Genomic DNA, 288,358 nt, shown 5'->3' with positions numbered 1-288,358 from the left:
AAAAAATCCAGATCCAAAACACGAAAACAAAACACGGAGGTGAGGTTTTGGCAAAACCAATCCAGATCCAAAATCAGGGGGGATCCAGATCCAAAACCAAAACCAAAGCACGAGGGTTGGCGCACATCTCTATTTAATATCAAAGAACAAAACAGAGATAGAAATACAGTCTATTGGTGTAGCAATACTCAACTAATATGTGGTCAATTAGGTCCTTCATATCTTCATTCATGGGAAGTCTCAATTATTATTATTATTATTATCCTTTATTTATATGGCGCCACAAGTGTTTAGCAGCGCCTTACATAGTACATAGAGCTAATAGGTGAACAAGAAACGAGTAACTTACAGTACATTACAGTGCAGGACAAGGACACAACTTATATACATTGCTGAAATAGTGATTAAAGCACTCACAATAAGCTGCCGGGAGTTGGCAGTCACGTGTTAGGTGCCCTATGGGGAGTAGAGAGTAGAAGAAAATGTAAAGAGAAGCACATGAGGGAAGAGGTCCCTGCTCGTGATAGCTTACATTCTAAAGGGGAGGGGCAGACAGACAGGCGTGACACAGAAGGGGAAGATAGGGAGGAAAGAGCATGAGGTGGGTTAGGATGAGTGCTGGAAGGCCTTGATGAAGTAGTGGGTCTTGAGAGCCCGTTTGAAGATTTGTAGAGAGGTGGAGAGTCTAATGGGGAGAGGGAGAGCATTCCAAAGGTAGGGAGCAGCACGGGCAAAATCTCGGATGCGGGAGTGGGAGGAAGTAATCAGTTGGCAAGAGAGGCGGCATGCATTAGTTGAGCGAAGTGGGTGGGCGGGAGTGTGAAGGGAGAGAAGGTCAGAAATGTATGCGGGAGAGGATTTGGTGAGGGCTTTGTAGGCGAATGTAAGAACCTTAAATTGGCATCTGAAGGGGAAGGGGAGCCAGTGTAGGGCTTGAAGGAGAGGGGAAGCAGATGTAGAACGTCTGGAGAGGAAGATGAGCCGAGCAGCAGCATTAAGAACAGATTGTAGTGGAGAGAGGTGAGAGACTGGGAGGCCAGCTAGGAGAAGGTTACAGTAGTCCAATCTGGATATGACCAGTGAGTGGATGAGGGTTTTAGTGGCATACTGGGTGAGGAAGGGTCTAATCCTGGAGATATTTTTTATGTGAAAACGGCAGGACTGCGAGAGGTGCTGAATGTGCGGTTTAAAGGAGAGGGAGGAGTCTAGGATAACTCCAAGACAGCGCACTTTGGGGCTAGAGGAGATAGTTGTGCCATCAATAGATAATGAAATTGTGGCAAGTGATTTAGTGGAAGAGGGTGGGAAAATGATCAGCTCAGTCTTAGACATGTTAAGTTTAAGAAAGCACTGGGACATCCACGAAGAGACAGCAGAGAGACAGTTGGAGATACGGGTAAGGAGCTCAGGGGTGAGCTCAGGGGTGGAAAGGTAAATTTGAGTATCATCTGCATACAGATGATATTGGATGTCAAAGGAGTTAATGAGTTCACCTAAAGAGGATGTATATAGGGAGAAAAGGAGAGGTCCAAGAACAGAACCTTGGGGAACTCCTACTGTTAGTGGAAGTGGAGGGGAAGAGGAGTCATGAGAGGACACAGCGAAGGAACGATCAGAGAGGTAGGAGGAAAGCCAGGAGAGGGCAGTGTCACGTAGACCGAGAGAGTAAAGGATTTGCAGGAGGAGAGGGTGGTCGACAGTGTCAAATGCAGCACAGTGGTCAAGGAGAATGAGCAGAGAGTAGTGGCCCTTGGATTTGGCAGCAAGGAGGTCGTTGCTGACTTTCGTGAGGGCAGTTTCAGTAGAGTGGAGAGATCGGAAGCCAGATTGAAATGAGTCAAGGAGGGAGTGGGAGGAAAGAAAGGTGGTAAGGCGGTTGTAGACAATACGCTCAAGGAGTTTGGAAGCAAAAGGGAGAAGAGAGATGGGTCGATAGTTGGAAAGTATGTTAGGATCAAGGGTAGGTTTTTTAAGAATGGGGGAGACAAGAGCATGTTTGAATGCAGAAGGGACAGTGCCAGATGATAGGGAGAGATTAAGGAGGTGAGCCAGATGGGAACAGGCAGAAGGAGACAGGTGGGAGAGGAGACGGGAAGGGATAGGGTCAAGAGGGGAGGTGGAAGGAGGGGAAGACCGGATGAGGGCCATGACTTCCTCTCCAAAAGCAGGGGAGAAGGATGTCAGAGTTGGTGAGACAGAAGGGGAGGGGTGGTAAGGGCAAGGAGGGGGAGGAGTGCTGAGGGTCTGATGGGATATGATGTCCTCACGTGTGGAGTCAATTTTAGATGTAAAGTAGGTGGCAAAGTCGAGGGCAGAGAGCGAGGAGGGAAGGCAAGGAGGGGAAGGGCAGAGTAGGGAGTTGAAAGTGGCAAAGAACCCTGCTAGTTACCTGAGTTGGATTGCCGGGTCACTCGACCCGGCGATCCAACCCTCTGCCCTTTTACACCAGGGAGCTGCCCGGGTTAACCCTTCAAAAACCCGGCTTTTAGCTCCGGTGTAAAAGGGGTATTAGAGGGGTATTCAATATGGGAGCGAAAAGTCTGTGCTGGACTTTTCGCTCCACATCCGAGATTTTCCAGGGATAAAGTATCGGGCTCGCGCCCGCTTTATCCCCGTATTCAATATAAAAACTACGAAAACGGGAACCTGCGAAGTGGGATCTGCGAAAAAATACGAAATTTTCCTGGAATAAATTGTAGGACCCCCCTAAAACTGTAAAAACATGGGGGATCACTATGGGTACCCCCGTTTTAGCCTGCAAATGAAAGTCGGGGATTTAAATAGCGGCTGCAGGTGTTTTTTTCCCGACATTGAAGAAGTGATGCAGAAGAGCACTTAGGTTATTTTTTTCATTTTTTTTAGTGGTCCCATCAAATTTGGGGTACATGAAAATGGGTACTAGCATATTTTTAAGTCCCTAAAGTCTTTATTTAAAAATTCTGCAAATATGCACCTGCCGCTAATAACCTATTCTAGAAAACACCTGCCGCATATTTGCAGAATAGCCCTGAACCTATTTCTATATTTTTAAACACTTTTTTCCCATTTTTTTTTTTCACCCCAAATTTAAAATTATTTTTTTGGGGTGTCCCTATTTTTTTTTAAAACTTTTTTTTACACCGTTTATTTTAAAATGACATTCCCAGGGATGCAGGCTATTTTTTTTAAGCCTGCACCCCTAAACCCCAATTCTGCACTTTTTTTCGCCACCTATTCAGTGGTGAAAAGTTATCCCCGTTTTTTTTCAAAGACTTTTCGAACCAAAACCAGCGAAAATGACGTCATCTATGCGAAATTATCGCAAAAAATGACTTTTCGCTCCATATTGAATACCCCTGTTAGCTGGTTACTAGAGACATTTGAAAGCTGTGAATTCATCCTTTGTAAGTATTGCTAAGTACTGACTGACATGGTACCCTTTTTTCTTTTTTTTTTTACAACTGTTAAAATAAAATTAAGTAGTAATTATGCATTAAAATGTATAAAAATACAGTGTTTATGGTTGAAGATTGTGTTAATTTCACATAGAAATTCAGTGAAATGAAATATGCACAATGCTTTAAAAGATGATCTTGGTGCATGATTACCATGGTTTCTACCTGGACAATTCAATCTTATTATAAGCCAACGGAGACCATCCCCACAAAACCCATTTAAAAAAATGCAACAATGAAACAGCAGCAAATGCTTTTATTATTGCAAAAGAATACACCGCGCAAACAGACCTGTATTATAGACACTTAATTAAGGGCAGCAGTTCTATCATCAACTATAAGGATGAAGTATACAGAAGCATTTACTGAAGAATCACTAAAGTATTTTCAAGGATGCATACAAGATCTTGTATTACAATCTTGACTCAAGGATCAACACTTGAAAGTCTGGCCTAAAGGATAGACATGAAGATCCTGCTCTCCTCATCCCTCCAAGACCAGCGCAATGGTGGAACTACTGCTGCTGCATAGGAACGAGTGGTTATGGAGCCTTGAGGTAAGTAACCTGACAATACTGATCCATCGGCTGCTGAACCCCCAGCTCTGCTCTTCTGAACATACATGGTGACCGGTACATAGTATAATTCCTCTTAGTTCCAGAATAGCGCTTTACCAGCATGCTAAGAAAACTAGACCGTTGGAGTGTTATGCCACTGCAACACCAAAACAGAGAGGATAGTGGGCTAATGGCTATTGCAAGGACCATAGCACTCCCGAGAGAAAGAAAAAACAATATGCTGCAGTGACTTAATTTACTCCAACAACATATTTATAGAACTTAGGGGCCCATTTATCAAAGTTAATTTGAGGTAAACAGGTGTTTTCGGGGTTTAACTCAAATACTAAGTATCCCCCGGATGTATGAAGGAGGGACCGCAGCAGGTATCTCCGATACCTGCTGCGATCCCTCCATTGCCGCCGGCAGCCGCCTCCCCCATAGGTTTCTATGGGGGATGCGATGTTGCCAAATGTATCAATATCTGGAATGCAAAGCATTCCCGATATTGGCCCCAGCAGCTAACGCCATCTGAAGATAGCGTTAGCTACTGTAGTCTATGGGGACTTACCGCATTTCAGCCGGCGGAGGGATCTCCCAGATCCCTCCGCCGGCAATGGGCGCCGCTCATGTGCAGTCCGCGGGACTGTGCACGCGCAGCAGTCCCGCATGCACCCCGGCCACATCGCAGGGACGGGCTCCTTTCGGAGCCCGTCTCCCTGCATGTGCCGGTACATACATTCAGCCGGTATGATCGCATTTTGCAATGTGATCATGGGTGGTACTGGATGCCCTGATCGCATTGCAAAATGCGATCATTAATAAATGGGCCCCTAAAGCACAGTGATCAAGTATGAAAAGGTGATGCAATAAAATGAATGACTTGGTAGGACAATGGGTGAGGTTAGGGCAACTATCTTGCTGGGTAAGCAGTGGTAAGTTGCAGAGAGGGGAGACAAGTTGGCACTCTATGAGCATGTACACAAGGAATTAGCATACAGTATTTTGCTGAACGGGCAGACAAACACCACAAGTGGTATAGATAGTCCCAAGGAGAAAACAAGAGGAAGAGCATTCCCCAGCGAGAGTTAACATACAAAGGGCAGATAAGTTGGAGGGTAAATAGGAAAGGACAGGTTAAGGATGGAATGGTAAGAGGAGGTAGGATTGCTGATAGGCTTTAATAAAAAGGTGTGTTTTTATTAAACGTTTGAAGCTGGTGAGATTGATAGAAAGTCGGACTTGGCAAGGTAGTGGGTTAAGTGGAGGTAACCAAGGTGGAGGTAAGATTATCAGTGAAAAAGCAGAGAGGGTGTACACAGAGACGAGGTTGGAGTTGTAGGGGAGTGATTAAGGGCTTTATATGCAATGTCACTACAAATGGTTTCTGAGTTTCATGAGTAAAGGTCACAACATGTTGTAGATATATCCAGGTACAGATTAAGAAAAATTTTTTCCCAAATAGAACTAGGTTTGTCACCTAAGAAAAGGACAAATGTAGCCTATACTAGAAGAATGGTAAGTCCTATAGTCAATGTGTGTTGAGAGCCTTTATTTTCTGTAAAGCAATTGTGTTATATGTTAATTAGTTATTCTGTTGGGGTTCTTTTTAGAGAAGAAGGCGGGTATTACATTGGCAGACATGGTGTATTCTCTTCCATCCTGATTGCTGTCATGTCACCTACCTTATGTTGTGTGAAAAATGCTGTCTGCTGGTCACAGATTCAAGAAGAAAATGTAAAATAATAAATAAATTTAAATAAAACATACAAACAATTTAGCTAGAGTATGTTACATATATATATATATATATATATATATACACATACAGTGCATCCGGAAAGTATTCACAGCGCGTCACTTTTTCCACATTTTGTTATGTTACAGTCTTATTTCAAAATGGAATAAGTTAATTTTTGTCCTCAAAATTCTACACACAATAACCCAAAATGACAACGTGTAAAAAGTTTTTTGAGATTTTTGCAAATTTAATTTAAAAAAACCCACTAAAGCTGCATACACACAACGATTTTGTAAATGAACGATTTTAGTAAACCTTTTTCGTAAATTTTTTCAATGGAAAAATGAACGAAAATAGTTTACTAAAATCGTTCATTTACTAAATGTAATGAACGATTTTTTTTTTAACTACAAACGATTTTTGCATATTCCCTTACTGAAAATCGTTGAGTTGGTCAGTCTGACTGAACTACAAACTACAAACGTGAACGCGCATGAACGATAATCGTTCATTGTTTTAACTCAGAAAGTGAACGATTTTTTCAACGATTGAACGATAAACGATATCGTTATCAATAATCGTTCAAAAAATCGTTGTGTGTGTATGTACCTTTAGAAATCACATGTACATTAGTATTCACAGCCTTTGCCATGAAGCTCAAAATTTAGCTCAGGTGCATCCTGTTTCCCCTGATCATCCTTGATATGTTCCTACAGCTTAACTGGAGTCCACCTGTGGTAAATTCAGTTGATTGGACATGATTTTGAAAGGCATACACCTGCCTATATAAGGTCCCACACTTGACAGTGCATGTCAGAGCACAAACCAAGCATGTAGTCCAAGGAATTGTCTGTAAACATCTGAGACAGGATTGTCTCGAGGCACAAATCTGGGGAAGGGTACAGAAAAATATCTGCTGCTTGAAGGTCTCAGTGAGCACAGTGGCCTCCATCATCCATAAATTGAAGAAGTTCGGAACCATCAGGACTCTTCCTAGAGTTGGCTGGCTGTCTAAACTGAGCGATCGGGGGAGAATGGCCCTAATCAGGGAGGTGACCAAGAACCCAATGGTCACTCTGTCAGAGCTACAGCATTCCTCTGTGGAGAGACGAGAACCTTCCAGAAGAACAACCATCTCTGCAGCAATCCACCAATCAGGCCTATATGGTAGAGTGGCCCGATGGAAGCCACTCCTTAGTAAAAAGCACATGGCAGCCTGCCTGGAGTTTGCCAAAATGCACCTGAAAGACTCTCAGACCATAAGAGACAAAGATTGCACTTTTTGGGGTGAATGCCAGGCGTTCTGTTTGGAGGAAACCAGGCACCGCTCATCACTAGGCCAATACCATCCCTACAGTGAAGCATGGTGGTGGCAGCATCATGCTGTGGGGATGTTTTTCAGCGGCAGGAACTGGGAGACTAGTCAGTATAGAGGAAAAGATGAATACAGCAATGTACAGAGACATCCTGGATGAAAACTTGCTCCAGAGAACTCTTGACCTCAGACTGGGGCGACTGTTAATCTTTCAGCAGGACAATGACCCTAAGCACACAGGCAAGATATCAAAGGAGTGGCTTCAGGACAACTCTGTGAATGTCCTTGAGTGGCCCAGTCAGAGCCCAGACTTGAATACGATTGAACATCTCTGGAGAGATCTGAAAATGGCTGTGCACCGATGCATCCCATCCAACCTGATGGAGCTTGAGAGGTGCTGCAAAGAGGAATGGGCGAAACTGCCCAGAGATAGGTGTGCCAAGCTTGTGGCATCATAGTCAAAAAGACTTGAGGCTGTAATTGCTGCCCAAAGTGCATCAACAAAGTATTGAGCAAAGGTTGTGAATAATTATGTACATGTGATTTCTTATGTTTTTATTACATTTGCACAAATATCAAAAAAATTTTTTACATGTTGTCATTATGGGGTATTGTGTGTAGAATTTTGAGGAGAAAAATTAATTTATTCAATTTTGGAATAAGGCTGTAACATAACGTGGAAAAAGTGACGCGCTGTGAATACTTTACGGATGCACTGTATATATGTATGTGTGGAAACTAATGTGGTATATGGAAACTAATGTGTTTGATCTGCAGCCTGAATGATTGGTGTTTAATGCCAATATATATACAGATGTATGGCATCTCACATGTACATATCATTAATGTAAACACACCCAGACTTGTTTTTATTATGTACAACATTGAGAGCTATTATTTGATAAATACGACTGCACTTTGTTTCAACCTGTTGTGTTATCTTGCTCCCCAGTACAGAGACCCTCCGTGCATGAACAACAAACCAGGTGGGGAGTAGTGAGTTTGTGCCAAAGACTCTGTATCCATGACAACCACACGACTCTAAATTGGGCTGCTAAATGCGCTCCCTGGAGTGAGGAGAGAGCAATAAGGTAACCTTAATGAAAAGAGCCAGCTCTCCTACTATAGTGGTTAGGCTACACAGGAAACTTGCATCTTAATTTATGGCAAAAATGATGGATCAGGTTAATGTTGCTGAAGCAGTACTGGACATAATAATAATCCATCATATAAAACATTTTTTATGCAGTGCACTGTAATGGCATGGTAAGTAAAATTATTGAGTGCATTTACTTTTAATGATATGAAATCCTGGTATATGGATGCATTGCTTAAAAATTAATGAAATATACACATAAAACCACCTCAAATACAGAGAAGTAGAGACTCTTGCACATCCAAGCGAGAGATAAAATTGGAGATAAATAGCACCAACCAATCAACTCCTAACTGTCACTTTACAGGCTGTGTTTGAAAAATGACAGTTGGGAGCTGATTGGTTGGCGCTATTTATCTCCAATTTTATCTCTCTCCAAGCTTTATTAACTCTCCCCAATAGTCCAGTGTGATTTGTAGGTCTTCCAGATCTATCTATCTATCTATCTAGTTGAGACTCATTCTGCTTGGTATCAGCAGCCCCCCATCTGTCGTCTTTAGGTGATTTTAATCAGCACAGATTTTTGCATCGCTGAATACATATTACAATGAGACCTATTATGAGAAGACCTTTATAAAGTGATATAACATGTATTAGGGATGTTGGGAACCCATCTGATAGGCTACATCTTAACGTGGTAGATGGGCATTAATTTTTGCCTAAATGTGCTATACTCAATGTTAACTGTGGAGTTTATAATTATTTTGACTATCAGGATTCTTAGTGCTTACAGTGTGCATCTGCACTTTATTTTTCCTGCATGATGCAAGTCTCAGCACCTCTTATTGGGAGAGATGTACTAAGCCTTGGAAAGTGATAAAGTGAAGAGCGATAACGTACCAACCAATCAGTTCATAACTGCCATTTTTCAAACATAGTCTGTAAGATGGCAGTTAGGAGCGGCTTGGTTGGTACTTTATCTCTCTCCACTTTACCACTCTCCAAGGGGTCTATTCATCAACACTTAATTTATACAAAAGCTCGTGAAAATTAACACTTTCACATACTTTTGTATAAAATAAGTGTCAGGGCAATTCATCAAGTTCCGAAAAAGCGTTTTTTTTCAGAATTTAATGGTGTTACTGAATGCCTGTGACGGCGTTCTGTACCTGATAATCTTCGCAGGCTACCATTTACACAGCAGTTTGTAAAGATTTTCACAGCCTCCACTGCAGCCAGAAGAGGAATCTTCTCAAACCCTCCCTGCTGTGCTTAACTCTGGGAGCTGAGAGCTCCAGGGCACCGCAGCGCTGTGACCAAATCTCACCTGCTCGCGTCCTCCTCCTCCCGTCCAGGCTCCATGACGCCACTCCGGGAAGTGAGAGGAGACAGGTGAAGACAGGTGAGTGGAAGCGGGGGAGAGAAGGGGGGGCGAGGGCAGAGTGGACACAGGGGAAAGCGTATGACACAGCAGCTGGTGGGGGTGAGAACAGAACGGACACTGGGAAAAGCTTATGGGACACAGCAGCAGGGGGAGAAACGAAATAGAGGACACGGGGGTGGTTACACACAGCAGTGGGGTTAGTGGACCACAGATATTGGTGGCTGCGGCAGGGGGGCAGAGACATAGGCGGCGGCTGGGAATCCATAGGTACATGGCAGGTGTAGGTCGGAAAAGTATAACTTTTCCGAAAAGCTGACTCTGCAAAAAGAACAGCTTTTTGGAAGTGATACTTTAGGCAGCTAGGCATGATGAATGAATGCCTCTCAACAGTTTTTTAAACTCGTAGCAGTGAAGCCGCTTCTGGGAGACAGACGATTTTCGGATTAGCTGTCTCCGCGCCGGAGAGCAATGATGAATTGCTCCAGCGCTCGCGTCGAATAAGTATGTTAATTATCGGGGACTGTTAGACTGGATAGTTTTACCACTTCATGTCCAGAAAATTTTTTACTGTTTGTTAATTATATCAACCTTTCATTTTCAAGTCTACCCAAATTATATTTATATTCTTTTCTGGGGCAGATATAACTTTCTCTCAGGAACAAATACATTTTTTTATTATAAGTTTTAGATCAAATACAGGCAAATATAGGAAAATATACAGTTTCATATTGCTCCCATAATTACTTTATTGCAACCAAAGTAATGTCATTGCCTGTCTCTTTCCCCTGGTACAGTGATATCAAATATTATGTTAGATTTATTCAAGGTCTGATGTAGATATAAGGGGTGGGGTATACTATGTAGACATTCACAATATCTGTGACTTGGTGCGTATGGCCAATACTGATACCTGAAGGGAAATGAACAGAGGGCCTGATTCAGAGCCGCTCGCACGATGTGTATGCAAATTGCGTAGGCACAGCAATGCATTCTCACACCCAGTATTTCTTAGCGAGCGATCACATAGTGTATGCATACACCCACCAGCCTGCCCCACTTGTGCTTGTCATGTCCAGGAAGTGTATGCAACCATCTGTACATCGGATGCTATCGCAGCGCTTGAGGTTGACCATACCCTGCTTCAAGCACTGTGAGCACTTCAGTGTAAACACAAGCTAGGTGATGTGTACTATGATGCTGTGTTATAATTATGCACACCTCTAAAACACAGTTGAGATGCTCAGGCACGCCTGCGTTTGCACCTCCACTCCCCGTTTTTAATGGCTATCACGTTACCACCTACAAATGGCTTCCGCTGTCACCCACTCTGCTGGGCTGTCTATGCGCTGCAAGTGAATGCATTGTGAACTTTCGCTAAGGTAAGCACATTCGCACTGCGATGCATAAGCATGCGCACAATGCATACGATCGGCAGCAGCGAGAGGGTCTGAATCAGGCCCAGCGCACACATGTGAATGCAGGCAAAGATTGTGGAGCTCAGGCAGCTGTGCGAGTACTAAAACATTACCAAGGACACACAAAGCAAGCAGGCGGAATATCCAGGGTAAAACAGTAAGCAGAACAGAATAACATAGAACCCATTCGCAGGACACAGGGCCCTATTTATCAATATTATTTTTACTAAAAAAAAATAGAAAAACTGTGTTTTTACAATCTTTTCAAATTATTGTAGTATCACAAATGTATTAAAGGGCAATTAGAGTAGTATTCGTGATGCCCTTTAATTTGCATATTTTTAGTATGCAGATCGCATTTCCCATACTTGTAATGAGAAATGTGATCTGCCTGAGTTTTACTAAAAATATATTGTTAAAAAATCCCGGGGGAAGCCCTGTGATAATAACGCCACCTGGAAATGGCGTTATCCAGGGTTTCCCATGGTTCTCTGACCCCTGCTCTGCTCTGACAGGGAGAGCAGAGCTAGGAGCCGGGCCCCAGTGATCATATGTGTGATCTAAATAGACCACAAGTTGATCACTGCAAAAAAAAAAGGTAAAAAAAACAAAAACACTTACCTGCTGCCAGGGACCAGTGATCTGTGCTCCGGTGATGTATTCTGGGACTCCGGTCAGCTGGTCTCTCGGCTCCTGCACTGTGACCCTGGTCAGCTGCTGCATAGAGCAGCTGACCAGGGTCACAGTGCAGGAACCGAGAGACCAGCTGACCACAGCCAAAATGGACATCACCAGAGCACGAATCACCGATGTAAGTGAGTGGCAAAAAAAATACAGTGAGAAGACTGCGGAGAGGATTCATAGGGACAGGGCTTTATCGCAAGCTCTGTCCCTGCAAATGATTTTTAAAATATCACACTACCACTGCATTTTAAATGTGGATTGTAGTAAATAGGGGCCATAGTGTGCAGCCAGCAACATTACTGACCAAAACAGAAACATTCAATGAACTGCACCACCCTGTCCCAGAGACCCAGATGAAGCTAGCCAGACTGATTTGACTCGTTATAACTAACCCACCAGAAAAGCGTTGGGGTTCCAGGTCAAGAGGCCATGATTGGATCACAGTCTTTTAGCATCAAGGTGTTCAGTAGTGTGTGTGCCTGAAATGTCTCTCTATCCTGAGTTCTCCCTTCCGGATTATGGTCCAGGTCTTGCATCAGAGCTGTACCAGGGATATAGCTTCATAAGTTCTTCCCTGGTTACATAAGACTCTGATTCCTCACTTGATTCCCAGGTCCAGATTGTAAGTACTATACTGGTTTGAGTTCAGGTTCTTCTTGTCACTGGAGTAGTTCTCTGGCCTGATCGGTCTTTGGACCATTAGGTGAAAGGCTGCCCGGGGGCTCGGGTTCTTGTTCCAATTCTAGTATCCTTGTATTGCTCCAGTCCGTGAATCCTAGTGTCTCTAGTCTGCCAGTACCTGTATTACCTATAAGTCGTGGTATCTTGAAGCCTCCCCGTTACCTGCATTCCTCAGTTAAATACCCAGGGCGCCCGTGCCAGATCTACAGAATACCAGAACTGTGACAAGTAGCTGCTTTGCACAGCTGTTCAACTGAGGCACCATGTTTACAGCCCAAGAAGCCCCAACAGCACGAGTCAAGTGGGCCCGAATTGAGGCCGCAACCGTCACATTTGAAGACATATATGCCTGCTGAATGGCAGTAGTGACCCATCTAGTGATGGATCCTTTCGAGGCTTGCCAGTCTCTTTTTGGTGTATCAACCAACACCAGCAAAGAATCCGTATGCCTCAAAGATACAGTGCGCTCCAAGTAATTGCGTAACGCACGTACCACATCGAACAGTGCTAAGGAAGAAGCATCACTAGTCACTGAATCCTGGTGAAAATCCGATACCACTTTCAGAAGAAAGGAAGGTTTAATGCGTAACACTACCCTATCCTCATGAAAAATGAGAAGCGGAGATTTACATGAAAGAGCCACTAACTCAAATAGCCTTGTGGCCGAGGCAATGGCCACAAGGAAAACAACCTTCAAAGTGAGATATCGCAATTCTACAGATTCCAAAGGCTCAAACGGTGCCTTTTGAAGTGCTTCCAAAACTAAATTCAAGTCCCAAGGAGGAGCTGGTGGGACATAAGGAGGCTGTATGTGAAGAACCCCCTGCAAGAAGGTCTGGACTTCAGGAATGGTGGCCATTTTCCTCTGAAAAAGGATCAATAGGGCCAAATTTGTCCCTTAAGAGAGGACAATCTGAGACCCTTAACCAAACCCTCTTGCAGAAAAGACAAGAGACGAGACACTCAGGTTTCAGGTTTGAACTTGTGTCGTTCACACCAAGAAATATATATCTTCCATATACGATGATAAATCTGGAAAGTGACTGGTTTGCGAGCCTGTATCATGGTTTTCACAACACATTCTGAAAACCCTTAGGACCTCAAGATATTGGATTCAAGATCTATGCCATCAAAGTCAAGCGAGGCAAATCAAGGTGACGACATGGACCCTGATGTAACAGATCTGGACGCAAGGGCAGACGATACGGAATATCTTTCAGCATGTTTTGAAGAACTGTGTACCAATAATGGAACAGCCAGTCTGAAGCCACCACAATGACTGGCCGTACCACTGATCGAATCCGCTGAATTACCTTTGGTAACATTACCAAAGGAAGACAGTTGTATCCCAGTTTAAACACCGAAGGTGCTGTCATGGAATCCACCAGAGATGCCTGAGGATCTCGGGACCGAGATCCGTACCCTGGAAGTTTCCTGTTGAGACGGGAAGCCATTAGAGCTATGTCTGGAGACCCCCATCTGGAAACTATTTCCGCAAACACTTCCTGGTGTCATTCCCATGCCCCTGGATGCACACTGTGGCGACTTAAGAAGTCCGCCTCCCAGTTGTCCAACCCTGGAATGTAAATTGCCAAAATAGCTGGTATACAAAATAGTGGTTGCTCATATCTGTCATGACCAGAGCGTCCTTACCTGCTGGCTCACGGTCTCTGCCTGTGCAAGCGCTGTGGCATGGTCCTACCGGTGGGGGTTCTGGTTCCTGGAGGTTGGCGCGAGGTGCGCAAGGAGCTCCCGGGGGAACAGGACATGCTGGTACAGGTAAGACTGGCAGCTTCTCCATGCTGCAGACTGCTGGGCACCGCCATCTTGGTTTTGGCATGTGACCTGAATGAGCCAATCAGGTTGGAGCTCTGCATGTGACTCTTAGTAGCCTATCTTGCACCTTCCCATGGTACTTAAGGGTGTTCAGCATACCCTCTAGTTGCCAGTGCAACATGTTCTCAGCCTTGCTGTGTGAGAGTTCTCTGTGCTCCCTAGCTTTGGTATATTGCAGTCTCAGTAGTGTCTGGTTTGCTCCCTGTCAGCATTCCAGGCAGTTCCCAGGATTCCTGCACCAGCTATACCCCACGTCTCACCCTCCACTTGTAACTGACCAGCAGCACGCACTCAGAACCCACTGCAGTTTACAGACCTCTGATCCTCAGCATACCCAGGGTCGGATTAAGGTCTGTGGGGGTCCCTGGGCAACAAATTTGTGGGGGCCCCTACATACCACCATCCCCTGTAGTAATGCCCCTTATGCAGTGCCCCCAGTAGTGCCCCTTATATAGTGCCCCCAGACACAGTAGTGGTCCCCCACCTATGCAGTGCCCCTTATATAATGCCCCAGTAGTGGTCCCCCTATACAGTGCATCCATTAGTGCCCCTTATATAGTGCCCCCAGACCCAGTAGTATCCCCCCACCTATGCAGTGCCCCTTATATAATGCCCCAGTAGTGGTCCCCCTATAAAGTGCCCCCATTAGTGCACCTTATAGTGCCCCCAGACCCAGTAGTGTCCCTCCCCTATGCAGTGGCCCTTATATAATGCCCCAGTAGTGGTCCCCCTATACAGTGCCCCCAGTAATGCCCCCAGACCGGCGGCTGTGTGTTTGTCACTGTGTAGTGTGGACCGCGCTCACTGCATGGTCTACACACTAGCGGCGGGGACACTAGCGGCGGGTGAAGCCACCGGCTGCACCGCTGCTAGCGGGGGCCCCTCTGTGTGTGGGGGCCTAGGAACGACCGCCCCTGTCGCCCCCCCCCCTTAATCCGGCCCTGAGCATACCTCTATTGGAATTTCTTCTCTGTCAGTTCATTACCAAGCACCTGTTTCTCTGCCTCACATTAATTGGATTCATTCATTACCAGACACCTGATTCTCTGCTTCACATCTATTGGATTGGTTTTATTATCAGACACTTGTTTTGCAGTTCCACAGCAATTGAACTTTTACTTCTCTGACAGACATTTATCCTCAGTTCACCCATGGACTTTTGTTACAGTATTTATATATTTGTTTAATTCCATGAATCTAAATACTCCCATTAAACTAGCTGCCTTTCAGTTCAACAAGACCATTCCTGCTTCAACTCCTGATTCCATCCCAGGTCCAATAACCCCCCAGGTCCTGACAGTTTGCACTGGCCCAGTGGATATGGCCACTGGACTGGAGTCCAGAACAGATTTGTTACAAGGTATCGCCAATCGGCTTGAAGGCCTGGAGGCTATGCAACAGCAAATGGAACAAATTCTCCAGGAGATGGCTCACCCGCAAGACACCTTGCAGACCTCTCTGGTCACAGCTGGTACCCCAGCAGTTGCCACCCAGTCCACACCGATGGTCCCTACTCCCTGTGCTCCACCCAGTCTGCACCTACCTACGCCCAGTAAGTTTGATGGCAACCCCAAGGTGTATCGGGGGTTTCTCAACCAGTGTGATGTGCACTTTACCCTTCAACCTCTAACTTCCCTACTCCGAAAACCAAAGTGGCCTATATTGTGTCCCTGGTATCTGGAGCGGCATTGGACTGGATTTCCCCACTCTGGGATAGATCAGATCCTCTACTGGATGATTACTCTCACTTTTTGGCAGCATTTAGGAGGATTTTTGATGACCTGGAAGGTTGACTACAGCATCATCTGAAATTATGTGCCTCAGACAAGGGATTCGTCCAGTCAGTCAGTATGTTATCCAATTTCAGACCTTAGCTTCAGAGTTAAAATGGAACGAGGAAGCCCTAACATCGGCTTTCTGGAATGGCCTCTCTGATCATTTGAAGGATGATCTAGTCACCCAGGACCTCCCTACTAACCTGAATGACCTAATTTCTCTGTGCAGCAAGGTGGACCTCCGCTTCCGGGAACGGCAGGCTGAGAAGAATAGGCCTGATCGCCTCTGGTGATCCTAACCGGTTCTGGGGATACTTGGTTGGGAGTAGTTCTTCCGTCCCCAGGAAATATTGAGTCTGTTCTACCCATAGCCCTAGACTTGAAGCAAGGCCCTGTGTTTGTGTCTTCCCTCCTGAATTCTGGTGCTGCAGAGAACTTTATTACTCTCAAACTTACAAATCTCAGGTGCACAACTCCAAATTATTAATAATATATAAATGCAATAAAATTTTGCAATCAAAAGAGGTTTTTAGCATAATCATGGCCAGGGTTATGGGCCTACCCACCATATCCAGGTAACCTCTTTAGGGTAGGTCCCTAACATACTAGGGTTCAAATCCAGAGCACAGAACCCCCCAAAACTGGCCCAGCCAAGCTGCCCCAGGGCACCACCATAGTCAGAAAAGTGCAGTGTAAAGAGATAGTTAAGAGCAGCTGCAGCTGGATATAAAGAATGAAAATTAAAAAAAGTGAAGTACATATATATTAAACACACAGTGAAGGGTTAAAATGTGTTATAAAGGAAAATGTGTTATAATGCGGTGCCCTGAAACAGATCAACCAATGCAATCCAGGGGGACCCACACCCCAAAAATGAACCAAAGTTGCACTACAGCATATAACTTCATTGCATTTATATATATTTTTTTTAAATCTTTTTATTAAACAGCAAAGGCAGTTATACAATGTACAATGCAAAAACTGATATAATAAAGTTATCAAATGTACAACTGGTCTGTTTCTTTAAAACACAGTATACAAAATTACTGTTATTCATTTTCTAATTTTTTGAATCTAGAACAAGTATAAATTGGATAGAAATCAATTCAGAGTACAGAAAAGAGTACCCGATTTAAATTTAACATGCAAAATAGACAAAATTTGCATATACTGCAGCAAAATTAGTATAATACATCATAAAAAGAAAAGAAAAGAAAAAAGGGGGAAAATAAAAGTCTAATATAATATATAAGCAAAGTCAATCAAGCTATACAGCCTATATAATTCGTAGAAACAATAATTGGTATTTTAATATATTGAGGGAGTGAAATTGAAGGTAAAGAGAAATGAAGTCAGGGGGGGAAATACGTTGACAGAAGACATTTCATGAGGAGAAGCGCATGTATAATGGTGACAGAGGCTATTTTAGTTAATGTGTCTTAGCATAAACCATTCTGTATGTTCCTCCTCGAGGTCGTACCTACCCCCTATCGTTACCTGAAACCAAAGCCTTGTCACAGTATATCCAGGAGAATCTGAATAAGGGATTCATCTGCCCCATCCACGTCTCCTGCCGGTGCCGGATATTTCTTTGTGTCCAAGAAGGATGGGGGTCTCTGATCTTGTATTGATTATAGAGGGTTGAATGATATCACTATAAAGAATCAATACCCGCTACCACTCATCACAGAATTGTTCGACCGAGTCAAGAGTGCCTCTATCTTCTCAAAGCTTGATTTACGTGGGGCCTACAATCTCATCAGGATCCGATCCGGTGACAAATGGAAAACTGCCTTTAATACCTGAGATGGGCATTTTGAATACCTGTTGATGCCATTCGGACTCTGTAACGCCCCTGCAGTTTTCCAAAACTTTGTGACTGAGATATTCAGAGATCTGCTTTACGTTTCTGTGGTGGTATATTTGGACGATATTTTAACTTTCTCATCCACTCTCCAAGAACATCAAGCCCACCTCAAAGAAGTCCTGTCATGGCTAAGGGAGAAACATCTATACTGCAAGCTTGAAAAATGTATGTTCAAAGTCCCTTCATTCTTGAGGTATATCATCTTGGGCTCCGGATTGGAGATGGATCCAAAAAAGGTTCAAGCAATCCTGGATTGGTCTCGCCCCACTTCCTTAAAGGCAGTCCAAAGACTTCTCGGCTTTGCTAATTATTATAGACTATTCATTAAGGGGTTCTCTTCTCTAGTGGCTCCTATCACAGCCTTGACCCGTAAAGGAGCCAGTCCCTCCAAGTGGCCTCCCGAGGCAGAAACAGCCTTCCAACTGTTAAAACAGGCGTTCATCTCAGCTCCGGTGCTAAGGCAGCCAGACACCAACAGGCCTTTTCTTCTGGAGGTGGATGCCTCTTCGGAGGCAATGGGAGCTGTCCTGTCACAGAGATTTGAAGACAACAGGATCCACCCATGTGGCTTCTTTTCTAAAAAGTTTTCCACAGCGGAAAAGAATTATGCCATTGGGGAACAGGAATTTCTGGCAGTCAACTTAGCCCTAGAAGAGTGGCGCTATCTCCTCAAAGGTGCCAAGTATCCTTTCACAGTATATACAGACCATAGAAACCTGCTGTTTCTAAAGAATACACAATGTATCAATCCTAGGTTGGCTCGCTGGACCATATTCTTTGCCCGCTTCAGCTTCACACTGACTTTTCGTTCAGGATCCCTCAATCAAAAGGCAGATGCCCTTCGCTCCTGACAACAATATGGAAGTCCTCCGAGAAACACCAGTCCTCGACTCCAGAGTCTTTACCAGTATTCAAGTGCAACCTCCCCCTGACAAAAACCTTGTGGCTCCGGAATTACGGAAACAACTTCTGTCCTGGGCTCATGCATCCCGTTTCTCAGGCCATACAGGTAACCGCAAAACGTTGGAATTTCTGCAGTGCTCTTATTGGTGGCCCACTATGAAAACAGAGGTGGCGGAGTTCATTGCTTCTTGCACCCAATGTGCCCAACACAAGACCCCCTAGACAAGCTCCTGCTGGAGACCTGATGCCTCTTCCCATTCCAACCAATCCATGGACACATCTGTCCATGGATTTCTTGACAGACTTGCCAGGTTCCAATGGATATACCACCATCTGGGTGGTAGTCAACCGTTTTTCCAAGATGGTCCATTATATTCCACTTAAAAAGCTACCTTCCGCTACTGAGTTGGCTCATCTATTTGTACTTCACATATTCCGCCTGCATGGACTCTCCACTGAGATAGTGTTGGATCGTGGGGTTTAATTTGTGGCAAAGTTTTGTAGAGCGCTCTGTTCCATCTTGCAAGTCAAATTAAATTTCTCCACAGCCTACCATCCTCAAAGCAATGGATCTACAGAAAGGGTGAATCAAGACCTAGAGACTTTTCTGAGAATTTACATGTCATCCTACCAGGATAATTGGTCAGAGTCTCTTCCATAAGCTGAGTTTCAACAAAATTCCTCATATCACTCATCCTCTGGTCAGGCACCATTTTATATTGTCTTTGGTCTCCATCCGAGGGTTCCTGAATTTAAAGACCTGCCAGTCTATGATGTTCCAGCTGTTGACTCTACCCTGCAAAGGTTCACACAGATATAGTCACAAGTTCATGCTACCCTCCTCAAGACCTCTCTGCTATACAAAAGGGGTGCAGATAAAAAGCGCAGAACTGTTCCCTGAATGCAAGTAGGGGATCAGGTCTGGCTGTCTACTCGCAACCTACGACTCAGAGTTCCATCTATGAAATTCGCACCTCGATTTATCGGCCCGTTCTCCATCATCGAGGTCATCAACCCAGTGGCTTACAAACTGCAGCTTCCTTCCTACCTCAGGATCCCTAATTCCTTCCATATTTCCCTATTGAAACCCCTTATTCTTAACAAATTTCCCAAAGTCCTGCTGTCACCTCCTAAAGTTCTTACCAAGAAGGGGGTGGAGTTTGAGGTGAAACAAATCTTGTATGCGATATGGACTGACAATATTTGCTGGACTGGAAGGGTTACAGCCCTGAAGAGCGATGTAGGAGTAAAGCGGAGAATGTCCATGCTCCTAGTATCATCCGCAAGTTCCATACCTCCAACCCAGAGAAGCCTGGGAAGTGTCCAGAAGCCACCCGTAGAGGGGGTGCTGTCACAACCAGAGCGTGCTTACCTGCTGGCTCGTGGTCACTGGCGCGGTCCTACCGGTGGGGGTGCTGGTTCCTGGAGGTTGGCTTGAGGTGCGCGAGGAGGTCCCGGGGGAACAGGCCATGCTGGTACAGGCAAGACTGGCAGCTTCTCCATGCTGCAGACTGCTGGGTGCCGCCATCTTGGTTTTGGGCATGTGACCTGAATGGGCCAATCAGGTTGGAGTTCTGCATATGACTCTCAGCAGTCTATCTTGCACCTTCCCATGGTACTTAAGGGTGTTCAGCACACTGTCTAGTTGCCAGTGCAACATGTTCTCAGCCGTACTGTGTGAGAGTTCACTGTGCTCCTTAGCCTCGTATATATTGCAGTCTCAGCAGTGTCTCATTTGCTCCCCGTCAGCATTCCAGACAGTTTCCAGGATTCCTGCACCAGCTATACCCCACGTCTCACCCTCCACTTGTTACTGACCAGCAGCACGCACTCAGAACTCACTGCAGTTTACAGACTTCTGATCCTCAGCCTACATCTATTGGAATTTCTTCTCTGTCAGTTCATTGCCAAGCACCTGTTTCTCTCTGCCTCACATCAATTGGATAAATTCATTACCAGACACCTGCTTCTCATCTATTGGATTTGTCTTATTATCAGACACTTGTTTTGCAGTTCCACAGCTATTGAACTTTTATTTCTCTGCCAGACATTCATCCTCAGTTCACCCATGGACTATTGTTACAATACTTATATATTTGTTTAATTCCATGAATCTAAATACTCCCATTAAACCAGCTGCCTTTCAGTTACTGCTTCGACTCCTGATTCCATCCCGGGTCCAAAAAGCCCCCAGGTCCTGACAATATCAACTTAATGGTATTTCACAGGTGCTTGTAAGGGGAGGGGTTTACTCTGAACTACAAGAAAAAAAAAGGTTTCCCCCCAGCACCTCAAAAAAATATCAGAAAAACTTGAATACTACATGATAATAGAAATTCAGAGGAATCTGTTGCATACATGCAAATATATGGTTAAGCGCCGGGCCAGCGTAAAGGCTCCTCAATACCGGCATCCATAATGCTACATGATAATAGCACCCACTCTGGGTCATATAATTGCATTACCTCTGAATTTCTATTATCATTAGTATCCAAGTTCTTCTGCTGGTTTTTTGCAGTGTTCTGGGGGGAAACCTTTTTTTCTTTGTAGTAATAGCTAGAAGCTATTTTTCTGCCCAAAGAAGGATGTAAGAAACCTCCCTCATTGCTCGCCAGCTGCGTGTGCCACCCTGCTTGTTTATATAAGCAACTGTTGTGGCATTGTCTGATTGGATTTGCACTAGTAGGCTCCTTAGATGGAATTGAGTCTGAACCAATGCATACCAAATTGTCCCTTAATTCCAATATATTGATGGAAAGAGAAGCTTCCTGGATAGCTCAAAGAACCTGTTCGTGCCTGTGTAGAACCACCACTCCCCAGCCTGTTAGGCTGGCATATATGGCGACAATGGTCCAATTTATTACGGACAATTGGCAACCCCTGTTCAGATTAGCATCCTGTAGCCACCATAGAAGTGACTGACGGGTCTGCAGAGATAATCTGAACATCTGGCTTCATCCATCAATGAAGCAATTGGTTTTGCAGTGGTCAGGCATGAAATCTGGCAAAAGGAACGGCTTCGAATGAAGCCACCATTTTACCCAGTAGCTGCATAGCCCTGAGGACTGATGTATGAGGCATTTGTAAAATGGTCCTTATTTTGGATTGAAGCTCCTGAATCTTTGCCTGCGGAAGAAACACTCAGTGACACTAGGTGTTGAAGAGAAGACCCAAAAATACCATCCTCTGAGATGGAATTAAATTTGATTTGGGTAAATTGATGATCCAGCCGAATCTCTGGAGCATGCCTAAGGTAATATGAAGACGTTGTTGCAATAGGGCTATCGAGGGTGCCCTTAGCAACGAATTGTCCAGATAAGCAAACACATTGACCCCACCCCCCCACTCCTGGGTAGGGGGATCACTTGTGCCATAACCTTTGTAAAGACTCTGGGAGCAGTGGACAAACTGAATGGCAGAGCCTGGAACTGAAAATGCCGGTACCCCTCTTCAAACTGCAGAAGATGTTGATGACCCCTCCATATAGGAATATGGAGGTAGGCATCCTTGATATCTATAAGAGGCCAGAAATTCCTTTTCCTACATGTAACAAATTACTGACCTTATTGACTCCATCTTGAATTTTTCCAAGTGGAGGTAAGCATTTAACCCTCTGAGTAGAACCCCAGGCCTTGCTGTTGTACCAGAATAATTACTCCAGAATCAGAAAGCACAGAATGTCTGTACGAGAGCTACCTTTCTGCAACCATCCACAGGGAGAGAGAAGTGGAAAATAATCTTTTTGGAACAAGACCTAAAATGTAACCCTCTGCTAACTAGTTGATTTATCCAAAAATCCGGGTTGGATTGAATCCAAGTTTCCAGGAATAGGAGTAAGCGGCCTCCCACTAGAGGATGGGTCCCAGTCCCATGACAGTCATGTGGATTGACCTGCTGACATAGCAGCAGGGTGATGGGTACTGGGCACAGGACGTTCCCTGAAGGCACCTGTACGGGGACCCTTAGGAACACCCAGGAAGGCCTGAAAGTTTCCCCTGCCTTGAGTTCATAAGGAATGAAGCTTAGGGGATTTTGGTGTTGTTATGGGAAGGTAAGTATTTTGTTTTCTCCCGTGACCTGAGAAATAATTTTAGTTAATTCTGGACCAAACAGAAAACCTCCTTCAAAAGGCAATGCCTCTAAAGCATGCTTGGACTCTATGGGGCATATTCAATTAAGTATGAATTATCGTTTTCGGCGAAAAAGTTTCGGCGGTGACGTAACTTCCCCCGGCGAAAACTTATCCGGTATTCAATTCCAAAGACTTTTCGCTGGTGTGGAAACTCAATGCATTGGAATAGGCAAAAAAGATTTGCCTATGAAAGCTGTCGAAAAAGAGTGAGGAATTGGGGTTTTGGGGTGCAAAAACCACCCTGCACCCTTGGGACAGCCCCCCCAAAGGTAAACTGTTTAAAAAAAAAAAGTAAAAAGAAAACTTAACACCCCAAAAAAAGTACTTTCATTTTGGGGGTGAAAAAAAAACCAAAGTTTGGGACAAACTTAAAAACTAGCTAATTAGACTCCTGGGGGGGGTCCCCAAGTATGCCCCCAGGTGTTTTTAAGATTGCAGGTGTTTGCGGCAGGTGGATATTTTAGTTTTTTAAAACTTCACAATAGCAACTTGCTATTGCAATATGCTAGCACCCATTTTCATGTACCCCAAATTTGCTGGAACTAGTTATTTTGATGAAAAAATATTGCTTAATGCCATTCTTCACCACTTATGCAAAGACGCTAATAGCAAGCTTTTGGAAAAAAAACAACAAACAGAATAGCTTTATTAGGGGTACTAGAACACCCCTATAGTGATCCCCTATGTTAGTGCAGCTTTTCGAGGGGTACAGACTGTTTTCCCCATTTTTGACAGGACTTTTCGCTGGTTCCGAATTTGCCGAGTGCCGTTTTTGCCGCTTTCAAATTAAATACGGGGATAAGCGGTGATGCGTGCGATACTTTTTCACATGGAAACCAGCGATGATGGCAAAAAGTCCGGCATACGAAAAGTCCAGGACTTTTCGCGACTATTTGAATATGGGCCTATGGCTGCCTTCCATGTTCTAAGCCATAGAAAACGTCTGGCGGAAATGGCCAAAGCAGAAATATGAGACTGTGCATGAATAGTATCTATTAAAGCATCATCTATATAGGTCAGAATTAGCTTCAGACAAATCCCTTAATTGAAACCTAGCAATCATCTGGTTCATCCATGAATTGATAGCATTTATCACCCAGGCGCTGACCAGAACCGGGTACAGCGAGACTCCTGACAAAGTGAACATAAATTTAAGTATAGCCTCATGCTTTCTATCCATAGGATCTTTAGGAGAATATTGTTATTCCCACTGTGTTGTGAGAATAACAGTATTCCTGACCAACCTAGCAATAGGAGAATATACCATGGGTGGAATTTCCCAAAGCTTGGTATCCTCTTCCATAAAAGGATAAAAGATACTTACATTTTTTCAGAATATAAAAATTGGAATCAGGTTTTAATCAGGCTTCTCCTTTTTTAAAAACAAAAACATTTTATTAGTGTCTCAAAAAAGTACAGATATAGAAAGTACATAGTATAGCAAAGACACAATTTTCTGTTTTTTTTGTTAACAGCAGAATATATATACTGAAATTATATAAAATAACCATATATTGAAAATATACAGTAAATAAAGTAAACTAAAACAGACCGTCAGGTAAGGGGGGAGGAGTGTAGAGGGTTCGATGAGTCACAATTTAACAAAATCATATCTAGAAGGAACGCCATCATTTTCTGTTACTATTCATTATAGTTGTCTACAGAGATACCAAGTAGTCAACTCAAACACTTTACAAATTTTTTGTATTAAATCAGTTGAGATAACAGGAAAGTACAGCTCCCATTTATTATAAAAATGCTTGACTCCATTTTCGATGTCAAATAGAGCATTTTTTCTGTCTATATACATATGATCCAATAATGCTGACTGTATTTCCCTTACAAATGGGACAGATTTTGTGATCCATTTGTTGAGAATAACTTGCTTTGATAGAGTGACTATCAAAGTTAATAATAGAATCAAATTTGATATATCACCATGCGTAGACCATAGTGCAAAATTCGCAAATAGAGAGGCAGGTAGTGAAAATTGTAAGTTTAATTGAAAGGTGTGGTTGATAAAATATAAAACTTTATACCAGAATTTTTTGATTTTTGGACAGTATAGAAAGACATGCGCAAAGGATGCTTGCTCCCCAGAGCATTTGGGACAACGCCCATCCTCCTCTGGGATCATATATTTCCTACAATTTGGAGCTATATAAGCTCTATGAAGGGTTTTGTAGTGAATTTCCTGTAATTTAGCTGAAGTCAAAGATTTTAAAGTTTTACTGGTGTTAGAAATTATTGTTGAGAAATCAGGAATGTTTTCCATTTCTCTTTCCCACCTATTTTGAATCCTAGACCATAGTTTATGAGGATCATTAGAGAGAAGATCAGTGTATAAATACTTAATACGATATGTTATTGTATTAACCTGTCGGAGAAGAGAGTCTATATAGTTTGGGATTATTGTTTTAGTTTGAAATCCAGGAGATAGGGAAGTTTTTGAATTTATATAGTTTCTTACCTGGGGGTACATGAAAAAATATGTGTTTGGTAATGAATATGTTGTACGCAATTGTTGAAATGTCAGAATCACACCACCTGGATCAAACACATCACAAATAGCTGTAATTCCTTTCAATTCCAAAGTATGGAATCATGCGTTTTGGATAGAGGGCAAGAAAGCAGGATTGCCCCAAATAGGGGTATATCTAGATTTAGTGAAATCAAGTGAAAGTTTTTTGTTTATAGATTTCCACGCATGGTAAGTATCTTTAAATAGAATATGATTATATAAATGAGATGGGATAGTGGAGCTGGAGAAAAGGGATGGAATATGATCTCCTCTAAGTTTTTATTAGTATAAATGCTACGTGATAAGAACCAATCCACAATATAGCGGAAGAGGGTTGCCTGCGAGAAGGCTTGGATATCTGGAAGTGCTAAGCCACCATTATTCTTTGGTTGGATTAATCTAATTCTAGGAATTTTTGTTTTTTAGCCTTGCCATATAAATTTTATAAAGGCAGTAGTGCAAATCTTAATGTCTTTTTGGGTTAATGTTATTGGTAGTACTAGCAACCAGGCTTCTTTTAATATTTCCTCAAAATGAGAAAATTCTGGGAAAACAGTTACATGTTTCTTCTTACGTTTAAAGAAAGACACTGACCTAATTACTGGAATAGCTGTTTCCTTTAGATGCAAAGTCTTCCTGACCACATCTATCATCACAGAAACTCCTGAATCAGAATGGGAGTCACCCTCCCAGTTAGAGGTGTCTCCCCAGTCATAATCCAATTCCCCTTCTTCCTGGGAAGAGGTAGCTGAAGCCTCTTCTCCAGGAAGGAATGGCTTGAACGTCTCTTAGCAGCTGTGGCCCTTGCTGGCGTTACCATTTTATTTAGGGACGTTGCCATCTGAGCGAGACATCGTCACATATCCTGGGCGTATCTGGGCTCTACCAAGGAATCAGATAAAGTAGGAACTTGAGCACAGGGTAAGATATCATTTGCCTGACAGTGACGTAATTCACCTATGCCTCAGCCATAGACCTGGCCCAATTAGGCATCACCGACTGTTCAGCCGAACATCCCGGTAATGAATTCGCCTGTGAACAACCAGCACAGAGTTACCTTGAGTCCGTACCCTTTGGCATTTTCTAATTACATTTTGTACAAATTCAAGATAATTTAAAAACCTGCACAATCAGTGGATAGCAGCCCATGTAAACAAATAAAGAGTTTTCACAAAACCCCTCCCAAGACAAGAAAAAATGTATATAGAATGAACCACAATGGCGCGTTCCACTTTAAATGTCCAACAAAAAGTTCTTACATATTCAGTATATCCCATTAACTTATCAAAAAAAGTATTTTCTAGCTTTTCCTTAAAATTTCTGTACGCTTTTCTGTTCACTTTTGAGGTACTTTGTTTTTTCTTTTTCCTCAAACAGAAAAATGACAACACATAGGGCCTCATTCAGACCCGCTCGCAAGCGGGTCGACGTTGAGGCCCTGCGCACACGCAGCAGCCGCACTGCTCGTGCCCCGGAGCGAGAGAGAAATTCTCTCACTCTGTGGCTCACTACAAAAGGAGCGGCTGTCGATGGTGATAGACAGCCGTTTTGAAGGCGGAGGTGTTCCCGAAGGAACGCCTGCCGTTTGGGGGAGGCCCCACTGACATCACTCATGATGTCAGTGGTGAGCTTCCGGCTCTATTAGAGCCGAAAGCTCACTGGGGCTTGCGGCAGACGAGACCCTACCACAAGGGTCTCGTCGCAAGCCCAAATGGTCGCGATAGTCTTGACCATCGCGACCATCAACCTGGCCACTCGTTAAAGCTGTGGGTGGTCACCCACACCTTAGCGAGCGGCCAGGAGGCCAGCGCTTTACAGAGAAGCAGCCGCCCTCATTCAGAGTTATCCAGGTAACCTCTTTAGGGTAGGTCCCTAACATACTAGGGTTCAAATCCAGAGCACAGAACCCCCCAAAACTGGCCCAGCCAAGCTGCCCCAGGGCACCACCATAGTCAGAAAAGTGCAGTGTAAAGAGATAGTTAAGAGCAGCTGCAGCTGGATATAAAGAATGAAAATTAAAAAAAGTGAAGTACATATATATTAAACACACAGTGAAGGGTTAAAATGTGTTATAAAGGAAAATGTGTTATAATGCGGTGCCCTGAAACAGATCAACCAATGCAATCCAGGGGGACCCACACCCCAAAAATGAACCAAAGTTGCACTACAGCATATAACTTCATTGCATTTATATATATTTTTTTTAAATCTTTTTATTAAACAGCAAAGGCAGTTATACAATGTACAATGCAAAAACTGATATAATAAAGTTATCAAATGTACAACTGGTCTGTTTCTTTAAAACACAGTATACAAAATTACTGTTATTCATTTTCTAATTTTTTGAATCTAGAACAAGTATAAATTGGATAGAAATCAATTCAGAGTACAGAAAAGAGTACCCGATTTAAATTTAACATGCAAAATAGACAAAATTTGCATATACTGCAGCAAAATTAGTATAATACATCATAAAAAGAAAAGAAAAGAAAAAAGGGGGAAAATAAAAGTCTAATATAATATATAAGCAAAGTCAATCAAGCTATACAGCCTATATAATTCGTAGAAACAATAATTGGTATTTTAATATATTGAGGGAGTGAAATTGAAGGTAAAGAGAAATGAAGTCAGGGGGGGAAATACGTTGACAGAAGACATTTCATGAGGAGAAGCGCATGTATAATGGTGACAGAGGCTATTTTAGTTAATGTGTCTTAGCATAAACCATTCTGTATGTTCCTCCTCGAGGTCGTACCTACCCCCTATCGTTACCTGAAACCAAAGCCTTGTCACAGTATATCCAGGAGAATCTGAATAAGGGATTCATCTGCCCCATCCACGTCTCCTGCCGGTGCCGGATATTTCTTTGTGTCCAAGAAGGATGGGGGTCTCTGATCTTGTATTGATTATAGAGGGTTGAATGATATCACTATAAAGAATCAATACCCGCTACCACTCATCACAGAATTGTTCGACCGAGTCAAGAGTGCCTCTATCTTCTCAAAGCTTGATTTACGTGGGGCCTACAATCTCATCAGGATCCGATCCGGTGACAAATGGAAAACTGCCTTTAATACCTGAGATGGGCATTTTGAATACCTGTTGATGCCATTCGGACTCTGTAACGCCCCTGCAGTTTTCCAAAACTTTGTGACTGAGATATTCAGAGATCTGCTTTACGTTTCTGTGGTGGTATATTTGGACGATATTTTAACTTTCTCATCCACTCTCCAAGAACATCAAGCCCACCTCAAAGAAGTCCTGTCATGGCTAAGGGAGAAACATCTATACTGCAAGCTTGAAAAATGTATGTTCAAAGTCCCTTCATTCTTGAGGTATATCATCTTGGGCTCCGGATTGGAGATGGATCCAAAAAAGGTTCAAGCAATCCTGGATTGGTCTCGCCCCACTTCCTTAAAGGCAGTCCAAAGACTTCTCGGCTTTGCTAATTATTATAGACTATTCATTAAGGGGTTCTCTTCTCTAGTGGCTCCTATCACAGCCTTGACCCGTAAAGGAGCCAGTCCCTCCAAGTGGCCTCCCGAGGCAGAAACAGCCTTCCAACTGTTAAAACAGGCGTTCATCTCAGCTCCGGTGCTAAGGCAGCCAGACACCAACAGGCCTTTTCTTCTGGAGGTGGATGCCTCTTCGGAGGCAATGGGAGCTGTCCTGTCACAGAGATTTGAAGACAACAGGATCCACCCATGTGGCTTCTTTTCTAAAAAGTTTTCCACAGCGGAAAAGAATTATGCCATTGGGGAACAGGAATTTCTGGCAGTCAACTTAGCCCTAGAAGAGTGGCGCTATCTCCTCAAAGGTGCCAAGTATCCTTTCACAGTATATACAGACCATAGAAACCTGCTGTTTCTAAAGAATACACAATGTATCAATCCTAGGTTGGCTCGCTGGACCATATTCTTTGCCCGCTTCAGCTTCACACTGACTTTTCGTTCAGGATCCCTCAATCAAAAGGCAGATGCCCTTCGCTCCTGACAACAATATGGAAGTCCTCCGAGAAACACCAGTCCTCGACTCCAGAGTCTTTACCAGTATTCAAGTGCAACCTCCCCCTGACAAAAACCTTGTGGCTCCGGAATTACGGAAACAACTTCTGTCCTGGGCTCATGCATCCCGCTTCTCAGGCCATACAGGTAACCGCAAAACGTTGGAATTTCTGCAGTGCTCTTATTGGTGGCCCACTATGAAAACAGAGGTGGCGGAGTTCATTGCTTCTTGCACCCAATGTGCCCAACACAAGACCCCCTAGACAAGCTCCTGCTGGAGACCTGATGCCTCTTCCCATTCCAACCAATCCATGGACACATCTGTCCATGGATTTCTTGACAGACTTGCCAGGTTCCAATGGATATACCACCATCTGGGTGGTAGTCAACCGTTTTTCCAAGATGGTCCATTATATTCCACTTAAAAAGCTACCTTCCGCTACTGAGTTGGCTCATCTATTTGTACTTCACATATTCCGCCTGCATGGACTCTCCACTGAGATAGTGTTGGATCGTGGGGTTTAATTTGTGGCAAAGTTTTGTAGAGCGCTCTGTTCCATCTTGCAAGTCAAATTAAATTTCTCCACAGCCTACCATCCTCAAAGCAATGGATCTACAGAAAGGGTGAATCAAGACCTAGAGACTTTTCTGAGAATTTACATGTCATCCTACCAGGATAATTGGTCAGAGTCTCTTCCATAAGCTGAGTTTCAACAAAATTCCTCATATCACTCATCCTCTGGTCAGGCACCATTTTATATTGTCTTTGGTCTCCATCCGAGGGTTCCTGAATTTAAAGACCTGCCAGTCTATGATGTTCCAGCTGTTGACTCTACCCTGCAAAGGTTCACACAGATATAGTCACAAGTTCATGCTACCCTCCTCAAGACCTCTCTGCTATACAAAAGGGGTGCAGATAAAAAGCGCAGAACTGTTCCCTGAATGCAAGTAGGGGATCAGGTCTGGCTGTCTACTCGCAACCTACGACTCAGAGTTCCATCTATGAAATTCGCACCTCGATTTATCGGCCCGTTCTCCATCATCGAGGTCATCAACCCAGTGGCTTACAAACTGCAGCTTCCTTCCTACCTCAGGATCCCTAATTCCTTCCATATTTCCCTATTGAAACCCCTTATTCTTAACAAATTTCCCAAAGTCCTGCTGTCACCTCCTAAAGTTCTTACCAAGAAGGGGGTGGAGTTTGAGGTGAAACAAATCTTGTATGCGATATGGACTGACAATATTTGCTGGACTGGAAGGGTTACAGCCCTGAAGAGCGATGTAGGAGTAAAGCGGAGAATGTCCATGCTCCTAGTATCATCCGCAAGTTCCATACCTCCAACCCAGAGAAGCCTGGGAAGTGTCCAGAAGCCACCCGTAGAGGGGGTGCTGTCACAACCAGAGCGTGCTTACCTGCTGGCTCGTGGTCACTGGCGCGGTCCTACCGGTGGGGGTGCTGGTTCCTGGAGGTTGGCTTGAGGTGCGCGAGGAGGTCCCGGGGGAACAGGCCATGCTGGTACAGGCAAGACTGGCAGCTTCTCCATGCTGCAGACTGCTGGGTGCCGCCATCTTGGTTTTGGGCATGTGACCTGAATGGGCCAATCAGGTTGGAGTTCTGCATATGACTCTCAGCAGTCTATCTTGCACCTTCCCATGGTACTTAAGGGTGTTCAGCACACTGTCTAGTTGCCAGTGCAACATGTTCTCAGCCGTACTGTGTGAGAGTTCACTGTGCTCCTTAGCCTCGTATATATTGCAGTCTCAGCAGTGTCTCATTTGCTCCCCGTCAGCATTCCAGACAGTTTCCAGGATTCCTGCACCAGCTATACCCCACGTCTCACCCTCCACTTGTTACTGACCAGCAGCACGCACTCAGAACTCACTGCAGTTTACAGACTTCTGATCCTCAGCCTACATCTATTGGAATTTCTTCTCTGTCAGTTCATTGCCAAGCACCTGTTTCTCTCTGCCTCACATCAATTGGATAAATTCATTACCAGACACCTGCTTCTCATCTATTGGATTTGTCTTATTATCAGACACTTGTTTTGCAGTTCCACAGCTATTGAACTTTTATTTCTCTGCCAGACATTCATCCTCAGTTCACCCATGGACTATTGTTACAATACTTATATATTTGTTTAATTCCATGAATCTAAATACTCCCATTAAACCAGCTGCCTTTCAGTTACTGCTTCGACTCCTGATTCCATCCCGGGTCCAAAAAGCCCCCAGGTCCTGACAATATCAACTTAATGGTATTTCACAGGTGCTTGTAAGGGGAGGGGTTTACTCTGAACTACAAGAAAAAAAAAGGTTTCCCCCCAGCACCTCAAAAAAATATCAGAAAAACTTGAATACTACATGATAATAGAAATTCAGAGGAATCTGTTGCATACATGCAAATATATGGTTAAGCGCCGGGCCAGCGTAAAGGCTCCTCAATACCGGCATCCATAATGCTACATGATAATAGCACCCACTCTGGGTCATATAATTGCATTACCTCTGAATTTCTATTATCATTAGTATCCAAGTTCTTCTGCTGGTTTTTTGCAGTGTTCTGGGGGGAAACCTTTTTTTCTTTGTAGTAATAGCTAGAAGCTATTTTTCTGCCCAAAGAAGGATGTAAGAAACCTCCCTCATTGCTCGCCAGCTGCGTGTGCCACCCTGCTTGTTTATATAAGCAACTGTTGTGGCATTGTCTGATTGGATTTGCACTAGTAGGCTCCTTAGATGGAATTGAGTCTGAACCAATGCATACCAAATTGTCCCTTAATTCCAATATATTGATGGAAAGAGAAGCTTCCTGGATAGCTCAAAGAACCTGTTCGTGCCTGTGTAGAACCACCACTCCCCAGCCTGTTAGGCTGGCATATATGGCGACAATGGTCCAATTTATTACGGACAATTGGCAACCCCTGTTCAGATTAGCATCCTGTAGCCACCATAGAAGTGACTGACGGGTCTGCAGAGATAATCTGAACATCTGGCTTCATCCATCAATGAAGCAATTGGTTTTGCAGTGGTCAGGCATGAAATCTGGCAAAAGGAACGGCTTCGAATGAAGCCACCATTTTACCCAGTAGCTGCATAGCCCTGAGGACTGATGTATGAGGCATTTGTAAAATGGTCCTTATTTTGGATTGAAGCTCCTGAATCTTTGCCTGCGGAAGAAACACTCAGTGACACTAGGTGTTGAAGAGAAGACCCAAAAATACCATCCTCTGAGATGGAATTAAATTTGATTTGGGTAAATTGATGATCCAGCCGAATCTCTGGAGCATGCCTAAGGTAATATGAAGACGTTGTTGCAATAGGGCTATCGAGGGTGCCCTTAGCAACGAATTGTCCAGATAAGCAAACACATTGACCCCACCCCCCCACTCCTGGGTAGGGGGATCACTTGTGCCATAACCTTTGTAAAGACTCTGGGAGCAGTGGACAAACTGAATGGCAGAGCCTGGAACTGAAAATGCCGGTACCCCTCTTCAAACTGCAGAAGATGTTGATGACCCCTCCATATAGGAATATGGAGGTAGGCATCCTTGATATCTATAAGAGGCCAGAAATTCCTTTTCCTACATGTAACAAATTACTGACCTTATTGACTCCATCTTGAATTTTTCCAAGTGGAGGTAAGCATTTAACCCTCTGAGTAGAACCCCAGGCCTTGCTGTTGTACCAGAATAATTACTCCAGAATCAGAAAGCACAGAATGTCTGTACGAGAGCTACCTTTCTGCAACCATCCACAGGGAGAGAGAAGTGGAAAATAATCTTTTTGGAACAAGACCTAAAATGTAACCCTCTGCTAACTAGTTGATTTATCCAAAAATCCGGGTTGGATTGAATCCAAGTTTCCAGGAATAGGAGTAAGCGGCCTCCCACTAGAGGATGGGTCCCAGTCCCATGACAGTCATGTGGATTGACCTGCTGACATAGCAGCAGGGTGATGGGTACTGGGCACAGGACGTTCCCTGAAGGCACCTGTACGGGGACCCTTAGGAACACCCAGGAAGGCCTGAAAGTTTCCCCTGCCTTGAGTTCATAAGGAATGAAGCTTAGGGGATTTTGGTGTTGTTATGGGAAGGTAAGTATTTTGTTTTCTCCCGTGACCTGAGAAATAATTTTAGTTAATTCTGGACCAAACAGAAAACCTCCTTCAAAAGGCAATGCCTCTAAAGCATGCTTGGACTCTATGGGGCATATTCAATTAAGTATGAATTATCGTTTTCGGCGAAAAAGTTTCGGCGGTGACGTAACTTCCCCCGGCGAAAACTTATCCGGTATTCAATTCCAAAGACTTTTCGCTGGTGTGGAAACTCAATGCATTGGAATAGGCAAAAAAGATTTGCCTATGAAAGCTGTCGAAAAAGAGTGAGGAATTGGGGTTTTGGGGTGCAAAAACCACCCTGCACCCTTGGGACAGCCCCCCCAAAGGTAAACTGTTTAAAAAAAAAAAGTAAAAAGAAAACTTAACACCCCAAAAAAAGTACTTTCATTTTGGGGGTGAAAAAAAAACCAAAGTTTGGGACAAACTTAAAAACTAGCTAATTAGACTCCTGGGGGGGGTCCCCAAGTATGCCCCCAGGTGTTTTTAAGATTGCAGGTGTTTGCGGCAGGTGGATATTTTAGTTTTTTAAAACTTCACAATAGCAACTTGCTATTGCAATATGCTAGCACCCATTTTCATGTACCCCAAATTTGCTGGAACTAGTTATTTTGATGAAAAAATATTGCTTAATGCCATTCTTCACCACTTATGCAAAGACGCTAATAGCAAGCTTTTGGAAAAAAAACAACAAACAGAATAGCTTTATTAGGGGTACTAGAACACCCCTATAGTGATCCCCTATGTTAGTGCAGCTTTTCGAGGGGTACAGACTGTTTTCCCCATTTTTGACAGGACTTTTCGCTGGTTCCGAATTTGCCGAGTGCCGTTTTTGCCGCTTTCGAATTAAATACGGGGATAAGCGGTGATGCGTGCGATACTTTTTCACATGGAAACCAGCGATGATGGCAAAAAGTCCGGCATACGAAAAGTCCAGGACTTTTCGCGACTATTTGAATATGGGCCTATGGCTGCCTTCCATGTTCTAAGCCATAGAAAACGTCTGGCGGAAATGGCCAAAGCAGAAATATGAGACTGTGCATGAATAGTATCTATTAAAGCATCATCTATATAGGTCAGAATTAGCTTCAGACAAATCCCTTAATTGAAACCTAGCAATCATCTGGTTCATCCATGAATTGATAGCATTTATCACCCAGGCGCTGACCAGAACCGGGTACAGCGAGACTCCTGACAAAGTGAACATAAATTTAAGTATAGCCTCATGCTTTCTATCCATAGGATCTTTAGGAGAATATTGTTATTCCCACTGTGTTGTGAGAATAACAGTATTCCTGACCAACCTAGCAATAGGAGAATATACCATGGGTGGAATTTCCCAAAGCTTGGTATCCTCTTCCATAAAAGGATAAAAGATACTTAAATTTTTTCAGAATATAAAAATTGGAATCAGGTTTTAATCAGGCTTCTCCTTTTTTAAAAACAAAAACATTTTATTAGTGTCTCAAAAAAGTACAGATATAGAAAGTACATAGTATAGCAAAGACACAATTTTCTGTTTTTTTTGTTAACAGCAGAATATATATACTGAAATTATATAAAATAACCATATATTGAAAATATACAGTAAATAAAGTAAACTAAAACAGACCGTCAGGTAAGGGGGGAGGAGTGTAGAGGGTTCGATGAGTCACAATTTAACAAAATCATATCTAGAAGGAACGCCATCATTTTCTGTTACTATTCATTATAGTTGTCTACAGAGATACCAAGTAGTCAACTCAAACACTTTACAAATTTTTTGTATTAAATCAGTTGAGATAACAGGAAAGTACAGCTCCCATTTATTATAAAAATGCTTGACTCCATTTTCGATGTCAAATAGAGCATTTTTTCTGTCTATATACATATGATCCAATAATGCTGACTGTATTTCCCTTACAAATGGGACAGATTTTGTGATCCATTTGTTGAGAATAACTTGCTTTGATAGAGTGACTATCAAAGTTAATAATAGAATCAAATTTGATATATCACCATGCGTAGACCATAGTGCAAAATTCGCAAATAGAGAGGCAGGTAGTGAAAATTGTAAGTTTAATTGAAAGGTGTGGTTGATAAAATATAAAACTTTATACCAGAATTTTTTGATTTTTGGACAGTATAGAAAGACATGCGCAAAGGATGCTTGCTCCCCAGAGCATTTGGGACAACGCCCATCCTCCTCTGGGATCATATATTTCCTACAATTTGGAGCTATATAAGCTCTATGAAGGGTTTTGTAGTGAATTTCCTGTAATTTAGCTGAAGTCAAAGATTTTAAAGTTTTACTGGTGTTAGAAATTATTGTTGAGAAATCAGGAATGTTTTCCATTTCTCTTTCCCACCTATTTTGAATCCTAGACCATAGTTTATGAGGATCATTAGAGAGAAGATCAGTGTATAAATACTTAATACGATATGTTATTGTATTAACCTGTCGGAGAAGAGAGTCTATATAGTTTGGGATTATTGTTTTAGTTTGAAATCCAGGAGATAGGGAAGTTTTTGAATTTATATAGTTTCTTACCTGGGGGTACATGAAAAAATATGTGTTTGGTAATGAATATGTTGTACGCAATTGTTGAAATGTCAGAATCACACCACCTGGATCAAACACATCACAAATAGCTGTAATTCCTTTCAATTCCAAAGTATGGAATCATGCGTTTTGGATAGAGGGCAAGAAAGCAGGATTGCCCCAAATAGGGGTATATCTAGATTTAGTGAAATCAAGTGAAAGTTTTTTGTTTATAGATTTCCACGCATGGTAAGTATCTTTAAATAGAATATGATTATATAAATGAGATGGGATAGTGGAGCTGGAGAAAAGGGATGGAATATGATCTCCTCTAAGTTTTTATTAGTATAAATGCTACGTGATAAGAACCAATCCACAATATAGCGGAAGAGGGTTGCCTGCGAGAAGGCTTGGATATCTGGAAGTGCTAAGCCACCATTATTCTTTGGTTGGATTAATCTAATTCTAGGAATTTTTGTTTTTTAGCCTTGCCATATAAATTTTATAAAGGCAGTAGTGCAAATCTTAATGTCTTTTTGGGTTAATGTTATTGGTAGTACTAGCAACCAGGCTTCTTTTAATATTTCCTCAAAATGAGAAAATTCTGGGAAAACAGTTACATGTTTCTTCTTACGTTTAAAGAAAGACACTGACCTAATTACTGGAATAGCTGTTTCCTTTAGATGCAAAGTCTTCCTGACCACATCTATCATCACAGAAACTCCTGAATCAGAATGGGAGTCACCCTCCCAGTTAGAGGTGTCTCCCCAGTCATAATCCAATTCCCCTTCTTCCTGGGAAGAGGTAGCTGAAGCCTCTTCTCCAGGAAGGAATGGCTTGAACGTCTCTTAGCAGCTGTGGCCCTTGCTGGCGTTACCATTTTATTTAGGGACGTTGCCATCTGAGCGAGACATCGTCACATATCCTGGGCGTATCTGGGCTCTACCAAGGAATCAGATAAAGTAGGAACTTGAGCACAGGGTAAGATATCATTTGCCTGACAGTGACGTAATTCACCTATGCCTCAGCCATAGACCTGGCCCAATTAGGCATCACCGACTGTTCAGCCGAACATCCCGGTAATGAATTCGCCTGTGAACAACCAGCACAGAGTTACCTTGAGTCCGTACCCTTTGGCATTTTCTAATTACATTTTGTACAAATTCAAGATAATTTAAAAACCTGCACAATCAGTGGATAGCAGCCCATGTAAACAAATAAAGAGTTTTCACAAAACCCCTCCCAAGACAAGAAAAAATGTATATAGAATGAACCACAATGGCGCGTTCCACTTTAAATGTCCAACAAAAAGTTCTTACATATTCAGTATATCCCATTAACTTATCAAAAAAAGTATTTTCTAGCTTTTCCTTAAAATTTCTGTACGCTTTTCTGTTCACTTTTGAGGTACTTTGTTTTTTCTTTTTCCTCAAACAGAAAAATGACAACACATAGGGCCTCATTCAGACCCGCTCGCAAGCGGGTCGACGTTGAGGCCCTGCGCACACGCAGCAGCCGCACTGCTCGTGCCCCGGAGCGAGAGAGAAATTCTCTCACTCTGTGGCTTACTACAAAAGGAGCGGCTGTCGATGGTGATAGACAGCCGTTTTGAAGGCGGAGGTGTTCCCGAAGGAACGCCTGCCGTTTGGGGGAGGCCCCACTGACATCACTCATGATGTCAGTGGTGAGCTTCCGGCTCTATTAGAGCCGAAAGCTCACTGGGGCTTGCGGCAGACGAGACCCTACCACAAGGGTCTCGTCGCAAGCCCAAATGGTCGCGATAGTCTTGACCATCGCGACCATCAACCTGGCCACTCGTTAAACCTGTGGGTGGTCACCCACACCTTAGCGAGCGGCCAGGAGGCCAGCGCTTTACAGAGAAGCAGCCGCCCTCATTCAGAGCGAGCGCTCGCATTTTGCGAGCGGCTCTGAATGAGGTCCATAGTGCAATATTGTCACAAAAATAAATAGATGTGTGGTAAACCAATATATGCCACTCACATGTGGACGACAAAATGCAAGCACATCACAACCAAAGGAGGATATTGAATTTTCACTTCCCAGGATCACTTCTTTTCATGGGTAGGAATATCCACTCCTGTTTCTTATTCACTTAGCCCTTAGAGTCATATACGGATGAACTGTTTTTTTCTCCCTCATATACAAAGAGACCAAAAAATACGTAGTGCAATATAAAAAAGGTAAGTCCAGGTAAGTGGTTGTGATGGAATGCAAAAGGATTTCCGGGAGAGTTACTTCCAGGCAGGTGACCAGAGCTGTTTGGCAGGAAATCAAGTCCTGCAATTGGGAGGAATAGGACTAATTATGGAGGGTGTATATATAATATATATATACTAATATATATAATTATAATTATAATAATATATAATATATAATTAATTAATAATATAATTATTAATAATATATAATTAAATTATAGCAAAAGTGAAGAGGCTAAATAAGACTCTAAGGGCCCTATGTACTACAATCCGCATTTAGAATGTAGATTGTAGAGTGATATTTCAGACTGAATTTGCATTGCAAATTCGGGCAATATCACAGGGATTTATTAAAAATCCCTTGCAGGGATAGAGTTTCCGATAAAGCTCTGTCCCTGCACGTCCCCTCCACAGCCTTATCACTGTATTTTTCGGGAAAAAAAATAGTGACAAGGTGCTGCGCATGCGCTGACCGGCCGCCGCTAAACCCCACCCAATCGCGACCCCCCCCTTTAATTTCACTTACCTCCAGTGATCGCTGCTCAGGTTATGTCCTCCCTCCGGGGCCCCGGACAGCTGGTCTCCCATCCTGCACCTGGTCCGCTTTTCTATGCAGCAGCTGACCAGGGTCACAGTGCAGGAGCCAGGAGAGCAGCTGACCAGAGCCCTGGAGGACATCACTGGGGGAGCACCAATTACTGGCCCTGGACTCAGGTAAGTTTGGGGGTTTTTTTACAATTTTTTTTTTTTGCAGTGATCAGCTTGTTGTCTGTTTAGACCACACAGCTGATCACTGGAGCCCGGCTCCCGGCTCTGGTCTATTTATAATCCTGATGATTCCTGGAGACATGGTTCTGGTTCCCCTTTACTATTTGTTAAAATAGCTGCTATCTGTACCTTCATAGTTGACAACGCTAGACCTTTCACAAAGCAGTCATGCCGAAACTGCAAAACTTGAAATGTTTCGGGCTTCATAACATCAAACTTAGAATCTATCAAGGAAATAAAGAAGATACTTTTTTTTTTCTTGCTTGCATAAGAAGCTGAATCGCTTGGTCAGATGACCCTTTCTGTTTCAATACTTCATGTTCAATCTCCACACCATCAAATTAAAACTGAATGAAGAATCTCCGTTTGACCAGGTAATATCCATGGATCCTTGACTGTGTTGAGAACCATGACCTTCTTGGCCAGTAAAGAAGAATTGCTATTAATTCCAATGCTCCTCTCTGGTCTTCTTTATTGTGCAAGCATTCATAGAAAATGGTGGAAAAACATACCCCAGCTTGAAGTTCCATGGTAGCGAGAATGCTTCTACACCGCTTGTTTGTGGTGGATGGTATTGCAAAAAAAAAGCTAGGTACTTTCGTGTTCTGATCTGTAGCCATCAAGAATATTTCTGGACAGCCAAACCTTTTGACTATGGTTTGAAACACCTGTGCATCTAGTTCCCATTCTTCCAGAAGGACCTGGCTTCTGCTGAGAAAATCTGCTATCATATTTTCTTTCCCTGGCACATGTAGAGCCGATAAGGATTTCAGATGTCTTTCTGTCCACTCTATAATATCTGCTACTTCTCTCATTAACAACTGACCAGTGGCATAACTAGGGTATTTGGAGCCCAGGGCAAGATGAAAAATGGAACCCCTCCCCTATGTGCGCGTGCCAAAAAAAGGGGGAGTGGCCATTGAAAAATGGGGATATGTCAACATGACACCACTACCATTCCATTTGCACCTTGCCCCCAGTAGTAGTGCCTCTTATAAAGTGCCCTGTTTAGTGCCCATTATGCAATGTCCCCAGTAGTGCCCTATACAGTACCCATTATGCAGTGACTTCTGTAGAGCCCAATATATAGTGCCCCCAGTAGTGCCCAATATATAGTGCCCCTAGTAGTGCCCCTTATGAAGTGCCCAATATATGGTGCCCCTTATACAATGCCTGTTATGCAGTGCTCCCTGAAGTGCCCCTTATGCAGTGCCTGTTATGCAGTGCTCCCTGTAGTGCCCAATATACAGTGCCCAATATATAGTGCCCCCCAGTAGTGCTCAATATTTATTGCCCCCTATGCAATGTCTCTTATATAGTGCCCAATATTAAGTGCCCCCAGTAGTGCCCCCTATGCAGTGCCAACAGTAGTGCTGCCTTTTACACATAAAAAACACAGACACAAACACACAACACAATTTAATTACCAGAATCCCCACTCCTGCGCCTGCCACTGTCTGCTGCTCCCTTCCCACTTGGTACTATGGGAGAGACGTCATGACCTTCACCCAGTGCGGGAGCCGGACGGCGGAGCTCATGAGTGAGTTCTAGCCCTGAGTGCAGCAGCCAATGACAGTCTGTCTGACTCTCAATGGCTGCTAAAACAAACACACCACCGCAAGGTAGTAAGAGTGTACTACCCGGTGGCTGTGTGTTTGTTACTGTGTAGTGCGGACTGCACTCACTGCAGTCCGCAGTACACACCAACCACTGACCTCGATGCCTTCCGGCGCCGCGACGCCATTCTGACGGCTCCCAGGCCACGCACCCCGCTTGACCCCCTTAGTTACGCCACTGCATCCAACTCTTCCTTCCAACTGATTCTGAAAGCAATTTATTACCTTCCAAACTGCTCTAATCTCTCATTGATTTGAAGAGACCAACTTCAAAAGTCTCCATATGAAATTTTCTTTCCCTAACATCTTAGTTCAGTTCTCAGAAGTCTAGAATTGTCCTGAACCCTCCTATAGACATTTTTTTTTATTACCAGGAATGGGTGGAAATAAAAATCTTCCTCTTTTCTACACAGCCTTTGAGTTGATCATTTTTTTTATTTTTGTTTTCAAAAGCTCTGATCTAAAGTAGGGGTGTGCACCGGACACTTTTCGTGTTTTGTGTTTTGGTTTTGGATCTGGATCTTTCTTCGTGTTTTGGATCTGGATTGGTTTTGCCAAAACCACCCTTCCGTGTTTTGGGTTCTGGGTTTTGTGTTTTGGATCTGGATTTTTTCTTAAAAAATAAAAAAAAACGCTAAAATCACATAAATGGGCCTTTTTTTGTTCCTACGCTATTAATAACCCCAATAACATTAATTTCCATTCATTTCCACTCTATTCTGAACACCTCACACCTCACAATATTGTTTTTAGGCCAAAAGGTTGTACCGAGGAAGCTGGATGACTATGCTAAGCGACACAAGGGGGCGGCACAAACACGTGGCCCATCTAGGAGTGGCACTGCAGTGGCAGACAGGAAGCCAATCAGCGTTATGGTGCCCAATTGCATGTAGCACGAACCCGGGAGATCCGTGCTACATGCATCTGTGTGATTGGCACAGAGCAATGACAGGTCCGTGAGACCCGTCTGTGCTGCTGTGGTAAAAAAAAAAAAAAAAAAACCTGTGTAAAAAAAGAAAAAAATGGCGTGCACCCCCCCAAAAAAGAGCAACCAGCCCCGGGCATTAGTAACCCAGTGCTGGGTGTGCTTAAATACAGGGGACAAACGACGTAGGGGTCCCCTGTACTTAAGCACAACCAGCACCGGGCTAGTCAGAACCAGCGCTGGTTGCCAAAATACGGGGGACAAACGACGTAGGGGTCCCCTGTATTCTGCGCAACCAGCTCTGGGCTCTGATCCGGTCCTGGTTCTGGAAATATAGGGGACAAAAAATGAGTAGGGTTCCCCTGTATGTTCCAGAACCAGCACTGGACTTTTTCTAGCGGGGGGCTGATGCCACAGCCAGGGGAGCCCTTTCACCGGGCCCCCCAGCCGCAGCATCAACCCTGACCGCTAGTCAGCCCAGGCCGGGGATCCCTGGAGAGCTGGGGACCCCCCCAATAAAGGGGTCACCCTCTCCAGGGCACCCCAGGCCCAGGCTGATAGCCCGGGGCTATCCCCGCCACCCCTGGTGGTGGTGGGTGGCGGGTTGATTGTGTGGTGTGGTGTAAATAAAGAATATCAAACATTGTCTTTACAAGTAGAACTGCAAGTCCCAGCTAGCCTGCCCCGCATGCTGGTACTTGGAGAACCACAAGTACCAGCATGCAGGGCATTAAGGGCCCACTAGTACCTGTAGTTCACCTGTAAAAAAAATGTTTAAAAAAACACAGGACACACACACCGTGACAGTATAAGTTTATTAAACATACATACACACACACACATGTACACATACTCACCTATGTAACCTGTAGCATCGGTCCACTTGTCCGGTAAAGTATCCCTAGGGGACCTGTGAAAAAAAACATACTCACCATCTCCTATGCGAGGTTCTGTCCTCTTCGTTCCAAAGTAGGCATCCCCGGACTTGGCAAAAAAAAAAACGAAAACGCGATCCACGAACTTAGTACCGTTCTATAGAACGGTACTTCCCGAATGAGAGCTTAGCGGCGGGGTATCACCATGGAAACCCCGCTGCTAAGCGTTCATTGGCTGAGAGAGGTCATCTCCCATCTCTCAGCCAATGAACGGCTCCCTCCATTGTAGTCAATGGTGGGAACCGCAGGGTAAACTTTAATAACCTTGCGGCTCCCAGCATTGACTACAATGGAGGGAGCCGTTCATTGGCTGAGAGAGACGGGAGATGGCCTCTCTCAGCCAATGAACGCTTAGCAGCGGGGTTTCCATGGTGATACCCCGCCGCTAAGCTCTCATTCGGGAAGTACCGTTCTATAGAACGGTACTAAGTTCGTGGATCGCGTTTTTTTTTTTTTTTTTTTGCCAAGTCCGGGGATGCCTACTTTGGAACGAAGAGGACAGAACCTCGCATAGGAGATGGTGAGTATGTTTTTTTTCACAGGTCCCCTATGGATACTTTACCGGACAAGTGGACCGATGCTTCAGGTTACATAGGTGAGTATGTGTACATGTGTGTGTGTGTGTGTGTGTGTGTGTATGTATGTTTAATAAACTTATACTGTCACGGTGTGTGTGTCCTGTGTTTTTTTTAAACATTTTTTTACAGGTGAACTACAGGTACTAGTGGGCCCTTAATGCCCTGCATGCTGGTACTTGTGGTTCTCCAAGTACCAGCATGCGGGGCAGGCTTGCTGGGACTTGCAGTTCTACTTGTAAAGACAATGTTTGATATTCTTTATTTACACCACACCACACAATCAACCCGCCACCCACCGCCACCAGGGGTGGCGGGGATAGCCCCGGGCTATCAGCATGGGCCTGGGGAGCCCTGGAGAGGGTGACCCCTTTATTGGGGGGGTCCCCAGCTCTCCAGGGATCCCCGGCCTGGGCTGACTAGCGGTCAGGGCTGATGCTGCGGCTGGGGGGCCCGGTGAAAGGGCTCCCCTGGCTGTGGCATCAGCCCCCCGCTAGAAAAAGTCCAGTGCTGGTTCTGGAACATACAGGGGAACCCTACTCATTTTTTTCCCCTGTATTTCCAGAACCAGGACCGGATCAGAGCCCAGAGCTGGTTGCGCAGAATACAGGGGACCCCTACGTCGTTTGTCCCCCGTATTTTGGCAACCAGCTCTGGTTCTGACTAGCCCAGTGCCGGTTGTGTTTAAGTACAGGGGACCCCTATGTCGTTTGTCCCCTGTATTTAAGCACACCCAGCACTGGGTCACTAATGCCCGGGGCTGGTTGCTCTTTTTTGGGGGGGGGGCACGCCATTTTTTTCTCTTTTTACACAGGTTTTTTTTTTTTTTTTTACCACAGCAGCACAGACGGGTCTCACGGACCCGTTAGTGCTCTGTGTCAATGACACAGATGCAAGTAGCACGGATCTCCTGGTCCGTGCGTGCATCTGTGTCATTGAAATACACAGCAGCACAGACGGGTCTCACTGACCCATCTGTGCTCTGTGTCACTGTCAATCACACAGATGCATGTAGCACGGATCTCACGAGTCCGTGCTACATGCAAATGAGCACCATAATGCTGATTGGCTGAGAGCCGTGACAGACGGCTCTGTCAGCCAATCAGCACTTTGCCCATTAAAGGCAAAGGCATTTTTTTTAAAATGGCCGCTCGAGGCAAAACCTCGAGATCCGACAGCAGATCTCGAGGTTTTGCCTCGGGAGAGGGATCCGGGGCAGACAGGGAGATCCGAGCTTGGGCTCGGATCGCCCCGGATCCCCGAAGTTCGGGTGGGTTCGGTTCTCAGGGAACCGAACCCGCTCATCCCTAATCTAAAGTACTACAATTGGAAGTTCCAAATTCCACAAACTGAATTATTCTTGGGACCTTTGAAAATTCTATCTGAAATCCTTGTGATACTACATCCAGTACCCAACTGTCTTGAACAAAATATTCCCAACAACTGCAAATGCAAAAAGTCTGCCCCCACTGGCATAGCTGTGGGGAATCCGCAGTAGTCATTGCTTCTGATTACCTCTTTTATAGGATTGACGCAAGGACTGCCTTGTTATCCCTGTAGAGTATCTTTCACTGTATTGTCATCCTGGTCTATAACTTCTAGCATCTTTAAATTGATGATTGGATGATGATACCGGATACCGATTTTGTCTATCTTTAGTCTTGCAGATTTGCCTCCCGTCATTTTCTGTATTATTGCAACCACTTATTACCAAATAACAACCTTCATGGTAAAGTCACCAATGTATTTTTTTAATGCGCATCAACTGCCATAATGCTCTTATTACCATAACGCCTGCAGTGGTGGATTTTCCTGAAACGTCCAATACATCAAGAGAGGCCTCACACAGATACGCTATAGCTTTTTGCATTATTACCAGACTCCTTAGTAAATATAATTTTCTCTCCCAAATATGTATGCAAAATAGAATCCCTAGTTGTCAAAAAGGCACCATGCAGACTGGTGATGGTTCCATAATGGCATGGGGTGTGTTCACGTGGCATGGGTTGGGCCCACTGGTCTACCAGAAAACGTCATTGACCAGTAAACACTACGTTGCATTGCTTGATGAGCATTTGCAGGCCTTCATGTACCCCCACAACTATGGAATATTCCAGCAGGATAATGTACTGTGTCATCAGTCCTGAGTTGTCCAGAATTGGTCCGAGAAGCATTCTGGAGAGTTCCGCCGATGGTGTGGCCACCATGTTCACCTGACATGAACCCAACTGAGCATTCATGGGACGCGGTGGAGATGTCCATTCGCACCCAAGATCCTGCCCCTAAAATTATCAGGGAGCTGTGTGGTAGCTATCCAGACGGGGTCAACATTTCTCCAGAGGTCTTCTGTCCACTTGTGGAATCGATGCCATGTCGAGTTGCTGCACTTCACCGCGCTAGAAGGGGTCCTTCATGATACTATGCATTTATCCCATGACTTTTGGCACTTCAGGAGTTCTATAGGGATATAAGACCTCATTCAGACCCCCTCGCAAGCGGGTCGATTTGGAGGCCCTGCGCATGCGCAGCGGCCGCAATGCGCGTGCGCTAGCTCCGGAGCGATTGACAAATTCACTCGCTCCGGGGCTCACTACAAAAGGGGCGGCTGTCGATGTTGATCGACAGCTCACCCCGTTTTGTAGGCAGGGAGGGGGGTGGCCAGACAAAAAGGTGTTCCTGAAGGAATGCCTGCCGTTTGTAGACGGCCCTATTGACATGCAGTAATGTCAGTAGGTAGCTTCCTGTTCTGTTACAGTAGGAAGCTACCTGGGGCTTGTGGACACCGTTCCCCGGAAGAGGGACGAATCACCTGGCCAGCGTCACTGACCGATGACATCACTCCCAATAGTGACTCATCTCAATATGCCCATCACCAAGACAACACGGACACTACTCTGTAAACGGCAATTAGATATATTACATAATGCAGTAACAACCAGTAAGTAAACATAATACGCATGTCAGAGCGTATATGTTTAATTACTGGTTGTTACTGCTTCCGGGAACGGCATCCACAGGTGGTGATGAGGTTTTCTATATAAGGTATGTGTATTGTATTTGTTGTTAATCCTGATGAAAGTGCCACATTAAACTAGGTCACTGAAATATCGATATACACCACTATGTAGTCATCGTGTGTTCATTTAAACCCAGGGGTGCTGCACCACCTAAGGACTTATATGATGCTATATGTGCAGGCACCCGATAATGTATGAATAATATATGGAGAGCCGGACAGTCTCTATTTGTGTAATATATATTTATTTTTTTAATTGTGTAGCAAACATTAGGTGTCTCTGTTATGTCTCACATTACCGTTTCCTTTTGAAATATAGTTGTACGAGCCTATATAAACTTATATGTAACACTTATTAGATATCTTTGCTTACTACAAGCCAGAGACCCATACTGCATGAAATAAACTGCTTTGCTGATCATCTGATGGGTGCTTACAGTGCTTCATTACTACAACACAACATAGTCCAATACTCAGTACTACACCTACTTCGCTATTTACTCAGGTACATGTCATGCTCTGTACTTTACCAGCTTTTGTCATTTATTTTATATGTGTAAAGAGCTAAAACTATAGTTGGTCACTAGAGTTATGATATTTGGTTCATATAGAGGTGTGTCTAACAGCACCACCACCACCTTCCCACACCATTTGGACAGTCCGAACTTTATGGAAGACATTGCTTCTTCTATAACTAACTCTATGGGGTAAATGTAATAGCCAGTGAATTGCAGGCATTGGTGAGTTCCTGATGCTTTGAAATAGCAATTATTATAAGGTTAAATCAGGTTGGTTTTGCCTTTTTAATGCTTGATACGTTAAAGCATCTGGCAGACTTACCTGGAACTTGCGAATGCCTGCAGTCCACAGAATATTACATTTACGCCTATATCTGTGGCTTCCTGCTTGGCTTTATTCCCCATCTCACATCATGGCACTGCCTTACTAACGTGTAGTCCTGCCCTCACCAACATAATTAAAACATTGGAGAGGTGCCTCCAATGATATCAGAATATTCTTCTTATAAATGTCACTTTTAGAAACCAGTAAAAGCAATACATTGAGGAGCTCATTCAGACCTGATCGCAAGATGCGGCCGCTCGCAGGCAAAAAGGGGCCAGATATTTAAATGAAGCGCTCGCACTGCGTCGCGTAAGGACGCCCTCTATGTCTTAGCGAGCTACGGCAATGAGGGCTCGCAAGTGTATAAAGACGTCCCCTTTCCACTCGCAACAGAAGTCATCTCCGGGAATTGTAGGATTAATCGGTAACATTGAGAGCCATCGGAGCAGCTCGCAGCCCTTGAGGTTACCTTTCACAGCCGCAAGCACTGCGATCAGTGCGGGCTGAAATACATGCAGGTGACGTGTACAATGACGCTACTTTGCTAATTATGCAAACCCTTTAAACGGCGTTTTGGCGGCCTGACACGCCTGCGTCCGCAACACCACTCCCCCATTTACAAGCACCTTCCCCTGTTACCACCCACAAACGGCACTATCTGTCACTCAAAGTAGCAACCTGATAATGGCTTATGAGCAACCAAAATCAGATCGCAAAAACTGGCATACGCAGACGTGCGAAAATCGCTCAGAGCGAGCGCAACTTAGCGACCGGGTCTGAATCAGGTCCTGAGTCCCAAGTGAGAAGTGGAGAGAAGACAATCATACAACACCCATGTTATGCGCCAGTCTCTATCAGCCACAGTAATCCTCATTCAGCAGCACATAACAGTCAATCTAAATTTCTGGCAACAGATCCATGATCCAGCATATGGGAAACGTGTGACAGGATCTCAACATTTCAATTGTTCTACTGAAATAGAACAAATGAACATGGAGGCTAAAATATACAGGAACTGGCACCCCTACAATACAAACATCAAGTCCAGGTATTACTTTTTATTGAGTTAGCGTCTCAGGTATGTACAGTAGTATGGCATATATGTATAACAATTATATACAGGATTAAATAGGAGCTTTTCAGGCAGATGTGTCAAAGAGCCTCTCGATCATTTCCCCAACGTGTTCCACTGAGTATTTAATGTATTTATCTGGGTTTTTAGTGAAGTTTACACCAGTGCCATACCTATATAAAGAAAATAAAAGCAAACAGAGGGCATGAGGAGATGTAGTGAAATTGAGAACATACACACACATGAGGGTGGAAAGCCCAACACATAGGAAAATGCAGTGGAACATCATAATTTTGAGCGTCAATAAACTAGAAACTGAACTAACGGTTATTTGGAATATAAAAGCATCATGAGATATGAGATGAGGGAACAATGGGATGTAAAGAGAACAATAATACTGGTGGCACAACACATGGTATAACTGACTTGTGTAAGAATGCTCCATATGACTCCTGCACAATACGCTTCTGGGCCTGGCGTATCCGCTCACGCTGCTTTTTGTCTGGAATAGCCCACGACTTTTGGATTTTGCAGATCTCTTCCAGACCTTCATTAAACCCCTAGGTTCAAAGAAAAATTAGAAACAACGAATGCTTCAATGCTCCATCAACACTGCTGGCTATACTTCATCATCCAAACAGGATTCCGTATTACGCTGACACTTTTATTTGAATTTTCCCCCAAATGATCTAGTATTGTTATATGATATTTACTCACAAAAAAATGTTTAATTAACATAGCACACAGGGGCCTGACCAAGAGATGGACTCAGAAGCATTTTTTGCCTCAGTCACGTCTGCGTCGTTATGCTAATGATGCCTCCGCTTTTTAAACAACTGAGACGCCCACTTGCAGCCCTTGAGTTAGTAAAATTCAGTCACTGTGTGTATTTAGACGCACCATCAGCACACCATCAAAACTTTCACCGGCCCTATGGCAGGTGCAGTTTCTCCGTTTTAGTATGTCCTACTGTGTAAGTGGCTGTGCGTCTTTGAATGTAGTTTCTTTCAGCGACAGCCTGCATCTGCTTAGCCACCCTAGTTACCTCCGAGGGACATCCGCTATAATTCTCAGACCGTGCGTCCAATTCTGTGCTGCGTCCCTGTGAGTGGACAATCAGGGGCTATGCACGGTGCAACTCCGGTACATGTACAGACAACTGCGCGTGGCATTGGCACCACATTCACCTCTGAATTAGGCCTAGAATCTCTTTAACTTACCTTAAAGCGTTCTTTAATCATCTGCCGCTCCTTGTCCTTCAGCTGTAATAAAAGAGTACAAATTAAAGTAAATGTACAAATTCATATTTAAATGTAATATGTATGTCCTGGGATCATTGGACAATCACCTTTGTTCCCTGGAATGCTGGCATGTTCCTATCATTGACATATTCAGTCACTTTAAGCCAGCTGGAAGTAAAACGCACACAATTAGTAATGGACAAAACAAAAGCAGTACAAAAGGTAATATATGGGAACCCTTGTGTAACCAGTAATGGGACTGAATGGGTTTTCTGTATTCCTAATAGGGATGTGCAGGCTTGGATAGGTTCAAGTTTGCATGCAGAGTTCGGATTTTCCCTCCAAAAATCGGGTCTCAGAAAGAGGCAAAATGTCATCTTTCATGAACTTTTGTCCATGTAAGATGATGTTTGTCCATGAAAGATGATGTTTTGCCTCTTTCGGAGACCCGATTTTTGGAAGGAAAAATCTGAACTCGGCATGCAAACTCAAACCTATCCGAGCCTGCACATCCCTAATTCCTAACAATAAGCCATGATTCAGAAATCACCCAGTAACAGCTCAGTCTGGAGATGAATACATGTAGGTATAACAGATACGTAAAGTAAGAAAACAAGAATACATAGTGTGGAGCAAGAAAAGTTGGGCCACGTCCTTTTGCCATTCGCAGTAATACACAAACTCCATCTTCAGGTCACACTTGCATTCCACTACACCAATTGGTTGCCTGCGCAGTGGCTAAGACTGGCTTCCGGAGTACCATGCTTTATACAGCCTGGTGGTTGCTAATCACAGCTCCTGAACTAAACTGTACAGGGTTGAGATCTATCCATAGCCTTGAATTGCTAATTATGGGTTTCCCAAACATACTATAACAAAATGAAAAATCCTCTGGCGTCCACTTTGCTGACAGAAGTAACATGAATACACTTATATGGTGATTAATGTGCTGGACCTTTGCTGATATGTCTTGATCTGCTTTTCGATGTGGTCACGATACACACTGTCAGGGTTCTTCTGGGTCACAGAGACCACCTGCATCAGTTCTGACCTGTGAACAACCAAACACATACAGTCAGAAACACTATATAACACCCCTTATCACTGTCACAAAGATGGTTCCCTCTCTCCTCACAGCCTATTTTCTTATTTACTTAGCTTAATGCAACAAAACCATCAAATATGCATATTATCTGTCATTTATCTGCCAATATCTCTTTATGGCATTGCCTCTTTCAGACTGTGCTTTGCATCCCACTAATTACTTCATAACACCTTCAATTAAATGAAAACAGTTTTAAAAAGCTTGTGACAAATATGTCATGAAGCAAAGTAGCAGAGCGGGAAGTCTGACCCAGGTTGCTCAGATGTTTAGTAGCCATCACTGTTGGAAAACCCATCTCTGCTAGAAAGAGGCCCTGAACTCGCCATGCAACAGCTCTGGTGGGCAACAAACAACGCTACAATTTTACACTATGATATTTTGTCCCCCACAGTAATTCTCCAACCAGCTTCCTTCTTACTTCTCCAGTGACTTGAGGATATAGTTATAGTTGTTGTGCAGAAATATGGCTCCCAAAGCCAGGTCCTCATACATCTTAGATTTGGACAGAAGTTTCAGCTGTAAGTATCCAAGAACTTTGCCTGCATGAGAAGAGTGACAGGTACAACACAAGTACAGTATTTGGTGTAGACAAGGAGGCAGAGATACACAGACATAGGTGCAGATTCAATTAGCCGCGAAAAGCCACGTTTTGGCGAAAAGCGTTTGCAAATGCGAACTTTTCGCACAAAACTGCGTATCATACATTCATATTGGCGAAAACTACATAGACAAGAACCGGCGAACTGTTTTCACCATTTCAGAGCAGGTAAAAAAAAAAAGAATGTGCAAAAATCACAATTTTTTGCTTAAAATGTGGGGACTTGGCTGAACTCCTTGGACACTCTCCCTAATGACTCATTTGGCAAAAATAATTTTTTAATTAGCTTAATTTGGGCAATAATGAAATGACAATTTTGGGGTGAAAAAAATAAAAGTAGTGGAAAATGCATTTAAAGTACTGCGTCAGGTACTTTGGGGGGCTGTATGGATGGGACAGGAGTTTTTAGGATTGCAGGTGTATTTTTTAAAACGCACTTTATAGGCACAAAATTATACTAGCACCCATTTTAATGTACCCCCAATTTAACTACAGCAATTATTTTCTCCAAAAAATATTGCTTTTAATAATTTTTGAACACTTGTACAAATATGCATAGAACAGCCATTTTACAAAATTTAAGAACACAAAATACTTTTATTAGGGCTATTAATACACTTGATTTTCTATGTCAGTTAGGCTTTTTATGGGTTACAGACTGATTTCCCCACAATGTGCTGTACTTTTTGCTGGTTTCACCAAGTGCAGTTTTCGCACGTATGCGTTTTCACGTATTTTGTAATAGTATAGGGCGAAAAATGGGAGCACGCATTGCCAAAAGAGGTGAAAATATCGCACCAAAACAGTAGTGCGAAAACTTCTCCGGCGTTAAGTTTTCATTTTATCGTGGTTAATGGAATCTGCCCCATAGCGTATAAGCAACTACAAAATGTAGAATTGGCAGCAGCTAGTTTACATACTAGATGTGTGTAGTTAAGACTGCCCTGCTACCTATATTAGCAGCAAGAGACAGTAATTATCTGAAACACTGATGGGCATTAGATTCACAGTATGGACATGCTGCAAATGTTAATGACATAAAACACAACACTAGTAACAACGGGTGAAGACAGCGGTTAAGAGCAAAGGTATCATAACTGATGCTTCCTGTTTTCATGCTCCTAAATGAAATTATGAGCAATCCTAGCATGTTAATTATTTAAAACACAGCATTGGAAAAGGTGGTAATTTAACAATGCAAGGCAAAAGCAAAGAAGAGAAAAGATGAATAGGTTATAAAACAATAGGATAAAACAAGAAAATGCATACACAAAACATACAGAGACCACAGAAACAGATTCACTCCATGTCCTGTAATCGTCTATACACATCTAATAGGGGTTCCCATACTCACATATATAAGTACTGAGAAGGCGCCTGCTGAATTCGGAAATGTTGCTACTGGCTGTGGAGCTGGTCTCTACAACACATGCAATTGTGATAACATCACAAAATCTACATTCACAATTTATCACGTACTGTATATCATAACATACTAGTAGTACACGCCAATACAGGTAGTGAACCAGTAAACCTGAAATACAAATATTTAGTGCTACTAAGCAAATATTAACTATATATATATTTTTATTTATATATACTAATGTGTACCATGGGTGAGTATTATAAAATATATTTTTTAAATGGACCTGTCAATGACTTAAAGATCCCTTTAGCCAGACTAAAAACTGTATTTATATACAAAGCATGACTCCTGTCATGTAACATCACATCCTATCAGAGCATTGATATGCCTGAATTACAGTCAGCAAGACCAGGTGGTAGGAAATATAGATTGTAAGCTCCATTAGGACAGGGACTGATAAATGACTACATATTATCCGTAAAGCACTGTGGAATATTTGTGTGCCATATAAATAAAGGACAAACGTACATATTTGAGGCATAATGTTTGCTGGACAATGAGGTCCTGTATAACCTATTCCTCCCTATCTCTCCATCCTCAGTTACCTGTGCTAATGACTGCCATCTCACCTCCTCCCTGATCACCATTTCCCACTCTCACAATCAGGATTTCTCCCGTGCTACTCCTAACCTTCAACGCCTAACCACGCTCCATTAGACTTTCATTCAGAATCTCAGCCTTCAAATGTGTCCTTAATACAGTGTTTGTTTCTTTCTACCATCTCTCCTCCTAACTGCTGTCACTGTCCTCTTCTCCATACTGTGTCCAACCATATTCTCAACAGATTGTAAACGGGTATGGAAAATACGTATTTACAGGAAATTGCTAAGTAATTTGTATTAGACTGTTCTTATGTAACTTCTTGTTAGTTGAATTCCTCTTGTTTGGCGCTACAGAACCTTTGTGGCGCTTTATAATTAAGAGATGGAAATAGTAATTTCTAAATATCCATTTGTCAATCTAATGATTCTAAGATAATGCCACCTATTAGGCAGCTAGTAATACCTGATCGTGAGTAAAATGTGGGAAAATATGCAACACCATCACTGCAGAATCAATTTTCACACACTTTATATACAAAACATTTTTGATTTGTAGAATTCACTGTAACTACTGTAATTAGGGCATTTAGAAAATGCAGAAGAACAGGGAATGGTTTGTGGAAATAGAAGGTTGTGCTTCCCTATGCTGTGATTAGTGGTTCAGAGAGGGCCTGGTTTGGTGTAGTGCTGAATGATAGGCTGGTCCCAATCATTGTTACACAGTCTGTTCAGCTGTTAAGCACTTACCAGGCAGAAAAGTGACAAATAAATGTAGTTTTCCTTTTTAAAGTTTGTGGTTGGATAAACAACTTAGCTGTCAGATCTGGGAAAGTAACAGACAGCATAGCCTGGGAAAGCCTACAGAACTCTTGACGTGTGAGTAAAGATTGCTTTATTTTGCTATGTTTTGTTGAGACTCTTAACATTCATTTAAAGAGCAATGGCTGATTCAGTCAGGTAATTATGTTAGCTTATCAGGTTATTTTGTAAAACACATCTGCTGGCCTGAGACTCAGATTAACGCTGATGTATGCCTGGCTACCACAGACAGCACTCATTGAAATATGTCCATGTGGATTTAGATGATTACAGTGGAAAAAGGAAAGACTTGGAAGGGAACCTACAGTGTTAAACATCCAACCTTCTGTCACAGCACAACAACCAAATAAAGAATTCTAGATGAAAATAAAATCCTGGCATAAGGTATGTTTCAGGTTCTGTGTAATGTGATCACTGTCAGATTGTCTCTTGTGTATTACAATTATACAGAACACAGGCTCAGTGGGAGAGATAATTAGTAGAACAGCTTTCCTATATTATCTAAACACGTCAACACCACTTTATTTAGATTTGCTAATGACTATGCCAACTATAGCCTTGTATTTTATAATCATGTATTTTATTAGAAGCTAGTCTTCAAATTCTTGGTGGATTTGAAGACTCACCTGGAGTGTTGACTCACAGCATTCAGCATAATGGAGCAATAACTGTTAGGAAGTAAGCAAATGAGGGAGGCTGGGAATACACAATGTGCTTCACCGTCACTCCTGGCCCAGATAGATTTTCTAATAACATAAATCTATAAACTGAAGTCTTGAGTCTCATATGATGCACTGCAGTACTATTGCGTCCATACTATAAACTGTGTAGGGGGATAAAGACAGCAACGCATAAAACATTGCAGATGTTGTGCGATATATTATACATGAATGGAGAAATTTTCTATAACTTTGCAGAGTTTAATCCACTTTAATACTATTCTATAAAAAAAGGCTATGTAGGAGATGTTAGTCGATAGACACAAAATGATCAATACAGGAGTTGAAAACAAGTCTGCATGCACAGAACTAAGGGTATGATTCAGCGTTGTACGTTATTCGCATCACCACTGCGTCTTTCTTTCCGCCATCTAACGCCCACGCGGTGATATCTTGTTTCCCTGATTACACCATGATATTGCCTTGGTGACCACTACCATAATCAGATATACTGACAAGTCAATGTCTTGATTAGGTGCTCATCTCCTGAGACGTATAGTGTGCTGTGATCATTCTGATGACCTGATTGACTACATGTTGTTATAGCATTTATATCCTCTCCAACTACAAAACCAAAGATAATGATAGTCAAACACAGCTCAAAAAGGGTTTTCAATGCTTGTGAAACGATGATGCGGTGATTTCACTGCCTATAGTGCATAAATGGTGACTTTGTGAGCTAGAAGACACAGGAGCACAGAACACCTGTGTAATACTAGCCTAACACTGCAATGTTCCCAGGAATGTATGTAGATGCAGATAATGGAATCTGGAAGTCATGCAGCGAGTACTCAGACATATGGGTGTTGAAAACTATGACGGAAGGAACCCCTAGAAGTGTTACGCTGCTTACCTCTGGGATCGATAGGAATATTGTAAGTGTCCCCAAGAACTATTGGCAAGGGAGGGAAGGTAGAGAGGAAACAGAAGCAGAAGGGATAGGAGGGGGCAGAAGAACAAGAGGACAGAACAGTATCAGTTTAGTGCAATAAAAGGAGAAGAAGATCAAAATTACAAAGCAAAAATTTCTGGTGTAGCTTTACTTAGAGTACAGGTGAGTGGCAGAAAGCAACAGAGATGACATGGAAGAGGGAAACACAGAGAAAAGATTGGACGAAAAGGTGAAATTGTCATAGGAGCTACTAAGGAAACAGAGGGAATGGAAAGAACCAAAAACAACATGTTACAGGTAATCAGAGTGACAATAAGAATATCTCAGAGAATGTAAGGAACCCAATGGAAGAAGGAGCATTTAGTAATGAAAACAAGCAGATACAGGGAAAGAGATGGAACAGACATGAGACACAGGCAGACAGAGCAAGGAGTAGAACCAATGAGACAGAAGGTGCAGAGATAGTAATGACGTGGTGGGTATTAGTAATAGGGGAGACTGAATATGGACACGTCACCTGCACACAGTGTAGGCAGATATTTTGTGGTTTTAAACAATATTTGTGTGGGAACAGCCTACTAATTAAGTAAGAGTTGATGCAGATAAACAAAGTATAAGATGGGGGTAGATGTGGTTAATGGCATAAGTGAGGCAGCAGTAATTTAGCAGTAAGATATAGGTTGGAGGAATGAATGCTGGATGGGAAAAGGTTTTGTACCAAACAGGTTTTCCATGATGTGAAAGTGCTTGTGGAGATGCTCCGGGATCATGGATAGGAGACAAAGGAAGAACCATTTACCTTGTGAGGCCAGCATGGCTCCCGCAGTCTCCTGGAATTCCAGCAGCTGTTGCAGGAACAGGATTGCCTGGGCAGAGAGCAGAGGGTTAAATCACCCAAGACAGCCAAAGTTACAAAAAAATGTCAATGGCCGCACACTGTAAAACACATGCAAACAGACACAGAAAAGTTATAGAGGACACACACACCTATATTAGTAGCTGACTAGCAGAACACCAATATACTGGAATAAAACAAAAGGGTAACTATATCTACACACACAAATTCCACTAACATCCCAACTGGCAACTGATACTTACATTGCTGGTCAATTCATGTACTGTACCATCCTTGGACATGCTGTTCTCCTTATCAGGGTCATTCTATGGGACATGGAACGAGATTTAAACTACTCATTCTCTATATCAGCATTACTGCTAATAACACAAATGTTATGTTTGATTCGGATGGGTTATTTAGTGATTAACTGCTGAGCATATCCTGACACCCCAGAGATACAGGGTGTGATTCAGTGGTGCACTCTACTGCAATCGTGACTGCGTCATTTGCCACAGCGTGACTGCATTTTTATGCTAATGCCATGGCCGATGGACTAGCTGCGGAGATAATCTACCACTGTGCCTATTAAGATGCACCATCAGAGAGTTCACCAGCCCTATGGAGGGGAACAATCCCCATCTGAACATGGCCGACGGTGACAGAGCAACTGCAGCAAAAGACGCAGTCATTTGCCGTGACGCGCCCACATCTGGCTAACCACTCCCTGTTAGCACCCAGAAATGCCCACTGAAATTGCTTCTCTCCCAAATTCTTTCTGCGTCTTTCAGAGATAACCATCGGGACACATGCGCAGTGCGACTCGGATACATGCGCAAATTGAAAACATCTGTCGCATGCGTGCGTCAGTGAAACTGCGTCCATCTCTGAATCAGACTCACAGTCACATAGACCATGTCACACAGGTGGAATTACAACCTAAAATTACCTTAATACTATCTGCAAAATCCTCTAAGGCTTTGGCTCCTGTGGTCTCTATAGAGGTTATGAGGTTTGGCAGCTTGTTCTTGGTGCTCGCAGCAGTGCCCTGAAAAGGCAGAGGAAAGAAATATATAAACACCTAATAATATGTATCAGAAAATAGAACCTGTCTAACAAATGGGTGTTATTGGGCCTGATTCAGAGAAAGATGCAATGCCGATGTTTACGCAGTTGAGTGATTATCAGTGATCTGCGCATGCGCCAAGTTTCATTACCGATGGTCAGGAGGTAATGGGGGACTAGCGACTAAAAGGCAGGCATGTCACAACCGTTTTGGGGGTTTGTTGCAGACTGCGATCCCATATACAGTTGAAAATGTTCCGGTGGCAATTCTGAGTAACCACCATAGAGTTACTCAGAATTTAGATAATCGACTGATCTGCGACCGATGCTGGATCTTTGTACACGATAGCCGCCTGTGGGCATCTCAATACAAATCCCGCTGGCTGTGACATTTGCACATATTCGTACAGCCGCTATGTAGAAATTTGAAGCAGCTGTGGCATTAGCGTATATCTCTGAATCAGGCCCATTTTCTGGTATAGTGCTCACTCTCTATATCACCAGGACAAAACTAACATTAATAAGAGGGCCACATTCTCACATTCAATGTATTCACATGGATTTCATTTACATGCTCAGATTTCCTCCAAAAAGTTCAAAGATAGACTAGAAGTTTAATGGATTGCTAACTAATTTGGCCCCACTGTATGACTATGGTAAGTACATTAAATCAAAAGGTCGACTATGGTATGGACTTATGCAGCCAAATAATATTTTCTGATTGCACAGTATAGTGTAATAGGTTTGTGCTTATAAATAAAAGAGAATACTGCTAAGTGATAATAAGGGTGGTAGTATAGAAGAAAAAAATCACGACTGAGGTGTCATTGTCATGATGAAATATAGAAACTAACTGTATAGTGCTCAATCTAATTAGCCGTGATTCTCCTTGCGGCGAGAGAAAGTGCGGCTATACTCCACACTCACGGTATCGCTGGACTTGCAGATTTTTTTCACAGCCCCATCGGGCTGTGTACAAATATGTGCGAGTCCGGGGTGAGACTGGCCCGCAAGGGGGGCCAATTGCGGTGCCGTTGCAACAGCAACTCGCCCCCTTCGCGGCTAGTTTGATTGAGCCCATGGTCTGTACTCTTGCCTTAACATAGATTCTTTCAGACTGTTGCAAAACCTAACAAGCGCTGGAAGAATGGTTTGTAATTTTTTTTAAATATAAAAAAAAAAAGTAATTTTATGCACTTGGATTTGCAAAGCTTCCATTATTCATCACGCAATCATCTGACAGGCACCACATTGAAAGGGATTTGCTTCCAAAGTGTCTCTTATGGGTTGCCCATAGTTAATACCATAAATACTACCAGGTTACTTCAACAATGAGTGAATAAGTGCCACGTTTTCTCTTGTACTAACCTGAAGAACTTTGTCAAACTCTGGTTTGGTAAGTTTGAGGTGACGTAATATGGGGAAGATACTGAGAACAGAGGTGAAATCATGCCGTGAGTTGGCCTTCTTGGCAGCCAAGACAATGTTCTCTCCTTCTAGAATAAGGTTATCCAAGGTCTCCTGATGGAATATATAAGTGGAAGAAGTTCTTATGGGTATGATGTATAAAGCATGTCCTACAAAAAACAGCAGTGTATCTGGACAATGATGACAGACCTGAATTAGAGAATCAAAGGTCTTCTTCTGATGGTGTTCAGGAATGATGTCCGTAAGTAGTCGGTACTCGCTCTGTGCGAGGCGCACAAAGGCACTTATACAGTATATGTAGGTGTCAGTCTCAAGATCCAGCACATCCTCTTTCCCTGTAATGGTTAATAGGAAGAAGTTATTGTCACAAAAAGTGTGCATACGTCATCGGATCAGTCAAGCTTTGCAAAAGAACTCTAAAGATCTATGCCAACCCACTAAATTAATTTTATTTCTGTCAGTGAAAGGAAACCCCAGAATCCAAGGGAATCTACTCACCTAAAGTTGTCCCGTGTTTTTCTCCCACGGCATCTCCGTGGTATCTGCTATGTAAATCTTGTTCATGACCTGATCAGTGTGGAGGGGGAGGCAGGGGAGACTGTTATCCAGTATGTCACACTGAGGCCTGGGCCGCACAGAGTGGCTATCCGGTGTCCGAAAGGGGAGAGGATTTGTAGCATGGAGTATGATCAATTGATGATTACATCCCAAACTAAGGCCATCATCTTGTATATTCCAATTATTTTTATAACCCTCAATTCGTTTACTAAGTAAGTAGAAAAGTAATGTCTTCCCTGCTGCACAGAGTAGTACGGATTCTATTTTTTCCAGAAGGATGTGGCCTGCATTTAGAAAGCCCCACCACAAGATTACATGCATGCACAGTCCTGGTTTTACATCTTCCATCAGGGCCACTCCGAACAGTACACAGACTTCAGATTCAAACCAAGTCTTGTCCTTAATACCCAATCAGCCACAAAAGGGAAGCACAATTACCTTCAAGAACTCCGAGGCTGGACCCTCCCTTTTTCCCATCAAGCCCGTGTTGTGAGTACTGTTTGAGAAGATTCTGAGCCTTTCGGATAGTGCCTGTCACCAAGAGGAAAGTGGGAAAAAGAAAAGAGCGACAAGGAAGGGAAACATTTTGAGCCAAAAGATATCCAAACACCAAAATATAAGATGAAAGACCACCAAGCAGTAGCTTAGAAAAGCATGACATCCCACGTGTTAAAAAAGTCATTTCTTAAAGGGGTTTAAAGAAACATGTTACTGCCGCTATACCCTATTGCATGCTGGTAAGCCACCAACAAGTGATTTTGAATACACACTTGAAAATAAAACTATACATCCAAGCCAAAATATAAAAATCCCTGCAAAACGGATTCTGGAAAAAGGGAATTATATTTTGTTTATATAAAGTATTCAGGGTAAATCAACCCCAAAAACAACAAAAATAAATAAAAAATACTACTACATTGCGGACTAAATCAATAGATTTTCAGTAATAATAATTTGCTAAACCTATTTTCCACCAATCACAAATATTAAGAACCAAATCCCACATTCCTAGCCTTCAGCTTGAGCTGCGTAGGCTGACCGGAGACGACACTATACACGTAGCTTGCTTCGTAGTACACAATTGGCAGACCATATACCATCAGTAAACTATGGCTATTGTGATCCAGCATGAAAAACATTCCACACTATATTTAAACAGGAAGGGCTTTTAAGCCTTGACCCAGCATCTAAACTGAATGCTCCTGCAACACCAGAATGAAAGCCAGTTTCCAGAACAAAACAATGAGGAGATGTGGTTAAAATAAACGGTGAAGGACAGCTTGGTCGTGATTAGTGGATTGTGAACATTTCTACATTGGCTAGCTCGTTCTTCACCAAGTAAGAGTATAGAGCCCACACTGTGACTCTCTGACTATCAGACTACACACCAAATACCTAATCTTAACGCAGCCTAATCTGTAGTTATTCTCTATTTTGAGATGCACAATTCTGCAGGTAAAGTCTCATTATAATAGGCATAACCTGATCCTTCTATGTAAGATGTATCCGCACCAGATAAAAGTAAAGAACCTCTTCCTATATTTAAATTGTCAATGTTAACTCATGAGTAACATATAAATGTGATAGACAGTTCACAAAGGATGGTGTACCCCCGAATATGACAAAGTCATATAAACATACAGAGTATTCCAATGGAGGCACTCACAGGGTCATATCATTCAAATAAATCTTTATAGGTATATATTAAAAAAACATACCCCAGCCTTTATCGCTCTTAAAAAGACAAGCTTGCCATGTGGCAGTCATGGAGAAAATAACTTATTACCTCCACGATAGCGGTCATACACCTCATTAGGTCTGGACCCCACGGCTGTCCGCAGAGAGCAGTGGTCTGCCTTCCACTGCCCCCTGATTTCCCTCCTTGGCTCACGCATGGTGGCCAAAGTCTGCACCTATATATATCACTTTGGCTTGCCCATGCTACATCCTCCAAACACTATTGACTTAACTGAATACCATCTTTCTCATCATTAGTTCTCTACCCTTATCACCTCCCCCACACACCTTCCTCCACCCACTAACAGCATATCCATCTCTTATGCCTTGGTCATGTATATTATTGCCCTGGGCTTGTTAGTAGCTCAGAAAGGTCTTTAAATGTATGCCCACGCTGTACTTGACTTTGTATCTATTGTACATTTTTATACTGTTCAGTTGCACTAAAGTCATGACTATCCAAAATAAAAGAGAGATGGTCAATCTACTTCAGAAAGGCGAAATATAAAAAGAAAAACGAGAGCTTAAAGTATCGTAAGGGTTCATTACTATACATTACCCTTCTCTGTATACCAATAAAGATTTATGTTAATGATATAACCCTGTGAGTGCATCCATCAAAAAAAAAAAAAACTTTCCTGTCTCTCTATTTTTTATTTCACTTCTGGAAGGACCAAACCAAACACTCAGTAGATTCCAATATTTTGGCTTGATATGGTATGTAAAATAAATGCAGATATTTCCATATACTTCTTAGCCAACTTGGCATAAGGAAATTCAATTGGATTTTAAACTGCAGTTTAGATTCAGCAATTCGTATTTACTAAGAACATAGAGCTGAGGCATACAAGACTTTCATAGGAGACTTGCGGCAGATTAAAGCATGCATGGCACAGAGAATGCACCCAGAGTGATAGAGATTGGCAGCAGAGGCCCAGGCCAACCGTCTGTTAGGGGAGGCAGGGAAGAAAGGGAGAACTCTTATTTCCCCAATCACTAGCCGGACACGCGGAGAGGCCTTAACTCTGGGGAGGCTGCAGGCTGACAAAACAATGGTTAACAGGGTACACAAATACATATTTAATAGCATGGCAAGAAACACAAGTGAATGAAATGTAAGAGTATAAAAACACATTTTGCTGTTAGGGAATATTATGACACATTGTGATGCCCTGAGACAGACTAGTGCAATTACATCATCTTCGCCATCCAGTTAGTCCTCGACATTATCACTTAGGATACTTAGCTAATCAGGGACTAGCAGAGCAGAACAGTACTGCTACAGGGTTATTGCCCACAGCTGGCCATCCATGGTATGCTGGTTAAATGACAGATATGGGAGAAGAACAATGTTCAGGTTATTAAAACAAGGAAGCTGGCTTAAAGCAGAGAGACTGACCACGAAGTACACACGTGTGATGCATGTGTTCTTGTTAGTGCTGGCACTGCACACTGTAGAGAATTAATATTTTAAAACTGGATTTTGTTTTTATTACCTGGCATGAAGACTGCTTGTCATCAGGACATACAAGAGAGGAAACAGCTGTGTCAATATCTCCCAGACAGGAACAAAAAGGATAATTTCTCATCTATAACAGAGTCCTGTCTGAAGCTTAGAAATGTTTAGGGAAGCGGAACTGTGTGGATTTATAGATCTGCTTAAAGAACGCTGCTCAATCTACTTTATTCTGTCATATAATAAACATAAGTGAGTGTTACAATGATGTGTGAGATAACATCTCTCTTCTGTATCTTCTCACATGAACTAGTACATTCCGATACAATCATACAACTACGGCTACATGTCTGCAACATGTACAACTGAAATCAATATATAAAAGACCATATAGTAATATAGTTAACCACTTTTTTCGGTTTTTAATGGCCGTAGGGTTGCGAGTGGGCAGATAGACGAACACTGTAGAATATGAATAGAAGAGATTGGTTGATTATAATAACCTAATTACACATTTTACAGCAACATGTCAGATCGTATATAGATTATTATAAGTGTACTCATACTGTATAGCACAATGCAGTCGAATGCTTCTACCTTGTATTACTAGGAGGTATTATTTGAGTAATGGGCTGCCAAATACCCAAATGACAGGCACCGTGCAGAACTGGTTGTTAGGGATATGCTCATTAAATTAGATCGGTCTGTAGAATGACATAAAGGACTTTTAAAATTTTATAATTTCTAATTACATTACATCTACTACATTTTAAAATTCTACTTTTTATATGCTAATGCCTGGAAAAAAAAACTAAAGGTGGACAAGCAGCCTCCTAATAGCGCACTTTTCAACACTTAGATTAAAAAATAGATCTTCTGCTATAACGGTTTTAGGTAAAAATTACATTGGACTGTATTTGCTTTCTGAAGTGAAGGATGGGCAATACAATGAGATAATAGTAGTAATAGAGCTGGGCTAAAGGTGGTACACACTGCAAAGATATATCTGCAGATCGAGTGATCTGCAGTTATATCTGTAGATGATGGTCGTTAATATACACTGAACGATTATCATCTTCCAGGTAGCCGCGGGTGCCGCGGCCCTATCCCCGCTGCTGCATGTGTACGGGCGATCGGCTGATCTCCCGTACACACTTGCCGTAGGACAGATATATCTGCAGATATATTTTTCCACCGGCTGTGCAGCACAGCCAATGCGATATGTCTGTGAACGCCGATGTTCATAGACATATCGCTGGCACACACTGGCCGACAGGCACCAGATATATGGGCCGATCAATTGATCGGCCAATATATCTGTCAGTGTGTACCCAGCTTAAGGACAGGAGATGGATCATAGATCTCAACTAGGGATGTGCAGGCTCGGTTCTACTCGGTTCCGTTCGGTTCTTTTTACCGGATCTTATTGGGTTTCAGCTGTCACGAGTTTTGGATAGCCAATAAGATTCGGTAAAAAGAACCGAACGGAACCGAGTAGAACCGAGCCTGCACATCCCTAATCTCAACAAGCAGAGCTGTGATAGAGAGATAATAGGTTGTATAATGGGCAGTTAGTTTGTGTCTCTGCAACATTCTATAGATCTTGTCTGTAAATATGATGGTTATTTACGCTCACAAAGGATTCAATAGATCTGGGCTGACCTGGTCTCTTGGCTGGCTTCTTGGTTGGAGTATCCTTCCTTTTATTTTGGACAGCAGGTGAATAAGGGACCACACTGGATGAGCTGCTCTTTCGAAAATGCTCCTTCAGTCCTTTAATAGAGCGGTCCAGCTGACTGGAGCGAATCTGGTAGTACACATTCATGAAGTCTAGAAGAAGAGTTTAAGCCGTCATGATGGTAGGATGCAAATGAGAAGAGAAATGGGAAAGAAACAGATTTTAAACTTAAGCAACAAAAGTAGAGCAGTGAAAGATGAATGCAGGGATACAACCAATACAGTAGAAGAAAAAATAAATATCAGATCATGGTCTGTGGTCTGAACATATGAAAGAGCCATTTGTCACCATTTGTTAAATCCTAGATGCTACAGTGCATTCATTTACTGGTGCCGGGCCCTGGTGAGGATATACAGCTGCCCCCAACACACTCATTTATTTATTTAATATATTTACTTCTCTCTCTCTCTCAACCCACTTCCCCATGTCCCAACCTCCATGTGCATCTCTGCCTGCCTCCCTTGTGTGCCTCTGCCTGCTGCCCCAACCCCTATGTGTGTCTTTGCCATCATGAGTGCCTCTGCCCACCCACCATGTGTGCTTCTGCCTTACACCTTCTGTCCCTCTGCCCACCCTTCCAATATATTCCTCTGCCCACCCAGCCTTTGTGTGCATCTGCCCGCTTCCCTCTATCTGTCTGCCTCTGATTGTTTAAGTTATACTGGGCCCCACATATTCTGATGTAAGCCGTGCTGCATACTTGTAGCCTGGCAGCACTGGACTTTTCCAGGTGACTCAGATGCAGCCCGATCCTGGCATGACCTAGAAACGGTGATGCAGTGACATGACATCAAGTAGCTGCATGCCACCTCCCGCTACAGTGATGCAGTGACACAGCAGGGCGTCTTCAGTGCAATGAATTTGAATCAATATGTGTTTCATTTATTTTTCCTTTGGGGGCATATTAGCCATATCCACTATTGCACTTTATTATACACCTAGAGGGTTAATATATTCTATTATACATAGAAAACATGCCAGTCGCTTGAACTAGTTACATTTATTTGATGTATGTATACATATTTTGCTATCTTATCTTTGCCTTAGAATGTTCTTACCTTGGTTCCTGCCATACTCCACCAACCACTGTGAGATGCATATTATATCCTGCAAGATTCCCTCTGGGAGATGGTCCAGCATTCCTTCCTCCTGTCCCTCTATCTCTTCGTCTGTACCAATCTGGTCCAATATGAGAATAGGAGGAACTGGCTTACTGTGTCTCTGCAGTAGATTGCGGAACTCCGAATCCAATGACTCTTTTCCCCTTTCGAATAGTGATTTCTGCAAAAATTGGTGAGCAAACCATTACAGAGCACCATGCCTCCATTATAATACTGCAAGACAAGGTTCATTCCATACAACCTGTACACCTTCATTCATATCTAGCCATAAACAATTGTGCTTATAGATAGAATGACTGCACTCATTATCTTGCACTCTCATAGAAAAGCCTGCATAACATCCAGAGCTCACATTATCAAAACTCTGCAGATTGCAGGTTTATGAAATTATTACTTGCAGCAGGCAGAAGGAAAGTAGCCTTTCCCTCAAGTTAATTAACTAGGGATCTAGTAGATTTGTGGCACAAATTGTAAGGAGACAAAGGTACAAAACTTGATTGCGTACTGATAGCAGCAGCTGTAGTATAAATGGGGATGTAACTTGTATTATAAATGAGATACACCTCACACTGCACACATTTGCAGAGGACTTCTGTCTATTCCCAACTCCCACCAATGCATCATCACCAACCTGTCAAACGGATTTGAAATGAGAAGCTTGACTAGCTGTTTGACCCTGCCAGTTACTTAGAGCAGACTGGCCATATTGTGGGTGCTGGGCATAGTCAGAGAACTATATATGCCCTGAGGACAATGGGATGAATTCTGAGTTGGAAGCAAAGCAAGAACTTTGTGCCTTGGCAAAACCATGTTGCACTGCAGATGAGGCCAAAAAAAAAAGTGCAGAGAAATTTAGATTTGGGAGTGGCGTGTCCAAACTCAGCTCTAAATTGAAGTGTACAAATTGCAATTTAAAAATGTATGCCGGCCAAAAGAACACACCACCGCCGGAGGATTGACTGCAGTCAAGTGACGTGCTATACACAAAAGTCCTGGACAACTACAGAAGCCCGGAACTGCGCACCTCGTAGCAGAACAGGAGACGGGAGAAAAAGCAGAGCGTCAGGAGAAGAAGCAGGTGAGTCTCTGTAGCGGAGGGGGTGCCCGGCGACAGGTCCAAAAAACCTGAGCCAAATTCATCCAGGCCCCAGGGGATGATTACATAGGCGCACCACTGGTCTGCCGGTCTTCTCATGAGGGGGGCAGTCCAGAGCCCCTGCATTCACTCCACAAGCCCAGCTCCCATCTCTCATCCTTACCTGCAGGCACCCCCAGGCAACTAAGACCAGCCTGTGCACGAACATCTCAAGAACAATTCTAGGATACATCCATTTACCAAGGAGACGCCGCTGTTTGCCTAAAACTTAGATTGACATTCTAACTATACCATTCTTCAGAGATCTGGTGACTGACTATTCCAGCCATTTCAATATTATTGGGCACACAGGAATTCTTATTCTTTATATGTCACAAACGATATCACCTGTTGTTTTATGTTTAAAGTGTATTTATGCAACATTGCATAAATTGTACCACACTTCAACAAAGTTTGCTTACAACACAGGGATGCAGCAGAGTATACAGTGAGGTGCATAAATATTGGGACATTGTCAGAATTTTCATATTTTGGCCTCTATTCACCACCACAATGGCTTTGAAATGAAACAAACAAGATGTGCTTTAACTGCAGACTTACAGATTTAATTTGAGGGTAATTACATCCAAATGAGGTGAACGGTGTAGGAATTACAACGGTTTCTATATGTGCCTCCCACTTTTCAAGGGGCCAAAAGTAATGGGACTATCAACTCAAAAGCTATTTCATGGACAGGTGTGGGCTATTCCCTCGTTATTTCATTATCAATTAAGCAAGTAAAAGGTCTGGAGTTGATTCTAGGTGTAACATTTGCATTTGGAATCAGTTGCTGTCGACTCTCAATATGAGATCCAAAGAGCTGTCACTATCAGTGAAGCAAGCCATCATTAGGCTGAAAAATCAAAACAAACCCATCAGAGAGATAGCAAAAACATTAGGTGTGGCCAAATCAACTGTTTGGAACATTCTTAAAAAGAAAGAACGCACCGGACAGCTCAGCAACACCAAAAGACCCGGAAGAACCACGGAAAACAACTGTGGTGGATGACAGAAGAATTATTTCCCTGGTGAAGAAAAACCCCTTCACAACAGTTGGCCAAATCAAGAACACTCTCCAGGAGGTAGGTGTATATGTGTCAAAGTCAACAATCAAGAGAAGACTTCACAAGAGTGAATATAGAGGGTTCACCGCAAGATGTAAACCATTGGTGAGCCACAAAAACAGGAAGACCAGATTAGAGTTTGCCAAACAACATCTAAAAAAGCCATTACAGTTATGGAACAACATCCTATGGACAGATGAGACAAAGGTCAATTTGTACCAGAGTGATGGGAAGGGAAGAGTATGGAGAAGGAAAGGAACTGCTCATGATCCAAAACATACCACCTCATCAGTGAAGCATGGTGGTGGTAGTGTCATGGCGTGGGCATGTATGGCTGCCAATGGAACTGGTTCCCTTGAATTTATTGATGATATGACCGCTGACAAAAGCAGCAGAATGAATTCTGAAGTTTCAGGCGATATTATATGCTCATATTCAGTCAAATGCTTCAAAACTCATTGGACGGTGCTTCACAGTGCAGATGGACAATGACCCGAAACATACTGCAAAAGCAACCAAAGAGTTTTTAAGGCTAAAAAGTGGAATGTTATGCAATGGCCAAGTCAATCCCCTGACCTGAATCCGATTGAGCATGCATTTCACTTGATGAAGACAAAACTGAAGGGAAAATTTCCCAAGAACAAGCAGGAACTGAAGACATTTACAGTAGAGGCCTGGCAGAGCATCACCAGGGATGAAACATCTGGTGAGGTCTATGCGTTCCAGACTTCAGGCTGTAATTGACCTGCAAAAGAATTTGCAACAAAGTATTAAAAAGTGAAAGTTAGATTTAGGATTGTTTAGTTTGTCCCATTACTTTTGGCCCCTTAAAAAGTGGGAGGCACATATAGAAACCGTTGTAATTCCTACACCGTTCACCTGATTTGGATGTAGTTACCCTCAAATTAAAACAAAGTCTGCAGTTAAAGCATATCTTGTTTGTTTCATTTCAAAGCCATTGTGGTGGTGAATAGAGGCCAAAATATGAAAATTCTGACAATGTCCCAAAATTTATGCACCTGACTGTATGTGCTACTCTATTATATTTTAAAGGGAGACCACCTTTATTTACTAGCAGCACACCCCCCGCATACTGTATTGATCGTCAGTGCGCAGTTGAAATTAACCTATAACCTAAAACAAAAGCTGTCCTACATTTGGGGGCTACATGCAAAAGCAGACAGTATTAACCCTGCATCAAAAAATATAAATAAATGTTAGGCTGGATACACATCAGAACGATGTGTATCCCAGCTAACTCGATGGCCAAAGGAAGGATATATTCACCTGCATGCCATTATCAGCGACGTTATCCCATCTGACGTGCATCAAGTGATTGCACAATTGATGGTACACACTGAGCGATATGGACGATATATAGTTCCGATACACGTCAGGACCATATATTGTTCAATATATCGCCTGATGTGTACCCGACCTTACTTGCCTCAGAGTGTTTGCAGCAAATTATAAGTGCTAGATACAATCTGCTAGAGCAGGGATGGGGAACCTCAGGCCCGGGGGCCGTACAAGGCCCCCGGAACCATTTGGTCTGGCCCTTGGAGCTTTTTCCTTCTAGCCTCATCTGGCTAGCAGGGTGCCTAGAATGGCACCCTGCAGCCAGAATCTATGCAGTAATGCCACCTGGAGCACTCTTAGGACGCTTCAGATGGTCACACTGCTGCCCTTACAGCTCCCCCGAGTATCCTCAGGATGATCTGAGCATTGCTGTATTCACTTGTGATTGTGGCCTAGCCTCCGTGTGACTTTACACGGAGGGGGCGTGGCCTGCACCAGGCCCGCGAATAATGTTATATATATCAAAATGGCCCTCGGCAGAAAAGAGGTTACCCACCCCTGTGCTAGAGTATGCAACTCATGCATGATTAACATAGCATATTTGCAAAAGACAACCTTAGAGACAGAAAAATTGAACTCCAATAAAAAGTTTCTTATTAAATCAAGGGCTAGACTTTACAACGTACCACTCTATTTAGTTCAGGACTGTCTGGATTGTTATCTTGAAAATACTCTACTGCTTTCTGTATCTTGGCAATACAGCTCAGGTATTCCTCCAGTCGTCCCGAGGGCCTGGTAGAAACAAACATGAAATATGTAAGCGGATAAAAATAAAGTTCATAAAACCTGTAAAGACATTTGAAAATTCACAAAATAAATCAGATATTTAGTGCTCTCCAGAGCTAACATTGCCTAGAGTAGTCTCATAAAATATTAATTATTATTATTAAAACAAGACTTTAGTATGTTAGAGATCACAATGGCTAATTTATACATGCCCGTGAAACGGAGGTTAAACAGTCCTGACATGCCTGCGTTTGCCTAGCCACCACGTTACCTCCCCCAAACGCCACCTGTCACTTATTCTGTGAGCGTAATTGCAATCCAATCGCTGCACCTGCGCAGTGCGGCATTCACGCATGGGTAATGGCAAACAATTACCCAATCTGTGTAAATATCGGTATTGCGTTTATCTCTGAATAAGGCTCTTAGGCCACTAATGGATAGACTCATGGAGGCTGGAATGCGCAGACAGCCGTATGGATTCTGAGCGCTGACTGTGAATACTGTGTCCAGAGGTTTGACCACTTGTTAGATATATGGTATGCCTTGAATGGCTAAAGAACTGCATAGGGCACTGATGCCCGCTAGTGTCTCGGTGGTCTGTATGGTATGAATAGATCCAGAGTATCGTGGAGGATGGCAGGAGCTATATAGCCGTGACATAAATCTGGTAACAATCTAACGCCTTTCATTGCCGCTAGAGAACATTGCATGTTACAGCATTCTTTCTGGTTGTCTTCAGTGTTGTGTGATTTATACACGATCTCCTAACATTTGGGAGTTTGCAGACTCCCATACACAGCTGCGTTGCTTCATCATACTCAGAGCCTTTAGGAATTTTTCCTACTAGTCATTCCCATAACAACATACCTAAACATTGTAAATGCGAGTAGACTTTAATGGGATACATAAAGCTCCAATCTTGTTACATAGTATAAATGGCAAGCGACTCACGAGGTGGAAACAGCAGCAAATTTTGGCCAACATATCTAAACTGGGATAAACGAATGAAGTGATTACAGCAGGACGTATTCTAATGAATCTCTACGAACTATTAATAAATGCAAAGCATAGGTTCCTATTTATGTGGTGTCTACAGTCACAGTAACAAACTGCTTGTCAGTGAACACAGATATATTTTGTTTCCAAAAAGGTATATCCATCTCGTAGAAGGAGAAATATTACTGAGCACTCGGCTACTAGTATTAATCTATAATATTACTTGGCCTTCACAAACGTATACAGTAATATTAGAACACAGAAATACATCCTCGCAGTGTCTTTACATACTACTTTTTCTTGTGTTATCCTGACATTACCCTCTAGTGGGCAAAGATTGATATTAGCAACTGCATTAAATAGACTGAAAACAAGCTCATTGTGGTGGCCATTTATTTCATTTATGAGAAATCACTCCTTATGCATCAAATCTAGACATTCTAATTTCCACCTTCCCAGGACATTATTCTGCAGTTAAACATACAGCTTGCTGTCACTCAAATGCCTGGGGGCATGACCAGGCACGCCATCGGCGTCCTGCTTCATTCAGGACGCCCAACGTCATCATGGGTGTTTCCTAGCTTCCGCGTCTCCCTCCGGAGATTCACAGAGCTTGCCTGATGAACAGCGGCTCATAGTGATGACGTCATAGATGGCACGCCTGCACGTGCAGCGGTGCCGTGTTCCAACAAGCTCAAAAAGCCGGCAGCATGCTCTGCCTCTTTAACATCCTAAAGCTGCTGCCACGTGAGTAGTAACATGCCCGGCCGCACTGCTAAAGCGGCATGCAAGGAAGCAGTAAATACAGCAAACAAGGTCTTTTACATGAAACCTGTATCAAGCTTCCTTTTTGCAGTGGCCCTCTCAGATGTGTGTCTGGTATGGAGAGAGTCCCAGGGACTATGTAGTTTGGTGACTCTCCCAGAGGCCATCTTTAGACTGGGATACAGGGTTCACACAAACCTTTATTTCTATCTCTGCTAATGCTTGTCGCCTATTGCCAGGAACTAAGCAATTAAAGAACTAGGAAATTAAACCTAACCAAACTAGTGCCTTACTCCAAGGCACTAAAAACAAGACTGAGGTTCTAGTGGAAGGGGAGGGGTTATATAGGAGGTGAGAGACAGTCTTAATTAGCTAGTGCCCAACTCCACAGCTCACTATACATAAACCAGAAGTAATGGATAAAAAAGAAAAAAACAATCAGCTAGAAACAAGAAGGTAGCAGCAGATGGCGTTCTGTAGAGCACTAAATACAAATTCCAAATATATTGCCCCCTCCCCCGCCGGCTTCTGATCGATCATGGATCGACACTTGTACTTATTGGGATGGCCACTGCTTTGATCTTGTATCCACTAGACCTATGCTCGGTTTCTGATTTCCTCATCACTTCTCTAAAAGGTGGCTACACACTGGAAAGATCATCAGCAGATGATGGTTGTTCACACACTGAACAACCATCACTGCCTCTGGCCCCTCCCCGGCGGCCTCTGTAGGAAGTGTACGGGCGGTCGACTGACCACCATACACACAGCACGATTTGCAGATATATTGGCCATCAGCTGTGCTGTACAGTCGACTCGATATGTCTGCGAACAACGTTGTTCACAGACATATTGTCTGTACAAACTGGCCGATACACCCACGATATATATCGGCTGTTCAACTGAATAGCCTATATGTCAGCCAGTGTGTACCCAGCATAATGTTATCTCTCAGATAACCACCTGTAAGCTCTCCTCAATTAATTTAACCTCTGTTATTAAATTCTGTCAAGTATCCTCAAATCAGATATATTAAATCTATTAATTTTCAGCATTTCTTTATACAAGTCACCTGGTATTGCTGTACCACATCTTAACCAAACTTTAAAAATGAACACACCACCTCAACTTCCATGTCAGCCATGGCTCTCTAAAGTAATATGACATATTCAAAAACTCTCCTGTAAAGTAGAATGCACAGTATGCGGGTATCTAATGGTCCCATCAAAACACTGCCATATAAACATATTTCTCTCATCTCTGCTCAAGCTTCTAACCCTAAGTGCATATATTATACATTTAAATCTCTTTACACCCCTCACACACAGACTACCATCTTTGCCCAAGATCTTGGTCCTACTTCAAAGACAAGACTGATATCATCCAACATGCCGTGGTAACCTCTCCCTCTGCCAGCAGCCTGCTCAATTCCTTTCCTGAACACTCTGGCACAAATAAAGCTGAAGTATCTACGTTCTTCTTATCTTCCTGCTTCTATCTCACCTACTGATCCGCCACCATCACAAATCGATGATGCCCCGTCTTATATGCTCAGGCTTAACTAAAATCTCTCTCTCTACTGGTATCTGTCCATCATTATTCTGAAAAAAAAAACTAAATTCTGATGAAAATTCTCTCTCAAATGACCATCCCATCTCGCTCACTCCAGCTGCTTGAGGGACTGGCCTACACCTGTCTCAGACAATGTCTTGGACCCACCTTAGTCCGACTTTTGTTATCAACACTACACAGAGATTAAAGCTGGGTACATCCTTAACAATATTTTGAACAGTTTTACCAGATTCCGACGAATCGAACTGACAAATCGTTCAAATCGTCAAGTATGTACCTACTATGTTGGCCATTGCGCACTCCCGCGGGGTCGTCAGCCACAGCGTCAGGTCAGCCCTTTAAAAGTGCCCAGAGACATAGCGATGTGCTCACGATCAGCCGATGTGTACGATTTGCGCTATAGATCACATTCATAAACCATAATAAACAAACAATGATGTGAGTGTGAATATATCACTATGCTTGGGTTAATTTAAGAGAGAGCTTCACAAATCTCAAGTTTATAAGACATGAATACTACTAATAAATAGATAAATGTAAGGCTTGACTGACGGTATAAATATATAATTTAATATGCATGTTTAATCATGTCAATAAGAACACAATAGTGCACAAATAATTCAATAAAACAGTATCATACGATTAGAAGATAAATTAATGAAGAATAAAAATCAAATAGATAAAAGTCACAACGGTAGGGATGGGAAAACTCAGTCCATGGGCCAGTATTAAATAGTCAATGATACTCCTCAAAGGATGGAATCCTGAAAATGTCCAGCTATATTTGTAAATAATTACCAACTTGAAGGAGGCAAAGGTCCTGACGAGTAGGTGAAGTACCCACAGATGGTGAGGAACCTGAGGCACCGTAGTTGGAGAAATGGAAGAAGCCGGTCCGGAATCCACAAGCCACGAAGAGGTTTCCAATAGTTGAATGCAAGCCACATGCGATGGGGAGCTAGACGCGTTTCCCTGCGGTAAACCCGCAGCTTCCTCAATAGCTATTGCTATAGAGGAAGCTGCGGGTTTACCGCAGGGAAATGACTTTTATTCTTCATTAATTTATCTTCTAATCGTATGATACTGTTTTGTTGAATAATTTGTGCACTATTGTGTTCTTATTGGCATGATTAAACATTTATTTAATATTTATACCGTCAGCCAAGCCTTACATTTATCTATTTATGTCTTATAAACTTGAGATTTGTGAAGCTATCTCTTAAATTAACCCAAGCATAGTGATATATTCACACTCACATCATTGTTTATTATGGTTTATGAATGTGATCTATAGCGCAGGTTCTTTCATTATTTGTGGTTTTCTATTAGCTAGGAGAGTGACATCCTCCTTGAACCAGCAGCTGTCAGACAGCGCCATCTGATATATTTTTTTCTTATTGGCGATGTGTACGACTTGCCTTGGAACTCTCCCCGGCAGCTCTGCATACAATCTGCAAACGATTTGGTGTCCAATCTTCATAGATCTCTCCTGCATCCAGCAGGGACGCGCATCGCATCGTGAGTGGGGACTCACGATTTACTTAGGATTTGGCCATATTTTGCACGATCTGTCGTTCCAATGTGTCGGAATCGGCCAGATCGGGTAAAATATCGCGATTATAGTTTTGAAAACCAACCCCCCGGCCCGCCTACAAAACGGGGCGAGCTGTCCATCAACATCGACAGCTGCCCCTTTTGTAGAGAGCTCCGAAGCGAGAGAGTTTCTCTCTCGCTCTGGGGCTTGCGCACTAGCAGTGCGGCCGCTGCGCGTGTGCAGGGCTAACCATCGACCCGGTTGCGACCGGGTCTGAATGAGAACCACTGTCTTATCCTGTTCTCATAAATGTATCTAGAAGCTTATCAATTTTCTGAGCCACCCAAATAACCGCCATAAATAGTTCTGCCCAATTACATCCCCTCTATACAGTTCAAACTAAATTTACATATGTTCTCTATCTAGACTCATATGACATACCCAGCCCAGGCCAACATTCCTGTGTGGCTGACTCATACAGCCCACAAAGAACCTCTGCAATCTGGTTGGATCAACTTGCAATATGTAGCACTTATCCTCTTGTAACAAATGCCTATTTCCCTATAGAATGTAAACTGGCTAACAGGACCCTAATGCTGGGCATACACTATTCAATTATCTGTCAGATATCTGTATAGGAGCAAATGACAATTGACCATTTGCTCACAAACACTGGAAAACAGACAAAAATGGTCGTTCAGACAAATTGGTTAAAACACCTGAATTTAACCAATTTGAACAATTGTTTTTGTCCGTTTTCCAGTGCTCAAGACCATATGATTGACTGTCATTTGCTCCCATACATTACCAGGTTTTCATTCCAGCGAGCCAGATTGGACAGATATCTGATAGATAATTGTATAGTGTATGCCCAGCATTAGACTTCTTTGCCTGTCTGTTATTACTCTGTCTCGTCTTATTATTGTTTTGTTTCCAATTGTAAAGTGCAATGGAATATGCTGGCGCTATTTAAATAATTGTTGATAATAATATTTTCTCAAAAGTCAAATTCCCTAAATAACTAGGTACTATTTGTGTGGGTACTGTACAAATAAATTACAGATATTGATGTTGGTGACCAGAGTAAAAACTGCCTAAATAGACTTAGGGCCTGATTCTGCAAGGATCGTAATTGCAAAGCTGCACTCAGGCTATAGATATATGATGTATGCACTCAGGCTATAGATATATGATGTATGCACTCAGGCTATAGATATATGATGTATGCACTCAGGCTATAGATATATGATGTATGCACTCAGGCTATAAGATATATGATGTATGCACTCAGGCAGCTTTACAATTGTGATCCTTGCAGATATGGTAATGCAGCAGGAAGCATCATGTCTCCTGTGCATTACTTATCCGAGCTGCGTTGTCCAACGCATCATCGGATAATCTGCGTACCATCGGCCGGTTGTGGTGACCCATGGGGTCCCGCATCTGGCCGACGCAGTTTATAGGAAGAGACAAGGAAATCTCCGTCAGCCGACGGAGATCCCGGCTTCTTCCCTCCCTGCAACAGCGGTGACATGCCTCCATTTCGGGAAACGGAAGGCATCGCCGCCCCCCAAACGGCAGCAGACTGTCAATCACTGACAGTCTGCTGCCAGTTTACATGAGGTCTCGCAGACCCGTTCTGTACATGCGCAGAATGGGTCTGGCGCCTGCGCAGATTCATGAACATCGAGAATCTGCGTTCAGTAGTGCACTAGCGAGCACTGCTGAATTAGGCCCTCAGTACGGTGGTGAGAAAAACCTCAGTAGCAGCGATAAAGAACAGGTGCTCATACAATTGCAGGAATTATCTGTTTAAAGCTTAGCTCAGATATCCATCTCTCTGCTGTATGGGAAGCTTATAAAACATTAATAAAAAGGGGAATTATTAAATAACCCACACACTGTAAATAAGAAATACTTAGGGGGAAATGTTATAGCCTGCGATTTGCAGGCATCTGCAAGTTTAAGGAGAGTCTACCCAATGTTCTAAAGTGGCAATAATTTAAACAGCAATACCAGGTAGGTTTTGTCTTTTAAATGATTGCCACTTTAAAACATCAGGCAGACTCGACGGAAACTCGCCGATGCCTGCAAGCATTTCCAGCGAATCTCAAAGTTGAAACAGTTTCCCATTTCTTTGTACTGAATAATTTCCACACATGTGAAAAGTGTATTCAGTGCCTTGTAAACTGTTATTTATACTATTACCTGTGTTTGGTTTTAGTATAGTACAGGTTACAGTACGGTCCTCCATAATAATTAATGAATTTTGACGCAGTTCCAGAGAGTAGACAAAGAGGAGGGGACTAAATATTGTCATCTTGTTCAAAATCATCTCACATTCAACCGTGATCCCAGAAAACAATGTTGTTTTAACAGTGTATATCGCCATATAACAACGGTATACAGGACTTTGTCTCCCTCCTTACCCTTCTCTGATGACTTTCTCAGTCTCTGTAGCTACGTGATAGTAACTAATGACATGGTCTAGACAGGAAAGAGTACGCTCCACATTTTCCTGCAGGCGCTGCAGTGTCTCTGTCTGCTTATGGACTGGGATAATGGAATTTTCCAACTTCATAAGGCGACTCTCAAAGGAAGAGAGAATGGACACCTGAAGGGGAAGAGAAAAGAGGCTGCAATGTTGTCTGATTATTTCCCAAAAAGCAATCTCCCTTTCCTTGTTTTACAGGATAAATCCACTTTTCTTAGTAATCTCAATATCGGGGAGCCATCCCTGGATACTCTACCATGCAGAGTTAAAACTCAAAGCACACTGGGTGCTGCACTGCTGGACTGTCTCAGCTCAGTAGGAAGCATAACCTTTATAACCTCCATGTTAGGGGCCGACGCTCATTCCCAAAATTCAGCAGCATCTCACTTCCACTCCACAAAATGAAGCATTGTGTGGGGGATGTCATTCTTCAGCAGACACTAATCTGCAGCTCCTCACCATGTAGAAGAAATGCTAGGAACACCCACAAGGTCCAGAGTTGGAAATCACATCAGAAACTAGCCAGTAAAAACAGCCACTTGGAAATGAGCAAAAATAATATAAATGAACATGTGCAAAATAACGAATATACTTGTAAATGCTTGCTCATACATTTCGTGCTTGCTGCGATATAGTGATTGTGGCTAGATCAAGCTTTTAAACTCACCATATTGTTGGTTAGCTGATCACTTTTATCAAGAGACTCTTTGATGAATGTCAACATTTCCTCCTCCTGTGGAAAAAAAAAGGTAATTGGTATAATCCATCTATTCCGTATACTTAAAAAAGTGCTTAATGGCAACAGTTTATCAATAAACCACAATTACTCATTACTATGTAACCAAGACAAAACTAAATGTTTTATTACACAAGCAAAGGAGGCAGCAGAATACAAAACCATGAATGATAATCCCCAATTTTTATATAATCTTCTATACAGAAGACTGATACATAATAAACTTGTTAATTTGCTTTTGTTTACAGCAATGTTGTTGTTACTTACAAGTAAAAAAAGAAAACACAGCCCTGGTATAAATAAATGAGATTTTACTGTGAGCAAGAATTTTATATTGAATGGCAAAATGAAATAAATAATATAAATTCACGTATCCTGCAGACGCCTTGAGGCCAATGAGGAGTTGAATACTGTAATTTTGTCCACAGAAGTAAATGCGTATATTTGCCTCTATACAGAATCATACACAGCTCTACAGCCGGACCACCACTAGCCATGCTCTTGTTCTGATATTTGCAATAGCCCTATCCTTGGTGCCGATGCTCGGGATCCCGGCAGTCTGAATTCAGACGCTGGCATCCTGATAGGGTTAGGATACGGACACCTGTCGGTAGGTATACAAACCCTTCCACTACGCCTCCCTACCCTGAACCTAACCTCCCCCCAAGTACCTAACCCTCCCTGTCCCCCTCTACTTACCTTCGGGATGCCATTCGCTGTATTCTAAGTGCCAACATCCCATGTTCCGGGATTGTGACTACATCCCCTGGGAGCAAAAGGTGTACCTGAATACAAGCATATTTATGCTTACACACAACTTGGCATAGTCTGCTATTCCATCAAACATTTCCTATATAAGAACGCCCCGTTACAACCTAGTTACGCCCCTTCAGTCACAAGTGGAGATGCAAATAAATTGCGTACCCCTCTACCACACTCGTAGGTGGGTACAAGATACACTGCATCAGCCCCATTCCTTTCACAACACATACTAGGCTATCACTAATGCTGGGCATATACTATACAATTATCTAGCCAATCTTCCCAATATCGGCAGATCTGCCAGAAGATCGCACAGTGTATGTGGGCGACCAATAAGAAAATATTGATTGGTTGGGCATTCATGTCTGTTCGATCCAATATTTTCAAAGTGAAAGTTGGCCGCATTGGGCAGTGTATGCCAACCTGCAGCTGACAGACAGGCATTCCTTCACAGGGAAGCAACAGGGAAAACACTATTGGTAAGAACCAGGTGCAGGTTGAATAATAACCGCTGCACTAGACTATCCTCTGGGTTGCTAGTTCCTCACTGTACTACTTGACAAGATTAAAAGTTCTAACATAACACCAGATTTTGTATGATGATAATATTATCAGATTTGCATTACACTAATAAATTAGATTACCTTAGAATGATCATACATACTCCATTAAAGTAAACTACAATAACTGATACCTTGTAGACTAGCATCAATAATTATGCCAACACCAGGGATAGTGCAAACCACTTCTATTCATTCCCCCTCACGACCACACTGTGAATGATTTTGGAATAATGTATGACATTAACAACACGACTACCATTAGAGAATACTATATATATATTCCCACTTCTATAGAAAAAAATTTACCTGCTTGAGTTTCTGCTCTATTTCCCTCTTCCTGGAAGAGCTGTCCTCGTTAGGAATCATACTGCTTATTAAATCACCGAAATAAATATGAAAAGACGAATGAATACAGAACCGTATCCTCCACCCTTCCTGGCGGATACAAGCATCAGATGTCAATATGCCACACTTCCGCCCAAAGGCCAGCTCGCATTTCCGTCAACAAGTCATTCGCCATCTTTAGGGAGGCACGGAAATGACTGCACTGAACCCTCCATGTTGAAGGTGGCGAACTGTAGGTACAGAGTAAACAGGTGCATGTTTTTCCACGAGTTTTTACTTATGAAGGCAAAACGTATCTTGCTGCTTTCTACTTGCCCACACTGAGCGAGGCAGCACAGCTATACCAGACTGCATCTTGGAAAGTAGTGGATGATTATAACAAATGTAAATTGCCTTCCTGCGATAGGTTATGTTGTTTCTACCTAATGATGTCTGTAAGGTTATCAGATCAGCACTTAATTACGGACATTTCGTATGAGCTCACATGCATGCGGCAGGTATACATAAATACTGTGCTTTTCTGAAGGTATCGCCTTATTTGCTGTTGCAGCTGAGCTGAAATAATGATTAGGTATTAAAGTAAAAAACTCAGTTAATATATTGAGCGCTGGAAACTGGAGTCACAGGAGCTAGCACCCCAATATTTATGTTGCCACTAACCATGTCTATGCATTTCTTGTTCATATTGACATCACACCTAACCAGGGCCGACACAGCATTTTTAGGTTGGGGAGGGGGGCAAGATAACGTTTCATTTTGGCACCCCTAAATCGCTGAATGTTACCCCCTCAGGGCATCTGGAGTAACCCGCCACAATACCTTGTCCCCTTTAGTAAGTTCAAATTTTTTGCCATGTTGTGTGGGTAGATGTGCCTGGCCATCTGTCAACTGTGCCTTTATATTTTTTGTTGAAAATTGATATGAATACATATGTAGAGTGTGCATATGCTCTCTTTGTCCCATATTTATGTATTGAATACTGGTAGTTTTCTATCTCGCTATCTGTCTCTCTCCAGATCTATCTACGTTCATATCTGCATAAATTGACAACCTGTGCTCTAATAGAGTGGTGACCAAAGTCCATTATATAACCTTTTTTAACCCGTTATCGCATATCACCAGGCCCTAAGGCATGAATCATTAGCCTTCTATTTTAACAAATCACACAGGTATTTAGTGGAATGAAATCTCCACAATGCCTTCACGTTTTCCAATCACAGAACAGGGTGTTCCCTCTAGGTTACATTGTAGCAGCTTTTATCATTTTTTATTTGGATACTTGGTTCTCTTAACTACATAACATACTGTACACTGCGCCTGATTCAGACCCACTTGCGAGCACGTCGATGGTGTGCTCTGCGCACGTGCAGCGGCCGCACTGCGCGTGCGCAAGCCCTGGAGCGAGAGAGAAATTCTCTCGCTCCGTGGCTCACTATAAAAGGGGTGGCTGTCGATGTTGATCGACAACTCGTTAGTTGGTGGCTTCACAAACAGAGGCGTTCCCATGCGAACGCCTGCCGTTTGTGGGCGGCCCCACTGACATCACCAGTGATGTCAATGGGAGACCTTCCGGTTCTATTAGAGCCAGAAGCTCTTTGGGGCTTGCGGCCATGAGACCCTACCACAAGGGTCTCGTCGCAAGCCCCGATGGTCGCGATCGTCTTAACCATCGCGACCATCATCCTGGCCGCTCGCAATAGCTGTGGGTGGTCACTCACAGCTATGCGAGCGCTGACAGGAGGCTGCACAAAAAAAAAATGCCCTGATTCAGAGCAAGTGCTCTTTCAGAGCGTCCGTCTCTGAATCAGGCCCACTGCCCTATATAAACATATGGTGGCCATACTCCTGCACGATTTCGGGCCGATTGCCCGATTTTCGATGAGTCATAAGATGGATCTTGTGAAAATCGTGTATTATTTTAGTAAGATCAGATCCGATGCGCACTCCCGCAGCTCCTATAATCGGATCTAATGATCAGATGTGCAGCCCATATGTTCCATCGTATCGTGTGCAGATCGTGCCGTTTATTTTGTTCATGCGATCCATCGTGCAGCAATTCAAGTCATTTCAATGACTGTTTCCCTTATGAACCCGTGTGACACAGGATCGATCATACGACAGATCCTATGCTAAGAAAAACAACAAACATGCTGCCAGGACTGCCAGGGAGCTCCGGGGAATCGAAGGGAAATCGTATGATGAATCTGATCTTATGCTGGCCGTGTAGGTGTATGGCCAGCATTAGGGGAAAACATCTGACCAGGACATTGCATTGTATTATAGCTTGGGGACTACTTGCCTTGAAAAGCTGTGTGCATGTAATATTTCTTTACAGTTAAAAATCTTAGGCTGGGTATACACAAAGATTTTCTGTCCAAACATCCAACTAGTTGATTGGTTGGAATGAAAATCTAGTAACGTATGGGAGTAACTGATGATCAGCAATTTGCTCCTAAATGCCAGAAAACGGATGAAAATGGTCGTTCAGACAAGTTTGGTAAATGTTTGATCTAAACAATTTGTTCAAACAACAGTTTTTGCCCATTTTCCGGCATTTGGGAGCAAATTGCTGATTGTCATTTGCTTTCATACCTTACCAGATTTTCATTCCAACCAATCAACTAGTTGGATGGTTAGACAGAAAATCTTTACGTGTGTACCCAGCCTTAGTAAGGATTGTGTTAAGGTTCAGATGGAGGCACGCTCTTGTTGGGGGTTACTGTTGCCCAGGCACCCTGTTCCGTCCTGGGACTGATTGGATGGTCCCTCCCCAGCCAAATTACGGCATTGGGCCTGATTCAGAGGTGGACGCAGTAGAGCGATTTTTTGGCAGCTGTGTAATCCTCGCACCGCGCATGCGTTCAGATCGTGTCTGTGCAGAGTCATAGTTCTAATTTCAGGCATACCCAGAGATAAGTGTATTAAAAATGTAATGGGTGCTCCTGGGCAGTGACAGGTAGGTGTCTTAACGCACATACACAGAAAGAAGGTCCATCTTATGGGCATGTTAGAGAAGTCAGTGGTTGCGTACACAGACGCTTGACTAATCATATAGGAGGCCATACAAGGACAGAGAAACTGAACCTGCTATAGGTTTGGTGGAAGTTTCAATGGTGCGACCCATGATGGCGTCCAGAGCCGTAACTAGACTTTTTGGTGCCCTGTGCCAGAGAGAGTATTGGCGCCTCCCCCCCATTTTTTAATGGGGTCATAAGAGGGTACACCTATTAAAGGGCCATGGCTTCATGGGGAAGAGCTAGGGGAGGCCAGGAGATGCTGGGGATAAAAGAAGAGGAAGCTGCAAGTGAGAATGATAATAAAAAGGAAAATTGACAGGCCCAAACAGCGCCCCCGGCCCTGTGTTGCCCTGTACAGGTTGCACCACCCTAGTTATGGCCTTGATGGCGTCTAAGGACGCACCAATCGGTGTTACTGTGTGTACAGATGCTGACAGAGGTGCCTCAGTCTTTGCACATTCGGATGCATGGATGTACACTAAGAAAGAACTTTGTAACGGCATATGCAGATGGACGACCGTCAGACGCAGCTGCGCCCACCTCTGAATCAGTGCACACCTCCTGATATGCGCACCATCCTAATTGTGCAGTAAGCAAAACAGAAGAGTCTGGTCTGTTTATTACATTCAAACAATTCATATTTAATATCAGGGCTGTTTGGTTGGAAATAACTATCTATTAAATGTGAACTAATAATGTAAGGGGTATGTACAGGGTAATTAGGATCTACTTTTTATTCTCAATTCTGTTAATTTACTGTTGTGGCTGGTTAGGGGAAAATAGGTCTATTTATTAACTGTGAATGCTATTAATTTAATGTATCCTTTTTTCCAAACAGAAAAATATAGTGTTTTGAAAATAGAGGTCAGGATGGTGCTCAAAGCCAGGTACATTTTTACACTGGGTTATGACCTCTGATAGTTCTGTTATAGAAGCCAATGTGACATAAACGTTTCTATAGGCCTGGCTTTTTATAGTTCCAAAATGAACTAAGCAATTATATTATTCTGTCCCCATTAATTATGTTAATACAAATGAATCAAGAGTCTTATTCCTTGGAAGACCATCATTCTTACAATATTCAGTCAACTATATGGCATAAACCCAACATATAAATAGGAACAAAAATTGCTCTCATTCGCCCAATTACATATGCTAGGAAACCTTCTTTCAAGGGAAACTCTGCCACCTTTGAGGTTTGCGAATTGGGACTGTGAGCCTGGTTCAACAGCGATTGTAACTGCGATTTCCCACCGAATGCAGCGTTGAAAATATGCTAATGCTTTCCAAAGCTCAGCCGGCATTAAGACGCTCTTTACTGCTTTCTCTTCTGCGTAAACACCGGTCCCATCGACGCACATCCCACAGGTACACATTTACACCAAGTCTAGCAAGCCGCAGAAACTGCGTGTCTCCTAGAACGCGGGGGGCTCTCAAGCTGCGCATGCAATCACAGTGGCTAATTTTTTTTTTTTTACGCATTACTTATTTATTAAAGACCAAAACATAATACAAATGTCAAATCTGTCACAAATAGAATTCCAACCATTAAAATAGAAAACAATTGACATATCATTTTGATAAAAATAATACAAAATAAGGTCACATTTTATAACAAATCTAAATAAATCAGAAAAATAAATTACCATAAGTACTAAAGGCAGTGTAGTAGAAAGAGAGACAGAAAGAAAAAATAAAGGAAAAGGAAGAAAAAGGAAGCCTCATTATAAAAATTGTGATGGAGCTCTCTACGTAGCATACAGCTATACACACCACATTGTCTGCTTCCTTCCTAGTCAGCATCCTATGTGGCAAAGTTGTCAACTTATCCTCAACTTATGCTTTCAAACCATGTAACTGCTTGTATGTATTTATTATGAAGTCATATGAAAAAATGTAAATTCCTTCTTGATATAATGTAGTCACTGCACATGGTTATGCACTTAGTATTACTGGCCACTAGGTGCTGCTGTGGGACCTCATATTGTGTTCTTGTGACTGAAATTTCTGTTCCAGGACAGGACAATGTGCCATTGTTCTAATGACTTCAATTGAGGGTTTGGTGGTATAAAAATGAAGCATGAGACTTGTGTTCTAACCAATGCTTACAGCATAACAATAGGCACTATCTACCCCTAATGTAAATGATCACTGACCATGTAAAAGGATGAAGCTGCAGGCCAAATGCTTTTGTGCATGTACCTCCAAAATGTCCAGATTTAGGTGTTACTGTCCTAAGTATCGTGACTATTTCCGCACCTAATTCACTGTCATACCAAATAATTCTGCCGCCACACACAGCACAGATATGGTTGGGGGCTGAGAAAGCAGGCAGAACACATTGCACGGCCTCTTAGATTGGGGCTGATTCTGCAAGTGGCAATGCGAACAAATCTCGCTGATTTTTTGTGCTTGTGCCAAATCAGACTTAGGAACACAGACAGACTTTTGTGTTGCACACAGATTGTGCCATCACTGGATGCAGCACACTATCCATGAAATGGGTGTTTCTGGCCAGTGACCTTGCAATCGCATGGATCTGTTCTGTCTAGTGGGAGTCTCATGGGCGTGTAGGCCGACTTGTGCTGTATCACAGGGTTCGGATGGATTTGGGATTTCTGTGTCGGGCAGATCTTTGCACCCAGGATGGGCTGGGTGCAAGTCCAGTTTCTAATGATGAAGGCTGCAGAAGTAAAACCAGTGAGCAGGACAGGCTTCCACATGCAGTCCCATGGACTTATACACGGACGGATTCCTGGATTAGCATGATTTACAGATGTGTCATTATACATCTTTGCTGCAGATGCGCTAAAAAGCCCTTCTTCTTGGCATGCCAGGTCCCGTGAGACTCTAGAATTGGGCGTCTTTTTTTGGCGAACATGTGTCTAAGTCGCAATGCGATGTGACTAGGATGCACCAGCAGCCTTTACTGATTAATTTTAATATGCTAAACACTAAAGCTGGGTACACACTAGACGATATCTTGAGCGATTTGGCTGATTCCGACGCATCAGAGTGACAAATCGTTTATATCGTCCAGTGTGTACGTATGATGCCGATGCGCTCTCCCGCCGGTCGTCCGTCGCATCCTCAGATCTTTTGTACATGCAGAGATGAGGATGTCGCTAGCGATGCTATGCTGGTGAATGCAGCTTGGCCTCTGCTACCCTCGCTCCATCGCTGCCGGCTTGCCGATGCCGGCACCCCCGCCGGGTCCGTTGCGCACGGTAGATCGGATGGGTACAGTCTGAAGTGTACCCAGCTTATGTCTCTTATATGAAGAGCTACGATGTAGTGGCCGCAGCTTTTTTCATTCCAAGTTCCGTTGTGCTTCATATATAGACAGATATACAAGTGTCGCATATCACATTAATCAGCACAGTCTGATAGTGCGTCCCTAGTCGCATTGTATTGCGACTTAGATGCATTTTCAGCAGGAAAAGATGCCCAACGCTAGCAGAGTAGCACGTGAACTGGCGGCTCACTCTCATGCCAGGTAAGTCACGCTGCGTGGCGTATTGAGGCTAGATGTATGAGAACACGTCTGTAGAAAGCAGGCTGCTTTCACCGTCAAGCAGCTACAAATGCGTCCGACTCAGAATCCCCGTTGTTTTCAAACTACAATGGAAGTGTACGGACAGCATCTCGCCCTCCAGGCATGTCAGCAATGTAGTGATTGACACGTTTATTAGATGTAATGAATGTTACACACGTCTTAAGAAACACAAGTGTATGTACATTATTGTCTTTCTGTTCAACTGTAGCTCTGAATCAAATTACAATTACAATTTCCCATTCCTGCCTGATCATTTATCTCTTAAATATCAATACTTTATGAATGGCCCCTGTGATGTATACATTAACTCACTACAGTTTATACTGGGAGACAAAGTGTCATTGTGTAATAAAATGAATTGCTCACTAGCTGACAATGAAGAAGACAAGGACTCCCATGAGTTTTGTGGGGGGGAGGTATTTTCACCCTTTAGACAATTTTTCTACTGCTTGTGGTGGCATTTGTTGGTGTTAATACTACCTGTACAGTGCAATAATATGATATTAAATTGGAATATATATTTAGCTGTGATAACATACTAACATTATAGCCTAGTACACACTTTTGTGTCATCCAGGTCTTACTTCATGCTGTAACACATGGGAAGGCAGGTCCAGCACTTTTTTTGGCCTCATAAGGCCTGATTTAGACTTGGGAGTAAATCCATCTTGAAGGTACTATTCTGCAGCTTGGTAATACCATGTTGCTCTGCAGGGGAGGCACATATAAAATACAGGGAGGTCCATAAGTGTGGAAACGCCCTTATAAAAATGAAATGAGTAAGGAAACATTAGTCCAGTGTCTACACATATGATATGGGAGTGGGGGAAAACTTTTTAGGGTATGTCACAAGTATGGTGGCCATCTTGGATGCAGCTCTAATTTATTAATTTGGATGGTAGTCATGTGACATCAAACTGATGCAGAATTAAAGCAATGGTGTTCTTAGTTTTAATGTATCTAGTTAAAACTCGAGAATTAATAAAGTCTATAGGATATGTGTAAGCTCTTGCGAGCAGGGCCCTCTGCCCTCTTGTGCTTCTCCTTACTTTATTTTCATCTACTTTTTACTCACCACTAGGACACCTAATAATTGGTGCTTATGCTCTGTTGCTTAATTGGGTGTTATGACCACCAATGTATCAATGTATATTATCCATGTCCTTGTCCTTCATTGTATTGTATTTTACTGTAAGTCACTTTTTTTGGTTATGTACCTTGTAAGGCGCTGAGGAACACTTGTGGCGCCATAGAAATAAATAATAATAATATGTTCGAAGTGCTGTCCACCTTGTTGCAGTGGTAAAGCTATTCTCTTTTCCCATTCCTGATGAACCTTGACCAACATGTCTGGCTGAATCTGAGCATAAGCATCAATAATTCGTTGTTGCAGATGATAACGATCTTGTATCTTAACAGCATAAACCCGTTCCTTTAGGTAACCTCACACTTATGGACAACCCTGTATGTGACATATGTAGACTAGGTGGCCTGACGGGAGACTTGCCTGCTTTTCTGGGCGGCCGGGAGCACCACCTGTTTTTTTGGAGCCTCCCGGACGTTCCAGGAGTGTAGGCAAGTATGGTCAATGCTGCTATAATGTGTAAGGCCACTGCTGCTATAATGTGTGAGGCCACTGCTGCTATAATGTGTAAGAAAACTGCAGGTATAATGTGTAAGGAAACTGCTGCTATAATGTGTAAGGCCCCTGCTGCTATAATGTGTAAGGAAACTGCTGCTATAATGTGTAAGAAAACTGCAGGTATAATGTGTGGGCCGCACACTGCTGGTATAATGTGTAATGCCATTGCTGGAATAATGTGTGGGCCGCACAATGCTGGTATAATGTGTAAGGCCACTGCTGGTATAATGTGTAAGGCCACTGCTGGTATAATGTGTAAGGCCACTGCTGCTATAATGTGTAAGGCCACTGCTGCTATAATGTGTGAGGCCATTGCTTCTATAATGTGTAAGAAAACTGCAGGTATAATGTGTGGGCCGCACACTGCTGGTATAATGTGTAATGCCATTGCTGGAATAATGTGTGGGCCGCACAATGCTGGTATAATGTGTAAGGCCACTGCTGGTATAATGTGTAAGGCCACTGCTGCTATAATGTGTGGGCCGCACACTGCTGGTATAATGTGTAAGGCCACTGCTGGAATAATGTGTAAGGCTACTGCTGGTATAATGTGTAAGGCTACTGCTGGTATAATGTGTAAGGCCACTGCTGATATAATGTGTAAGGCTACTGCTGGTGTAATGTGTAAGGCCACTGCTGGTATAATGTGTAATGCCATTGCTGGTATAATGTGTGGGCCGCACACTGCTGCTATAATGTGTAAGGCCACTGCTGGAATAATGTGTGGGCCGCACACTGCTGGTATAATATGTAAGGCCACTGCTGGAATAATGTGTGGGCCGCACACTGCTGGTATACTGTGTAAGGCCACTGCTGGTATAATGTGTAAGGCCACTGCTGCTATAATGTGTAAGGCTACTGCTGGTATAATGTGTAAGGCCACTGCTGGTATAATGTGTAATGCCATTGCTGGTATAATGTGTGGGCCGCACACTGCTGCTATAATGTGTAAGGCCACTGCTGCTATAATGTGTAAGGCCACTGCTGGTATAATGTGTGAGGCCACTGCTGGAATAATGTGTGGGCCGCACACTGCTGGTATAATGTGTAAGGCCACTGCTGGTATAATGTGTAAGGCCACTGCTGGTATAATGTGTAAGGCTATTGCTGGTATAATGTGTAAGGCTATTGCTGGTATAATGTGTAAGGCTATTGCTGCTATAATGTGTAAGGCCACTGCTGCTATAATGTGTAAGGCCACTGCTAGAATAATGTGTAAGGCCACTGCTGGTATAATGTGTGGGCCGCACACTGCTGCTATAATGTGTAAGGCCACTGCTGGTATAATGTGTAAGGCCATTGCTGGTATAATGTGTGGGCCGCACACTGCTGCTATAATGTGTAAGGCCACTGCTGGTATAATGTGTAAGGCCACTGCTGGAATAATGTGTAATGCCATTGCTGGTATAATGTGTAATGCCATTGCTGGTATAATGTGTAATGCCATTGCTGGTATAATGTGTAAGGCCACTGCTGGTATAATGTGTGGGCCTCACTGCTGGTAAAATGTGTAAGGGCATTGCTGGTATAGGTTGGGTACGGGATGCCGGAGCTCGGCATCGTAAGCCTATCCTTCCCACCCTTAGTGCCTAACCCTCCCCCTAGTGCAGCAGTGGCCAACCTGTGGCTCTTGAGCCACATGCTGCTCTTCCGTTGTTCTGATGCGGCTCTCCTGCCAGCTCCCCTGACTGACTGTCTCCTCTGATAGGCGCGCAGCTGTTCAGAGGAGGCTCGTCCCTTGTTGCAGCAGTCTGCTCTGCTCCGGAGGCATGTTTGGGCGATGTGGTGATATCACGCTGCAAACAGGAGGCGGAGCTCAACTTGAGACTGAACCTGCAGCCACGAGGAGGACGCATTCGCAGACGCCGAAGCCTTCCTACGTGACACACAGTTGCGACAGGGTAAAAGCTTTGGCGGGTTTTATTTGCTTTTTCATTTTATTTGTCACATGTGGGGGGGGGGCTGGAGTGGCCCATGGAATGGGAGGGAATGCGGGGAAAGGTGATTGGACTAGCGCAAGGAGAGGGGGGTGGCTGGAGTGGCACATGAGGGTCTGCTGTTGTGACACACGAGTCTGCTGGAGTGACACATGGAGGGGCTGCTGTTGTGACACTTGTGGGGCTGAAGTTACACATGGAGGGCTGGAATTACACCAGGAGGGATTGTATAGTATTGTATTATGTGAATCTGGTTTTTTTTTTTTTTTGTTCAATGTATTTTTTGTGATTGTGTTTTTCTACAGTGTGTTTTATGTGTACAGTATGTGGCTTTTTCAGTGTATTATTTGTGTATGTGGCTTTTTCAGTATATTTTATGTGTATCTGTTTTTTTAAATGTTTTTTTTATATTTTTCTGACTTTTTCTTTCCCTTTTAATAGCTACCTCCATGGTGATTGTGTGCATGCATTTTTGCATGCTCTTAAAAACATCATACCAGGGGGTGTGACCTAGCAGGCCACGTCCCTTTTTGCACGTGTGGCTTTGGCGTGCGCATGATCTCGGATCTTTAAAATACCTACAGATATTTTTGGGCTCTTTGCCTCTAACTGGTTGGAACCCCTGCCCTAGTGCCTAACCCCTAACTCTGCTACTTACCTTAAGAATGCCGGCGCCAGGATTCCGGCGCGGCATTCTGAATGCCGGAATCCTCGCAGTCAGTGTTATGACTGCATCCCACTACTCCACTACTATAATGTGTAAGGCCACAGCTGCTATAATGTGTGATGCCATTGCTGGTATAATGTGTGAGGCCATGGCTGTTATAATGTGTGGGCCTCACTACTGGTATAATGTGTAATGTCATTGCTGGTATGGGTTGGGTACGGGATACCGGCCCTCAGGATCCCGGTGGTCAGAATCACAACGCTGGCACCCCGACAGGGTTAGGATATCGATAGCTGTTGGTCGGTATCCTAACCCTCCCCCTCTCCCTACCCGTAACCCTTCCTCCGCAAAGCCTAAACCTAACCTACCCCCCTTGTGCCTAAACTTAACATCCCCCTCCCTGCACCCTAAACCTAACCCTCCCTCTTAGTGCCTGTCCCTAACCCTAATCTGTGTCTGCCCAAATAAAGCGATATTATTCTTGCTGTACTAGCAATTCTAAATGTATTTCTTATTAAGAGGATTAGATCAGTGTTAGAGTAAGCTTTTACAGCATTGAAGGCTCTTCTATGCATTCAGAGATAGAATTATCATTTCCAACTCTAGGAAAACAGCCTGCAGAGTTCCTGAGCTGTTTGTATTACTCATCAGCCATACATAGAGTGCGAGTGTCCATCTTACTCTAGGTGTCAGTTGCTGCATCTTTGGTTACTTTTAGATTAACAATTCACTGTGACATGAAACTCCAATCAGCAATCCATTATCTGTGTATACGGAAGCTTGATTTAGCGTGAAGACATGTCACTTTGTGATATTAGGCTGGAAGCTACTCGCACCTAATAGATGAACAGGTAATCACTTCCATTGTTAGAGTACTGTGAACACATTTGCACTCAATACTCTTCATCATTCCCACTGTTTCTGCACAAAGGGAGAGTATTCAAACCCACATTGGAAGCTAGTAGCTAGGTTTATTTAGTAACTTGTAATAAAACCATAATTTGAAAAGATTTTAATTACAAATGTTGTATTTCAACACCTTTTACCTTCCTAAGTAGTACGGAACCTCCTATTCTAGATTATTCCCTTGCACACAATACAAGGGGTCTTGTGTCCTCTACTTCCTTTCTGAGCAAATTCAAGTGAAATTAAACTGGGAACATGAGATGGGGATTACTCTCAGCAATTGGTGACAATTCACCAAAACCTACCAAAATCCTTGCTGTGGATTTCCATTAAAGAATATAAATGTTACCATAGATGGTACCTAGACACTTCCAGGACCCATGACCAGTATCTTCTGACACACAGTGATCCTGCAATAAGCTGTCAAGACTCTGGACCAAAATTAATGATCTTCTCTAGAACTTGCTGGACATTAATATTCCTGTCTCACCAGAATTATTTTTTCTACCTCTCCCAATCCCAGGTGCGCATAACTATGCCAATAAACTTCTCAGATACTTTTGCAGTGCCGTTAACATGCAAATAGCCATGACATGTGGACCACCTGACCCCTTTACTTTATCAGTTATAATTAATAGAGTTTAATAAAGATTTAAGATAGAGCATATGTCGTGCAACTCCTCAAAGTCATTGAAAGTCAACCGCATCAGGCATTGTATGCCGCCGACCGACAGATATTTCCCTGTTCCTTCACAGGGAGAAACAGGTACATGTGTCCAACCCTGGGGAGCAGAGCAGATATCTGGGCCAATACACTGCGAGATATCTTACAATGGGGGCGATTCAGTTGTGTGGGCAGCGCTAATGGGTGCCCAGTGTTGCAATTCAATTGTTCTGGGTGCCCATTAATTATCGCGGTCTTCACAACCTATTAGACTGGATTTAGCCATGCAAAATGGCTAAACCCATCTAAAGTCCTGGTTAGGGCACCCTAACCACAGGTTTATCGCACATTTTTCCTTGCACCCTCCTGAGGGTGCGAGCAGAAATGCTGGCAGCTATCGTGCCCGAACAGAGCAACAATTGAATTGCTCCGTCGAGCGCCCACAAAAAAATAGCCGCTGTGTAAACAATTTAAATACCCCCAAATGTATGGACGGGATATCAGGCTGTCAGATAAAATACCTATCGGTCTGACAGTCATTTTATCTGAACATGTATGCCCAGCATAATTTGCTCTTTCTTTAACCTGGGTACATAGGATGATGGATCAGCCGCCCGGCCGATCCGCCATCTTATCTGACAATTGGTAAGTGCATACACACTTGCCAATCGTTGGCCTGATGTGTCGTTAGTGACGTCACAACTGTGCGGGCATTTACATGTGCCCACCCAGTTGTGATGTCAGTCACCAGTGACCTCTACAGCAAGTGTACGGGCGGTCGGCTAACCGTCCGCACAGACAGCACAATGTGCTGAAATATCATCGTCCGCAGACATGCCACTTGTTTAAAACCCAATGACGCGCCCGCGATATATCGCCATTTGTGTACCCAGCATTACGCTATTCCCAAATCTGAGTCAGGCCCTATGTCTGTCTTTTCTTTTGTCCTGCTGTGTATACATTCCCTTGGATGAGGATGACAGGAGTTATGTGAACATTGGTATTTATATGTAGTGCTGTACATAACACATCTTTTACATTATTAGATATGTAGATTTGCCCACTCATACACGGCGAGGTTGACCACTGATTGCTGCATGTGTGGAATTTTTTTTACCAATACACAAGCATTGGATATATTGAGCTACCTAAGGTGCATAGTTACACAGAGTGGCAGCCACTGCACTTGTATGCTAACAATGATAGTAATGATAGGAGAGAAATGAATAGTTATTATTTTCTAAATACATTTTCAGTTTGTTTGTTTTTGGTCTTGAATGAACATGTCAGATGATCTTTCACCTGTCAATCTGCAGACGTGAGAAGTGGAAGACCTAAGACCAAATGCAAAAGAGCACACTGACTTTACTGTAGAGTCTTGGTATTGTTGCTTGAATGGAAATCCTGAGGGACAGCAGGAAAGGGCGCACATTTATATGGGTTAATGGTAATGATGTTTTTTGTTTGTCGAGAGCATTTTCAGCCAATAAAAGATTTTTTTTTCCTGATTCAGTCAGAAATCACAGTACTTATGTAATGTTTTTTATGTAAATAGCCATAAACCTAGTGCCGTTATTTTTGTATTTATGTTTATTTGCTAATGAGAAGACTGTATGGAATGGCTGTGACATCATTGCAGCAGGTTACCTGTCCGGTAATTCATAAATAAAGCGGAGCTGTAATACAGGAAAAGTGAGAATTAGGGGAAAGACGGGGTTAGTGGGTGATAATAAGCTGCTCCAGTCTGTTATCTGTCACTCACTGGTGCTAGTAATTATAGACTCTAACAATGCAGCATCAGGTCAGTAGGAAATGCTTTTGTGTGGAGGAATGTGAGGGACATGGAGAATGTGGCACATGCAGATCTGGATGCGAGTGTTTTGTGAGGGACATGAAGCTGACAGGGAATGCTGGGCTTTATATCTGCAGTAAGAAAATTCTCCTCATGTAATAAGTGCTGGCGATGAATAAGAGCCATTTGTCCAGATAGTCTTTTCATAATTTGCTGAGTCTGATGTCCTGGACATTGTTCTGTCATAGGTGTCTGTTTATCATGCATATCACATTCATACAAAGAGCAGGAGTGTTTTAAACAATGTTTTATTGAAGTACAGTACATAAGTAAGTGAAATGTTGGATGAATAATCAGTCTATGCAATTAGAAGACGGCAATCATTATAGATATGGTGACATAACAGTGAGGTGAGCACCTCCAGAAGATAACACATATTAGGTATCGTGAAAACTAATAATAGGGGATCATTATCCTGTAAATGGCGTTCATACCATGTGGTGTGTTTGACTGTGTTATGTGTTGGGGTCCAGATGGAGGCGGGTAAAATAGTAATGTCAGATTCCCAGACCACAAATATGAATCCTGCCCTCTTTATGCCAGGTAATGTGAAATACATGGAACAGTTTGTGCTTGAAAAGCTGTAAAACAGGCAGGGTAGGTTGTATCCAACTAATAGTTTTTCCCCCCGCTGTGCTAATCGCTAGTAAGAGCTTTCTGCAGCCCCTTGTTATTCTATACCCTTGGAAGAATGACCCCAGGATAGCCCAGTCATGCGTAAATGGTACATGGTTAACCAAGTTTGTTTCATAGCGTTTCACCAGCAACTATAGACTACGAGCAAGCGTGTACAGTCCCAAAGGCAATGGAAAAGATCTGCCTCTAGTGTATGACATACGGGGCACATAGATGTTGATGTTGATACCATTGCTTATCTGCGGATAAATAGGTATGAAGATAAACATAATGCAGAAGACCCAGCTAAAACCCTGCTCTTCTCCGATTTGCCAGCAGTCTATGACTGCCAACGAAATGACACAGTAATATGTGCATGCGCGGCATAGTTTGACCTGGTGGAGATGAAGAAAAGCTGAATTCCATTGTTGCTTATATGTAATTCTATCTGAAGATGCCATTACCTAGTGGTGAAAGGCTTAATCAGCGGCGTCACTGGGTGTGGTGACACCCGGTACGGCACTCTTCAGCGCGTGCGCACAAAAGGGGTTGTGACCTTGTGACAACAAGGCCACGTCCCCTGATGTGCACTTTGAGGGCATGACTGTGTGTCATGCCCCTGTCCTCGTCATCCTAGGGGGCCTGCCCAGTGCTCCTGGAGCTGCTGGGAAGCCCCCAGCCTCCGCCAGCACAGTGTGGCTAACACGTCATCAATCACCTTTTCAGCACTGTTTGGTGACAACATCCAAGGGGGTGACACCAAAATATCAGAGCAGCCTTTCTATTTTGGTGTCATTCCCTCTAATAGGGTCATCCAGTGTGGCCTGCACCCCCCTAGTGACACCACTGAGTGACACAGTCCAAGGGGGTGACACTAAAATAGCAGAACTGCTCCGATATTTTAGTGTCATCCCCTTGGATGGTGTCACCAAGCAGCTCTGCAGTGGTGATGGATGATGGGCACATCATCCACTGTGCTTGGAGAGGTTGGGGGCTGCCCAGCAGTTCCTGGAGAGTTTATAGATGCCTCCACGCATGGGGACGCCACTGGCTTAATTTAGTGGTTTGCCGCTTCATAAATTGAGATGCTTAATAATCCACCAAAGCAGGCTACTGAAACCATGGTAAAACGTAAAAATAGACTGACTACTGAGGAAATCAGTGATTTATATGCAGTTTCCCTCTTGATAAATAGAGAAGAGTTGTGATAACCCCTTAAGCTGAGTACACACTTAAAAGATATATCTGCAGATTGAGTGATCTGCAGATGATGGTTGTTCATACACACTGAACAACCATCATCTGTCATCTGGTCGCGGGTTCCACTGGCCGAGGGTTGCGCACCCTTCTTCGCGGGCTGATTGCCCGTACACACGGCACGATGGATAGATATATCTGCCATCGCGGCTGTGTAGCACAGCCGACGCGATATGTCTGTGAATGACGTCGTTCACAGACATATCGCTGATACACACTGGCCGACGGGAACACGATATATTGGCCGATCAATTGATCAGCCAATATATCTGCCAGTGTGTACACAGCTTGACTAATGCTGGGTACACACTGACAGATACATTGGCCGATTGATCGCCAATATATCTGCTGCACGTTGGCCAGTGTTTACCCACGATATGTCGGTGAACGTTGTCGTTCATCGACATATCGCATTGGCTGTGCTGCACAGCCGATAGACAGATATGTCTGCAGATATATCTGTCCATCGGCAAGTGTTTGCGGGCGGTCGGCAGCCTGCCCGTACACACATAGCAGCAACGAGGAGGGGGACGGGACCCGCCCACTGGCCGCCGGGACCCGAGGGCACAAGCAGATGATGGCCGATCAGTGTGTATGAATGACCATCATCTGCAGATCACTGGATCTGCATATATATCTGTCTGGCGTGTACCCACCTTAAGAACAGAATAGAACCCGCCACCAAACCGCCGGGGTTTAGAATAGAAACCGCCATCAATCCGCCGCTTAGTAAATTTTGCCCTATGACACTTCAGAATAATGGCCTGCGCACCTCTCTGCATGTTTTGTAGTAAGATGGGTGCAAAAAAAAGACATTTAAGTGTTTGTTTTATTCCATGTTACTTAAAACAAAGTACATTTTAAAGTAGCTATAAAGCATAGAAAAATATGACCTAGTTTTACGTATGTATGTGCATAGGATCACACCCTTATTGCTCCCCAGTTTAGTTTTAATGTTTGTGGTGAGCTCAATACAATCCTATGTTTTCTGTATGAGTGTATGTCACACACATTATCACTATAATTGATTGTGCAAACAAGCTGTTAGCACGTTTTCCTTTCACCTGTTGGAAGGAGATAGCGAGGCACAAGCTTCACATCTTGTTTGGACACTGTGGGGAGTGTTTACAAGCGATTTACCTGTTTAGCAATGCAGATCTGCCCTCTGTTAGCAGATAATACCTGGATTACGTGAGTTTCATTTCATTAGATGTTGCTAATCACTTCACTGACAACTGGTCACACTTTAGCATTAACCCTTTTCTTTTTCAAGAAATTGGCATACAATGCAACGGATTAACTTACTTTACCACACTAGGGCCTGATTCTGATTCGGACGCATCAGCGGTTGTTTCTCCGTACAGCCGTGGCAGCCTACTTCCATACGCCAGTGCGAGAATCCGCCCGTTTATGCCTAATGTCCATACGTCCATCCCTCCCTCTGATTTTACAGCCGCAGCAATCCTCATTAGCATGGAGAACCAATGTGTAAAGAAAGCAGTGCTAATAATGGCAATAAAAATTATCAGCTTGGTTTTGTAAATGTATTTTTATTAAAAATACATACTCAAAAATACAATTAAAAATGTTAAACCTTACACCTCCATTATTGATATCAGAAGTTACTATGTTCAAAAAAAGATAAATAAATGAAGCATCAAATAAAGCATCCTATAGAGCAGTGGTTCCCAAACTTTATTAAACCACGGTGCCCTAGAGTATCAGTATTGTTTTCATGGCACCCCTAAGTCAGAAGTTTGTTATTGAGAAATTCAGAAATGTAGTAAAGTGGAGTAAATTGTGCTTACCTGTCATCCTTAGGCTCAGTTATGTGATGGTGGACAGGTTTGCGCTTCTGTTTCTCCAAATATTAGACATATTTACATTACATTGACCATAAATAATTTGATTTGGTACTGGACCACCAACTTGAGGCACCCCTGCAAGTGTCCCAAGTCACACCAGGGTGCCACGACGCACAGTTTGGGAACCACTGCTATAGAGTCAAGTAACCTGTTGAAAAGTGCAAAGCCACCAAGTAAGTGAATAGCTTAATAGCAGGTCAAAATTATAATCTGAATGTATTAAAGCCACATATGGCTGCAGTCACTGGGAGAGAACCAGAGTACCTGTTTGTCCGTTTGTGTGTACACAGCTTCTAAAGTATACCATAAATGTGCCGCTTTGATTTATAGCTGAAAACAAGATGCAATTAGGATGGTAGGGTGTTCCAAAGGGGGTCCCAGCTGAATAACTGGATATAGAGCACCCAAAGTAGAAGGGAGTCACAGGAGGAATGTATATAGATTTGTCAATCTGGGTGAGATGAATAGTATGCAGCAGAGTGAGATCGGCCGCCGCGCTTACCTGACAGCCGCTGCACATATGATGAATTGTCAGCACAGTGCTGTTAAACTCCGGCAGCTGCTAACAGGCAATTGCATCTGTGTGTAACCTCTCCGGCAGTAGATGAATCGTATTAAGGGACCTCCTGGGCCAACCACTGTTCTACCACACTACCACTGATAGAAAGTGGTGTGGTATAACTACCAGCTGAGGCAGGTATTAGAATGGAGACTAGCACCCACCCCGTGCTGTGTGCAAAAGATCCAACAGAAACAGACTTCCCATCTGCAAGTGCAGAAGTTGGCTTACACGTCCATAACACTCCCTTGGCTGTACCACGAGTTGGTTCTGTTCCGTGTATTTGCTCGTCATTGCTCAGTTACTGCCCAGAAACTCCCATTTCGCTAAGAGCTCCATCAATGGATGGATCAATATGTTCGGACTTGCAAACTCCATATATGTGTGTGTGCCTGGTCAGGTGCACGCGCAGTTGCTGATATCTTTCACTGCATTTGCAGTATGCAGATATCCGCGAGACCCGTCCACATTTCCACTCGCTTAACCCCTAACCCTTCCCCTAAACCCAATACTTACTGTCTTGATGCTGGTGCTGGGATTCTGACAGATGTCGATATTGAGGGGAGTAGAACTCGACCTGTGTGTGGATTACAGTTACTTTTATTCTAGAGTTACCACCATGCTCACCGGGGTACTAGAGTGGACTTGATTAAATGTAGCCAAACAGTGGGTCTCCAATGATGAATGCACTCTACAGACTTTGGGAAATATCAAAGTACGCAATAAATATCTCACTCCACAAATGATCCCATTAAATAATGAATGTAGAAGCCAAACGAGCAATTTAAGAGGCCAATGGAAGATTTTAAAATAATAACTTAAAAAGAAAGATGGTTGGATTGATATGAGGAACAATTGGTGTAAAATGAGGGAAAAGTCTAAAAGAAAACTTAAGGTTAAATGAGTGAAAAGTAAACAGGGATATTGGCAACTGAGCACAGTGGTTGCAGAATGTGACATGACTCATCATGGTGGATTATGCCTGAAATAAAACATTATGTACAGTAAAATAATGTGTACTTGAGGACAAAATACACATTTATGCTACTCTACATAATACACATAGGGCCTAATTCAGACCCGCTCGCAAGCGGGTTGATGGCCGAGCAGTGCGCACGCGCCGCATGCGAGCCTCGGAGCGAGTGAGAAATTCACTCGCTCCGAGGCTCGCTACAAACGGGGCGGCTGTCGATGTTGATCGACAGCTCGCCCCGTTTTGAAGGCGGGGAGGGGGGTGGCTGGTCAAACTGAGACGTTCCTGAAGGAACGCCTGCCGTTTGAGGGCGGCCCTACTGACATCACGAGTGATGTCAGTAGTGAGCTTCCGGCTCTATTAGAGCCGGAAGCTCACTGGGGCTTGCGGCAGACGAGACCCTACCACAAGGGTCTTGTCGCAAGCCCGATGGTCGCGACCATCACTTGGCCGCTCGCAAAAGCTGTGGGTGGTCACCCACAGATTAGCAAGCGGCCAGGAGGCCGTTTTTTTTAAAGAAAAAGCGGCCGCGCTGATTCAGAGCGAGCGCTCGCTTTTTGCGAGCGGCTCTGAATCAGGGCCACAGTACAAAGTCCTAACTATCATAGTTTCATGGAGTGCAGCGAATATGTGGCCCACATCGGAAGTGGTGGTGGGGGTTCTTTGTTAAACATATGTGTTCTAACTGCCCTATGGGGCTCACAAATGGCTACTTACACCCCTGATACAGTATATATATTTTTTTTTTTTACTTTTCATCACTAAAAAGTGTACTGTACAGAACACTTCCAGTCCTTCACAAGAGAACATCTGTACAGTACTATAAGGCCTATTTATTAAGCAATTCTTGCCTTAAAATTTGCGGAAACTGCTCTTTTGCAAGGGAGGAAGCAGGAGATAGAAATATATTCTGCTTTATGACCGCTAACCCTTGCAAAAGCCATCCCCAACCATTTATATGGGGAGGGTATGTAACAAATTCTGCAAAGACAGGCTTTCCAAATTTCCATGCATGGCCTAACACCGTCTTTAGATTGCATTAGCCTGTTACATTCAGTTGGGCAGCCCTGCTAGAGAGGGATCTTGCAATCCCTCTCCAACAGGCTGGAGGTGATCCAGATACACATCGCGTCTACTGCACATTGAGCATGTGCAGTTGGAAAGTCTTGCATGCACAGTAGCCCATATGCAATCACTGTACTTCTTACTAATCGCCCGGATGGGCTCATGAACTGGCGATTTACATTCCAAAGAAAAAATAATCCTTATTGCCACGATATGCAACGATAAGTATTCTTCTTTTCGGGGGCACATAAATGAGCCCATATGGCAGATCTAGTAAAACACATGGAAAATAATGTAAGGTTAGGGAAATGATTCCACTGAAATGCATTAGGACTTAAAGAGAAAAAAGGTGTTACATCCTGGAAAGTGTGTTTATTAATTTTCAAGAAGGCTTATTTCATTTATACTCTTAGCCTTTGTCTGACATAAGGTTCTAATAATCTTAGTAGAAATGGTTTGTACTGATGGTTTGCGACTCCTTAATAATAATTCATAATTCATATTGTTGCTTCTCCACAAAAGTTTTAGATTATTTCTATAATTATTTTTTAGACGATGTCCATCACTCTGTTCTGTTGTCAAATGCTCATCGTCTTTTATATGACATTGTGCAGATAAATTTCCTACAAAGAGACACAAGTACCTGAATAAATAAGTTTTCCACTTTATAAAAGACAGCAGTAGTGAAAAAGCAGCAGCTTGATTCTACACAGACCACAGAGCTTAAATATTCCCCCACACTGTGATTAAAAAGTAACCAATTTTACTGGGGAGTCACTGATCAATCCTGACTGACGTATCTTGTACTGGATTAATATGCCTGGTCTGTGAGGACCACACACACACTCAGCAATCTGCCCAGTGGCAGCTATTTTCCCATAAGTAAATACTGTAGCTGAATGGAGTACTGGTTACTAGTGGAAATTACAAGGAATGTGACTAGATTCAGGGCCGCTGCAAGGTTTCTAGGTGCCCTGGACAAAGCTTCACCCTACCTCTCCTGCTATTCCAAAACCCTCATCCTCGCTCCTGCTAGCTTGACATTTTAAATATTATTACATTTATTAACAAGAATGCATATACTGTACGCATACGGGAACTGGCTTTGCTAGGTCACACGTGCTCAGTGGAATTTAAACCTTGACTTTGAGTTTTAGTTCCACTTTTACAGAAATCTTTTTTACAAAATCGAAAAGAAAAATTGTATAATCTACTATATACAGTATGTCATTTAAAAGAAAAAAGAACACATTACATAAATGGATTAATCTACCCCTGCTGTCTCTTTCCTAACTGCATATAAACATTATTCAAAAGGAATTATAGTATTATCAATGATTTGTAATTTCTGTCATCAAAATCTTTTTCAGGCTTTTTTAACAAAACAAAAAAGTCACCAGGCCAGCTGAGCAATACTCAGTCTGACAGTGATACTGGCTGTGAGCAAGTGGCATATCTATAATGGGTGCAATGTGTGTGGGGCACACGGGCCCCCGGGTCCAGGGGGGCCCCGCACCACACACCACACCACTATTTTAAACTTACCTGTCCATGGTCCCGCGTCGGGTGTCAGTGCTGCTCATAACACCGGAAAATGGCCGCCGCATCCATTTTTCCGGTGTTCTAAGGCTCCGATGGCTGGCTAGCCGCATCAGTCAACTGCTGGCCACCGGGGAGAGAGGAGGGGACCCTGCACGGGGAGTGCACACGGGCCCCCTCCTCTTTTAACACGCCCCTGCAACTTAGTACTGCTTTGCCGGCCAGTTGCGGACCCTTTGGCCATGCGTTTCCCAGTCTTGGACTTGCAGGTGCAGATATAAGGAAAACGTAAAAAAAAAAAATAGTAATAATAATAAAATAATACATATAATTTTATATGCCCGTGTGCAGCCTCCGTTTAGGCCCCCTCCTCTTTGTCAGCGGATTGAGCACAGTAGATTTTGGCTTAATGCCAGAATCTATTGCACATGCACGGGTCTCCGGGAAAATGGCCCCCTCGCATTATTCCCGGGGACATCTTTTCTATGCGTGTGCGAGTCGCCAGGAAAATGGCTGTTGCCGACATTTTCCCTGTGATTTTGTTGCTCTGCAGCGCAGGCCCAGCACTGCAGAGCAGCACTCTGAAGACTGCGGAAAGGTAAGTATAAACTAACTATGGGTGCAGGATGGACTGTATGAGCTCCCCTGGACTCAGGGGCCCGTGTGTACTGCACACCCTGCACCCATTATAAATACATCCCTGCACCCTTTTCACTTGTTGGCCATTAGGGTTGATTCTGAGTTGGGAGCAAAGCAGAAGACAAGTAACTGAGCACTTTGGGGAAACCATGCTGCACTGCAGGTGGGACAGATGTAACATGTAGCAGAGAGATTTATATGTGTCCACACTGAGATCCAAATTATAATATTAATATATAGAATTAATATTTATTTTTCTCAATCAAGCCATATACAGTTTTAACTTTAATTTTAACCACACATTGTTTGAAAGTATACTGGATTACTATATGTATATACATTTGTGATTTGTGGAGCCGCAAAAAGCTCAATTTGACTAGACACATTATCCTTGTGAATATAGGGACTATAGCGCAGGTTCTTTAATTTATTCTATTTACCCCACTTATGTTAGGAGAGTGATATCCTCAGCAGTTTTTTGATAGCGCCATTCTGACTCTTTGTTTTCTACTTCAGGGTCCATAGGGTATCCACAGGATACCTTGGGGTATAGGTGTGACGTCAGTCATCGGACACCATAGAGTTAAGCTTTCAGCCTCCCAGGATGCACTAGGGTCCCCCTCCTATACCCCGCCCCCGAGCCAAGGCACCTCAGTTTAGTTTGGTGCCCGGCCGGAGTCGGGTGCACCTGTTGGAGTGGGGGCTAGAAGAGCCCCTGAAGCTTTTTTCTTCATGCAGCTGTGGCTGCACATCTGGATGTACAGCATGGACAGTCAGTCCTGACGTCCATGCTGTCTTCCCTACACCCCCGCCGGTACCAGAACGCCGGTACCGATCCGGGGATGCTGGTGAGCATCTGGGGTCACAGCTAGCGGTGACCCCAGATGTTCCGGACCATGGCCTGATTCAAGGGGGACCGCAGGTAAGCAGCGGGGTCCCGCGGTGGGTCCCCGCTGTCACATGGTTCAGAGTCCCCAGGCAGGGGGCTCCCTGGGGACTGGCTGCAGCGTGGAGCCAGGTATTGAACCTGCGCTTCCACTACCCCCTGGGACAGCGGACCGCAGCAGAGCGGTAGCACTGCGGCGTCCCGGGGGTTAAATGCATGCCAGGGGAGTGCGCCTTCCCTGTCTCACAGCCGGCGCCTCCCCCGCTGCACACAGCCCTCTCTGCACACTGCCGACTGGTCCTGTAGCAGCGCTCCTCCCTCAGGCCAGCCTCCTCTCTACTCCTCGGCGGCCATCTTTACAACGCATTGTGAACGCTGCTGGAAGCGCTGGACGGAAGCATCGTGGTCTGGGTCCCCCCGCATACCTCTCCTCCGATTTGGGTCAGGTCTGTGTATGCTGCGCTGTGTCCTACCAGGCCCTGTGTCTGCGTAGTTGAGTGATCAGCGCTGTTAGTGCAGAAATTTGATTTTTCTTTGCATTGTATGTGACTGTGCTAGCGCTGCTGCCTGTAACTTTTCTCTGACTGTCAGCTTTATTACTGTCCCTGTCCTTTCTGCTATGCCCTTGCGGTGCGGTGCTGCAGGGTGGTCTCTCGCCTATTTAATATATAATTGGTGAGAGGGGTCACATACTTGGTGCCATCATGTCTGAAAGTGATTTTCCTCTCCGACTACAGTGTGCTACGTGTAAAGTACCGTTAGCGGAGGGGTAGGGTAGCGCGGAGGGCCTTGCCAGCAGTGTTTGTCTATGGCGCGGCCTATTACGGTTACAGCACCGGTACAGGAGCCGCCCTGGGCTTGTTTCGCTCAGGCGCTTACAACCTTAGTGGGCCAGTTAGCTCCGCAGCCCGCGTTTCCGCCGATGGGTTTGTCCCAGCAGTCAGTGGTGTCGTCACTCATGCAGGGTTTCCCACGACAATTGGTGGTACCCCACAGTCTCCCTATTTCCCCGCTCCCGGTTTCTCAGGAGCCGGCGTGGGTTAACTCCCTGACGAGTTCTGTACAGCACTTGTCGGATGTGTTGCAAGGGGAGTCTGTGATGCGGCCACATAAACGGCCGGTGGCGTCTCTGTCGGCTCCTTATGAGGATGACAAGGGGACGTCTGATGATGGGGAGATACTGGATCCTTACAATCAGGAACCTCTCCATACTAAGGACGCTGACGCTAAGTCCAAGGTATATATTCCTGGACTTATTCGGGCAGTCCGCACAGCCTTGGTGATTGAGGACGAAGTTCCCCCAGCGGCTAAATCAAAGTATGCCTTCTTTAAAGATGTGAAGGGCGATGCCACAGTCTTTCCTCTTTCGGGTCAGTTAGTGGACCATTTAGAGGAGGCGTGGAAACAGCCTGGCAAAAGATACCAGCCGCAGAGGCGCCTGGCAGTGGCTTATCCGTTCGCGGATAATTATTTTGCAAAGTGGGAATCCCCTCCACAGGTGGATTCTCACGTGACCCGTCTTGTCCGTAGTGCCACATTGCCGATGCCATCCATGTCCTCCCTTAAGGATGCTACGGGCCGCAAGGTGGAGATCTGCCTGAAGTCAGCTTATTCCCTTGCGGGGGGGGCAGCACGGCCGGCTATGGCCATTTGCTGGGTTGCCAGAGCGATGGAGCGCTGGGCAGATTCATTAGAGGCGTCTTTTGATTCCGACTGTCCGGCCGAACAGGCGGAGTTGATTGGTAATCTCCGTGATTCGGCCACTTATATCAACGAGGCGGCCTTAGACATTAGTACTCTGGTGTCTAGAATTTCTTCAGCAACGGTAGCTGCTCGTCGCACCTTGTGGCTGCGATCCTGGAAGGCGGACGCAGATTCCAAAAAGGGTTTGGAGGCGTTGCCATTTACTGGAGAAGTTCTCTTCGGTCCGGATCTGGACAAGATTGTGGCCACGCTGGCGGCAGCCAAATCGGCATGTCTCCCGTCGGCCGCTGCTCCTTCTGGTTCTGGACCATCGTCCTTTCGGTCTTATAGGGCCCAGGGCAGGCCCAAACCACAGTCGTTTCCTCGACAGGCTGGCCCTAAGAAATCGGCCAAGCCCCAGAAACAGGCATGGAGTACCAGACGTCCGGCCCCTAAGCCAGATGACAAGCCTGCGGCCTGACGGTCCGGGCCTCCCTTTGGGGGATCCCAAAGTGGGAGGCCGCCTGCTGCAGTTCGCCCAGTGTTGGTCGGTCACTACGACAGACACTTCGGTTCTCGAGGTGGTCTCCCACGGGTACGCCCTCTCTTTCCGGCACAGACCCCCGGCTCGATTCTTCACCACGGGTCTACCATCAGACCGGAACAAGGCTACGGAGCTGCGGAAGGTATTGCACACTATGCTCCAGGCTGGAGTTATAGTGCCCGTTCCATTCTCCCAGAGTGGCCAGGGTTTCTATTCAAATCTTTTTTTGATACAGAAACCCAATGGGTTGTATCGTCCGATTCTCAACCTCAAGGCTCTCAGCAAGTCTTTGCAGGTTCCGAAGTTTCGGATGGAGACCCTACGGTCCATCATTCTGGCGCTGGAACCTGGGGACTACATGGTGTCATTGGACATACAGGACGCTTACCTGCATGTCCCTATTCTTTTGCGCCATCAACAGTTCCTCAGGTTTGCAATCCGCAGCGACCACTTCCAGTTTCGGGCGTTACCTTTTGGCCTGGCGACAGCACCACATGTGTTCACCAAGGTGATGGCGGTCATGGCGGCTTCTCTGCGGCTGCAGGGAGTCCACATGTTGCCGTACTTGGACGACCTTTTATTGGTGGCAGGATCTCCAGAGCTCCTTCTACGCCACTTGGACCTGACCATTGCGCTACTGCAACGGCACGGCTGGCTAATCAACTAGCAGAAGTCCACTCTAATCCCGTCTCGGCGGATTCTGCACCTCGGAGCCTTATTGGACTCAGCAAAGGATCTTCGTGACGGGGGAAAAGATCTCTGCTTTACAGTCGAGGGTGCGCAGTTGTCTGCACAGCCGCCGGGTGTCTCTACACTCGGCGATGAGGTTACTGGGCTCCATGGTGTCGGTGTTCGACATGGTGGAAAATGCCCAGTTTCACTCCAGACCTCTGCAGCACCTGATCCTGTCCAAGTGGAATGGGCTGCCTCAGTCTCTGAAGTCCCAGACGATTGTGCTTACCCCGGAGGTTCGCCTGTCCCTTGCTTGGTGGTTACAGACGACCCATCTCCGCAAGGGACGTCCGTTCTGGGTTCCAAATTGGGTCCTGTTGATAACGGACGTCAGTCTTCGGGGCTGGGGAGCAGTTTCGGGTCCACACTTGTTCCAGGGCAGGTGGACGCCGACAGAAGCGGAGCTTCCAATCAATATCTTGGAACTCTGTGCGGTCTTCAATGCTCTCCAGCAGGCACATTGGGTTCTCCAGGGTCGTCCGGTACAGGTCCAGTCGGACAACGCTACCACCGTGGCCTACATAAGCAGGCAAGGAGGAACCCGAAGTCGGGCTGCTCTCGTGGAGGTCTCTCGGATCCTGGTATGGGCGGAGCGCAATCTTCCGGCCATATCAGCGGTCTTCATCCCGGGAGTGCTAAATTGGGAGGCGGACTTTCTAAGTCGCCAGGACGTTCATCCGGGGGAATGGTCCCTGCACCCGGACGTTTTTCAACTGCTGGTGGACAGGTGGGGTCTTCCAGAGATCGACCTCATGGCGTCCCGGCACAACAACAAGTTGCCGGTGTACGGGTCTCGCACAAGAGACGAAGGGGCGTCTCTGGTGGATGCTCTGTCCGTCTGGTGGACGTTCCGGTTCGCATACCTGTTCCCTCCGGTCTCCCTTCTTCCACGGGTAATCCGGAAATTCAAACAGGAAGGAGGGACGCTCCTGTTGATAGCTCCCGCGTGGCCCAGACGGCACTGGTTCTCAGACCTTCAGGGTCTGTCCGTGGACATTCCTCTGCGGTTGCTGCTACGACCGGACCTTCTGTCACAGGGTCCTTGTCTTCACCCGGACCTGACTCGGCTGTCTTTGACGGCGTGGCTGTTGAGACAGCCATGCTGAGGTCCAGGGGGTTTTTCAGCTCGGTGGTGCATACCATGTTACGAGCTCGGAAGCCGTCTTCCGCGAGGATATACCATCGCGTGTGGCATACGTTCTTCCAGTGGTGTCGACCGAGAGGTTATGCACCGCTGGAATTTCGTCTGTCTAGGATACTCGCCTTCCTACAAGCGGGACTAGATCATGGGCTTCGCCTTGCTTCTTTGAAGGTACAGGTTTCGGCCCTGTCTGTCTGGTTTCACCGTAGGATTGCTACAATCCCGGATGTGCGCACCTTTATGCAGGGTGTTCTCCGCATTCAGCCGCCCTTTGTTCCACCTGTGGCGCCTTGGGATTTGGCTGTGGTCCTGAGGGCTCTCCAGGGACCGCCGTTTGAACCACTGGGCTCAGTCGATCTTAAATGGCTAACAGCTAAGACTGTTTTCCTTCTGGCTATTGCTTCGGCCAGACGTGTTTCTGATTTAGGGGCTCTTTCTTGTAAACCCCCTTTCTTGGTTTTTCATGGGAACAGGGCAGTGCTCCGCACTCGGCCCAAGTTTCTTCCCAAAGTTGTTTCCCAGTTTCATGTTAACGAGGAAATCGTTGTTCCGGCCTTTAACTCACCTGGTCTGTCAGTGGGTGAGGCCTCTTTGGATGTCGTGCGGGCCTTAAGGACTTATGTTGACCGCACTTCTTCGTTTAGGAAGTCGGACGCCTTGTTTGTCCTCTATATCTTCCGTAAAAAGGGTTGGCCTGCTTCAAAGCAAACTTTGGCAGCCTGGATCCGTATGGCTATTTCTGAAGCTTATCTTCATGAAGGCCTGCCGGTTCCTCCTTCTGTGAAGGCTCATTCCACTAGGTCTGTGGGTCCTTCGTGGGCAGCTCGACGTGGTGCCTCTGCAGTCCAGATCTGCAAGGCTGCTACGTGGTCCTCTGTCCATCCCTTCGTGAGGTATTACAGGTTTGACACCTTCGCCTCTCAGGATGCTTCCTTCGGGCGGCGGATTCTCCTTTCTGCACAGGAGCGTCCCCACCCTTAAAGGATACTGCTTTGGGACATCCCCAAGGTATCCTGTGGATACCCTTTGGACCCTGAAGTAGAGAATATGAGATATGGTAAGAACTTACCCTTGTTATCTCTATTTCTACGAAGTCCATAGGGTTCCACAGGACTCCCGCCCTGTCGCACCTGTGCTGCAGATGTGCTTTGCTCTGGTCACCGGTTTTTCCATCTCCCTCTGGTGAGAATGTGATTCTTGTGTGTGTCCAGATCTTTTTTCTCTCTCTTCCTTCTCATCCTCCGGCCTATGGCTTGGTAACTAACTGAGGTGCCTTGGCTCGGGGGCGGGGTATAGGAGGGGGACCCTAGTGCATCCTGGGAGGCTGAAAACTTAACTCTATGGTGCCCGATGACTGACGTCAAACCTATACCCCAAGGTATCCTGTGGAACCCTATGGACTTCGTAGAAATAGAGATAACAAGGCTAAGTTCTTACCATATCTCATATTTTTTTCCTATTTGATGTATTATATACACCTTATTCACAGTCTGCAGATAATTTTATACAACATTTTAATTAATTTTGTGGCTCAAACAAAGTTTGTGTACATACATGAAATTCATTTATGTTTCATATACACCTTATACACACAGCCTGAAGGTAATTTTAGACTTTATTTTAATAATATTATGCCTTAAACAAAGTTTGTGTACATTAAACCATCAAAAAGCAAGGTTTCACTATCTCAGTCATGCTAAAAGAATTCTGTATTTCAGAATATTTTGATATGGGAGGCTCAACCTGTAATAATACAACTGTCCAGCATGTGTGGCGGAATTGGTATGAAATACCGTCGGCCGCATGGCCGGCGGTTCGATTCCCGTCAGCAGCAGCCCGACAGAAGCAGAGTGCGACGCAGCGGAAGCCCGACAGCGCTGGAAATCCCGATCGTGGATAGGTAAGTATCCACTAACCTAACCCCCATAACCCTAACCCTCCTTAGGGGTGCCTAACCCTAACTTCCCCCCCAAGTGCCTAACCCTAATCCCCCCTCTAAGTGCCTAACCCTAACCACCCCCTTCCCCGCTGCCTAAACCTAAGTCCCCCGGGGGGGTGCCTAACCCTAAGTCCCCCCCGGGGGTGCCTAACCCTCCCTCCCCCTAGCCTAACCCTCCCGGGGGGGTTCCTAACCCTAAGTCCCCCCCGGGAGCCCTAAACCCAGCCCTCCCCCCCGCGGCTGTCCGCTCGCGGCGCCCGGCATCACTACGATCGTGATGCCGGGCGCCGGTCTCCCAGCATTGGGGAAATGCGGGCGTCTACATCTAGACACCCGGCATTTCACCCTTGCCGGGATAAGACAGTCGGGAAGCCGGCTGCCGGTATTTAGGCCTTCGGCTTCCCGATTGCCTCCCTGTGTGGCTACATGCACCAGCAGCCAGTATGTGCCCTGCATGCAAAGACAATTAGTAACTGATTCAGAGTCAGATGCAGACATGTACATGTCTGTGACGTTATCCTAATGCCGCTTCAAAGCCCTACTTTTGAAAAATCATTTCAAGAAGATTGTGAAAGCAGCACCTATGAGCACAGCATTAAAGTGCCGTGTACTGCTACATCTGCTAAGTGTGTCATAAAATTGATTTAGTAAGATCTATTGTTGATGAAAACACACTGATACTTTTCAGGGTTTGCTCATGTAAGTGTTTTACAAGTGGTTTCATATAAACCTTATATGGAAATGCATGTAGCCATAGGGATCATTGTGCCTTCTAACCAATGCAAGCTAATGGCACTGATTATGCTATTTGAATGTATATATCTCTGATTTATTTTATTTCCAGGTATATAACAAGTTAACAACTACATAATGGGAGTAAGGTGCAATCAGGGAGATTGCTAGACTCTTCAGGGAGTCAGGGAGATTGCTAATATTACAGGGAGCCTCCCTGACAAACAGTGAGACTTGGCAAGTATGATGTTCAAGGACTGAGACACCCACTATGAGCATATTCAGACGTGGCAATACTGTTTGATGCGTATTTAGATGCGCCATTGAATACACCATCGAAACTTGCACCAACCCTAGGGTAGGTGCAGATTCTGTCTGAATATGGCCTTCTATGTGAGTAATTCTACATCCCTGTACTCAACCACTATCCGCATTACACCCGAGACACTCATATAAGACACAACATCTCCGTGCATCTGATTAGCCACCCCCTATTACCTCTCAGGAATATCCCAAACATTTCCAATACAGATTTGCTATTGTGCATCTAAATTTGTACTGCAACTCAGAAACATGCACAGATGAAAACATTGCTCTACTGCGTTTGACATCGCAGCTGCATCCGACTCGCATTCAGGCCCTAAATCATACATGCCTACTCTCCCGGAAGTCACGGTAGGCTCACGGTCTTTCAGGTAACCCCCCGCACTTCCTTTAGAGGAGGCATTTCTCCCGCATTCTACCCACTTCCTAGTGAAGTGGGCAGATTGGTGAGAATTTCCGCGGAGATCGCAGGTCCCCGTGTAGTGGGCGTGGCTTAATGACGCGATTCTTAAAGAATGGCGTAATTTAACCCCGTCTCCTATTTAAATTTGCTCTTATCGCGACAATTTGCCGCAAAAGAGACAGGTCTTAATGGCGTGATACGTCAGACCCTGCCCCCTTCGTAACCCACCTGCAAGTATGCCATAAATGTACCCCTGCAGTGCAACAAGGTTTGTTCCAGGTACATAGTTACTGGCTAACTCAGAATCAGGCCCCCTGTGTGTAACTTATGATGTTCTGGGTCACAATTGTGTATGTAGTATGTGGATCACTAATAATAACATACAAAAGAACAGATATTAATCTAAATAAATACTTTTGTTGTTTTTGAAAATGATCACAAGGACTACCCCCTCTCATCCCCCAAAAAATCAGCACGTGAAAATGATTGTGTTTTTACTGATTAATTTGCTAAATTTTCCTGTCTCAATTTAAACTCTTAAGCTGCATACACACAACGATTTTTTTAATGAACAATTTGAGTAAACGATTTTTTCCCTTGAAAAAATTTACTAAAATCGTTTACTAAAGTTGTTCATTTACTAAATGTCATGAAAGATTTTTATGAACTACAAACGATTTTTGCATATTCCCTTAATGAAAATCGTTGAGTTGACAAGTCTGACTGAACGACAAACTACAAACGTGAACGCGCATGAACGATAATCGTTCATCGTTTGACTCAGAAAGTGAACGATTTTTGCCATCAATTATCGTTAAACGATATCGTTTAACGATAATCATTAAAAAAATCGTTGTGTGTGTATGCAGCTTAAGGGGTACATTTACTAAAGTGAGAGTTTTTAGAAGTGGAGATGTTGCCCATAGCAACCATTCAAATTCTAGCTATTATCCTCTAGAAAGTGCTAGTTAAATGTTAAGTAGAATCTGATTGGTTGCTATGGGTAACATCTCCACTTCTAAAAACTCTCACTTTAGTAAATATACCCCTTACTATGTGTAGGAATAGTATGGTAGCCCAACATGTCCTACCATTTTTTGAAATAGAGAACCTAACGCACTCACTGTGGGTGTATATGCGAGAACGAGCCCCACTTGTCCTCTGCAGTGAAGGGGTTAAGAGCCTACTGGTTCCCAATAAATATGTTGTCAGGAACAAGATGTGTAATTGTAGTACTATAGACAAATCTGTTGACTTTTTAGGGGTTGACTACTTTTTCAAGCCACCATATACAGTGAAAGTATTCACAGCGCCTCACTTTTTCCACATTTTGTTATGTTACAGCCTTATTCTAAAATGGAATCAATTAATTTTTTTCCTCAAAATTCTACACACAGTACCCCTTAATGACAACGTGTACGAAGTTTTTTTGAGACTTGCAAATTTAATTTAATAAAATAAGAAATCACAAGTAAATAAGTATTCACAGCCTTTGCCATGAAGCTCAAAATTGACCTCAGGTGCATCCTGTTTCCACTGATCATCCTTGAGATTTCCTACAGCTTAATTAGTCCACCTCTGGTAAATTCATTTGTTTGGACATAATTTTGAAAGCCATACAACTGTCTATATAAGGTCCGACACTTGACATTGCATGTCAGAGCACAAACCAAGCATGAAGTCCAAGGAATTGTCTGTAGATCTCCGAGACAGGATTGTCTCGAGGCACAAATCTGGGGAAGGGTACAGAAAAATATCTGCTGCTTTGAAGGTCCCAATGAGCACAATGGCCTCCATCATCCGTAAATGGAAGAAATTCGGAACCACCAGGACTCTTGCTAGAGTTGGCCGGCCACCTAAACTGAGTGATCGAGGGAGAAGGGCCCTAGTCAGGGAAGTAACCAAGAACCCATTGGTCACTCTGTCAGAGCTACAGCATTCCTCTGTGGAGAGTAAAAAGCACATGGCAGCCCGCCTGGAGTTTGCACTTGAAGGACTTTTAGACCATTAGAAACAAAATTCTCTGGTCTGATGAGACAAAGATTGAACTCTTTGGCAGGAATGGCAGGCGTTATGTTTGGAGGAAACCAGGCACCGCTCATCACCAGGCCAATACCATCCCTACAGTGAAGGCATGGGGGTGGCTTGCATCATGCCGTGGGGCTGTTTTTCAGCGGCAGGAACTGGGAGACTAGTCAGGATACAGGGAAAGATGAATGCAGCAATATACAGAGACATCCTGGATGAAAACCTGCTCCACAGCGCTCTCGACCTCAGACTGGGGCAACTGTTCATCTTTCAGCAAGACAACTACCCTAAGCACACAGTCAAGATATCAAAGGAGTGGCTTCAGGACAACTCTGTGAATGTCCTTGAGTGGCCCAGCCAAAGCCCAGACTTGAATCCGATTGAACATCTCTGGAGAGATCTGAAATTGGCTGTGCACCGACGCTTCCCATTCAACCTGATGGAGCTTGAGAGATGCTGCAAAGAGAAATGGGCAAAACTGCCCAATGATAGGTGTGCCAAGCTTGTGGCATCATATTCAAAAAGACTTGAGGCTGTAATTGCTGCCAAAGGTGCATCAACAAAGTATTGAGCAAAGGCTGTGAATACTTATGTACATGTGATTTCTTAGGTTTGTTTGTTTTAAATAAATTTGCAAAAATCTCAAAAATACTTTTTACACGTTGTCATTATGGGGTATTGGACCTCATTCAGACCCGCTCACAAGCGGTTCGATGTTTAGGCCCTGCGCACGTGCAGCGGCTGCACTGCGCGTGCGCAAGCCCCGGAGCGAGAGAGAATTTCTCTTGCTTCGGAGCTCACTACAAAAGGGGCGGCTGTCGATGTTGATCGACAGCTTGCCCCATTTTGTAGGCGTGGCGGGGGGGTGGTTTCACAAAAGGAGGCATTCCTTAAGGAACGCCTGCCGTTTGTGGGCGGCCGCACTGACATCAACAGATGTCAGTGGGGAGCTTCCTGCGCGATCAGAGCAGGAAGCTCCCTGGGGCTTGCAGGTTGCCGAGACCCAACCTTAGGGTCTCGTCGCAAGCCCCGATGGTCGCGATGGTCTTGACCATCGCGACCATCAACCTGGTCGGTCGCTAAAGCTGTGGGTGGTAACCCACAGCTTAACTAGCGACCAGGAGGCCGCACTTGAAAACCCAAGCGGCCGCCCACATTCAGGGCGACAGCTCGCATTTTGAGAGCGCCTCTGAATGAGGGCCATTGTGTGTAGAATTTTGAGGACAAAATTTAATTTATTCCATTTTGGAGTAAGGCTGTAACATTACAAAATATGGAAAAAGTGAAGCGCTGTGAATACTTTCTGCGTGCACTGTATGTGTTTATCTACATTCTTTTGAGGTCATTCTCATTTAGGTCCACAGAATATTCCGATACACAGAATATTTTAAGATCTGTACATACATTTTATAGTAGAATAGGCAGTTACCTTAATACATTTTCACACTGAGCTGACGGGTGTGCAAACAGTGCCATCACCCAGGGTGCAGGGGCCTGGGGGCGGCATCGTCACTGCCCCATGGCCCTTGCATCTGGCTAGCAGGGTGCCTAGAATGGCTTTAGTGCCAAAAGACGCTCCAAGCCTTGCCCCCCCCCCTTTGACATCACAAATTTAGGGTGGGTCAGCACAGGGAGGTAAGGAGAAATGATCCACCGCTGTGAGCTGACACCCTATTTTCTTAATTTTTTAAAATTGGGGTCTAAAATATTGCCATGCCAAGAGAGTGAGTAAATTGTAGCATTAACTGCAGCTTGCCAATATTACCAAGGTATTGTAACTTCCATCATTAAAATCTTTTTCCTGTCTTATTTTTGGCTGCTACAGCAGCAAAAAAAGTTCCCATGGCAGCCGAGCAATGCTCAGTTCCCGGTGATACTGGCTGGGAGCAGTAACCAACAACTTACCGTATTGCTGGTCAGCCGAGGACACTCTTGTGCATGCGCAACCTGCTCTTGGGCTTCCATCGGAAGCCACAATGGGCTGAATACAATTCAGTGCGAAGATGAATAGCCGTGGGAGGGAGCTACCGGAGCTAATTCAATATGCGGCACTGTTTGGGCGGGCTAAAGGATATGTTCTCGCACCCTCCCTGGGGATGCGAGGAGAAATCCGACAAAAGTGCCAGGCGCGCAGCTGTTTGCCGTTTTAGTGCGGCGCTAACAGCCACGCGCCTGGCACTTTAGTCAGAGAATGCCGGGTCTCGCGTCTAAACACCCTGGTTAAGTCGCGAGAACCAGCATTCTCTAACATAACCTATTCCCGACAAGGCACACAGCGAGTTGTATTGAATATCTGTGGGAGCTCCCTCTCGCGGCTATTCGTCTTGGGCATTGCATTGAATTCGGCCCAATGAAAACTTATAAATAGTAAAAATAATTACATTTAATTATTTTCTTTTACAAAAAAAGGTAACATTTTGAATTTACGGCACTAGTCCTTTATAACCGAGGTCTTATAAGATTGCCTTGTAGACGCCATTAGTCGTTTTTTCGCCTGATGTCAATATGAAAACATTTAATTTTAATGTGACATGCAAAAGGGGCACGTAAAGTTGTCCATGAGAAAAACTCCACTTAGATCAAATCCAGCCACATTAACGTGTATTCAATTTGGAGCGAAAAGTCCGTGCTAGACTTTTCGCTCCACATCGCTGATTTTCCTGGGATAAAGTATCGGGCACGCGCCCGCTTTATCCCCGTATTCAATTAAAAAGCTGCGAAATAGGATCGGCGAAAAAAAAACCGGATTTACCTGGAATAAATTGTAGGACCTATGGTTACCCCCGTTTTAGCCTGCAAATGAAAGTCGGGGTTTTAAATAGCCGCGGCAGGTGTTTTTTTCCCGACATGGAAGAAGTGATGCAGAAGAGCACTTAGGTTATTTTTTTAAGTGGTCCCATCAAATTTGGGGTACATGAAAATGGGTATTAGCATAATTTTATGTCCCTAAAGTAGTTTTTAAAAAATTCTGCAAAAATGCACCTGCCGCTAAAAGCCTATTCTAGAAAACACCTGCCGCATACTTGCAGAATAACCCTGAACCTATTTCCCTATTTTTAAACACTTTTTTCCATTTTTATTTTTTTTTCACCCCAATTTTTACATAATTTTTTTGGGGTGTCCCTATTTTTTTTTTTTTTTACTTTTTTTGACAGTTTATTTTTAAATCGCATTTCCAGGGTTGCAGTCTATTTTTTTGAAACCCCAATTCTGCACTTTTTTTCCCCACCTATTCACTGGTGAAAAGTTATCCCGTTTTTTTTTTAAAGACTTTTCGAACCTGCGAAAAGTCTTTGAAATTGAATACGGGATAATTGAAATCGGCAAAAATAATGTCATTGGCGATAATTTATTGCCGATTCCGAAATTTTCGCTCCAAATTGAATACCAGCCCTGTAAGTGTCTGTCCCTGTGCTTTATTTATTGTCATGGAAGCAGACTCTTACCGGGATTTGGACTCGTTTGAAATTAAAGAATCGTTTTTCACATAAATTAAATAGGAACGGTTTAAAAAGGGAAAAAGTTAAATTTTGCATTAGTAAACAGGGCTTACATAAATTTTTCTGGAGAAACCAGATAATACGTATCAATCTCTACATGGTATAAAATAAAGTCCATCTTTGTGATATATCTTTTTAACAGTTTAGACAGCCTAAGCCAAGAAGCGCTCGGACGTCTGTTTTTTAAATTACTTCACTAAAATTGTCACTGCTCGGCTCCCATTTGTCATACATTAATGTTTCATACACCTAAACCTCTACAAATCGACAATTGCTCTATAGTATAGTAAAAACTGCATCAAATCTGTCCATTGGTTCTCGAGATAAGCCAAAAACAAATAGTCAGACGCCTACCAGGAACTGTTTTTTCCTACAATGCCCCATAACAAGCCCTTTGCACCCTTTGAGTGGCAAATGGAGACGTGACTGCTCCCAACAATCACGATTTTGGTGGGACAGTCCCACTTTTTGGACACTGTCCCAAGGTCCGCACAGTCCCGCGGTAGGGGGCAGAGGTTGGGAGGCAGCAGTGAATAGATGCTGTGCACATTCTCGCAGCATCTATACACAGGAGAAAGCGACTAGGGGCATGCCCAGTGGCTCCTAGAGCGCTAGGCATGCTCCAGCATGACAAAAACGGGGAGAGGGGGAGTCGAGAGTGACAGCATTTCCATTAAGCCACACCACCTGTCACAAGGCCACACCACCTTCACTGCTCAGAAGGGTACCGATTCACATAACAAAGAATTTGGCTGGTATTTGTCTGATTTACAGTCAGGTGCATAAATATTGGGACATTGACAGAATTTTTTGCCTCTATTCACCACCACACTGGCTTTGAAATGAAACAAACAAGATGTGCTTTAAGTGCTGACTTTCAGATTTAATTTGAGGGTAATTACATCCAAATCAAGTGAACGATGTAGGAATTACAATGGTTTCTATATGTGCCTCCCACTTTTTAAGGGTCCAAAAGTAATGGGACTATCAACTCAAAAGCTATTTCATGGACAGGTGTGGGCTATTCCCTCATTATTTCATTATCAATTAAGCAGGTAAAAGGTCTGGAGTTGATTCTAGGTGTGACATTTGCATTTGGAATCAGTTGCTGTCGACTCTCAATATAAGATCCAAAGAGCTGTCACTATCAGGGAAGCAAGTCATCATTAGGCTGAAAAATCAAAACAAACCCATCAGAGAGATAGCAAAAACATTAGGTGTGGCCAAATCAACTGTTTGGAACATTCTTAAAAATAAAGAATGCAACGGAGAGCTCAGCAACACCAAAAGACCCGGAAGACAACTGTGGTGGATGACAGAAGAATTATTTCCCTGGTGAAGAAAAACCCCTTCACAACAGTTGGCCAAATCAAGAACACTCTCCAGGAGGTAGGTGTATATGTGTCAAAGTCAACAATCAAGAGAAGACTTCACAAGAGTGAATATAGAGGGTTCACCACGAGATGTAAACCATTGGTGAGCCACAAAAACAGGAAGACCAGATTAGAGTTTGCCAAACAACATCTAAAAAAGCCATTACAGTTCTGGAACAACATCCTATGGACAGATGAGACAAAGATCAACTTGTACCAGAGTGATGGGAAGAGAAGCGTATGGAGAAGGAAAGGAACTGCTCATGATCCAAAACATACCACCTCATCAGTGAAGCATGGTGGTGGTAGTATCATGGCGTGGGCATGTATGGCTGCCAATGGAACTGGTTCCCTTGTATTTATTGATGATGTGACTGCTGACAAAAGCTGCAGAATGAATTCTGAAGTGTTTCGGGCAATATTATATGCTCATATTCAGTCAAATGCTTCAGAACTCATTGGATGGCGCTTCACAGTGCAGATGGACAATGACCCGAAGCATACTGCAAAAGCAACCAAAGAGTTTTTTAAGGCTAAAAAGTGGAATGTTATGCAATGGCCAAGTCAATCCCCTGACCTGAATCCGATTGAGCATGCATTTCACTTGATGAAGACAAAACTGAAGGGAAAATGCCCCAAGAACAAGCAGGAACTGAAGACATTTGCAGTAGAGGCCTGGCAGAGCATCACTAGGGATGAAACCCAGCGTCTGGTGATGTCTATGCGTTCCGGACTTCAGGCTGTAATTGCCTGCAAAGGATTTGCAGCAAAGTATTAAAAAGTGAAAGTTAGATTTAGGATTGTTTAGTTTGTCCCATTACTTTTGGCCCCTTAAAAAGTGGGAGGCACATATAGAAACCGTTGTAATTCCTACACCGTTCACCTGATTTGGATGTAATTACCCTCAAATTAAATCTGAAAGTCTGCAGTTAAAGCACATCTTGTTTGTTTCATTTCAAAGCCATTGTGGTGGTGAATAGAGGCCAAAATATGAAAATTCTGTCAATGTCCCAATATTTATGCACCTGAGTGTACGTACTACTCTACATCATCCAATCATCTCCCATTTTCAACTTGGTTCTGGAGCATGTGCAGTGCAAAAACATGCAAGATACACTCCAAATACAGGTGTAGGCTCCACCGCCACCTCTACATATATGTGGTCAGACACGCCTGCTGGTACAGTAGGATTACCAGTGAAATCTGTTGTTGTTGTTATACTAGTTATATCTAGAACCATGAATGTTTCATTTTATCATAACTTATTTTTATGGTTTCAGTGTTTTACATGTTGGATGATATTAATATTCCCCAGGATCCAGTCTCCCATGTCCCTGCTCCGGGACCTTTCCCAGGTCACACATTCCACAGGTTAATGTTTGGCAGTTCAGCCTTAAATCCAGAAATGGCTATAAACTTCAAAGCAGTCAGAGATGGGATTTATGCACTGAAGTGGGGAGGCATTAGGGTGAAATACAGCATATCACAAACTCTCTGATATTCGCTCATTATGATTCTATTTTGTATTTCGAGATATATTCCTAGGGATAAGGTACTATAAGTGAACTCTACAAATACAGTGCCTTGCAAAAGTATTCGCCCCCTTTGCATTTTTCCTTTTTTTGTTGCCTCACAACCTGGAATTAAAATGGATTGTATGAAGGTGTGCATCACTTCATGCACAGAATATGCCTACAACTGTAAAGTTGTGTTTTTTTTTATATTGTGAATCAAACAACATTTAGGACAACATAACAGAAAACTTCAGCGTGCATAACTATTCACCCCACTAAAGTCAGTATTTTGTAGAGCCACCTTTTGCGGCAATTACAGCTGCAAGTCGCTTTGGATAAGTCTCTATGAGCTTGCCAAATCTTGCCCCTGGGATTTTTGCCCATTCCTCAAGGCAAAACTGCTCCAGCTCCTTCATGTTGGATGGTTTCCACTTGTGAACAGCAATCTTCAAGTCTGACCACAGATTCTCAATTGGATTGAGATCTGGGCTTTGACTAGGCCATTCCAACACATTTAGATGTTTCCCCTTAAACCACTCGAGTGTTGCTTTAGCAGTATGCTTCGGGTCATTATCCTGCTGGAAGGTGAACCTCCGTCCCAGTCTCAAATCACAGGCAGACTGAAAAAGGTTTTGCTCAAGAATATCCCTGTATTTCCATTTGTTGATGATGGATTTAATGGTGCTTCGGGGGATCATCAAAGATTTGGATATTTTTTTATAACCCAACCCAGAATTTTACTTTGTTTACTTTGTCCCTGACTTGTTTGGAGAGCTCCTTGGTATTCATGGTGGGATGCCTCTTGCTTAGTGGTGTTGCAGCCTCTGGGACCTTTCAGAAAAGGTGTGTTTATACTGACAGATCATGTGACACTTAGATTTCACACAGGTGGACTTTTTTTCACTAATTATGTGACTTCTGAAGGTAATTGGTTGCACCAGAACTTTTGAGGGGCTTCATAGCAAAGGGGGTGATTACATATGCACATGCCAATTTTCAGGATTTTATTTATAAAGATTCTTTTTTATGTATATTTTTCTCATTTCACTTCACCAAAATTGGACTATTTTGTGCAGATCCATCTCATAAAATTCAGATTAAAAAAATTAATAAATTACAGGTTGTAATGTAACAAAAAAGGGAAAAGGCCAGGGGGGTGAATACTTTTGCAAGGCGCTGTAGCTGCTACTGTGTGTTAAGGAAATGTTATAGAACACAGTTAACTTGGCAAGAGGGAGGTGGCCGGGAAGCATTTCTGAGAAAGAATGTTGTACAGGAATAATGCATGATGGCATATTGTAAGAGAGGGAGTGTTCATTGGTTTAGTTGATGATAATATAAAACTAAAACATTATTTGCTTAACATACAACCACTACAGTAATGAACATGTTAATAATATACAGATGACAACACTTCCCGCAGCTGCCCCACACCTCTCTACAAGCATACGCTGACCATAATGTTTGCTGTGGATCTCAGCCAAGGGATAGGTATGGGCGTAGCTACGCGTGTGTGCTATGCTCAGATGCCCAGGCATGCCTGTCCATCACTCACACTGTACTCAAAATGTCTGAGGCAGAGATTCATTTCAGTGCTAATCTCTCATGCACCTTAACACTTTTCAATGTTATGCTGAGTATCAGACGTTTTACTTTCCATGAGGAAGTGTATAAGCAAACACAGGCTTTGGGTTTCCACCCAATACCCTAAGTGGATATATAATTATATCCAGAAAGGCCTGATGTAGTCTAGTAGTTGCAATGGACCTGATTCAGAGATGGATACAATGTTGATGTCCGATGCATTGGAGCAATGTTTTTCCACTGAGCATGCAGATAGTGACAGGTAGACAGCATTTGGGGTATGCTTGTCTACTCTCCCAGAAGTTGCGGGAGGCTCGCAATTTTTTGGGTAGCCCCCCCTGCACCCCCCTGGAACAGTTTGCGGATCTCCTGCATCTCGCCAACTCGCATGTCTGTACAGAGGGGCGGAGCTAAAATGATGTGAATTGCGTCATTTAGTCCCACCCCCTCTCGCGGACCCATTTTTCCGGTCCAGCCACCAAAGTTGTCAGCTGCATCTCCTCTCCAAGCTTCTCCCGGAGAGGAGTTATTTAAATAGGCAAGTATTGTTTGGGGGAAATAACGGGGGGTGGTCAGATAAACAAAGACGTGTCGGGGCCATATTCTGGCCATGCTTTATTGAGGCTCTGCAAATTTGTTCGCAGCTGAGAGGCCCCGGCGTCGTAGGATAACAGCTCTGTCTGACAGCATAGGCTTACTCAGATGTTCAATTTACAACTGATGTTTCTGCTTTTGTACGCAGCGGATGTGATACGCGGGTGGTGGGCGCCTCAGTGCAAAAACATCAGTTAAGTCATAAGCATATTTTTGCAGGTCCGCTATGTACGGAATCGCAATCACGACAGGATTTGCTCCATCTCCGAATCATTGTTTATGTTTTAACATTTGTATATGAATAATTTATTTAATGTTCATTCTAGCACCCTGCACCTGTCAAAGCCTGTGCAGTTCCTCTTCCCTGCCTGGGGTGTCGCTCTCTGCTCTGGTGCTTCCATCACACTCTGGGCTGTATATCAGAAGTTTGTTGCATCAGCTAATGTGATACAGCTGGGGTTGTGATAATAGACATCACCAGCAATTGGAGAGGGACCGTATGGGGAGTAGCAGAAAAAGTTGCTTGGGTCGTGCACAACATTAAATTTAAGGCCTGATTATAACCTAGTTGATTTTTTATCGGCCTCCATATAATTAATTATTTATTAAGTGCAATTAGAAGAGCCTATTGTCATGATAAAATACAAAGAAAACCCATTCTGGAGCTTTGATCCATAGGGTATTGGTGGTCATCAGTATACAGGGTGTATCAGTGTCGGACTGGGGAATGAAGGCGCAACATGCAGTTGTAGGGGCCCATGCTTAATGGGTGTAGCCAGCCTTCAGGAGGGTGGAGGCAGCCACCACAGAGGCTTGGCTAACCATTGTAGAGGACATAGCCTGCAGACAACATGAATGCTACAGTGCATGGTCTGTTCATCCATGTTCCTGCTCTACCAGGTAACTGACTCTTAATAGAGTAACAATGTATAAGTTCACTGTCTGAAACCTGAGGAGGAAGTGGGGCCCACCGGGGATTTCCCCTGTACCCCTGTGGGACAGTCCGACCCTGGTGTCCATAATTGCCCCCACCTTGATTAATCCTTAGGCAATTTGGAAAACTAAGCTAGTAGGGTTTCCATTTTATATCCTTAGACTAGCGACCCGCCCCAGCTTCGCAGGGGAGCAATTTCATCTCACCACAGCCCGCTGCATCTCATAACAACCTATGTCATTATACCACATTCCTCTGCATCTCACCACAACCCCCTGCTTAACATTCCTGCCTCCTGCATCTCACCAGTGTCACCACTGCTGCTGCCCTGCAGCTGGCTGGGGCCCGGCCACTGGGATGTGCTAGGAAGGGCAGAAGGATCATGGATGAGAGATTTGTATTGCAGCTACCATAAGCATTATCAACACCATGTCCCCAGGGTTGGGGCACCTGTGTATAGTTCTGCAGCCTCCATGCACACACCCCCTCCCCCCGGCTGGCGATGGCCAATGTCTTCTTTGCATAATGTATCCTGTATTTCCTGGGCTTTCGTACTTCACGGTGGAGGAGTGGTGGCCGGAGTCCGTCTGCAAGTTCAGCATAGAGATGGACATCGGAATCCGATGGTTACTAACAATCAATGTTTCTGTTCTGATGATAGTGGTTTTTACCATTTCAGTGTAGGGTCCGATCTTTGCCACCATCGAATGAAAATAGAGAGCGATGACATTTACATGTATAATCAGCATGTTATTCTAGCAAGCAGAGTTGATGTTGCCTTTGGGGAATTTAACCAATATAGACCCCAATATGGAGTACTTGAAGCTTAATAAGGTTAATATATAGCCGCATTGTCAACCATAGTGTTATGTTTTTAAAAGGTTGAGTATGGGTTCCCGGCAGTCGAGATGCCGCCGGTCCGAATACCGACAGCAGCATCCCGAAACACGTAGCTAAGTATACTACCACCTCCCCCCTAGGGCCTAAACCTAACCTCCTGCCCTACCCGCACCCTAAACCTAACCCCCCCTAGTGCCTAGCCTCTAAACCTAACACTTCCCTAACCCCCGATGCTTGCCTTCGGGATGCCGGCGATCAGGATTCAGGAGCCGGGATTCTGACTGCATCCCTTTTTAAAATGCCCTCAGTCATTACTGCGCTCCATCCTCAGTATCAGGATAGAGAACATCATTACCTAGGGGCATTTTAAGAAATATTTTGGCGTTATGGAGTATACTGTGGTTATATGATAGAATTATGGGTTTATATGACAGCTATATTGAGACCTAAAGAGGAATATAGTGGAGGTATGAAATATGAGGAATTTGTTGGCATTATAATGCATGCTTGCCTACCCTCCCGATTTGGCCGGGAGCCTCCCGACTTTCGGGTGCCGCTCCCGGCCCCCCCCGGAAAGGCAGGCAAGCCTCCCGGAAGTCTCCGACCCTCCCCACCTCCCCCCTGAAAAAAACAGAAATACCCGCAGCGGGGGGCCCGGTGACGCGATTTGCGCAGAATCGCGTCATCGTGGCCCCGCCCCCTGCTTCACAATGCCGAAAATCACGGCATTGTGAAGAGGGGGCGGAGTCACGATGACACGATCGTGCGGCCCCGCCCCCAGCTCCACCCCCAGTGTGACACAAAATGGCCGCTCCGCCCCCAATGGCGGGCCCCGCCCCCGCTATTAGCCGACAATCAGCTCCCTCCCTAAAGGCTGGAGCTGATTGTCGGCAAGTATGTTATAATGCCATAAAAGGCAGACTGGATGAGCTTTTTGTTTCTTATCTGCATTCAAATTCTATGTTTCTATGTATGTACAGATGAGACAGTGTGCTGGCATTACAAGGCAATATGGCGGCATTCACAGGTATATGATGAGCCTATGCGGTGAAGCTACATATTTGCGGCTCGTTCATAACCTTGGACTTCTATTATGGACAGTTTGGTCAGATGTGATCAGTATTTACCTTTCAACCATACACATTAAATATGTAATTATTTGTAGTGCTATAACAGTGCACTAGATGCATCCTTTTTATCATACCCCCCATACTAAGTCCTCAATATTAAACTTAGTAATTCTACCCCTTTTCTCCAAACGCACATTTGATGTATTTGTCTTTTCTCATTATACTGTACCATAGTATAGGGCCCTTTTTACCATAATGTGCAGCATGTGTTTAACCTTCCTTGTTCTGATGACACAGTACCGGACTAAGCAGCTCAACTCATCAAACATTAGGCCGGTGCAATCTGTACTACCTGCTAAAAGTCAACATTTGCCAATTATTAAAGGAAATATGTAGAATTGAAATATGTATTGCTTTGGACTGATTTTACAGAAAAATGCATCAATAAAAAAGTAATCTTAGAAGTTAGATAAGATAAATAAACACAATACAATGTACCTGATAATGTGACTCTTACACGGAGTAAGTTTTTTTCATATTAACTTTTGTCTTATTTTATTTATCATATATAACTCCTCCCAATACTTCATTACATTTTTAATTCTGGGTAGAATTATCCTTTAGTATCCGTGGACACACAGCCATATTCCTATTTCTTATCCATGTAGATTACTGCAATAGCATTGTTGGGGCAGATGCTGACAGTTATTATTTATTTACATCCTTCTTTTGTTCTATATGTCTTCCTTATGATTGCATATGTTTCTCTTAAGCTGGGTACACACTAGGCGACATATTGGCCGTTCAATTGAACAGCTGATATATCGGCTGCGTTGGCCAGTGTGTACAGACGATATATCTGTGAACGAGTTGTTCCACAGACATATCGCGTTGGCTGTGCTGCACAACCGATGGCAGATTTATCTTCAGGTATATCGGCTCATCAGTCTGTGTGTACAGGCAGTCAGCCGACCGCCCGTACAGTTGCTGCAGAAATCTCTGGAAGGGGGGAGAAATGCAACCCCTAGCCAGCGGGAACCGCGGACAGATGGCAGATGATGGTTGGTCATTGTGTATTAACAACCATCATCTGCAGATCAGTCAGTTTGCAGAGATATCTTTTAAGTGTGTAGCCACCTTTTAGATATGTATTTATGTACTAAAAAAATTATGCAATTGACAGTTTGTTTTATACATGTTTTGCTTTTGTGTCCGTTAAAGCTAGACTACAACCTTGGCATTTTTCCTTTGGCCTCTTTCCCTATCCCCAGCCACAGGGGGCTGCTCTGTGCTAAATTTGTTTTGCAGAACATGCAAGATAATATTGTGGACCATCATTAAATGGCTGCAGGTGTGACTGGGAGGCCCAATCACAAGCCACAATCTCTCTTGCAGTTTTTGACTAGTCTTTCTGCTCATACTACCTCCACCGCAGTGAGGCAACTCCAGCAATACAACAGGTGCATGGATCAGCCCCTGGACCTCTGGCTAGTGTGGGGACAACTTAGGTGAAATGTTTCCAAGCGGGGGGGGGGGGGGGGGGGGGGGATAATGCAGCCTTAAGGCGTCACTTCTCAAAAAGCTTTTTTAGACCTTGAACTATGAAATTTACAGGCCTTTGTGAGTATAGAGTTAATGAAAATTTGTCAATAGCTTAATAGCTTGCAAACAATGCACACAGTGCATGTCACTTGTCTGTACTATGCAATGACGCAGGACCTGTCCCCCCCTCTCCCCGCCCTCTCTGTCCCAATACATTAGCCTCTTGCCAGTCTGCATTCCTGAAAGGCTGAGGAGCCTCCTCCCCAGGCCAGCGTCCAGCCCCCCTCACTCACGTTTGTAACGGGCAGGCCTGGACCTGCCATTCCTATTGTGTCCCTTTCAGGTCAGACACAGCTGAAGGAGCAAAATATGCCAGCAAATAACAGAGAAACTTCAATGCTACGAAGATTGTTTATATCTGTTTACTTCCTTCGTCTCCCAGCAAGAGCATAATTAATAGGTTAGATTGTCAATTTATGACAGCTACAACTCACAGTGCCCCTTTAAACTGAGATTGTATCTTTTTATCCTAAGGCTTTATCACTTTTTCCTTAAAGTACAATGATATACTGGTAGTACCATTTATAGTTGTTTGGTTAACTTTTGTCAATTGTATTATGTCAAAATTTGGTTTCTGTAATACATGGGAGCTTATGTAATTGGGTGCGATCTGGTGCTGCTGCAAGAACTCTTGCAAGTCTTTCCATATTTGTAAAGTGGCCATAATTTTAAAAGCAAATATAGCTGGTTTTGCATTTAAAATTATTTGCACTTTAAAAATATAGGAAGACTCGCAGAGTTCCCACAGAGGCACCAGATCGCACCCTATTACATAAGCCCCATGGACTGATCATCAGATGGGCTGATTTTAGATTATCAGAATACACAGACAAAGCTGGTTTACATGTTTATCAACGGGAGTAGATCCTAAATACTGTATAAATTTATTTTTTTTTGCAGGATATAGGGATTAACCCAATTTATCATTAGTCGCAGTCTATGATGGTCATTACCGGATAGTCGTTGCTGACTCTCGAAGGGGGGGCTACTTACCGCAAATGTATTGAGGTCAACAACGTTGATAGGAAATCTCTTCTATCAGGGCTTTTCGATACATAGACCTGATAATATTTATTAGCACATTGGGGATTATAGAGAATAATATTGTTGAGTTTAAATAAAAAAAAAAATAATATATATATATATACATTAATATGCACAATAAGAGAAGATTATTACGCCCGTTATTTTTTTTACTTCATTATCAAAGTATACCACTGGTTGTGGCAAAAATTGGTGAAGTCTATTTAACGAGATGACGATGGCAGGGTGGCCGTAATAAAAAAAAATTGCTTTATTATTAAATTAACACTTTTTATCCTAAAGTAACAATATATAAAATACAAAACTTAATCTTACTGCTGCCAGCCGGTATCACTGGGGAAGCTAAGTATCTCTCAGCTGCCCTGATAAAAGTTTTTTTGTTAATTTGAAGCAATAGCAGATTTTCTATCACTATAGTAAGTGGTGATAGACATATTTTCTATAGCGCATATTAAAAGAAATAGACTGCTTATCCACTAAATAATGGGTATTTTAATACCCATTATTTAGTGGTTAATAAATAGGAAAAGGGTACTTACCAACTTTTAAATAAAATTAATTTTGCGGAATATCTTACATATGGATCTTGGAATCTTCCTAGCAAAGATGCTTAAAAATGTTTCAGTTTGAAATTCAAAGACATTTTAACAGATTGAAGGTTCTCAAATGTGTTCACAATACAATGTTCAGTACACAACAGTTCAATTATGAGGTTTGCTGTTCATGGTTTGCATGAACCATTTACGTTGGAAATGTTAAAATAAAGTATTTATGATTTTTTTTATTTGAAACAGTGAATATTAAGGGTATCAAGGTTTATTTTTTACATTAGAAAATTTTTTAAAATGATATATTTAAGGTAAAAGCAGCATGATCATGGGATGTGCAAACCAGACTTGCTTTTGGTCGAACATGGTTAAAACTGTCCGCATTGTTTATATTTAGCTCAGCTTTTTCAATTGATTTTATGGGGCATATTCAATTAGGTGCGAAAGTCCCGTACTTTTCGCATGCCGGACTTTTCGCCGTCATCGCTGGTTTTCAATGCGGATCAATGTAGATGCCCCCGAATAGCCCTGCTGAAGCTATTTGGGTCCTTAAATGACCTCATTAGTTGCTAATTAGCGTCTTTGCACAAGTGGTGAAGAATTGCATTTTGGAGGTTTTTTTGGTGAAAATAATTAATCCCAGCAAATTTGGGGTATACGAAAATGGGTGCAAGCATGGTTAAAAATCGCAAAAGTGAGGTTTTAAAAAACGCACCTTCAGCATGCACCTGCAATCCTAAAAAACACCCCAAAGTCTATTTTCGCTAGTTTTTAAGTTTGTACCCCAACTTTGAACTTTTTCGTCACCCCTTTTTCAAAGTAATTTTTTTGGGTGTTCTTTAAATTATTTTAGGATTTTTTTGATGCAGTTTACCTTTGGGGACCTGTCCTACTTGTGCAGGGTGGTTTCCCCACCTTTGCACCCCAAAACCGCAGTTCTGCACTTTGTTTCGACTGCTATTCATAGGCAAAACGTTTCCGCTGGGTTCAATGCATTGAGTTTCTGCACCGGCGAAAAGTCACCACAATTGAATACGGGGATAAGTTTCCGCAGGCTAAATGACGTCACCTGCGAAACTTTTTTTTGCCACAAACGGCTTTTTGAACCTAATTGAATATGGCCCTAAGTTTGAGAATTTACATTGATTTTTCGAACTTGAAAAACAGTTCGGCTAAGTAGGTTGAGAAATAGTTTTTAATGTTTTACATCACTTGTTACTTGCTAGTAGCTTTTGATAGTTTATAAGTATTTAAAGTGGCATCATCACTATTTATGTCTGTCCTTTGCACAGGAGAATAAGGTTGTTATTATTATTAAAAGTTACTAATGTAGCGGCAGCATATTCCGTTGCCCTTTACAAATGTGAACAATCAGTGCTAAAACAAGACTGGGTAATAACAGACAGACATAGAAGTAAGAGGGCCCTGCAGGTTCTCAGCGAAGTAAGATGATCTTCGGAATGTAGAACAATAAAAAACACCATGCCAGAAAATGATGCCATTGTATGTAAAGTGCTGTGTGATGTGCTAAACTGCATGTGCCAATTTCCTTCTCAATTTTCTACCCCCAGGGGCTGTGAGTACATTGGACATTGATGTGTTCTGTACGATCAGGGCTCTGTGGGGGCCATATCATCACTTCCAGGACTCCTTGTTCTTTTTTATGCTGAAGATAATTGAGCCAATCAGAAACCTCCCTGATGGTATTGTATGATGGATAAGTACCTGCCTGTATTTCTCAGCACCATTAATCCTGACCAAATCCCCAACTTAATTTGCTGAAATGCAGCCCAAATTGGCAAAGGAACCTCCGCCATGCACCGTGCTTCACTGTTGCCTGCAGACACTGATTTTTGTACCGCTCTCCAATCCTTCTGCTAACAAACTGTATTCTGTTACAGCCAAATATTAAAAATTTTGATTCTACAGTCCAGAGCACCTGCTGCCACTTTTCTGCACCCTGGTTTCTATGTTTTCGTGCATATTTCAGTCGCTTGGCCTTGTTTCCACGTCGAATGTATGGCATTATGGCCGCAATTATTCCATGAAGACCACTTCTGGACAGTCATCTCCGAACAGTAGATGGGTGTACCTGGGTCCCACTGGTTTCTGCCAGTTCTGAGCTGATGGCACTGCTGGACATCCTCCGATTTTGAAAGGAAGTTTCCTTGGCCAACCACTGCGTCTACGGTGCTAAACGTTGCCCGTTTCTTTGTGCTTCTTCAAAAGAGCTTGAACAGCACATCTTGAAACCCCAGTCTGCTTTGAAATCTTTGCCTGGGAGAGATCTTGCTGATGCTGTATAACTACCTTGTGTCTTGTTGCTGTGCTCAGTCTTGCCACGGTGTATGACTTGTGACATGAAACGGTCTTCCACAACCTCACCTTTGTAGCAGAGTTTGGCTGTTCCTCACCCAGTTTTAAGCCTCCTACAAAGCTGTTTCTGTTTCAGTTAATGACTGTGTTGCAACCTACGTATGAAAATTATGATCATTATCACCTGTTTAGTATGATTGGTTAATCATACACCTGACTATAATCCTACAAAATCACTGACTTTGTGCAAATGTACCCAGAAGAATTTGTGCTGTTTTGAAGGCAAAGTGTGGTCAAACCAAATATTGATTTGATTTAGATTTATCTTCTGTTCATTCACTTTGCATTTTGTTAATATATATGTTACATGACAGAGCCCAGAGCCAGAAGCTCGGATCAAATGGTAAGGTTGTAATTTGCAGAGAGCCTTCTCTGATGTCAAGCGGCTGTGGACTCCCCTTGGAATACAAGTTTTGAGCAGATGGCAGCCTCCTACTTAGACCAGCGCCCCTGGCAAGTGCCATCCTGGCCAACCATCTGTTTGTTTCACCAGATCGAATGAAATTGCTAAACGTGCTATTCTGATTGGTGCTACATCTATTTCAAGTTTAGTGCCATTGGGATTCTCCTCTGGATAATTGACACTGAAAACAGTTCAGGATGATTACTAAGGGACTGATTCAGCAAGGAACGCACGGATGCGGACGCACGCAATCGGCCGCTGCGAGAATATGCTAATGAATGCATACACATGGCAATTGCAGCAGAATAAGCAGATGCCCAGCACTACATAATAACACCAACTTCCCTTTACTTGTATCCTCTATACCTGGCAAGATAGCGGAAACATCGGTAACATTGAGAACAATCGGACCCATACGCACAATAGTGGTTGACCTGAGCCACCCGCAGACACAGAGAGATTTCCTGTGTGCAAGTAGCCCTCAGGCTGCTTAATTATGCACGCCCCTGAAACGCTGTCCAAACGCACAGGCATGCTTGCATTTGCCCAACCAACCCCCCCTTCGCCACACACAAACGGTACTTCCTGTCAATCACTGTGCTCTGGGTCTGCGTTCCCATCGCAATAGCTAGTTTGCGCACTGCGATGCATGCGCAATGCAAAATAATTAACCAATTGCCTGCGTCTGCATCTGTGCGTTCCTTGCTGAATCAGGCCCTAAGTGCTGTTCATGCATTGTGGGTGCAATAGGGGTTATTTTGATGCTTTATTGCTGATATAAATTTGGTTTAATAAGCCTACCTATTTCTGCACATTTAAAAAAACAGACCAATAAGGGGTATATTTTTACTAAAAGCCGATGTTAATAGTTTTAGATATATTAAAAATCGATAAACAGGTTGTGTTTCTGGGGTTAAGTGAAACATTTACTAATACTTAAAAAAAAAAAAAAAAAAAAAATTGTTGGTTAGTGAATGTGTTATTTAGCCCGAAACACAACATCGATGTTGATCGATTTTAAATAGATTAAAATCTACCTTTAATAAATATACCCCTAAATGTTTATGCAAATCATAGTGTATACAAAGTGACAATCCCATAATTTTACATTTTGACCAGGGTAATTTTAACTTTGCCAATATCTGTTTTTTTTTTTAATTATTATTATGTATTTATTATTTACCACGTGTCCAGTGTTATTTCTGTAGCTTTGGTTTCTGGATGAAGTTCTCAGTATAGGACCACTCACTGAAAGACCAAAGCAAAATATGGTAATAGCCCCGAAAAGTGGATATATTCAGGCATATGCAACATGAAATTTGTCTCTTTGCATGATCTGATGCCAAACTACAAGCTGGAAGTACACGTCATGTATGCTAATGCCGCCACTGCATATGCAACAGCTGTGCGAAAAGCTGCAATGTCGCAGAGGAATGTATGAGACACCCACCTGCAGCTTTGCAAATCAAACCATCTGCGTACAAAGATGCAGCATCGGCCGCAGATCATTAGATTGTCTTCAGAGTAGCCCTATGGGTGCACAGAATGGGCGCAGGAACTGAGACAACGGGGCCATTTTTTTTTGCATGCAGGATCTCAGACAGGCTCTGTAACCCACCCACCCCATTATTATAGATAGACTACTCGTAATGCTGATACTCCTACAGATAACCGAGAGTTAATTTCCATATTATAGACCAGGACCATAAAAGCAGCAAGGCAAGCCTAAGGCCCAAATAGCCTTTACACCTACTAAGTAGCCAAGTCTTTCTAGGCCTGTCCCCATGGACCTTGGCAAAGAGAAAATGTTTTCCCCTGGTCACTTTCGTCAACCATGAATTATGTGCTGTTGGGGGTTCTGAGTACACTTCAATGCAGAGAAACAGTTCCTGTGCATGTTCCATGCACCACAAGAAGGCCTGATATTACCAAGAGAATGGAATATCATGCTGGGCATAGAACCGAGCTACAAACCTTCTCCTTATTAGAAAAACGGAAGTAATATTGGTGATCATGTGTGTTACAGTAACATTGAAGAAAAGGTGTGTGTGTGTGTGTGTGTGTGTGTCCTCCATGGTCCTCTCTGCTGTTGGATCCAGGGTAGCACAATACAAATTTAAATGCCATATTTTTAAATGAGTATATTTTTATACGGTAAAAGTGTCTTATGTTGTGCCTGTAACATTTAAATAACTTTGTGACACTAATCTTTGGCTCCTAAAAAGGAGCTATAGAAGAAAATATAGTCTATATTTCAGAGAAAAGCTGCTAGGGAAAACAATATAGAATCCAGAAGCTAATTAATGATAATGGACATAGAGCTTTTAACTCATTAGATGTAACAGTGAGGAGGGCCGTTTATTGCCCACCCTCTACACAGTGCCAGAACTACCATTCTTTTGCAATGCAAAACAGATTATAAAATATGTTCTAATTTTATTTATTTTTTTCAAATAGAATTAACTCTATTCTCCCATTTCTCCATCCATAATCCATACAGTGATCCAAGTCTTTGTACTGGGGCATCAAGCTCCAGACAACACCAGAAGGGTCCGACCCCTTAATATCATGGCACCCCAAGTGGTAAGAAGCTACATACATCTCTTGTCACTAGATACCAAAAGGCCTCTGACTACCTTCATTGAAGTTTTATGAAACAAATGTTGGCCCATTCTGACTTGACAGGACACAAGTTAGAGTATAGGGCCTGATTCATTATGGATCGCAACTGCGATTACGCACGCAATCGGCCGATTGTTGCGTTCTGCGTATGCATCGCAGTGTGTGTACGCAAACCAGCCGCTGCGATCGGGACTGCGATCACAGTGACTATGCAGACCCATCACAGAGTGATTGACAGGAAGTGCCATTTGTGGGAAGTGACGGGGGGGGGGTGGTCGGCGAAACATAGATGTGCCAGTATGTTTGAACGTTGTTGCAGGGACGTGCATAAATTAGGCACTGCAATGCCTTACACAGCTTGAGTACTAATAGTGTGCAACGAGGTTAGCAATTCCTGAGTAAGGTCAGAGTTTGTGCAAGTGTGCGTGAGGCTGCGATGGAACTCGATGGTTTCACAGTCTTGCTAAGGATTACGGATGTGTGTAGGGTAAAGTGGGCGTCCTTATGTTGTGCTGTGACGGCATAGCGATCGCAGTGGATTAGCATACTATCGCAGTGAGACTGCGTGCGTAATCGATATTGCAGTCACAGTTTTGATCCATAGTGAATCAGGCCCAGAGTAAAGGCCCCCATACATCAGAGATTGATTGCAGCAATCGTGCAATTTGCAATCGATTGTGTATAAAAATCTTTCCCTTTTTCAGTCGATTGCAGATTGCAGAGATGCCACAATCGATTGAAAAAGGGAAAGATTTTTACACACAATCGGTTGCAAATTGCACGATTGCTGCAATCAATCTCTGATGTATGGGGGCCTTAAGAAAGAGCAAATAACTGTGCAGATAGGTAAAACCATGCAGCACTGCAGGTGGGGCAGAGGTAAAGTGTGCAGAGAGATTTAGATTTGGGAGGGATGTGCCTGCACTATAAAATTTGTAGTATAAAAATAAATCTGTCCAGTATTTGTGCGCTACATGCAAAGCCAGTCAGTATTTATCCTGCATGCAAAAAAAGATATGCATTTGCACCCCCTGCATTGCAAAATGGTTTGTCCAGGTACACAGTTACTTGGTCTGTCTTACTTTATTCCCAACTCTAAATCAGGCCTTTAGTATTCAAATCCCTCTGCAAAAAGCTTTTAATAACACCTTCCTGCTATTTAGTTTCTAAATTATTAAATTCTACATGTCCGGGTTACCCATGAATCACCCCCTGTATTTGTCCTTCCTATGGAATATCTAGACAAAAAGGTCAGACTGTCTGTACCAAGCCACAATTATTTTACATTAAAAATATAGTCTCTGCCCCCTTGTCAATTATGTACTTTTGTTTGCATCCAATCCCAATACCTTATTACCTGCCTAACATATAATTCAAAATTAATTTGGGAAAACTGAAGCTTTACAAATCAACATTCCAGAGCATACCCCCAAGGAGCTGATAAAAATATATAGCACTTCATGGATCTTGAATTTCATTTCCTAGATCTCTCAGATTTAAAGATCTTTTGAAGGCATGGTTTAGAGATGAAGTTTTGGATATTTGCCAGTGATTAGCATTTTTTTTTTTGCTTGAAAAACACTGAACACAGGTGTGGCCATGTCCACCTTGAGTATGCTCTCAGAGATCTGCATCGATACAAAATCATATTAATATCAAGAATCACAATACATGATCTTCAATGTCCATCCCTAGCCTGCACTCCCAAATGTTGGGATAGTTGTAATGTGGAGGGAGATGTTTTCATATCTTTTGAACCTGCACAATACTTTGTATCTTTGTTTACACAATGTGGTAACATCTCTCTTGTACCACAGTTATTACTTACAGCATTCATAGAATACTAGTGGTAGTCCAGTGTATAGATAGATATCACTCCTCCTTTTTGTACAAGTGCATTGATGATTTTAATGAAGCAAATCCCGAAAACAATGCCTTCTGCAAATTTGCAGGTACAGCGTGTTAACGCAACCACTGTCCCTGTTTAAAAATGTTCAATTTTTTTATAATTGATAAAAATTTGTGACGATGTTGCCCAATAATTTTCGGGGCAACATCGTCACTCTTGCTGAATACAGCCCTAAGAGCACCAACCCATATCCTCCTCTGTGGGAACTTATCAAGGATTACTGGAAGTGATGGGTTAGAGGTAAATGTCATGGATAACATATCCAGATACTAAAGCCTTCTCTTGTTACTTTATAATACAAACCGCACAGTCACAAATGGATCAGGGAATCTACAGTTATCTCTCCAACAATTGGGTTTTGTATATTGGGCTTTATAGATCCCACCTGAGGATTTAACTTGATGTTTACTGTATACTGCATGTAAGTGCATATTGCTTAAATGGCCAAGAGTCTCTAATAATGAATGAGTAATAACTGTTATTGTCCATCTTGTTACACTTAAACAATGAATATACCTGGTTAGAAGCTGAAGGGAAACAACTGATAAATATGATTTTTTTTTAGAGATGCCAGCAACTAATATCTGAGGAATAATTATAATGGAAATTGTTACATTCATTTAAAAATGTAATTTGTGTAATATACTGTATCTGCTACCAATGCTTAATATTAGTGCAAGAGAAGGAAATAAGGCTCTTTTTCTGGGGAACTCTTCTATGTAATTATGTAATAGTTAAAAATTAACTTTAAATGTGGTCGGTTAAAATAAATCTTTAAGGTATATGAAAACAAAACAATACAAAACAGAAAACTGTATGTTACGATATAATCGTTCTGTGTGTCCTGGGATCTATACTTGGTCAAGTTTTTAAGCAGATAGACAGGAGTATAATGTCTGACACATAATATCAAGGGTCAGATAGGCATATAAATCCTCCTATTGGTTTTGTTTAATTTGCTTCCACAGAGACACACAGGAAACACAATAAATATAAAAGCGAAGATATTTGTGGGCAATAGTATAGAACATTTTTGTTCTGGTGTTAATAGATTACTCAGCAGTAATCGGTATCACAGAAACATTTTCTTATTTAGGACATCTCAGTAATATAATGTTCCTGCACATACAGCGACAGACAAGCATATAATGATAGGATACAATATATGTCAGATACACTTAGTATCCGTCTGTGTTACACTCATTTAATATGATGTTAGTTTGCTGTAGTATCAGATCTCTTAAGGAAGATTATTAATCAATATCGATGACAGTCATACACTTGTCTGATCACATATATAGAAAAGTATGTCACATAGCACCAGGTTATACCCAATAGTCAACCCGATACTTGCACCTAATGATGTAGTGCTTACATTGAGGCCTGTTGTAATGTATACACAGCAAATGTACATGATTGTTATTTTATATTGGTCACTAGAAGGACTACCAAGAGATTGGTCAAGAACTGGTATTAGAGAGGGCATCGCCTAGTGTGGGGTCCATGCCCTCGCAGTATTGGCGATGCTGATAAGGCTTCACCAGGGAAGTGTGGTAGGCTTGCCGTATATGATTGCGCAATGGACTGGAAACCCTTACTTCCAGTGCCACTTTCACTGAAAATGTAAAAAAATGGGATTAACTTTTTAAAATGAAATTTAAAGTAAAAAAATTGTTTTTTTCACATAATTAAAAATTAAAAGATTTCTTTATTTAAATAATAAGCATTTTTGAAAAAAGAAAACAAAACTCTGGTATATGCATGACTGTGCATTCCTGCACCCTGCAACGACTCAGCTAAGAACACAGCTATTGTGCCAAGCGCTTCCCTTCAGCACATACCACATTCTGTGCAGGCACTATTACCTACGTCTCTGAGAAATAATGGGTGCTTTCACAAGAAATATAGGCCTAAATGGCTTAACCTCCATGAGAAGTGCAGGTTTTTCACTTTCACATGTGGCCTATACTGGCTGTAAAAATGAATAAATGACAGTGACCGGAGAGAGAGGGAAAGAGATAGAGAGAGAGGGAAAATGGTGTTTTAGAGGGAGACATAGAGGGAGGAGCCTTCTCGGCAGACAGCACTGGGAGACAAAAGAGTGGATTAGCATTCCCAAACAGGGACAGATTAGCCAAACTGTTTATTCTGCTTGTTGATTTTAAATATTTAGCATAATTAGCAAGTGAAAGGCGAGGCATTGTGTGCTGTGAGTGAGTGAGCTGAGACAGATACAGGGGCAATTTATGTGTACGAGAGGCACCCCCTGTGAATGTATTGAAGGGAATGCAGAACCCTCTTTCGATACTCTAGTACTAAAATGTAATGTAGAGCAGACATGTCATACTCACATGGCACCAAAGGACCTTTTAAGTGAGTGAAATGCATATACTGTCAAAACTGGAACCCTCATGGAATAAAGTGTTAACAATAATCAACTTTGCACTATAGACTTAAACTATAGATTACAGCAATTCTGTACGAGTGAAATCAGCAGCCTACATCAGACTGGTGGCTGTGGGTGTCCCAGGCGTGGGGCCTTGTGAGTCTCCTGGTAAGGAAGAGGTCCGGAGTTTCATCATATAAATAACAGTCTATCTATGGAGTCCTCTAACTCCTCTCTGAAATGTAGAAAGAGAATATATTCTATTTATAATTCCATACATCTGCAAATAGCATCAGTAGACTAGGATAACTTTATTTTCAAATCAGTGACATGACTGGTTAGTCTGTCCCCTTCTCATTGCAAACATGGTAAGTGCAATTTCTGTAAGCAAGATATACAGAGGGTAATTCATGGTGATGACTCTTTCTTGCACTGTAACAATATATAAATATATAAATGACTTCACATTACAACTTTTTATAGAAAATACCAGAAATCATTATAATTAACATTACTGGGAAATTGTTTTACAAGCTTCTTAGGTGAGATATATAGATTAAATTTGGGTATATCCCATTTTTTTCTTCAATATGTATTACTTGGTAACAGCAGATTATCCTCCTTTCATGATAGCACACTTCCATGCACTACTGTTCCACTAATGTCTATAGAGGAGATAATGAGCATTCTATGTGGTAGCTCCTACTTATAACAATAAGTGCAAATATGAAGATATGTTTTCAGAATAATTTCCATTCACTATTTCCTAAACATTTAGAAAAAAATTAAATTACACTTTTTATTTGGAACCCAACATTGAATCTGAGAAATGCAGTGGTGTGTGATGACTTACGGGAGTCTCATTAAGGGTCTTTGTTTCTTTCTACACAGTTGCAAGTAATAGAACATTATTTCTAGTAAGACTTTGTAAGGACAGAGACACTCATGAGATGACCTACTGCAGTACAATGTTGCTGTGGAAATAAGAGTTTTTGTTACCCCAATAAATGTTATAGGAGCACTCAGCAAGCAGTCATGTTGGTCCAATAAACATTAAAAAGATGGTAAAATGCATAGGGTTTCAGTCTCAGCAATAACATTTACAGGTGCAATAAGGCTTGTGATAAAAGCAGTGCAGTATTGATACATTACATGTAGCAATAATTATGTACAGACTGCAGGCATCTTCAATGTGAATATGAAAAATATATCTCTGAGACCGCAGAGTATGCTCAGGCAGTAATTATGTTTGGGCTTTTATTTACCCTAATGTGGAAAAATAAATGTAATTATATTTTTTTAGAGATTTATTAAAACAAAATAAAAATCACTAAATATGTTAAAACATAAATTTTATGCATAACACAACATAAATTCAGAATATAACTGCAATAGGAAGTAAGCATGTATGGTAATGCTTTTGCTCTGTTCTCATTATCCTAAGATGATAACAGAACAGATATTGTATTGCAGTATTGCAGTGGCGCTGCAATACTTGTTGTATAGGCTTCCAGAATGCTAAACTTTGTGTGGGTTTATCCTTCTTGGTGATAACAATGTGCATACAAGTTGTAACTCATTTCTTCAATTGTAAGTTTTTTGGGGGGTTTTTTATACCAGCTTTACATTACCTAGGGAAACAATGGGCATTTTTAAAGTGCGTACACACTAGACGATATTTTGCACGATTTCAACCAATCGGATGACAAGCCGTCTAAAATATGTCCACTAATGATCATGATGCCGATGCGCGTCCCTGCGGGTTGTACATCGCATCTTCAGATCTCGTCTACAGCAATCTCGTTAACAAGTTTCAGGTCATTGGTCAGATCGTTTGTCAGTTTATGCAAGATATCATTTGTCTGGGAGTGCAGGGGAGTTTCCGGGGGAGTTCAAGGGAAATTGTTGACGACATTGCATCTTTCCCGAGTTGCCTAGTGTGTACACACCTTTACAGCATAAAGAGTGATAGATAGTAAGGTTTAATTGCTGTGCAAGGTTCTTGTAGAGATACAGTGGATCTGCATGTACAAAAATGTGAGGTCAATAAAACAAAAAATATCTACTTAGTGTAACATTGACTATAAAACAACACCTTATATAAATGCATGTGCTGTATAAAACAAAATAATGTTGATAACAATTATTGTTATACTGTATGTAGATCGCAACAGTAATAACCTATTAGTTTTAAAATGTACTGTATATAATAAAGGACATATCAGCTTTGTGCAAACATTATTTACATTATAAATTACCCCAGTTGATGTCTGCAATCATCAATTACATTTTCTCCCTGGTTTATGCTTGCCACACATGCTTAGATAATATTGGATCGTTATCAGATATGATGGTAATTAGATGACTGCTAATGAGTTAATTTATTTTCCAACTATACTAACAGGTCACAATTGCGCTGGAAGTTGTCTAACCAATTAGCTAAAAAGTCAGATCTTGTTCAGTTTGACCACTTTCTGTACCACATACCTACTTTAATTATCTCATCTCCGGAGCAGAGAGTACCTGACAGCTTCGGGGGGAGGGGCAGGACTATCCACGTCATCCGGTCCTGTGTTTCACGGGTCCGCAAGGAGGGGATGGGACTGACTGATGCAATTTGCACGATTTTAGTGCCGCCCCTTCAAATGGACCCTCAAATTCCTTGTATAATCTCCCCATCCTGCCCACTTCACTCATGGGCAAGATGCAGGAGATATGCCTATTCTTCTGGGGGTGTGGAGCGCTACCTGAAAAAAATCGGTCACCCAGGGCAGAGACTTGGCTCAGCAAACTCCCCCTTACCTCTCCCTGTTGTAGAGTGAGTGCAAAACCATGTGTCTGCTGCATTTATTCTGTGGTTCTGGGGTATCTTTACTTTTAAATGGAGCATGCAGGCTCCACTGTCTCCAGACTCAAAGGTAAGTGTCACTGGCTGTACTACACTACCTGTCACAGATCATCTCAGTGACCATCATACTATACAGCATCAGTGACCACCATATATTGCAGAAAGCATCACAGTACCCACCATATAATGTGGAGAAAATCATAGTGGCCACTATATAATGCAAAAAAACATCACAGTGACTGCCATACAATGCAGAGAGCACAAGTGACTACCTTACAATATAGAGAATATTTGTGACCGACAATACAGAAAGCATAAGTGATAGCCATACAATACAGAGAGCATCAGTGACACCATTCAATACAGAGAACATTGGTAACCACCTTACAATACAAAGAGTAGTTGTGACCACCATATAATACAGTCAGCATAAATGATCACCATACAATAAAGATAGCATCAGTGACCTCCATTTAATACAGAGAACATCACTGACCACTATTCGATACAGTAAACATCATTGGTGGCCATGCAAAACAGAGTAGTTGTTACCAACATACAATGCAGAGCTATAGTGACCACCATGCAATACAGAGAGTGGTTGTGACTGACAAACAATACAGACAGCATCAGTGACTGCCATAAAATACAGAAATAAGTTGTGACCGACAATACTATACAGACAGTATCTGTGTTGGCATATAATACAGAAATCATCAGTGATCCCCATATAATACAGAGAGAATCAGTGACCACCATGCAAGAGTAGTTGTGACAAACATACAATAAAGAGAGCATCAGTGACCACCACATGATACAGAGAGTAGTTGTGACCAACATAGAATACAGATAGCACAAGTGACCATCATATAATACAGAGAGCATCAGTTACCACATATATTACAATTACAGAGCATCACTGACTACCGCAAAATACAGGGAGCACCAATGACCGCTGCACAATACAAAGAGTAGCTGTGACCAACACAATACAGAGAGCTTCCGTGACCATACAATACAGAGTAGTTGTGACTGACAAACAATAGAGAGAATCAGTGACCATCATGTAGTACAGAGATTAGTTGTGACTGACATACTATACAGATAGTATGCAACCTCCAGACAGAGCGTCAGTGACCACCATATAATATGGAGACTCAGTGATTGCCATATTATAAAGAGCATCAGAGGCCACCATACAATACAGAGTATCTGTGACCTCTATATAATATAGAAACTACGTATCAGTAATTGCCATACAATACTGAGAGCATTAGTGAACATCAGTGCCACTATAAAATGCAGAGAGCCTCAGTGACCACCATGCAATACAGTGTAGGTGTGATTGACATACAATACAGAGAGCATCAGTGACCACCATACAATACAGAGAATAGTTGTGACTGACATGCAATACAGAGAGCATCAGAACAGTGGTTGCCGCCATCACACACACACAGTCAAATTGAAAAAAAAAACATTGTTTTTCAATTGCCATCCCTTATGTGAGTGTTTCATATAGAACTTAAATAAAACACTTCAAGTGCATGTTTGGCGTAAATTCAAATAGCTAAAAATAAAACTCCATGTGGACATAGCCTAATGATTTTGTGAATAAATATAGCTGCTGTGCCCTTCCAGAAGAATGACGGCTGGAGAATGTACCCTTTTTATTAAAGGCAGTTCAGCTCAGCTTGTATTTATTAGTGTAGTTCCTCTTTTATATTGGACATCTGTGGCTGAACAATAACTTGCGGTCCAGATCTGGAGAATCCACAATCACTCAAAGAGAACACAGACAAGTCCAGGCAAGCAGAGCTGGGCCAGCTCGTGTGATCAAGGTGCAGCACTGTGCATGTAACCCTTTCACACCTGAGGGAAGTGGTACAGCTGTCACGTTTACTCTAAAGGAATCTGGTATACAAATTGACTATACCACTGACAATAGTAGATGTGACAAGTGAACACTTGCCTATGGCTCAAATTAAATAACTCTAAGCTTTAGTTTTTGATTATAGACCACATAGACCAACCTCTATAAGCAGTCCTTCTACATTCTAACGTTGTTGTATTCCCATTACTTGCCTCACTATTTCTAATTTTTTTTCTTCTTATTCCCTACTATCACTATAGGTCTGTTTATCTAAAAGTGTCCAATATTGGTGATACAGTTACTTTACCTCTACAATTTTGTTATCACTGCTTATTGCAGTTTTAAAAAAAAATTATTATTGTACAGTAGAGTGATACTTTGCTGCATCTGTGATACTGGCCAGGCACAGTAAGGGTTCATTGACCACTTCACCGGGTCAGGCTTCCAGCTCCACTAATATGCAACATAAGTGAATAAATACAAAGGTTTAAAAATATACAAAATGATTAGGAATGAAGGAAGACCATCGGCTGTGGCATTAGCCAGAGGCGTCACTTACCTGGGTGGCACCTGGTTTGGCGCGCGCCCTCGAAAGGGGGCGTGGCTTCACAGAAAGGGTGTGTGTCCATGATCGCAAAGCCATGCCCCCTGTGTGCCGATCTTGGGGGTGTTACCGCCTCCCGTTCTCAGCACACAGTGGGCTTCCCCAGCACTCAGTCTCTCCCTGCGTCTCTCCATGTCCTGGCTTCACGGTGATACCATCCAACGGGGTGACACCAAAATAGCAGAGCAGCTCTGTTATTTTGGGGTCACCCAGTGCGGCCCGCACCCCCCTAGTGATGCCAGTGGCATTAGCATAAAGACGCAGTCATGGCTGCAGCAGTGTGCATCTCTGAGTCAGGCCCTTTCTGTACAGAAACATATACATAATCTGTTACCTTCTATTAGCTCTGACTTTTCCTGCCTAATACCCCTCTGTCAAGTTCCGAGCTGTCCCTCCCCATCTTCTCTAAGTACATAGAGTTCCCACTGAATAGCTTCACATTTCTTGTAGACTACAGTCTGAATACACAGCTGACAAGGGACAGAGAAACTCTCATTGTCTGGGACTCTCCCCACTAAAATACCTCCCTTAGTTTGGAGAAGCTTGTAAGCGATGGCGTCTTTTCCCCCTCCTCTCTCTGAGAATCCACTCCAGTTACAGTTACATATACTCCTGCATATAAACCATTGTTACAATATTAACAGGATACCACATTAACCATTTGTTTCCGACCTCTGGAGATCAATGGATCATACATTTCTTAAACCCTTTCCAAATATTCTGCAGTTTAGACACATTAAGATGGATGTTGGAGAAGGGGGATGCGAGCCCAAGCCACATTTATGGGCATCCTTGAACATTGTTAATCATTCACTCTCGTGTTTTATCTACCTCAGGCAGAGACAGTTTTTTGTGTGTGTTTGGCCCTGATGAGCGTAGTATGTGGGACTGGTGTTTGGAACATCTCATTTTACCTAAATCTCGTCAGTCGTTTGAATTTTAAAGGGAAATGTCCCTAAAATTCTGGGAGAGATGGCAACTATGAGGGTAATGCAGCTTTTACTACATAGGGCCGTATTCATATGCCGGCGAAAAGTTCTCCCCGGTGACGTTATTTCGCCAGGTGAGAACTTTTCCCGTATTCAATTCCAAAGACTTTTTGCCGGTGCAAAAAGTCTGCACCTTGTAACCAGCGGGAAAAATTTGCCTCTGAAAGGAGCTGGAAAAAAGTGCAGAATTTTGGGTTTGGGGTGCAAAGTTGAGGGAACACACCTGCAGCCTTGGGACAGTCTCCCAAAGGTAAACTGCGTCAAAAAAAGTAAATAAAAAATACTTTAGAACACCCCAAAAAAGAACTTTAGTTTTGGGGCGAAAAAAAAACAAAGTTGGGGGACAATCTTAAAAACTATCGAAATAGAGTCCAGGGGGTCCCCCAAGTATGCCCCATGTGTTTTTTGGATTGCAGGTGTTTGCTGATGGTGTGTTTTTTACGTTTCTGAAAAAAGCGATTTAGCAATTTTTAACCATGCTTACACCCATTTTCATGTACCCCAAATTTGCTGGGACTACTTAGTTTAGAAAAAAAACCCTGCAAAATGCTATTCTTCACCAACGCTAAATAGTACCAATTGAGAGTATTTAAGCACCCCAAATACCTTTAGCAGGGCTATTCCGGTGTATCCATAGTGATCCCCCATGTCAGTGCATCTTTTGGGGGGTGTCAGGATGATTTCCCCAAATCTGACAGGCTTTTTTTTCGATGATTTCAGTTTCGGTGGGACGTGTTTTCGCGTCCTTTGCAATTGAATTGGGCGAAAAGCGGTGACGAGCGCAATACTTTTCCGGAGGCAAAACAAGCGGTGATGGCGAAAAGTCCGGGACTTTTCGCCAGCAATTGAATATGGCCCTAACACTGTGTAACCACATCTCTGTCTGTTCTAAGCTATCTTTTCTCTTAGCATAGGGCATAACACTTGTTGCATCTGGCTCATGTATAGCGCAAATGCTATTTTTGTGTGCTGGAAGCCTCTTGACGTGTCACATGGGAAGTAGTTAGTTTGTGGACGGTTACAACGTTAATAATTACTATATGGACAGTGTAATGCCAACTGCATAATGCCGGTGCCGTACTCATGCTAATTTTAACTGTGCTGGAATTATAACTTTAAACATGATGACAACATAGTTAAGGTGCATTAATAGCGTTAATACCGTGCCGGCATTATGCCATGTACATAACGCTGTTCACATAGTAATTATTGACAAAACATACCACTCCTGCGTCAGACTGAGCATATGCACATCAATATGTTTTATTTACATGCAAGTTTCCCTACAGACATTCTAAGCACTTATCCGTATACCTCTAAGGGGCCCTTTTATCATTGTATATTTGCGGCTATATCTGCAAATTTTAAGTTTTCCCCAGATGTATGAAGGAGGGACCGCAGCAGATATCTCTGATACCTGCTGCAAACCCTCCATTCCTGCTGGCAGCCCCATCTCCCATAGGTTTCTATGGGGGATGTGATGCTGCCAAATTTACCAACATTCAGAATGCATGGCATCTAAAGATGGCATTAGTTGCTGCAGCCTATGGGCTACACTTCGCATAATTAGCCAGGAGAGGGTTCCTCTGGAACCCTCCCCGGCAATTGTGGCCGTGCATGTGCAGTCAGTTTGACCTGTGCATGCCTTGGCAGCACACCGGGCACACTGCAGGGACGGGCTCCTTTCGGTGCCCCTGTCCTTGTGATCTTGCAATGCGATCATGGGCAGTAATGTCATGCCCAGTGTCACATGTGAGGGTTGGTTTGGGCTGGAACAGGCATGGGAGTCTGAAGAGGAGACTTGGGAGGTGTGAATAAACCTGGGTGGCTTGAGCCAGGACTTCCTCATGTATTGCTGTGAGGACGTAGAGGAGCTGCAAAGGATGATGGTCCCGAAGGAAAGAACAAGATTGGAATGTCTTTATTATACAGCAGGTTGCAATGAGAGCTGGAGATAATAATACTGAATGAATGAGCAGAATCGGATTGGGAGCGATGATGCTGGATTGACAGCTGGATCGGTTTGAGACCGATGTTGATGATTTGAAGAACTTGATGGATTTGAATCCGATGTTGAAGAATTGATGAACTTGATCAGTTTGAGACTGATGTTGAAGAATTGAAGAACTTAGTTGATATGAATCCAATATTGATGAACTTGATCGGTTAGGACTGATGTTGATGAATTGAAGAACTTAATTGATATGAATCCGATGTTGATGAATTGATTAACTTGATCGGTTAGGACCGATGTTGATGAAATTAGGAACTTAAATGATATGAGGGCCTGATTCAGAGCCGCTCGTAAGCGGCCGCTCGTTCGTTCTGAGCGATGTTCGCACAACTGCGCATGCAAATGGGTCATTGCGGTCGGAAATAGAGCACTCGCAAAACAGCGAGGGGCTGCTAATTTGATTAACAGAATTTACCGTTTGTGGGTGGTAACAGGGGAAGATGCTTGAAAACGTGGGAGTGGAGATCCGAATGCAGGCGTGCCTAACGGTCAAAAGGGCGTTTAATGGGAGTGCATAATTAGTAAAGGAGCGTCATCGACCACGTCACTTGGTTGTCTTTTAGCCTGAACTGCTTGCAGTGATTGCGGTAGGAAAAACTTACCATAAGCACTGCGAGCAGTTCAGATGCCTTTCGATGTACCGAAATGACGTGTGATGCGAACGGCAAAGGGGCGTCTTTACAAAATAGCGAGCACATTTTTCGTTCGCTCGCTCAGACATAGAGGCGTCAACAAACCGCAATGAGCGAGTGCACAATTTAAATAGCCGGCCCCTTTTTTTGAACGATTGTCCGCAAATAGCGTCCGGGTCTGAATCAGGCCCTGAGTCCAATGTTGGAAGCATCAGATGAGGCCGATGGTTGGAGGTATCGACTGGAACTGATGGTGACTGTAAGAACAAGTCTCAGGGCCTGATTCCGGAATAAGTATGATCTCGTCCGATTGTTGCGTACTGCATATGCATCGCAGGGCGCGTGCGTAACCCGGCCACTGAGATCACAGCAGCTACACAGACCCATTGCAGAGTGATTGACAGGAAGTGCCGTTTGTGGGTGGGGACGGGTCTGGTGGTCGAGCGAGCGCAGGTGTGCCAGTGCGTTTCAACGCCGTTGCACTGGCGTGTATAAAATATTCACTGCGATACCATACGCAACCTCATAGCAGGCCTCATAGCATGCGTTGAAATGAGCAAATTGAGTGAGGTTTGACCTGCCTTAACCCTTCGTATGGGTCCGATGGTACTCAATTGTACCGATGTTTTCGCAGTCTTGCTAACCATTATGGATGTGCGTGTAAGGTAAAGTGGGCATCCCTATGTAGTGCTGTGGCGGCATTGCGATCGCAATAGATTAGCATACTATCGCACTGAACTGCGTGCGTACGCTATATTGAGTACTGGAATTAATCAGGCCCCGAGAACCTTCAGATACAGAGTACCCGGGAGCTGAGCATAGAGCTGTAACTTCAGCAAGAAGCGATGTTGTACTAGCAACAGAGGGCCTGATTCAGACCCGGTCGCAAGCGCTGAGCGCTCGCAACCAGGTCGATGGTGGCCCAGAGCGCATGCGCACGATGGAGCCAGCTCTGTCGTGCGCATGTGCGAGATCCGGATAGCGACGGGCAATCCGACGCTCTGGGTCTCGCAACAAAGGGGGCAAGCTGTCGATGTTGAGTGACAGCACGCCCCCTTTGGTGGGCGGGCCGGGGGGGGTGGCTGCCCAGACGGAGGCGTTCCCATGAGAACGCCTACCGTTTGGGGGTGGCCCCACTGACTTCACAAGTGATGTCAGTGGGAGAGCTTTCGGCTCTGTTTGAGCCGAAAGCTCTCTGGGGCTTGTGGCCACGAGACCCTACCACAAGGGTCTCGTCGCAAACGCCCGATGGTCGCGATGGTCTTGACTATCGTGACCATCATCCTGGCCGCTCGCTATAGCTGTGGGTGGCAACCCACAGCAAATGCGAGCGGCCAGGAGGCTGCTCCATAAAAAGCAAAAAAAGATGCCCTGATTCAGCGAGCGCTCTGTCAGACGTCCGGCTCTGAATCAGGTCCAGAGGCCAGTCTGGAAATGGAATTTATAGGGGAGGATCCCCAGGGATTGGGTGCTGCGATCAGCTGGTCTGGAAGTTTAACATGGCTGCGCCCATACTGTTGTTTAGGAGGGAACTCTGGCGTGAAGCCTGTGTGCCATTATGCTGGGAAGACACGCTGTGAGCAAGAGGCTGCGGAGAGCCGTCTCCATGCTCAGTAACAGGACACTGGGCCTGATTCAGACCTGGTCGCAAGTGCTGAGCGCTTGCGCGAGACCCGGATAGCGACGGGCAATCCGACGCTCTGGGTCTCGCAACAAAGGGGGCAAGCTATTGATGTTGAGTGACAGCACACCCCCTTTGGTGGGCGGGCCGGGGGAGTGGCTGCCCAAACGGAGGCGTTCCCATGTGAACGCCTCCGTTTGGGGGCGGCCCCACTGACATCACGAGTGATGCCAGTGGGAGAGATTTTGGCTCTGTTAGAGCTGAAATCTCTCTGGGGCTTGTGGCAACGAGACCCTACCACAAGGGTCTCGTCGCAAGCCCAATGGTCTTGACCATCGCGACCATCTTCCTGGCCGCTCGCTATAGCTGAGGGTGGTCACCCACAGCTATGCGAGCGGCCAGGAGGCCGTTCTAAAAAAAAAATAGCCCGGCCTGATTCAGAGCGAGCGCTCTGTCAGAGCCTCCGGCTCTGAATCAGGGCCACCGAGCGGACAGGGCAGGAGCAGCACAGACATGCCACAGCACCAGCTGGGAGCAATGTACAGCGTGAGTGGACCTCTGTGCTATCCTGGACAGGCACCGGAGCTGTAAGAAAGTGGTTTTAATATTCCGGAGCGTGACACCCAGATTGCATTGCAATCATTAATAAATGAGGCCCTAAACGGTTTAATTACTAATATTCAGTGATAACAAAGATTTCTGGTGAGGAAGACTTCAGTTTTGCGAAAATTTAAATAAAAAATGCTTTATTTAAATAGATAAAGCATTTGTTTGTGGTTTGCCCCTGGTATTGCCAGGATACTTCTTAAGGGATCTATTTATCAAGCCGTAGTAATCCCCTTTTTCAGATGTTTTCAACTGAATAAAGGGGTTATTACTGTCTGGCAATTTAACAGTAGGGTTACCTCCTTTCTCCCAATGCCCCTTTCATTTGGCACAATACAGTGTCTCCATATCAGCGCCGTAACCAGGGCAGGTCGGCCGAGGCTTGTGCCGCCGGACCGGTGGCGCGAGCTGGGTGAAGACGCCGCTGGCCGCGGTCCAGGTCCGTTAAAGTCAGTGTAGTGCGGACCACAGTGAGTGCAGTCCGTACTACATAGTAACATACACACCAGCGTTTCAACTTCAAGCAGCCAATGAGAGTCAGACAAACTCTCATTGGCTGCTGCCCCACTGGCCGAAGCCGGGCTTGAGCTCACTCATGAGCTTCGCCTACCGCCTCCTGCAGTGGATGATGGGAGAGACGTCATTCGCGGGCCCGGAAGGAGAATGGATTCAGGTAATTGATTTGTGTGTGTGTGTATATGTTGTGTTATACAGTATGTGTAAGGGGCACTGTATAGCGGCACTGTATCACTACTGGGGGCACTGCATATGGGGGACCACTATTAGGGGCACTGTATAAGGGGCACTGCATAGGAGGGACCACTACTGGGGGCACTGTAAAACAGGACTGTTTAAAGGGTACTGCATAGGAGGGACCACTACTGGGGACACTGTAAAACAGGACTGTGTAAGGGGCACTGCATGGGGGGAACACTACTGGGGGAATTGTATAAGGGGAACTGCATAGGGGGAACACTACTGAGGGCCTGCATAAGAAGGCCACTATTGGAGGCATTGCATAGGGGGGCACTGTATCAGGGGCACTGTATAAGGGGGACCACTACTGGGGCACTGCATTGGGGGACTGTATAAGGAGCACTGCATAGGGGGGCACTGTATAAGGGGCACTACTGGGGCACAACTACATGGGGCACTGCTACTGGGGACATTGCGTAAGGGGCACTACTACAGTGGGCATTGCAAGAGGGGCACTACTACTGGGGGCATTAAGGTGCATATGGAATGGAAAGGAATGTTCCCAGAGAGACGAAAAACGGGGGGTGTCATGTTGACACACCCCCATTTTCCACTGACCATGCCCCTTTGTGACATGTGGCCATGCCCAGTTTTCAGCACGCACGCCTGTAGCGCATGCATCTAGGGGGGGGCGCTCCGTTTTTCATCATGCCCTGGGCTCCAAATATCCTAGTTACGCCAATGCTCCATAACCTGATGTGGTGACTGCGATGTCTGAACAATTTACCAATCTGTGATAAGCTTTGCTTATGGCAGATTTTGATAAAAGCATAGTAGCATCATCTCAGAATAGTGTTATATATACTTACCGGGCAGTCTGTCATCTGAAGTCCTCTTAGGATGAATTGCGCATTTGTGATATGCTCTTCCTACCTACAGCGGGTAAAATAAATACTGAACACATCAACATTTTTCTCAGTAAATATATTTGTAATTTGACTATTGTAATGAAATTTTCGCCTGCTAATTCCAGGTCTTTCTGAAGCTCTCCACAAGTGGTCCTTGGCTCTTGGACAATTCTTCTGATAATTCTTTTCACTCCTCTATCAGATATCTTGCGAGGAGCACCAGGTCGTGGCCGGTTTATGGTGAAATTATGTTCTTTCCACTTCTGGATTATGGCCCCAATACTGCTCACTGGAACATTCTGCCGTTGAGAAATCCTTCTGTAACCAATGCCATCAGTATGTTTTGCAACAATAAAGTTGCGAAGGTCTTGAGAGCTCTTTGCTTTTACCCATCATGAGATGTTTCTTGTGTGTCACCTTGGTAATGAGACACCTTTTTATAGGCCACCAGTTGGGTCTGAACCATCTTATATTAATTTGCACTGACAAGGGGCAGAATTGCTTTCTAATTTCTGATAGATTTCAGCTGGTGTTTTGGTTTTCCATGCCTTTTTACACCTTTCTTTCTTCATGTGTTCAGTACTTTTTTCCTGTGTCATTTCACATTATTACACACAACTTAATTTATGGACATCTATGGTTTGATTTCTTTGCATGTGTGGATTGCATGGGTTGTTGCTGACTTTTGGTGAAAATGTCATTACAATAGCCCCATTACATATATATTTACTGAGAAAAATGTTGATGTGTTCAATAGTTATTTTACCATTTTTAATGGTCATGCACTACCTTATCGGCTTAGGCCTGCCCAGAATGGAGATAAGGTAAAAAATTATTTGGGCCTGCTGCCTGACAGGCTTTCACTGACACAGTTTTATACCATGCGACTGCTCCCTCCTCCTCCATCACCAGGCATTTTAAATGGTAAATAAGTTTTTAAATACTTGTTCTTGACATAAATAATATAACAATTTCTGAGGATATATTTGTAAAAAATGAGACTAAAAGACTGATGGGCATAAGACTGTTATGTTGGGAACAGATAGTATATTGAAACATAGAATTGAGGCTGCTAAATAAACAATATATGTTGATCACAGGTCAGTGGTGGGCATGAGATTCTTGTACCAGACATTATCATTGGAATAATACACATGAGGCTGTAATACTGAGAACATTGCTATATCTGATGTGCATAGTGCATACTTGCCTACCCTCTCGATTTGGTCGGGAGCCTCCCGGAATTCGGGTGCCCCTCCCGGGAAGGCAGACGAGCCTCCCGGCTGCCGCCGACCCCTCCTCTCCCCCCGCAATTCCGTGTAAAACCCCAGCAGCGGGGGGGGGGGGGGGTAACACGATTCATGCGGAGTCGCGTCATTTTGGCCTCGCCCCCTGCTTCACACTACCTGTAATATCGGCAGTGTGTAGCGGGGGCGGGGCCAAAATGACTAGATCGTGTGGCTCCAACCCCCCGCCCTCAAATACTTGTCATCTGGCCAGCCCCGCCCCCATTTGCTGGCCACACCCACCAGTAATGCCAATCTGGCTGCTCCCTCCCGTAAGGGGCAGCCAGATAGTCGGCAAGTATGGCATAGTGCGGTTATGCCAGGTAAAGGGATGTCTGTAGTGGGCACAGGCTCAATGTGTATCTGGCCCAGTAGTATAGTAAGTGTCGCCCTAATACCGCAGTAATACATAATATTCGCACCAGTCAACAGATGTCATCTTCCTGAGGGGGGCGTGGCCGACATTAGGGCAGAACGGGGGCGTGGTCACGCAGTTGCATCATTTTGGCCCTGCCTTTGTGAAGCTGGGGGCGGGGTCATGATGACGCTATTCAGCGCGAATCACATCATTGGACCACCCCCCTCTCCGGGGGTATGTCACATCATTCCCCCTGCATCTTTCTCCCGCAGTTCAACATTCAGAATAAGCTGTTTAAACAGTTTAACGTTAATGACTACTGTTACTGTAAGAGTGGTTCATTTTGAAAGAAAACATATGTTGAACAGTTAATGGTACTGGCAGGAAGTGCTTAATGCTTCTTCAAGGCCAAGGCTGGCATATCTACTCTCTGTTTGCTGTGCTGGATTCTGAAGTGGCTGCTCTGGTAAGTCCTGTTCAATCTATTTGAATAGATCATCATTTGTACCAGTCAATCTTTGGTGAGGATTGGTGTAATATCTTTTGAGTTACTGTATGAAGTAAGTTTGGCATTTGTTGAAATTCCTTCTGTCAGAAATGTGTATTCAAGTGGGGCAGTGCTGCAGTGTCCCGCAGTATGGTGGGTAGTTGGGGAGAGCACACATACATACTGTAGCATAGCATAACATAACATGTATATATATATATTGTACACACATACATAGCACGCAACACATTGCACACACATACATACACATTTTGCACCACACACATATCAAGCACACTAAACATACACACAGACACGTACATGCAAACATATAGGGCCGTAACAGCACCGCAGGGCAGGGGGTCCTGTTTGGGCCTGTCAATTTTCTGTTTATTGTCATTCTCACTTGTAGCTTCCTCTTCTTTTATCCCCAGCATCTCCTGGCCTCCCCCAGCTCTTCCCTGGCCCTTCCCATGAGGCCATGGCCCTTTTTTGGGTGTGTTTCTTATGTCCCTATTTGAAAAATAATGGGGGGGGGGCGCCAATGCTCTTTCTGGCACAGGGCACCAAAAACTCTAGTTACGGCTCTGCAAACATAAATACACTATCACATACCTGGGGCTGAGAGGTGGAGACTGGCGGCCACGGCACCGCGGAATATGAGGATGGAGAGGGAACAGCTGTGGCTGAGCTTGCACAGCAACTCCCCACTACCTGACATTCTGTATGCAGAGAGCCAGCAGATCAGAGCTCTCTGTATCGGCAGCTGTGATCACGATCGCTGTAGTGGTCGCAGTCTGGGTTTTTGTTGAGATGGGGACACAGCTGTTTCCATATCTGAAAAAAAAAATTTGTCCCATCAATGGGGGGTTCTGGGAACTCAAAACCCCCCCTGCGTACGCCACTGCTCTGTCACACAAGACTTTCCCTGAAAACTCACCTCTTCAGACAAGCTTATCAAATTCCAGGACCAGTCACACAACCTCAATAGACTATTTTACCCAACTAGCTCCCTTTTATACAGTCCACACTCAAGCTGAGTAGCTGGACTTGCCCCTGAGTGACCTCCTAAGGCTTGGATCCTAGCCATGGAAATTGCTATTGATGTGCCAAAACAATTGGCTTAAGTGTTAAAAATGTGTATTTACATTCTCTGGAGAAAATCCAGCAGCCAGTCATAAACCTTTCCCCACCCTTGTAACTTTCTACTGCAGGATCCATAGGGTATCCACAGGATACCTTGGGTATAGGTGATGACGTCAGTCTTCAGGCACCACAGAGTTAAAGTTTTCAGCCTCCCAGGATGCATCTGGGTCCCTCTCCTATACCCCGCCCCCGGGCCAAGGCATCTCAGTTTCATCGGTGCCTGGCCGGAGTCGGAGGCACTGTGCAGAGGGGGGCTATGAAGAGCCCCTGAAGTTTGTTTTAAAGGCAGCGCTGGCTGCACATCTGGGAGTACAGCATGGACAGTCAGTACTGACGTCCATGCTGTCTCCCCTACACCCCGCCGGTACCAGAATGTTACTGATCCGGGGATGCTGGTAGACATCTGGGGTCATGGCTAGCGGTGCCCCCAGATGTCTTGGACCATGGCCGGATCCCAGGGGATAGCAGGTAAGCAGCGGGGTCCCGCGGTGGGTCCCCGCTGGTCACATGGTCCTGAGTCCCCAGGCAGGGGGCTCCCTGGGGACTGGCTGCAGCGTGGAGCCAGGCGACCAACCTGCGCTTCCACCACCCCCTGAGACAGCGGGCCGCTGCTGAGCGGCATGCGCTGCGGCGTCCCAGGGGTTAAATGCATGCCAGGGGAGCGCGCTTTCCCTGTCTCACAGCCGGCGCCTCCCCTGCTGCACACAGTCTCTCTGCTCTGTCTGATTGGCCATAGTGTGTCAGCGCTCCTCCCCCAGGCCGGCCTCCTTCATACTCTGCTCCTCGGTGGCCATCTTTGAAGCATGGTGAATGCTGCTGGAAGCCTGTGAACGGTGGCATTGCGGTCTGGGTCCCCCAGCATACCTCTCCTCCGTTTGTCAGGTCAGAGTATGCAGCGCTGAGTCCTACCAGCCTGAGGGTCTGAGTAGTTGAGAATCAGCGCTAATAGTGCAGGGATTTGTTTCTTTTGCATTGTATGTAACTAATCTGCTAGCCTGCTGTCTGTACTTTCACTTTCTCCTGTCAGCCTTATTACTGTCCCTGATCTTGCTCTGCTCAAAGCCCTTGCGGTGCGCGGTGTGCAGGGTGTTATTCACACTATACCAATACGTATAGGTGTGAGTGTCACATACTTACCATCATGTCTGAGACTGACTTTCCTCTCCAGCTCATGTGTACTAAATGTAAGGTACCAATAGCGGAGGGGGAGGGTAATGCGGAGGGGTTATGTCCCCAGTGCCTGGCACTGTCACGGCCGATTATGGTCCCGGTACAGGAACCTCCCTGGGCTTGTTTCGCTAAGGCGCTTACAACCCTTGTGGGCCAGCTAGCTCCGCCACCTGCGTTTACCCAGACGGGTTTGTCCCAGCAGTCAGTGGTGTCGTCACCCATGCGGGAGTTCCCGAGACAATTGATGGTACCCCACAGTCTCCCTGTCCCTTCCCAGGTTTCTCCGGAGCCTACGTGGGTTAATACTCTAACTACATCGGTTCAGCATTTGTCCGATGTTTTACAGGGGGAGTCTGTGTTGCGGCCTCATAAACGGCCGGTGGCGTCTTTATCTGCTCCTTATGGAGATGACGATGAGACGTCAGATGATGGAGAGATTCTGGATCTATCTGACCAAGAACCTCTCCGTACCAAAGAGCCGGACGCTAAGTCCAAGGTGTATATCCCTGGTCTTATTCGAGCGGTCCGATCCTTCGGTGGCCACATTCATATATGCCTTTTTAAGGATATTAAGGGTGAGGCTACGGTGTTCCCTCTTTCTGATCAATTAGTGGATCATTTAGAGGAGGCGTGGAAAAATCCAGGTAAACTGTTTCAGCCCCAGAGGCGCTTAACCGTGGCTTATCCGTTTGCGGTCAATTATTTTTCTAAGTGGGAATCCCCTACGCAAGTGGATTCACATGTCACACGCCTAGTCAAAAGTGCCACGTTGCCTATGCCTTCGATATCATCCTTGAAGGATGTCACTGACCGCAAGGTGGAGATCTGCCTCAAATCCGTTTATTCCCTTGCAGGGAAGCATCCAGACCTGCTATGGCCGTGTGTTGGGTAGCCAGAGCTATGGAGCGCTGGGAGGATAATTTGGAGGCGTCTTTGGACTCTGACTGTTCGGCTGAACAGACCGAGTTGGTGGGCAATCTCCGAGACTCGGCCACTTACATTAATGATGCGGCCTTAGATATTTCTATGCTCACCTCTAGGATCTCCTCTGCAGCCGTGGCTGCTCGTCGCACCTTATGGTTGCGTTCTTGGAAAGCGGACGCGGATTCCAAAAAGGGTTTAGAAGGTCTGGACAAAATCTGCATGTCTTCCGTCTGCTATGATTCCTTCTAGTGCTGGTGGGTCGTCCTTTCGGCCTCACATGGCCCAAGGTAAGCCTAAAGTACAGTCCTTTCCACGGCAGGCTGGGACCAAGAAATTGTCCAAGCCCAAGAAACAGGTCTGGAGTACCAGACGTCCGGCTCCTCGGTCAGATAACAAACCTGCGGCCTGACGGTCCAGGTCTCCCTTTGGGGGACCCCAAAGTGGGGGGCGCCTGCTTCAGTTCGCTCAGTGCTGGTCGAGGACTACGACAGACACTTGGGTTCAGGAGGTGGTCTCTCACGGTATGCCCTCTCCTTTCGGCACAGGCCTCCATCCCGGTTCTTTACCACAGGCCTTCCGCTAGACCGGAGCAAAGCCTCGGAACTGCGGAAGGTTTTGCACACTATGCTCCAGGCCGGAGTTTCAGTGCATGTTCCTATTTCCCAGAGGGGCCTGGGTTTCTATTCCATTCTATTTTTGGTGCAGAAACCCAATGGGTCTTACCGTTCAATACTAAACCTAAAGGCCCTCAGCAAGTCCTTGAGGGTGCCTCTGTTTCGGATGGAGACCCTGCGGTCCATTATTCTGGCACTGGAACCTGGGGACTACATGGTGTCATTGGACATCCAGGACGCTTACCTGCATGTCCCTATTCTTTTGCGCCATCAGCAGTTCCTCAGATTGGCAATCTGCAATGAACATTTCCAGTTCCGGGCACTGCCTTTTGGCCTGGTGACTGCTCCACGGGTATTCACCAAGGTCATGGCGGCTCTCCTGCGGTCGCAGGGAGTCCGACTGTTGCCTGATCTGGACGACCTCCTGTTGATAGCGGGGTCTCCAGAGCTTCTTTTACACCATCTGGATCTGACGATTGCGGTACTGCAACGTCACGGCTGGTTGACAAACTGGCAGTGGTCCACTCTCACCCCGTCTCAGAAGATCCTGCACCTCGGGGCCTTATTGGACTTCAGGCAGCAGTGGATCTTTGTGACGGAGGAAAAGATCCTTGCTTTGTAGTTGAGGGTGCGCAGTTGTCTGCAGTGTCATCGAGTGTCGATACACTCGGCAATTAGGTTATTGGGCTCAAGGGTGTCGGTATTCGACATGGTGGAGTACGCCCAATTTCACTCCAGACCTCTGCTGCTATTGATCCGGTCCAGATGGAATGGATTGCCTCAGTGTCTCAAGTCCCAGACGATGGGGCTCACTCCGGACGTTCGCCTGTCTCTAACCTGGTGGTTGCAGACGACCCACCTCAACAAGGGTCGCCCGTTCTGGGTGGCGAACTGGGTCCTGTTAACAACGGATGCCAGTCTCCGGGGCTGGGGAGCTGTCACGGGTCCACACTTGTTTCAGGGCAGGTGGACTCGGGCGGAAGCGGAGCTTCCAATAAACATTTTGGAGCTCCATGCGGTGTTAAGAGCTCTCCAGCTGGCACAGCCGGTTCTCCAGGGTCACCCTGTGCAGGTCCCGTCGGACAACGCCACCTCGGTGGCCTATTTAATCTAGCAAGGAGGAACCCAAAGTCGGGCAGCACTCGCAGAAGTGTCCCGTATTCTGGTCTGGGCGGAGCGCAATCTCCCAGTATTATCAGCAGTGTTCATCCCGGGAGTCCTCAACTGGGAAGCGGATTTTCTCAGCAGGCAGGACGTGCATCCGTGAGAGTGGTCTTTACACCAGGACGTCTTTCAGAGTCGGGTGGACAAGTGGGGTCTTCCAGAGATAGACCTCATGGCGTCCCGGCACAACAACAAGTTGCTGGGGTACGGGTTTCGAACAAGAGATGAAAAGGCGTCTCTGGTGTATGCCCTGTCCGTCCAGTAGACGTTCCAGTTTGCCTACCTATTCCTTCCGTTTTCCCTTCTTCCGCGGGTAATACGGAAATTCAAATCAAGAAGGAGGTACGCTACTGTTGATAGCTCCCGAGTGGCCCAGACAGCACTGGTTCTCCGACCTCCAGAGTCTGTCAGTAGACGTTCCTCTGAGGTTACCATTACGACCGAATCTACTGTCACAGGTTCCTTGTCTTCACCCGGACCTGACTCGGTGTGGCTGTTGAAACGGTCATGCTAAGGTCCAGAGGGTTTTTCTGGCTCCGTGGTGCAAACCATACTAACAGCTCGTAAACCTTCCTCGGCTAGAATCTACCATCGTGTGTGGCATACTTTCTTCCGGTGGTGTAGACCTAGAGGGTATTCCCCTAGGGAGTTCCGCTTATCTAGGGTGTTGGCTTTCCTACAGGCTGGACTGGATCATGGGCTTCGCCTGGCTTCTCTGAAAGTGCAGGTGTCTGCCCTGTCAGTCTGGTTTCATCATAGGATTGCTGCACTCTCTGATGTGCACACCTTTATGCGAGGTGTTCTTCGCATTCAGCCACCTTTTGTTCCACCGGTGGCACCTTGGAATTGGGCTGTGGTCCTGAGGCCAGGGACCGCCATTTGAACCACTGGACTCAGTGGACTTTAAATGGCTTACAGCTAAAACCATATTCCTTCTGGCCATTGCCTCGGCCAGAAGGATTTTGGATTTAGGGGTTCTCACTTGTAGACCCTCCTTTTCTGATTTTTCATAGGAATAGGGCGGTGCTTCGCACTCGTCCGGGATTCCTTCCCAAAGTGGTATCCAGTTTTCACATCAATGAAGACATTGTTGTGCCGGCTTTCAATTCACCTGGACTTTCAGTGGGTGAAGCCACTTTGGATGTTGTGCGGGCCTTAAAGATTTATGTGGACCGCACTTCTTCGTTTAGGAAGTCGGACGCTTTGTTTGTCCTCTGTGGCTTCCGTAAAAAGGGTTGGCCTGCTTCAAAGCAGACTTTGGCAGGCTAGATTCGTATGGCAATTTCAGAAGCTTATCTCCATGAAGGTCTTTCAGTTCCCTCCTCTATGAGGGCTCATTCCACTATGTCTGTGGGTCCTTCGTGGGCAGCTAGACGTTGGTGCCTCTGCAGTTCAGATACTGCAAGGCTGATACGTGGTCTTCTGTCCATACCTTTGTGAGGTATTACACTTTTGACACCTTTGCCTCTCAGGATGCTTCCTTCGGGCGGCGGATTCTCCTCTCAGCACAGGAGCGTCCCCACCCTTGAAGGATACTGCTTTGGGACATTCCCAAGGTATCCTGTGGATACCCTATGGACCCTGCAGTAGAAAATAAGAGATATGGTAAGAAGTTACCCTTGTTATCTCTATTTCTACGAAGTCCATAGGGTTCCACAGGACTCCCGCCCTGTCGCACCTGTACTGCAGATGGGCTTTATTCTGGTCACCGGTTTTTCCGTCTCCCTATGGTGAGAATGTGATTCTCGTGAGTGTCCAGATCTTTCTTCTCTCTCTTTCTTCTCCTCCTCCGGCCTATGGCTTGTGACGTAACTGAGATGCCTTGGCCCGGGGGTGGGGTATAGGAGAGGGACCCAGATGCATCCTGGGAGGCTGAAAACTTTAACTCTGTGGTGCCTGAAGACTGACGTCATCACCTATACCCAAGGTATCCTGTGGAACCCTATGGACTTCGTAGAAATAGAGATAACAAGGGTGTTCTTACCATATCTCTTATTTTTTTAATGTATTTAATTATGATTTAGAGGGTACACGATATGAGCACAAGACAATCCCACAGCTACAAGATATAGCAAGTGTCAGATCATACCTCTCTTCTTACTGTAGGGGAGGAGAAAGTACATTGCACTATTCTGCCCAAATGAACAAATGAATGTCAGTTGTTAAAAAACATAGTACAGTTACCAAGCTTCTTTATTAGGAACTAGCTGGGATAACCCGGCGTTGTCCATGTTGAAGACTAGACCTTGAAGTACACCTGCATTCCATTGATCCTGAAAAGGACCCCACTGTTTGCTAACATGCTTGCGAACAGTGGCGTAACTACCGTGGGTGCAAGGGGTGCCTCTGTGGCCTGCTGCTCCCACTGCACCCAGTCACGCACACAATGTGGGCCGGTCCAGGCAGGGCCGTCAATGGGGGCATGTGTGTCAGCAATGTTGATTTGATGCCGGCCTGCCAGCTATGCAAAAGTCAAATTACCCCATTCATACTTGGCATAATACAATGAAGCATACTCAGCGACATTGCCGGGCACCTTTCCGGGAATAGTCTAAGGGGACCTGCTGCTTTCATCTTCATTGGGCGGGGCCAGACTATAATCGTCATCAGGCCTGCCCCTTGAAAGAAACCTTTACAGGGGCGGGGCTAAATGGCACGATTTGCACCATTTAGCCCCACCCCTTCCCTACGGACCCGAAATTTCCACGTAAAATCTCCCCATCCTGCCTGCTTCACTAGGATGTGGGCAGGATGTGGGAGTTATGCCTACTCTTCCGGGCGTGCAGGGGGTTACCAGATCTGCTGCAGACAAGATCTGAAAATCTGATCACGATGCACTGGAATAGTATAGGATGCACGATAGATCATGGGTCAATTTGGATTGTTTTTAACACCAAATCGTGCCCACGTCTGCAGGGGGAGAAATCGGACACGATATAGGATCGTGACTTGAACGCCTAGTGTGTGGGCACCTTTAGAAGCCATGCTTCTGAGTCTAATGCACCTGCAGTTTTTGCCAGGGAACCCTATAACGATTTTTGGACTTGTACTGTACCCTGTATGTAGGTTGCTATCCCTATTACTAGATACAGGCATGATAAGATAGCACATGTATGTTTGTCTGCAGTGTGAACTGGATGAGTGAGTGAGCGAAAAGAGAAGAGAAAGAAAAATGGGGAGAAAAAAAAGTGGAGGGACTGAAAGGGAGAAGGAGGCAGGGAAAGAAGGGGCAAAAAGAGGGGGAAAAGAAAAGTCATACTTGCCTACTTTTGAAAAAGCATTTCAGGGAGACTGTGAAAGCAGCTCCTATGAGCGCAGCGGTAAAGTGGGCGTGTCCTGCTACATCTGAGATACTTGTCGTAACATTGATTTACATCCACATGTAAATGAGCCCCAAAGCAGTTAGTAAGATCTACTTGTTGATGAAAACACACTGATACTTCTCAGAAAATGCATGTAACCATAGGGATCATTGTGGCTTATAATCAATGCAGGGAAATTATACTAATGATCCCATTTGAATGTATATACTATATATCTGTTTTTTCTTTAATATAACAGTGTCATAATGGGGGTTAGGTGAAATGAGGGAGATTGCTAGACTCTTCAGGGAGACAGGGAGATTGCTGCTATTTCAGGGAGTCTCCCTGACAATGAGGGAGATTTGGCAAGTATGAGAGAAGTAGGTGGGTGAAAGATACAAAGAAAAAGGGAGAGAGAGAAGAGGTTTAAGATAGATAAACGGGGACTGTGAGATAGAAAGAATGAGATTGTGGGAGAAGGGGAAAAACTAGGAATGTGGGGGGGGAGGACACAGTTACATCCGCAGTTATGATTTTTGGGGGAGTTGTAGCAGCAGCAATATACAAATGCTAGTTTCAGCCTTTCCCTTGTGTTCTAGTGTGCGCTAGGACTATGCAAGCCCTCTTTTATTGTCCATGGACAGTGTATATTCATTGCACCATCGCATCCTCTATCAACACTTGCACCAAACCTGTGGCTGGCGCAGTGTCTCCTTCTGACCTCCGGTTACACTTGGTCACCATGGCTGCAGCCCTGCGTTTAGAAACGCTGCCGTGTTCAACTACACGCCTATGGCACTCCCATAACACGCCCAAAAGATTGCCTTTTCTGCGCTCACTTCAGGCCACCTCCCATACACCACCCAGGAACTCCCATAGTTTTGCTTCTAATGCCAGCGCCTCCATATGCAACAGACTCAAAGTACACTCAAGGGAACGCATGCGCCTCTAGGGATTTGCTGGACTTTTCGTGCATGTGCAGTAGCAAATTATTGCTCAACTTCACAAACATCAGCAATGCGTGCACCTCTAAATTAGTCCCTATACAATCTTCGCCTTTTAGTGGATATGGTTGTAAGGAGAAATTACTCCATCCTAATATTTTACAGCTTGATCTACTGATAGTAGAAAGCCAACTGTTGCTCAGAATATCTGTCGCAACTGAGAAGCCAGGGCCAGAAGCACTGCGTCCAAAGACTGTCACTGGCTGTGACATGCCCCAGAAAAGGTAGAGACATGCCTGCACTCTATTCGCCACTCCCTAATACCTCCCCCAAACTGTTGCTGGTTGTCAATCTAACTGCATCTAAAGTTACACTGCAATCGACATAGCAAGAATATCATGGTACATGCGCAGTGCGGCTCCGACGCATGAGCAGTAGTCAAAACATCGGCAATTTGCAAAAATATGTAAATTGCGTCCTCCTCTGAATCAGGTCCTACATGTATATGTGTCACTATATATGTATGTGTATACTGTAGGTGTGTGACTGTATATATGTATGTGTATACTGTAGGTGTGTGACTATGTATGTATGTGTGCATGTGTATGACTGTATATATGTATGTGTATGACAGTATGTATGTGTGTGTGACTGTATATATGTGTGTATGTGACTGTATGTATGTGTACATGTGTATGACTATATATGTATGTGTATGACAGTATGTATGTATAGGTGTGAGACTGTATATATGTGTATAAGTGTTTGACTGTACGTATGTATGTATGTGTATATGTATGTGTATGACAGTATGTATAGGCGTGAGACTATATATGTGTTTGTGTGTGACTATGTGTGTGTTTGTGTGTATGTGACTATGTATGTGTACATGTGTATGACTGCATATATGTATGTGTATGACAGTATGTATGTATAGGTGTGAGACTGTATAATTGTGTGACTGTATGTGTGTGACTGTATATATGTATGTGTATACTGCAGGTGTGTGACTGTATGTATGTGTGCATGTATATGACTGTATATATGTGTATGACTGTGTGTATGTGTATGTGACTGTATGTATGTGTACATGTGTGGACTGCAGTTTCCTGTGGGGAGGAATGGTAGAGAGGGAACACTCTCACCTGCTGTGGACATGAGGCTGGTGACAGCCCAACAGCTGGAGAAGCAATGTACACGCAGCCTGCGTGACATGAAATAAAGGCGTGATGTGTGACCAAGCCCCCTTTTCATGTACGCATCGTAGGCTTGCGCAATAGAACCCAATCCCTGTGTCCAAAATGTTGCTCTGTAGGCCCCCCCAGTCTTAAGTAGCCCAGGCTCCCCAAAGCCTTAATCCAGCTCTGGTCATGAGCGTGTCAATGTAAGTGGATGCCTTCACAGCAGCGTAACTGCAAGCATTGCAGGCCGTAGTTAGCCGGAGAAAGGTGATGGTGCGACCAATGATGGAGAGTGCACAGGTGCTAAAAGTGGGCGTTTCAGTCCTTGCACATTTGCATGGATGTACACAAGGGGAGGAGTTTGTAACAGCATTTGCATATATTCATAGACGGGTGACCACAAATAGACATGCGCTACTACATGCGATTCACAATTAGGCCCTTTTTGTTGTGACTGACATATATAAATCAGAGCATAATGGCTTTTTTGCTGGCTATGTTTTCAGAGTTTGCCTGAAATATCTATGTTTTTTCTCATAAGGGAAAAAATTAAGACTATCAAGTTAAAAATCAGGCATTCATCTGAAACAGATTTTTTAATTCTACAGCCTACATTTTCTCCATAAGGCAAAAATAGTCATGTAAGGCCAAATCCGCAGTCAGCTTAACAGTGACTGGTATCATTAGCATAAAGCATAGAACAAAGCATACAGCTTACTGCAAATAATTAGCAACTTTAGAAAACCATAGATTACCAACTCAGCATATAACAGCTGACTCATTCTTGTTCCACAGCAGCTCAGGCTATAAATCCTCCTCTGGAAGACATGTAGACAATCAGGGGCACCCTGAAGCGTAAAGATGAGCTGCCATTCAGGGATACAGCCTCCTCATAATTCTCCTCATCTCATTACAGGAACCAAACATAATGCATAAACCTAAACTGGTTAATGTGTCGTTCACAATGAATGTGTGTTTGGCCCTTTATCATTGCTGTAAGTAACGCGGTTCCATCGTACTCCCAATATGTATTTTGAAATAATCAGTAGTGCAATAACTTGTATTTTCATCAGGATATGAAACTTGTCACACTATACCTTTATAACTTGTAATTCCCCTTTGCAATTAGCTACACACAATGGGGCATATTCAATTTGGAGCGAAAAGTCGGAATGGGGATATTTTATCGCCGATGACGTCATTTTTGCCTATTTTAATTATCCCCGTATTCAATTTCAAAGACTTTTCACAGGTTCGAAAAGTCTTTGGAAAAAAAAAATGGGGATAACTTTTCACCACTGAAATAGGTGGTGAAAAAAGTGCAGAATTGGGGTTTAGGGGTGCAGGCTATTTAAAAAAAAAAAATAGCCTGCACCCCTGGGAATGGTCCTGTAAAATGATCTGTGTCAAATAATAATAAAAAAAAAAAAATAGGGACACCCCCCAAAAAAAGTTAAATTTTGGGGTTAAAAAAAACAAAAACCTATGGGAACAAGAGTACCCCCCAATGTAGTACTTTGCTGACTTTACCTACTCCTTGACAGATACATATGGAAATATTATTCAGACACTGGATCGCTCCTTGTGTGGGGACCACCCGATATGTTGGGCGTCGGATCGTGGAACGCATCGTTGGGTACGATGTGTACTGTGTCTACCCAGCTTTAGACATTGATTATGTACACATACTCAATGAAAAGTGATGCTCATTAAAGTGCAAGAATTTTGATCTCTAATCACAGGCATGAGATAATCATCTCCATAGGGGATATATTTATTAAAGTGCAGGTTTTTTGAAGTGGAGTTGTTGCCCATAGCAACCTACCAGATTCTAGCTATTATCTTCTAGAAGGTGCTAGATAAATGGGTATCCGGTCATTAGGTCTACAGTAAAAAGGTAGACAATGGAAGTTATACAGGCAATAGGCCGACAGGGTCTGAAGGTCGACACACTAAAGGTTGATTAGTAAGAAGGTTGACGGGTACAGAAGGTCGACAGGGTTATTAAGTCGACACACAGATGGTCCCAAAATTTTTTTTCTAAGGTTAGGCACTTACCGGAGGGTCAGGGTTAGACACTTACTCCGACAGTTAGGGTTAGGCACTTACCTTATGGTTAGGCACTAGAAGGGACGGTTATGGTCAGGTACCTTCTCCGACAGTTAGGGTTAGGCACCAAGGGGAGGGTTAGGGTCAGGGTGAAGATTAGGGCTAGGAAAAAAAAGGTCGACCATTTGTGTCGACCTAATGACCCTGTCGACCTATTCCTTGTCTAACTTCCTTTGTGTACCCAAACATTGTCTACCTTTTTAGTGTAGACCTATTGATCCACACCCAGATAAATAAGTAGAATCTGATTGGTTGCTCTGGGCAACATCTCCACTTCTGAAAACCTGCACTTTAGTACAGTGGTGTAACTATAAATTTTGCTCCCCACTGACAAAAACTTTTCTGGCGCCCCTCCCCCAGGACATTTTGGTAAAACTAATACTGGGCCTTTTCTAGGCAGTTTGGTTCCCAGTGCGAACAGTTAAAAATGCGCTCCCACCCCCCATAGACAGTTTACATTATCTGTCATTTTTCCTCATTATAGTGATGCCCCTTACACATTATGCCATACACTGTAATGCCCCTTACACATTCTGCCACACACCACAATGCCCCTTACATATGCCTTGCACCGTAATGCCTATTACACATTATGCCACACACCGTAATGCCCATTACACATTATTCCACACATTGTAATGGCCATTATACATTATACCACACACCGTAATGCTCCTTACACATTATGCCACACACTGTAATGATCCTAAGACATTATTCCACACATTGTAATGCCCATTACTTATTATGCTACACATCGTAATGCCCATTACACAATATGCCACACATTGTAATGCCCTTTACACATTGTCATACACCATAATGCCCATTACACAATATGCCACACACAGTAATGCCCATTACACATTATTCCAAACACCGTAATGCCACTTACACATTATTCCACACAACATAATGCTCATTACACATTATGCCACACACTGTAATGCCCATTACATTATTCCATATACACGTAATGCCCATTACACAATATGCCACACACCATAATGCCCATTACACATTATGCCACACACCATAATGCCCATTACACATTATGCCACACACCATAATGCTCCTTACACATTATGCCACACACTGTAATGCCCATTACACAATATGCCACACATTGTAATGCCCATTACACAATATGCCACACATTAATGCCCATTACACATTATGCCACATAGTTATGCCCCTGACACCCACAACCCGCGTGATGCCTGGCTTTAAATAACATGGCGTCACGCGTTGTGACGTCCACCAGCAGTCCCCGCACCTCGGCATTCCGGACTCACGCATGCGCAGTCCGATGTTTTCAAGAAACCGGGAGTTAATGCACACTTTGCGGGGCAGCGGGAGGAGTCACTAAAAATCGGGAGGGTAGGCAACTCTGATTTATGATGATGATTAACAGCATTCGCTCAAGGCTCCACTTCGGCTGATTGATTGGTTGATTACCTTCTCCAGCTAATTTGGCTTTATGTTTTTGCATTATGAATTTAGGATATATCTATGTTTTACTTTTAAGCCTTAAAACCAATTGCCAAAGAAGCAGAACATTCAACTTGAATCCAGGAGTGGTAAGGCAACTGCATTGGGGGTGTTTGTAATTAAATACTTTTTGATTGTTGAAGTCCAATAGCAGCACTTCATTAATAACACAACAAGCACACTGTTGTATATCACGTTGGCAACATACAGATACAGATGTGGACACATTTAATGTACACCTGACAGCAAACATTGCAGATCTGGATGCATCTTGAGATACACCTAACCCAGCGTGCACACGTAATTATGGGATTGATGCATCAAACAGTGAAAAGAGTGGAAAAATGGACCAGTGGAGAAGTTACCCATAGCAACCAATCAGCTTTGAGGAAGCATTTATCAAATACATTCTATAATATAATAGGTAGATGCTGATTGGTTGCTATGGACTTCACTCTTTTCACTGCGTGATACATCAACACCTGAGTCTTTTTTAAAATTTGCAAAAACAAGCTTGTTCCATGATCGCACATGCATTGTGTAAATGTTTTGTTCCGCAGCACAACTGCATCTTTTTGCAAATGCAGCAGCTGATGGGCTTCGTACAGAGCCATCTCCCGGCTGCTGCGCTAATCCTCTGCTGTGCGCATTAAGACGCACAATTGGCCACGCCATCGAACATTGCTCCAGCCATATGGAGGTGCAGATTATCCATCTGACATGGCCACTAGTGTCAGTACAACTGCGGGAAAAGACACAGTCGCAGACCGTGACACTACCACAACACTCCTGCGTGTGACTAGCTATCCCCCTGTTGCCACCCAAAACCCCCCCTCTGAAATTGCTTTTCTCCGCATCCAAATTGGTTCTGCGGCTCCTGGCGGTAACCATCAGGTAACCATGCGCAGTGCGGACCATTCCACAGTGGTTCTGCGGCTCTCAGTGGTAACCATCAGAAAGCATGAGCAGTGCGGTCCATTCCAAATTGGTTCTGCGACTCTCGGTAACCATCAGAAAGCTTGCGCAGTGCAGTCCATTCCAAATTGGTTCTGCGGCTCTTGGCGGTAACCATCAGAAAGCATGCGCAGTGCGGTCCATTCCAAATTGGTTCTGCGGCTCTCGGCGGTAACCATCAGAAAGCTTGCGCAGTGCAGTCCATTCCAAATTGGTTCTGCGGCTCTCAGCGGTAACCATCAGAAAGCATGCGCAGTGCGGTCCATTCCAAATTGGTTCTGCGGCTCCTGGCGGTAACCATCAGAAAGCATGCGCAGTGCGGTCCATTCCAAATTGGTTCTGCGGCTCTCAGTGGTAACCATCAGAAAGCATGAGCAGTGCGGTCCATTCCAAATTGGTTCTGCGACTCTCGGTAACCATCAGAAAGCTTGCGCAGTATAGTCCATTCCAAATTGGTTCTGCGGCTCTCGGCGGTAACCATCAGAAAGCATGAGCAGTATAGTCCATTCAAATTGGTTCTGCGGCTCTCGGCAGTAACCATCAGAAAGCTTGTGCAGTGCAGCCCATTCCAAATTGGTTCTGTGGCTCCTGGCGGTAACCATCAGAAAGCATGCGCAGTGCAGACCAGACGCATATACAGACTGAAAACATTGGCCATTTTAGTGCGGAATCGACACTGCGTCCACCTCTGAATCAGGCTCTCAAATAGAAATGCCAATTTGTTGAAGTTGCGCAATATTTCTACAAGGTTTCACATGGATGATTTTTGACCTTTTATTAATGGTTGAAAAATGATAGCAAGCAAGTGTTTTGCAGCAAATTAGTATTTTCAGCATTTCAGGTGATATAAGAAAATGTCTGTACAATATAGTAATTTTTCAGTGGTATTTATACATTTGTAAAAAGTTGGAATAAACACTTAACTTCTCATCTGCAAGTTCAAAAACTCCTCTTTCATCAAAACAATATCTCCATAACCGTCCTACATCATTTACCTGTCATACATCATTTACACCTCCAAATACCTGTCCTACATCATTTACACCCCACATACCTGTTCCACATCATTTATACCTCCACATACCTGTCCCACATCATTTACACCTCAACATACCTGTCCCACATCATTTACACCTCAACATACCTGTCCCACATCATTTACACCTCCACATACCTGTCCCTCATCATTACACCTCCACATACCTGTCCCACATCATTTACACCCTCACATACCTGTCCCACATCATTACACCTCCACGTACCTGTCCCACATCATGTCCACCTCCACGTACCGCAGTGTCCCCGCAGGCGCCGTCTAAATAGATGGCACCCGCCCGCGATTGCCCGTCCATTTCTCTTCCCCCATTCCCACAGTGCGCTGTCACTCACTCATTACACCTCCACGTACCTGTCCTACATCATTTACACCTCCACATACCTGTCCTACACCATTTACACCTCCACATACGCGTCCCACATCATTTACACCCCCACATACTTCTAACACATCATTTACACCTCCACGTACTTGTCCCACATTATTTATACCTCCACATACCTGTCCCACATCATTTCCACCTCCACATACCTGTCCCACATCATTACTCGTCCAAATACCTGTTCTACATCATTACACCTCCACATTCCTGTCCCACATAATTTCCACCTCCATGTACCTGTCCCACATCATTACACCTCCAAACACCTGTCCTACATCATTACACCTCCACGTACCTGTCCTACATCATTTAAACCTCCACATACCTGTCCTACATCATTACACCTCCACAGTGGAGGTTCTTGGTGCGGGCAAGCAGGGCTATTGCCCGGGGCGCTGCGGTCTGAGGGCGCGATCACAGTGTCCCCGCAGGCTCCGTTTAAATAGATGGCACCCGCCCGCGATTGCCCGTCCATTTCTCTTCCCCCATTCCCACAGTGCGCTGTCACTCACTTGGTCCCTCCCACCTTGCTCCCAGAATGCCGACGCGGCTCCTCCGTGGCATTCTGGGAGTCCCAGAATGCTATGCGCGGCAGCCGCAGACGGCACTGAGTGCATGACAGAGAGGACCTCCGGGACGGAGCGTCAAGAGAAGTGCGGGAAGTAGCAGAGCAGCGCTTGGCGTTGGGTGTGGCGTGTATGACCTCTGAGTCCTCACTGTTCCCCACACCATGGTCACCAGCCACCAGCTCACTCCCAGCCAGATTCATCTGGCTGCTTAAGCCTTTTCCCGGCCCCAGCAGCAGGCAGCGTTGGGCGTGGTGGAGCCTGAGGTAAGTACATCCATGCGGTTATTTGCTCAGCCACTGCAGTCCCTGACTGACCTCTGCTAAGTTCTGCCACTGCTATGTATTTTTTTTTCCCCCCTACAGAAATTAGCAATAGTGATTGAGTGACAAAGATGCAAGATTTAAGACAGGTGGGGGGAGGGGAGGAGTGGTCAGTGGATTTCATATATTCATCAATAAAAAAAAATATATATATAAATATAAATGTTTTTATACTTTAATAATTTATGTTTAAAAATTCATCTTACTGTTATGCTTTTTTTTCCTTTATCAGTGTTTTTTTCCTTAATTGTGTTTTATAAATAATTTAAAAATCAGAATAGATATATAATATAAGAGGATAATGTGCAAAGGAGTTAGAGAAATAAAAATGTAAGTGGTCCTGGAGTGCAATCTTTTAGAGCAAGTATTGGATAAAATTGTCCTATAGCAACTTAAGTTAGATAGAGGATAATGCAAGCACAACAAAGCTGGGGAGTATGGAGTTAGTTTCTAGTCCTAAACATAAGTATTTTACTTTATTTATTGCATAAACCTCTAACTGACTTGATATAGGAGGACCTATATTTTATATAAAACATAATAAATATTTTTACTTTATATAGGAGTGCACTAAAACAGAGTATAATTTCTTTTTTTTTTTACGTATGATATGCACACTGACTTCACGGTGTGCTGCCAATTGGATATTGTATGTAGATTAGGTCATACTTAGTTTTTTTGTAACTATTTATTTAAATGTTGTTCTTAATGTTACTCCCTTTTTCATTTCTGTTTCCTCCCATAAATCTGATATAAATAAAGTAAACACAGAAATTAAATCTGCAAAGCTGTATTTTTATTTACACAGAAAAAAATAAAGCTGCAATTTTAACTTCAAAAACAATAGAATTGGTTTGCAATAAATGGTTAGAATTTAACGAACATTGGTGTACAATATTGCTGCTGTGACGTGAGCAAAGTATACTTTCGCCCTGAGCTCCACAAAGTCTAGAACCGGCCCTGCACCTCCACGTACCTGTCCTACATCATTACACCTCCACGTACCTGTCCTACATCATTACACCTCCACATACCTGTCCCACATCATTACACCTCCACGTACCTGTCCTACATCATTACACCTCCACGTACCTGTCCTACATCATTACACCTCCACGTACCTGTCCTACATCATTTACACCTCCACATACCTGTCCTACATCATTTACACCCCAAACAAACAAAAATGGCAGCTGCTCAATCAATCCAGCAGTACTAATCAGGTGCATGAAAGGGAGGGGGTCACACTAAGTAGAAAAAGGAGGGGGATTTAACCCCCTATTGTACCTCAGCACACTGAATAATACCTGCAACAATATATGAAGACTATATGGTCATAGAAATTCAGAGATATTAGTTGCATGCATTTGCAAATACATGGGAGGCTGCTGGGCCACGTCACGGCTTCTCTGTTACCAGCAGTCCCTAACACTAAGGGGTTCACGTCCGGGGCGCAGTGCACCCCAAAAAACGTCCAGCCCAGGGCATCACACGAAAATGGAAAAAGAGTGACAGTGCAGTGTAAAGTATAGCTGTGTGTGAGTAATCATTAAGTGTGGAATGAGAGGTTAAAATATATGTGAAAAAATACAGAATAATAAACAAACATAAAAGGTTATGTGAAAAGCAACTATGTGTATTAAGTGGTGATGCCCTGAGGAGGCCCAGCCAGACCAGTCCCGGGGGCCCTACGCCCAAACGCTCACCCCAAATGTAAAATATACCAATTATAAGGCCTCATGATAAAGGCACATATATAATTTTGTCAAATGTAAGGCCTCATGATAAAGGCACATATATAAAAGCATCCAAATTGAGAGCCAGCTTACCTGGGAGTCACCCCTGGGAAGTCCAACTAGCACTACTAGAACCAGCATGCCCTACTAATGCTGGCTCCTTCATGCAACTCATAACAAACAAACAAAAATGGCAGCTGCTCAATCAATCCAGCAGTACTAATCAGGTGCATGAAAGGGAGGGGTCACACTAAGTAGAAAAAGGATGGGGATTTAACCCCCTATTGTACCTCAGCACACTGAATAATACCTGCAACAATATATGAAGACTATATGGTCATAGAAATTCAGAGATATTAGTTGCATGCATTTGCAAATACATAGGAGGCTGCTGGGCCACGTCACGGCTTCTCTGTTACCAGCAGTCCCTAACACTAAGGGGTTCACGTCCGGGGCGCAGTGCTTTGTTTATTATTCATGTATTTTTTCACATATATTTTAACCTCTCATTCCACACTTAATGATTACTCACACACAGCTATACTTTACACTGCACTGTCACTCTTTTTCCATTTTCGTGTGATGCCCTGGGGGGGTCCTGTGCTGGACGTTTTTTGGGGTGCACTGCGCCCTGGACGTGAACCCCTTAGTGTTAGGGACTGCTGGTAACAGAGAAGCCGTGACGTGGCCCAGCAGCCTCCCATGTATTTGCAAATGCATGCAACTAATATCTCTGAATTTCTATGACCATATAGTCTTCATATATTGTTGCAGGTATTATTCAGTGTGCTGAGGTACAATAGGGGGTTAAATCCCCCTCCTTTTTCTATCATTTACACCCCCACATACTTCTAACACATCATTTACACCTCCACGTACCTGTCCCACATTATTTATACCTCCACATACCCGTCCCACATCATTTACACCTGCACATACTTCTAACACATCATTTAACCCATTATTCATCTTTTTAGAGAAATTCACCTGAAAACTGACTGCTACTTAAATCCCTCCAAATGCTTGATTATTCATTGGGAGGGGTGTACCAAATGTTCTGCAAGGAACACAGATGCGAATGCAATAGCGATTACGCACGCAGTCTCACTGCAATAGTATGCTAATCCATTGTGATCGCAATGCAATATCAGCACAACGTAAGGACAACCACTTTACCATTACCTTACACATCCGTAATGTTTAGCAGGACTGCGAAACCATGGGTACAATCGAGTACCATCGCAGCCTCACGCACACTTGCACAAGCTCTGACCTTACTCAGCAATTGCTAACTTCAGCGCATGCTATGTGTCCTGCATAGGCCATCACAGTGGATAATTTATGCACACCCCGGCAATGGCGTTCAAACGCACTGGCACGCCTGCGTTTTGCCGACCAACTCCCCGTCACCACCCACGAATGGCACTTCCTGTCTATCACTCTGCGATGGGTCTGTGTAGTCGCTGCGATCACGGTCCCGATCACAAAGGCTAGATCGCACGCGCGCACTGTGATGCATATGCATGCGCAGTACGCAACAATCGGCCAATTGCGTGCATATTAGCAACTGCGTTTCTTGCTGTCAAGGGGTGTGCACAAGACATTGCAAATTTCCTCTGAAAAATCAAGTTTGGAATTGAGGGCTTGATTCAGAGCCGGACGCTCTGACCAAAGCGCTCGCTCTGAATCAGGGCCCTCCTACCTAAAAATGGAGCGGCCTCCTGGCCGCTCGCATAGCTGTGGGTGACCACCCACAGCTTATGCGAGCGGCCAAAAAGATGGTCGCGATGGTCAAGACCATCGCGACCATCGGGCTTGCGACGAGACCCTGCGGTAGGGTCTCGCTGCCGCAAGCCCAGGAGTGCTTTTGGCTCTATCAGAGCCAAAAGCACTCCCACTGACATCACTAGTGATGTCAGTGGGGCCGGCTCCAGATGGAAGGCGTTCCCATGGGAACGCCTCCGTCTGGGCAGCAACCCCCACGGCACGCCCACCAAAGGGGGCGTGCTGTCACTCACCATCGACAGCACGCCCCCTTTTGGTGCGAGACCCATAGGGACAGCTTTGCTGTCGCTATGCGGGTCTCGCGCATGCGCACGACGGAGCTCTCTCCGTCGTGCGCATGCGCATTAGGGCACCATCGACCCGCTTGCGAGCGCTCAGCGCTCTCGAGCGGGTCTGTATCAGGCCCTGAGTTGCAAGGAGTGAATGTAATAGGCTGCAGCTTTGAGACTTCGGCAAGTACCGTGCGAGACTGCCCGATGTTTAAAGTACAATATCAGTTATTTAACAGGCAAACTCAACCTTGTTTTTCCTGTTATATGACTACTACTTTAAAGCATCGGGTAGTCTCGCAAGTGACTCACTGATGTCAGAACTCCACAACTTATTACATTTACCCCCAAATGTTAAACTGTTAATGTATCTTTATAGAAAAAGTCACCCCAACCCCAGAAATCACAACCTAATTTTAAGGATCTGAAAATAAAATCATGCACATGAAATACAAATGTCTACATATTATACAAAAGTCATTAAGCCTTTAAATAGATTTTTTTAAATTAGCTTAATTGTTTCTTTTTTTTTTTTTTTTTTGTTTACGATAAAAACCTGCATCTTTCCTACTGTCATGACCTTTCCATGTGAATATCAAAGTCACATGCGGTTCCCTTTGCCTCGCTGACCCCCAACCCTTGTCTTCTGAGGTCACGCAGACTACTATACTTATTCCCTGTCCTCTGTGGTAGGATTTAAACCTCCGTTCTAACGTGATTTCCCACATTTCTCTGGCAACCGTCTCTGTGAACTCCCCCTCTGCCCCCATTTAACACCACCTCATTTAACCCTCAGACATGTTACAAACCAGTAAACTTAGATCTGGCGGTAACACTTGCCCTGAAAGAGAGATATGCCACCATCGAGTGTATTCATTTGCTCCTGGAATGGTGCAACAATATAGTCTTTTAATTTATGTGACCAAAACTGATATAAAAAGTATATATGGCCATTATAGGCTTGTTCTTTTGTGTGAGCGGCCAACACGTAAGTTACCAACACGTAAAGCGAAAACTTATATATTCTACCAAACTTGTTATATTCTATGTTAGATTTCTCAAGACTACTGAAAACTTATGACACTTAATGATAAATATTGTTAATAATATTTTATTTGAAGTATAACAAAATATGTACCCCTGATTTACTCATCTGATTGTAACATTAGCCACTCAGAATTTTTAAGATTGTCTCTTTTCATTTTTGGTGCAGTGATGGTAATGAGATTAAGTGTTAGGGAATTTACTATTAAAGTGTTTATATTTTAGCGGGATGCTATTAATGCCATTTTTCACTAACTCTGTGAATTCTGTTTGTATATAATTTTAAATGATTACAGACATGGCTAATTAATGATGGAGAGATAGGTCAGGTTTTGTATTCTGCTATTACATTCTGAAAAATGCACTTGATATAATTGTGAAATACTGGGCTAGAGCTTTGTCATGTTCCCACTTGATTATATCACATATATGATATCTTACTTTCTGTAATATACTATCAATGAAAACAAAATTAAATCTTTTTTTTTGGTTACTGGATAGAATTCCTCATTATGAAAAAACGGTTAATTCAAGATGATGCAACTTGATTTCAAAGTACCTTATGTAGAGGTCACCATTGTTTTAGGTTTAGATACGCATTTCCATACTACTCACACTTACATCTCTATATATATTTTTGCTTATTACTAAAACAATTACTTATGCCACCTTAGTGCGCCTTATGGCTGCCAGACCAAAACTAACCTTGGGGTATCACCCAACCCCAAAACAACATAGATTAGTACCACAAATAGGAAAGCAAGTCTTGGCGCCACAGAAAGTAAATAAATGGATGCAAATAATACTTAATTTTAGCCTGTTTTTCTCGTTTCCACTGTGTCCTTGAGAGAATATATGTCCAATAATCACCTTCTCTTATGTCCTCACCACATTAGGATATGAGTAAGCAAACATAAAACAAAAGTCCAATGGTGTCCTCACCACATTAGGATATGGGGAAGCAAAAATATTAACAAAAGTCCAATAGTATAGTTTTGTTAATAAGTCCAAATCTATTGTTTGAAATATGTGGAATTAACATCACACATGAAAACCTACCACAGGTCGAAATGCGTTGGAGAGGGGAGTTTGATGCAGTCTGGACCACCAAAAAAAGGTATCTCCATTTATGGCTCTGATTTTACCTGGGAGCACAGAAACCTATTGGAGCTTTGATTTAATCTTAAACCTCTGGTAAAAGGCCACCCTGTTTATATATTCTGCTGTAATATTTTCTGTATGTGTGATGTGTCGAAGCTGGATAATTGGCTGAGACAAGATCAGTTTAAAATTGAATCGCGGCAACGCCATCTTGCGACTGGCCGCAAGACACTATCTTGGAAATGAGATCGCAAGATGCCATTTTGCGAATGGCCGCCCAAGCGCCATTTTAGATAAACTCACATTTAAGTACATATGGCAATATTACTAATAGCATCATGTGATTGCATCTTTCACCGTTTCTCATATACACATTAATACGCACAATTGCGCTGTTAACTAGTCGCATATTAGCGAATGCATAAGATCCTATATGAAAACGCTGTTTAGTAGCTAAATGCGCACGCATCTGTCCCCAGTTAACTAGCGTCTTTATATCAAACCCCGTTTACTCACACATTACATTTTCACATACAAGGTTCCATAAGCTTTAAGGTATAAGATTTAAGTTTGTTCATTAAGTATAAATGCTATGAAATAAAGATTGTTTGGTAACTAAGGTTTTATACATGATAAGTAAGCCGTGTTTGGTTTTGTACTGATGTGTACTCTTTCAACAGTATTCCGGTATTATCGGTGGGGAGATCGCATCATGCATTCTCAACTTATGGACCGCAGAGACTTCAAGCAACAAAATGTATATGATCTGAATAACTGTTAGGATGTTGCATGTGGCGGGAATCTAGGGACCCTCAGTTGTTGGAGGCTGGGTTGTGTCTATTTGAATCAGCCTGTTAAATGCTCTGTAACAGATGTATCCCCCTTGGGAACCAATAGCATCAGCAACAAACTTCTCCATTGTGTTGTCTATTTCTGGGGGGTATAAATATGTGTGCTCCAACACTGGGTCTTTAGTATTCGTGCTGAATGCTGATAGACAAGGGGTTTCTTGCTGATGCCTAACATCTGGTCCGGAAGCGCTGCGTATGTATACTGTACTTGGGTCTGTATAATTCCTTTGCGCTGAATTGTGTCTGGATCAATAGCGTGTAACTGACTGTACTTTTACCTGAATAATATTTGTGCTTTGGAACCACAGATTCCAGGTCTTAAGTCTATATTTACTGTATGACTGCGTACGCAAATTAGCGTCATCCTTAGGAGGTATAGGCAGGATATTAGAAGGTATAGGCAGGAGTGTATAGAGGTTCTGATCCAGTATCGTTAGATGTTCATTAAAATGTACTTTTAACAGATTAACACTATGTAAGCACTTTCCTTAAATAATGATATGGTGGATTGGTCTGTCTTGGAACTGTGATATGGAGGATGAGGAGAATGAGCTTTGTACAGTAGTGTAAGCTATCGCTTGATACGCCTTCACTACATTTTAAACATGTAAGTGCTATACTAAAAAAGGGTCGCGATCCCCCCAAAGTATACATCATTTACCTCATACTAAGAAGAGGTGGTTGTGAATCACATTCCACATATTTGAAACACTGGGTGTTGGACTTATTTACAATACTACACTACTGGACTTTTGTATTATTTTTACTTCTCCGTATCCCAATGTGGTGCGGCCGCATAAGGGAAAGTCATTATTGGATAGTCTAAAATTTTGTATTATCGGCATCCACTCACTTACTTATACATAAACTATTACTGTGGAGCCCACGACTGGCTTTACTACTTGTGGTACTGATCTATATTTTTGGCGAATTGTTGACCTTCCTTGTGGTGAAGCAGAATGGGGGCAAGCATGTGCAGCCAAGTGTAGTCCAAGTACGGTAAGGACGTGTTCAGGTAACCTGCAACACAATCAGACATGTATCTGTTGCAGATACATTGTCTGATATCTTGCAGGTACTGGAAAGAAGGTGTAAAGCTGGGTGATCACTCGGCTGATTGGATTAAACGCTCCCGATCAGCTGAGTAGTGTGTACTCAGCTTGACCCCCTGTAACGTACGTTCCTCTATGGGTATCGGGAGGTCAGTATTCAAAATATTAAACAGCACATAAGATGTGACTTCCCCATCCAACAGATACAGGAGCGCTTTATGTCATTTAATGGCTAACGCTCCTGCACCCAGATATCAGGTGATCGGACTAACAATTGTATAGGTGTGTACCCAGCTTAATGGTTCACAATTAAGGATAAGGAGGATCAGCCCCACTATCCATTTTTGGTTGGATTTTTGCGTATTGTCTTCTCCAGCTGCTATATTATATAAGGTCTCAGCCATTTATTCCTATTATTTAATGAACATTTACATTTGAACAACTGCAGGAAAAAAAAATCCTGTTTGTTTTTGAAAGGCGAAAACAACAGATGTTCTTATTGTATTTACATTTTCTATTTGTATTTATATTTTAAATTGATATTGCGAATTTCACATTTAGTAATAACATTGGGTCTCATTCAGACCCGGTCGCAGGCGATGAGCGCTCGCAAGCGGGTCGATGTTTAGGCCCTGCACACGCGCAGCGGCTGCACTGCGCAAGCCCCGGAGCGAGAGAGAAATTCTCTCACTCCGGAGCTCACTACAAAGGGGGCGGCTGTCGATGTTGATCGACAGCTCGCCCCGTTTTGTAGGTGGCTACACAAACGGAGGCGTTCCTGACGGTTTTGTGGGCGGCCGCACTGACATCAGTAGTGATGTCAGTGGGGAGCTTCCTACTCGATCAGAGCAGGAAGCTCCATGGGGCTTGCGGTTGCCGAGACCCAACCTTAGGGTCTCGTCGCAAGCCCAGATGGTTGTGATAGTCTTGACCATCGCGACCATCAACCTGGTCGGTCACTAAAGCTGTGGGTGGTAACCCACAGCTTAGATAGCGACCAGGAGGCCGCACTAAAAAATACAAGCAGCCGCCCTCATTCAGAACAGGTGGTCGCTTCTTGCGACCGCCTCTGAATGAGGGCCATTGTCTGCACACTATTCTCTCCTGTGTATATGACACTTTAATACATTATACAGTATTGTGTTTAATAAGGATAATGAGATTTCAGCATTTACTATTAACACTGTCAATTCAAATCTTTTCATAAATATGTATACTATCCCTATAGTGGGGCTTAAGTAAACACATTAGTATGCCTGTCATAACTGTATACTATCCCTATAGTGGGGCTTAAGTAAACACATCATAAAATATAGCGTCGGGCTCCCGGTGTAGGGATAATGATAGGCGTCGGGCTTTCGACGCCTATCAGTAGACCCCTGCCGGGATTAGACAGTAGGAAAGTCATCGATCAGCATTTCGACCGTTGGCTTCCTGACTGCTTCCCCCCTATACTGGGGCTTAAGTAAACACATTAGTATGCCTGTCATACATGTTACTGTGACTGTGTCGGATGTACCATGAGATGTGTCCGTTACTGAGCAAATGTGCATAAGAAAACTTTCTTGCTGGTCTTTCTTCTAAGCAAATTCAGGTCGCAAAAGTGTCCAACTGTAAATGAATGGGTGTAAAGTACTAAAAAAAAACATATAGTGCAATAAAGACACAAACATTCCTTCTGTTTCTGTTTGAGAGAAAAATACATTTATTTATTTGCACAGGAGCAAACTCAATACACCTTCAAAGTCCATACAAGTGTGCTTTTATGTATTCCAATCTTCCCAGCATCCAGCTCTGATTCCCACCAGTTTCCGAATTGCATAACAATGTTTAAGCCATTGAAACAGGCGGTGAACAGTCATAAACTCCTTATTGTTCACTGACACCGATTCTATTCACACGCACACACACGTACACACTTGTCTCCCACCCATGTATCACAATCCAATGGCCGGATATACCTACTTAACTCTTAACACTAAAGAAGCATGCATACACTGAGGACTCTGGCAGCAAAGGCTTAATATGTATTCCCAAAAGTATTATTGTATAGTTCTTTAAAAATGCTAGCAGCACCCACTTATTACACTCGCTATATACATCATATATGGTTTGTTCTGCCACCAAATCAGATTCTGCGGTTATACAGCTCATACAATAAAATAATAGAGCTCGTCAATCACTGGTCATGCTGCCAGAATAAAATTTAGAATTCTCTTGATTTTTTTTCAAACACATCCCCTCTCTGAAAATTAAAAATATAGATTTATATATTAAAAAAAAAGAACAAATCACATATCAGTATTGAAAGTAGGAACAGCCCTAAATTCTGCCAAGGGCACACAATGCTCATAGTGGCCAAGAATATACTAGATGAGGTCAGATGGGGAGCACACATTGCACATTGTGTTATTGTATTGCTTATATATCACTGTATATGATATCACATATATCTTACGTCGGCTCGCCATAAAAAGACCACATATTTAGTCAGGATAGAACAAATACAGTTTTCAAAAGTAGTTCCTTTTTTGCTTTAATCTGTAGAAAAATAAGTACAAAAGTTTATTTTTGTTTTTTTTTAAATCTCTTTACTAAGTACTGTACTTTGATTAAGGGCAAGGAGAAAATTGTCATTTATGTGTCCAGAGTTCATGCTGTCAATTAGACAATTTCTCTCTGGGTGTAATAAAAAAGGTATTCTATACTGGAGGCTCCCTTTAAAAGACATGTAAACGTCTGAACTCTCTGCTCCTTCAATGAGTTAAAGTCCAGTTAGGAGTATTCGTACAATCTTCTTGATATTTATATATATTTAGTCTCTAAATGTACAAGATGGCACTTTTATTATAAATAAGAGCCCATGGAGGTCCAGTCGTTGAGTCCTGGAGGGAACTCCTCATTGAGATCAAACAACTGGTCTAGGTTGGTAGAATTTGATAGGAAATCATTTCTTCCCTCATCCCATGGATGCTGGAGGAATGAAGTAGCCAGGAATGTCTCGTCAAAATCTAAACTGTTTTGAGGTGTTGATTGGTCCTGTCCCATAGGATACCACTGCTGCGGGCAGTCAATGTGCTTACCATGGACTGTGAGATCAACAGACTGGGTTACTGGGCTTAATGGAGGCGTAACCTCCAGGTCCTCAAAGGAAGAGAAGTTTGCTTCATTGAGATTTGAATCAAATATGACTTCCCAGTCAAAATCCCCTTTCAGGGGTCCCAATTCTGTCTGTTCATCTTGTGCTAGCATAGGGGAACTAGACAAACGGGGAGCCTTGAACATCCGTTTAGGCAATGGCTGTTTGCGCTTGTGACCTTTGCTATCTGAGACATTCCAGACATGTTCGCCAGCGGAATTCCAGTTTTGTTCACTTGTGGCCTCCTCAAATTCCTTCAGTAGTTGGTAGGACTTTGCGCTCACACTACATGGCCAAACGGAACCCATATTACTGTCAGACGAAGCTGTGGACTGTGCACCAGCAAAAGCTGGATGGATCTGGACAGGTGGCAATCGGCGCTTCTTAATGGCACCATTCATGAGGCGATCAGCATACTGTGGGTCAATCTTCCAAAATCCTCCTTTTCCTGGTTCATCTTTCTCCCGAGGAACTTTAATAAAGCACTTATTCAGCGACAGATTGTGTCTTATGGAATTCTGCAGGAAAAAGGGGAACAGACACCATTCAGCAATTATTATTTTTAAATAGCAATGTTAGTCAATTATTAAAGTCAGTAATTTAATAATTTACACTTAATCATAACTATTCTAGCTTCCTAAAATATATAGAATTTCAAGAAAAAGGTAAAAATCTAATACTTTATTAGGAAGAAAAATGTGACGGCAGAAGGAGGTGGATTGTGTTTGTACGTAGGGGCTCTATAAGCTAATAAAATTACAAAACATCACCTCCCCCTCCTCTGTTCGGAGAAGAAAAGGCAAGTGACCTTTCCATAGAACTCCAGCTTACGGGAATGAGTGTAAAAAATGGTGTGTGCATTGTAGAAATGAAGATGTGCCCACAAATATATTGTGACGAGTACAACCATTGTTTAACCTTTAGCTGCCAGTGGGGTGGGTCAGCAGTATTTTTTTTAAGTCAAGTTATAAATCAAACAGGCATAGAAATAGTTAAATTTATTCCCCCACTCCCCTTTACCCCAGCCACAGGGATCCCGGATCTTCCTGATCCGCTATTTACTGTTTAATGAAACTTAACAAGGGGGAGAACAAACTACGCAGCCCCCCACCTCTCTTTTTCTATTCATCTCCCTCCCTTCTTGTACTCTGGATGCTTATTGCTTGGCCAGTTAAACATATTTATCATTCTTGCCTCAGCAGTTTCCATCCTCACCACCTGTGTATGTCCCTCCCCCCCCCCCCCCACCAACGTTTAATTAAACCAGTAAACTCTCAGACTAGCTGTGGGAGTAGTTTTAATTCTCTACCTCCAGGAAAGTTTATTGTCAGGGATGCCAGCTCCCATGCTAACACCCGAAAATAGATAGACGAATAGATAGATAGATAGATAGATAGATGTTGAGTTAACATTGCAAGGAGAGGTTAATATGTTTAAATGAGATGGGAGGGCTTCCAGTTACCCACTTTCCGGTAATCTCCTCCTCCCATCTGACTGGACAAGATATCCGCTATAAACCAGTCTTGTCTGGTCCCTCCCAAAGGCCATCCATTACTAAGGGACAATGGGGTGTCAGGGCCACACAGATTTTACAAAACAGTGGGCGGGAAGAGATCTGACATCCCCAGACTAATAGTAGACTGATATATGACAGTGTAGTTACTGACCTTGCATAAGAACCTGCAGTGACCTCCCACTATTATATTTGTATATTAACCATTGTGTTGCATTTTTTTCAAAAATTCCAGGACATTTATCTTTATGAAACTGATGAAGAAAAGAGTTCCACAGCTATATCTCTGAAGCCTTGGAGGGGTTAATGTAACATTAGTGATGCTGTGGGATGCAGAATGTACAAAATAGTAACCCAGGAGTCACAGAACCAAAGACTAATTATACACAGGGGACAATGCGAGAGGCAGAGAGCTGTCAACTGCATGCCTTATTGCCTCAGAAGTACAAAGGCAGCAGTGGCGACAGTTTTATGGGGAGAGGCCAGAATTAAGATAAAGTGGAAGCAGATTTATGTATGGGAAGATAAAGGCTCATCTAGTTATGAGCGCCATTCATGTACACTATTATCTCAGTGTTTGGGGATCATTTCATCTCTAACATATCTCATATAGTATTTTCCCTTCTAGCATTTGTAATTTTTTTCTGGTGACTATGCCCTGAACACCAAGTCCCATCCTCTATTATTTACCTGCCAAGTGGGGTCTGCATGACGGAAATAGCAAAAATTGTCGGTGATCCACTTATAGATGGCAGAAAGTGTGATCTTGGTCTTCTTGCTTGCCTGCATTGCCATGCATATGAGGGTGGCATATGAATACGGTGGCTTAACATGCGGGTTGGTCTTGTAGTCAATCTCCTCCATGGGTTGAATTCCCAGGTGGGCTGTACTTGAGGTAGAAGAGGATGTGGGTTTTCCTGGGGTGTGTGGCATTCCTAAGCAGGCAGGGTCAGCAGCCAGTGGGGAGCAGGGGGCAGCAGAACCCTGGAGATGACGGTACCCATGAGGGTCTCCAGATGATGAAGGGGTCCTACCCACATTGGCATTCATAATAGAGAATTCTTGCAGCCACTGAAGACTGGTCAGACTGTCATCCAGGTTTACCGAATTGGAAAGGGGATCGTGCCCCATTTCTCCTTCTATCTGGTAGGCCAGCCAGTTATCTGCCATGTCTGAGGGGACTGCAGTCTGCAGGTCAAACATTCAGGAAGTCTCAGGGGTCCGTGGACTCGTCCTAAAACACAATAACATATGTTAGAGAAATATAAACACATTGGAGCCAGGAAATATGAATTCGTGTTTGTTGGTAAAAGGCAGTGGCTATTATGGATGTGGCTGTATGATGGACTAAACATACTTTTAGAGCTTTGCTTAACTGTTTATAAATCTGCTTAAATGGCATTGGACTGGTAATTGGGGCACTTTTAAACCACTGTTCTTTTGGCTTAACAATATAGAGTTCAGGAGAACTCTATATTGGGACTTTGGGCCTGATTCAGCAAGGATCGCTATTCTGCTAATATGCACGCTATGCAGTTGCTAATATCAGCGGTGAAATGTAAATGTTTGCAATCGCATTGCGATCACAGCCTAACATAAGGACGCCCACTTCCCCTTACACATATCCGTATATACTTGGGCAATATAGAGAATTAATCGGTAATATCGAGTAACATTGGACCCATATGTACAGTTAAGGCAGGTCAGACCTCACTCAGGAATTGCTAACTTCAGTGCATCTCAGGCTGCGTCTGGAAGCGCAGTGGCTAATTTATGCACACCCCTTCAACAGTGTTGAGACGCACTGGCACGCCTGCTTTCGCCCAACCACTCCTCCGTCACCACCCACAAACGCCACTTCCTGTCAATCACTCTGCTCTGGGTCTGCGTAGCCTCTGCAGATGCAGTTCCCATCGCAATTTCTAGTACGCACACTGCGATGCCTACGCATGCGCAGTACGAATTAATTGTCTGCGTGCATATTAGCAACTGCATTCCTTGCTGAATCAGGCCCTTTGACGGAATCAACAAGAGGAGGAGGTTTCTGCAATGGGACAAGTTGATAAGATCACCCCACCTCTAAAACTTTCTAACTAAAAATGTATAAGTTATGTAACATACACTATAGGGATTATAATGTAGAATAAAAGAGGCAGTGATGGTGTTAATAATTACATAATTTTACTTGCAGAAGCCAAGAAATAGAAATAAGAGGATTGCATATCCAGGAAGCTTGATTTACCAAAAAGACTAACAATAGTCCCTATACAACACCTGAAAAAAAAGTTAGATATGGGACAGTGAACATGGTCCTACTGTACATATATAATGTACATATATAAGACAATAATACCCTTCTATCAAACTCCACTATATCTTCCCAGTGTAATGGTGACATGAACTTGAGTGTGGGTTGGATTTGTAGGCTAGGGCAAAACTGCCGCATTCCAATGAATTGTTTCTTTCCATACTGCAATTACAAAAACTGAATTTCTAAGTGATTTACACCATCATAAAAACAGGTTGAATAGTCAACACCATTTAAACCACATAAGTCAGAAAATAAACAGCACTGCATAAGTTGTTATGAAGCACTGGGGAAAATACAGCTGCTTTAAAACTACTAATCAATGATGGAATGCTATAAATATTTTGATACTGTAACCATTTTTCTATATATTCTATTATAGAGTTACAATAGCCTGAATGCAAATAATACAGCTCATTCCAATAAATGTTACATAGGGATATCTTTACTAAAGGTCGATTTTAATTGATTTCAAACCGATCAACATTGATGTTGTGTTCTGGGGCTAAATCACAAATTTACTAACACTTAAAAAGAAAAAATCTAAATGTGTGATTTAGCCCCAGAAACACAAAATTGATGTTGATTAATTTAGATGCATTTGAATTGGATTGAGTTGTGGTAAGGAGAGCAGCCGGTAACAGATCTACAAACAAAATACCTTCAAAAACGAAATAACATGAAAATGAAATATAAAAAGGATGTGAGTTATATAATTCTGGGTTCTTACCAAACACAAGTGTGCCAGTGCTGCAGGCTGTGTAAACTGACCTTGGGAGAGCAACATAAATTACAAGACAAGAAGGCTGATTTGGGACAACTGTGTATTGGGTAGAGACCAGCTGATTATGCCAAGTTGGTTGGTTTAGTACTTTGGTGCTGAAAGCCTCCAGCTTTTTTTTTCCTGATTTCAAGAGCAGGAAAGGAACAGAGCTATTGAGGAAGACACTGATTTAAATTCACTTCACGTTTGCCTACACACAGCCCCTCAGCCCATGCCAAGCCCTGGGTGCTCTACACATTCCATTATCTGTGAAGACCATGCCAGCTGGTAGGTACCAGATAAAGTTCTGATCTGTAAGACCCACACCATATTTGTATTATGTGAGTGTATTAAGTTATGTAACAAGATGAAAAGTTACCAGAGGGTGCACTAGGCAGATTGCAGTGTATTCCTACCTGACTGACAGGATCAGGACGCAGCAGAATGGACAGGAGGCTTCTAGAAGCAGCAGCAGAGGTTGTAGTGAGCTTCAGATGAGTTATTGCCCTGCCAGCTCTTTTCTTATCTACCCCCTGCCTCTGCCACCGCGCATTAAGTACCAGCGGGTCTGAAAGGCTTCTCTGGGTACCATGACGACACTCCGCCCTGGTAAACAGCTTTCAGCGCACAGACTGGCTGGTGAGTCGCTATAGAGATGAGATCCCAGTCATCCGGCCCCTCCTCCTCACCAGGCTCGGTGCTGCAGTAATGCCGCTTCTAGTGCATAAGGCTGTGTGTAAAATAGACGGGGGCACAGGAAGGCAAGACGGGGAAGAGGTGCCAGGTGCATTTGCATTTTTACACCCCCATCCTCCCGCTGAGCTGTTCCAATATTTACTTATAAAGTGCGTGTGAATAGACGGTTCCCTGTTTAGGGGGCACTTACTGGGGCATCCGTGTATCTATCTATCTATCTATCTATCTATCTATCTATCTATCTATCTATCTATCTATCTATCTATCTATCTATCTATCTATCTCTATATAGGAAACATCGTTCACACATGCATACAGCAGACAAATTCATAAAGTGCACATTATTCCCAGTTACTTTAGAATTGAGCTCTCACTATATTGCTGATGTATTTTTTTTTTTTGTATATTGGGCCTGATTCAGAGTTGTACACTAAAACCGATGTTTTCGCATTGGAGCGATTATCGTCCGCATGCGCCTGAGCCGCAGTGTGCATTACCGTAGTCCTTCACAGCGATTATTTATTTGCAGTGTGCTTGACAGTCATCGAGCGTTTGGGGAGGTAACGGAGTGGTGGCAAAGAACTCAGGCGGGTTGCGACTGTTTTAGGGGTGTGTGTTACCCTGCGACTGCGAGCCTGTACGCATGGAATATGGCTCTGGCCATTCTGCAGGATCTTAAACTCAGGACTGCAACAATCGAATGATCTGTGTGACCGATGCCTCGTCTTTGTGTGCAGATGCTGCGACATTTTACGCAGATATTTGGATTTGCAGTGCTGCAAGTCAGCGTCTCAGTACATCTCTCGGCGGCTGTGACATTTGCATATCTTTGTATCGCAGCTGCATACACATAGGCAGGAGCAACAGCATTCATGTACAACACTGAGTCAGGCCCATTATGTTATATGCTAGAAGTATAGAGCACTATTATTGTACATACGTTCAATCAGTCAGTCACCAAAGGCATTTTATCTGTACCAAGAGAGTTATGGAGAAACTTCTGGATGGTTTGTTGTAGTTCTCATTAATAATACTATAGATAGATAGAACTTTAGTTTTCAAATCGAGCTGTGTTATATTCCTAGTGTCCTTCCAATATATTCTGAAGTGTATGTAATACAAAAACAGCAGGAATGGAAGTTATTGATATGCATGCGTGGAGGCAGAGCAAAGTGGGGGCAGAGATTGTGCCCCAGTAAAACAATTTCTGCTAATGCAGTCATTGGCCTCTATTCTGCCTGGCAGGCGTAGTGCCCGCCCCTCTTCTTCTCTTGATGACAGCCCTGTCCCATCTCTCCCGTGGCATAGCAAAGGACCCATTCATTGGGGTTTTTTCCCATAGGCAAAATCTGGGATCTGAAAAGATCCCCCAAAATACTAGGGGAGGTGGAGGGCGGTAGTGATTGGCAGTATGCCAAAGCCTTGCCACTTATTTGCATAATAAGAGATTTCAGGCAGTTTACCCTTTCAGTGCCACTGACATAACTGAACAGTGGTCAACGATAGCCAGGAAAAATGGCTTAACAGCAGTTGTGTGACTATGAATACAGAAGTGTGTTCCTGACTTTTTAATAAGCTAATAAGACCATTGCTGCACACTAAATTACTAGCAAAAACAAACAAAAAAATGACAGTTTCTAATGTCATTCAAATTAATACAAAACAAGCAAAATATGGGTGCTTTTAGTGAGCATCTTGGCTCACACTTGGCATATTTTACACTAAACGTTCACTTGAAAAGACCACACCATGTAGCCCCCAGCAAGGGCATTGTGATCATCAGCTTGTGTATAATGGTAGATCTATGTGTTATCTCCCGCTGAATCTGCTGTATGTTCCCTCTCTCAGTACTGGATCACTAACTCCAGGGCATTTCCATCCCTAAAAGCCCTTTTATATGTGTCACAGTCCTTCTTACCCCCTGGGGATGATTTTCTTCATCTTCCTTACTTGCATTGTTCTCTATTAGAGGTAAAGCAGGTGTACTGATAACTGAGTATTTTCATGTAAGTGTACAGGTCAGGTTTGATTTGTTGTTTTGGCAGTACGGTTGGTGTAATGGTTAGCATTACTGTTTCACTGCACTGAGGTCTAGGGATCGATTCCCACCAGGGTCATAACTGTGTGGAGTTTGCATATTCTCCCGGCGCTTGCGTGGGTTTCCTCAATGTACTCTGGTTTCCATCCACAATCCAAAAATATACTGGTAGGTTAATTAGCTGCTGACAAAAATTAACCCTAGTGTGTGCATGTGGTAGGGAATTTAGGGCCTCATTTACTAACGAGTTTTATCACCAAAACGAGTGATAAATTTCACTGTGTATAATGAATGGTGCTCCAGCCAATCAGCTCCCAGCTGTCAACTGTTAGAAAAATGACAGTTGGGAGCTGATTGGCTGGAGCACCATTTATAATACACAGTGAAATTTATCACTCGTTTTGGTGATAAAACTTGTTACTAAATGGGGACCATAGAGTGTAAGCTCCACTGGGGCAGGGACTGATGTAAATGGACAAATATTCTCTGTAAAGCGCTGCGGAATATGTGCACTACTGTATATAGATAACAATCACATCTGTAAAGCGTTTATTGAATGCATGTACAATGTTTAGCAACTCATTATTTTGTATTGGAGCTATTTCTTTTATGCTGTTTTCTCTGTTTACCATGTGAAAAACAACACATGTAAATTGCATAAGGGTGCTTGTACCCCAAAATTGGTTCCACTTTCTCTAAATTTGCTTTATTTATTTACATACGTAAACCGCAATCAGTCAAGCCTTACACTGAGAAATGGATTATTGCTCAACATAAGTAGAAAAAATTGGTGAAAACTGAGATATTCACAGAAACAGACAAAATAATCTCCGCAAATGGTAACTTTAAGAGGAATAAAAGATAACGGGGACTATTTAAAAAAAAAAATGGACCCTCGAGTGCATTCCATTTTACATTATTATACACAAATCCCTCTGTTTATCAGGAATCGGTATGAAATACTGACAGTCAGAATCCCGACGCCGGGATCCCGACAGTGTTAGCATACCGACACTTTTTGGCTGGTATACTAACTCTCCCCCTCTCTCTAACCCTCCGTCTTAGGTGCCTAACCTTAACCCCCTCCCAAGTGCCTGAACCTAACCTCCCCCTCCCCGCACCCTAAACCTAAGCCACCCCTGTTAGTGCCTAACCTTAACCTTCCCCCTAGTGCCTAACCCCTAAAACTAACCATAACCCTCCCCCCAACCCGCTACTTACCTTCGGTATCCTGGCGGTCGGGATGCTGCCGCCGGGATTCTGACCGGCATCGATATTCCGGTGCCGGTAATGTAAGCGTCGGCATCCCTACCGCCGGGATGCCGAAGGCATGCCGTTTATCAGCCTCTGGTATAAGTATTTGCACATGTATATTATGGGTTTGGAATTGTACTCTGTGCCTAGGTTTCTGAGATTGTGGGTTCAACGTCAAACCTACTGCCACTGTAGGACCCTACTTCATTCAATTTACATGCACACTTTTTCTCCTATTATAAAGCTCTGTTGGTTCCATCTTATGTTCTTAATTTGCTTGAGGATTTCAATGTTTTTATTGCATTGGTAGAAATGCTACTAAAATGTAATTTCATGTAAAAAGTGCACCTGGAATTTGAAAATTGATCTCCATATAAGATATATGCCTAACCTCTGAGGAGGTGTTTATGTGTGAGGCAGTCAGATGGGGTTCCAGTCAATAGATTGACATTAAAAAGGTTAACAATGTCTAGATCAGGGTTGGGCAATAAGCGTCCCTCCAGCTGTTGTTGAACTACACATCCCAGCATGCCTTGCAACAGTTTTAGTATGGTCAAATAGCAAAACTGGTAAGGCATGCTGGGATGCAGGGGCACTGCATAGGGTGGACTACTACTGGGTGCACTGCATAGGGGGGACTACCACTGGGGGCACTGCATAGGGTAGACTACTACTGGGGGCACTGCATAGAGCGGACTACTACTGGGGGCACTACCTGAAATTATGGGGGCACCGGTCCATTACCTTGCCAGGAGCGCTAGGATCCCTAGCTACAGGGAGAAAAGGTCCACACACCTGAAGGTCGATATGTTAGGCACTTATTGGAGGGTTATGCACTAGCAGTGACGGTTAGGGTTATGAACTTACCTCGACGGCTAGGGTTAGGCACTAGGAGGGAGGGTCATGGTAAGGCACCAACTGGATGGTTAGAGTGAAGATTTAGGTTAGGAAAATAAAAATGTGGATTCATTTTATTTTGTCGACAATGTTTGTGTCAACCTGTTAACCCTGTCGCCCTTCATGCATGTCAACCCTTTCTATGTTGACCTTTTGTCCCTGTCAACCTATCGCCTCCCTAACATTTATTGTCTATCTAGACATTGTTTATCTTATTATTTTCTATCTTTTATACTAAACTCAGTCACATGCACCTGTACAACATTTAGCTGATATCCCCCCACATCTCCTCCCACCAGAAAATGGGGTACAGGAAAGTGATTGGGTCTGGACTGGAATGTGCTTTGTTCACTAGCCACCAGGACTGGGGTCTGCATTCTACACTAGCCACTATTACTGATAGGAATGTAGCAGGACTCAAATATGCCCTGTGCCTGTGCCAGCCCCATCCCCAAAACACATGACATCAATATGTAATGGCGAAAGGACGGAGGCAATGGGACCAGCAAGAAGAATAGTGCCCGGACTGCAGCTACAGTATACAAGCTGCAAGGTAAATGCCCATAGTGTCCTAGGGATTCTCTGGATGGATCAACAGGCTACAGGGTACCATTCTGGGCACCATGAAAGCCAACTGAAGGTTCCAAGGAGAGGGACTGTGCTGCCCCTGGCCCCAGTCCTCTATACTGCAGCATTACTCACACACTCCTAGTTATGGTTCTGATTACTGGGATCTATGTTCTATCCTAGTCAACAGGACTGGGGTCTATATTCTTCACTAGTCACCATTAGTGGGAACTACAGTACATTTTAACCTAGACACAAAGACAGGAGTTTACATTTCGCACTAGTCATCTGAATTAGGGTCTGTATTCTTCACTAGCCACTATTACTTGGGCTTACGCTGTACACTAGCTTGCAGCCCCTGGTAATGCCTTTTACTGGTACCATCAGAATTGATTAAGTAGAAAATTGGGGGTTGATGCTAGCACTGGAGGAGCAAACAGTGATTTGCATTTTTCCCAATATGATACTGTTGGCTGAACTAATGATTCATTGTGTCTTCAATAGCTGCTAAATATAGTTTATGATTGAGTAAATAATACCACTTTTCCACTGACTTGAAATTCCCAGGGTATTGCACATGAACGCGCAACAACTTGGGATATTTGTTAGTGGAAACAGCTCAACCAAGGTCCAGTCACCTGGGGATCCTTCTCTGGTACCTGGCAAGTTTTTACACGGGAAGTACCTGGGTGAATAGTGGTGGAAACGGGTAACCTGGGTCGTCCGACCCGGGTCCTGTTTACAGCACGGGGAGAGACGCATTCCAACGCAAGCAGATGATGTCAGCGCCGGCACTACACCTGTGTGCAGTGTGAATGGCGCCTATCTGCGTTAAACAGTTGAAAAGGGGTCTATTCTGGTTCTGGACCATTTTCCAAATCCCGGATCAGACATAGGACTTTGGTGGAAAAGCGGTATAAATAAATATCCATGCAATAAATACATTTTAAAAATCCTATATTAAAATCCATACTGAATTATCTGCATCCATGTGTGCACTGTGTATTTTGTCCCATTCATACAAGTTTTTGTTCATTCTATGTATCAATGTGAGCAAAACCATGCAGAGAGCACAGAACATTACTGAAGTGTGAGTGAACTGCAACCTGGTATGTGAAACATTTTCAACAATTGTAATGCTGGGCATACACTGTCAGATAAATTGTCTATCAGACAGACAGTTTATATGGTAGCCTGAAACCCAGCAGATATCGTGGACATACACAGTGAGATAGGTCATATTGTATGACCACCACAATATCTGCTCTCCTCCCCTGGGGAGGAAACATTTCCCCATTTCTCCCCTGTGAAGGAACAGGGGAAGGGTCGGGTGGTCGGTCGCAGCAGCTCATATACTGCCAGATGCTGCAGACAATTATCAGCTCAGTAGAGCATGTTGGAATATTTCACATGTTTGACAGTCCGATCATTGCTGACTGGCGGTGGTCATACACTGTGCAATTATCGTCCCGATCCGCTGATAATCTGCAGATTGTGCCGATAATTGCAGAATGTATGCCCGACTCTAGGAAAACAATAGCATTTTGTCTGTGATCAATTTTCTGTCCCATTATCAGTTTTCACATGTATTGCAGAAAACTCAGTTTACCTTGTCTATTAAATTCACAGTTCGACCTCATCACAGACACAGTTGGATTCCAGGCAGATGTCAAAGCCAGGCTAAAACGTCAGGATCACTCAGCCAGTCCCATGTGCCGTATTTTTTTGACTCTTTCCTGATTACTTTTACTATAGGTTTTCAATATACTGGCAGCTGGTGTACAGGTTGGTGGTTTTCATACTTTTATTTTTTGCGAAGTTTGCCATTGAAGTAGGTGGAAAAGTAATGAGCAGTGAGTCGAGAAGGGGAGGATGGCGGGATGGACTGAGAAGCAAGTTAGCGATGGGAAAGGGGCGTAGAGTGTTAGTTGACTTGGTGGCTATAACAAATCTAAAGTAGATTTGGCTTTGTGAGAGAGAAGCGGTACACACACACACACACACACACATATATATATATATATATATATATATATATATACAGTGTGTATATATATATATATATATATAGCTAGATAGATATATTTATATTTGTGCCATAATTTGTCATTACATTTAAGTGCATGTGCATGCCAGTGATAACCTGTATTGCACGGGCACATGTTGCTGCGATTTAACAATGTATGTGAGTGCTGCAGCACGGCTCTCCACAGCCACTTACATAGGATGCCCTCTCCCCCGGCTTGCATTACTCTCATGCCAGGACCTATAGCAGCTGACTGGAGGGAAGAAGCGCTGATTTGACGTCACAGGTATGCATCTCAGCCAATCATCAGTCAGCAACAGGAGGAGGCGGGGCAACGGTGACAAGGGACAGTGCATGATGTTTATGTGAAGGAGATGAGATAACTGGAGTGGGGGCGGGGCATAGCAGAGACATGGGCTCAAGATATGTTGTTTAGATTGAGATAGTGTTACACTATGTAGACGAAAGTGATTGGACACCCCCGTGCAAGCAAAATGCATACCATGCATATCACTGCACACCAGCTCCAAATGACCACTAATGTGGTGGTTTCGACAAGAAAACTTTGTAGGGAGACCCATGATGCACTTGCAGTTCTACATAAATAACAAATGTTGTTATCAGGACGACAATGCCACCTGTCATATGTCCACGGCGACGCTGGCCTGGTATACAGAAAATTCTGTAACCCGGATGGACTGGCAAGCTCAGAGTCCAGATCTTAACCCCACTGAGAACCTCTGGGATGAATTGGAGCGATGGGTACTTAAGGTGGAATGGCAAAACATACCGTCTGCTGTTGTCCAGGAACTTGTGGACAGTTTGCCAAGAAGGGTGTCTGCAGCAATCACTGCACGTGGTGGACATACAAAGTACTGACATCACTAACATCTTGTTGATCTATTCCAATCACTTTTGTCTACATAGTGTAGTTGATTATTTTTCAAAGGTTTAAAAAATTACAAAAGAAAAACCCCGGGCATATACAGGGAGAGGGAAAATAGCCATCTAGCATTGCTCACACTTACCAGTACTGGTCTGTTTAGATTGCACATACCACCCGAGTGCAAACCAATATGATTTTAGCAGGACAGTTCCTATTTGAGGACTCGCTGTTATGGTCAGGACTGAATTGTCCCTATTGCCGTGCAGTTGTGAGGTGCAGTCAGGTGCATAAATATTGGGACATTGACAGAATTTTCATATTTTGGCCTCTATTCACCACCACAATGGCTTTGAAATGAAACAAACAAGATGTGCTTTAACTACAGACTTTCAGATTTAATTTGAGGGTAATTACATCCAAATCAGGTGAACGGTGTAGGAATTACAACGGTTTCTATATGTGCCTCCAACTTTTTAAGGGGCCAAAAGTAATGGGACAAACTAAACAATCCTAAATCTAACTTTCACTTTTTAATACTTTGTTGCAAATCCTTTGCAGGCAATTACAGCCTAAAGTCTGGAACGCATAGACATCACCAGACGCTGGGTTTCATTCCTGGTGATGCTCTGCCAGGCCTCTACTGCAAATGTCTTTAGTGCCTGCTTGTACTTGGGGCATTTTCCCTTCAGTTTTGTCTTCATCAAGTGAAATGCATGCTCAATCGGATTCAGGTCAGGGGATTGACTTGGCCATTGCATAACATTCCACTTTTTAGCCTTAAAAAACTCTTTGGTTGCTTTTTCAGTATGCTTCGGGTCATTGTCCATCTGCACTGTGAAGCACCGTCCAATGAGTTTTGAAGCATTTGACTGAATATGAGCATATAATATTGCCCGAAACACTTCAGAATTCATTCTGCTGCTTTTGTCAGCAGTCACATCATCAATAAATACAAGGGAACCAGTTCCATTGGCAGCCATACATGCCCAAGCCGCGACACTACCACCACCATGCTTCACTGATGAGGTAGTATGTTTTGGATCATGAGCAGTTCCTTTCCTTCTCCATACTCTTCTCTTCCCATCACTCTGTTACAAGTTGATCTTTGTCTCATCTGTCCATCGGATGTTGTTCCAGATCTGTAATGGCTTTTTTAGATGTTGTTTGGCAAACTCTAATCTGGTCTTCCTTGTTTTTGAGGCTCACCAATGGTTTACATCTTGTGGTGAACCCTCTATATTCACTCTTGTGAAGTCTTCTCTTGATTGTTGATTTTGACACATATACACCTACCTCCTGGAGAGTGTTCTTGATTTGGCCAACTGTTGTTAAGGGGTTTTTCTTCACCAGGGAAATAATTTTTCTGTCATCCACCACAGTTGTTTTCCGTGGTCTTCCGGGTTTTTTGGTGTTGCTGAGCTCTCCGGTGCATTCTTTCTTTTTAAGAATGTTCCAAACAGTTGAATTGGCCACACCTAATGTTTTTGCTATCTCTCTGATGGGTTTGTTTTGATTTTTCAGCCTAATGATGGCTTGCTTCACTGATAGTGACAGCTCTTTGGATCTCATATTGAGAGTCGACAGCAACTGATTCCAAATGCAAATGTCACACCTAGAATCAACTCCAGACCTGTTACCTGCTTAATTGATAATTAAATAACGAGGGAATAGCCCACACCTGTCCATGAAATAGCTTTTGAGTTGATAGTCCCATTACTTTTGGCCCCTTAAAAAGTGGGAGGCACATATAGAAACCGTTGTAATTCCTACACCGTTCACCTGATTTGGATGTAATTACCCTCAAATTAAATCTGAAAGTCTGCAGTTAAAGCACATCTTGTTTGTTTCATTTCAAAGCCATTGTGGTGGTGAATAGAGGCCAAAATTGACAGAATTTTCATATGTCCCAATATTTATGCACCTGACTGTATGTGTGCTCATTGCAGTAGTGCACAGCAGAGCTGTGGGGAACGTGCTGCATGTCACTGATGTATGTGGCAATGATAGGGTGGTAGGATGTGGACATCAGTGGGCTCATAGGTAGCTTAGTTCTAGGCATGCCCTCTCAATGGCTGGCCCTTGCCCCCTGTTCCTATCATCTCACCTCCCAGGTATAGCTTGCAACTAACCATAATGTCAGTGGGTTATATGTGCCACTTCACTAGCTTTCTCATTGCTCTGAAGTCATTTAAATGCTGTGTTCAACAGTTGCGAGCACCTTAGCAACAGTATTTATTATTAGAGAATGGATCTCAAACAGATACACAGACTGTACTACACACTGATATGTAGTCCATAGATGTTGTATGAACTAACTAGCATAAGAGGACAATTATCACTATTATGTTAATAAACAAGCTTTGCTTCCTTCTCCCCAGCCCTGTTACGTAGCTTGGATTTCCAGGAAAGGAACAGTGCATGACATGATATGACTGGCCAGTGAGGACTAATGCTTGAGTGATGCACGCTGGTCTGAAAACTGTAACTAAAATGCAAAGGTCCTTTTTCGAAATGTTCTGCTACACACAGTAGAGAAGTAGTTACTATGTCAGTGGCCATGCTGTCATCGATTAGTCAGTATGTCGACAGCACGATATTGACAGGAGATTAGCGATAGAATCATGTTATTTAAAAGTTGTAATGGTGCCAGCATTATAACATTAAACATGATCGTAAAACATGCTGTCAACGTATTAACTATCAACTGCATGATCATAGACATTACGTTATGTATGTATCCCACACAGTACGGTTTTCATCAACTGCAATTGACTTACATGCAAATACAATGCACTCACACAGCTTTCCTTGTTAAAGTATTTACTTTCTAGTAAGTAAACTGTATGGGTCAGGATCATTGTGTGCAGAAAATATACTCTCTTACATGCTGGACACTAATTGTGTGCGACTGACATGCTCCACACGTGGCCTGCTGTAGCCCCTGCTGTACTTCCTGCTCCATTCATGATTCTTTTGTCAATAAAGTATATTAACCTGTATGAAAGACTGGATTGTCAGCTCATGCCATTAATTAGGGACACATATTGTGTTGATGGTTGGGAATAGATCAGAGGTATTGAGATTGACTACAGATTTTTTTTGCAGTGAATGGTGCACTATGGCTAAGGTTAACTGGCAAAGCTGAGCAATCCTTTCACAGTGATCAGTTTGATTTTGCTGGGAATAGCTCGGAAAATATTTTAGTTAACTCTGAAAAATCAGATATGGTGAGCTAGGGGTCTATTTACTAAGCCTTGGACTAAGATAAAGTGACCAGAGATAAGGTACCAGCCAATCAGCTCCTAACTGCCATGTCACAGGCTTTGTTTGAAAAATGACAGTTAGGAGCTGGTTGGCTTATCTCCATCCAAGGCTTAGTAAATAGACCCCCTAGTCACTGCACTAAGCTTTACTTCATCCGTACTTCATTTTCATTTCATACTTGCCTACTCACCTGGAATGGCCAATAGGCTTTTGAAAATCGGCTGGCGGTCCTCCCCCCCCCCTTTGAATAAGTATTCTCTACATAGCGCTGTAGCAGGGTGGCAGTGCGCCCTGTGTTGGGCCACCCCCTAAACCCGTGACATCATGACACCACTCCCTGGGGTGGGGCCATCAGCTATAAGAAGTAGAGCTCTGGCCAGAGCTTACCTAAGGATGCCCCGGGCAACTCTCATGCCACCTGCTTCCATAGACAGAAATCCTCAGAACATGACCTGTTGGGAAAACATGAGAGTTGAGGTTGAGAACCACTGAGCTACAGTATATAATATGCATGGGCTTAGCTATAGTATATAGTGGGGTGTTATCCAGACACATATACAGAAATTTCTGAAATAGAGAACGTTCAAACAATAATTAACTGTAACTGCTTGGTGATCATGTAATACAGGCAGACCTAAACATCAAGTCCTCTTCCTGCACTTACTGTGAGGAGCACTGTTAAACAATTTAGGGGCTGATGTCTTATTAACGGGCAATAAACGGCATTGCTGCAAATAAAAACACTTTCCACATGGAAGCCTATTATCACACCTCTTCTATTATAACAGATGAAAATCATTTACAAAATACATTATCTTAATAATTAATTTAATGTTTCAATACAAAGAGGGGTATTCAATTAGGCTGCGAAAACTCAAAATCATTACGTCATTTTCTCATGTTTTAATTATCCCCGTATGCAATTTCAAAGACTTTTCGCCGGTTCGAAAAGTCTTTGAAAAAAAACGGGGATAAGTTTTCACCAGCCTTTAGCTGGCGAAAAAAAGTGCAGAATTGGGGTTTAGGGGTGCAGGCTTAAAAAAAAATTGCCTGCACTCCCGGGAAATGCCCCTAAAAACGAACTGTGTAAAAAAAAAAGTAAAAATAAAAATAGGGACACCCCAAAAAAATTATTTGAAATTTGGGGTAATAAAATAAAAAATTGGGGAACAGTGTTTAAAAATAGGCAAATAGGTTCGGGGGTGTTCTACAAGTATGTGGCAGGTGTTTTCTACAATAGGCTATTAGCGGCAGGTGCATTTTTCCAGAATTTTTTAAAATAAAGTTTAGGGACTTAAAAATATGCTAGTACCCATTTTCAAGTACCACTTAAAATGTCGGGAAAAAACACCTGCTGCGGCTATTTAAAAATGCAGAACACATTCTGCAGGGCTAAACAGGGGTACCCACAGTGAACCCTCATGTCTGAACATTTTTAGGGGGGTCCTAGGAACAAAATCCGAAAATTCCAGAATTTTTAGCGATACTTACCTTTCCGCTGGCTCCCGTTTTCGTTGCTTCCTAATTGAATACGGGGATAAAGCGGGCACGCACCCGATACTTTAATGCTGGAAAATCAGCGATGGAGGAGCGAAAAGTCAAGCACGAACTTTTCACTCCCTAATTGAATACGGGCCAAAATATTTATCCATTTTATTTTTATATTGATGGAACTGAAAACCCATATCTAGACTACCAGGTCCACTGTGCAATTGGGAGTCTGACGCAGACATAGATCTACAGAGATGGGCACAGCAAAGCTGTAAGTTAACCCTTGCCTGACCAGCACGACAATAGATTTTTCATGTCGACATTGTGGTGTCTAGATAATGAATGCCGACATTATGACTGTTGACAAAACATACCAAACCCGAATATGTTGGGATGTCCAGTTTTCATCAGCCGAGGGAAGAATCTCCTGCGGCCATATTTATTTATTTATTTATATACTCCCAGGACCCAACATATCTGGGTAGGTGAGCACTTGGTCCAGGGGGTTACATACAATTCAGCTGTAATCTTTATTGGAGATCCTCCTGATATCCATGAATTCTTGTGACATATAATGTATACTGGAATCAATGTACTGTAATAATAATAATTTTATTTATATAGCGCTTTTCTCCTAAAGGACTCAAAGTGCTTTACATTTGCCTTTACAGTACAAAATACAAAATAAACTTAAACAAGGGACATTTAGTGAAATGCTTGGGTGAAGAGGTGAGTCTTGAGTCTATTTTTGAAGGATTCTAGAGTGGAGGCCTCTCAAACTGTGCGGGGAAGTGAGTTCCATAAGGTTGGAGCCCCAAAACTGAAGCTCGACCCCCAGACAAATTCTGGGTGATTCTAGGTACTGTTAATAGTCCTTCGTCAAAGGATCGCAGTAATCGAGAGGGACTGTAAGGAATCAGAAGCTGCTTTAGGTACCTTGGGCCATGGTCATGTAGGGCTTTGTAAGTTAGTAAGCCGATCTTGCAAACAATTCGCCATCTGACAGGCAGCCAGTGAAAGGAGTAGAGAATGGGTGTTATGTGGCTGGAACGTGGCTGCTTGGCTAATAATCTGGCAGCTGCGTTTTGTACCATCTGCAAGCGGTGCAATTCTTTTGCTGGGAGTCCAAGGTAGAGGGCATTGCAGTAGTCTAGGCGTGATGATATAAATGCATGTATGACTTTAGGCTTATCTTCTGAGGGAATTAAGTGCTTGATTCTGGCAATGTTCCTCAGATGAAAGAATGAGGATTTGATTGTGGCTGATACCTGATGTTTAAGTGTCGAGCCACTATCCAGGACAACACCAAGATTCCGCACATGTTCAGTGTTTTGTAATTCTGATCCCCCAAGCGTAAGTCCTGTTGGTTGGCTATGCTGTAACCCTGACTTGTGACCTATTATAAGGACCTCTGTTTTATCAGGGTTCAGGCACAGTCAACTGGCACTCATCCACTCCTGAAGCTCAGCTAGGCAGCCATTTAGGGTTGTTATGGGGTCCTTTGTACCTGGAGCAAAGGACAGGTATAGTTGTGTATCATCTGCATAGCAGTGGTAGACCAGGCCATGATGTCAGATTATTTCACCCAATGGTAGCACCCTGTGGGACTCCGCATGGAAGTGGCACTGGTGATGAAGAGTTTACTCCAGAAGAAACTCTCTGTGACCTGCCGGTCAGAAATGATTGCACTAACTGCTATTTATGATTTAACTTTACCACCACATAAGACAGCTGCCATGTCATACCAAACACTTCACAGTAGAAGTTGAGTAGAGTGGAACTCTCTCAGATCCAGAAAGCAAATGTTTTGGGCATCAGAAAGGTGCAGTCTCCTGTAGCAGAGCCTAAACCCTCTGTGTTTAAAGCTGGGTACACACTAGGTCGACCTTTCGGGTGGCCCGCTGACCTATCTGGCATTTGGTAAGTGTATACACACTTACCAATTGTCTGCCCCATTTGCCAGGCTTGACAGCTCAAGTGGGCGGGCATTTAAATTTCCCGCCCAGTTGAGCTGTCAATCACCGCCGGGTCCCCGCAGCATGTCTACGAGCCATCACAAACAAGCAGATGAGCGACATATATTTCAGATATATTCCCCATCGGCTATGCTGCACAGCAGATCGGATATGTCTGTGAACAACATCATTCACAGACATATCCGCTGTACACACCCGGCGATGCACTATAGATATATTGCCCGTTCAATGGTAGCATCTAGATGCCCTTCATCGAATGGACCCTGACATCATTAGTTACTTTTCACGTGGACATAGAAGGGTACAAATTTCTACTATTGGTGGCCAGATCCTACAATTGAAACAAAAGAACAGGAGTGTCAGGGCATGGAGCCACACTTCCGTTCTCACTAATGTCAGGTCCAGGTCCTTAAGCTGAAGGAGAAATAGGATCAACCTATCTATCAGTGTGTACCAAGCTTTAGTTAGCAACAAATCAGGTCTGGATCTTGATTTCCCTAAGACAAAGGTTCCCAAACGAGGTCTACAAGGCTCCCCAACAGTTCAGGTTTTAGAGATATCCATGGTTAATCACAGGTGGTTATCTCAAATTGACTTTGGTACTAATTAAATCACCTGTGCTCAACCATGGATATCTCTAAAACCTGAAGTGTTGGGGAGCATTGAGGACCGTGATTGGGAACCTCTGCCCTAAGATAAGAGATTCTACTAGAGAGCTGTACCAAGATCCCACTTCCCAATTCCTGTAAGCCACACAAATAAGGATTACTACTATTAGTAAAGTAATTACACCATTAAGTGGGTAATTACCAACTAAACAGCATACAAATCTGGTCTAAATAACTATAATTAGTAAATAATTATAAGCAACTCATAACTGCAAATATATGACATTCAGACGTTTGGCTAGGATTGTTTGCTCAAGCCCCACACCCAGCTGCTGTTAATTCTTTCAAATATAATATAGAAGACTACTTTACACAAAGGGTGATAGATCCGTAGGACAGACTCACAGCAGTGACAATGATGGTTTATACAATTATATAATATGGCACAAATCTATATGGCATAATGCTCTCCCTAGTATAAATGATATAGGTATTAAAGTTACCAAGGAATACTGTGACCAGACAAAAGAATACTGCTGTAGACCGATTGCTCTTGTATATGTCACAGGAATCACAGTAACGTTTAATATCCATCTTAGTATATACAGTAGTAGCCAGTGCATTAGTCCTTAATACACACATTTTACTCATGCCCCTGAAGTTATAATGACATCATACCTTACCATTTATTTGTAAGGACATGAGAACTTGCTGTTTATATTGTGAGGAATTATTATAGTCTGTCATCACAGAAATACATACACACATATGCAAGATAAAAAAAACCCATTAAAATAACAACAAAGAAATGTAAAAAAAAAATATATGTTTCGAAATGAAATCAGTTTACTGCCTCATATTCCATGTTTATGTTGTCAAATAATGTTTATTGAAAAAGTGGCAACTGCATATTGCAGATCTTCCAGAGATAGTATTGTTAGGTACACACTGTGCAATTATCTGGCCGATCAGCCAATTCCAGACTAGTCAGTACGATTATTACTCAGTGTGTACACAGCACCCGGAGCCAATGGTTGTTCACAAACCCATCAGATCAGCTCCCGACATCAGGAGTGCTGCACGGCTTTCGTTTGTCTCGATGAGTCGATGTTGTGCAGCAAATGCAATATGTGCTGTGATAACTGCCAGGCTTGTTTGAGTTAGAGAAACGCGTCAAGGTGATTGATCCAGTCCCCTCAATAGATGCAACAAAATTCAAATGGTCTACACGTTTGACCTTATTCTATATTCACATCAAAATGTCTGCAGTACTGCCGGCATAATGAGATCTGTGTTGTAATATTACCAAGGCAAAGAACGTACTGAAGAGTTTTATTCATCCTTCAGTGCCATAGCTACGAGGGTGGTTCAATACATAAGGAAACAAGACCTCTCAGTGTGTGTATTTATTCAACTCATACATATACGTATACTCAAAACTATGGCCTTAGTACAGATTATTTTTTCACATAGTCACCATACATGTTTAAGCATTTGTTCCAACGATACACCAAGGCATCTATCCCATCATAGAAGAAATCAGTGTAAAGCACCTGAAGCCAGGACATGACTGCTTGCTGAACTTCACCATTGGTTGCAAATCACCTTCCACTCAGATGCTTCTCCAATGGTTCAAAGAGATGGAAATGACTCAGTGCCAGGTCAGAGCTGTAGGGAGGATGGTCCAGTCCCTCCTAATGGTAACGCTGTAACAACTCATGGGTGCGGTTGGCTAAGTGTGGCTTGGTGTTATCGCGCAGCAATACGACGCCTGTTTGCAGCATTCCAGGTTGTTTTCGACAAATTGCCCTCAATGTGTCACAATAGCATACAGCATTCACAGAATCTCCCATGGTGAGGAAATCAACAAGACGCACGCACTTGTGGTCTCAAAACACAGTCGCCATGACCTTCCTTGCTGATGCAGTGGTTTTGAGTTTCTTTAGAGGTGGGGACGATGCGTGTTTCCATGTCATGGATGCTTGTTTCTTCTCCAGTGTCACATGATACACACGGTGCACTCCCACCAGCTGGAATCCTGAGGCAAATCTAAGAGGAATATTTATGCCTATACCAGCGCCTCCTTATCTACTATAGTGGAGAAGCCTCCATTCACCCTGTTTATACCGGTAAACTACATATTGGGTGTGATAATAGCCTTTTATACCTTTTTAATATACCAGTTTTTCAGCTATGCTTATAGGAATGTGTATGTTCTTCTGATCTATATATATCTTAGTGTTCACTCTAGGTCCGGCAGCAGGCAGGGCGTCGGACCTAGAGCAAGAGCACTTCTGTGCGTGAGCGCCCAATAAGGGGGCATGGCCAAAGAAAAGGGGGCATGCCTTTATGACACGTCCCCTATTCGTAACTCTTGGCGTGCTCGGCACTTACGGACATGCCGGGCAGCCCCCAAGCGCCGTGGTCACTGTGAATGGATGCGGGGCGCATCCATTCACCGGTGGTGACCGCTGCTCTGCCGTTTTCCCCACAGGTGGAGGACAGAACCCGCAGGCTGTTTCAGCGGGGCACCGCGCTGGAGGGCAGGGTGCTTTCTGCCCTTCAGAAATAGGGCAGGGCGCGGAGCCCCGCTGAAACAGCCTAGCGGGAACGCTATATGTGATAATGTTACACATGATAACAAACTTAACAGATGAGACTTTGTTTCCACACATTGGGCCTGATTCAGGGGTACATGCAGTGTCGATGCCGCTGTTTCCAGTCTTTTGCCGCAGTTGGGGGGTGGGGGTGGGGTTAGGTGTATGAAATATTAATGTATGACAAATGGGAGCTGAGCAGTGATGATTTTAGTGAAGCTAGTCCATGAAAAAAACGAACGTCCGAGCGCTTTCTTGGCTTACGCCGCCTAAACCGTTAACAATATATCACGATGATGTTGTTTTTATTATTTTTATTGTATACCATGTAGAGATTTATATGTATTATCTGGTTTCTCCAGAAAAGAATGATATAAGCCCTGTTTACTGATACAACATTTTAGTTTTTTCCTGTTTTTACCGTTCCTATTTCATTTATGTGAAAAATTATTCTTTCATTTCAAACGAGTCCAATTCCTGGTAAGAGTCTGGTATGACAATAAATAAAGCACAGGGAGAGACACAACGTGGCTGGAGTTGACCTAAGTGGGGACTGTTTTTCTCATGGACAACTTTACGTGGCCCCTTTGCGTGTCCTGTCAAAATTAGATCTTTTCGTGTTGATGTCCAGAGGGAAAACGACTAATGTCATCTACAAGGCAATCTTATAAGACATTGGTTACAAAATACTGTCGCCATAAATTCAAAATTGCTCTCGTGCGAAGCCGGGACGGGTCGCTAGTGTATTATAATTGTGTGTTTCTAAAATATATTGCTTTTAAATACATTTATAGGATTTCTTTCAGTTTAATTCAGATTCCCAATAGAAACACCTACAACGCCACTTATTTTTTCTTTATCCATTAGACTTTTACAAATAGGAGACAAAACACATCTCTCCGCATAGTAGGATATGACAAGGTGTTCTATTATCCACTCCCTTTGTCTATATATTTATTATATATTTATTCATTTATATGTTTTGCACCAATTATATACAACTTTTTCTACCCCAATAATTTATTGAGCACATAGAATCAATGTATATACAGTACAAGCATCTTTTTGCTGTAGTGTGTACAGACATTGTCTGACAAACTACATGCAAAAAACATTGCCTCAACAAATGTATCATTCATACAGGTACGATAATTGTGTAGTGTGTATACAGGAAATTGGATGTTCTCTGGAACCTTTCAGCTGTCAGAAAAAAAATAATAATTGTGGATCGTTCCTCTTATCTTTCACGTGTGTACCTACAGTAGCTTTACTATTTATGTTCAGGCTTTGTCCCTCTTCTGGCAGTGAAACTGTCACACCTCTAATGCCACTTCCTTATTAGACTGGAGCTGTCGCATGAGAATCAGATACACAGTGGAGGTGTAAGAGGGGAATGAGATGTGTACACTATTAATATACATACAAGTTTCTAGAATCTACTAGAAAATCTAATGGTACACTAGATACAATATAATGCAATAGATCAGGCCTGGCCAACCTGTGGCTCTTCAGCTGTTATGAAACTACAAGTCCCACCCTGCCACAGTTTTAGCATTCCATAATGGCAAAGCTGTAGCAGGGCATGCTGGGACTTGTAGTTTCACAACAGCTGGAGAGCCATATGTTGGCCAGACCTGCAATAGTTGCTGCTCAGTTAGTGCACTATGGGCCTGATTCAGACCCGCTCGCGAGCGCATAGCCAGAAAACAGATGAAATGCCAGAAAACAGATGAAAATGGTCGTCAGACAAGTTTGTTAAATGTTTGTTCTAAACAATTTGTTCAAACAACAGTTTTTGTCCATTTTCCAGCATTTGGGTGCAAATTGCTGATCATCAGTTACTCATTTACGTTACCAGATTTTCATTCCAACCATTCAACTAGTTGGATGGATGGACAGAAAATCTTTACGTATGTATGCAGCCTATCACATTAGGCATTTTTTTTCAGCCCCTCAGGACCAGACTCTCTGCAAAACATCTCCCTTTGGGCAACTCTACATTCATCCAGGGTCTTCATCTCTATTTATCATTCAATTCTTACCAAAACTAGATCCATAAAACCCTCTCATGACTGAACAGGGATGCTGGCATCATGCCCCCCTCCCCTTCAGAACAGTCCAAACAAATACAGAGAAAGGTGTCCATCTAAGTTATCAGATGATGGACACCTTTTTCTGTATTTGTTGGGACTGTTCTAAGAGGGGGGCATGATGAGGGTTCATTCTGAGTCGTTGGATCACTATCTGAGAAGTAAACCAATGAAGTGTGTTCACCTCACTTCCTGTCTGAGCACCATAGTAGCCTAAAGTTGTCCCTACACCAGACCAACATGGTACGATTTTTATGAACGATAACGATATCGTTCATTCTTATGCATTGAACGTCGTTCGTACATGCAGGCCAACTTGCACGATTTCATCACGATTTATATGTTAAGAGATCTGACAGGTTGACTTTACTGAAAGATGTCTATCATAGATATCTTTCAGTGTGTACAGCCAATATCGTTTGCCCTGCACTACAGAAAAGTTCAAGATACCGTGTGTACCCAGCTTTAGTTGGTTGGAATGGAAATCCAGTAATGCATGGAGCAGGGGCGTTTCTAGAGAGGAGGGGGTCTGTCAGCAGTCTCCAACACTGGCCGGCAGCGCACTAAGCGGTGCACAGCAACCGCCACACTTATAGACTCTGGGCGGCCATTTTCCCTGTACTACGCATGCGCAAACTACAGGAAAATGGGCGCAGCGGCCATTTTCCAGTAGTTTTTAAAGCATGGATACCGGCGCCGAAGTGGGACTCCGGAGAGGTAAGTATAATAGGGGGCCTGTGTGTCCCGCACACCCTGCAACCATTATAAATACGCCCCTGGCATGGAACAAGTGACAAACACCAATTTGCTACCAAACACCAGAAAACATGAAAGGTCCTTCAGGCAAGTTGGTTAAATCTGGGGGACTGCTCATGCCCCTTTCTGTGCATGTGTAAAATGAGTCCTGCGTCGTTGCACGCAGTGCCCCCAAGCCACAGCAGGATCGACATGCTGAAGCCATTTGGGGGCAGGTCGGTGCTGCCAGCATTCCCAGAACATGGGGTCGCGGCGCTGTTTTCTGGGTGTACGGAGGCCAGTGTCTGCTTCTTTCGATGCAGATTTACTGGCCTCGCAAGTGGGCAGGAGGTGACCATTCCGATGGTTGTGATGCTGATTCTGCGTCTTCAGATGCAGGCATCGGATCTAAGATGCCAGCAGGAGACATCTTTCTACTTCAGGGTCCATAGGGTATCCACAGGATACCTTGGGGTATAGGTGTGACGTCAGTCGCAGGGCACCAAAGAGTTAAGCTTTCAGCCTCCCAGGATGCACTAGGTCCCCCTCCTATACCCCGCCCCCGGGCCAAGGCACCTCAGTTTAGTTTGGTGCCCGGCCGGAGTCGGGTGCACCTGTTGGAGTGGGGGCTAGAAGAGCCCCTGAAGCTTATTCTTCATGCAGCTGTGGCTGCACATCTGGATGAACAGCATGGACAGTCAGTCCTGACGTCCATGCTGTCTTCCCTACACCCCGCCGGTACCAGAACGCCGGTACTGATCCGGGGATGCTGGTGGGCGTCTGGGGTCACAGCTAGCGGTGACCCCAGATGCTCCGGACCATGGCCGGATTCAAGGGGGACAGAGGTAAGCAGCGGGGTCCCGCGGTGGGTCCCCGCTGATCACATGGTCCTAAGTCCCCAGGCAGGGGGCTCCCTGGGGACTGGCTGCAGCGTGGAGCCAGGCGACCAACCTGCGCTTCCACTACCCCCTGGGACAGCGGACCGCAGCAGAGCGGTAGCGCTGCGGCGTCCCAGGGGTTAAATGCATGCCAGGGGAGCGCGCCTTCCCTGTCTCACAGCCGGCGCCTCCCCCGCTGCACACAGCCCTCTCTGCATGCTGCCGACTGGTCCTGTGGCAGCGCTCCTCCCCCAGGCCAGCCTCCTCTCTGCTCCTCGGCGGCCATCTTCTCCAGAACGCATGGTGAACGCTGCTGGAAGCGCTGGACGGAAGCATCGTGGTCTGGGTCCCCCCGCATACCTCTCCTCCGCTGTGGCTCAGGTCTGTGTATGCAGCGCTGTGTCCTACCAGGCCCTGTGTCTGTGTAGTTGAGTAATCAGCGCTGTTAGTGCAGGAATTGTTATTTCTCTGCATTGTATGTGACTGTGCTAGCGCTGCTGCCTGTAACTTTTCTTCTCTAAACTGTCAGCTTTATTACTGTCCCTGTTCTTCTGCTAAAGCCCTTGCGGTGCGGTGCTGCAGGGTGGTCTCTCGCCTATTTAATACTTAATTGGTGAGAGAGGTCACATACGTGGTGCCATCATGTCTGAAAGTGATTTTCCCCTCCGGCTACAGTGTACCACGTGCAAAGTACCGTTAGCGGAGGGGGAGGGTAGCGCGGAGGGCCTTTGCCGGCAGTGTTTGTCCATGGCGCGGCCTATTACGGTTACAGCACCGGTACAGGAGCCGCCCTGGGCTTGTTTCGCTCAGGCGTTAACAGCTTTAGTGGGCCAGTTAGCTCCGCAGCCCGCGTTTACTCCGAGGGGTTTGTCCCAGCAGTCTGTGGTGTCGTCACCCATGCAGGGGTTCCCACGACAATTGGTGGTACCCCACAGTCTCCCTATTTCCCCGCTCCCGGGTTCTCAGGAGCCAGCGTGGGTTAACTCCCTGACGAGTTCTGTACAGCACTTGTCGGATGTGTTGCAAGGGGAGTCTGTGATGCGGCCTCATAAAAGGCCGGTGGCGTCTCTGTCCGCTCCTTATGAGGATGACAAAGGGACGTCTGATGATGGGGAGATTCTTGATCCTTACGATCAGGAACCTCTCCATACTAAGGACGCTGATGCTAAGTCCAAAGTATATATTCCTGGACTTATTCGGGCGGTCCGCACAGCCTTGGTGATTGAGGACGAAGTTCCCCCAGCGGCTAAATCTAAGTATGCCTTTTTCAAAGATGTGAAGGGCGATGCCACAGTCTTTCCTCTTTCGGGTCAGTTGGTGGACCATTTAGAGGAGGCGTGGAAACAACCTGGCAAAAGATACCAGCCGCAGAGACGCCTGGCGGTGGCTTATCCGTTCGCGGATAATTATTTTGCTAAGTGGGAATCCCCTCCACAGGTGGATTCTCACGTGACCCGTCTTGTCCGTAGTGCCACATTGCCGATGCCATCCATGTCCTCCCTTAAGGATGCTACGGACCGCAAGGTAGAAATCTGCCTGAAGTCCGCTTATTCCCTTGCAGGGGGGGCAGCACGGCCGGCTATGGCCATTTGCTGGGTTGCCAGAGCGATGGAGCGCTGGGCGGATTCATTAGAGGCTTCTTTTGAATCCGACTGTCCGGCCGAACAGGCGGAGTTGATTGGCAATCTCCGTGATTCGGCCACCTACATCAACGAGGCGGCTCTAGACATTAGTACTCTGGTGTCTAGAATTTCTTCAGCAGCGGTAGCTGCTCGTCGCACCTTGTGGCTGCGATCCTGGAAGGCGGACGCAGATTCCAAGAAAGGTCTGGAAGCGTTGCCGTTTACCGGAGAAGTTCTCTTCGGTCCGGATCTGGATAAGATTGTGGCCACGCTGGCGGCAGCCAAATCTGCTTGTCTCCCGTCGGCCGCTGCTCCTTCTGGTTCGGGACCATCGTCCTTTCGGTCATCTAGGGCCCAGGGCAGGCCCAAACCACAGTCGTTTCCTCGACAGGCTGGCCCTAAGAAATCGGTCAAGCCCTGGAAGCAGGCATGGAGTACCAGACGTCCGGCCCCCAAGCCAGATGACAAGCCTGCGGCCTGACGGTCCGGGCCTCCCTTTGGGGGATCCCAGGGTGGGAGGCCGCCTGCTACAGTTCGCCCAGTGTTGGTCGACCACTACGACAGACACTTGGGTTCTGGAGGTGGTTTCCCACGGATACGCCCTCTCCTTCCGGCACAGACCCCCGGCTCGCTTCTTCACCACGGGTCTCCCATCAGACCCGAACAAGGCTACGGAGCTGCGGAAGGTATTGCACACTATGCTCCAGGCTGGAGTTATAATGGCGGTTCCATTCTCCCAGATGGGCCAGGGTTTCTATTCAAATCTATTTTTGGTACAGAAACCCAATGGGTCATTTCGTCCGATTCTCAACCTCAAAGCACTCAACAAGTCTTTGCGGGTCCCGAAGTTTCGGATGGAGACCCTACGGTCCATCATTCTGGCGCTGGAACCTGGGGACTACTTGGTGTCATTGGACATACAGGACGCTTACCTGCATGTCCCTATTCTTTGGCGCCATCAACAGTTCCTCAGGTTTGCAATCCGCAGCGACCACTTCCAGTTTCGGGCGTTACCTTTTGGCCTGGCAACAGCACCACGTGTTTTCACCAAGGTGATGGCGGTCATGGCGGCTTCTCTGCGGCTGCAGGGAGTCCGCATGTTGCCGTATTTGGACGACCTGTTATTGGTGGCAGGATCTCCAGAGCTCCTGTTACGCCACTTGGACCTGACCATTGCACTGCTGCAACGGCACGGCTGGCTAATCAACTGGCAGAAGTCCACTCTAATCCCGTCTCGGAGGATTCTGCATCTTGGAGCCTTATTGGACTCGGGACAGCAAAGGATCTTCGTGACGGAGGACAAGATCTCTGCTTTACAGTCAAGGGTGCGCATTTGCCTGCACAGCCGCCGGGTGTCCTTACACTCGGCGATGAGGTTACTGGGCTCCATGGTGTCGGTGTTCGACATGGTGGAATACGCCCAGTTTCACTCCAGACCTCTGCAGCACCTGATCCTGTCCAAGTGGAACGGGCTGACTCAGTCTTTGAAGTCCCAGACGATTGTGCTCACCCAGGAGGTTCGCCTGTCCCTTGCGTGGTGGTTACAGACGACCCACCTCAACAAGGGACGTCCGTTCTGGGTTCCAAATTGGGTCCTGTTGACAACGGACGCCAGTCTTCGGGGCTGGGGAGCAGTTTCGGGTCCACACTTGTTCCAGGGCAGGTGGACGCCGACAGAAGCGGAGCTTCCAATAAATATCTTGGAACTCCGTGCGGTCTTCAATGCTCTCCAGCAGGCACAGCGGTTTCTCCAGGGTCGCCCGGTGCAGGTCCAGTCGGACAACGCTACCACCGTGGCCTACATAAACAGGCAAGGAGGAACTCGCAGTCGGGCGGCTCTCGTAGAGGTCTCTCGGATCCTGGTTTGGGCGGAGCGCAATCTTCCGGCCATATCAGCGGTCTTCATCCCGGGAGTGCTAAATTGGGAGGCGGACTTTCTAAGTCGCCAGGACGTTCATCCGGGGGAATGGTCCCTGCACCCGGACGTTTTTCAACTACTGGTGGACAGGTGGGGTCTTCCAGAAATCGACCTCATGGCGTCCCGGCACAACAACAAGTTGCCGGTGTACGGGTCTCGCACAAGAGACGAAGGGGCGTCTCTGGTGGATGCTCTGTCCGTCCGGTGGACGTTCCGGTTCGCATACCTGTTCCCTCCGGTCTCCCTTCTTCCACGGGTAATCCGGAAATTCAAACAGGAAGGAGGGACGCTCCTGTTGATAGCTCCCGCGTGGCCCAGACGGCACTGGTTCTCAGACCTTCAGGGTCTGTCCGTGGACATTCCTCTGCGGTTGCCGCTACGACCGGACCTTCTGTCTCAGGGTCCTTGCCTTCACCCGGACCTGACTCGGCTGTCTTTGACGGCGTGGCTGTTGAGACGGCCATGCTGAGGTCCCGGGGGTTTTCCAGCTCTGTGGTGCGTACCATGTTACGAGCTCGGAAACCGTCTTCCGCGAGGATATACCATCGCGTGTGGCATACGTTCTTCCAGTGGTGTCGACCGAGAGGTTATGCACCGCGGGAGTTTCGTCTGTCTCGGATTCTCGCCTTCCTGCAAGCAGGACTAGATCATGGGCTTCGCCTTGCTTCTTTGAAGGTACAGGTTTCGGCCCTGTCTGTCTGGTTTCACCGTAGGATTGCTACAATCCCGGATGTGCGCACCTTTATGCAGGGTGTTCTCCGCATTCAGCCGCCCTTTGTTCCACCTGTGGCGCCTTGGGATTTGGCTGTGGTCCTGAGGGCTCTCCAAGGACCGCCGTTTGAACCACTGGGCTCAGTGGATCTTAAATGGCTAACAGCTAAGACTGTTTTCCTTCTGAGTTAGGGGCTCTTTCTTGTAGACCCCCTTTCTTGGTTTTTTATGGGAACAGGGCAGTGCTCCGCACTCGGCCCGAGTTTCTTCCCAAAGTTGTTTCCCAGTTTCATGTTAACGAGGAAATAGTTGTTCCGGCCTTTAACTCACCGGGTCTTTCCGTGGGTGAGGCCTCTTTGGATGTTGTGCGGGCCTTAAGGACTTATGTTGACCGCACTTCTTCGTTTAGGAAGTCGGACGCTTTGTTTGTCCTCTATGGCTTCCGTAAAAAGGGTTGGCCTGCTTCAAAGCAAACTTTGGCAGCCTGGATCCGTATGGCTATTTCTGAAGCTTATCTTCATGAAGGCCTACCGGTCCCTCCTTCTCTGAAGGCTCATTCCACTAGGTCTGTGGGTCCTTCGTGGGCAGCTCGACGTGGTGCCTCGGCAGTTCAGATCTGCAAGGCTGCTACGTGGTCTTCTGTCCATACCTTCGTGAGGTATTACAGGTTTGACACCTTCGCCTCTCAGGATGCTTCCTTCGGGCGGCGGATTCTCCTTTCTGCACAGGAGCGTCCCCACCCTTAAAGGATACTGCTTTGGGACATCCCCAAGGTATCCTGTGGATACCCTATGGACCCTGAAGTAGAAAATATGAGATATGGTAAGAACTTACCCTTGTTATCTCTATTTCTACGAAGTCCATAGGGTTCCACAGGACTCCCGCCCTGTCGCACCTGTGCTGCAGATGGGCTTTGCTCTGGTCACCGGTTTTCCGTCTCCCTCTGGTGAGAATGTGATTCTTGTATGTGTCCAGATCTTTGTTCTCTCTCTTCCTTCTCCTCCTCCGGCCTATGGCTTGGTAACTAACTGAGGTGCCTTGGCCCGGGGGCGGGGTATAGGAGGGGGACCTAGTGCATCCTGGGAGGCTGAAAGCTTAACTCTTTGGTGCCCTGCGACTGACGTCACACCTATACCCCAAGGTATCCTGTGGAACCCTATGGACTTCGTAGAAATAGAGATAACAAGGGTAAGTTCTTACCATATCTCATATTTTTTCCTTCAGAGCCTCCTGCAGACATTAGCATATTTTTGCACAGCAAAGATCCTAGATCTATTGGCATGCTCAAGGTAGATCCTGACCTCAACATATTTATTATTTTACAATCTATTACATATCAGTGTGTAATCATGTAATGTATTTACTTACGGTTTAAATGTTTCTGTTCACACAGACACTTTTGTATGAGTTTCCTTGCTGATTAGAACATGTCATACTACCATAACATACCTTTACTATTCATGACACTTCCCCTCCAACCCCATCCAGATCTCCATGGCACAAGTAGTCATACTGTAAGTTGTTTGGTGTGCATGCACAGCAGAAAAAGTGCAGGGTGCAGCCTAAAATCAACCAAAAATGCACTTCCATCAAACTCCTCATGAGCCCCATATGAAGCAGCACCTAGGTTCTAGCTTGTACCTACTGGGGCTAATCAGGACAAGAAAAGTCAGCTATAAACTATAGCATCCGTGCACTAAGAAGCACCAGCACGCCACCTTGTGGCAGAATACTACACTTCACACAAGCTTTGTATGAATATGACAGAAAAACAATTCTTATTCTATGGCCGGTATCCAATTATCTGTGGTAAATTACCATTGCTAATTACCTCGCCCGGGGCTATCCAGTTAGCCCGATGCCGGCACTTATCGGGGATTTTGTTTCTCCTGCCTCAGGCAGGCGAAATGGAATCAGTGATGAGAAGCCATTTTTCTCCTGATCGTGGCCGTGAAAATGCATAGGTCCGTGACTTTTCCCAGATCCTGTGTGTTTTCGTGAGAAAACCAGAAACTTTTTGTACGTAATAAATGGGGTGTAATTGGATACCAGGAAAAAAAAAATTGGTGAAAAAGACCCGAAAATCATCTGGAAAAAAAGTTTTTTTGCGTCTGAAATTTTCTAGCTGCTAATTGGATACCGCCTTAAGTTGGAAGTGAGCCCAAAAACTGACACATTTAACAATTTCTATCAAAATGCGCATACGCCGTACCTTGCCAGTGCCTCAGTGTGTGCCAATTGTCCGTGAAATGGGTATTTCTGGGTGTCAACTGGCTACCTTGCAAACGTATGTTAGAGATACCTTTCATGGGAGTGTCAGTGGAGTATTGCCAGGGGAGATGAAATTGGGCGGGGCTTACAGAGTACACGCCCAGGCATGACTGGGTGTATGAACCTACTAAGGTGGCATAACCAAACCCCCAAGATGGCATTGACGTGACCCCAAAGGCATGCATCATGCCTCCTGTTCATTACTTATCCGAGCTGCATTGTCCAACGCTGCATTGGATAATCTGAGTAACATCGGCTGGCTAAGGTGACCCATGTGGTCACGCAGTTGGCCGCCGGAGTTGAGAGGAAGAGGCCAGAAAATCTCAGTCAGCTGGAGATCCTGGCCTCTTCCCTCCCCCCCAACTGCGGCGACTCGCCTCCTTTTCAGGAAACTGAGGCCATCTCCGCCCCCTCCCTGCCCACAAACGGCAGCAGACTGCAATCACTGGCAGTCTGCGAGCGGGATCGCATACTCCTCTGTACATGCGCAGAATGGGTCATGTGCCTGCGCAGATTCCCAAACATCGGGAATCTGCGTTCAGCACTGCACTGCTGAATCAGGCCCACAGAGCAGATTCAGAATGCAGAGGTGAGAATCGCACCCCAGCACTCATTAGGGGACATTTATAAGTGACAGAATCAATGACAAATAATGCAGACAACACTACTGCTAAAACATTGCTGGCACTTTTGTATTTTGTTTTGTCCAAAAAATACAAAACAAACAGAATCCTTTGAGCTATATTTGCATTGTACAAAGCACTGATGTTTGACAGTTGAAGGCTTAATGACTTGATTGAGTAGTGACTCCTGTAAGAGTCCTGAATTCATGCATCACCTGAAGAGCTGGCAGAACCAGTCTGACATAGCTGGGCTGGCACAGGAGAATGGGGTCCTTTAATCAGTGGAGAAAAATAATCATTCCTGGATTTCATGCTGCAATTAACAATGTACAAATGCAGTACAGTACTGGCAATTGATACTATTTAAATGCTGAAAAGTCAGCTCTCATGGTCAGTCATTGAACAACACAATTGAAAAATCTAATCATACTTAAAAAAGGTGTTTTTGTTCTTTAAAAAAATTTATTTTTGCATCTGTGAACATAGAGCTGATGTGACTTGACAAAAAGCTCCAGTTTTGACTCATCTCCAAAGTACATTCAAGAAGCATTGTGGTGTAACAGTATCATTATAGCAAATTCTAGTCTGGCTTTTATGTTGCTTTTCAAAATTGGAGTCCTCCTGGGTCTTCTTCCATGGAGCCCACTGTTGCTCACAAAGCTTTGGATGGTGCGATCATGACATACTTTGACATTGGAGTTCAGCTTGGATCTCTGTGGAGGTTTTCCTAGGCTCTTTTTCTACCATTCTCAATATCTTTCGGTTTAATCTGTGGTTGATTTTCCTCGTGTCCAGGAAGGTTGGCACAGTCCCATGGACTTTAAACTTCTTAATATTTGCAACTATAGTGACAGGAACATCAAGCTGCTAGAGATGGTTTTCTAGCCTTTACCTTTATCATGCTTGCCTATATTTTTCTTTCTATTCACCTCAGACTGTAACGCTCTTCTTCTGGTCCATGGTCAATGTGGTGCAGACAATGATGCCAAACAGCAGAGTGACTACCTTTCCCCATTTATATAGGCTGAATGACTGATTAGAAGATTGAAAACATATGCGATGCTAAAAAGCAATTAGTTTGAAGTATCACTATAATCCAATTATTTATCTTTTCTAAGGGGTACCAACAAATCTGTCCAGGCCATTTTAGAATCTCTTTGGAGAATAAGCAATAGTTTACAGTTTGTTTTCTTTATTCTATGACAAACCAATGCCATGCAGGTATGAAGAGACAATAGCTTTTAGTTTCATCACCGGTATGGGTACCAACAAATTTCTCCATATCTGTATGGGTATACTAAATGATCCATCTGTAATATGTGGAGAAATAAGCATATTCAGTGCTAGTATAACCTCCTATTCCGGCTACCATACCCGTTTCACTATGCTCTTTGTATAGTTACACACTCCAGACTAATCTTCCTGCAGAAGCAGTAACAGACTATTGCATGAGTAGAGCAAACCCTCTGTATAAAAAGCAATTCATACAGTAGCACTTGGTACTAACATATATGGAGGTCAATTAAATTAAAAGCGATGTACAAGAAATGTGCCGTTGTGATGGTTTGAACACTGGCAAAGGCACTTTACAGTACATCACCTCTATATTGTGCATTTTACCTCGCAGACCCATATAGATGTGCAGAAAAATGCATGATGTAAATCTAATGTATGTACGGGATTTGTGCAGACTGCACATCTCCAGTACAATGTGCCGGTACGTGCAAAGGAAGATCGCTTCTAATTGTATTGACCCTGTAGAGCCCCAGTACTCAGTGCTATATGGCATATTGAGCTAAAACACAGCAGAGGTGACAGAATTTGGTGCAGAGAGGAGAGTTAGGGACCACATGGATATGATTGATATTACTAGGGGTGGGTGTGCTCCCTGGCTCTGCCCCAACTGTCCTAAGACCACACCCACGGGTATAAAAGCAGTAGCATATAGGCAAATATAAACATGAGTATTGCTCTTTCCTCCATATTTGCTTTGATACATAGATGCCAAAGTCTAACATTGCTGGAAAGACATACTTGCACCACTATACACATTGGGGCATATTTCGGTGTCAGCGTGGAGCCTGATTTTAGCTACTATAATCCAGTTAGTTTTGCATGATTCAACACAATAGTCTGCAGAAGGAATGTGGTTAATATCAGATTATTTGACTTTATTTTTGTTTTAACATTTGTCATAATTTAAGTTTAAATATTTTTTAAGCAAGTCACTCAGACTATTTATATTCTATATTTTAATACTTACATTTTTTTATACATTATTTCTATTATCAACATAGCACATCCATACTTTCTCATAAGGAGGTAACAGAACTGAAGCAGATCCTATTGGGGCTTAAAGCTTAGGCCTGCACAATGTAACAAACCAGTTGTGTTAGAATAATGTACATGATAATACAGTGCCATTTTTCAGTATTGGAACTACCATTAAGGTTGATACAGCAACTTAGAAATTCACATACCAAAATGTTAGCATCAATATTTATTCCCTATATTTTGTTGCCCTGAAACTTACTCCAAGACAATGGCCTTAGTTTGCCTAAAAACAGGAACACCCTTAGGTACCAAAAACGGTATGCAGTCAGGATGCCGACCGCCGGCTTTCCGACTGTCAAATCCCGGCAGAGTTCTAATGACAGGCGTCAAAATCCCGATGCCTGTCATTAGACCTAGGCCGGGAGCCTGACGCCCGGCATACCAAACAAAGGTAAGCCGGGCGCAGACAACTGCAGGTTTTAGGGCTCCCGGGGGGGTCTTAGGGTTAGGCACCCCCCCAGGGAGGGTAAGGGTAGGTTAGGCACCCCCAGGGTAGGTTAGGGATAGGCACCCCCCAGGAGTCTTAGGTTTAGGGTGCAGGGAAGGAGGGGTTAGGCACCGCTAAAGGAGGGTTAGCAATAGTTAAAATACTTACCATCGGGATTTTCAGGGCTGCCAGTCTTCCGTTGTCGGGATTTGAACCGTCGGACATAGGTCTGGTCATTCATAACTGATCCCCCTAAAGCAACCCCCTGAATTATACCCAGACATATGAAAGTATGCATGTCACAATCCCAATCAGAGCCTTCATTTACTGCTGCCTACAGGCAACAGCAAGGGTTAGGTACTGGATCCCGGCTGTCAGAATACCGACAGAATGTGGTAAGTAACCCCCCCCCCCCCCCCCCCCCCTCTTCCCCGAATCTTACCCCTCCTGCAGCTCAACCCACCCCCTAGTGCCTGATACTTACCATCTGGATGTCAGCAGTCAGGATTCTGGAACTGCGCATCAGACTGCTATCAGGATTCCGGTGCCTGCATTCTGACCATCAACATCCTGACCTTTGGGATGCCGACTACATGCCAGCAGCAAGATTACCTTGGACGGCAGTATAGAAAATATGGTCTCTTTCAGTTAAGAAATGAACAAAGCTGGTCTACTTGTGTGTTGTTTTTTAAATCCAGTAATCTTTTTTTTTTATACAATTCCAGTACATCACACTGCAGTTACCTTTGTTATCTATGTACAAAATGATAGCTATACTCACTTCTGTTTCATTCGCACATAACAGTGCCATTGCTTTATTCTAAGTTTGTATTATTTACACAATTATGTGCACGGAGCACTTTTAGAATTTGTGTCTCTACCAGGCTGCCCCCCTGGTGTTCCTGTAATAATTGTTTAAGAGACCACGCACATTAATATTGGAGGAGCTTCAAGGTTTATTCATCTGTGTTATCATGCATGGTTGTAAATACACTTACATATTGCATTGGTACAAAGTGAGGAGGTGTGCAGGTGTTACACTGGTTATGGTCACACTGGAATTATTGGAGTCTTCTCTTTTATATTGCAGCACAGGTAATGTCATCGAGTTGATCTCTTTATGAAGTATGTTGATCTAATTATAACAACATATGCATAGAAGGTAGGACATACAGACTGCTCTTAATAGTACACAGATGTGCAATGCCCTGCACGTTACATACATGGATTATGATCTATTGCTTGGTTTCACATATTTCTGTGCAGCTCTATAAACGGACAAGGATGGCTTTTGCTATATGTAGAGTGATATGGACAAGATATGTAGAAGGACATATGTATTCTGTGTTTGCAATGGTACTTGTTTATAACACGCTGTAGCTATATTTGCTAAGACTTCCGGTAACAGAAATCACAGCCATTGGATTAGGAGTCTTCTTTCATGCCTCTTATTGCAGCACAATTACTGCAGAAAACTTTATAATATATTTTTTAAAATATGTACACTTATTAGTTGTGTGTAAACTAGCAAGGTTTAGCCCAATGTGAGCCCTTAATGTAATCACTGGCACAGTATTTGTGAGCATTGCTGTCTTGATGAATGAGATAGTAGATCACAAGCTTTGGGACAGTACATCAGAAGAGAAAGACAGATATAATCATACATGTGCTATCTATGCTCTCTTTGCCTGCAGCATTTTCAGAGCTTTTCTGAGACATGAGAAAAACCCTCAAAGCACTTGTCTCACTTATCCCAAACTAATATCTTTCCTGGTCAGCGATGGCTTTTTTGTTGTCGACATCTTGAAGATTAAACGGTTAAGAGTGTACAGGTTCAAATGTAGCTTTCTGAATACGAGACGTGTAACAGCGACCCAATGTTTGTATGAGGATGGTGACACTTGAAGGGTTGGGAAATGGTCCCTGGTGGTCTAGTGGTTGTCTTACCTTCCCCAGGCGGTTACTTGTGCAGCAGTTCTGGCACAGGCATCTAAGGAGCAGCATTTTGGCAAGTATTATACCCCTATACCTAACCCCCCCACTAACTAACCCTAGCCTCCCTTCCCAGCCTGACCTTCAGACAGGGCCTAACCGTCGGTATCTTCAGATGTCGACATGGTTACTGTCAACCATCTAGACTGGATACTGTTGATGAAGTAGCCAATTTACTGTTGAAATCATAACACAAAAAATGTACATATTATAAACAGACTGTTGGGGACAATTTACATTTACAATCAACAATTTAAAGTCTTATACTGGTCCCAATGGTTAGTTCTTTGCATTTACTCGTGTTGTCCTTGTAAGCAGTGAGCACATTACAAATTGTCCTGTAAATATATAATTGTGCGAATATGCACAATACCACTTCCATAGATAATTAGCATTGTTATACACACTTTAGATAATTAATGAGTGTGAATGTGTAGGATGAAAGGTTTAATGATCTAATAATCCATATGGGCAGTGTGACGCGTTTTACAATAAAAGTTTACGCTCAGGCTCTGAGACGTTATCTCACCAGCAGCACCCTTTGTCGGTTTTATTTCATCAATAAAGTCATATTTATAAATTCATTTGAATTAAATAGAATTTTCTTTTGTTCCAGAGAGGCTGTTTAATTTTCATTGTAGAAACGCACTTTAACCATGTTTAGATTAATGGTGTATCAATAAGAAGTAAGCCTAATGCAATCATACATATAAGTGCACGCTGCTACCAAAACGTATTCCTCATGGACAATAAATCATTTACTGAAGCATATGCACAGCACAAACGCGGTTTGTAAAGATTTGTGGACAAAGATGGAGCTACAGATATGTCCTTCCTCATCTATCCTACCTGCGCTATGAGTCATATTACACAGGGCCTGCGAGAGCCTTTGGTTCCCGTGCGACTGGAACATACACATGCCGCATATCATTTTAATCAGTTGCATTTGCGGCAAATAAGATGCACGAAAAGACGCTTGGCGTGAGTAAGCTCGCATGGGACTAGGCGTGACTAGAAGGTCTGTTTAACATGACTGCAGCAACGACGACGGAGGTCACATCTGTTTATCCCAGGGTTTTGCCTCTTCTGGCAGGAGGCGCTAAGTGTTAGATTACAGGTTTAACAGGGTGAGGCGCATGAATGCATTTGGTCATGCACAAGTTAGATTCCATTTTGTTGCATTAAAGGTGCCCACACACATAGCGATGTGTTCACGATCCAACATCGTGCACGATTTCCCTTGAAAACTCTCCTCGGCAGCTCTGCACAGGATTTGGTGTTTGCAGTGTCCAATTTACAAACGATCTATCGTGACCGTGAGTGGAGACTCACTATTTTCTCACAATTTGGCCATATTTTACATGACCTGTCGTTCCAATGCGTCGGAATCGTCCAGATCGTGTAAGATATCGCTATGTGTGGGGCCAGCTTTAGATCATTTTGAATGAAGGGGGGTTGGGTGCCCTCCATGTGTAGCCTCCATTGCAGAGCATGTTATCACATTTGCACATTCCAGGTATACTTTCATTGGAAAGCACATTTGTAGGCGCACTCCCTCCAATGTATAAAAACACAAATGTGCCACGTGTAATAAAGATCGTTCAAATTTCCTGTGGCGATTTTTTGGGGTCAATTAAATTAGCAGGCACTATGCACATATTTGCCATATACGGTACAAAATTTGTATGTGCACCTCTATCAGAGTAAACCAAAAATTCTCAATGTAGGTGTGACATGTAATCTCATTCCATAGGACAATTAGATTAATTGATCATTATTTTGGGAGAAATACTGAACCCCAGAAATGTTTGTGCAGAGAACACTTATTTTTACATGAGCCTTTCTTCAGTCGGGAATGAAGGTGCACTACTTGTTCTGCTGAAAGCCGACAATGAGCATAATCTCTGCAAACAGAAATGTATTGTTCATCCACATAGGTCTGATGATGGTTTAGTCAGTCTTTGTTTATGCAGGGTTCCAAGGAGAACATGAATAAAACATCTCTGAACAACACATGTAACAGGATGACTGCTCCTGGTGTTCAGCTGATCATCAGGGAAACCTGAAGGTCTGTCCCATTGTCAGAAGATCAGGCTGGGGCTGAGCCACTGTCTCTATTACAGCTCATCTGAGTAAAATCCATGCACAGACACCAGGAAAGAGCCTTGACTGCACTGAATACTGGTTATGTTAATGTTAACCTCAACTAGCAGGAGGGTTGGTATATAGGTTAATAACCAGAATCATGAATGGTCTTGACTCTTGTAGATCCATTCAGCAAACAAATCAGCTTGAAATTCCAAAGACAGCAGTGGGATGGGGTGAGGTGAGTTACTAGAGTGAAAGTGAAAATGGCTAATAAAGAAGTATCAATAGGCATGAGACCTAGCTGCTCAGGCCAGAAGACATGTACACTCTGCTCTGGATTTATAAGTTATCTGGTAGGAAGAGCGTCTGAGGAACTGTGATGCAGTTAAGGGTGCTGAGCAGACACAAAACACCAAGGTCCTACCTTCTGCACCTTGTATACAGCACATGAAGCTGCCCCATGGACCAGTAATACAGCATGTGGTACTGCTAGGCTCCTCACCATTTATACACAAGTGTCTGACCTCACATATTACACGCACACAGCACCAGTCTACTCTATCCTAATGCAGGATGGTTGTGTGTGTCCTCTCTTCTCAATCTCAGTGCACGTTAATTAAATCACAGCAGAAAAGAACATATAGTGACAATCTCCCTCCACTTTACTGACATGAAACCAAAAATGCTGCTTTAAGCACTAAAATTGTAGTAGTACAGGGTATAGCATTATGCTTCCTAAACAGCATTGAAACATGATGTCCTGATAATTCCTATTTTATACAACAGATGTATCTAGTTTTCAATCCACAAAACATCTTCAGTATTGCTGTAGCAGATAGTGCCAGTCACCATACATTTCTACACAGAAGCGCTACAATGCCAGCACTCTATTGCGGAGGTCACAACTTTAGACAGTTTAGTGCATGTTTCAGTGTGGCTTGTGTCAGGATCATGACCAGGATTTATACACAGATTATATACAACATGGTTAGATATACAGCAACAGGACCAGAACCAACTCCCTGCCCAGGCAGCGAGTGACATGACGTTTACACCTCAACCTGCTTGAAGGTGGCGTGTGAAGCACACTGAGGGAAGACAACTGGCACTGGGTATAATCGGTAGGGTGTCCTGAGTGACTTTATGGAGGTGGGAGCCTCTCTCAGTGACTAGTGTCCATGGCGTAAGCAGCAAATCCGTGGGATAGGAGTCATCACACGTCCTGAGTGCCCAGCCGACCTGGTCTGTCTCCCACCTCCTGCAAAGAGATGCAAGTGCCCGGCGTGTGGTGTGGATGCCTTCTCTTGTGACCAGGAGTATCAGGGTAACAGGCATCTAACAATCACAAGGAGAAAAACAGATGACTTGCAGATGGAATAAAGGGAAATGGTGGAACTTGATTATTGCAGGATGAACAGTACTTAGTTGGAGGGGGGCAGTAGAAGACTACATAATAACAGACAGAATAAATGTACAATCATTATAACACCAGCCTATAGCGGGAGCAGATATAGGCCCCCATGCAGCAACAATATTAAACAGCAGTGACATTTTTTGTTTAGTATCACTGTGACACAAACAAAAAATACTGGTATTTACCAATACTTACCCCTCCAGCGAAGTCCTCGTCCTGGTCCTCTGCTGACCATCTGCGCATGTGCATGGCACAGGGTTCCGGCAGTGCCTGGAAGGCACCACTGAGTCTCCATTGCAGGCAATGGGGCCCGCATCGCTCTCGCCCTCTAAAAGATGGCATGGGTGATGCTTGACAAACAGCGGTAATCTTAAATTACCGCTGTTTGTTAATCCAGAAACCTGGCATAACCCCTTTAGCGAGCGCTAATGGGGTTATGCATAGTTGATAAATGGGAGAAATAGAATCTAAAATTGCACAATAAAAGGGCCATCAGAGACTAGGCCTAAGGCAGAAAGGACTACAATTGGCAAACAAATATGATTTGGACAAATTAAAAAAAAAAAAAAAACGATCATACTATATATAGTGGTCTAGAGAAACAAATAAAAGCAAGACAAGAGGACAATGGTGTGCTTGTTAGAACTCTCTGATAATGGGAATGATAGGTGGGATATGCAGTGGCGTCAGGCTTGATCATACCTAATCTCCAATCGGTATGGGTTGTGGGTCCGGAACAGCCACTGCGGATGGGCAGGAGAGAAAGAAACAACAAGACAGTGGTAGAAAAGAGGAGATTGAAGCAGAAGTAGACAGAAAGAGGAATGGGTAACAGGTGAAGAAAACACATCATCACACAGACGCAAACAGGGTGGGATGTAGCAGTAAGTCCTACCTAACGTTCTAGACATTTTTCTAGGGTTTTTCTGCCATGCAATTACGCAAGAAATCTACCTGTAAGCAATTACTTTAAACTGACTTTTAATGTAAAGAAAAAAAAGAGTGACCTAATCACCTCTTTTACTAATAACAGTACTTTGGTAGAGGCTGATGCAACCTTATCATTCACTGTATTTAGCAGGACCTCTGCCCACCACCTGCATGGCTGCTCGGTCCTTGCTGTAGCAGGGAAACCTGACACTCGCTCTACAAACAGAGCCAGCAGCATCTGGACTATTATAAATTGGGAGACTGTGGTGGGAGATGGACCCCAAAGCACTAAAATTGGGAGGAGATTTAATAAAATTCAGTTGTAAAGTGGAGATATACTTTTGAAGGAGAATTCCAGTCACTTTAACCCTGATCCCAACTAACAGTACCACAGGAGACCCTTAATTAAATAGTAAACCATTATTAAAGTTAAACTGAAAACTATATTGGAATTACATGGTAAGTTAATTACATGTGGCATTGGCATAATAATCAGTGTATCACTGGTATATGAAAGCTACTTTTGGTTTATGGACAGATAAACATTCACAGGCGACTACACAGGGATATGTGCTACAGTATATACTGTATCTTATAACACAATGCCGTAAATGGAAGCATAAACATAAATAAAACAGAAAGTCAAGGAAGTAGAGAATAGTACATGTTATTGTAAATGCTACATTTGATAAAGTTGACTTACAGAGCCCAACAAACCATTGTTTGTGGAGAGGATCAGATTACACTGCATAATGTATGGTCTCCTTTCATATGCAATCAGTGTCAGATGTAATGGTTTTAAAGCAGGGGTGGGCAATAAGCTGCCCTCCAGCTGTTGTGGGACTACACATCCCAGCATGCCATGCCACAATTTTGCTATTAGGTCATGCTAAAACTGCAGCAGGGCATGCTGGGATGTGTAGTTCCACAATAGCTGGAGGACCGTTTGCTGTCCACCCTTGGGTGAAAGAGAAAAAAAAAAAAAGAATGCATCACTAGAGCGCTATGGGAGCAATTCAAATGTTTTTTGGGCGTGATAATTAATGAGCGCCCAGTTTGACATTCAATTGTTCTGGGCGCTCATTAATTATCGCCCTCTTCACCGCCCAAAAGACGAGGTTTAGCCATCTTAAACGGCTAAACACAGGGTGTTTCAGATACATTTCTGCTCACACCCGCCTGAGTGCATGCAGAAATGCCAGCGCCGGCGGCTATCGCGCCCTGACAGCAACAATTGAATTGCTGTGTCGGGCGTCGTAAAAAACAATTGAATTTCCCCCTATGAATCCAAAAAACAATCTACAGAACTATTGTACCTGAACTGGAAGAGATTATTTAAAAAAAAAATAAAAAAAAATAAAAAAAAAAGGATCTCTCACCTACAAAATACACAAATGTTTGTGCTCTACACAATTTATGTTGTGAGCATGTTTTATCACTGCAGGGAATAAGCATGGCTAAAAGCACACGCTATCATTCTACCCCATTGTTACCGCTTGTAGGGGAAGATTTACTAACCAACCCCACTGAAAACAATGGCCGTTGTGTCACAAATGCTGTTGTGGAAATGTTCTAGGGTGCCCTAAGCTTTTCCCCATTCATTTCAATCAGTAAAACATTTCTATGGTCTTTCTTGCTCACTGAAATGCATAGAAAACCTCACCCATCTCACTGGTTTTCAGGCAATCTTAACCTGTCTGAAACCAGTGAGGTTAATCTGAGCCCGATTCAGGGATGGCCACAATTTAAATTTTACGCAGAATGAGCGTTTTGCTATTGCGAATACATCAAAGTCGCACGCGCTGCAAATGTCTTGCGATTCCACACGTAGAAGAGAACCTACTCGCAAAGTGAGTGATAGTACATCTGGTACATGGCAATTAAACACCAAAAGCTGCACTTTTTGATTGGAATATGCCACTAGCTGTGGTCATAGATGACATCAGAAGAGAGCTTTTCAGATAGAGAGCCACTTGAAATTCACGTAGAACACAAAATGGTAGCCATTAAAGAACTCCATTTGAGGAAAGAGAAGGTTGAGTACTTGTGTTCTCATATTCAAAGAACTTGTCCAAATCTTATGCTGCATATACACGTAAAGATTTTCTGTCCAACCATCCAACTAGTTGATTGGTTGGAATGAAAATCTGGTAAGGTATGGGAGTAAATGATGATCAGCAATTTGCTCCTAAATGCCAGAAAACAGATGAAAATGGTCGTTCAGACAAGTTTGTTAAATGTTTGATCTAAACAATTTGTTCAAACAGCAGTTTTTGTCCATTTTCCGGCATTTGGGAGCAAATTGCTGATTGTCATTTAATTTCATTAATTTTTATTATGTAGGATTTAAGTATGGTTTTTGCTGCAGTGTGCTGGGGGGCAAATCTCTCTTTTTTTCTGTGTTCAGAGTAAACCCCGCCCTTTACAAGCACCTGTGTTATGCAATTAAGCTGATCTGAGCAACTACCATTTTTCTTTGTAAATTTGGAGAGGCATGAAGGCAGTCAGCATTAGGAGGAGGTGCTGATGCTTACAGTGCCATGTGGAGGTTTTTTGGGGTACCTCCAAGGTAAGTTAGCTCTCAGCTTACATATGTACTGTTATCATGTAGTACATCAATTGTAATTATATGACCCAGAGTGGGTGCTACCATTATGTAGCAATAATTATTTTGGGGTGAGCATTTGGAAGTGGGGCCCCCGGGGGGGTTCTGACTGGGCCTTTCTCATGGCATCACCACTTAATTCACATAGAATATTTTTATCACTTCTCTATTTGTTTGTACATTATATATGTCATTTTAATTCTTTATCATTTCATTAACACTTATTGATTTATCTTTACACATCTTTTCTACATACTTCACTATCACCTTTTTCCCTTTTTTGTGTGATGCCCTGGGGATGGCCCTTGGTTGGAATTTTTTTGGGGTGCCTTGCTTCTCGGACGTGAGCCCCTTAATATTAGGGACGCCAGTATAGAGGAGCCTTGACGATTGGCCTGGCGCTTATTCATATATTTGCAAATATGTGTAACCAATACCTCTAAATCTCTATTATTATGTAGGATTTAAGTATTGTTTTTGCTGCAGTGTGCTGGAGGGCAAATCTCTCTTTTTTTCTGTGTTCAGAGTAAACCCCGCCCTTTACAAGCACCTGTGTTATGCAATTAAGCTGATCTGAGCAACTACCATTTTTCTTTGTATACTTGTGTTCTCATATTCAAAGAACTTGTCCAAATCTTATGCTGCATATACACGTAAAGATTTTCTGTCCAACCATCCAACTAGTTGATTGGTTGGAATGAAAATCTGGTAAGGTATGGGAGTAAATGATGATCAGCAATTTGCTCCTAAATGCCAGAAAACAGATGAAAATGGTCGTTCAGACAAGTTTGTTAAATGTTTGATCTAAACAATTTGTTCAAACAGCAGTTTTTGTCCATTTTCCGGCATTTGGGAGCAAATTGCTGATTGTCATTTAATTTCATACGTTACCAGATTCTCATTCCAACCAATCAACTAGTTGGCTGGTTGGACAGGAAATCTTTACATGTGTATGCAGCTTTACTCCCTGTTTTGACAATGAAAGCTCTAGAAAGGTTCAACATCACTTTTCAAGTCAGAAATCGTTGGAGAGAAAAATCTTTTTTTCCAAGCGAAACAAAATATCTTTGTCCCAGTTTTGCGCAGTGAAACAAATACACTGACAGTTGCCTCTGTACTCAAACGTTCTCTGACATATTTACTATACAATGCTAAGTTTTTATTTTTTTTCAGCACCAACTACAGATTTTATCCGTTCTGTATCCATCACAACCTTAGTGTCCCAAACTACAAGATTGGAAGAGTTTAGCTCTAAAGGGTTTCCAAATTCAAGGAAGCTTTCTTTTATATACCAGACGTACTATAACGTGGCAGTGCTTAGAAAAACGTAGATGTGTCTGACCGTTTAAACGCTGTTACAAGGGCATGCATAAGTTAGTCATTGAGATCTTCTACGCAGCATGAGAGCTCTCTGCGTGTCAGGAGGGCCGCTGTATTTGAGACAGGTCAAACCTGCCACAAGGGCTGCATGGCTGGTCGATGTTATCGATATTAACACTGGTACACGACGTCGGACACAGATGAGAAGGCAGCAGTGGGTGTACCAATGCTTGGGTAAGCTTTGGAACTATTAGCACATTTTTCGCAGCTGCGTTCTGTGCGAAGAGTCATCTGCGATCGCATTAGTGTCCATCTCTGAATCAGGACCTCTGCCATTTACTAGATCCCTCTAAACATGGCAATGCAGAATGGATCATTTCGGTCATTGTGGTTTGAAAAGAAGAGATTTACATGGCTATTTGCCTTTATTCGATTAAGTGAACTGCAAATCCCATGTAAAGAAATCGCAGCATTGGACATTTGAACATAATGGTCAGTTTATAGATCTCCCAACATAAATATAGAGCTTCTTGGTTTAGGTTAATGCTTGTATTGTAAAGAATTCTTCCTCCCAGTAGCATTACCTAACCATGCCTTGTAGATTAATGACAGGGAGTAGCCTTATCTTGTCCAGTCTCTCATTAGGGGGCAGTATCATATACACAGATGTGCTGCCATGTCTTGTCTCATGCAGCTGAAGCCTAACAGGACAGTTACCTGAAGCCCCATAGCACACAAAGCCCCAGAGTGGTGCTGCAGCCCTATGTGAGGGGGCATGCTTATCAGCAGGTGGGCTGCAGCAGGGAGAGGGTGGGGAGCAGGGTCAGGCACAGCAGGAAGCAGTGAGCACAGCTGACACATAGTGAACATGAACTTTTACAGCAATTAAGTGATAAGTGAGAAAGAAAGATAGAAAGCAAGAACAAGAACATATGATATAAAGCCAGGTTATAGGGGATGATGGAGAACTAGAAATTGGAAATGAACAAGAGGAGCAAGATGGAGAAATACTGGGACTGAGAGACGGAAAGTAGTAGATATGTGCAAGGGACCTAAAGTGAGAAATGACTGGGCAGAAGGGGTGGGCAGTGAGACTCATAACAAATACAGAGAATAATAGGTTGGGAGAGAGGAAACATCAGGAAAAAAAAAAAAGAGGAGAGGTAACGATGGCAGATAAAGGAGGAGATACTGCGGACTGCAATAGAATTTGAGATGTTTCATAAACATATAGAGTTATAGGATGTCCAGTTGTACGTTATGGGTAAAAGCACGCCTGTCACTCACACACAGCAGAGGTAGCTGATCCAATATTTAGGAGAATGCGGTCTATCAATTTGCTACTCGCCCCTGTGAGGTCACTGGTTCTAAGTGCATTGATAGGCTGAATTCTCCTGGGCACTAGTTCAGCCCACAAAATGGCTGCATCCAAAGCCTCCAGGTGCACGTAAGAAAGGCAAACTTAGAGATCGTTAGAGAGCAGACAGGGGTAGTGTTATAAAATAAAGCAGTGAGAAGAGGTATAAACAAATATGTTACCTAACATGAGCAGAGTGAATAGGATAGAGTGGTAAATATACAGACAAGGCATTGGAGAAGAGGAATTTAGAGACAGAAAAGGAGTGTCCGTGCCCCCCCATTCACACTTATTAGAGGGTGTTCAGGTCAGTGAAAGCCATCGCTATGGATGGATGGGTAGCGGGAGAGTTCATGTTCAGGAGGCAGCCACTCACCGGCCAGGCAGCCCTCAGAGCCCCGCACATTGTCCAGAGCGTCCCGCAGCGTGACGCGAGTATCATTGTTATTGTCACACACTCTGCCAGTCCTCTGCCCTGCAACAGAGTTAAGGAAGTTAGAGGTGGGCAGGGTAGGACACCAGACAGACTGACCAATACAGACTGGCCCAGGTATCTAGTGTGCACAGTAAGAAGAGGAAGAGAGCTGTGGACGGCAATATCTAGGCCATGCAGGACTGGGGAGTACATGCAGTTTACATTAATCCAGCAAGATGATAAACTGGTTTTCTAGTGGTTATATGGGATGGTGACATTCCTTATCCTAGGATCTAACTTGTTATGCTACTAGCATGTACATGAGCCACATTCAACAGGGTAAGTGTTGGGGCTGTTACCATCATCCTCTTCTGGGGATGCAAACTCCTCCTCGGTGACGTTTCCCTAAAACCAGATGAGAAAGTGTTAGTGACACTATACAGCAATGTCTCTGCCCTCTCTGTGTACACACAATAATGGGGACAATACAAGTAGTCAACATGTTTCTCCTCTCTTTTCAGCCCTTACTTAGTATCTCAATACCTTACAGGGGGCTAATTCAGAGCTGCATACAACTGCATCTGTATTACATGCATGGAAATAAATGCAGATATTCCCCCATAAGCAGAGTTGCATGCATCTATAAGATGGTAACGTGCTTCTGCATCCGCTTGTGGAACCAGAAGTCATCTGCACCAGTCTGACACAAGAAAGCTCTGCTTAACTTAGCACAGCCCGCAGTTGTGTCTACATGCCCTCAGGACAGTTATCCTATGTACGAATACCCCATGACCACCCAGTTACACCCCATTCAGCTGCAAGTGGAAAAGAGACTGATGTGTACAACTTATAATCACCCATAATTATTCATGATTGAGTATGCCCATCTCTAACCTCAGGAGAAATCAAAGAAACAGCAGCAAGTTCTGCACACAAATCACCAGAAGCAGCTTAAACATGAGACGCATATTCATCTATGCTCATTCCAGGTTACATAGTTAGTAAGGTTGAGGAAACAAAATAAATCATGGCTTTTAAGTGCAATGTGACCACTTACAAGCACCACTTATGCCTATAAGTGGGCTGCAAATCATCAGAACATATACATAGATAGATAGATAGATAAATATCTATCTATCTATCAAGAGATCCACATTGTGTGTGTATACAGCAGCATGTACAATTTCTCTTCTCTGTTTACATATGGACTCAATTCAAGTTTTCACAATTTTTGCTTTCCTGATGTAAAATTCACATTTTTTTTTCATAATGTTTTTATTTTGGCTTTCAAACATTTTAGTTATACATACTAAAGCATTTTACACATGAATACAATAATATATTTGTTAGATATATATTCATAATTTTTTTTTTTTTCTATCTCTATATCATAGTTGAATGTGTATTTTTTCAAAAAGTTCTTTGTAAATACATAGATATTGTTCTTGTATATGGAATTTGGTGGATTCTTATTTCAAATCTTATGAAAATTCACCTTTTCTTAAACTAATTTGTTTTAATTTTGATATGCCCTATGCTCAAGGTAAATGAGGCTCTGACAACAAGCAGGGCCAGTGTAAGAGCCAGTAATTTGTCATTAGCAGAGGGCACAGTCTCTCCAAAGCTCAACGCCAGAAAGTCTATTCAGCTGGGGGTTGTGGTGGCGAGGGGTATATTTTGATAACTGTATATTATAAATATATAAAATTAATTTTAAATTTTTTTTTTTTTTTAGAGACTTCCCTGTAAGCAGTGGGTTCTGGACTATAGACAGACAGATGTTAGACAAGGATAAAAGTTCGACACAGACAAAAGTCAGACACACTAAAATTAGACATGTAAAAAGTTCGACAGGTACAAAAGATTGACAGGGTCAAAAGTTCGACATGAAAAAGATAGACACAGAAATGGTCGACACATTTTTTTTATATTTTTTTAGGGTTAGGTTTAGTGTTAGGCACTTACCCAGACGGTTAGGGACCAAGGGGAGGGTTAGGGTAAAGATTAGGGCTAAGAAAAATATAAAAACAAAATTGTCGACCATTTTCGTGCCAAACTTTTGACCCGGTCGACCTTTTTACATGTCTAACTTTAATGTTTCTGACTTTTGTTTGTGTAACTTTTTTCCCTGTCTAACTATTGACCGTCTAACATCTGGTGTCTATCTAGACATTGTCTAACTAATTACTGTCTATCTCTTATACCACACCCGTAAGCTGTATGTTCTTGAAATCACAATTTTTGTTGCCCTTTATTGGATCTCTGTCATCTTAATATTCTTCTGTAGACAGAATAAAATACTCTAAATGTTATAAGAAAGCTTTGTGCCGCTGACTACACATACCGTCCAAAACGGGCAGGGTGTACCCGCTAAGTCGCTGATGATGAGCGTCCGTCTGCGATATCAGCAGCAGGGGCCATGCTGCCCACTGTCGTTTCGTCGCTGCCGGCATTGGCAAGTGTGTACACACTTACCGAGGCCAGCACCCCCGCCAACATGAGACCTGTCCCCTTTAACTTCTGTTCCCTCATATTTATACCATAGGTTAGTACCTCAGCATCCATTTCATCCGCAGACACAGTCACAAAGTGTCCCTCTGGTGATAGCTAGAAGAGAGACAGAATACATGGTTAGTGATGTGATGACCTATCACTGTTTGGTGGTTAAAGCGCTCATGTCTCACCTCTCCCTCTTCAGATGGGGATCCACTGGGCACCACTGGAGGAGATGGAGTGATGCCCACTTCCTCTTCCTCCATTATACCCGCTGTGTAGGACCCAGACATGGAGGACACGGTGTCTGTGCTGAGCTGGGACTGTTGGCTGTGGGACGAGGCCATGGACATTACGGACTGCGCCAGGCTACTGCTCAAGGGGTCTGCGCAAGAAATGAGGGTGGATGGGGCAAGGGAGACCGTATTGAACAAGAAAAGACAATAGAATGGAGGGAGAAAGAAAATGACAGAAATGCGGTGGGAGGGGGTGACGTATAAAGTGCAGAGAAGAAATGGAGACAGGAGATTGAGAAGGAAAGTACAGATATATAAGGGCAAATTGGTTTGTGGTAAGGAAAGGATTTGGGCACAGAAGAGTGGGTATGGAGTGGGTGAGGATCACAATTAACAGGTTATAGAAAGAAATAATGACACCTAGTGGTCATAACTGGAATATTAGATTTGTCACATAAAAATCAAAGGAAACCAAACCCTTTATAAGTCACTGTCAGAAACAGATTGTTGGTATCTTGTATTCTGCCAGGTGAACTTAAGCTTTTTAGACAAATCTGTGGCAGAATTTGTTAACAGATATTACAAGGAAAGGTTTAAACACATTTTCTAAATATGGGGGAAAAGAGCCCCAAACAATATATTTAACATACAACTTGTCAAATAAGTGAACACCTAATAGATTTACATTATTATAGATTACGTTGAGTGCATAGTGATATAAACTGCAGGCAAGTGTGTGTTAATTGTAATAGAATATGTATGAGTTTGTTTTTCATGCAAACATATGCTTAGAAAAAAAGCAAGGTAACACATTAGACAGGTCAAAGAGCAGAGATCCTTTCTAGGTGTAAACTAGACCATGGGGCGCTAACTCCTCTATGATAAAGTCACTAGAAGGGTGGACATGGTTTCCTATGCACATAGTTCTATAGTAAACATTGCAGGAGAGATCCAACATATAGGACCTGATTCAGACCCGCTCGCTTAGGCACGATCGCTCGCTGTGAGCGATTTTTGCCCATCTGCGCATGCGTATAATTCGCAGTGCGCGTGCGCAAGCCATTCGTTGCGATCTGATTTTGGTAGCTCGTAAGCCACTATCAGCTCGCTGCTTTGAGTGACAGATACTGCCGTTTATGGGTGGTAACAGGGGAAGGTGCTTGTGAACGGGGGAGTGGTGTTGCGAACGCAGGAGTCAGTCCCACAAAACACTGTTTAAAGGGCGTGCATAATTAGCAAAGTAGCGTCATTGTACACGTCACCTGCATGTATTTCAGCTGGCACTGATCGCTGTGCTTGCGGCGGGGAAAGGCAATCCCAAGGACTGCGAGCTGCTCCGATGGCTCAAGATGGTCCCGATTAATCATACATTTCCCGGAGATGACGTATTTTGCGAGAGGCAAATGGGTGTCTTCAGACACTTGCGAGCGCACTTTGCCGTGGCTCGCTAACACACAGTGGGCGTCCTGACGCGAAGCAGTGCGAGCGCTTAATTTAAATATCCGGCCTCTTTTGGCCAGCGAGTGATCGCATCTTGCTAGCGGGTCTGAATAAGCTCCATAGTCTTCATGCTGATGTATATTGTTTAGCTTCACTGCGGTCTCATTTGTGCATAAACAATGGTCGCACTTTAAACGTCCCCCCCAAAAAAGTGAGTTTTAGCATTGTGACAAATCAAATTGTCTTTGTGTTGTGTCAATTTTAAAAAATACATTGATGGGTCCCCCAAAGCATGATCTCCACTCCTACGGTCTCATTGGCCTCTTGAATGGATGGATTTCTTACTTCTCATTACAGTTATGTGAGCTGATGTTATTGCTATCACTCTTGTTTGCTTATAGTCTGTTGTTTAGGTTTTATTGCTACAACTGTGTTTTTCTTAATAAACCATTTATATGACCTTCTCCCTGCTTCACTGAGGTATCCTGACAGTGTTACCTGGGATATACTCCTGCAACCTTGGCACACAGCAATAACCTTAGGTTACCCTAGATTGGATGTATGTGGAATGATGACTGGGTAATTAAGAAATATAAATATATATATATATATATATATATATATATGCTACAGGCTGTGGGGATGATTCGGAGTCACACACAAAAGCGTACTCAGCAGCATCATTCGGCGGTCCAGCGCCATACAAACTCCTTCCCAATGTGCACAGCCTCCTATGCTTGCATCTGTACGTGTGTGAATGCAGCCGCTTGCACTGACACGCATGTGACACTTCTATAACAAGCCCATGAGACAGACTTTTTTTTCCATTAACTTCAAGCCACCACCCAGTCTCCACCCAGAAATGCCCATCACTTTTCCTCCTGTCCCAATCGCAGCAGCACCTTTGTGTGTATACTCAGGGTAACGCGTGCGTCTTAGGGGTTTTCAGAGCTTTTCCTGCATGCGCAGTTGCAAATAATCGCTCAATCTACTTACTACTCATGATCAGGCCATGTGTGTGTCATGTGTATGTATTGCTACAAGGTGCAGAAAAGGAAGGTTCATTTGTTTTCTCATTTTGATTGTAGTGAAAATACAATTGTAAGAGCATGAGGTAAAAGGTAACCTTCTTATGGATCTGTCGTATCAATAAAGCATGAGAACAGGGTGTCTGACCTTCAGGAGAGGTGATGGTGGAGGAAAGAGGCGTTCCTGTGCAGGAAGACTGGTCAATGGCTCCGGATGAAGACAGGGTCAGATTCTCACTTTCTGGAGTCGCTCCACATTCCTGGGACAGCAGGAACACATTCAGCACAGACTTTCCCCATAGCACTGCCACACGCTCTGCACTTCCACCACTCACACATGGTCTCCTGGCCCCACCTTTACCTTCCTTTATTTATATAGCTTTAGACAACTCACTTGCACTATACAGGGTGTAATAGTTTATACCACTCCCGCCACAAGGTGTTATTGCAACACAATATTAACATGCACTACCTCCTGAACATAATGGGGATGAGAGAGTTGGAAGTAAAATAGAAGTTACTCAAAAGAAAAGATCACGCAAAAAAAAAAAGCACAGAAGATAGACCCGAGATGTGGACGCAACCGCACAGGCAGCGCATGTTCGCGCTCATTTTCAGGACGTGCAGCGCAAATTCACACAAAACTGGGGCTATGCTCAACTCTGCATCACGTCTGATATCTGTATGGACAATGCTTGGTGGCCCCGATTAGCTTTAGAATATGCAAAAGGCAGAATATTTTGACAAACACCCTTTGCTCACCTCCGCCAGTTGGGGAGTTTTTTTTCTTGGAGTTCGGATTTCTGTTTCACTGAATGATTTCTCCATTTCATCTTCTTGCAGAACTGAGGAATTCTGGGAAATCGATCTGCAAGAGAAACACATACTCCTAATTTACAACAAGGTAGTGTTCACATTTGGTTCAAGCTTAAAACCTGCAGTATCTTACACCAACCACAAGATGGCGCACAACGAAACCCAAAAATGAATGTAGAGTTATGCTGGGTACACACTTGTCGATATTTGTTTGTTCAAATCGATCGATCAATGAATGATATATCATAAGTGCATCCAGGGGGGGGTGTACACCCATTAGGTTTGTGAATGACGTAGTTCTGCTGACTGATTCGTTGTGTGTGTACCCAGCACTAGTTTGTTTCTCAGAGATGTGTTTAAAGTTGGATAGGCCCTTTTGGTCAACTCATTCTCACAAAAAGGGTGGGGAATACATCACCACCTGTTACCTTCCCTGTACTTTGAAACCTACACTCTAGCAGTATAAATGTAAACCCCTGATGTAAATCTATTGCATTACTTGAATCCTTAATTTACAAAAAGGGTTAGGGGAGATGAAATTGTATTCCCAATATATTTTAATGACTAACCTGGAAATGCTCTTCTTCAGCTTTAGGGCCTGGCTCCCACATAAGTGTTGCAGGGGAGAGTGCATGCGCAGATGGGGTAGCTGAATGTCACTGCCGTATGAAGGAAGTACTCCAGGCCGGCGAGAATCCCCTAGAGCCCTTAACGGAGGAGCAGATGGTGATGGTGCCAGGGGTCCATTCAAAGCCTCCAAGAGTGATACAACCTCGTACCCAGGAGGAACGTGTTCAGCAGACTAAAATGGGGCAGAACAGATGCAAATGTTGTGTTGGTGAAATTAAAGGAATGAACAAAAAGAGATAAGGCCAAGAGGGATGATGTAGAAGAGGCACGGGGAGAATGAAGAGGGTTTAAGGAAGCAGAAATAGACAGCAGATACATAGAGGGGGAAAGGGGCTAAGAGATAAGTGCAGAAGAACGTGAGGATCAGACCACACTGAGATACTGCACATGACTTGCACTTACCGTATGCTCTTCTGAGTCGGAGGTCGGCGCTGCAATGATAGGGCTGAACCCAGCAGGTGAGTGAGGACCTGGGAGCTTTCTCATTGCCCGAATTTGAAGGAGAGCTCGAAAAGCTGAAGGAGTAAATGGGAAGTCTTTCAGATCAGATACAACTGACTGCAAATGGGACTCAAGGCCTCAGCAAAAGGGGGTTAATATGATTAGTTTGTTGTAGGACAAGAGGTGGAAAGAAACGAAAGCTAACCCTACAGATGTTAGTACTTGGTCTAAATGGAGACACAGGAAATGAACATGGACGAGGAGCTATAAGGAATACAGCAGCTTACAGGTTGGAAGATGGGAAACTCACGCAGTCTGCAGATGGGGCAGTTGCTTGCCTGGTAACGTAAGGTGTCTGCACACGTGCTGCACAGGCACAGATGCCGGCATGGCAGAATCAGCGTGTCACGTACGTCAGACAGGCAAACCACACACTCTGCACTATTGTCACTGACTTCATCTTCTGCCACCTGGAATAGGATATAAAATGTGTGTAACACTAACAGAGAAGTGTACTATAGATACAAGTTTGTACACATGTAATACAGTATGCACAAACCCAAAAATACATACTTTAACATAAAAAACTATGTACTTACTTTAGAGTCATGTGAATTATATTTATTTTCTATCCCGTAGATTTCCTGCAAAAGGTAACTGACCCCGTCCACCTAAAGAGGATGAGATGAAGACTCAGCACCTGATCCACTACGGATCGCTATTTTGCTTATACGCATGCAAAGCAGTTACTAATATCAGTGGTGACATGTATATGTTGGCATTCACATTGCGATCGCAGCCTAACATTAAGACACCCACTTCCCATACTCACATCCGTATACTTGTCCATCATAGAGAAACAATCGGTAACATTGGACAGTTACGAAGCCCAGACCTTACTCAGGATTTGCTTACTTCAGCGTACGCTATGAGGCCTCATGCGGCATCTGGTATCGCATTGGCTAATTTATGCACGCCCCTGCAACGCTGTTGAAACGTACTGGCACGCCTGCGATCGCCCGACCATCCCCTCATTGCCACCCACAAATGGCACTTCCTGTCAATCACTCTGCCATGGGCCTGCGTATCCTCTGCAGTGGCTAGTACATGCATGCGCAGTATGCAATTGACCGATTGCGTGCGTATAAGCAACTGCGTTCCTCGCTGAATCAGGCCCCCAGTGGCAGCTGATCCTTAGGGTGCAATATACTCTGCCATTAACTTTGCCTCACCACTTGTTTCTGCTTCAGGGGCTTCACACAATAACTGCTGTCTGCGTGCTGCAAGGAGAGAACATGGAGGTCAGGAAGGGAAGGGGACAATCCAAAGGTTACCTTCATTTACCAAGCAGGCAGCTCCATACCTGCCCGCTATACAGAAACTGCACCAACAACCCTCACAGCATAGCAAGTAAATTACACGTGGACAGAAATCCCTCTGCATACTAATCATAAGGAAAGATTTCTTAACCCAATACCTGCGCACAAAATAGGAGCCTGCTGAGAAGAGACCTTTGGGAGAGATTGTTTCCCCACTTGCAGAATGTGTGACTTAGGAGAAGTGACCATGTATAGGTACATGATTTTATGTTCTATGTCTTAACTGAGCTGTATTTTTGGAAGATTTTTTTTTTTTCTTTATGAAAAGTGTAATATGACAGGGTAGGTATTATTGTAGTAGGGGACTGGACTTTACTTCCTGTTCATTCATTTGCTTAGTACACCTGTTCTGCATCTGTGTATACCTTCATGACCAATCATTTGCACTACTATAAAGCAGAGCGTTTAGCGGTACACGAGGTGGAAATAAATCGGGCAAACAATGCTCAAAAGCAGGCACAGAAAATGTGTAAATTCGCCCGTATGCTGCCAGGGCACCTAGTTTAGTATTAGGCATCATCACCACTGAGCACTTGCACCTACCCTGTACTAGGTGCAGAAGGATACACCTCCAAACAAGTATTTCTCTTACATCCAGGTTTGCATAGCCCACATTTGTGTGAATACGCTGACATGAGAAAGCCCAGCTACATCCCAGTTTTGCCTCTTCGATGGCAAGGATCAAAGGCCCTCATTCAGAGCCGTTCGCTATTTGCGGTCGTTCGTTTAAAAACAAGGGGTGGCTATTCAAATGATCCGTACGCACATTGCAGTCTGTTCACACCTCTAAGTCTGAACGAACGAGCAAAACATACGCTCGTTTATTTGTTAAAAACGCCCCCTGGCCGCACGCATCCTACGTCATGTCCGCTATTTATTAGATTAATCGAGTACATCGACCAGCGTATGAACTGCTCGCTATTCTTGTGGTTGGTGTTTGCTACCACAAATTTGCGAGCAGTTCTGGCTCTAAAATAACCCAGTGACGTGGTCAATGACGCTGCTGTTTTAAATATACACACCCATAAAACGCCCGTTTTGACCTTTAAGCACGCCTGCGTTCGGATCTCCACTCCCCATTTTCAAGCACCTTCCCCTGTTACCACCCACATACGCCTCATTCTGTCACTCAAAATAGCAGGCACTCGCTATATAGCGTACAAACGATTTTCGGCCGCACTGACTGGTTCGCGCATGCGTACTAAAAAGCGTACGCATGCGCAGATGTGCAAACATCGCTCGGAACGAGCGTACTGCCGCTAACGAGCGGCTCTGAATGAGGGCCAAAGTGCCCAAGCTGTGCACAAATCTGCATCACCCATACTTGTGTGCGCCCATTTCTGAGCAGGCGCAGTGCAAATTCCCAGAAGTTACAATCCACAAAAAGGTCTACATTCAGCTCTGCATAGGATTATATACATTTATTACATTCCTCCCATTCATTCTGCTTAGCAGCTTCCCAATGATCACAAATAGCGGAGAAGGCTGCTGCTGATCGATCTCACTGCTTGTCTCTCTCTGTATCAGGGATGATTTGTTACAGCGGCTCCAATTTTATTATAGCCAGGGCAATGAATGTCTGCTGCCATAGAAAGAACGGGGGGGGGGGGGGGGGAGCAGTTTGTATAGGGTGAACAATTATTTATCGGGTGTATGCAACAAACAAAACGTACATGGTTCGGTATGCAAAGCCAATTGTTATTCAGGAAACAGAGCATGCCCCCCCCTGACTAGTCATGTGATGTGGCGAGGATTAGTGTATCTGGGCCAAGTGTGTGTGCATAGCTGTATGGATGAATGATTGGATCATTTGAAGATTAGGACCAATTCAGAAATAACAATTTCTAGGTGTGTATCGATAACTTTGATTTGAGAACAAAAATGAGGTTACCTTTGTGCGAAATACCAGCCTCTACTTAGTGGCGGTACAACGGGGCCAACAGTGCCACCAAAAGAACAGAGCTGGGAGCTTGAGTTGCTAAAATTTGCTAAGGAGTCACAGTATCAGCGCCAAGATCCCCACCAAGCACAGCACTGACAAATACTCACACTCCCAGTTAATGGCCTGTACTCACCCTTTCAAATGTTGCCATTAGCACATGGCAGTGCCCAAGATGTTCTGCAAAAGAAAAAGGAAAATAAGAGCTGCTAGTATCAGTCCAGCGATGATAACATAGCACTCCTGTGAAAACACCATCTTCAGCACTCCATTAAATAACCATATCTGTTCCTCACAAGAAACCTATACAGTGGTCACTTTACCAGATGGTACCAACAGGTCTTCACTCATTTTACCCTAGCTAACCTGAATTTGCCAATATGTTAAGAAATTGGCAAGAGAAACACACATGACGACATGTATATATCACGTGACAAGTGTGCATAATATGACTGGTTAACATCACACAGAAACTTTCAGCATAGCTGCCATGCAGTTTTACAAAGTCTACCATTAATAGTACTGCCAGGGGAAAATCCTAATTGCAATGTAAAGTTATTTAAACAGGAACGATGTTGCAGACGTTAGTAATGTACAGTTCACTGAAATGCTAGATCTTGTGATGGAGTGAACGGTTTTCTTAGATAGACCTGTCACCATATATAAATGTCCACAAAGGCATTCCTTCAATCAAGCTGCGTACACACCTATAGATAGATCTGTCCATTCTGCCTAATGGGAAAAAAATCTGGTCCGTTTTCTAGTGTTTGGGAGCAAATTTCTATTGTTATTTACTCCCATACATTACCAGATTTTCCTTCCCACCAGACAGATTGGACAGATCAATCTATAGGTGTGTACGCAGTATTAGTCGATCGGTTGGCCAAGACAGAAATCTGCCCATATTTCTTATGTTTACCTGTGACTGTCATCCTCCTTGTGGGACATATATATTCAAAATCAGTGTGGTGTGGCCGAAAATGTGCAACTTCTAAAAACAAATAACAAAAAAAGTGTAGGTGTGCAGAGAACAATTAAGTGAATCACTCATTAAGTAATGGGCAAAAAATGCAGTCTGATAGGCTTTGAATGTGGAATGATTCTTGATGCAGCGGTGGTGCACACAGAGCGTGCCAGCAGACAAACACTATCTGAGCGCAAGGCCTGTGATCATAAATGGCTACTGGAAGCTCTAGTAGAACGATGAGTGGGCAGAGTTATCCAGTCCAATAGATTAGCAGCAGTGCATCCAATTGCGGATAATCTGAATCAGGGACCAAATCAGTTGGCTTCTCAACAAACAGAACGCTGCATATTACACCTTATGGGCTACAGAAGCAGAAGGCCTCTCTGTACGCCATTGTCATCTGCTGCAAACAGGGTGAAATGTCTCCAGTTTGCCCAGGAACACAGGAACTGGATTATAAACGATTGGAAACTGGTAATGAGGTCTGACGAATCACATTTTCAATTACACCATGCAGGTGGCAGGGTGAGGATATGGAGACAAATGAAGCAGGGATCTTTTTTGCATGGTCACGACTCTTCAGGCTGGCGGAGGTAATGTTATGGAGATGCAATTTCATCACATTTTTGCTAATATTCTCCACAAAACAGTGACTTCTAATAAAATCCATGCCTAGAAGAATTCAAGCCATATTGAAGGCAAAAGTAGCTAAAAAAAGAACTAATCCAGCGGTTATCATAAATTGGACACTCAGTGTACATATGCGTGTGTACATATTTATGTAGCACAGCAAAGCCTTGTTTGAGCCCTGTGACTTTGATAAATTATATAGTTGCAGGTGTGCAGCGGCTATGGCTCACCCCCCCCCCTTCTCACCTCCAGGCTACGTAGCAGCTGTGCCTACCGCAACGGCATCAGTTCTGCCACTGGATACTTTTTAAAGTTAAACAATATATTAATAATAAAAGTAAAATAGAATTTACTGTTCATGCACTTACTGAAGTCAATATTAATGTATTCTCTTCTTTGATTTTCTGTCTTCTACAGTGCAAAGTGTGATGGGGGTCCCATAGTTGCAGACTCCTTCCTAAGGGAGCCTGCTATAGTCAACAATACTAGCTATGAATTTGTGTTTGGGGCCTGATAGTGAAGAATTTCAAAAGGGGCAGTCTGGGGGCATATGCCTCCTTGTCCATCCCTTGATTATGAAGTAAAATCAAAGTTAGAGTTAGCACACTTTAGGACTTGGTGAGAAACACATGATGGCTAGTTAGGTCACGATAAGAAAAAGGAGAGCTATGGTAAAACTTAGGAGAGAAGGAAGACTGATGCACTGAAGAATCACACTCTCACACAGAGAAGGATACAAGTGACCAAGAGAAGAAACCCCTAGAAGCCTGGTGCTTCAGGGCGAATGCCCTGCTTGATTGTTTTGAGGAGACAAATCATGTGACTCTAAGCTACTGTGTGCACTCTGATACCCACGTGCGCGTCAGTCCGAAAAGGGGGCATGGTCTATATAAAAAGGGACATGGCCTTGCGGGGGACCCCGAGAACATCACTCCGGGGCAGCCGGCATCACCTGGCCTGCCCCCGGAGACTGGGCAGTCTGCACTGTTAGCTCCTCTTCTATGACAGGAGCCGGGTGTTGCAGGAGAATGTCACACTGCAGCACTCGGCTCCTGTCACTTCAGAGGAGCCGGCATTTTGGAGTCACCCCTTCCGAGGGCGAAACCCAGATGCGGCTTGCACCCCTTTCATGACACTACTGGCATAGGCAATTATTGTGTGCATTTCATAAACCATTGTGCTGAAAGAGACGCAAATGTAATCTGTGTTAAGCAGAGCCGTAACTAGACATTTTTGTGCCCTGTGCCAGAATGAGCTTTGGAGCCGCCCCCCTCATTGTTAAACAGAGACAGTGTGTGCCGCATGGTCTCGTAGTGAAAGGGCGTGGCCACACTATAGTACCCCCACTTCACATTACGCCACACCGTAGTGCCCCTTATTTACATTATACTACATACCTGTAGTAGTGTCCCTTATACACATTACGCTAAATTGTAGTGCCCCTTACACATTATGCCCACAGTATAAATTCCCCCATTGCATACAGTCAGGTGCATAAATATTGGGACATTGACAGAATTTTCATATTTTGGCCTCTATTCACCACCTCAATGGCTTTGAAATGAAACAAACAAGATGTGCTTTCACTGCAGACTTTCAGATTTAATTTGAGGGTAATTACATCCAAATCAGGTGAATGGTGTAGGAATTACAACGGTTTCTATATGTGCCTCCCACTTTTTAAGGGGCCAAAAGTAATGGGACTATCAACTCAAAAGCTATTTCATGGACAGGTGTGTGCTATTCCCTCGTTATTTCATTATCAAGTAAGCAGGTAAAAGGTGTGGAGTTGATTCTAGGTGTGACATTTGCATTTGGAATCAGTTGCTGTCGACTCAATATGAGATCCAAAGAGCTGTCACTATCAGTGAAGCAAGCCATCATTAGGCTGAAAAATCAAAACAAACCCATCAGAGAGATAGCAAAAACATTAGGTGTGGCCAAATCAACTGTTTGGAACATTCTTAAAAAGAAAGAACACACCGGAGAGCTCATCAACACCAAAAGACCCGGAAGACCACGGAAAACAACTGTGGTGAATGACAGAAGAATTATTTCCCTGGTGAAGAAAAACCCCTTCACAACAGTTGGCCAAATCAAGAACACTATCCAGGAGGTAGGTGTATATGTGCCAAAGTCAACAATCAAGAGAAGACTTCACAAGAGTGAATATAGAGGGTTCACCACAAGATGTAAACCATTGGTGAGCCACAAAAACAGGAAGACCAGATTAGAGTTTGCCAAACAACATCTAAAAAAGCCATTACAGTTCTGGAACAACATCCTATGGATAGAGACAAAGATCAACTTGTACCAGAGTGATGGGAAGAGAAGAGTATGGAGAAGGAAAGGAACTGCTCATGATCCAAAACATACCACCTCATCAGTGAAGCATTGTGGTGGTAGTGTCATGGTGTGAGCATGTATGGCTGCCAATGGAACTGGTTTCCTTGTATTTATTGATGATGTGACTGCTGACAAAAGCAGCAGAATGAATTCTGAAGTGTTTCGGGCAATATTATATGCTCATATTAAGTCAAATGCTTCAGAACTCATTGGACGGCGCTTCACAGTGCAGATGGACAATGACCCGAAGCATACTGCAAAAGCTACCAAAAAGTTTTTTTAAGGCTAAAAAGTGGAATGTTATGCAATGGCCAAGTCAATCCCTTGACCTGAATCCGATTGAGCATGCATTTCACTTGATGAAGACAAAACTGAAGGGAAAATGCCCCAAGAACAAGCAGGAACTGAAGACATTTGCAGTAGAGGCCTGGCAAAGCATCACCAGGGATGAAACCCAGCGTCTGGTGATGTCTATGCATTCCAGACTTCAGGCTGTAATTGCCTGCAAAGGATTTGCAACAAAGTATTAAAAAGTGAAAGGTTAGATTTAGGATTGTTTAGTTTGTCCCATTACTTTTGGCCCTTTAAAAAGTGGGATGCACATATAGAAACCGTTGTAATTCCTACACCGTTCACCTGATTTGGATGTAATTACCCTCAAATTAAATCTGTAAGTCTGCAGTTAAAGCACATCTTGTTTGTTTCATTTCAAAGCCATTGTGGTGGTGAATAGAGGCCAAAATATTAAAATTCTGTCAATGTCCCAATATTTATGCACCTGACTGTATATTACGCTACACAGTACAAATTCCCATTAGATAACACAGTACAACTCCCCCCCCCCCATTTTCCTTACACAGTATGCCACACAGTACAAGCCTGGGAGAGACCTTGCTGATGCAGTAGTACTACACGTTGTGTCTTGTTGCTGTGCTCAGTATTGCCATGATGTATGTGACATGAAACGGTCTTCCACAACCTCACCTTTGTAACAGAGTTTGGCTGCTCCTCACCCAGTTTTAAGCATCATACACAGCCATTTCTGTTTCAGTTAATGACTGTCTTTCAACCTACATATGAAAATGTTGGTGATTAACTGTTTGGTATGATTGGTTAATCATACAACCAGAGCCAACCCTAGGCATAGGCATTCTGAGCAAATGCCTAGGGCGACTGGAATGCCTAGGGCAGTGGTGGCGAACCCTGGCACTCCAGCTGCTGTGGGACTACATATCCCAGCATGCACTGCCAGAGTTTTGCTATTAGGGAATGCTAAAACTGTGGCAGGGAATGCTGGGATATGTAGCCCCACAGCAGCTGGAGTGCCAGGGTTCGCCACCACTGGCCTAGGGGCATCCACAGGTTCTGCCCCTCGCTGCCGCAAACGGAGCTCAGCTCCGATTGAGCAGCGCAGCAGTCAGGTGACTGGTGACAGCTGAGCCATGTTGTGCAGGCTCCTCATCTGCCATTTCGCTCCACTCAAAGCGTCGCCGGCCATTTCTTGAAGGCTGGAGGCGGAGCACGGCACTCTGCTCCCTGTGCAGTGACACTCTCCAGCTCCAGTAATCACTGATGTTTCTATATAGAACCTTCATCATTATGTCAATGTGGTATAATGTGATCTGATAGGGCACTGTGAATTATTGAGGACACTAAATTATGGCATAACGTTACACACTGGGGGGGCACTATAATATGGCATAATGTGACCTCATGGGGGCACTACAGTGTGGCATAATGTGAATTTCTGAGAGAATTACGGTGTGGCATATTGGGAATTATAGAAGGCACTAAATTGTGGCATAATGTGACACCTACTAGGGGCATTTAAAGTGGTAGTGTCAATCAATGGTCGGTGCCTTCACTGCATGCAGTAATGAAATGGCTCTGGAGGGCATATCCGCACCCATGACATGATCTCACCCGAGGAATGATGTATCCACTCCCCTGAATTACCCCCACCCACCCCCAGCACCTATTTTTGCCCTTCGTTCCCCCTCACTTCAAAACCTGGCTATGCCCGCGCATCAAAGAGTAGATACATATATTTTAAGTTTCAGCTTGCTTCTATAACTATATATCTGCATATATGGCTATATATTGTGTGTTTCTGGGTTAGGAATAGGATATTAGGGAAAAAAGTGTTATTCCACAGATGAAAGTTCCGCTTTATAAAATATTATGTCCTCTTCAGGGTGATTTTCAGCCAGTCAATACATTCAGTTTAAACCATCCCCCTCATCTCCCAATATATAGGGGTATGCCTGCTATCATCCAGTTTGGGTTTGCCCAAGTTGATCTGCAGCCCCGATCCCTGCAGCGGGAGTGGCAGCCCCGATCCCTGCAGCGGGAGTGGCAGCCCCGATCCCTGCAGAGGGAGTGGGAGAGCCGGCGGCCCTCAGGAAAAATAAGACACACAATGGGATATATTCCAGCGTTTCAGTGCTCTATTCGCGCATTGTCGTCAGTTATGTTTTCATTTAGATTTTCATATAGAGTGCACCCAAATTTAGTTCCTTATGGATTCGCCCCTTTTTGCACATATTATCTATATTTAATAATACAGTCACATATCAGGACATGAGCAGTGAGAAAGAAATGAGCTATGGATCCTTTTGTTATCAAGGAGAAGCCAAGTGTTACATTTGTTCTTCTCCACAAACTACAGCTAAGTATGTAGCTCCTGCTTACTAAACAGAAATACAGAGTGATTATTTCGCCGTAGAACAAGACATGTTTATTAACTACTATCTGAGGATCGTTCTCTGTCTAAAAATACAGTGAATCTGTCTTTCCTTCATAATGAGACTTTCCTTTCCCTTACACTGGTGAGCTAGTTAAAATGTGTTCAATTTGTCAACATACTGTACCTGCTAATGTTCCTTTCCTAGACAGTTTGTAATGGATTAACTGAACTTAATGTTCATTTCATTTCATTTCCTTATCTGTTTTGTCTTCCTTATTACTTAACATGCAACAGGAGCATACTGTTAAGTTTGACCTGTATGCAAAACAACCCTAGACAAACATTTGTAGGTTAATCAATAATAAAACATTTTTTTTTAACTTATTTAAGCAATATTTAAATTATGCAAACTTGTCACAGACACCACATAATCCGCATGTGTGTTTCTTGTATTGATTTCTTATCATGATATTAGCAAATGTCTTCTTTTGTGGGATGATCAGAGTTACAAAGGTGCTGGGCTTATCATACAAGTGATGTGACCATGCAAGGAATGGATTGTTCCAGAATAGTTTGACCTAGTTTGTTCTAAATATGCAGTAGGGCAAATTGTTAGATATGCAGGGAATCCATTCTGAATACTAACTTGAGTCGGATAGTGACGACATGTGAAATAATAAGCCAAAAGCAGATTGAAAGGGCCATTTCTCACCCTCTCCTTCTTCCACTACAGCTTGGACAACCATTGGATAGATTTCTCGATCCAGGTCAAATGTCAACTGAAATGCAGAATGGTATCAATAATCATGAACTGTCCTATACAAGGGAACTTCACATATAGTAAAACTTATACATGTATGCATATACACAAAATGTAGCATTTCTGCTTTTCTTTTACCTCCTCTTCCCTCCACTCAGAGGGGTCCACAGTATGTGACGGAAGACAGAACTGCTGGCTGACCCCTTTCTTAAAGTGCACCGTCTCTGACTGCAGATTGCTAGACTTGGGAAGGTAACTGAAGAAAATGTAAAAAGTTAGGGTTGGTTCCAGGATGCAGGATCCATAAGCAAAAATCTGCCACAGCCTATAAACAGTGATCTGTACAGACTATAGGATAGTGACAAGCCAGTACATAGAAAAATAAAACAAAAATAAAAAACCACACCACACCACACCACATCTCCCTGCCCACACCAGAGTCCGGGCAGGGAGGAAACTAACTGACAGAGGCAAGACTGTCCTCAATGGAGCCAATAATAGTGTGATCTGTTGTGACATCCAGGAACTTGTCAGCTTGCTTACTGCATTTTAATGCAGTATGGCACCTTTGCTAGAAGCATCAGATACCCGCAAGTCTCACACCACAGCCCCTAGCTGGTCCCTGCATTCCTCCGGAGCACCGTCCTACAGCGGCCCGCATCCATCTGGCATTCATACCACCGGCCTACGGCACAGATTATTACAGGAGGATATTTCTACAACGGTGAGACTGTTCCTATTTGTTCCAATCTTAAGGTGTGTGTACACGGAGCGATATACCGTTACGATGTGAATGAGAACGATATCGTTCAACGATATATCGTTCCATGTGTTTGCGACCAACGATGCGCACTCCCGCTGGACGATAACGATATCGGCCATGCAAGCAGACCAATCTGGACGATATCGTGCATTTGCCATATGGGAGAAAGATCGTTGGTCGTTAATCGTTGGTGAAATTGTTGGTGTGTGGATAAACAATATCGTTCATCCAGCACACCAGTAATTTCAAGGGAGATCGTTCAGCGACACCATTCGCTGAACAGATCGTCCCGTGTGTACCCAGCATAATTCCAGCACACATATTTTGGAATCTCACAGATAATAAATACTGGAGTACAATACACTCCTGGCTTGCAAGCCTATGTGATTTATCACACTTCTTGAACTTGTAGGTTATCTGACATTTTATATTGCAGTAGAAGTCTTGTCTATAGTTTAATGCATTTATATAGATGCGTATATCAGAAAGTGCAATAGTTTTTGTATTTTGTGTGTTTTAATATGTATTACTTTTTTTGCCAAACTTGTCAATAAATATAATTTTTGAAAACTAAGAGACTTGCTTTTACCGAGATTGCACTTCTTTTCCTTTGTGTTTCTATTATTGCGTTTGAACGGCACGCACACGCACGCTCACACACACACACACCCTTCTTACATGGATGCTGCACTTCAATAGTAATATGGAGCACCACGTGCAGCATTCATTTCTATTGGTTATTACACTACATGTGACCTGGATAGACAATACTTCAAAAGGAATTACCCAATAGACAATGACCAGATCCTATATGTAGAGAACATCTGCACACAACAATTTACCTCTATCTGCCGCATGGGTAGTCAACATGCAGCCCTCCAGATGCCGTGGAACTACACATTTCAGCATGCCCTGCACAGTTTTTCTATTAGGACATGCTAGGATGTGTAGTTCCACAGCAGCTGAAATTCAGCTGATTTACAAAGTCCTAATGGCATAAAGGAGGACCCTTCAACCTAAACAAGGAGCTTCTAGAATGCAGTAGAAATAGAACTTCCCCCAAAAAAACTGTATCCTAAGAAACGTCCACATTTCAAATCACTTCTATTGTATTTACCTGGCAATGCCGCCCTGGAACTCTTCAGTTGCTTGGTAATAGATTGTGATTGCCCCTCGTGCGTCCGTGTCAAAGGTGAACTCCACATTATAATGTACCTTGGGTCGGCTGCCTTCCACTGCATTGGGCTTCGCCTCCTCTGTACACCTGGCAACGCAGAGACTTTATAACCAAACACTGAACAGCTCCAGCCAGGATTGGATAAAATGTACCCACCAGTTATGTACAATCCTAGTCACATTGCAGCTAATAAACCAACTAATAAACTAATGGGACAACATAAAAAAAAAAAAAAAAAAAGGAAGGAGGAAAGTCTAGGTTTCTGTGGTGAAAGGCTCCACATATTTAAGACGGATTACTGCCAAAAATACTTTTATCTAAATAAAGCACTGTTTCGTAACAAAAAAGAAAAACAAAACATTTGTTATTAACTTGCAGACTAAACCTGCCAGTACTGCCAGGTAGCCAAACTTATCTTCATAAAATAGCATTAACAGGGCTGCCACTAGGGGGTACAACAATATGGGGAATCACAAGGGGTCTGCCAGGCAGACTGTTTAGCTGCCAGGATCAACTGTCTCACAGAGCCCCTGGCTGTCACTCAGCAGACCCCCTTCTCTCAGGAATACCAGCTAGCTTGTACTATCTATTGAATTCAGACTAGGTGACCCTTCCCAGTTTCATTTGCACTGAGCCCCACAATATCTGATGGCAGCCCTATGCATCCACAGCCGATTTATAGATATTCCACTGTGTGCTCACCCCTGAGTGACCAGGAAGTGAGCTAACCAGGCAGCCACTTGGACAGGAAAGAATATGCAGTGCTCATAATTTAACACCATACATGAGGCAATGGATCCTGGATCATTTTTGGCAGGGGAATGGATGTTGTTTAAAAAAATAAAAATAAATAAAAACAAAAACAACAGTTAAAACTAACACAACTTAGAAGTAGGCAAAGGCAGGTTAATGACTGTGACAGGGATGAATCACAATTTTGTATCTTTACCAAAATGTTTACATTCATACTCTACAAATACATGATAAAGTGGTCATGGTCTAAGGAGTCAATCCTATTACACGCTACGCACTTGCGTGTGCGAGTCATTGCGACAGCCAGATTTCACATAAAAGTGCTCACAGCCCCATTGGGCTCTGAGCAAAATTATGCAAAAACGGGCTCGGAGCTGGCCGCAAGGGGTGTGAGATGCGGTGCCGTTGTCGCCATTTTAACGCAATTGCAACGGCAACTCACGCCCTTCACGTGTAATTGGATTGAGCCCTAATACTATTCTATAAAATTGGCATTATGAAGGAGATGCAAATGAGTTAGTATCTTATAATATACCGCTGTGCATAGACTATGCCTGTGATAAGCGAGGTGGTGTTATAAAGGGGAGGATAAAGAGATAGAACTGTATACAAATCCTCCTCTGGAAAGGTCACAAATCACACTGTATTACAAAAATAAGTCAGGGCATAAAACAATGTATTAAATGGCAGTGCAACAGCTTCTCTTCATATTTTAATCAATAAAGGGGAGACTCTGGGCACCTGTAAACCCCCACCCATCCCCCATTGCCCCCTTACTTGCATATAGTTGGTAAGAAATGATTTGTTAGTCACCTGACTAAACGCAGTGTGTCTTTGCGGATGTTGATCAAACTGCGCAGAGTTTTCACAGGCTCCTGCGGGGAAGGTGCGGCATACGGGAACTAGAAATCAACACAGAAAATGCCTGAAAAACCTCAACAGCCAACAATCAAATATAGCAAACACATTTTGTAACACCTCTGTTTATCTAGTTATGTAGTCAAAAACAACAGAAATGGCTTTTGTCCTTCGGCATGCATGCAACATGTGCTATGCAACACTAAACTCATTTTTTAAGAAATTACTTTGAGGTATTTACCATAAGGTTTAAAATAGTTTGTGTGTCATTTGGTATTTGCATTCACACGTAAAAGGTATTGGCACAGAATGAATAAAGTGATACAAAAAGGACATCAAACTTATAAAGTACACATAAGCAGTAGGCTAGTATGGCTCACACATACACGCCGGTCAGGTCAGGTCCTGGAGGGACGATTATAACAAGATGCAATGAGGAGGACTGGCAGCGCTAGCTAGCTGCTCCTGGTTGGCTAATTGCATTTGACCACTCCCACTGACAGTAATTCATTTACGGTTGCTGCTCTATTAAATGGAATCATAGCCGATTATTCTTATTACTTTAGATTTCCCTTTCCACTTTTGCAATAAAGAGGATTTCCATTTGATTTGTAAAGGGATAAACAAAATATATTAATTCAGATAATTTGTAGTTAAATTATATTTTATATGGAACATGTGACAGACAGTTATAAATAACAATATCCATACACTGGTATCATTATAATACTGTGTACAAATAGATTACTAGATTAGACTTTCACCTTTGCTACAAACACGTCACACCACATCTCTACACTTTGTCATGGCTGTGCCTTTCCTGCTTAGGTCTGTGGCACCTCTGCAGGCAGCGTATAATGTATCATATACAGAGGTGTCCTCTATTACCTAGCCTCAATACACCATGCGCTGCCAGAAGCCTGGTGAGAGTGAGCTGTGCTGAGCAGTACAGTGTCTTTTTTGCATTTTTTCGCTGAAATGTGCTGCTTAGTCGCAACGTTTCACAAACCTGCACTGATATGCGACACTTGTTTATCTGTGTGTGACAGTCTGAATATGTACAACGGAACTTGGTGTGAAAAAAAAAAGCCACGGCTGTTGCATTGTTGCACTTCGTATACAGATTCAGACACAATCATATATAGATATAGGTGTCGCATAGCAAATTCATCTGAGCAGTCTGGTGAACCAGTTTTGTTTGTATCGCGTTGCGACTAAGATGCAACAAATGGGTAAATCAATTCAAAACAGGTGCTTTAGATGGAGTTTAGAAACCTTTGAACACTTTTCCCCATATGCTTGAAATGCTTTGTACTTTGACCAGTATAATCAATTGTACTGGTAGCGTGGGTTAAGGCATGAGGAAAGGGCATGCTACTAAAATGTAAGAATGCAGTGTTAAGATCTGTGAGAATAATGCTGGCCATACACCTACACGACCAGCATAAGATCAGATTCACAAAGATAGGACACAGGGCGCTTTCAAAAGAAGTCCCGATTATAATAAATAGACACACGTGATATGTATGATCCTAAAAAGAACCTACTGTGAGGGTTCCAGATAAAGATAAACCAGAAAAAAATATATAGGAATTGCGCTGCTGGGGTAGAATTGATCACTGTTTAATAAATGACTCCATATGGAATATCAAGGTATTATAATATCAATAAAAAACACATATAATAAAACAGAAAAAAAAAAAAAAAAATCGAAATACAGAAATCTACACGTGTAGAATATTAGGAGACAAATATGAAACAAAATAAACATACACAGAAAAAAAAAGATATAATGTTTCAAAATGTAACCATGGTTAAATAACAATGTATCATCTCTAAAAAAAAAAAAAAAAAAATCAGCTGATAGTTAAAAAGTGGACAGTTATGGTGCATACACACGGTCAGATTTTTCCTTCAGATCTGAACGATATCGATTTAAATATCATTCAGTCGTTCATATCTGAAGGAAAATCTGACATGCCTGAACGATGAACGATGCGCGTTCCCGTTTGTCAGATAACGATATCTGACATCTGATGTGTTTGCAGTCAAACTCGGACGATTCCATTCATTTTAATGCAGTCAAAAATCGTTCAAATCGTTCATCTGACAAATCTGACAGTGTGTATGCTCCATTACTCTGTTCAGACAGATAGTAGGCCTCCTTGACAAGGCAAAAGTCTGTGGCAGGTTTAAATGTATTCCCTATATAGGGCAAATGGCTCAATTAAGCACACTGGATAGTCCCGCTAGTATAGGCATCAACTGGTATAAATGCACTCACGGTTGGTAGACAAGTCCTGAAAACACGGTGTGACCGTCAGTCCCCGATGTTCGCTGTGAACTGGTGAATGTGCGCTGTTGATAAGCGCATAGAATATCCAATGTCTGTGCACAAATGGGCACCGGTTCCAACCGAGCGTCCTCGGAGCTGAACGGGGATCAGGATAGCACTGCGGCTGTATAGGAGTGCAGTAGTGGTCCGGTATGGACGAGTGTGCAGCCTAATTGCAGCAACAAAGAGGTGTAGAGCCTCACAGCGGGATCCAGGTGCTCCGCTCGTTTCCACAATACAAGCGAAGTCCAAGACAACGGCAGTAATAGCAGAGAGCAACCGGGTGATCCGGTATCCAACCGTGAATGCATTTATACCAGTTGATGCCTATACTAGCGGGACTATCCAGTGTGCTTAATTGAGCCATTTGCCCTATATAGGGAATACATTTAAACCTGCCACAGACTTTACCTTGTCAAGGAGGCCTACAATCTGTCTGAACAGAGTAACTGTCCATTTTTTAACTATCAGCTGATTTTTTTTTAGAGATTATACATTGTTATTTAACCATGGTTACATTTTGAAACATTATATATCTTTTATTCTGTGTATGTTTATTTTGTTTCATATTTGTCTCCTAATATTCTACACGTGTAGATTTCTATATTTCCACATTATTTATTAATTTTCTGTTTTATTATGTGTTTTTTTATTGATATTATAATACCTTGATATTCCATATGGAATAATTTATTAAACAGTGACCAGCAGCGCAATTCCTATATGTTTTTTTCTGGTAAGATCCGATTCATCATACGATTTCCCTTAGACTCCCCGATGCTCCCTGGCAGTCCCGGCAGCATGTTTGTTGTTTTTCTTTAGCACAGGATCTGTCGTATGATTGCTCCTGTGTCACACAGGCTTATAAAAAAAAACAGTAATTGAAATGACTTTAATTGCTGCACGATGGATCGCATGAACAAAATAAACGGCACGATCTGCACACGATACGATGGAACATATGGGCTGCACATTTGATCATAAGATCCGATTATAGGAGCTGCGTGAGCGCGCATCGAATCTTATCTTACTACAATAATACACGATTTTCACAAGATCCATCTTATGACTCATTGAAAATCGGGCAATCGGCCCGAAATCGTGTAGGTGTATGGGCACCTTAAGCCTATTAAAAAAAAATCATCCAATTTGTAATGCAGTCTTCAAGCATTAGTGATCACAGTAACACTACAGATTACTTATTAGTTACATTATTTATATAGCAACTACATAATAGGATGCCCATTACAGAAGGAGACAAATGATTTGGTGTATCACATATAAAATCTTAAACCTTCTGTTTGGCATTATTTATGCCATCTGTACACCATGTGGGTATGTGCAGGGATTATCAAGCAAGGGTTTCTAAAGGCAATAAACGTACGGGTAACAAGAAAATAGTAGCATTTAATATAATCCCATAATAAAAAGAAAAATCCCCCTGTACTTTTCACTCCTGCTCTTCATTTCTTTTACATAATTTGTTTACTACATCTTACTCTATTCCATCGTATTACTGTAGACATTTAAATTAAATAATCAAAATGATGTTCAACAGAAAACCAAATTATTTGTGGGTACAGTGGCCCTGATTCAGAGACGGTCGCTCTGACAGAGCGCTCGCTCTGAATCAGGGCCGGTCTTTATTTTTTTTTATTTATTTTTTTTAGAACGGCCTCCTGGTCGCTCGCATAGCTGTGGGTGACCACCCACAGCTATAGCGAGCGGCCAGGAAGATGGTCAAGACCATTGCGACCATCGGGCTTGAGACGAGACCCTTGTGGTAGGGTCTCGTGGCCGCAAGCCCCAGAGAGCTTTCGGCTCAAACAGAGCCGAAAGCTCTCCCACTGACATCACGTGTGATGTCAGTGGGGTCGCCCCCAGACGGTAGGCGTTCTCATGGGAACGCCTCCGTCTGGGCAGCTACCCCCTGGCCCGCCCACCAAAGGGGGCGTGCTGTCACTCAACATCGACAGGTCGCCCCCTTTGGTACGAGACCCGGAGCGACGGATTGCCCGTCGCTATCCGGGTCTCGTGCATGCGCACGACGGAGCTGGCTCAGTCATGCGCATGCACTCTGGGCCACCACCGACCCGGTTGCGAGCGCTCAGCGCTTGCGACCGAGTCTGAATCAGGCCCTATATTCTTAAAACGGAGTGCTAGTTGAAGTGTTAATGGTTGAAGGAGCTGGGTTTGGAATTTGCTCAATTGACTCAGATACCGTCGGGACTTCTGTACCCATCTTCTTGCCATGAAGCAGTTTTCCCTGTCTATGAGGGCAGAAGGGAAATAGGGCCTGATTCAGAGCCGCTCGTAAGCGGCCGCTCGTTCGCTCCGAGCGTTGTTTGCCCAACTGCGCATGCGTACGGATCGTAATACGCATGCGCGAACCAGTCAGTGCGGCCGAAAATAGTTTGTTCGCTAAATAGCGAATGCCTGCTATTTTGAGTGACAGAATGAGGCGTATGTGGGTGGTAACATGGGAAGGTGCTTGAAAACGGGGAGTGGAGATCCGAACGCAGGCGTGCTTAAAAAGGTCAAAACGGGCATTTTATGGGTGTGCATAATTAATACAGCAGCGTCATTGACCACGTCACTGGGTTATTTTATAGCCAGAACTGCTCGCAAAATTGTGGTAGCAAAAACCAACCACAAGAATAGCGAGCAGTTCATACGCTGGTCGATGTACTCGATTAATCTAATAAATAGCGGACATGACGTAGGATGCGAGCGGCCAGGGGGCGTTTTTTCAAAATTACGTTCGCATGTTTTGTTCGCTCGTTCAGACCTAGAGGCGTGAACAGACCGCAAAGAGCGAACGGTTCATTTGAATAGCCATCCCTATTTTCTGGACAAGTGAGCGCTAATTGCGTCCGGCTCTGAATCAGGCCCATAGTGAGGAGGGGTCCTGGACGCAGCTATATTTACTCTCCTTCTGTCTTTTCCTGCACACTGCATAATCCCTCCCCCCATCTTTCCAGCGTGCTGTCACCAGTGTAGGCATCTTACCCTTGGTAATATGTGCTTAACCTTGTCACTGCCAAAGGGCTGGGACCTGGGGCTAATTTCTCTCTGAAATGCTAAGACACATCACTTTACTCATCAGTGATTATTGCTTCGACAAGCAGAAAAACTGCCATATACAGAGTAGATGCACAAAGGGAATTAAATTACAAATGAATCATGTGGATTGTCATTCTCTGGATAACTTACAGCCCTGAAACATTCTAACTGCTCCACTAAAGGATGAATCGTCACCCAACCAGGTATTCCAGTGCCTGTTCAGGACCGTTATTACAGATAAAGCTACAAAGCACAAGCTTGGAGAGGAATACAACTACTAGAGCGCATAGTTTCACGGATTATTTGATGTGTCGCCCTAAATCAGAGACATGTGCGGTTACATGTACTGCCCTGAAGGTTACTGCAGTCTGAGGAGGGGCATGGTGAAAAATTAAGACAAACCTGACCTCAAAAATGAAAACAGTCACTGGAGACTAAAACCCACAAATGAACCTAAGTACACAGACAAAATGATAATGTAGGTTTAGGATGGACAAATAGGCTGTTCAGCTACACAGCGATACCAGTGAAACAAGTGTAGGTATTGGGGGAGGTTAAGTATTGTAAGGAAGGAAGTAGTGAAGCACTGTCCTCCGCCATGTTTTCTCTCTCTCTCTCTCTCTCTAATATCAGCCTACCACCAGGAACAACAGAGAAGGTTTACTAGTGGCCCAAGTAAGTTGTGTATTGTCCATATTGTCCTACTGTTAGGTATTAAAAGAGGCTGGATCTCTAGTAGCTTTCTAGATGTCCAGTCCTTGTGGCTTTTCAAAAAGGCATGTATAGATTTGGAAGGATGAGTGTTGCGGTTTGGGAAAGCAGATTATGTTATCAGGGGATGAAGATCACTTCATTACCTACCAGTGATTGCCTCCAGGATGATGAGAGCATAAAATATGCTGCCCATGAGTGCAACACAGGAAGCTCCAAGTGGCTGTAAGACAACTAGAGGGTGTGCACACCATTCACAGGCAGAACAACTAGAGGGTGTGCCCACCATTCACAGGCAGAACAACTAGAGGGTGTGCCCACCAGTCACAGGCAGAACAACTAGAGGGTGTGCCCACCAGTCACAGGCAGAACAACTAGAGGGTGTGCCCACCAGTCACAGGCAGAACAACTAGAGGGTGTGCCCACCAGTCACAGGCAGAACAACTAGAGGGTGTGCCCACCAGTCACAGGCAGAACAACTAGAGGGTGTGCCCACCAGTCACAGGCAGAACAACTAGAGGGTGTGCCCACCAGTCACAGGCAGAACAACTAGAGGGTGTGCACACCATTCACAGGCAGAACAACTAGAGGGTGTGCACACCAGTCACAGGCAGAACAACTAGAGGGTGCGCACACCATTCACAGGCAGAACAACTAGAGGGTGCGCACACCATTCACAGGCAGAGCAACTAGAGGGTGCGCACACCATTCACAGGCAGAACAACTAGAGGGTGCGCACACCATTCACAGGCAGAACAACTAGAGGGTGTGCACACCATTCACAGGCAGAACAACTAGAGGGTGTACACACACTAGTCCAGGGCAGAGCAACTAAAGAGAGAGTGTCCACACCAGTCCCAGGCAGAGCAAAAAAAAAAAAAAAGGGTATGCATACCACTAAAAAACTGTTTCTCCACTGTGGTCCCCAAGTACCCAAACAGGTCAGGTTTTTTTAGGATTTCTCCGGGAATAAGCAGGACAAGTACTGACCCAGACAAATATATAAATACACTTGAGTAGGATTAAGATAATCATCAACACTATTTCCATGATTAGTCTAACACATAGGTTCTTAAACTCGGTCCTCAGGACCCCCAAACAGTGCATGTTTTCCAGGTCTCCTCACAGAATCACAAGTGAAATAATTAGCTCCACCTGTATAGCTTTTAAAATGTGTCAGTGAGTAATGAATGCACCTGTGCACCTGCTGGGTGAGATGGAAAACGTGACCTGTGTGAGGTCCTGAGGACAGTTTGAGAACCACTGGCATAACATATGTACTTAACTTTATAATGGTTTTGACAAAATCACTTAATTTCTAAATAAACATTACCCTAATGCACAGCCCAAAATATAATATAACTTTTTATAAGAAAGGTTGCGTTTTCCATAGTACTGTAGATGGAAGATGTTACAAAACAATCCCCCAGTGATTTACAGACCTTTAACTAGAAACCACAGACCACATAAGAGATACGAGTATACTGTATACTAAGCTGTAGAGACACCACTATGCGGACAGTAAAACAGAATATACATAAATGTAATGGCAGAATCAGAACAAAATGTAAGATAAAATGCTGCCCATATGAAAATAGCAACACCATTAAAAATAATAAATACTTTGTTGTGAGCTACATTTACAAGCACACAGCCTACAATGTAGTTTGGCCATAAATCAAATAGGAACAGGATTTTATGATGGGGAGTGTCCACTTAATTACATTTGCACATTACAGTTTACTTTTCTGCTGACCAGGGTACAAATCTATACATATATTACAGATGATTCTGAGGCCACTAGAACCAACTAGGCGCTGGCCATGCATTATTTAATTGCATGCTAAAATGCAAACATATGCATTAAAAATGCTTTGCATTTATAAAGTCTGGACAGAATGCACTTGCAAATGCATATGTTAGCATGCAATGAGATGAATGCAAAATAGCAACTGTGTTGATGCGCATCAGACCATTGAGCTTTTATTGCATATAAAATGCAAATATGTACTTTCACATATGTTTACATGTACTTAAATTGGCTTAGAAATGCAGAATGTTAATGCCAGTGTATACATAGCCTAGCCGGTCTACTTGTAAACTGGAGATTTCAGTTTCAGTATCAATACAATTTGTAAAAAGGCAGTAACCAGAGCAAGAGGCAGCCTGTAACCACCAATAGGTCTGCCGCCCATTGAAAGTTAGAGACTGTGCGGTAAATGTAATGGTCAACGACTTGCAGATATCGGCGATTTCCCTGCAAGGCTGCACAATGTTTTAAATGGGCAAATCATCTAAAAGGCAAAACAGCTTGGTTTTGACTTTTAAATGATTGCCCCTTTAAAACATTGGACAGCCTTGCCGGGAACTCATCGATGCCTGCAAGTCGCAGGCCATTACATTTACCGTGTCTGAGTTGTGTTTTTAATGCAAATCATGCAAAAATATTCTATCCCATCCATCCCAATTATCGTACACGTGCTATTACATTACATTTTTTGCATGTTTCTTCTATTTACTTGTGCTTAACCTATATCAATTTTTTACTCATTCTGATTGCCCAATGGGATGATTTGCAACATGTAGAAAATATGGCAACAATATTGTTCCAGCTTACTGCAAAAACAGCCAACTGTTTATTATTTAGAATTTTGCCATCAATAACAAGGGCTCACTCACTACTAGGTATATGGCTTAATACATAAAAATACATCAACAAAGCAAATTAGTTTTCAACAGGGTTTCTATGCAATTTTGATGCATTGTGCTTTTACCAATCTACTGTACTGGCAGTGCGGGTTAACCCATGAGAAATAATGACCTATATGTTCTGCAGCATTCAAGATTTAAAAAAGCAGCACTTTTTTTTTTTGTTATGATCAATAGTAAACAGCAGTTACCTGTCTAAATATATAAGCACACACACACACACACTTCAAAACAATACAATCATCTAACTCCTGCTCAAAAACCTGGAGATCAAGTTCTCATCACAAACTCAACAACCCACAAATTCTACAGTTGTGTACACATAATAAAGCAGGATAAGTAACTACACAGCCTTTCCAACATCAAGAACCATCCAGTTGAGACATATCGTGACCTCCATAGACAAGGAGGACAGCAGAATCTGGAATTCTCAGATGCCAAAATGAAGATTGAGTTGGCAGCCTAGCAAAAACTAAAGTGACACACCAAGAAAACGAAAGATCTTTCTAAATTAATGTCCTTTACCTAAAGCTGGGTACACATTTAATGGTGTGTGTACCCAGTGATGCGACGGACGACCGTACCGCTGACGGGCCGAGATATCGGGTGGCCGGACACATTACATGATCTGGTGCCCGACCAGCCGATATGTCGGCACCAGCCGCATCCTGCTGCATGGGACGTCAGTCGCATTGTCAGATTGAGCTGCATGTACGGCCGATCCGACGACCAAACGGGAGCGTGCTTGGTCGTCAGTAGTGCATATACTATACACTGGCCGATGTTTAGGTGTTGGCCCAATCCGCTGGATCGGACAACATATTGCCTACATATCGGCTAATGTGTACCCAGCTTAATATACACAAAGAAAACCAAGGAAGGTTACAGACTTGATACCAATTGCTATGAAGTTATACAAACGGAGAGGGAAGTCCAAAAGTTACAATAGCCTAGTCAGGTTATGGTCCAGAGGACTGGAAAAATGACAAAGTGCTCAATTACATACTAACTTTAAAATATATGCCAGACTAGTTGCAAACAGAATAAGTCCCATCATACCAACCTACTAGAGTACACCCTAAGCCGAATCTGTTATTGTACAACAAGCACCAGAAGAGTATGACATTCTTGGATCAGCTACCCGAACAACCCCGACACTATGTGCTGCTCCCTCAGCTGGAAGTGTAAGCAATGGATTTCCATCAGACAAATTCAACATCTAATGAAACCAGACAAGGAATTCCCCTGTCCGCATTAATCATCACATAACCTTTAACATAGAAAAGCAGACCCACACCCAATTTTAAAAGGAGTAGAAATAGCAGAAACTTCACAAACTCTTTCAGATGACGTCTTATTATTTATGACCATTCCAGAGATATCATTGTTATTCCTTCACAAATGTCAATACGAATACAATAAGGCTTCCTTTTACAAAATAAATACTTATGAATCATGATTAAAATGAACACTTCAAAGTTTGGATGCTAGAAGACAGTCTAGTGTGTAGGAGGGCACCACAGAGTGGGTACAGCCCCCCAAAAAGTCCTGTAACTCTGATTGGGAGTGTAGATGAGAAACGCAGATCTTGTGCAGAGCAGAGGGGTCAGCTGGGAAAAGAGATGTATGTTGGTGGTTTGGTTGACAGCATTATATCTAAATAAACTTATTTTATAATGAATTTGGTCAAATACAGGGACTGACACAGTTATGAAGATCAGTCTTCTTTAGCCACTGCACTCAAAATAGATTGTAGGGGGTGTAAGCCAGTATGAAGAGTATTGCTCTTAAGAATATTAGATAGGAATAAAGTAATTTCTAGGGGAGGAATTAAATTGTCTTTTGGGCGTCCTGCGTCTGATGGAGCAATTCAATTCCAGCTCAGTTTGGGTGCCAATTATTTCTGCTCGCCCCTTCTGAGGTTGTGAGCATAAACGTGCAAGAATGATGCTTTTCTGACATTTTCCTTGTAGCGTCCAACAGTTTAGATGGGTTTAACCATTTTGCAAAACTAAACCCAGTCTGTTTGGGCGTGACCAGCAGGAAAAGTAATGGCCGCCCAGAGCTGAAACAAACAATTGACTATCGCCCCGTCTAAAGTGAAAGGGCGTTCAGGGCGCACTAAAACATTTGAATACCCCCCCTAAAGAGAAAACATGATACCCTGTCATATTTAGGAATGCACATCCCTTCAAAGACAAAAGAGATTTCAATGTTACTTCTTCCCACTAATCACACAACACTATGTCCAGAAATACCTTTACAATCTACATAATATCAATATGAACTACATATGGATTAGCCTCAACACAACCTCCAGCATCAAGAAGCCTGCCCCTTAACACAATTAATAGACTGCCAGTAAGCCAAGATCCATGTGTAGGTCTACAAAAACCCATAAACACTGAGGGTTATATTTACAAAGAAGCTGCTGCTCGTTGGTTGCAGCTGAAAATGTAAAGCGGTACTCACATGCAGTATAAAGCCAGGTGAACTTTGCTTCGTGAATATATCAGACTATAGCTGGATCCCCAAAACACTGGACAAATTACTAATCCAATGCAAATACCTATTAACTGACAGACACTTAGGGGCAGATTCAATTGCTTTTTAAAGGCGCGGATGTTAATGGGCACCCAATGTTGCAATTCAATTGTTTTTGATGGCCATTAATTATTATGCTTGTTGCGCCCAATTAGCCCAGGTATAGCCATATAAAGTGTCTAAAGTTCTGGTTAGGTTTTGGCACTTTTCTGCTCGCCTCCTCAGGAGGAGTGGGAGAAATATCAGCGCCTGTTCATGACTGAACCAAGCAACAATTGAATCGCTCCGTTGGGCACCCAGCACTGATAGCCGCTGGAGAGAACAATTGAATCGCCCCCTAAAACTATGGGACAGGATGATAGGAGCCAAAAAAATTATGTTAAAAATATGTCATAATATGTATTTGCAAGAAAACACAGCAGTTTGATGATAACTCTGCATTACAGAAAAGCTGACACAAGAGGGATAAAGACAGGAGGCAAACAAGACAGTGAGGAATTACCACTGCTGTTCCACACATATTGGATGGATGCCATTATAATAAAGAAATTAGCACTCTGTTGATAAAGGGAAGAGTAGAAATATAAACTTAGAGTAAAGGGGGTATCCACTTAGCGATTTAACCAAGCGATTGCACGATAACGATGTAGTTATCATGCAATCGCTCGCAAATCGTGAATGCATCGAGCATGTTTTGGTCGGAAGCGACCAGCGATGCGCGTGCCCGCTGGTCGCTTCAGACATCGCCCGTACATGCTGGTCAACTTGACGATCTCGTCAGGTTCATCGCGTGCGGGGATGAGGGATGTGCCTGGACTGAATGAGTGAACGTTCAGTCTAGGCACATCACTAGATATACAAACGAGCACATGACAGCAATGTCGTAATCTAGCTCTCGTTTGTATATCTATAAGTGGATACCCGCCTTTAGGCTAATTACCTCGCCCGGGGCTATCCAATTAGCCGTGAAGTCCGCCTGACGACGGCACTTATCGGGTTTTTGCACCTGAAAAAACGTTGAAAACACATAGGTCCGTGAGCTTATCATGGCACCTATGTGTTTTCGTGAGAGCTATCCTATTATTTCGACCAAAATAATAGGATAGGATGAAAAAAAAAAAAAAATAGTCGAAAATCGGGGATAATTAGCGAAAAATCCCTGTTTTTCACCGATCGCGGGGATCAATTAGTGCCTGAACAATGTTCGGGGCTGATTGGATACCACTCTTAATATGGTGTGCATCTAAACAGTTTGTTTGTTTGTTTTCTACTGACAACCCCAAAATTAAAGCCTTACAAAAGCAGCATAATTCATTAAGTTTTACAATGAGTTACATGCCATGAATGGGTTAATAATATGCACTAATGACTTTTCAGTCAGTATGGACTAATTATTGTAATAAAGAAAGTAGGGGTTAAGCACATATGAAAGATAAGCAGATTGCTTTTTAGATCTAATCCTTGAATCGCATACATGAAAGTACACATTGTAGTCACATAATGAATGAAGAACTGAAGGGTAGAGTCAAACAGGGTTACAGCACCTCTGGGCCTTCAGCAGGGACAGCTAATGCTACATGTGTGCAGGATTACCCATACACGTGTGAGCATTGTGATCCATTTGTGCATAGAGAAGGAGGTGGTACCTTGGTGTGCCCCCGACACATAAGCTGGCACAGGAAGGAGGGGGCACAGTTTCATGCATGCATAGTGGGTGGAGGTATTAGCAGATATGCTGGCATATGGATAGAGAACAATTAGAGCAATCTTATGCACAAACAAACTGATGGACAGATTAAAAACAATAACTGGGTGCAATATCAAATTATACCCATTGCCAAAATTACTTAGGACCCAGCATTTAGGAGGTTCAGAAAAATCCAGCCCTCACCTTTGCAGGCAGAGTGGTGTCAGTGTACAGTATGCCGCCTGTCAGAGAAAAAATACCATGCTGGACGGATCAAAGAGTCAATGTCTGATTGCAGTATTTGCTCCTGATGACCAGGTCTGTATAACACAGGCAGGGATGGGGAATAACTTGGGATATTACGCTCAGATTTTTCAGTTTTGGGTGGATTTAGTCTTAAAATAAAATAACTTAATCAACATGTCATATAATAATCCAGCCCTTCTTTATTATTTTAACCAGGATTAAGATTAGGAAAGTTTCCAGAGGACAAAACCAACAGCTACATACATACCGTGACAGGACGGCTTCCAAGAAAGTTCAGGTCACTGTTCTCTCCAAACAGGTAACCTTCAGGGTGGCTGGACTCAAACTTCTCCCCACCCATAATAAAATGGCTAGCAAAGTAACTACCTGGGAGAGAAGGGAAAGTTGTGGAAATTAGACAGGAAACAGCCTGAGGATCACAGCACTGGCAAACAAGAGTGAAATCACCATAAATATACATGGACGAGAGACCTGCTAGATCATTCCTAAATGCGTTTTGACAGAAAAGTGAAATACAAGGAGAAAGATGGTAAAAATGTGGGATAATATAATAAAGAGTCACGTCAGTCCACCGAAAGATATTTTGGAAGATTCTTCTGCAAATCAGAATATACAGGGATTTGTCATTAAATAAGAATAAGAATAGTTATTCTGGAAACTGAAAAGTTGACAGAAACTTCTCATGAATAATCCAGACTGGAAGGCCTGTCAGGTATCTAACCTTTAGAACATTAGCCATCATTTGAACTATTTCACTAATAGAAGTGTTCAAGCCCAGAAAGAACACATTATTGTTACACTGAAATGTTCACAGAAGGAAAACACACCCTGAATCACACAAATGTTGTACCAGAAAAGGTTTTGATCTGAAAAGGGTTAAACACAGTCACAAAACAATTTAACTCAAAGGCCTTCTTCTGCCCCATGTATTATTCATGCAGACTGCTTCCTGGATCACCTGCATTATTTAATAGCAGAGGTAGCGGTGCGCTGAAGGATACGGCCTAGTAGAGGAAGTAGGGAAACAACCACACTCCTGTAAAATAATCGGTGGCGATTGTAATCTTTATAGAAATTACTCACTTTGAATAGAAATAGTAAACTCACTATGCATAGTCTGTCACAAGGTCACACTTAGCAGGAACTCTTCACAGTCTCAGGCTGCTGTCATTATTTTCAATCATGTCATCTATATTACATAGAAGTTCAGCATTGTCCGAGTATGTACTAAAATACAGTAAGTGGACCACGGTATACAGTGCCTTGCAGAAGTATTCACCCCCCTTTGCATTTTTCATGTTTTGTTGCCTCACAACCTGGAATTAAAATGGATTGTTTTAAGGTGTGCATCATTTCACTCACAGAACATGCCTACAACTGTGAAGTTGTGTTTTTTTTATATTGTGAATCAAGCAACATTTTGGACAACATAACAGAAAACTTCAGCGTGCATAATTCACCCCCCTAAAGTCAGTACTTTGTAGAGCCACCTTTTGCGGCAATTACAGCTGCAAGTCGCTTTGGATAAGTCTCTATGAGCTTGCCACATCTTGCCCCTGGGATTTTTGCCCATTCCTCAAGGCAAAACTACTCCAGCTCCTTCATGTTGGATGGTTTCCGCTTGTGAACAGCAATCTTTAAGTCTGACCACAGATTCTCAATTGGATTGCGATCTGGGCTTTGACTAGGCCATTCCAACACATTTAAATGTTTCTCCTTAAACCACTCGAGTGTTGCTTTAGCAGTATGCTTCGGGTCATTGTCCTGCTGGAAGGTGAACCTCCGTCCCAGTCTCAAAATCACATGCAGACAAACAGGTTTTGCTTAAGAATATCCCTTGACTCAAATCAGTTTCCCAGTCCCTGCTGCTGAAAAACATTCCCACAGCATAATGCTGCCACCACCATGTTTCACTGTGGGGATGGTGTTATTGGGGTGATGGGATGTGTTGGGTTTGTGTCAGACAGTTTTCCTTGTTGGCCGAAAAGTTAAATTTTAGTCTCATCTGACCAGAGCACCTTACGCCATACATTTGGGGAATCACCCGCATGCCTTTTGGCAAACTCAAATCGGGTCTTCTTATTTTTATCACTCAGTAATGGCTTTTTTCTGGCCACTCTTCCATAAAGCCCAGCTCTATGGAGTGTACGGCTTATTGTGGTCACATGCACAGATACACCAGTCTCTGCTGTGGAACTCTGCAGCTCCTTCAGGGTTACCTTTGGTCTCTGTGCTGCCTCTCTGATTAATGCCCTCCTTGCCCGATCTCTGAGTTTTGGTGGGCGGCCCTCTCTTGGCAGGTTTTTTGTGGTACCATGTTCTTTCCATTTGATGATGATGGGTTTGATGGTGCTCCGTGGATCATCAAGATTTGGATATTTTTTTTTATAACCCAACACAGAATTGTACATCTCAACAACTTTGTCCCTGACTTGCTTGGAGAGCTCCTTGGTCTTCATGGTGGGATTCCTCTTGCTTATGCTGGGCATACACTACCAGATAAAATGTCTGTCATTTATCTGGCAGCCTGCCAGCCGCAGAAGTCGCCGGCATACACTGTGAGAGAAATCTCACAGTGTATAGCCCGACATCCGCTCTCCGCCCCCGTGGGCGGAGACATTTCCCTGTTCCTTCCGTAGGAAGGAACACAGGAAATGTCTGTCTGTCGGCTGCGCTGGGCATACACTGCCCGATGCGGCCGACAGTTTACCCGCTAAATATCGCATCGGATGGGCATGCTGGACAATCCAGCATGCCCAACCGAGCAATATTTAACCCTCGGTCGCCCCCCCCACACGCTACAATTATCGCGGCGATCTGCCGATATCGGGCGGATCGTCCCGATAATTGTAGCGTGTATGGCCAGCATTAGTGGTGTTGCAGCCTCTGGGGCCTTTCAGAAAAGGTGTGTTTATACTGACAGATAATGAGACACTTAGATTTCACACAGGTGGACTTCATTTCACTAATTATGTGACTTCTGAAGGTAATTGGTTGCACCAGAACTTTTGAGGGGCTTCATAGCAAAGGGGGTGATTACATATGCACATGCCAATTTTCAGAATTTTATTTATAAAGATTCTTTTTTTATATATATTTTTCTCATTTCACTTCACCAAATTAGACTATTTTGTGCAGATCCATCACATAAAATTCAGAATAAAAAATAAATAAAAATTAATTACAGGTTTAATGTAATAAAAAAGGTAAAAAGCCAAAGGGGGTGAATACTTTTGCAAGGCACTGTATGTAAGAAATCATGCACAGTCTGGGCATTGTATTGCCTATGCATGAATCAGAGGAAGCAGTAAGACTGAGCCAACAACATTTCTTTTTCAGGGTCAGATAAAAGATTATGTGCCTGACATGTTAGTGAGACTGTGCATTCAACAGCAAATGAACTGGCAGTGCCATCATCTGGAATGACATGCTTGGCAAACAAGACACTAACTAAATGACAACAGTGCGGCAGAGACTCCTAACCCTGTGTGAGACTCTGCAGGGCTGATGCAGTAAGCTATGCAGACACAAGCTGCTGTGATACCCACTATTCTGTGCTGCACACTTCACCAGACCACTGACTGATGCAACGGCTACAAACACATGCATCCAGATGCAGTATAAAGACGAGCACACACCATGACAATTAGCAAATCCCCTGTGATTCCACAAGTCCAAAACCTTGTGGGTCTTACCCTGCTTGAAAATATACAGCAAGAGAACATGCCCCGTAACATAAAGTAACAATGATTCCTGGGCCGGAAATGACTTCCATACTGGAGGCCTGCACTAGTGAGAGAGGTCACACAGAGAGGGACCATTTCTCTAATATCCTAGATTTTTGCAATCAGAAATATGGGCCTCACATCACTTGTAAGCTACCAGATACAATGCTTGTTGCTTAGAGTTTGCTGCATAAGTAAAGAACACACCATAGAGGCTGGCTTGGGATACACAGGTATGGAAAAGAGTGTAGCCTGATTACCTTAGGAGAAAAGAGAGGGGTACTTTCAGTACTTCACAAAAAATATGGGCCATGTCATGAACATACTAATCCAACTAAACCTACCGTTTGCCTAATAACAAAACACAAATACCTGTAGCCTTATACAGAATGGTAGTAGTATAAATGAAGTTGTGATGGTGAGGGGCAGGGGGTTATTTCTCCTCTGCACAGCAGACTTCCTGTCTGCATTCCCACTGAAGGGCACTAGTTTTCCTCTTATTGATTGTTGTGATCTTACAATACAGAAAAATTATTTCAATCAGCTGCATAGCAAACCTCCATATATGCGATATGTCTGCAGATTTTCAAGGTATTGGGGGGCATCCACTAGACGATTTTATCCCTGTCCAACCTCTTAACGATTTTCCCTTGAAGTTTCCCTTGAAATATGATCTTCCACTCTGAACAATTTGCAAAGGATTTGCAAAAGATTTGCAAAGGATTTGCAAAAGATTTGCAAACGATTTGCAAAAGATCTGCAAACGATTTGCAAAAGATCTAACAATAAACTATGTTGTTTTAATCTGTAATTGAGAGCTTTCAGCTATAGTGGGCAGACAGTGGTTCATCGTTTGATCGTTCAGCATGAACGATGTGTAAACGATGTGTAAACGATGTGTAAACGATTTGTAAGCAATCAAGTGAAATTGACCTGCATGTTCAGTCGATGGAGGAGACGATCAAACGACCAGCGGGAGCGCGCATCGTACATCGTTAGAAACAATTACTGCACGATTTGCAAACGATGTTCAAACGATGTTTGAACGATTATCGAACGATTTTGTCATTATCGTTCAATCGTTCAACTTTATCGTCTAGTGGATACCCCCCTTATGGGAACTTCTGCATCTATGTTTAAGAACGGGATTAGTAGCAATTTTAGTAAAGTCAACTCATATTTCAGGATTATAGCACTTCAGGCTGGTCCACATGTACCTGCTGTTTTTTTCACATCTTAATTATTATGAATAGAATATAATATATATATATTTTTTTAAAGGACAATTAAGAGTTAATGATGTAGTTTCTACCACTGTATTCAAAATGTTAATGCCACCTTTAAAATTTTAGGGGGTAACACAATCAGAAGCAAAGCCTGTGATGTGCCATCGGAACGCTGGGAACAGCAGCACGTCGCTCCTTTTACCTTGCATCTCCCATAGATGTGGGCAGTGAAAGGAGCGATGTTGCAGAGCCAAAATAATTTTTGAGATGTACGCAGCTGCTACACATTGCTGATCATTGAATTGCCCCCTTAGAACGCAGAATGTCCTACATGTCACACATAGCACCAAGGCCTTCATAAGCATTTCAGAACAGATACAGTTGAGAAGCAAAGCAAAACATGGGGCCAGATTCAGCATTGTACGCTAATGTCATCGCAGCTGTAATCCCGTACGCAGCTTCTGTGCGAAAATAAACAAATATCGCATGTATTGAGACGGCCACCTACAGCTTTGCAAATACAAGCATCTGCGTACAAAGACGCAGCATCGGTCGCAGATCATTAGATTATCGCAGTTCCGAGTTACCTTATGGTCGCACAGAATGGCTGTGTGTACTGAAGCGCTAGAGCAAATTTTACTGCATACGGGACCGCAGATGCAGACTGGTCTCATCATGCCTGTGTTTTTTACCACCACTCCCCGTTACCTCCCACAAACAAACCCTGTCAATCACACCATAAGAATATATACGCTGCGAGCAACTACGGTAATGTACCTTGACACATGCGCCGTGCGACTCAGATGTATGTGCAAATTGCCAATTATCACTCAGCTGCATAAACATCGGAATAGAGTATTATGGTGCGGACACACTGGGCGATAAAGTGGACGACTGAACGATAACGATATCGTTATCGTTCAGTCGTCCACTTTATCGTCCATTTTTAACCCCAAAAAGATGAACGATGACGACGACGCGCGTTCCCGCGGGTCGTTCGTCATCATCGTTCATCGGCCTGACATGCAGGCCAACCTGACGGTCTCGTCAGGTTGCTGCATGTCAGGGAATGGGGGAGAGAGCCCGGCGCTGAACGATATCGTTAATGATATCGTTCAGCGGCTGTGCTCAATGTCATGAACGAAATTAAGCACAGCCTGCCGGGGACAACACTACACGATATCGCTCAGGGAGCATATCGTGTAGTGTGTACCCACCATAACTCTGAATCAGCACCCTAGCCCCACACATCAGAGAGTAAGGTGCACCAGAATAGTGGAGATTTATCAAATCTTACAGCTATAAAGTGTAGAGAGAGAGAGAATGTACCAACCAATCAGCTTCTAAATGTCAAATATGACAGTTAGAAGCTGATTGGTTAGTACTTTAGCTCTCTCCAAGATTTGATAATTATCTTCTGAATATTTATTTTGTGCCCTTGTAAGCTATATTTGGCCTGAATCAGAGTTGTATGCAAACCTGATGGTTTGTGTACAATTCTGATGGTACCTGATTGGCACATGCCCAGGAACTTTACTACACATGTGCCGATCAGTGTCTTAAACGACGGTCGCAGTGCCCCCTTAGCCGCATGAATTACACGCTGCAGGCGTTTGGGGAAGAGGCGGCAACGGGATTTTCTGGGCATGCTGAATCTTCAGACGCAGCTTCACTGGCCCCGGCTGTGTGAAACTCACAGCCATCCTGAATAACCTGATTGTTACTCAGATGGCCGATGAACACGTAAGTGATCCAATGGCTGCATCCTCGGACGCAGCAACGCACCACAGAAGCTGGCAGGAGACATACATTTACAGAAGTAGCCTTCTGTTGCATTAGGATATTATTGCACAGCCGCTGTGTACAAAGAAGCAGTAGCTGTGTAATACTGTACATCTCTGAATCAGGCCCATATACAGGGTCTGCTACTGCATGACCTGATATACATACTCATATATATACACTCCCCACCACATCCCTACACCAGCACTCACCAGACTTGGGTGGGTATCTGTAGATGGCATTAGACAGCATATCCACCTCTTCAACTCCTGCGTGCTGCCGGCTTGTAAGTGCCCCCATCCTCACCGGGATAAACAGGAAGTTGCTAGTAACTAGTACAGACCTGCCATCTCACCTGTCAAGCACTAACATAACAAGGAAGTGTGATTGGTACCTGTGAATATTACTGATACACATGCCACCACACTTATACTGAAAATATCAACTTCACGCTCTTTTAAAACTGGCAGACACTGCTGAGCCCCACTAGTATTAGGTTCTTTTTCGGTATACTCTCATACCTTGTAACTCTACAACTACTTTCATAGTATTTATCAATACAACCGTAGTGCTCTGGTACTTTGCGCTGCAACAGCACATACTAGTACCTCGTCCTGCAACAACTCATGCACTGACATCACCTGCTATAACAACAAACTCACCGGCACCTCATGCTGCAACAATGAATGCACTGGCATCACCCGCTGTAACAAACACCCTGGCACCTCATGCTGCAACAACACACACTGGCATTAACAGCTGTGACAACAAACACATTGGTAGCTCACGCTGTGACAAGGCATGCAATATCATCTCACGCGCAGCAACAATAAACACACTGGTATCACGTCCTGTAAGAACAAACATCAGGGAATCATACTGTAACAAGGCACCCACTGGCATCTCACCCACTGTAACAACAAACGCACTGGTATCTCACGCCGTCACCCAAACGCACTGGTACCTCACGCCGTCACCCAAACGCACTGGTACCTCACGCCGTCACCCAAACGCACTGGTACCTCACGCCATCACCCAAACGCACTGGTACCTCACGCCGTCACCCAAACGCACTGGCACCTCACGCCGTCACCCAAGCGCACTGGCACCTCACGCCGTCACCCAAGCGCACTGGCACCTCACGCCGTCACCCAAGCGCACTGGCACCTCACGCCGTAACCCAAACGCACTGGCATCTCACGCCGTAACCCAAACGCACTGGTATCTCACGCTGTAACCCAAACGCACTGGTATCTCACGCTGTAACCCAAACGCACTGGTACCGCACGCTGTAACCCAAACGCACTGGTATCTCACGCTGCAACCCTATAAAATAACACCCTATATAATATACATTCTTTTTTACTGTATTCTCCTGCTGAGGTATTTGGTGAATATACAATAGCTGTCTCTTAATACTTATAGAAAAATTGGCGCACACATCCTCAACTGGAACGATATATGAAGATGTACACAGGCCATACAATGCATCTCATACCTGCTTCTAGGTAATAAATGGCGTTAAACAGTAACAGGGACCTATCCCCATATCACTGTGTAATCTGTGTGTACCAGGAATCTTGAGTGACAGAAAAAGCAGCAATGAAATGTAAAGATTCCCGATAGAAAAGGGGTAAATTGTCCTGAGCAAATCGGAACACATGGGAACCCTACCTACACTGAGTAATGTGCCAGGACACCCACCCCCAGCTCCCTGCCAGGCTGAGCCCGATTCGCGTTACCTGCCCCGGTCCAGTCCCTGACACCGGTCCCCGCAGCAGCAGCAGCAGCTGCAGCACACGCCAGTGACGTCATCCGGGCGCTGTAAACTCCTCCCCCTCCAGGAGCTCCGCCATTGGTGATGGAGTGGGTGGGATTACTGTGCCCATGACAACTGTCTTCACTCACCCTCACCAGGGAACCACGTGTTTAAAGCCCAGAATAGGGGCAGGGTTTGAGACCCTGTGGGAGGAGACGGACAGCGGACTCAGTAATAATCACTCATAGGCAGAGAATAGTCTGGCATACATACAGGGGGCAGACTGTGTAGCCACCATGAAACCGAGACCTTCAAGGCTATGCGGCCCATGCTAAAGACACTGACACAGCGGAGTCCTGTGCGGGAAGGTCACCGAGGGAATGTCTGCGCCCTCTAGTGGACGATAGAGATAGCGCAGTCCTGTAGAGAACATGCAGCTCTGTTCTTATTATTTGACGAAAGTGGGGGAGAGTGACGTATCAAGCCTAAGGGGCATATTTATCAAGCCCATTTAAAAAAATAAAATATGCAGAAAATACAGTTTCTACAATATTTAATGTTTTCCCGCTATGTACTAATGGCAAGATTTGACAGACATCTGCAAAAGGCAAGGCTCATTAGCGCTGCAGATCGCAGTCCCTATTTTCTTGATCCCTATGCACCTTTGACCACGATTAAGTCTTGCAGGAGGGAGTTCTTCCAATCCCTTTTCCGCAGCCTCCATCAGACTCTGGAAACAGACACTGTGCGGATCCGATGCGCAGTTTCACATTTTCAGGAGGAGACATTAGAAAAGTCTCCGATAACTGACAGGAGCTGATTGGTTGGTATTTTATCTTCATCCACTTTCTCTCCACAAGGCTTAGCACATAGACCCCGTACCCAGGGCCGGCGCTAGGAGTTGCCGCCTCTTCCCTCCTCCACTCCTTCCCCCTGAGCTTAATATCTCCTGTACCTGCGGGTATATTATATATATACACATTTATACATATATACATTTATACATATACACACAGTGCATCCAGAAAGTATTCACAGTGCTTCACTTTTTCCACATTTTGTTATGTTACAGCCTTATTCCAAAATGGAATAAATTCATTTTTGTCCTCAAAATTCTAGACACAATAAACAATAACCCATAATGACAATGTGTAAAAAGTTTTGAGATTTTTGCAAATTTAATTAAAAAAAAACAAGAAGAAATCACATGTACATAAGTATTCACAGCCTTTGCTCAATACTTTGTTGATGCACCTTTGGCAGCAATTACAGCCTCAAGTCTTTTTGAATATGATGCCACAAGTTTGCACACCTATCATTGGGCAGTTTCGCCTATTCCTCTTTGCAGCACCTCTCAAGCTCCATCAGGTTGGATGGGAAGCGTCGGTGCACATCCATTTTCAGATCTCTCCAGAGATGTTCAATCGGATTCAAGTCTGGGCTCTGGCTGGGCCACTCAAGGACATTCACAGAGTTGTCCTGAAGCCACTCCTTTGATATCTTGGCTGTGTGCTTAGGGTCATTGTCCTATTCTAGCTCTGCATACACGCTGCTCTGCATAGCAGAACGGGACTGTCCCGCTAAATGCGGGACAGTTGGGAGGTATGGTACATTGCTGCATTCATCTTTCCCTCTATCCTGACTAGTCTCCCAGTTCCTGCCGCTGAAAAACATCCCCACAGCATGATGCTGCTACCACCATGCTTCACTGTAGGGATGGTATTGGCCTGGTGATGAGCGATGCCTGGTTTCCTCCAAACATAACGCCTGGCATTCATGCCAAAGAGTTTAATCTTTGTCTCATCAGACCAGAGAATTTTGTTTCTCATAGTCTGAGAGTCCTTCAGGTGCATTTTGGCAAACTCCAGGTGGGCTGCCATGTGTCTTTTTACTAAAGGAGTGGCTTCCATCTGGCCACTCTACCATACAGGCCTGATTGGTGGATTGCTGCAGAGATGGTTGTCCTTCTAGAAGGTTCTCCTCTCTCCACAGAGGAATGCTGTAGCTCTGACAGAGTTCGGGTTCTTGGTTCTCCCTGACTAGGGCCCTTCTCCCCCGATTGCTCAGTTTAGACGGATGGTCAAGTCTAGGAAGAGTCCTGGTGGTTCTGAACTTCTTCCATTTACGGATGATGGAGGCCACTGTGCTCATTGGGACCTTCAAAGCAGCAGATATTTTACTGTACCCTTCCCTAGATTTGTGCCTCGAGAAAATCCTGTCTCGGAGGTCTACAAACAATTCCTTGGACTTCATGCTTGGTTTGTTCTCTGACATGCACTGTCAAGTGTGGGACCTTGTATAGACAGGTGTATGCCTTTCAAAATCATGTCCAATCAACTGAATTTACCACAGGTGGACTCCAATTAAGCTGTAGGAACATCTTAAGGATGCAGCGGAAACAGGATGCACATGAGCTCAATTTTGAGCTTCATGGCAAAGGTTGTGAATACTTATGTACATTTAGTTTCTTTCTTTAATTAAATTTGCAAAATCTCAAAAAAGCTTTTTACACGTTATTATGGGGTATTGTGTATTGAATTTTGGGGACAAAAATGAATTTATTCCATTTTGGAATAAGGCTGTAACATAACAAAATGTGGAAAAAGTGAAGCACTGTATGTGTGTGTGTGTATATATATATATTATATATATATATACATACACACAGTGGTCGAAGTGGGGGTATGGAAATATCAGTGGCTTTGCTTAGGCAGGCCCATATCTTGAACCCCCCTGATATTTCCATACCCCCACTTCAAAATAAGGACAGTGACCTGGGCCTAATGCCTGGGGTCACTTACCAAGGGCACAGGCTCTTTGCCGCTTAACAAGCACCTGTGGACTGACTGGCACCCACAGGCTTAGTGTCTAATAACCCCGGTGGTCTAGGGAGGATTAAATAAGTGAAGGTGGACGAAGCCGCCTACCATGGTCCTGGGAAAGGCTGCAGTGGGGAGCTTCGTTTAGGTCTTTTCCTTTCCACCACTGCAGCACTCCGGTCCTCAGCTTCTTGCTGTTGGTCTGTCCTGGGCAGCGGAGCCTCTTCATCTTCCGTGGCCAGCTCTTCCTTCTTCTTTTCTTCTGTAAGTCTTCTTTCCTCCCTCTCTGCTCCAATTCCCTCTGCAGCAGCACACCTCTCCTCACTGCAGCACTCTCCTCACACCTCCCCACAGCACTCACTTCTCACACCAGCACACCTCTCCTCACATGACCACTCAACTTTCCTCACACCACTCACCTCACTGCAGCACTCACTTCTCCACTCACCTCACGTCACCCCTCCCCTCAGCACTCGTCACAGAACTCCGTTCCCCTTATCTATACCATCTATACTTATCTATATCAGCCCCTCATCATCTGTAAAACAGCCCCTCACCATATATACACACACAGCCCCTCACCATATGTACACACAGCCCTTCACCATATATACACACAGCCCCTCACTATTTGCATACACAGTACACTCAGCCCCTCACCATCTGATCTGCATACACACAGCCCCTGCCTTCACCGGCATCTCTACACACAGCCCCTGCCTTCACCGGCATCTCTACACCCAGCCCCTGCCTTCACCGGCATCTCTACACACAGACCCTGCCTTCACCGGCACCTCTACACACAGCCCCTGCCTTGAGCTGTTTTTGGCTCACGCGACCGGCGCCAGTGGACAAATTTAAACAGGCTTGAGTCCACTCCCAGCGCCGCCGAGTGCCTTATTGTAATCTGCGCAGTGAGGGCCAGGCAAGCAGAGGGGGTTTCTAGGTACTCAGAACCCCCCCTGCGTGCGCGCCTGATCAAGTTGCTGGCAGAAGTCATAGTAATTATCTAACTGCATTTCATATAGTGCAGTTCTGTGGAAAGCTTTCCTGAAGGGATGTAGTTACAATCCTGACGGTCAGGATGCTGGCACTCAGAATACTGGGGCTTGAATCCAATCAGCAGTCGAAATCCAGAATCCTGACCGCCGGCATCCTGACAGTAAGAGAGTTAGGGGGAGGGTTAGGGTTAGGCACTAGGAGGAGGTTTAGAGTTAGGCTGCTGCAGTCATTAAAGTGGTCCTAGAGACGTGGTGGAATCCCCCCCCATTCTCGGTGCTATGATAATAAAGGGACAGTGTGTGCCATAGGCGCAAAAAGGGGCATGGCCTTGAAAGAAAGGGGCGTGGTCACATAATAGTATCCCCAATTGTGTGAAAGGTGGGTTAGGGGGAGAGTTAGGACACTTACCAGCACCTGCTGTAGGTATTCTGACCACTGGTAACCCGACCAGCGGGATACCGTACTCAACCCTTCCTGAAGATGAGTACAAACCTCAAGTATTCTTAACAAGGTAGGTAGGGCTATTTCCCAGGTAAACATGTTTTTGCTGCAAAATTTATAAAAATTTACTAATTAAAAAAAATTTATTTAATAATTTTTGTAATGTGGGAGGCCATAAAATCATAAACATCACTTCTGTTCGCATGCGCAGAAGGACGGCAGATGGACTTCTGCTTGTTAAACCCGGAGGTCCCTCTGTCCCATTGCAAAGGACAGCTCTTATTGGGAAAGCTGTCCTTTGCGATATTCTGGGTACACACCATAGTAATCAACCAGGGTATGTAACCGAAGACAGGCGGGATGTACCGCAGCGTGGATGCGATGCCCCTGTTTTTCCCTCTTCTCCCTGTCTCTCTCCATACTCACCATCCAGTCCTCCAGCAACTCATGGTACCCCTCTCTTCCTTTGTTAAACATTGACTTTATAGCCACTACATGTTGATGACATTGGCTTTATTCCTACAGAAACAGATGGCTTCCAGACCATGTGATCTCCTGCATGAATAGTGAATACCGACTCAAGACACTTCTGGTCCAGAAAGGATCAATTTCTTCACAGGCTCCTCATTGTACAGAAATCATATAGGTTAGAAAATACCCATTCACATGCTCGCTTTGTTTTTTCACTGGAGATGGACTGGGGGCATGACCTTCAGCTCCCATTGCAGTGGGCATGCCCTCAGCATGACAAAACAGGGGGAGAAAGTCTCGCAAATACAATGCAACGCCCCTTGTCACCCAACCATGCCCACTTTTTGGCCACGCGCCCTCAGCACGTGCACATAGTGACAATTTGCTAGGGCCACTTTAAATTCCCAATCCGCCCCTGCCCTCTCCTATACCTGCTTTCCTAGCCAGGAGTCACAGTGGCTTGAACTAAGGTTAGCTTTCTAAAGTCTTGCAGGCATGTCTAATATCCTGGGAGCTATGAATGCACACACATTGGGCTAAGACCACTCAAGAATAGGTCCAATATTAACATAAATAGGCACCACACCTATTTCATAAATGTGCAGGTGGTGTGTGATGCAAAGCAAACAATAATGAGTATTGTAGCTGGCTATCCTGGTTCATGCCACAATGCCTTTATCCTCAGGAACTCATACCTCTACGTTAAGTTTGAGACTTTTGTCTATTTTTATTTTTACAAGTGATTCTGGCTATGGCTGTTGCTCCTGGATTCCGAGTTTGTTGTCACTCCACAGACTCCTGCTGTCTGAGACAGTGGTGGCGAACCTTGGCACTCCAGTGGCTGTGGGACTACATATCCCAGCATGCACTGCCAGAGTTTTGCTATTAGGGAATGCTAAAACTGTGGCAGGGCATGCTGGGATATGTAGTCCCACAGCAGCTGGAGTGCCAAGGTTTGCCACCACTGCCTGCTGAGCATAAGTATAATGAGGCACATATATCCGCTAGATCAGTGATAGAACACACTTTTGGATTATTAATATCTAGTTTCAGGCATCTTGATAAATCTGGTGGAATTTTGTTATATATTCTAAGTAAAGTGTCTAATGTGCGCTGCTGCTGGCTATTTCATAATCTAGCAACATAAACTGGCCATTCCATGTGAAATATGGGACATAAAGGAAACTTCTACTTAATAATTCAGCTCAACTCTTTTAATTAAGAACTTGTGTTATTTTTTTAAGAAAGAACTATCATTTAACTTGTCAACCTATTTTGAAAACTCAAAAGATACACAGCTACAGATATTTTTTACACTGTCATGTATGGGACATTTCATGGAATGGCCCCATTACATCAACCTCCTCCACGAGATTATGCAATAGACAGTGAGCAGGTAGGGGTTTTGTTACCATCAAGCGACTTGCTGAGCACAGATAGTGGTAGGCAGGTTAGGCAAACACTTATTAACAATTTTTTCACACCACACTAACAATGAATGAAACTTTAAACTAAGACAAGACTATACACAATAACTCTCGACAATCGCAACTTAGCTCACTTAATAATGCCAGGCACTCACTGGAGCAATGCCATTCCAATTTACAAATCATGCAGTGTGTATGCACAATATGCGCGCTCCCACGGTCGAGTGATCGTTCCATCCTTCATTAATCGCTGCAGTGTGTACGCACCTTTACTCTCCAAACTAGTATCTCTAAGCTCCAACTAACTCCAAACACCTCTCTACACCCTCAGAATGTGCTTGGTTTGTTGGGGGCATTTTTTTATGAGGGCTTTGTGATGCAGTAATACCACGTGGTATGTTTAGACCAATAGAAAAGAACTAGAAAATTTAATTATTTTTTTTTACATCAATAATATTTTTTTTAATTTTTAGAAGGGTACAGAAATAAAAAAAATGGGGACTAGGAAAGGGTGCAAAACACAAATATAACAATGTATATAATGTGAAACTAACAAACAAAATACTGATTGAGACAAACCAATAGAAACACATATTGATATATCTAAACTTCAACTGGGGGTGGTAGGTTCACTCAGACTAAATTGTAAAGGGTCTGATAAAGACGATTTGGTCAGAGAAACAGTGCCCTCCCCATCTGTTCATCCAGTTCATTAACGGAGAGGAAGCTTAAGTGAAGTATGGTACAGATTCTGTTTCCATCAGAAAATGAAAATGGACTTTATGGAATACCTTAATAATTGGAGGAGGAAGCGGCTGTTTCCAGCATTGAGCAAGTGCAGCGCAGTCTACAACACAAATATGTCCAAATCAGGGCATCTTAAGAGAATAGGGGGCCCGTGGGGGCCTAGAATGTGCCCAGAGACTACTGTGCATGTGCAGATTGCCAGTGATATGGTGCGGCCACCATTTTTCCCAGCGATATCCTCACTGCGCATGCGCAAAAACATCGGAAAACTGGCTGTGGCGGCCATTTTCAGGTGTTTTCAACAGCGCTGAGACACCCAACACAGGACCTTGGAGAGGTACATTTTAGATAATATGGGTACAGGGTGTGCAGTGCAGGTCCCCCCTAGACCCGGGGGCCCGTGTGCACCGCACACCATGCACCCATTATAGATATGTCCCTGTTCAGGGCCGGCACAACCCGCTCAGCAGATCCTGCACTGCAGGGAGGCGCCAGGCTGGAGAGGCGCTCTAACTGCAGCTGCTGCTGAGTCCGCTATTGCTGCTGCCGGCTGCCTCTGCACCTGTCTAACTATATGACAGGCAGCGGCTGTATATTGCAGAAAAGTGCAGCTGAGCCTGAGCTGCTCTTACATACTCCCACCCCTTGCTGTTCCCTCTCCTGGCCCTCCCCCTTCCTTCCTTCTCATATCCTCCCCGCTGCGCTGAACCTTACATGCTGTTAAATGACACGACTGCCAGGCAGCGGGCTGAGCCTGCGGCACCTCACCAGCGGCGCCGCCAATCTTGTTTGCCTTAGCCTTTCCTCCCCTCTCCGCTGCGTCTGACCTGTTGCTTATCGGATGATCAAGTGCTGTCAAACTGAATGGCAGCCAGGCAGCGAGTTGAGTCTGCCCCTGAGCTGAGCGGCCCATCAATTTATCGGCCAGTATACCGGTGCCCGTCTGCCAGTGTGTACCAGCGATATGCCTGTGAACAATGTCATTCACAGACATATTGTGTCAACTGTGCTGCACAGCTGATGCCCAATATATCTGCAGATATATTGGGGCATCATGCTGTTTGTCCACTTGATGTAGAGGCCGCGGGTAGGGGAGCGGAACCCACAACCAGAAGCAAATGATGGTTGGTCAGTGTGTATGAACAACCATCATCTGCAGATATATCTGTTAACTGTGTACACAGCATTTCTTGAGTTTTACAAATGATTTGTGGGGTCTATGTACTGTACTAATAATCACGAACCAGCCGCGATTATTATGTATCCATATTGGCGGGGATATTTTAATTTTTAATGAAAATATCCCCGCTATGTACAAAGGGGAATGGTCCCTGCATGTAAAAATTGTGGGGAAAGCTGATACTGCACATGCGCACAGCGTCAACTTCTGGAGCCAGCAGGGGGCTGCGGGGGAGAGATTTAAAGATTTCTCTCCTGCACTTGGAGCATCCATACAGCAGTTTATACTACCTGAAGATGGTGTAAACTACCGGGGCTAAACTCCGAAATGCTTAACTTTTTGGAGTTTAGAACGTAGGGCTCAGATCATAGTCCCCATTGAAAATGTGGACTGCGATCTGAAGTGCTAATTAGCACTTTGCTGGAGATTTCTGTGAAATCTCTTGTATTGTGATATTAGTACATAGGATCGATACATAAAATTATGCAGAAACTGCAGTCTCTGCATAATTTTATGTAAAAATCAGCTTGATACATAGGCCCTCATTCAGAGCAGGCTCGTAAGCGGCCATACGCTCATAGTCATCCGATGTTGTAAAACCATGCATGCGTCGGTGTAACAGTGCGCATGTGCGTACGGCTGATTGCGATCATTTTTTCAGTCGTTCGTCGAATAGCGAACAGGAAGTGACATGTCAGATGTGATTGACAGAACTGTCCTTTTTGGGGCGGTGACGGGGGTGGAGATGGGAAAACGCAGGCGTGTCGAGGCGTTTTTTGGGCGTACATAAATTATCTGATGCGAACGGCCAATGTGAACGGAACAAGTGTTACGTCACTGTCTGATCCACTTTCCATTAAAACTGCTTGCTCAGCTTGTGGTCTGGTATACTCTACCGCAATGACGATGGTCTCTTCGTCCTTCCCGAGGCACATCGATGGTATTCCGATTTATCAATTGAGGCCTCAAAAACAATCAGTTTTGAATTGCAAAAATGCTTGTAAGGTGTTTAGCAAATAGCCTTTTTTTAGTAGCGAAAAAACGTACGCAGGTGAACTACTCAGCTGCTAATTTCTGGGTTAGACAATCAATTAGCTTACAAATTTATTTTAAATTTGCGTGTTTTTTCCAAATTTGTTTTTTTCTTTTTTTAGGGCAACAATATTGTACGCATGTTTGTTTTTTTTCTTCATTTTTTAGGGGCCAAGAAAACAATCGTCCTTTTGTTTTTTGCTAAGTGTTAATTAAAACTCATAAATTGTTTTTAACCCTTGGTTTTTTTATTCAAAAATAATGTTTAGATTTCCGTTGTATTGTTTGTAATTTTGTTTGCGGGATTACCTTTTAACCAGTTTTTGAATAAATTAACAATAAAATTGTGCAGATATTCAACAGTATTTTATTTTTTGTTGTTTTTTTTTATAATTTTTTTGGAAATAATAAAATCTTGATAACGTAAAAACAAATAACAAATGATTTTAGAAACACACAAACAAAATAAGTGGCATTTGAAATCCACAAACAAACAAAATTATAAAAAAATTCACAAGAAAGGAGAGGGAGGTTTTGGGCATTAAGGAATATGGGGCAAACACAGAGAAGGATTGTGGGAAAATTAGCCAGTGCTGTCATCGCCTTTTGGCCCGTTTGGCCGGGGTAGGGAGGGAGCCTGAACGGGTCCGGGATGTCCTTCTGCTGGCCAGAGGCAGATGTTGTGGCCTCTGGACTAGGCATAGGGCTAGGCACATTTGGAGGGATGGCTGTTGTTGTGCCAGAGGTGGAGGGTCCTGATGTTCTGGCAGGAAGGGAGGCCGGCTCCAACATGTGCTGGCGAACGAGCTGCTCCAGGGCATTTGCTATCCGCACGGCCCCAGTATTTTCCGCCAGGGCCTTAGCAATGGTCACATTGGCCGCAGCAGTTTGCTCCAGGGCGTCCGCCACCCGTAGCAGACTGGCGTCCAGCCTCTGCAGAATCTCGGTCTGCTGATCCGTTTTAATATTGAGATCAGTGAGGAGGCCCACTGCCTGCGAGGGGGAATGCCCTGGACTGTCTGCCACAGGGTCCCCAGCCGGATCTACTGCTTCCTCCCCTGCAGAGCCAGCAGAAATTCTGCGGCCAAAGCTCCCCTCTGGAGCAGACTCATCCGCCTGTGTCTCTGTTGGAAAAAAGAGAAAAGAGTAACATTATAATCTAGATATTGTCCCAAACACATTTCTGAGTTGTTAACATTACAACATTTACCTGTGGCAACATGAAGAGCCGTAAAGTCTAGCATGTCGGTATCCATGTTCGACATGCCAAACACCTCCACATCCTGCACACACCCCTGGGCCATCTCCTCCAAATCTGTGAGCTCCAGTGACACAGGGGTTGGACCCCCACCTGTCCCCCCTGCATGCCTAGCCCTATCAGCCAGTTTTTGCTTAAGACGATATTTGAAGTCGCTCCATCTGTGGGGTAAAAAGTTGGCATTATTCCTGCAGTATTTGGACCTGTAAACACTTTTTACTAAAATGTAGTTTTTACGTACCGGCGTTTGACCTCCCGGGTTGAACGTTCAAAATCACCCACCCTATTGACACCACTGGCTATGTCATCCCACATTTTCCATTTCTGGCTTGCACCCATATTCCTTGCTGCCCGTGGCAGGTTGTCATTGCACATTTGCACCAAAACCTCCATCTCCTTTCTTGTGAATTGTGGCTGCCTTTTTTTTTTTTGTTTAGTTGGCCTACTAGGCCCAGCAGCCTCTTCCATGGCATCCTCAACACCTTTTTTTAAAATGGGATTAAAATTTATAATGTAAAATGTTCCCAAAATTATTGTTAAACATAATCCTTTAGCCCAAAAAAGAGAAATACTTACCTGGCGCCTCTGGGCCAGTGCTTTGCTGCTCTGTAGTCATTTTGGACTTTCAGGTCTCACTACAGCAGACCGATTTGGGTTTTCAGTGACGTTTTTATACATGCATCAGCATTATTCGGCCGCATCATTGACTGTGCGCTCCTATTGTCCGTCCTTAATTTGAGCGGGAAAATAAAGACTATTTATGGCTTGGTGTGACTCGAGTCGATGTGGCATGTTGATTGTTGGAGGTTTTGCGTTGGAGTGGATTGTTGGCTTATTGAGTAGAAGGAGGACTTTTTTTGTGCGATATTTTGTTTTTTTTCTAACTTCTTTCTTTTCCGTTCGCTTTTTTTTTTGTTTGGCTATTTTTATTTGAATTTTTGAGTAAGTATTTTAAAAAACCACCGTAAAAAATAATAGTAAATAGTTTACAAATGTTTGTAATTATTTTTTTGTTTTACAATTATTTTGGCATTGCCCCAGTGACGTTTTTGAACTTTGGGATATTTGTCTGCTTTTGGTAAGTGTTTTTGGTTTCATGAATTTACAAATTCGATGTGTTGGTCTTAGCATATGTTTCGCTAAGTAATGTTGTTTATTTTCTGGGAACAATCATGTCTTACCACTAAATGTAGCGTACTATTTTGCGAACTAATGTTTGAGTGGTTTTAAATGTAAAATTTATGTACTATTTTGCGAACTAATGTGTCCTTATTTAACTGTAAAAGTAGCATACTATTTTGCGAACTAATGTGTCCTTATTTAACTGTAAAAGTAGCGTACTATTTTGCGAACTAATGTGTCTTGATTTAACTGTAAAAGTAGCGTACTATTTTGCGAACTAATGTGTCCTGATTTAACTGTAAACGTAGCGTACTATTTTGCGAACTAATGTGTCTTGATTTAACTGTAAAAGTAGCGTACTATTTTGCAAACTAATGTGTCCTTATTTAACTGTAAAAGTAGCGTACTATTTTGTTAACTAATGTGTCTTGATTTAACTGTAAAAGTAATGTACTATTTTGCGAACTAATGTTTTTAGAATTTTTCAGTGCAAAATCATGTCTTACCACCAAATGTAGCGTACTATTTTCTGAACTAATGTGTGCTCCCTTCTCTATTTTTTCTCAAAAAAAATTAGTTTCCAATCATATTTTATTTAATTCATCTTAAACATATTTTCTACTTTTGAAATGTAGGTTGTTCTGCACATGACACGTCCCAGGCCTGTAAGCATCTTTGGATTTCTTAGAAAAGATAAGTATATTTTTCTTTACACATTTGTCTAAAACAATAACTACCTGGCTTACCATTTCAGGTTGATGTTGGTCATATTATATTGGCCATGGTTCCAGAACCCGACCAACCTCAACTTCATCCCAGGCATAGGCCTCATAGGCATGCAAGGCCCCAGATATATAGAACACGTGTCACCCTTTTTGGAATTCCAGATGATGAGGTGTTAAGGCGATACCGTCTGCCGCCACAAATCATCATAGACACTCTCTCATTAATAGAGAGTGATCTTGAACGGCAAATTGACAGTCCTACAGCAATACCACCACTTACTCAATTAATGTCGGTGTTACATTTTTGTGCCTCAGGATCCTTTCAAACCACTGTGGGAATAGTTGCGGGAATATCCCAATCCTCCTTTTCAAGGATCCTGAGGGCAGTGATGGAGGCCCTTTTTAAACACCTCCATCATTTTATTAATGTGGCGAAGGCAAATTTTTACCAAATAGCTGGCTTCCCACACATCATAGGGGTTGTGGATGGCACTCACATACCACTTCAGCCTCCAGCAAGGCTGGAGGCTATTTTTAGGAACTGAAAGCACTTTCATTCACTGAATGTAATGGTGGTATGTGATGTCTCCCTCCAGATCCTGTCCCTGAATGCCAAATTCCCCGGCAGTGCACATGATTCCTTCGTCATCCGGCAATCAGGGATTTGGCACAAATTAAACAACCTACAAGCTGGTTATGCGTGGCTTCTGGGTAAGTTGAAACCTTCTGTTGAAACCAATGCAGCTTGTTACACAATGGTTCTGATGTTTGTTTTTATATTTTCACAGGAGACAGTGGTTACCCTTGCACGCCCTGGCTGCTCACTCCTTATTTGGTTCCCACACCAGGGCCACAAAGTGAGTATAATTCCACACATACAGCCACCAGGCAGGTGGTGGAGCGCTGTATCTGCCTTTTAAAAGGCCGATTCAGATGCCTCCACCGCTCTGGTGGCGAGCTCATGTATTTGCCGACTATGGTTTTGAAAATTGTGGTCCTGTGTGGGATATTTCACAACATCGCCATAAGGAGTGGTGTCCCAATGCAGCCAGAGGATGCCTTGCCTGAGGATGGCCCCCCTGAGGTTGGTCGGAGGTCAGTATGTGCGGGGGCCATATGCGATGACATTGTGGCCAGATTTTTTAGGTAATTATTTTCCAAAATTAAGTTAATTGACACAATGTAGACATGTAAGATTTTAATGTACAATTTTATTTTTTTTTTCTTTTATTCCATAAAATTACCATAAAAAACGATGCCTACTACCTGATCCCAAAAAATGACTTCATTTGGACACATTGGATATAACTTCGGGAACAATGATTTCTTCGCCTCATTTGTGGAATCATGTTGGCATGCTACTTCTTCAAACAGTTCCTGATTGTTGTTTTAGGTGTGTTTGGATTTTTGTGTGTGTTTTCATTGTGTGAATTGATTGTGACAAATCACTTGGTGTTTATTATTTGTATGCATTAAACTTTTTTTTTACCATTAAACAAACATTTCCTGGGTAAATTACAAGCAAGTGTAACCTGGTCCAAAAAAGGCAAACTTGCTTAATGGCTAATCCTGTAATGTGTTAAATTGTAATCTTTTTGACCCTGCTTTGTGGCTAAAAACAAACACCAAAGGTATTATGGTGTATCAGTCTGTTTGCCAATGTAGGCCTAGCAGGTTTGGTTTAATTGTTACGTTACCCCCCCCAAAAAAAAACTATTGTTGCCGTTAATTCTACAAACCTATTGGTATTGTTAGGTGTTTAATGTGCCAGCTTACATACTTGAGCTTTCTACAATCCAATTTACATTACTTAAAACATCATGGTAAAATAGTAGACTTATGTAAGGTTCAACAATCTAAGATTTACAGACAAGGAATGAGACTTAAATAAATCAAAATATATTTTATTTTTTTAAACATTTTTGGGGTGAAAAAACAAAAATTAGTGGCGCAGGAGCGCCAACAGATGATCCAAGACCACTAGCATGCCAACTACATGGCCCCTCAAGCTCTGCAAGCCTGCATACATTTGTTCGTTACGCCTCTGGTCCTCTGTGGATTTAAAAAATGTGGGGATTACTAAAATGACACCTTAATTTATATGTTAACAAACAACTTAAAAATCAGACTATACAAAAAAACGAGAAAAAAAACATCTACAAAATAAAAGTAATGCCAAACGCAAAGATTGTTGTAAAAAACCCCCACAAATTTGACATCAAAATTCAACAAAAAATAGGGACAACTACGCAAAAATACTACATTTGTTGGTACCGTAAACAAGAAAGACACAAGTATGAGTGTTTGGACATGTCATATGTGTAAGGGGAAAACATCCTAGACATTGTTTCACAATGATATATATCCAAAACATTAGAACTACTTTACAATTTTGAACTGCACAGGCAAAAGGACAACATCACCAAAAAAACAAAAAATGCAAAAGCAACCATAGTTTAAAAGGGAAACATACCGGGCATAATGCTGACTGGGCCAGGAGCCCCGAAATCGTCCTCCTCAGAGGTGGGCCAGTGCTGCACGGATGGAGGAGGGGTGATTTGGGAGGAAGTTGAGGGTGAGGAAAAGAGAAGGGAGGGGTGGAGGGGAGGGTGAGGAAAAGAGAGGGGGGGTGAAGTTGGAGGGATGGGAATGTGAGGAGAGGGAGGGGCCTCACGGTCTGCCAGGTCTGGGGTGGAGGGGGAATTTGGGGAAGAGTGGGGAGAGGATGTTTGGGTGGGAGTGGCCGCAGATCCGACCACCTTCTTTCCAGTTGTCCGATATTTCGGCGGTAGCCGATCACACGCAGGCGGCGCTGCACCTCCGCGTAGGCAAGTCGCTTGCGGAGGTTAGTGATGGGGCCCGTGGAATTTGTTATTTTCCGGTCCATCACATCAGTGAGGACCAGGAGTTCACGGCGACAAAAAGCTGCGGCTCTCATGATGGCAATGATTTTTTTTACACAAAACAGTTTTAATAAAGGTCCTAGAAAAAAAATTTGATTGGCTAATGTACTTTGTAAATTAACAGAAAGCATTCTATTGGTTATTGTATGAGTCATGTGACCTACACCCTCACAAATATAATGTGAGTTATGATAGGCTTAATGCAGTGACATGCGTAAGCTAATTTAAATATTAATAAAAAAGATGAAAAATCTGCATATAAAAAAACGCAAAACAATAGGAGCATTCAAACAAACTTTTAATTTTGAACAACAATCCCCTTGGTCCAACCTTACGTATTCTGCGGAATCAATGACACACACTAACAATAATAAAGTTTATTGACATTGAAAAAAAAAAAAGGATTGCAAACATGTGAATACCAATTAAGGTAATTAATATAGTGATTGCCATTAATCGATTCAAGTATGTTTGCTGAATGAAATAGCAGGCAATCGAAAACTGACAGGGCCACTTCTGGAATTGACTTAATGGCGAGCGTTCCCTGCAACCAAAGAGGAGACGGATGGTCGCTATTTAGAACGTTCGCTAGCTAGAGGAGGGGTTGGGAGACTATGGGGCGGAAGATTAGCTGTGAGCGAACATACGAGTGAGCGCTTGAATTTACATTTTTTCGCTCGTACGCCGAACGAGCGAACGGCCACTTGCCTCCGGGTCTGAATCAGGCCCATAGGCCACTTGGGGGTAAATTTACTAAAGTGAGAGTTTTTAGAAGTTGAGATGTTGCCCATAGCAACCAATCAGATTCTACTTAACATTTAACTAGCACCTTTTAGAAGATAATAGCTAGAATCTGATAGGTTGCTATAGGCAACATCTCCACTTCTAAAAACTCTCACTTTAGTAAATCTATCCCTTAGAGTGCATAAACAGACAAAACATTCCTGCACCGTTCTATGTAATGAAATAAAATGACAACTTGGCAGCTTCACTGCGTAATTCTACAAATAGAAAAAAATGCTGACACGGCTGTAGACTGTTGCAAAACAAAAATAAGCTGATATCGATCATCAATTATACATTGTGTATGTTTTTCTGAAAACGTGTCGAACGAAACTCATATTTATTGTAAATGACTAAATAGATTGCAAGCTCTCTATTATTGTTTTATTTTCTAACATGAAATGAAAATGTGCTTCAACTTATAAATAAAAATACATTAAAGCACAGAACCTTTGTACAGTCTTAGGAGAGTTGGGGCCACAATAACAGTCTGAGGCCACTTTACAGTATAGGGCACTGCAATGCAGAGAGCCTACCTGGGATTTAACTCTAATACCATTATATAATCAGAACTGCCAAGTACTGTAAGTTGGGCTTGTGTATTTCTAAAATAAACATCTGGGGACTCTTATGGCATAAATTAAATTAGTTTGATCAGTAGAACCAACTTCAGTCAGTGTCAACAATAGAAAATAATTCCAACTAATATTATACAT

The 288,358-nt window shown here is 43.7% G+C and overlaps 3 protein-coding genes and 1 long non-coding RNA gene across 21 annotated transcripts; 1 reads left to right on the top strand and 3 right to left on the bottom strand.

Annotated features, from left to right (window-relative positions):
- Window positions 1-47,918: 47,918 nt before the first annotated feature.
- Window positions 47,919-79,409, bottom strand: EXOC7 (exocyst complex component 7). Of its 10 annotated transcripts, none has more exons than XM_088482510.1 (21): window positions 79,240-79,409; window positions 77,540-77,605; window positions 76,808-76,992; window positions 69,412-69,517; window positions 65,165-65,387; window positions 64,031-64,198; window positions 62,409-62,420; window positions 59,614-59,706; window positions 58,807-58,952; window positions 58,558-58,710; window positions 57,074-57,172; window positions 56,388-56,450; window positions 56,089-56,155; window positions 55,251-55,289; window positions 52,246-52,311; window positions 50,712-50,832; window positions 50,144-50,239; window positions 49,296-49,356; window positions 49,168-49,209; window positions 48,374-48,507; window positions 47,919-48,120 (listed from the first exon to the last, which is right to left on the bottom strand). In XM_088482510.1, exons 1-21 carry the CDS (start codon window positions 79,297-79,299, stop codon window positions 48,015-48,017), a joined length of 2,106 nt encoding a protein of 701 aa, XP_088338636.1. In that variant the 5' UTR covers window positions 79,300-79,409; the 3' UTR covers window positions 47,919-48,014. The 10 variants fall into 10 exon arrangements, with proteins under 10 accessions (XP_088338636.1, XP_088338645.1, XP_088338644.1 ...); XM_088482519.1 differs by lacking the exon at window positions 62,409-62,420 and adding an exon at window positions 59,116-59,184; XM_088482518.1 differs by having other exon boundaries at window positions 62,409-62,423; window positions 79,240-79,344.
- A 21-nt stretch (window positions 79,410-79,430) lies between these two features.
- Window positions 79,431-195,905, top strand: LOC148511785 (uncharacterized). 4 transcript variants are annotated; one of them, XR_015880221.1, is made up of 4 exons: window positions 79,431-79,514; window positions 89,202-89,394; window positions 191,634-191,789; window positions 195,295-195,905. It is a non-coding gene; the product is annotated as an uncharacterized LOC148511785 (long non-coding RNA). The 4 variants fall into 4 exon arrangements; XR_015880222.1 differs by having other exon boundaries at window positions 79,431-79,529; XR_015880224.1 differs by lacking the exon at window positions 79,431-79,514 and adding an exon at window positions 79,589-79,662.
- Window positions 179,349-185,112, bottom strand: FOXJ1 (forkhead box J1). 3 transcript variants are annotated; one of them, XM_088482523.1, is made up of 3 exons: window positions 184,932-185,112; window positions 182,172-182,715; window positions 179,349-180,486 (listed from the first exon to the last, which is right to left on the bottom strand). In XM_088482523.1, the coding sequence occupies exons 2-3, from the start codon at window positions 182,682-182,684 to the stop codon at window positions 179,677-179,679; spliced, it is 1,323 nt and encodes a 440-aa protein (XP_088338649.1). In that variant the 5' UTR covers window positions 182,685-182,715; window positions 184,932-185,112; the 3' UTR covers window positions 179,349-179,676. The 3 variants fall into 3 exon arrangements, with proteins under 3 accessions (XP_088338649.1, XP_088338647.1, XP_088338648.1); XM_088482521.1 differs by having other exon boundaries at window positions 184,969-185,112; XM_088482522.1 differs by lacking the exon at window positions 184,932-185,112 and adding an exon at window positions 184,520-184,607.
- A 24,186-nt stretch (window positions 195,906-220,091) lies between the features above and the next one.
- On the bottom strand, window positions 220,092-271,813 carry RNF157 (ring finger protein 157). Of its 4 annotated transcripts, none has more exons than XM_088482507.1 (20): window positions 271,716-271,813; window positions 270,186-270,338; window positions 263,488-263,606; window positions 249,880-249,968; window positions 248,254-248,400; window positions 246,512-246,629; window positions 246,260-246,392; window positions 239,121-239,164; window positions 236,899-236,946; window positions 236,266-236,337; window positions 235,977-236,136; window positions 235,628-235,740; window positions 235,165-235,397; window positions 234,542-234,647; window positions 233,928-234,039; window positions 231,267-231,460; window positions 231,136-231,189; window positions 228,942-228,987; window positions 228,544-228,642; window positions 220,092-221,876 (listed from the first exon to the last, which is right to left on the bottom strand). In XM_088482507.1, the coding sequence occupies exons 2-20, from the start codon at window positions 270,271-270,273 to the stop codon at window positions 221,755-221,757; spliced, it is 2,097 nt and encodes a 698-aa protein (XP_088338633.1). In that variant the 5' UTR covers window positions 270,274-270,338; window positions 271,716-271,813; the 3' UTR covers window positions 220,092-221,754. The 4 variants fall into 4 exon arrangements, 3 of the variants coding, with proteins under 3 accessions (XP_088338633.1, XP_088338634.1, XP_088338635.1); XM_088482508.1 differs by having other exon boundaries at window positions 246,326-246,392; XM_088482509.1 differs by lacking the exon at window positions 228,544-228,642.
- Between the last annotated feature and the right edge of the window lie 16,545 nt (window positions 271,814-288,358).

This window comes from Taudactylus pleione, unplaced genomic scaffold, assembly GCF_031769625.1.
Source record: "Taudactylus pleione unplaced genomic scaffold, aTauple2 ptg000290l, whole genome shotgun sequence".
Taxonomy (NCBI): Eukaryota; Metazoa; Chordata; class Amphibia; order Anura; family Myobatrachidae; genus Taudactylus; species Taudactylus pleione.
The sequence above is the reverse complement of the archived record's forward strand: the minus strand, read 5'-3'. Positions and strand labels throughout refer to the sequence as shown.

Bases quoted from the DNA above. Each gene is read 5' to 3' on its own strand.
- EXOC7 (XM_088482519.1), bottom strand. From the start codon at position 79,299: ATGATTCCTAACGAGGACAGCTCTTCCAGGAAGAGGGAAATAGAGCAG. The intron at 69,518-76,807 runs GTAAGGAGGGAG...TGTTTCTACCAG, and splicing joins GAGAAAGTCATCAGAGAAGG to GCCCTCGGGACGACTGGAGG. The intron at 64,199-65,164 runs GTAAGAACATTC...CTCTTCTTCTAG, and splicing joins GGAGTATGGCAGGAACCAAG to ACTTCATGAATGTGTACTAC.
- FOXJ1 (XM_088482523.1), bottom strand. From the start codon at position 182,684: ATGTTTGACCTGCAGACTGCAGTCCCCTCAGACATGGCAGATAACTGG. The intron at 180,487-182,171 runs GTAAATAATAGA...TTTTTCCTGCAG, and splicing joins ATGCAGACCCCACTTGGCAG to AATTCCATAAGACACAATCT.
- RNF157 (XM_088482507.1), bottom strand. From the start codon at position 270,273: ATGGGGGCACTTACAAGCCGGCAGCACGCAGGAGTTGAAGAGGTGGAT. The intron at 231,190-231,266 runs GTGAGACATGAG...TCTCTCTTCTAG, and splicing joins CCCCATCTGAAGAGGGAGAG to CTATCACCAGAGGGACACTT. The intron at 228,643-228,941 runs GTAACAGCCCCA...ACTCTGTTGCAG, and splicing joins ATCCCCAGAAGAGGATGATG to GGCAGAGGACTGGCAGAGTG.